The following is a 259,238-nucleotide window of genomic DNA, read 5'->3' as shown; positions in this document are numbered from 1 at the left end:
TTTTTTAAAATAATTAATTAAAAAAAATAGTAGAAAGTAAAATGAATTTTTCATTTCAATGCTTCCTCAGAATAAAAATATTATTTTGATTAAATAAATGCTACCTTCAGCCCGAATTCCAGTCGATCCACAGCTCCACAGATTAGTTCATTCCATAGGTCACTATGGCCAAATAGGCCTGGGCCACGGGGACAAATGCTGACAGGTAGTCTCCTGAGTGGCATCTATATTTATAACATAGGTTCCAATAGAGGTCACTTCACCTACCACTCCTTTCAGAAGATCGGCCACATCATTTGCAGGGCCCAGTGCAAAATGGAAATATGTGGGCCCTTTCAGAATTTATTAATAATGCGGCACAGGAAAGAAACTAGGACCTCAGAGTCTTTCTGAGGTCCTGTTCCACTGGACAGGTTGCATGCCCACAAAACCAGCCTTGTCTTTCAGAAGATGTCATTTACAATATGTCTATCTAGCTGTTGGTTAAAAAAATTTTTTTTGGTAATCATGTTTAATTTTCTCAACAGGCAAAGTACACTAACAATTTCGTTAAATCAGGCAACAGAAGCAAAAGGGCAAGCATCTTGTTGTAAGTCAGCAACCAACAACTGTATTGCTCAATTCAATTAACATTGAGAGAAGGGAGAAAAGAGGACACTGGGGAAGCTTCTACTATGTTTCCAGCACAGGAGATTTTTAAATGGCTCCTATTTCACTCCAGCTACCAAGTAGGTGAACTGGAACGACTGGGGCTGGCGAGGGGGAGGAGGTTTGAAATTATGTCCTCGTTTCTAAATAACTTCAAAAGGCTACGGTGGAAACATTTTCCACGAGTTAAGCTGTGCCAGAACTCACGTTCATTCAAGCCTGGGCCTTATCCTGCCCCCGCTGGTAAGAGTCTGGGCCAAGGCGGATGGCGGCTCCCTGACGTAGGACTGGCGTCAAGAAAAGGAGAAGCCGCCCACAAAGCGCTGCGGGGAAGTGCCAGGCGAGGGAGGGGGCGGGGACAGTGGGGGGCGGGGCCGATGAAGGGCGGGGCTGGGGAGAAGGGACTCGGGAGTTAGGATCCCGGAGTGGGCGGGCCTAGAGGGGGCGGACCCTAGAGGGGCGGGGCCGAGGCGGTGGCCCTGGCGGCCATGATGAGGCCCCGCCTTTCCCTTACGACTGCTGCTCCTCTTCCCTACGCGGCCCGAGGTAAGACTAGGTCTGGACAGAGGCCCGGATGTCCTCGGCCCGTCTGGGTCTCGTGCTGCCCCGGTGACACGGCGGGGCCCGGTCGGGGCGCACGCTGAGGCTTGCGGCGAGTCGCGTGGGTGCGATCGCGAAGAACGCGGACCCGGGCCCAGAGCGCGACGAGCCGTGGCAGGAGGCCGAGGGAGGGGCGCTGAGCCGAGGACTTTGTCCCGAGGCCCGGCCTCTTCCCGGATCCCTTTTCCTCATTGAGCTTCCAAGAATGTGTAACTCGGGGCGCTCGGGCGTGCGGTCTCTGAGGGCATCTGCCGGTTTATCAAATACCCCACTACGTTTGCGTAGCTGTTCCTGCATCAGGTGGATGGGTACCTCGCTCATGGAGGAAACAGACCCCAAAGCGTTCGCAGCCTCCACGGGCGCCTGGGTCAGGGGCCTGGGCACCTGGGGATCCCGCTTCTCCGCACACGCTTGCAAGCACTTTGGAAGGCTGATCGTATTTGTAAATGCGGTGTCAGTTGTGTAGGGGTCTGGCGGTGGTCTGTGAGTGGGTCGTCAGGGCGATGGCATTTGCGCGGACCTTGGAGGGCATTCGAGGTTGCAAGAATAATAATAGCTAACATTTGTGTGCGTATCATGGCCAGCAGTGTTCGAAGCACGTGAATTAACTCAGTCCCGGTAACAACCCTATCAAACTGATCCTATTAATATCCTTACTTTACAGATGGGGAAATGAGGCATAGAAAGATGACATAGTTTGCCCGAAGTCACGACCACTACCAAAGAACTACCGTGTATAGTACGTGGTGAAGCCAGAATTTGAACCTGGAGGGTCTGGCTCCACAACCTGCTCTAAAACCATTGTACCTTGGCACCCAGTAGAAACATCCAGGCTATGCTAGAATTATACATAATTGAGTTTGACTAAATTAAGATAACAGAAAACAAGGCCAGAAAAATACTGTGGGACCATTGAAGACAATTTTGAGAGCTAAGTTAAGGTGCTTGGAGTTCATGGATGCTATGTTTTTCCCCAGGGTGGATTAAAAATTCATGTATGGGCAAGCCATGTGAATTATGAAGGAAAAGCGATTATGCATGGCACAGTTAATAATGTGACCAAAGTATATATGGAGTTCTGCTCATCCTTTTTGTCAGTTCATAGTTTCAATTTTCTGAAGTTTTAATGGCATCAAGCTTTGAAAAAATTGCATAATTATTGACACTATCTTCCATTTCAATGACTTATTGGTTTTCAACTACTCCCCTGACAGCAGAGTGGGATTAGTTCTGGACACCTGTAGCAGCATCCTGGAAGTGGGCAAGCATTTTTCATCTGCTAGTTAATGTGGGCAAGCTAACCATGTTTTAAAATTGACAATGTGCTTAACACTACTGAACTATACACTTAAAAATGGTTAAGACAGTAAAGTTTATGTTATGTGTTTTTTAATCACAATTTTTAAAATAAAATTAAAAATAAATTTAAATGACTAGTAATTCCAAGTAGACCATGTTAGGCCTGAAGATGTGTCGTGTATAGGGATCCATTGAGCAGTAAGTTAAATGGATTAAAGCCCTAGGCCTCCAATGCAGGATTGATTTTAGTGAGACACACAAGAAGGAAACAAAGTAGGAAGGAAAATTTAATTTCTTGTGTATAATTAGGTGGCAGTGGGAATTCAGAGACGGGGTAACTTTAAGACATTTCAAATGTAGGTTGGGCAAGACAGGCATAGATGAAAAGAGAAGCAAAAAAAGGAATAGAAACACTTGGTTTGAAGGTAGGAGACAGAAGCTTGACTTTAGATGCGTTGAGTTTTACTAGCCTGTGGCACATCCTGTGAGAAGGGTCCAGCAAGAAATTTAAATTCTGGCACTAGTGCCTGAGAATGATTGAATCAAGAGAGGCAGATTTATATTGTTTCAAGGCAAAAATAGAGCGGAAACTTAGGGAATGGAATCCTGTTTTTTCACGGAGGAGAGAATTTGAACAAGGAAGTGATGGTCAGCAGTTCCATAATCGGGTGATGTTGGGAAGACCTGTGTAGGTCATTGAGAGCCAGTGGGGTGGGACACATTGCAGATGGAGAAATGGATCAAAGTCCACGAGAGAATGAGAACAAAAACCCAGGTAGAGATAGATAGAAAACTTTTGAGGCTTATGGAAAGAAGGAAAGAATGGGTGAAATACAAAGAACACATTGCTGGAGATAAATAACACTTAACTTCAATAAGTAAAGGGAAGAAAAGTAAGATTTGACAGTTTAGCCTTTTGGGGGAATGGATGCTTTGTGGGTAAAGATGACTTTGATACTTTTTACCTCATTGGCTTTCCATGTACCATGCATTGAGAGAAACTTTGTTCTCTGAAGAATATTGATGTACATTTCATTGACTTTCTAGGAAGACTGGCACTGTGAAATTTTTTTTGCCTTTGTTTTTGGTTTTTCTTGGGGGAGGGTGTTTTGTATTATTCTATTCTACTCTGTAACTTCGTTTCTCCCCCCAAATCTGTTCTAGAACCAAAATGAAACGTGTCAGACAAATGACACATTTGGTGTCATTTGGTGCACACTACTACGTACACTTCTATTTATTTGTTTATTTCTGTGTATCAGTAACTTCACCATCATTCATAAGCCCAGTCAGTTTTCTCACCAGTTCATCCTTTCTAGCCAGTCAGCCCAGTAGTCCTTACGCCGTCATCTCTTCCCTTCTTTATCGTCCCCGCGTTACACGTTTGACCTACAACCCTTAGCTGATGAATCTAGGCTGCTTTTTACCTTTCTCTGCTTTTCTCGTCTCCACTCCTGTTTTCTTCACTCTCAGCAGTTGACTGTATCTCGTACTTTCAAATTACAATCTAAAACGTTTTCTATTTATTTAGAAGAAAAAAAGAACTTTCTTCATAGGACTCTTATTCCAGGAGAAGTTTTTAACCAAACACAAGGCCTTGTGGCAAAATAGGTGTTAAGGTACTTAGATTATGGGCCGAGGCAAAGCGATGGTGCTGTCCCATCAGCTGCCCTTTTGACACTGCCATACCCAGAGTAGGTAGTCATCTACCTCACAAGAGGAAGGTGTCTCTGTTGAGAATGTGTAGTGTACTATACATGTCTGTATAACCTTTGTTGTGAAAAGTATGTCCCATTTCTACACCATTTGATCTTTTTTTCGGGATCATCTACCCTTTGGTGCAGATAAAAAAGCAAGTAGCAATTGGACAGGTACATTAAAGTTTTATTTTTATGTATTACTTTGGAAGTTGAATGAAAAATCTAGTAACTTGGTTTAAAATATGCTATTTTTCACATAGAAAAATTTTAGCGAAAAATGTAATCACCTAGTATATCATTTCATATATCATAGTATATCATAGCTAGTTCTTAGCTTATGTTTTATTTTTTATTGAGCCTAACTTTCTTAATTGACAATTGAAGATAGTTCCTAGAATGGGTAGTTAGGGGGAAAAAACTTTAAAAGCTTTGATTTTGTTTTTATTAATTCATTCTACCAATTTAAAAAACAGTATTTTAACTTTGTTTTCTCTGGCCCAATGTAAAGTGTTTGATTTTGAATTTTAATTAAGAACATTCAAAGAGCAGAAGAAATAGACTACTTACGGATTACCAAAATAGATGAATAACAAAGTATGACAACAATAGAGGTAAAGAATAAGCTAATTTTAAAAACTTTCACATAATTGGTAGTTAGAAGTTAAAAATTTATTCATTAATTCAACAAATAATTATCAGGTACCTCTCACGTACTAGATATATGCTCAGTGTACCATGTTTTGGGAAAGCAGACATAGTCCCTGCTAGATCTAAAAAAATAGGATTTCCTTTAAGAATAATTCATGTAAATTTTTTTCCTTGGTCTCATGTGTATATATTTTAAAAGTATACATCTATCTTTGTTAATTCATTATTTAAGATAGTGTCATAAACAAAAATAGCTGAAGCTAATATTCAATAATTAATAACATTTTGTGGGCAGTTTGTTTAAAAATTGGTCTTTTGAAGGTTAAAAGCATAAACCTGTGAATAGAAGGTAATTCTACCTCTGTATATAATTGTAATACCCTAATGCTATAAAATTAGTCAGTCTTTTCTGAAAAAAAATTTTTTTGTGAGTATTTAAAAACCCTCTCAGGAGGCAGGAAAGTATAGCAGGAGAGTAGGGGCTCTGATGTCAGACTTTCTGGTTCACATCCCACGTTTCCAATGCAAAGCCCAGTATTTGGATTTATTGAGGAGATTACTTAAACGTAGGATTGAAACTAATCTTATTTAGAATTTTGCAAAGATGTTTCCAAAATAAGCTTCCTAAGATTATTGCTATGTATCTTTTTAGAGTAACCTTAACACCACAACTGATCAGTGTACAGCAGAACTTTTCACTGAGAAGACCACCAGAGAGGTAATACCTGTGCCTGGTATCTGAGGATTTTTTATTTAGTTTGTACGATTTAGTGATTTGTAATAAGGAGGGGAAGGGAATCCTTCCTCGAGAGATACAAATCAGAATCAGTCTGGTTTCTCTTTGCTCAACAGGTATTTACCATAAAGATGGTGTTCCAGTTTCTTTGGTATTTATTATTAAAAATTAATAATGTGTGGTATTTTAACATTTAAGTTTAAAACTATTTATGAAAACTTTAAAGATGTGTTGGAGAGAAAAGAAGTACTAAACTTCAAGCTTTTCCCATGACAAGCTGTACTTTTAATTCACTCAGGACAGGGTTTCGTTTTACTTGCTGGTTTGTTTTAAAAGGAGAAATGTTGATCTGAAAATTGTATATCACTTTCTCTGAAACACTCTCCTAGGATGAGTAATTTGATCTCGTTCAACATGTAGGAAAGTGCCTGTGACACTGTGTTCGGTAAATGTTACCTGTTATTATTTTCAAAATCATTATTGTTATACCATTTTCCTCCCATTTTAATATCAACCATAATGTCATACCATTGCCTCCTTTGTTACAGTTAACTGGTAAACTATTAATTTTAGTTTTTAATTTTTAATTAAAATTTTTAATCTTCTAAGCTAAAGTTAATAACTTATTTATATTCTGCCTCTTTCTGAAAAGAATTTGGAAAAAAGTAAAAAGGAAAGGGACTTCCCTGGCAGTCCAGTGGTTAAGACTCTGCACATCCATTGCCGGGGGCATGGGTTTGATCCCTCATCGGGGAGCTAAGATCCCACATGCCACGCACACAGCCAAAAAAATAAATAAAAAGAATTTGGGGCAGTCCACAGTCATACAGACAAAAAAGCTTGTTAATAAATTAGTAATGACATTCCAAAGTACTAAAGTTTCCTAAAGTGAGTACCAAGTGTAAGTATCAAAATTAGTCAGTTTCATAATATTATTTATGAGAGGAAATTAGCATGTGAAAAAAATTCAGGGTGGCAGACAGTTGCATGTTTAGATAACTTATCCCGAAAACAGTTAGTTTTGTTTCAAATTTTTTAGGAACTGATTCTCTAGAAATTAATGAGATTAATCTTCACTAATAGGAGAAGAATGGCGTTGAAACAGATTTCCAGCAACAAGTGCTTTGGGGGATTGCAGAAGGTTTTTGAACATGACAGGTAACTACTAAGAAGATACAATTTTAGATATCTCTGATTCTGCTTCCGTCTATTTGATTCTTTAAATAAGCCCATGAAAGATCTCTGTTGCCTGAATTACTGTTTACCTGTAGAAAATACCTGTGATTTTTATCAGCTTTATCTTATCTAGTTTTGATACTGGTGATGGTAATAAACTCTTAGTGATAAAAAGCAAATTAAGGACGTGATGCATTTCAGTGCCCATGAACAAACATGTAGTTTAAGAGCTTTAGAATTCATTTTTTATAAAAGCTGATTTATTATTTCATATATCTCTTTAGAAACAGTTTTTCTTTTAATAATTTTAGTGCTGCATTGAGGGTGTTACATTTATTCTTTTAATTCAGCCTGCTCAGAATGACTGTGTACCATGCACAGCATAGGCTCAGTTCGGTTAATATCAATAGATCAGTATGCTAAATTGGCCTCATTCTTTCTTTAAGGGCTATGGTATATTCCTTAAATGTTGGTGGAATCACTTATTTTGGACATTAAATCACTTATTTTATGTTTCTGTCTTGACTGATGACAATCAGGGCAACTGATTTTTTTTGTATGTATGACTGTTAAAATTACAGTGTTGAACTGAAATGCAAAATGAAATTTGCTATCTATTTACCACCAAAGGCAGAAACTGGAAAATGCCCTGCACTATATTGGCTGTCTGGTAAGTGTTCTGCCTTTGAGTTTTATAAAGGAGTTTTTCTTTTTAACTAGCTAATCTTATTCTTTAATCTTTACTTATTGGTGTGCCTTCTGAACCATTTATAAAAGACTTCAGGAGCCTGTCATAGTCTACTCTTACTTTATCCCAAGAATAATTTCAGACCTACTGAATTACATTTATTATACTTCTTTTTCAATTAGACCAAGTAATTCAGCAGAGAATATAAAGTTCTAGACTCAGTGACAAGAGCTTAGAAAAGTTATTTACTTTGTACCTACTCAAGTGTTTCTTAGAGACTTTACCACTCAAATAGAACAGTATTAGGTAAAACCAGGACACCTGTGATATGCTAATTAGAAACCACAGCCAAGAAACTTCTTGCAGTGTTCTTGGAAATATTTTAATTGGACTCACCTTCTCTGGCTACAATCTGGAACATCACAAAAGAATACTAATGCTTCTTAATCAGAGGTGAATGTTAAAGATTCTTGAATGGATTGTGAGAGAGTAATTTTGAACCTCTATGCTAACTTTTCTTTCACAAGACATTGGCACTTCATCTTTAGAAGCAGACATTATAAGAGACTCATAGAAACCAAATTATGTCATAGCGTTCTATTTTTGTTTCTTTAAAATTGCTTCTTATAACTTTGATTTAAATCCTCCCTTATGTATGTTTCCTCAAAGATATGCCCCAAATACCAGTCTTTAAAAATGAGAATAGTATTTCATTTTAAAAGGCAAAAATTAAGTGCCTACCTAGTTTTTTTTTTAACATCTTTATTGGAGTATAATTGCTTTACAATGGTGTGTTAGTTTCTGCTGTATCACAAGGTGAATCAGCTATATGTATACATATATCCCCATATCCCCTCCTTCTTGCATCTCCTTCCCACCCTCCCTATCCCACCCCTCTAGGTGGTCACAAAGGACTGAGCTGATCTCCCTGTGCTATGTGGCTGCTTCCCACTAGCTATCTGTTTTACATTTGGTAGTGTATATATGTCTATGCCACTCTCTCACTTCGTCCCAGTTTACCCTTCCCCCTCCCCGTGTCCTCAGGTCCACTCTCTATGTCTGCGTCTTTATTCCTGTCCTGCCCCTAGGTTCTTCAGAACCATCCTTTTTTTTTTTTTAGATTCCATATATATGTGTTAGCATACGGTATTTGTTTTTCTCTTTCTGACTTACTTCACTGACTTTAGGTCCATCCACCTCACTACAAATAACTGAATTTTGTTTCTTTTTATGGCTGAGTAATATTCCATCGTGTACATGTGCCACATCTTCTTTATCCATTCATCTGTCAATGGACACTTAGGTTGCTTCCATGTCCTGGCTATGGTAAATAGTGCTGCAGTGAACATTGTGGTACATGACTCTTTATGAATTATGGTTTTCTCTGGGTATATGCCCAGTAGTGGGATTGCTGGGTTGTATGGTAGTTCTATTTTTAGTTTTCTGAGGAACCTCCATACTGTGCCATAGTGGCTGTATCAATTTACATTCCCACCAACAGTGCAAGAGGGTTCCCTTTTCTCCACACCTCTCCAGCATTTATTGTTTGTAGACTTTCTGATGTGCCTATCTAGTTTTAACTCAACAACTAATTTCTTTGATTGGAAAAAGCAAACCAATTTTGCTAGAAGAGCAGGGTATTGCCAAAAGCAACAACACATTACATGTTTGTTTTAGAAACATGGTATTCTGTAGCTAAAGATGCTCTTAGAAATCATGTAACCTGTAGAATAGGAAACTATTCTATAGTACCAGGGAAATTATATATTACCCAGGGTCACATAAAAGAGTGAACAAGTTTTCTGATTCATGGTCCAAAGCTGTATTCTTTTCTCCTGTTCATTTTACCTTTGGTTTCTGGTGAGAGCTACTGCAGTCATATCTCTTGTTAAAAGAATAACACACCATTAGGGTTGTAATAACATTTGTTTAATGCGCCATATTGCCATTCTACAGTTTGAATAATTCTAAATTCCCAAACACACCTGGTCCAAAGGATTTCAGTAATTGAAATTTTAGTGAGTGACTTTCAAAGGACAGCTATGGGAGCATTTAACCTAAGACAGTTCTTGGATTAATACTGTTACGTATTTTATGAGAAGGGAAACTTTAGTGTCTTTTTCAGCATTATTTCTTAAAACAAACAAAGAAAAAACTTTCTAATAAGTGAGCTTGTTTTCTGTGTTATAAGAAGATTAAAGCTTATAAACCGTTCACAGTTCACAGCATATCATGAGATAACAATATTTTTGATCTTTAGGTTTAACTTGCACAGAACAAAATTTTATATCAAAATCTGGTTATCATCAAGCTGCCTCGGAACATGGCCTTGTCGTCATTGCTCCAGATACCAGCCCTCGTAAGTGTTCTTGTTCCAGAGGTCCTTTGTAAAAATATAAATCCTTAAGACTTAAGTTATAATAATGCACAATTCATTTCATATTTTTGCTATTTACCAATCTTTCAAGCAACATCATGACTCTAAAATACCATGCTGTATATTTTCCTCACTGAATTTTACTCATAACGTCACTCTTATGAGAGAGGACAATTTTGCTATTCCCATTTTACAGATTAAGACACTAAGGCACTTTAAAACAGAGACTGAGCAACTCAATTAATAATGTATCATATAAAATAACCTACAATGCATAGGAAATAATTTTTTTTATTCCTTGGGTAAACTGCCTTGTCATGTGGTAATTATCTTTTCTCATTTCTGTTAGTCATCAAATAGTCATACAGTTAAACAAGTATTAGTTTTAATATAAATGATTATAATGTTTACATTAGAGAAATGAGAATATCAAATATTTGAGAATTCAATCCATCAGATAATTGAAACTTGTTTTGGGACCCTAGAAGAGTCAGGAAATGGAATTTAAATGGTAGCTAAAACTATCTGGAAGTTGAATGGCTGGCCTTGGAAGTAATGCATTTCCTTTCACAATCCATATTATGTAAAAGTAAGAGGTCACAGGAAATGTAATAAAATGTTTAATTCAGAAGAGCATCAAAAATATAAAATGCCTTGGAATAAACTTTTAAAGTATGGAGATTTAGTTTTTAAAAAAACATAAAATTTCCTAATTGTTGTAAGTGGAAGAATGTCATATTCCTGGATGGGTAGACTGACTATTATGAAGAGGTCATTTCCATCAAATTACGTATCACTATAATTTTATTCAGAATCCCAGTGGTTGGCTTTTTAACTGTATGCAAGGATATAAAATAAAATGTAATTAGTTAAAATAGAATATAAGAAAATCCCATTGGGGGATGGGTAAATAGGGGAAACGTGATTCAATGATTCCCAAGTACATAAGGAGACATCTTCAGTTCAAAATAGTGAATTGAGCACAAGCATTTGTTCCCCTTCCCTTCTAAGATCACAGTGGTACAGAGAAGTAAAGAAGTGTTGGTAATGAGGAGGGGCATCAGAGAAGGAATCAACGTATTTCTGAAAGATAAAAAGAGAGTATAAGCCCTTTGACAGGTAAAACAGAGTGAGGAAAGATATGTTCAGAATACATAGGAGGGAGCTCCATCAGTGAAGAAAGCCAGTGAATACCCCGGCCTAGAGGGCCATTCCCTCTCTTGCCTCATTGGCTAGAACTAGTCACATGACCGCACTCAAGGGGGCAAGGAAGTATGTACCCCAAAACGCAGAGAGCCCACAATACTTGGTGAACAGCTCTAATGCAAGTGAAATTTCAGGTTCATTTTAAAGTGTGTTATTAAACATGGGCCATTACTACAGAGTAGATGAAACCACAAGATTTTTCCTTAATAGGTGGCTGCAATATTAAAGGAGAAGATGAGACCTGGGACTTCGGCTCTGGGGCTGGATTTTATGTGGATGCTACTGAAGATCCTTGGAAAACTAACTACAGAATGTACTCGTATGTAACGGAGGAGGTAATTTAATTTACAGTGTAATTATTAGTTGATGACTGCCAAAAGTTTGATTTGGGACACAAAGTCCTTCCAGTGCCGAGAATTTTAAACTAGGGTATGGTATTGTTGAATCTATTGGGTACATATTTATTAATTATCTTGGTAAAAATTCCAAAGTTTACAAGTACTATAGTACTATTTTCTGCAATTTAAATGAACACTACGTACAATTTTAAAGAGTTTAATAATTATATTGACACCTGTATACACCACCCAGGTTATACAAAGAAAATAGTGTATGAAAAAACTGTATTTTCTGGCAGCTGGTTCATCCAGACATATTTCATAGTGATTAAAATCAAAAAGGATAAGTGGTAAAGCACTGCTTCTATTAATAATATGTGTGTGCAGTTTATGCATTTTTCTATGATTTTAATTGTTAATGTGCACATCATAGAAACTCAGAAACGATAATATAAAATTTTAATCACCCATAATTCTGTCACCCCAAACAACTATATTCTCGTATATTCCAGACATTTTTGTATGACTAGTTTTCATATAATAGTAAAACATTTTTATCTTCTTCTTTTTTTAATTATATAAAGTAAATATTTTCTAATATTCTGATCTATTTGTAACATAATTTTAATAATTGTATAATATTCTGTCATATGCTGTGATTTACTTTTTTGTAATGGAGGCTATTTATATATTTACATATTTTTTTTACCATAATACGCATTACTGCATTGATTATCTTTGTTTATAATTTTTTACCCATAAGGACTTTTCCCTTAGAAAGAGATTCCAGGAAGTGAAATTACTAGATCAAAAGTTTACATTTTAAAGTTTCTTTCTGCATTATCTTCTTAAAGTCGCTTTCCAAGGAAGATGTAACGTATATTCTCCAGTGATATATTAATGATCATTGTCTGTCTGACTTTTTTTTTAATCTTTACTAGTGTGAACCATTTTAAGACTGTGAATTTGAAAGTATTGATTATTTTAGATGACTTTGAAAAAGCCTAAACTTATTTCTGTCATATCTCTTGTCCCACTATTAAATTCTCTCTAGCTTCCACAACTCATAAATACCAATTTTCCAGTGGATCCCCAAAGGATGTCTATTTTTGGCCACTCCATGGGGGGCCATGGAGCTCTGATTTGTGCTTTGAAGAACCCTGGAAAATACAAAGTAAGATTACCTAAGCTTCTAGTGACAGATATTTCTCTTGAATAGTATAATATTAGGAACTTTCAAAGATTGAAATTAAGATACTGTTGTTTTAGTATTGGGACTAAACTTTTCTAGTCTTGGGAATTTCAAGGGGTTTGTGGGGAAAGAGCATTAAATTTGACCATACAATACAATGCTACAGAATCAGAAGTATAGGAATTTTATCCCAGTGGTTTCTCATTGGTCTATTAGAGGTATTATAAAGCAGCTTTCATTGCTTCTATTCAAACTATAGTTTTCTAGGCTTTTTTTCCCTAAAAGTTATTATTGATTAATGTTATTGTGACAGTATGTTATCATTTACTTTTACCGGGAATATTCTTGTAAAGTTGACTTTGATTTTCCACTGTTTTAAGTGGAAAAAATGAGTAGAAACGCTGAACATAAACTTTCATTTGTGCCTACATGAAAATGTAGGAAAAATGAGTAGAAACGCTGAACATAAACTTTCATTGTGCCTACGTGAAAATGTAGCTCTTTTATTAGAACACACAAAGGATGTGGTATCTTGGAGAGGCATATAATCTAAGCCCATAATATAGCAAAAGGAAAACTGGTCACAGGGATTTTCATGGCAAGTCAGAGTTTTTAAGCAAGTTGTAAATACCTGTTCATATTCAATTTAGCAAAATAAAACTTGTTTTTAATTTTTTTGTTTGTTTGTTTCTGAAGTCTGTGTCAGCGTTTGCTCCAATTTGCAACCCAGTGCTCTGTCCTTGGGGCAAAAAAGCCTTTAGTGGATATTTGGGAACAGATCAAAGTAAATGGGAGGTAGGTACTGGATGGCGGTCTTCATAACTCATTCTTAAGTTTTCAAATTTGTTAAAAAGCTACACACTACAGACGTTATATTCTTAACTTACTCAAGTTAAGGATTCAGATCAAAAAATAATTAAAGTGTATACATATAACAATAACAACAACAACAGAGAGCAGTATTTCAATTGCATTGAATTATGGGAGATATTCTGCGGCTACATTTTTTTTCTGCTAATGATTAATTTATATGTTTATCTTCTAAATTAACATCACAAAAAATACCCCATATTACTGAATTTAGACTTACCTCATATTAACTGTGTGCTTAAATTGTATGATAAGAACTACAAGGCCTGGCTTTTTATTTTGTGTATCTGTTTCAAAGTCTAGCATCTCTCAGATTTGGATTTTAAATTCTAGACTTAAAAGCTTTTAAAAATAGATATTGTGTATGTAATATACATTCATGAGAATATTTCCAACAGTAAGATTGCTTTTTCACGCATAGGAGCAGATGCTTCTAAATGAAAATAAAAATGGCCCTTTTTTCCTGAGACTGATTTGCTCTTGTGCAGAAATGGGCTATTTGAAAACTCCACCAAGAGTTTGAATATTTTGCAGGTGAACTAACTCATCATCATGTGCATGTTAGCAAGTAGAAAATCGTCGAGTGGGAAAAAACCTTTTTTGTCTTATTGCTGTTTATTCAAAGTCATTTACACATGGACCCCTATTTTATTTAAGATTGGTCATTGAAATTCTAACAAATTGGAAGGTTAATCTTTTAGTCATTAGAGTTTTGTTTTGCTTAGTCTTAGATTTTTATTATATTGGAAGAATGCTGAAAATTATTACTATTAGTTACTTTGGGGACAGTGCATTGACAGTGCTTGTGCCTCAGTGTTTTGAGTCCTCACCATGTGCAGAGTTTGTGTGGGGTTTTGAGATCTTATGTCAAGAAGGTGATGACCCTTTCCCGTCCACAGGGGCCTTATGGTCTAATAGAAGTTTTGAGTAAAAGACCAACTGATTGGGAGAAGTAGGGGAGAGGTACCCTATAAAGGAATCTGTATCATTTTTCTCCAAATGGCAGTAGATTTTACTATTTTAATTATGCAGTGTTTAGGCTATCATTTAATTTACTCTTGGAATAAGGAGGCCATGCAGAATTATGAAATCGTGGAACTTAGAACTAGTTGGACTTTATAGGTGTCCTTCCACCCTCTCCTTTTAAGATTAAAAAAAGCAAGTCTTAAAAAGCATGCTACTTTAGAAGGGGAAATCTTTTGGTTTTTGTGTGTCTTGATCAATGCATAAAAGTTGTCATTAGTGAATATACATGAATAATCAATATTTAAAGATGGATGGTAAAATAGAAAATTGTAACTAGTGGCAGCTCCTCACATAATAAATTTGAGTTGTTGATATGATTCAGATTGTTCAAATCAAGTCTTCCTGAAAGTTCCTGGAGATGGACATTTGGTGCCATTCAGCAGATAGCAAAAGAGAGATTTATGTCTGGAATTAGTCAAAAAGAAGGGACAAAAAATAGACTATTTATTTGAAATAGAGAATATTTGGAAATAGAAAAAGATAATGGAGTTAGAAGAAATAATCAGTTTGTAAAAGGATTTACAAAGAAAACAAATTGGTTTTCTTGGAGTTGAGAGGTGATTAAACCTTAAAGGTTTGGAAGAAAAAAGGCTATATACTATGAAGAATACTTGAGATATAGAATTCTTGCCGTTGGTCTAGGACTGGTTGAAAGTAGGGAAGAAGCTGTAATTGACGATAGAATTCTGAAGGCCTGTAAATAAAAACCAGACAAGCCAACTTAAAAGCATATTTTCAATTTAATCAGCCTTAGAGCTGAAATGACTTTAAATTTCTATTCAGTTCTAGTATAGGGTATTCTGCAGAATATCTTTCTGGGCACTTTCAAATTTATTTTTCATTATTTCTCCCCTTTTTATAGGCTTATGATGCTACCCATCTTGTGAAGGCCTGCCCAGGTACTCAGCTGGATATACTAATTGATCAAGGAAAAGATGACCAGTTCCTTTCAGATGGACAGCTACTACCTGATAACTTCATAGCTGCCTGTACGGAAAAGAAAATCCCTGTTGTTTTCAGATTACAAGAGGCAAGTACTAGGAAACCTTAGCTTGTTCTAAATTAACTATAAAAATAACAAGATTCCGTAGTACCTTCTTAATTTTATTTTAGAATTTGAAAAGCTACCTGTAGTAAGGTATTTTTTAATTATAATAAGACATTTAAAATGAAAGCCTTCCTATTAAGTTAATGATATCTAAGACCAAATTCCATAGAAACAGGAAAGCTTTTGACAGTGAAAAGTATTTACAATTTTCTGTCCCACTGTAAAATCAGTAAATAACACGAAGTTAACGCTTGAATAGTACTTAATTGTCAACATTATCGGGTATATCTTTCTTGACACATGCGACTATTGTTGCAGTAAAATAAAAGGACAAGCTTCCACCTTCATTACTCTTCACTTTATGTACACATCTTAGCCTCAGAAGCTGTGTATTATTTGTCTCTCTCTCACACACACACACATGCACTTTATATTGTTTGAGTTAGGTGCTAATCTATTTGTTGTGCTACTTGCTAGTTGTTTAAGAATAATTACTGAATTTCAATTGGTTCGCAAATTTTCCTTGACGAAGATACTTTTGACTATTCACTACTCACTTAACTATGCTAATCCAGCTATAATTAAAGAAATTCTACCTTTATTTTTTTTAATTATGTATTCATAAGCTTCAGAACATAATAAAAACAAAATTTTTACTTCAGGATGAAAAGTGAACACTGAAAATTATACATGGTTGTGATTTTTTTAAACATTTTTATTCATGTTTAAGGGTAATATGTCAGGCACATTGATCTAAAACATATAATGATAAGTGTTCAAATAAATCTAGATCAGTGTGTAATGTGGTATATTTCAGTTTACAAAAATGTTTTCACAGCATTAGCTCATTTTAGCCTTATATGACCAGATGAGAGACCATTCCTAGCCTATCCACCTGTTTGGGGTTTTTGGGGGTTTTTTCAACTTTTTTTGTTGTGGTGGTAAAATACCACAATACCACATAAAATTTACCACCTTAACTATTTTTAAGTGAACACTTCAGTGGTATTAAATACGTTCATAATGTCATACAGCTATCACCACCATTCATCTCCACGATTCTTTTCATCTTGTAAAATTGAAACTGTTCCCATTAAATACCAACTCCCCATTTCTCCCTGCCCCCAGCCCTTGGCAACCACCATGTTACTTTCTGTCTCTCTTACTACTCTGAGGATCTCATATAAGTGGAATCATACAGTGTTTGTCTTTTTGTGACTAGCTTATTTCACGTAGCACAGTCCTCTTAAGGTTCATCCGTGTCTCATGTGCCAGAATTTCCTTCCTTTTTAAGGCTCTTCATTGTGTGCATATACCAAATTTTGCTTATCCGTTCGTCTGTCAGTGGACCACTTAAGTTGCTTCCAAGTCTTAGCTATTATGAATAATGCTGCTATAAACATGGGTGTACAAATATCTCTCAGGATTCTGCTTTTAGTTCTTTCAGTTATATACCCGGAAGTGGGATTGCTGGGTCATATGGTAGTTCTAGTCTTAGTTATTTGAGGGACCTCCCTACTGTTCTCCAGAGCGGCTGCACCACTTTGCAGTCCCACCAGCAGTGCACAAGGGTTGCAGTTTCTGCACCTCCTCCCCAACACGTCTTTTCTCTTCTTTTTTTTTTTCCTGGATAGTAGCCATCCCGGTGGCTGTGAGGTGGTAATGTGGTTTTGATTTAAATTTCCCTAATGATTACTGATGCTGAGCATCTTTCCGTGCTTATTGGCCATTTGTATATCTTTTGAGAAATGTCTATTCCAGTCCTTTGCCCATTTTTTCATTGGGTTGCTTTTTGTATTGAATGCTATTTGTATTGAGTTTTATGAGTTCTTTGTGTATTGTGGATGCTAATCCCTTATCAGATCAATGATTTGCAGATATTTTTCTCCCATTCTGTGGGTTACCTTTTTACCCTGTTGATGTTGTATTTTGATGCACAAAATATTTTAATGTTCACGAAGTCCAATTTGACTATGTTTTATTTTGTTGTGTGTCCCTTTGGTGTCGTATCCAAGAAACCACTGCCAAGTCCATTGTCATGAAGCTTTTGTTCTATGTTTTCTTCTAAGAGTTTTATAGTTAGTTTTATAGCTTTAGGACCTACATTTAGTCTTTAATCCAATTTGAGTTAATTTTTGAATATGGTGTTAGGTAAGGATTCAACTTCATTTTTTTGCATGTGGATTCCAGCATCATTTGTTGAAAAAACTATCCTTTCGCCATTGAATGGCTTAACACTCTTGTCAAAAATCATTTGACCATATATTCCAGGGTTTGTTTATGGGCTCTCTATTCTATTCCATTGGTCTATATGTCTGTCTTTATACCAGTTACCACACTTTTTGATTACTGTAGCTTTGTAGAAAACTTTGAAATCTGGAAGCATGAGTTCTCAGGTTTTTTTCTTCTTTTTCCCAGATTGTTTTGGCTATTTGGGCTCCCTTGAGATTCCACTTGAATTTTAGGATGGTTTTTCCTGTTGCTGCAAAAATTGCCTTTGGAATTTTGATAGGGATTGCACTGAATCTATACATTGCTTTGGGTAGTCTTGACACCTTAACAGACCATGAACCTGGGATGTGTTTCCATTTATTGTGTCTTCTTTAATTTCTTTCAGCAGTGATTTATTCACTGTACAAGTAGCTCATCTTCTTGGTTAATTCCTAAGTATTGTATTCTTTCTGATGCTGTTGTAAATGGAGTTGTTTTCATAATTTTCTTTTCAGATTGTTCATTTTTAGAATATAGAAATGCAACTGATTTTTGTGTTTGACTTTTTATCCTGCTACTTTTGCTGAATTATTAGCTCTAGCGGTTCAGGGTTTTCTACATACAAGATCATATTATTTATGGACAGAGATAATTTTACCTCTTCCTTTCCAATTTGGATGCCTTTATTTCTTTTTCTTGCAAATTGCTCTGGCTAGAACTGCCAGTACTATGTTGAATAGAAGTGATAAAAGTGGGCATCCTGTCTTATTCCTGATCTTAGAGGAAGAGCTTTCAGTATTTTACCATTAAGTATGACATTTGCTATGGGTTTTCATGCATGACTCCTGGCCATCTGTTTTACAGATGAGGAGACAAGCTCAGAAAAGTAACCTACTTATCTAAGGTCACACAGCTAGTTTATGGTGGAACCAGGCCTGGAAGCAAGGTCGTCTGATTGCAAATACTATCCTCCTTTCATCTGTCTAACCATTCCAAAGCAAGGCAAAGCAGTACTCCTGAAGAGCCAAGGGATGGAATTAGAGCTAACATAGGGGAAGCTGTGCATAAGCTGCTACTTGTCTAACTCATGCAGCAGATCTTAGCAATCTCCCTGATGTCCTTTTAATCTCCTTGATATTTTTAACATGTAAACAATACATATATATCATGTGGGAAAATATGTCCAAAACCAATACATTATGTATACCTTGTTTGTGGGTATCCATCATATAGAAATAGATTTTTTTAGATTAATTTGAACATTTATCATCAGAATTACATGTTTTAGATCAATAATCAACCTTGACAAATTTGATTATAAACATAATAGTATGTTTATATTAACTATTACTCTAAGTGATGTAACAAAGCATGTTTTTTCCAAATGACGTTAACTTCTTGGCTCTAGTGGTGTTGTTGCCTCTTCTGCTTCCCTTGTGTCTGTGCCAGGAAATTTCATTGTTGCCACCAACAGCCAAGTTTCATCCTGCCAACAAGGACTGACAAATCTCTAGAGTTTGTTATAAAAACAACAGAGAACACTGATGAAATTCTTGGGGGCAGAAAATAAATCACCTTATTTCTAAAATGACTAAATCCCAAGCAACTGAAAAACGTAGTTGTCTGTACTGAATGAAGAGTCAGTGCAAAGCATTCAATTCTTTAAAAAAAAAAAAAAAAGCGAGAAACTATTGAAATCATCAGTCACAGTTTTTAGCTCAGGCACAATTTTCTGTTCACTTTCCTTCCAGCAGGGACAGGTTAAAACTGAACTACACAGTCCGAAGCAGACTATGTTTAGGTTTGTTGTAATTGAATGAGCGACTGAATGGACATACCTGGGCACTGGCTCCAGGGAAGCAACTTTTCAGATTTTCAAGCCAACTTCCACTGACTTCAGATTACCTCAGGTCTGAGGGCACTTGATTATAAGTACAGTTGATCTGTATTTCTTTATGAAGTGGGAGCTGTGAAGGATTAAATAAGCTGAAAATAATAGTGGGTAATATAAATAAGTGATCTAGGGAGGAAAAACAAATTATTGCAATCATGTACATGGTTTACCCAACTTCATTCATTTTCCTCTTTTTAATGGTGTTAAATGCTCACAATCTACATTTCTATCAACTGTCCAAAAAAATTGAGGGGGAAGTGTAGTCTGTAGGGATATTAATTTGGTTTTTATTATACTTCATAATTTTTTCTTTTTCTATTTTCACTTCAGTGAATCTAAATTGAAAATGCACAAGGTAGCAGAATTCTGATAGCCAATATACACAGATCAAGTCTTAGTCTGAAGAGGAAAGGCCTAGTATGTCTTATTATAAGTTATTGGAGTAATATAGTGAAGAAACATTTTCAGTTTCAGACCTAATGGAAACTTCCAGAAACCAACACTGAAGCAAGGCTATAGTACCTTCTCAAGTCTCAGGCCCTTTTTGAAGATTCAGAGGTTATTTTGGCCTCTGTGCCTGCCTGTTAGAGTAGAGTACGAACATGGCACAGAATTCTAGAAGTGCAGGGCTCTCTCACTCATATGTATCCCCATGCTTAGCACAATTACCTGGCACATAAACCCTCAGGAAGTGCTTATTGAATAAACAAATGAGCAGCTTTCAGCCATCTTCTTTGTACTCTGAAGAGACTTCATAACTCGGGAATTCATATCTGAGCTTTGCTAATTGGGTCTGGAAAATATGTAGGAAAATACTGCCTGTTAGAATAAATGTTCATCATAGCCACTGAAGCACTGCTTCTTTTTTTGAGAACTGAGCAAAGAATAAAAGAATGAGTTCGTTTATTTTTATACTCTAAGAGAGTTTTGCTACCAAGGATTTTTCCATTTCAAGTGTGAGGTAGAAGAGGAAATGAGGCCCTTTCAAGTGTCACTTAATGAACGTAGTTACACAAGCTGCTTAACATACAAACCAATTCAAAGAATTCGATGAAGGGAGCTACCCCCATTTAATCATATTGACCAGCAGAGCTTGAAACTCACCAAGAATGACACAGTCAGCTCTAATTATATAAACGTCTTGTATCTACCAGAATGGCAGTAATTCAAATGTATTCTCTTGCCTTTATGTTGATATTTTAAAAACTCTTTCTTGGTTCCTCATGATAGGCATTTTCTATTTTCTCATGAAGGTAGACCTTCAGTTAAATATCGTCGTGGAAGGACATTTGCTTTGTATTTTAGGTGAAACACACTGCTATCTTGCAGTACACCCCTGAGAGCTCAAAATTGTCACTTTGGTTTACTCTGGGACTTCTCTAATAAAATAATAATAATAATAAATAATAATAATAGTGGCTACCCACTATGTGCCTGAAACTGCAACACACTGAACATATGTGCGACTAAACATGAAAACACAGCATAGTCAGTCGCGTTAGGATCTCTGTTAACAAGTGTTTCGAGGCATCTACACCTGTTTTCAGTCAGATCCATCTTATCATCGGTGAAAAATGGCGGGTACTTGGTACTATATTTCACAGGTTTTGTGGCCTGAAAATCATGGGCATATTTAGCCTCTTAACAACTCAAGAATTCCATGGTGGAAAATGCTTTTCTTTAACTTTCTTTATGTAAGAAACTGTCCTTCAGCTCTAAATTTAACTAATTTAACTGGGACTGGTCTGATCGTCGAGAGACATGAGACCAAACAGTTCCAAGGCTCAGCCTTAATTTTGACAACATTCATGTCAGATTCACTTCCACAGTTTGGGCACTGAAAATAGAAGACAGATTGCTTTTAAGTTACTTTGATGATTTTAAACTAGAACTCTTTATTAACTGCTGTTCCCAAGATACGCACTGCATACCCCTGCCAACTAAGAGGTAGAGAACATTTACTGATTCATCAAAACCTTAGGGACTTTACCTTGTTCCCTGAAACCCAGGTGATACTTTTATTAGGTTTTTTTTGTTTCTTAAGTGCTTAGAAAAATTCCGTTTTCCTCCCATCAGAGACCATTCGCTCGATCTTAGACTTTCATCTTTCTCAGATTATTCTATTTTGTATTTTAATTGTGTTTTGGCAAGGTAAGGGCTGTCCCCCAAATTATCTGGTTTTTAACTCTTTGACTCTTCCCACCCTATTTTTCTTTTCTTTTTCCTTTGAGAGCTACTTATTTTGTACTCAGAGGACACTCCGAGAAAGGATTGCCTCTCCATTTACCATTGATTACCTATCAAGGATTTTATTTGACCAGATAGAAATCTGTTTCAACTCAACTACTTGGCACACTTTCTTTCTGCTTCATGGTAGTTTTCAAAAGTTTACTGACTTTTTACCCAGTTTGATTTATTGCTGAGGGATGTCAGAGTGTAATGAGTTCTTCCTTTTTCCTCAGATAAAGGTACAGTATGCTTTTACCATGCAGGAGGTCGAATTCTTAACGTGATTTATGATGGCTGTGTTTAACTTCCCAGTGATAGGGCATTTGGGCGTTCTTCATGTTCTTTCTGTATTGTTTATGTGTGCTTATTTTGTATCTTAACATTCCCTTATTGAGGGTGGTGCATTGCTTTTGTGAGTTAGAACTTTTTTCAACTACTCTTTTTTCAGTGAAAATGTTGAAGTACAAGTGTAATAAGCTTTACTTTGATTATAAACCTTCCACATGTTGTGACAGTTTGATTATTTATAAGCAAATTAAGTGACATGCAAGATATATTTAATGTACCTAATATCGATTTTTCTGAATAGTAGATAAATGTCTTATCTCTATTTCGTCTTCTAGGGTTATGATCATAGCTACTACTTCATTGCAACCTTTATTACCGATCACATCAGACATCATGCAAAATACCTGAATGCTTGAAAAGCTTCGGATAAGAGAATCTCTTCAGGATGATAAAATTGTAATAAACAGACTGGCAAGGAAAAAAGATTTTAAAACATTGGATTTTGTAGTGCCAAAAATGCTTCATTCTGTAGTTGAATCACCCTCTAAATAAATAAATCAAACCTGCTTCTGATTTAAAAAGTTACCTTACCAGTGTTCACATGGGAAATATTTAATACTTCACAGTTTTCTCGAGGTAATTTGGAAATCATTGTTGTGTTGACCTCAGGGCACAGAATATGAATATAATCCCATTGAAATCATTAAATGCTAACTCTGGAACAGAGAGCTTAAAGGTAGTTTAGCCTAAACTCCTCACCTTTCCAGACTTTAAGCCTCTGAAGGCGTGGCCTGTCTTCTTCCTGTTCATTGTTACACACCTAGTGTCTAGCAACCACTTGGCGCGCTTCTAGTAGTCACTGAATTGAATAACTATTTGTTAGTTGTTGAATAAGCAAGTAGGGTCAGAAAGGTTAAATGAATTCCCCATCATTACACAGTTATTTGTGCGAGAACTAAGATTAGAAGTCATACTTCCGGAGCCCAATCAATGATATTTCTTTTCTTACCTGTTGAGTCAAATAGATTTGTGGACATTGGTTTATGGACCTCTCTCAAGAGACAGGAATTAAATACCAGATTCAATCTGAAATTAGTTAGATAAGGAAACTTGTTTCATATGTTACTGTAGAAGATATTTTCCTTTAGTTACATGCAGAAATTTAGCTTGATGAGCTCGCCAAGAACTTGTAAATACCAAAGTGTGTTCCTTAAAAACTTAAATGGACACTCCCAATGACCAGGGATTGAACCTGGGACCTCAGCAGTGAAAACACCGTGTCCTAATCACTGGACCGCCAGGGAAGTCCCCTGGTTGTTTTAAAAGAAATATATTTTTCTGTTAAAAGAGCACAAAAGTTATACATTTTAAACATTCAATAAGAATGTGTATTACATGGTAATTGAGGAAGACATCAGGTTCTTAAAGTTATAAAATAAGTACTATGTAAATGTGAATTAGTACTAAAATTTTTTAATTTGTACTATTTAAATTATCAGTAGTCAAGGGACTTCCCGATGGTCCAGTGGTTAAGACTCTGCGCTCCCAACACAGGGGAGCCAGGTTCCATCCCTGGTCAGGGAACTAGAGCCCACGTGCCACAACTAAAAGATCCTGGATGCGGCAACGAAGATCCCGCGTGCTGCAGCTAAGACCAAATAAATAAATAAATATTAAAAAATAAAAATAAATATTAGTCAAGATTGAGCCCTACGGTGAGCTACACAAGAGCGGCCAAATAAATAAATATTAAACAATAAAAATAAATATCAGTAGTCAAGATTGAGCCCTACAGTGCGCTACACACAAAATGGTTCTAAGTCTAAACAGACTTGTGTCCTCTAACAAGACAAATTTTTTAATTCACAAATTTTTTGCACCTTGTTGGTAATTCCTTTGTAAAGAAAAACAGTTGTGTGATCCTATGATCTTTGTATTAGTTGAGGATTTAACCAAAGAAACAGAACTAGTAGTAGATATGTACGTTAAGAGATTTTTTTACAGGGACTTGGCTTATGTGATTGGAAGGGCTGGCTAAGCAAGTCCAAAATCCAAAAGACAGGCCATCAGGAAGGGAAGTCCAAGAGCGGGATGAGACTTCGTGGGCTGGGCGGAAGCTGTTGTCCACAGGTGGAACTTCTCTCTCAGCCTCATTCAGTCTTGCTTTTAAGGCCTTCTAACAGTAAGGCCCACCAGATTATCCAGGATAATCTTCCTTATTTAAATTCAGTTGATTAGGGACTTTGATCATATCTGCAAAATCCCTTCATAGTAACACCTAGATTAGTGTTTAATTGAATAACCGGGAACTATTACCTTGCCAAGTTGGCGCACCATTATAAGAAAAGAGTTGCTTTGCCTTTTTGCAGGGTAAATGCAGAAACATTTAAATACTCAGTAAATAATTGCTAACATATAGCCAATGATAACTAATAAAGACAAAAGCCTTCAGTTACAATACAGAATTGACCATGGAGGAGATACAGGGAGCCAATAAATTTTAACTTGCTTTTATGTGCCACAAACACTGACCTGGGGAGGTACGAATTCTCATATATACCTGTAAGATGTTTCCCCCACCAGAAAAAAATTCTCAAAGTCTCTCAGTAAGGAACCATCTCAATGACTTTATAATAAACAACAAATAACCTACAAATGAACTCCTAATACTAGTTTTGTTTGCTTCCAAACATCACCTGACAGAATCAGATATAAAAGGAGGCAAAGGAATTGACAGATTTCCTGGATCACTATAAATGTTGTAAAACCCTCGTTAAGATCCCCTTAAGAAACAACACGATACAGTAAAGCCACCATTACTAGTAGCGGCAAGCCATGTAGTGGGTAGAGGTGCTTACAATATAGGTATCTGAAAGAACTTGTATCTAGAATATATAAAGAGCTCCATAAATTCATTTTTTAAAAGATAAACCAACAGAAAAATGGGCAAAAGATTCAATTAGGTACTTAACAAAATAGGACATAAGTATGACTAATAAATACACGAAAACGTGCTTAACTTCATAAAGATCAGGGAAATGGAAACAAAAAAATGCCACTACAAACCTACCTGAATGGCTAAAGTTAAGACAACAGAAATCCCAAGTGTTGGCCTGGCTGTATGATGACCTGCTAATGGGAGTGTAACAGGCAGGGTTTGCTGAGATCGAACATATGGCCCTTCCTAATGATTCCACCCGAGGTTTACCCAACAGAAACGTGTATGTAAAACGTACATGAGAATGTTCAGAGCAACACTGCTCCTAATAGCCCGAATCTGGAAACAACCCAGATGCCCATCTACAAGAGAATGGGTAAAATCAGAGTATTCATCCAGTGGAATTGTCCACATTAACGAACACACTAAAACTAGATGCAGCGACACGGAGGACGTCTCACACAATCTTGAGTGGAAGAATCAAATACAAAATATAAACTGTATAAATCATTTTGTACCTTTTCATATAAGGATCCAAGCCAGGCAAAACTCATCCGTGACGTTAGAAGTCAGGATGGGGTTACGGATAGCAGGGGGAGGGGCGGGCCCTAGGCAGAGGTGATTAGAGAGTCACGTGCAAGGTCCTTTAGGGGACTAGTGACACTCTTCATCTAGGTACTTGTCGCATGGGTGTGTTCACTTTGAAAATTCATCAAGCCATATACTTAAGATTTATACACTTTTTCATATGTGTTATACTTTAGAGAAGTTTACGTAAAAATCTATTAAGTAGTCACGATGTGGAGATCATAGATATACTACTGCATGAAGAAGAAAAAATTCCTGACAATATACCAGGATGCTTATTTGAGAGGATACAATTTCCAGTGGCCATATCATTTATAGATTCAAGTAATGTTGTATCTCACTTAGAAACCACTTAGATGTGAAGGTGATGCATGATGGCTTGTGAGTTCTCTAATTTTGAAGATGCAAGAGTCTGGATAAAATTATTTCTTGAAAACTTACAGTGGAAAAATTCCAAGCTGATGTTTTAAAAAATATTTTTAATATGTGTCATACTAAGCTGTGAAAAATAGACACGAATTTTGTATTGAAGTGTTCATAAACATATTTCAAATTAGCCAAACAACTTTTTTTGCATATTCTCATCAGAAAAATGCAGGCTTCCTCCTGTTCAAGGTTGTCTTGTATTTGGCCACGTTGGACATACATGTTGGATGACAGGCAAAGGGGGTTTACTTTTGATGGATAAGATCATTTTCACAAACAAGTTATTTATGTATATTTCGAGTTGTAAAACATGAATTTTAAACATTAATGTTTAATAAACGTTGAAAGCCAAGAAGATAAAACAGTGCTTACACCAATCTGTGCCAACATCTTTGTGCTTCTTACTTTCTTTACAGTCTTGAGGATTTAAGTTCTGATTCAAAAACACTCTTTAAGAAAAGAATTATGATAATGATACTTGCAGAAGAAGAAAACCTGATATGTGTCTTGCTTCCGTAGGTACCTTGGGCAGCTTATTTCATCCTTATCAGGCTGATTCCTCATCTGGAAATGGTGTGAACAAGAGCCCCTTCACCCTCTAACTCACAGGACCGTGGAGCATAGCAAGACAAGATGCCCGTATGAAATCACTCTCTTCCTACCCAGACGTTAGTGACCAGTGCTTTAGTGCCAGTGGACTCCAAAGCGAGGAGTGCTCTCTAAGGAGAGTGCACGAGACTGTCCACGGGAGTGTAGCAGAGCTTCTGCCTGTGTTAATTTTTATATCATTCCCTCCTGCTAAGATGTGTATTTTTCGGCATGCTTTATAATATACATAACACTGTGGTATGTTAATACATACAATTATACGGAAATAGTTCATATGCTGGGGATACATGCGGCAAGTGTGAGACCCCCAAAGGTCCCTACCACAGCTTTGTGTGTAAAAGAAAAGAGTCTGTGAGGACCAACACAGAAAATCTGCTGTGCTATTAATATGTACTTTGCCTGTTCCCAGGCTGCTTGGCTGTAGAAATAAAATATTTTCCTCCAGGAAAACATAGCTCATAAACTTCTTCACATCTTTTAGTAGCCCTGGCCAATCCAGAGAAAATGTCCTTTTGGTCTTCAAAGATAATAAAAGGAATCTAGATCCTTGTAGTATTTGGCCTGAGTCCAGGACTCCAATCCAAGAGCAATGAATTTCCCGTTTCCTTCTCGTCTCTTTGGCACCAGGTGTCAGTCTCCCGCCACTGGTGATGCTTAATGAGTGATAGTAGGGGTGAAGAAGAGAAGAATCCTAGCACTTCCTCTTTGGGATGATAGCAGTATGTATTCAACCAGTCAAATAACATTTTCATCTTATTGGGTTTGTTGGACAAATTCAAATATGAATGGAAAATGAGGCTTGGAGGTGAGAACTGAGTGAGACAGGAGACTTTTTTTTTTTTTAATTTATCAAGATGGTATTTCAGAAAACTTTCTGAAATCTAGCTAGGGGTGTGTGTGTGTGTGTGTGCGCGCGTGCGCGTGCGTGTTTAACCCCTGCATGCAGAGTTGTAATATTGAGCACAGGTTGTTCAGGTGATGGATTGAAGGTGTATTGCCTTTTTGGTCATTGCTGGATAAATAGGATTGTTATTCTCAAAAGACTAAAACTTAGTCCTTTTGGTTTTCTTCTAAAATCATTTCAGTAAAAACACTGCCACCCAGTGTTCTGATTAGGAGAAGTACAGCAGACCACACAGTAAAAAAAAGTGTTCCAGAATAAATAGCAAATAACTCTTTTTTTTTTGGTTATATATAAAGAAAACCTGACGGACTATAGAAATTTCCTGTCTTCAATGTAGAACAACGCAGCCCATGTCTTGGTCATAGAGCAGAGAAGCTGTACACAGCTGTAGGAACGATCATTTTGATTTTTAAATATAAATTCTAAAATAATCCTGCTAATAGTCCAGCCTTATTCAGTTGTTCTGATCTGGCTCATTGCACAAAGTCCAGGCTGAGAGATTATTGTAGGTGCTACCTCATAGGGCTGCTGTGAGACTTACAGTACAAACCTTGAACAGGGCCAGTCAGGTCATAACTACTCAATAATCATCAGCTATTGTATTTCGTTTTCTTCATCGCTTGGGTCTGTGACTGCTCTGATTATTAAGTTTCCTATAAGAGAACAGATAAATTATTGTGGGTCTTATGCCCTTTTCCCCACTGAAATTATTATTTGTCTAATATGAACTTGATAAAAGAGGTTTATTAGGAAACAAACATTCAACTACAGCAGAATGGATTCTTTTTTCAGGAGTGCCAAGGAGAAAGAAATCATGTGGAGGGGGAGGGGAAAGTTCACCGAAATGAAAAGCATTGGGCCTACAACATTGGGTCTTCAAGCCTGGGTAGCACTTTGCAAAGTCAAGAAGAGGTGAGAGGACATTCTAAGCAGCAAGCATAGCCCAGGAAACAAAGACATCAGAGACCCTGGCAGGGTTGGGGGGTAGGGGGAGACTGGCCGAGCTGCACCAGGCGATGTTAGCAAATTGTTAATAGGTTGGAAAGGTATCCATGGAACTGAAACCTGTTGAACAAGTAATAGCGAGGTACTGAAGGTGTTTCCAGTAGGGAAGAGACATGCTAAGACTTGTGCTTTATTCACATTATTGTGGTCGAAGGGGAAGGTAGTAAAAATGAGGGAGACAGGGAGACCAGATGGACCTCATCTCGGGGAGAGCGGATGAGGGCTGGCACTAAGGTGGTAGGGATGAAGAGAGGGTGCTGGGGCTGAGAGATGTTTCTGGATCTACATGGTTTAGTGACCAACTGAAAGGGACACACCAGTGATGACCCTACAGTGTCTAGCCTGGGAGGCTGGGGAGGTGGTGAAAACATTGAATCAGGAAATACATGAGAAAAAGAAGAGGTTTGGGAAGGTAGAGGGGGAGTTCAATTTCAAATACATTAAGTTTGAAGAACCTCCAAGTGGATGACCTTCACAAGGACATCCAAGTGAAGACACCCAGAGTTACATCATTCTGGATGTCAGAGAGGAAGCAGGATCTAGAATCGTAAAGATATGTAGATTTATACATCATTGCCGCTGTTGATCACCACCAGATATCTCTGGCATGGATGGAAGAGTGCCAAGCATTCCTCCTTAAAGAAAAAAAAAGAAAAGAACAGAAAGTGGAGACTATGAAGAAAATGGGGAAAAAAAAACCCACTCTGAGACAGAAAAATAGCACCAGAAGAGAAAGCTTGGGTTTCAAGCATCAAGGGCTCAACCATCCCAAATTCTACAGGAGGATCAACTAGAACAAGGACTGAAAAGAGGCCACTGGATCTGGTAATTGGGATGGGACCCATGACGTTATTATGAGTGTTTTCAATGGAGTGGTGAGGATAGCAGGGAAAATGAATGGAAAGTGAAGGCATTTGTTCATTTACTCCACAAATACTTATCAAGCACCTATTACGTATCAGGCACTGTCCAGGCCTCAAGGGTAGGGCAGTAAACAAAACACAGACTCCTGGGCTCATGGAGCATGCACGCCAGTATTGTTCACAGACTACTCTTCAAAGAACATTCCCTAAGGGTCTGGGAAGACAAGAGACTAGACAGTTTTTTGAGCAGAAAGGTGAACTCAAGGGAAGTGTTTCTTATGGGCTGGTAAGGCTTGAACTTGTGGCTGAATCACGACAGATGGAGAGGAGAGGTTGGAGAAGACGGGAGGGAGGAGGTAGGAGAGACAGAGACAGAGAGAGACAATCCCACAAAATCCCCTGCAGTTGCGGAGTGGGTGTCTAACCTTGGAAGGGTGAGGGGTCATTTTTTTCCTCCAAGACAGGAAATGATTTGACAGTTCACATCTGATGGCCTCCATTTTCCCTGTAAATGAAGAGACAAGCTGACAGCAGACTGAAGGAGATGTTAGACAGCAATTTGAAGAAGTGAATCAGAAAGTAAGAAAAGAGCCAAAGGACACAAGTCAACCTTAACTTCCAAGCAGAGTTGTATCCAGTTAAGCAACAAGAATATGTAGCGGTGTTTTCGCTTAACACACACCTAACACACGCCACGCTCAACAGAGGCTGCGCGGAGCCTTCCTCAGGCAGCAAAGGCGTCTTCTCCTCTGTCCCCAGCCCCCAGCTCTTGTGACTATAGCGGATATTTACGTGGGGATCAAATTCCAAGAGATCAAATACTTTCTTTTACTTCTCAAAGATAAGCAATAGTTGTTAGGGAGCGTTTATTGGCCAAGTACTCAATTTTATTTACTTTGGCAGGTCTAATCACTGGGGAAAGCAGGCAGCCTACCCCTACCCACTTTTCCTCCCCAATCCTACCCCATCCTACCCCGTTTGATCCTGCAGAAATACCAATGACTGCCCCGCCGCACTGTCCAAACCCTCAGCCACTTTTTCATGAGTGTTGCTGTTACCAATTGACCTTCAAATCCAGCGTTTGACAAGCACAGAGAATAGTAGTAAGATGGACTTTCTCCAGGTAACTGCCTCCCATTCCTTTGGTCTCATCACCTGACTTAGAAAAGGCCTCTTTGCCCTCTTCCTGAGGACGTTTGTCCCGCCTTCTCAGTGACCCTGTGCTCAATGCAATGATTCTCAGCTCCAGACCCGCCTGACAGGACAGTGTCCTCCGCCCATTAACATGTGTACTTCTTAACACGAAGATCTTTTGGTTGAACACAGCTGTCTTAGCCCTGGGTATATATTGACACAGATTTCCGGTACCATTGAGGGAAGGTTCTGCTTACCTACTTGGATGATTCTTCCTCAAGTGCCTTTACCAAGTGGACTGATCACCCATTAGAAGGCAGCACTGAGAAGCCTGGACTCTTGATGACAAGGGAACCCATCTCAGCTCTGGCAGCTCACCTCTGGTCTAGGACTTCTTTTACACGTAAGAAAAATAAATTTCTATCTTGGTTACGCCACTTGAGTGTTCTGTTCTTTACAGCCTGGGCATTTCCTTATTTTCCTATAATAACCAAAGCATTTAAATGTGTACTATTTATTTTTTAAGCATTTCTAGGCATGTTGTTGAGGGAGGTTTTTCAGGGCTATGAATATTTCCCCTCCCTCCTGGGAGCTTGACTGGGATAATTCTGAAGTGTGAGGTGTTCTATACCATTTCTCAAAGCTTCTCCAGGATTGAGCTTCAGTGGCTCACTGTGGAGCTGGTTTAAGAATGCACCCCCTTAGTGGCCACATTCTAGAATGCACTCCCTATCGGCCACCTCTTCCTGATGGTACTTCCCCATTCCCACCTCCATGCACCACCACCCCCCCCACACACACACCCTGGCTGGCTCCCTATCACCGAAGACCTAAGGGCCCTTACCCTTATCTCAGGGTATGTCTGCTTCTTTTAGGTATTGTCCACCTAATACCATGCTTCTAGGAACTAGACACTCTTCTAGGTGCTTCTAGAGGAAGCCTCTAAAATATCCTATTAATGCCTTAGTGCCCACAATTTCTTTCAGCAAACAGTACTGTCCTGGAAAAATGCGTATGCTCTACCATTAACAAGGGGGAGAAAAAGGCCAGTATATAAAGTTGTACTGTGTAAAAATACATAGCAATATCTCAAAGAAAATATTTCAAAAGTTTAACAGTTCCCTTAAGGTGGGATTACTGGTGATTTTCCCCTACCTCTTTATACTTTCCCAAGTTTCTATGATGAACATGTATCACTTTGATAAACAGAAAGAAAAGTTCCCAAATATAAAAAAAATTACAGCAATGTTTTATTAAACTGGGAGACAAAAATGGCAAGGAAACGAGAGGCTTCTTCCTGGACCTCACATCAAAGTGAGGAGTGCTTCCTCTCACTGTGCTTGTCTTGTAAATCTCTTTTTTTCCTGCACTTTTTGCTCTGACCTTGACCTGTGTTACTTAGCATCTGGACTGGTCCCAACAAGCTCAGCTTAACAGGCTTTATTATATAAATATGCTTTCTTTTGTATCTCCAAACATCTTAATTAATGTCGACTTTTTTTTCTTCTAACTCTAGAAACTTCACCTGGGTTAGCTCTGCTGGGAAGCCCTTCTGCATGGTGAAAAGGACATAGGCCTGACACAGCTGAACTTGACTCCGCCTTGCTCTCTCACCTGCTGTGACCTTGAATGAGTGACTTGAATACTCTTGAGTCTCAGTTTCTCCTTGTTAATTTGCACTGTTAGATTAGAAGTGATAGAAGCCCAGCTCAAGTTGATTTGATGCAAAGTCATAGCCTCTTGGAAGCACTCACGGAAGGTTTGACTACAAAAGCTTCAGAAATACAGGACTCTTTACTACTGGATCCAGGAATGCAAACAGCAGAGTTTTCTCTGCTACTTCTCCCTGCATGTCATTTTTATCCTCTAGGTGTTTTCCAGGTTTTATGTCTTCTGTCTTCAGTCACCAGGAAAGAATTAAAATCCTGCAAGAGACTTATTGGTCAATTGTGAATAGGAGGGCTGCTCCTCAGCCGGGTGGGCAGCATCAGTTAAGAACCACATAGAGGGATTTCCCTGGTGGCACAGTGGTTAAGCATCCGCCTGCCAATGCAGGGAACACGGGTTCGAGCCCTGGTCCGGGAAGATCCCACACGCCGCGGAGCAACTAAGCCTGTGCGCCACAACTACTGAGCCTGTGCTCTAGAGCCCGAGAGCCACAACTACTGAGTCCATGTGCCACAACTACTGAAGCCCATGCACCTGGAGCCCATGCTCCGCAACAAGAGAAGCCACAGCAATGAGAAGCCCGCGCACCGCAACGAAGAGTAGCCCCCACTCGCTGCAACTACAGAAAGCCCGCGCGCAGCAACAAAGACCCAACGCAGCCAAAAATAAATAAATAAATACATAAATAAATAAAATTTAAAAAAAGAACCACATAGAGAATGCCCTGGCGGTACAGCGGTTAGGGATCTGCGCTCCCACCGCAGCGGCCACAGGTTCAATCCCTCGTTGGGGAACTAAGATCCTGCATGCCACGCAGTGCAGCCCAAGCAAACACAAACAAATAAACCCATACAAAACCTCATGGTATAGGATGCAGGGTTAGTTCCTAGAAGCACGTGGTCTTAGGGGGCAACCCCACGGGTGTCTACTACAAGTCCCTTCCTTATTGCATTTTGGTAAGAGTTTTTTGAGATAATGTATGTAAAGTTCATTAACTCCTCTAACTGGCACCTCTCCAATGCCTACTACATGATAAGTGCTTTCTAAGCAATGGAGGGAGAATCAGCAGAGAACCAAATAGACAAGCAGCCTTCTTTTAATGGAGGTTATAGTTCAGAAGAAACACTTGACTCACAGTAACCACTCAATACATACTGGCCATTAAGGTGGCCCATTAGCATGTGAGTGTGGGGAGTAGAGAGAGTTCTTTAGAGTGAAATCCTGCATACACACACCCACCCTCAACGGGACCTGATGTCTGCTAGCTGACTGCCAGTGGAAGACGGAAGATTAGATAACCAGTCCCACTGGGGTCATTGCTGCCCCATCTCTCAGGTTCACTCAGGAAGAACTAGGAAGTCCCCAGATGCAGCTGTTGGCTAGAATTCAGTCTCTGGGACAGTCCCCAGCTGTGGCCTATGCCATATGGCTGAGCTGCATGGGTGACCCTAATGCAAACATGCCCCTGCCAGGCTCCCCCAGTACTCCCGCTGCCATCCCTTCCCTTGTCCTTCACACATTCCCAGTTGCTCCAGCCAACTTACAATGCAAAGTGTCTGTGAAGCACTGGACTTCTGTAATGCGCAAGAGACCAAGAGGGCTAAGCTCTCGGAGGTGGGCACAGTTGCAGCACTTTTAGTCAGAACATCACAGGCAAGGCATAGCTCTTCCTGACTCCGTAGATACGGGTCTTAAACGTAGAGGCCCTGACACTGGTCCCTGCTGTCCCTGCTCAGGCTGTGAGTCTCGAGTCTTGTGCGCTCTGTGTGGGTTGGGACGAGAAGGCAGAAACGACACGTCACGGTTTTCCCTTGAATTCCTCAAAGCAGCTGCTCTTCTACCAGAGGTGGGCGGGACGTGCGGGGAAAATGGTAACACCGACCCGGATTTATGGGAGGTATAATCAGGAAGCCACTTTACTCCCTGAGGGTCAGATTCCACAGGAGACAGTTGAGAGAGAGGACCAGACCCTGGGGTTTCACAACATGTGCCACAGAACCTTCAGGTTTCCTTGAAAACACTTCTGGAGCCACCACCCGAGGGACAGGTGGAGACACCTGACGTACACCTGGACTCCACCACGGCAACTGATGGGTACGTCAATCAGAAGATGGTTTGTACAAATTCAAAGTTTTAATGGCTGTTAAATCATAAAAGGAAGGGTATTTGCACCGTGCACATTGTGTTCACTTAGGGTGCTGTCAGCCGGCCACGCGCATCTTATTGCACATATGAACAATGGACGAAGATCTCGAAGACGTCTTAGCCATACGAGGACTGCATTTCGAAGAAAAAAAAGCCATTTTACAAAATATTGAAGCCATTCATATTATACAGCCAACCGCAAGAAAATACTGAAATCAATATCAAAAGAAATATTTTAATTTTGAAAAAGAAAATCTCTCAAAACAAGGATTACAGAGCTTCATGTTGCCATATATACATGTAAAAAAAAAAATATTTCAGGACCCTGCATTCTCAGTGCCCATCAAGGTGCAGTCATCTGAATTCCTATTTCTATAATCAACCTCTGGCTGTCGCTTACACTGAATACGCTCTTCGTTCAGAGTGTTTTCTTTTTTACACCATTATGCTATTGGACAAAACAGGTATTTGTGCAGTACAGGAAAATATTAAAATATATTTTAAACTCGGTTAAAGTGCACAGTACATTTGATAGGAAGTAACTGCTAGCTGCCAATCCAAATGACTATTTTCAGTAACCCCTCCCTCCTTGCCTAGACAGGGGGGCAGCCTTGGCGTTGGCTGATGTAAGTCTGTGTTCAATTTCAACGCATACTGTCCTCCTGGTGTCTTTTCTTTTGTGTTCGCCTTTATATTTGGCTTATAACTCGTGGCTGCTGCTCTAAAAACTTACAATGGCTTTTCACAGAGGTGACGATGCAGTCAGCATTCGCAAGATGCTGAAAGACGAATTACTGGGCTGTCTGTAACTGCGGTGCGAGTGCACGCGCACGTAACTGCCTAAAATAGGTTGTGTGTCTGTGAAGTCTTATGTGACTCTCTCAGACCAGCACGGACCCCTTTCCTTAGCTGGATTTTCTCTAGTCATTGCTTTCTCTGAACTTGCTCCCTCCTGGGCCACTCAGCCTCACAAACGCTACTTACTTCACCTTCTCCTGAGCCCGCCTTGCTCTTGCATGCAACTACTCCACCGCTTTACTGACTCACTCCCGCGGTTTCACGCCAGAGGCAGTGAATCTTGCCCTGTTTGACGGACTACTTTGAAATCCACCAACTAAGCTGCAATAAAATAAGCACGTCTACATCTCAGAATAGTTTCCTCTTTTAAAACGGGCAGCTGCAAAAAGTGCTGGTCTCCTGATCCAAGTCCTATACACCTTCAGTTAATTCTTGACCACTCTCCACCGAAGCGGCCCTTAAAAAACTTCTCAGGTAAACGATAACCTTTTTCTCATCTCCACTTTCCTATACCACTTCCTTTATTATCTACCTTTGGTGCTACACTTTTAATTACCCAAGTTACAGTGCAAAATTACACCACAAGACACATGACGCCAACACTTGTTACTTCTTCATGTTAAAACGTGAATGTTTTGTGCATAGCAAAGTAAGTATGAACCCAAAAAAATAACTGTTCACATTTTATCTTCAAGTTTAATATGTCTTTTTTTTTTTCCATCACAGCTATTTACAAACAACGTTGGGGTGCTCTCTTGATTTCTGTCAGTTCATTATATCAGGGGACAACAGGGCTGCTGGAATGTAGGAAGCTGGATGGAATGCAGAAAATATAAATAAGACCAATGTTCCAGAAACCAAAGTATAAATAACGCCTCCCCCAGAAAATAGTTCTTGTCACAGAAGCACCTGCTTTTTGCTTAATTTTTTTTTTTTTGAGTCATATACACCAGAAAACATGACTATGGAGACCTAGAACTACTTGCACACCAAAGAGGATAGAAAATAACTCAATATTTATAATATTAAAATAAAGTGTTTAACCACAAAAAAGCAGTAATAAAATAGTTTCCTAATTTACAATTTGCATCCAAAGGATGAATAACAACTCACTAATAAATAATATTTATATAAATATTTTGTATGTCGAAAATAGTTTTTTTAAAAGGCAATGGTCTCAAGAAACTTCTTGAAAAATTTGGTGGCAAAAAACCTGACTGCAAGTTCCCCTCCCCACCCCCCCCAAAATACACATTGCGTTTGGTTTTAATAAAACAAATGCATCTTGCTGCAAAACGGCTGTGCTTGGTGTTTTGGTAATGGCAGTGGGTGAGCATGGAAGGGATGAAGGAGGTTGTAGAAGGCATTGATGAGCTGCTTGGTCCTTCACAACCAGCTCCCTCACGGGATTTTAGGCAAATACCTGTCAGGTCTTAATGTCAGAGTCAGTTATGAAAGGTAGAAAATCTTCTTTTGTGTCCTCCCGTCAATTCAACTAGAGTCGGGGAACTGACAAGCAGTGAGTGGGAGGTTGGAGGGGGCAGGTGCTGAGAGGAGAGTTTAGGATCTCTGACCGGAAAAACGTCTGAGCCACGACCCAAAGGAGAGGAGTTGGTCTCATGTGAATAGAGCCTTTGTTACAGTTACATCTAGCAATGCTTGAACGGTGATGCCCACTTTGACCAGGCCTTTCTCTTCAAGGATGTGATGGGGCAGACACAGTTTTTCCTAAAAGGAAGAAGAACAAAGCATTGATTTTTAGATGACTGGAATCTAATTACAAAATCTCGAGATACCACTGACAGGAGTTAAGTCGAGCTCTGAAGTATGCCTATCTAATCACTTCAGACTGTGCTCTCTCCCTAACTTTCAACTCATTTTGCAAAGACCTTTTCTGTGTTTACAAAGAAAACAATGATTTTCCACAAGTGAGGGTTGTTCTAGAAAGACTTCCAATCATCCTGAAATGTGCAAAAGAGCTAAACATTTTTTAAAAACCTTGACACTAAATAAGTGAGCTACATACCATCAGCTGTAAACCACCCACCAAGAACATATTAGCTTATATTCTTATACAGCAAAATTTCACACAGCCTCTCACACATTTTAAAGGAACTTGAGTACTCATTTATGCAGACCACACACCATTCTACTGACCATAAATCTTGATTTAGTTCATTTTATTTCCTGTGATCTCTGGAATGGAGGCATGCTTTCTTCACAGTTTATGAACAGCCTTGTAAATAAGTAATTTTAACCACACCGTTTAAGAGCCTCCCTTTTAAGACTCTTTTATAAAACTGTCAAAGACACAAATATCCTGCTACTTTCTCATACTGTATTTTTGCTCTTGGGAAATGTCCAGCACATACTACTCAAGGAAGATAACCAAGGCGGCTCACTCCCTGTGTGTGGCACCCTGCATGCTCAACCACCAGTTTACAAAAGAGCAAAAACAAATAATTTTACACTTTTGTCATTTGACCCCAGTCTGATACCATACAAGGGAATCTCCTTCCAGAGTGTGTCTCCTTGGCTGGGAAACAACTCCACAGCAAACACTCCCTCTCATCTACCCAAAGATGGTGTGTTTTCCACAGTCCAATAACCACTGGTCTTAAGGACAGTTGAAATTGGGAGCTGCGTCAAGCCCCAGGCGGTGGACACAGTGTTTAACATGAAGCCAATCAGGTCTCGGATCAGCACTGCTTCCTTGCAGTTCTCTTGCTGGAGGAATCAGGTATTCTGGCTGCGCCAATGCAGGACTCTCCACTAAGTACCCCAGATGCGGGTACTGTGCTCTTAAAAAGGTCATCCAAAGACACATCGTGACATCTCCAAGAACCTGTTCCACAACCTCGAAATGCTGGTGGGCTCTACGCTTGCAGTCTTACCGTCCCCCATCCCTCCCACTTCCCTAACTTATGGTAAATTCAGAGTATCTCAGACTCTGACTCCAGGCCTTGAGAAATGGCCACTTATCAATATAAAACAGCCGATGCTTTACAATACAATTTTAACAATTATTTCAAGTGGCTGCTGTGTATCAAATAGGATTAGCTTGTCATCAGTGGTGTGTTCAGGGGAGGCAACTTTACGCTGCTTGCCAACTTAGCAGCCAAACGTCAGCCTGAGAAAGAACCGGAGGTTCTGTCTGAGTTGTGAACAGGGCACTAGGCCAGGATGGACGGTGCTTCCTCCTTCTGCCGCAGCCAGAGGTCAGTGTGTACCCTTTGCTGACACCTTCTGCTTGCCATGGGCTTGTGAAATCAGCTGAATTTCACTTCATTGGTAAGGCTGGTCCCATGGGGGCAGCGATATATTTTCCTCATTATTATGGCTTCCACAGCACCCCAGTAGGATATTATAAATGGCTGCTAATTATGGTTAAGTTCCTGGTACAAGGTATTACTTGGGGAAAAAAAAATGTCTTCACTTTATACCATATGCTAAAATCAATTTGATATGAGTTGAAGAGTTAAATGTTAAAAAACGTCCACAACATTCCTTCCCAATAAAATATAGATACGTATTTAATATTTTCTCTGGTAAATGGATGGAGATGAAAAAGTGATATAAAAATCACAAAGGAAAAGATAAAAACAATTGATCACCTGAAAGTATACAGCTTCTGTGTGCCAAAAAAAAAAAATTAAAGGATAAACAACAAACTGTAAAAAAAAATTATTTGCGTCAAATTACAAAGGGTTTTATATTGACACATAAAAGCTCAACAAATCGGTGAGAAAAACACTGAGATCAATAATGCAGCACGACTGGGCAAGGAACGTGAATAGAAATTTTAAAGCAATAGATTTGCCCAAGGCATTCTGAACAAGATATTTTGCTTCTTGACCTGTGTTCCCCTATGTTTAGTCACAAACGTTCCTGAATTCTAGAACTAAAATTTGCACAAAGCCTAATCTCTGTGCAACATGGCTTTGAGGGGGCTATCCTGAGTCCTGCTTGAGCTGTGACATGTCTCCACTGATGAGTGGTGGGGCCGGTGGTCTGCAGAGTTGAGTTTCCATGCTCGAGGTCATGCTTGGGAAGGAAGGGCTGGGGCTCCAGAGAAACAAGGATGGGAAGATACTGAGGCCTTAGCCTCCTGCTGACAGGACGTTGGAGGTGTCACACACCGAGTCAGCTTAAGGTCATCCCCTCTCCCAGGCATTTCTCACCTTCCTGGTCTCCTCATTCCTAAACCAGGTGCAGAGTTCAAAATTCTCCCTTCCACCCTTACAGCTGGTGACAAGGAGTAAATAAAAGACATAAAAAGGTATCCCTTGCATCCTTTCTGGCTTTCTCTTTTAATTCAGACGTCCTAAGAAGCCCTGAGGTGCCCTCAGATTACATTATAGGGTTGGAGGTACCTACGAAGACTAGCGTCAGATCATAGAAACCTTATGAAAACATGGCAGTTGTGGTTGTTCTATCACAGGACTGGGAGGGAGACTGATGGGAATCATGACTTCAGATGCTGGTTGACAAGACAAGCAAGGGGAGCCTGCCAGAAATACGGAGGGGCTTTGAGGATGGCCAGAAGGCCCCCTCCATCACACTAGTCCTGTCGCTGCATATCCCATGCGGGAGGGGATCCCTGAAGTGAGCTACAAGTTGTGATGGGGAAGGAACTGCTGTGGATTTATAGCTTGATGGGAAATGACAGAGAAGGGTCACCTCACCTTGTATATAATGGATCTAAAGGAGAGAGGTGAATATTTACACTGAGTTTAAATGCATCACAATTTCATTGTTAGAGGAGATGAGTGGCTTTCACTGAGAATGCAGCAGCAGACTGCTCTAGGATACCCATGAGCTCCTTTTGTTGTGTTTCTTCTTAAAGCACAGAACAGAATCATAAAGCAGCATCCTGCATAAAAATATTCTGAGCCCCCTCTGAAGGACTCGTCCTGTCCTTCGCATTGTTTCTCCAATGGCGGAAACAAATATTCACTCTTATGCCCTCACCCACCCCTCTTCTGAGCCACAACAAGCAGGGTTGGAAAAGGCAAGTAAGCCATAAAGACTAAATTCCAACTTTGCAAGACCTCTGGAGGCACCTCCTACAGGCCTGGCACCAATGCTATGGATTTGCATTGGCTTTTTCTTTATGACTACTCTGCGAGGTAGATACAATATTTCTACTTTGCAGAGGAGAAAACTGAGATGTAGAGAGTTTAACTTTGCTCAAGTCACACAGCAGGTAAGTACTGCAACCAGGATTTGAACTTGTGTCTCATCTTACAGCTGGGGCCCCTTCCACGACATCATGCTGCTTCCCGTAAGGTCCTTGACCAACCAGCGAGCAGGTCCTGTCTGTGCCCGGGAGACAGGAAGAGGCCCCTGGCCCCTCGGAGTCCTCTCCAGGCCAGTCCCACCAAATTCAACGTCAGGTGGGCATCAGAGAACCCTCAGCTCGGGGAAGGGCGTTAGCTCTGTCACTTAGCTCATTTGGTTTCTCTTCGCAGTGAGGGCCAGACGTCTTGTTCCGGCGGCAAATGCCTCATGGGAGCAGGCAGATCGCCATCACCGCCTGGCTCTCCTTTTTCTGTAGTTTCTTACGCTCCCCAGCAGTCACAGGCCTCCTGCCAGGCCACCGCTAGACAAAATAAAGTCACCCATGCAGCACTTTTCATGTTGTTCAGTCTGCTTCTAAAATGTAAAGTCCTGGCACTAACTGATTGAACCTTAAAACAAAACTGTCTGCATCATTTTCATGTAAGAGAACTTCAGTTCCTGCTTTGCCGTGTGAGGGCTCCGAGGGGCAGCTTCTTCCGATGTGAAATGCAGACCATGTCAACCTCTTCCAGACAGAGAGGATTTCTTGTCACTCTTCATTTGATTCTCTGCTTTCCAGCCGTGCTACTTTCTAGTCCTTCTTTCTAGAACATTTATTCTCTACACACAACTACCCCTTCTCTCACCTCCCTAATCCATACACCCTTCACCTGGCTATTCCTACATATCTTTAAGGCCTCAGTGCAAACATCACGGTTCTAGGAAGGCTTCAAAGATCACCCACTCCCATCAGGGTTGGGCCCCCCTGTCCACGTGTTTCATATACAGAATCTTGTATCTGACCTATCACAGGACCTTATCACATTGAATTCTTCTTTATTTGTCCACTAGATCCACTACACAGGGTCCAAAAACCTGCAAGCCAATCCAGCCCATAGCCTGTTTTTGTAAATAAAGTTTTATTGAGACACATTTACGAGTGTCTGTGGCTACTTTCACACTATAGCAGCTGGGTAGTCCTAACAGAGATGGTATGGCCCCCAAAGCCGAAAATATTTACTGGCACTTTACAGAAGAAGTTTGCTGACTCCTGATTTTTGAAGACAGGGTCACGTGTCATGGTCACCTTTTTATCCCCAAGATGGGGTCTTGTACAAAGGGTGTTCATTCAATATGTGAGGAATGAATGAATGAACACAATCATAAACAAAATCCAGTGAAAAAGCAAGGAACTGGACCCTCATAGTCTTAAGGAGAAAAGCGTACATTCTATTATATATACCTGATAGTTTATTGAGAACTAATTTCAAAATCTGAAGCCTCATTTTAAAAACCTAATCTCCTGAAAGAAAATCACATTAAAATATTTTTCACCTCATCCGGAACCACTTTCAAGCTCCTGAAATTTTAATCTACTGTCCATGACTTTTACCCTGTAGGTGAAATGCCCTTTTTCCTTATGACAGAGACCAGCATGGATTATAGACATAACCCTAGCCACTATGCCCTAAATTTAATTTCTCACTCACAAATAACTAGTATCAGGATATCAAGTGCCTTTACTTATCTACTCATTGATGAAACTCCTACTCAGCTGTCTTGCTTTTGAGCTCTGTAGGGCCCTTCCCCCCAGCACTGTTTTATATGTCTCTCCCCAAGTACAATGAGCTGCATACGAACCACAAATCCATAACGAGAAGGAACTAATAGAACTTACTTAGTTGTCACCTATTTTGGCAATCCTGACACGGAGTAGCAAGTTGCTACCAATTGGAAGAACTGGAGAAGGAGGACTTTCTATTTCAAATAGATCTTTCTATTTCAAAAAGAATATGTAAATAAATGCTTGGTAATTTTTATCAGGCATTGTTAAGTACTGAAAAAAAAGGTCTTCCTTGTGAGAGGAAGATTTAGTATGCGCATATAAATCACCCAACCACCTCTCAGATGACAAGTGGGTTGGCCGAGTATCCCTAGTCACCTGGCAATGGCAGGCATCATGCCAGCCTATGAGTCGGTGTGTGAGTACCTTGGGGAAGAACCATGGGGAGGCTTAATAATATTCTGAATAGAAATGAGTAGCCATGGACAAGACAGTTCGTTCCAAGCTTTGCCTAAAGGGCTAAATTAACTGTGCTTTGCTTGTTACCAGACTACTTGATGAAAAAATACCACCTAACAGATCCCCAGAGGAGCAACGCATTAGGGTACAGATACACTAACGACATGAGAGGTGAAGGTGCATCCAAAAAATACTTTGGATGCCAGAACTGAAATATGAACACGGCCAAAGAACTATGTCAAGTCAGCGCTGAAAATTAAATCTGATCTCCCAGGATTGCGCTCCTCAGTTTTCATTGACAGAATTTTCTTTCAGGCGGTCACCCGGTAAGTCATCTCTCTTCTTCCCCTGTGCCCCCCACCCACTTCAAGAAGAAAAATCCAAACAGCTGGACAGAAGTGCTGAGCGCGACTCTGGATACACACAAATTAACGTACTGATGGGCCCATAAAAACCTGGATCTGTCACCCAACTTGTGTTTATTAAGCAACTTATGGCTCAGGGCGCTCATCAGACATCGTACAAAGGGATTTTATTGTGTTACAGACTGAAGAGTACAAGATAGCACCAAAGGCAATTCAGTACATCTGCGGGTTACTTATTACACAACTGACGTTAGATAACTTCCGCATACTCTGTATTTCACCAATCAACCCAAAATCAGGAGGGAAAAGCTCAGTGAACTCAAGATATTATCATGTAAAGAATGTCTCCTGTTAGAAAATCTCATCTGATTTACCAACAAAGGATCTTTATAAATATATTCTTCTAACTATGTGACCTTTCCACATCCTCAAGTCCCCTGGATTCATGGAAATGTTCAGAAAAATAAAATTATCTTCTTCGTAGCCATCTAGAAAGACTGTTTCCATGTGAGTAAACTAGAAATTTATCTTGAGGAAGTGAACTCCATCATCCCCCCACCACCACCAATTTAAGAAACAATATTTGGCAACCAGAGGTAAATAGAAGCACAAGGGAGTCTGTCTTCACCTTGGAGCAGGGCCGTCTCATGTTATAAGACGACATCCCAGAACCAGGAATATCTTGTCCTAGATAAGATTCTAATGTCTTTTTTCTTTAATTGCAAACTGATCACATTGCTCCGAAAGCAGATATAGTTATTAATATATAATCCTTTAAGCTTACTTAAACATAAAAGCAGGTTGCTAATGTCACTGGAAATCAAAGGTTAAATGGAAATTTCAAGTCACCGAAGAAACTACATTCTTCTAAAATAAGAGCAACCTTATTGGTTCCTGTCATAGTAACCCCAGCCCTAGGCCCAAGAATGTTCCATGACTCACGGCTTTATTTGAAAATAAATACTGTCAAATCCATCACATTCTAGACCTGAAGTTATGATGTGATGTAGCAAAAAAAAAAAAAAAAAAGCGAAATGACCCATTACATTATTTAAAAATAGAAACCCTTTTTGGAAAATGCTTTTCTAAGAGCCTCGGTCAGAGTAGACCAAACAAGGAATAAGTAGAACTACGCAGAAAGAGTGGTGTGCCGTGGATCCTCCAGGGGGCACTCTGACTGCGCCGGATCCTTCCTCCCCAGCGCCCTTCTGCACAGCCCTGTCTCAGGCAGCAGGGCAGAGGGGCTCACTCAGGGTGGAAGTGGGGGGTCACCCTCCCTGGTGCCCTTCACAGCTCCTGCTGCAGGAAGCAGGGAGGAAGCCAGCTGGCTGGCCAGCAAAGGAGTCATTCTCCAGATGGTATTTTTCAACTTGGTCAACAGCGGCATTATTAAAGATTGTTATAGACCAAACTGGACCCCCAATGCTGGCTTTCTGTCTTCCCTCTACAGTTAAATCGCCCAATCCTGAATTAGGAGTCGACTTAAATACTGACCCAATGGCAAGATTTTCATACGCTAAATCCCCTCTGCTCCTGTTCTGGAACCTTCTTCGGCTCTACCCAAGGCAGCAAAGCTCACTGGGAGAGAGAAGAGGCACTGCAGAGCACTGCTGCTGGCACTATGGGGATGAGGAGGCAAGAGGTATGGATACACTCTGTCCTCACTGTTTCTCAGCAAGTGAGAGAAACTATCTAATGGGAGCTGCTTTCTACAAAGTTTGTGCTTCTGGAAAATCTGATGTGGAAACGTTCGGCTTCAAAACTCCAGAGATTACTGAAGAGATGACAGGGATGGAAGTTTGCAAGGCAAAGGCCCAGAGGGAGGAAGGACCCTGTCATGGAGCAGGGCGACAGAGCAGAGTGTAGGGATGCACACGTGGGCATTACGCAGACAGAACATTCCAGCGGTAAGTGATATATATCAGCACTACAAAGAGAATATGGACAAGACAGAAGCTTATAAGGTCCCTGGAGCGGAGGGCAGAAGTTGGTTGTGGGGCTTTCTCCCCGAGTGCCAGCAGAGTGTCAACAGTCTTTCGAATGTGACGAAAATCCAACTGCAGGATGTCATACGGAGAGCAGAGGTCAGCCTATTCCGAGGGCAGCCATCAGAACAGAAAGAGACAGTGCATACAATTAAAAATACACAGAACAACGGCTGAAAAGAAGCACACATTTTTAGTTACTAGCAAATGGCAAGAGTAACCCCTTATTTCAAGCAGGTAAAACCCGTTCCACCACAGATTGTTTAATTAATTACAAAAAGCAGCATACCCAACACAGTCTATGCAAATAGGACAGAGAAATTCCTCAGCCAGAATCTCACTATCGAGGAATAGAAGGTTCTGTAATTTATACATCCTTCTGGTATTCAAACAGTTTTAATATTTAAGTGGTATCATGAGTCAGCAATGGCATAAGAATAAGAGCTTTGCACCTGGGCCATTGAGGTCTTCACTATACTAAAGGGAAAAATACAAACTTAAAAATTTAATCCCCACCTTTCCTCACCATTCTCTTAGTGCATTTTTTACCCTGGTCTATGAAGACTGAATATAAAGTATATCTCTCCGAAAGGTAATACATGCGCCTAATTTGTTTTCCTTTTAGGATTATTGATAAACTCTGGGGAATGCTAGTTTTTAATCATGTGCCCAAAAACTACATTAAATTTCACATTTTTACAACTGGACATAAACCAAAAGTTTAAAAGAGGCTTCTTAGATCTGCAGTTAGAATAAAAGTACATTCCTGCATAGAGGAATTGTGTACATTTCTTCACCACCGAACAGGTATGTGTAGGGGGAGGGGCGGGGAGAACAGGCCTCCGCGTTTTGTCTACTTGACAGTCACCACGTAAGGAGGCAAAATTCTTACTTTATCAACTAAACGCACAAATAAGATAGTCCTATGAGTTGACCTCTGGATGCCTACTGCTATCAGGAAGCAAATGGTTTTCTGATACCCTGAATTCCTGAACCAGAAATGACCGCAGCTTCAAATTAAAAATGATTATAATTGCTATGTCAGTATGTACCAAAGTTCTGGCTTTGTTTCCAAATTAAACAAGGATTGAAAATATCTGTGATATATTTCATAAATGCAGCTTTATGTCCAAATTAGGCAAAGCATTTAAAAAATATATATATATTATATATTTTATAATATACTTTGCAACAATATTGCCCTTTGTTTTAGCATCACTGCTAAGCAGATGCAAATCACAGAGCAACTGAAAGATGATTCTAAGATAGAGATTCTGTCTTGCACGTATCTTCTGCAGTTAGCTTGATGCCCTCTGGTAAAGAGGGATAATCAATGTAAGTGCGTTGAATAAGATTATAAACCTCTTAATCTTAAGTTATGAAGGTAGAGATCCTCTTAACAAAAGATTTTTTTTAAGGATATTAATAAATCATGTTATATCTATTCAGACTGTGCATCTTTTCTCAGCGCATTTAGAGGAATCAAGCTACCACTGTTATTTTCTCAAGAATTAAAACAGCTACACATAGAATGGATTTCACTGTGACAGAGATGCTGATCAGGAATTAACAGATGAGGAAACATCTAAGAGGAGTTTTCTGTTGCAATGGTGTGCTTAATCAGTGAACTCTGAGCAAAACAGACAGAAGACAGAAGGCATGTGCACACTAAAATGTGATTGTCACCAAAGTGGTATTTCCATGTTAAAAGCAAATCATTTTATCTCCAGGATATATTTCAATACATTTCGCAGAACCCTACGGAAAATGTCTGGTCTGCTCCCCAGCAACTCCATCAAAGAACTAAGAATTAGATTGTCTGCAGTTTCCAGTGTATCTATTCAGAAGTACACTTCTCGCATGGGTAGGCAACACAGACCATTCTTCTCAAGCTGGAAATAATTTCATGATGCCCACAGATTCTGGGCTTTATTCAGATTAAAGTGGGTAAAGCTTAGACTCACAGTCTACAGCGGGTGGTTTAAATTAAATCACGATCTCTGAAGAAAAAAGTATGGGTCTAAGATTGGCTGGGAGGCAAAATCTGAAGCATCATAATGCGTGGAGTGTGGGCTACTCTCTGATTCTACCCCCCGTCACACAGCCCATGGCCGTCAGATCAGTCCCTCAAGGATGCTATGATGGGAAGCCAGGGCTGAAGTTGCCAGGGGAACCTGGGAGTTTTCTGACCCTTGTGCTTTCCAAATTTCAGTCTTAATAAGAGGGACTTACAGATTATGCTTGATTTTTTTCTTATAATTAAAGTAGGAAAACACTAAAAAGGAAGGAAATTTAAAGAGGCCAAATTTCACCATGTATTTACAGAGCATTAGTAATTATTGCAAGGCGTTTAAAAAACATAGTTAATACACTCAGAATCCCGAGAGGCGAGTGCAGGTGCTAATTCCCGTGACAGTGAACAGAAATCACAATCGCCAGAAGTTAACTGATTCTCATACAAGTCAACACAAGAGTGTGTGACTAAGATTACTATTAAAGATTAACTCAGGTTCCCCAAACACTACGGATAGAAACAAAAATGTACACACATCTATCAAAAGGTCTAATTTACAGGCATTCTGAGTATAATACAGACTAAATTCTAAGAAATTTAGAATATATTGTTTATTTAAATTTGATTTTGAAAGGCAGTATGCTTATAAATATTGTTTATTTAAATTTAATTTTGAAAGGCAGTATGCTTACAAAGTATTTTTAATCTAAAATGTCATAGTACAAGAATGTTGATGGTCATTCTGAAAATGTAAAGCTCTAACTGACAAGGTGTAATTTGGCAGAGAGAGGAGCAAGGTAGGAAAAGGTTTCCAGAGTTTTCTCCAGATATATAAGAACTAATCACCAATTTTATGCACTTAGTAACTCTAATATCAGTAAGCTAATTCATCTAGAAATGCAATTTCAAGCTCTTTGAAGACGCTGCTTCGAGCAACTATTTGTTCTCAACCATGTACCAATGTCAGACCACTGACCGGAAGTGGCTCTACCACCAGGAGACACACAGGGGGATAGGATTCTTACATGAATGGTTACACACACCTACTAACCATTGGAGACGACTGGTTTTACAAGCTAGAGACTGGCTCTTCTTAATGCATTAGGGATTTAAAAATTTACATTAATAAAATAATAACTCGGTGTCAATCTGCACCTCTGATCATCCAACCTCGCAAGTAACTAAGGTAAATGGAAACTTAAAATAAATCTTGTAATAAGAATCTCACCATCCCCCAAAAGTGTTTATTAGTTATGACTTAAACTGATATTAAAGTCATTGATTTGGGGGAAAAAAGAGACATAAGGTTCAAAGAGGCGAAGGAATTCGTATCTCCTATTCTCAAGATTAAAACAAACAAACAAAAAAGGTAGCTTCAATTTACAGAATGTCTTTCAATTTAAAACTTCAGATCATTTACATAAACCGTCCTAAACCCTTACAACAGGTATAAAGTAGGAAAAGTTTTGCAATTACTTTCAAAAATAGTATCTCCTTATAAAAGTCAACAAAATACAAATATGAAAGGCACTGAAAAGAAGACTCAGCCATAATTCCACCTGTATCAATGCAATCATCGTTAGCATCTTAGTGTACTTTAGGATTTTATTTTTAACTCCATCTGGCAGATGCAGAGGCTGGACACCAAGGGACCTGTCCTTGTAGATACGGAAGGAAAACCTTCCACCTCCCACAGTCTAGTGAGGAGCCCTGGCCTCTGTGCTATCCGTCAGGCAAGAGCCCTGTATAGCTGATGGAGGTGCTGCCCTGACCCTCCTCCCAATTCCTCTCTGGAGACAGTAATGAACAGGAGAGGCTGGGCAGCTAGAAAACAAGGTGCATTTCTATTCCATGTCTCTTCCTCCTCTAAACAGGGCAAGTCTGTTAAATTAAGGACCTTGCTCCTTACAGAGGTTGGAGGTCAAGGCTACTTATTTAACATCAAGTAGACAGACAGAGACCAGCGGGTCTCCCCTCAGAAAGGGACCAGGGTATCTTCCCTCAGACAGAGACCAGGGAGCCTCCTTTCAGACAGAGACGTCAGTGTCTCCCATCAGACAGGGACCAGGGCAATTTCTCTCAGAAAAATACCAGGCTGTCTCCTCTGAGAGGGAGAGACCAAGGGATCTCCCTTTAGAAAAAGACCAGAGTGTCTTCCCCTCCAAAAAAATCAAAAAATAAAATCAAGGTGAAATACTTCCCCGGTGAGTAAAAAATATATATATCTATTTTCTAATACTTTCGATGCTTCACAAATGAGAGATTTCTCTCGACCTGAGACAATACTAGTAAGAGCCCTAAAACAGCCCTAAATTTGGATCAAACTGGAGACCCCCAGTAGCCAATTGTGAATCCTCAACATCAAGATAAGGGGCCAGGAATGACCAAGCTGACTCAGAAAAGGCAAAGGAAGCCTCAGTATGTCCGCAAATAGCTTCATGACCCCAAGGCTTAATTGAAGTCAGATTCCTGGGTGATACAAAGAGTATATAGTGAAGAATTTGGAAGCCCGCCAAGGGTAAGCCTGTGTTCAAGATCAAGCTGACACACTTGCACCAGAGGTCAGAGACAGCTGCACAGTCTGACCACCGACATCAACACTACAAGGGGCCATGGGATGGTGCCAGCAACATCACCTGACCCCCAGATTTTCCAAGGGTGCCTTGAGGCACGTCGAGTAAGTTTCCTGCCTCAGAGGAGCTGATGGGGGAAAGCGATCATGGCGCTGCGCGACGGAGCTAAGCGTCCATGGGCTATCAGCTCAAAGAAACCTTAAGGGTCTAGTGATTTTCAAACTATAATTAGCAACAGGACACTTTTCCCCCGAAGGAACTCTTAACTGGAAAGCCGATACATGCCACACGGGCAAAGGAGAAACTGCTGTGGCTGAATCAAGGGGGTGGGAGTGATGTGCAGCCCCGGCTTGGCTTCCGAAAGAATCAAGGGTCTCTGGAGAATGTGGCTTAATCCACTGCTTAAGTCCAACAGCTGCAGTTTGCAGAGCAGGGAACTCGGACGCAGAGAGCCCCTGTGTGTGCCGGAAAGAAGGCAGGCGCTGGACGCGGACGGACCGGGGTTCGAACGCCAGCTCTGCTGCCTCCCAACTGCGGGCGTGAGCTTAGGAAATTGTGTAATGTCTCTGGGCCTCATTTTCCTCAGAGCCTGGTAATAAAATATTGGCCTCCGAGCCTCAACCGTGAGCATTCGAGATGATGATGCAGCTGCAAGAAGCTCCCGGCGAGTGGTTCACGGCTCCAGGCTTTAATAGGCTTGCCTCAGGGCACATAACCAGTTAACAGCACAGGTGCGGCTAATTCACCCCAAACCCCCGTGTCCCTCGCTCTGCTCACAGATCCTCCGCACTCGCCCTCACGCCTCTCCTTCCAGATGGCAGTCACTCAATCTGTCCCAGTAGTTGAAGAACTGGCCCCAAACAGAAAAACAAAATCAAAAACAAAAAACCCCAAGGCACTGGAAATGGGCAGCAGAAGTGACCCAGGCTGAAATAACTACCTGAAGAGATATTAACTCTGCCACCAGAAAAGGAACTTGCTGGGGCTGGGGCGGGGTGGGGGGCGGCATTTCCGATTTGTTTTTCAGCATCTGCCCTTGGTATTCTCATCAGCAAACCTCTACCTCTTCCCAGCATCCCTCACAGATGACAGCAAATACGCCTGCTGTCGCCCTAACAGAATTTCTCCAGAAACCCAACGCCGACTTCTTTCTGTGATGTCAACTCCTTTCTATAGGTGGCGTTGACTGCCAAGTCCTGTCTGTGCCCCTGGACTAAGAAAGGTATAGATGTAGCCTCATCCAAATGTCAGGAATAACAGACAGAGGTCTAGAGTCGCCGTATCCATCTACTCTTGGTGCCTACTCCGACCTTCTGCAAATAAACTAGGGCGCTTACACTGTGTGCAGTTCTGAATGCAGCCAATTCGAAGAAGCCACATTTATAGGGAAGCCACTCCACTGGGCACACAATAAAATGCTTCATGAACCTTGACCAACCCTGAGGCAGGTACCTGGGATTGGGTGCCTGGGGACTTCTAGAGAAAATATAATAAAAACTATAACAACTGGAACAATTTTAAAATCGCTTCCTTCCTATCGTATTAATTTATATGTCATCATTTGCTCAGTGACCACATTCCACCCAGATGAACCTGATAAAACTGAGTAAGCTGCCAACCCTGACTTTGGGTTGTAGTTTCAAACTGTGATTCTATTACAAACGGCAACAAACTCGGGCTGAGAGCACAGCTGCGACTTCTCAGTCTCTACAGGATGATTTATCATTGTCAGTTAGCTATTTAGCTTAAAATAATACAGAATTCCAGATCTCCGTGACTTATCCGTCTGTGTATGTAGATAAGTTAGGGATGGAGAAGAAAGCAGGGCAAGCTTGCAAATTAGGAGGAATTCACTAAGCTGCCGGGAAATCAGTGAGTATTTTGTTACCCAAATATTAAGCTTGAAGCAAAAAAAGAAAATGTAACGTTAAAGGTCCTCTGCTTTTAAGTGCCAGGCTTTTAAAATGTCTGACTGCAAGGGGAGAGTTCCTGCAACTAGAATTGCAGTGTGCCACATATATACTCAAATCATCAACCATCTTAAGTAGTGGAAGAAGGGGTTATTTCCACCCCTCCCCCAACTTAGTATCGCTTTCCTAGATGAAAACATTTCCTCATTTCCAACAATTTATGACTCATTTATTCCAAGAGATGAAAGCACGTTCCTTTGAGTATATATAGCAAGTTTTGCCAGCTGCACTCCAATTGCAATTTCTGGTTTTCCACTAGAATATTCCTCCCTTCCTTTAACATATCTCATTAAAGAAGTTCAACTGCTAACCAACGAACAGATTTTTTCTAGTAACAATGAACTTAATGTAACTCTAGTCACCAGTAAGATGCTACTGGATTATCCATCAGGATGGATATAGATGTACACACAATCACACACATACACAATGCAAACTTGAAAATCACCTCAAATCTTAAAAATCGTTTCAAAAATAGCCTTAGTGATATATTTCTTACTAAGCATAGTTAAGTTGGAACACTGGCAAAAAAGATGATTTACTTCTTGTAATTCAATTGTCTCCGGAATTACCAGTTGCCTATTAGTGCCAGGGGCATAATTCAGATATTATGATAAAACTTTCTCTGCATTTTGATGCTAATTTAATTTCCTTTTCCTCACTTTAGAAGGAAATCATAATTACCAATCTTTACTCACAATAAATGGTTAAGGGCATTTCCACGTCATTTTGTGTCATCATAAGCCAAGAAAAATGATGAGTTTTAAAATATCACAGGGGATTGGTCATAACTCATCAGCGTTTTTGAGTACAGACACAAATAATTTACAATCTGAAACTTGGTGTGATAATTTTGATTCACACACACTTATTAACCCATGATGGAATCAAATCATTAAAAATGGTAGGCGCATGAGAATTTCACAAACATCTGAAGCCAAGAAATGTATGGGCAATAGTAAAATGCACACATACAATACAGACACACAGATTAACATTGCTGAAAGACATGTGGATTGATCATAAAGACATTTAGTACCTTATATAAAGATTACATTCTATTTAAAAACGAATTTGAAAGCTTCTTTTAATTGGTACAGTTTTGACTTAAAGATGTTTTAATAATTCTCTCCTTTTCCTCAAATAAGATTAGAAGCCCACCACTTAACTCTCACCTTCAAATGTCACCAAGCTGAAAAATAGGAAGGAAGGAAGGAAGGAAGGAAGGGAGAGAGGGAGGGAGGGAGGGAGGGAGGGAGGGAGGGAGGGAGGGGGAAAAAGCCTTACTCAATTCCAATAACTAACTCCTATCAATTAGTAGAACTACATGAAAATTTAATTCCTTCATATACTCAAAAACAGTATCTCATGATAGAGTTTGTAGTTACTTTATTCCTGGAACATTAGAAAAGACAGAAGAAAATTTTAAGAAATGTAGTTTCTGTCTATTTCCCTTTATCACAATGATGAAAAGCTTGTCAACTTATCCCCAAGTTCTGAGTGAACTGTCTTTTATCTCCCTAAGAAATCATTTTATGCTACTGATAGGAAAGTCGTCAGAAGACCCAAATCAGCTATCTTATCTGGCTGAGGCTAAGGCTGGGGCTTAGCTTGGGAGAAAGAAAAAGTAGCAAATCATTGCTGGGCTGGCTACAAGGAATTGCCAATTGGGTCTACAGTGGACTAAAGGGGAAAATGTAAATACAAACAGTTAACAAACTATAAAGCAATACACAAACATTGTTATTATGAATGGTTGTGATTAATGATAATAGTAACAATAATTATAATATTTTCAATGCTTATTATTTTGAACTACATACCCCAAACCTACAAGGAGTGCAAATCAACAAATCAGTGGTCAACTACAGGTCTACTGTGCTTAAGAGCTTTGGATAGGGAAAAATCATTACTCATTACCTCCAAAATTCTACCCTATGTAACCCACAGAAGGCTCACTGAAGCTCCAGCAATTTCTGCTCTTTGAGAAGAGAATCAAGCCAGCTAAATTTTTTTTTTTAATTTGGAATTTTGTATTTATTTCAAAACCTTAAAAAAATTATATTCCCCTTTTCTTCAGAATTGACCATACCATTTTAAGCCATTTTTATTTCACTGCAATAGAGTAATTTAAACTAAAATTTTATATAACTTACTCAACATTATTCCTCAAGAAAGATTGAGATGAAAAAGGATGGACAAAGGTGTATATCTATTCAATAGGTTCAAACACATATATTAAGTAAAATCTTTACTCAAACATAGTTACTGGAACTAAGTTTGATGTTACCTCTGGTACTCCTAATTTTCGGCATGCTTCCAGAAAGTTTTCCACGTTTCTTCTGCATTTGGCCATGCTAAGTTTAGGCTATGAATGCAAATATTCAGAAATAAAGAATTACTAAGAGAAATACTTGTAATAACAGGTTAAATTTTAAACTTTCTAAATGGCAGAAGTACTACACGTTTACTGGAGAAAAATAATACATAAGCAAACAGAAGACAATAAAAAATTATCCAGAAACATTCACCTAAAGAGCTGTTAATATTTTGGATTATATTCTTCTAGACACTGTGTGTGTACACAAAGACATGCATATATATACATAGATATGTGTTTATATGTAGAATTTCTGCATACATGTATATATGTATATACACATGTGCAAGATTTTCTGCACATGTATGTGAATGTATATGTGTGGATACACACACACACACACAGTTTTTATGAGATCATACTGTTGTGTAACCTGCTTTAGTTTACTTAAAAGTACACCATAAACATCACCTTTTCCCATCAGCAAATATATTTCTATATGAAGGGTTAAATTCACCAGGCCAATGACTCTCTTTCTCGCCAAAGCAATCGGTTTTATTAGAAAGCTGGTGATGCTGCAAGGCGAGGAGATTTAGAGGCAGGGTGGGGAGCAGCCTTCTAGGTTAGAGTGAGCAACTTGTGCAAACACGGGCGTGGACAGTGTTTGTAAGGCAATGTTACACAGACTGGAGATGGAAGCAGGCTCTACCGCTACGCCGTGGCTGGGTCTGGTCAATGGGAACTCAAGATGCTCAGAGAAGAATTTCTGAGAAGCGGACATTTAGAAACATTTCTAGAAAGGAAAACTACAATATAATAACATAAGCTAAAATACTTCACAGTTGTTAAAAGGGATATTTATGAAGAGTTTTAATGACTTGGGGAAATACTCAGGTTTTCATACATTTTAAAAACTACTAAATAGTATATATGAGAAGCTCACAATTCAAAAAACAACTTATATGTAGAAGGAATGTTAGCAGCATAAAAGCCAAAATGTAAACAGTGGTTGTCTTTGGGTGGCGGGATAGAACATGATATATTTTCCTCCTGCATTTCTCTATTTTCTCCGATCAAGCATTATTCCCATTATATTTTCAATTAAATTTTTTTATTTGTAAAAGATAAAAGGTGACAACCAAAGAATGTAGCATTTTTTTCCTGAAGAATTGATCAAATATACAAATGTGTGTAGATAACATGATTCATAGTGTCCTCATACCTTATAACACAATAACTGTATATTTAAATTGGAGGCTGAGGAATCGTACTTTCTTTCTTATAAGTTGGGGAAAAATACTGAATGAGAATCTGGTACACAGCTCTAACAACTTAACAGCAGTTTGGACTTCAAAACTTTTTCATATTCGATTATAGGACAGAATTTACTGCCCAAACTAAGGCAGATAAAGCAGATTTGAATCAGAAGACAAATTGTTTTGTTTTGGGTTTTTTTTCCTGTGTTTTCTGAGGCAAAAAAGTGGTCAGTCTTTTGAAGGGAAAAATATATTCAACTGTGTAGAAAGAACACTGACAGTTGAAATGCGATCATCAGCTAATTTTTCCTGCTGCCAAGAGAAAAGAAACTAAGAAAAATAATGCCACTACGATGCTTTCCTGGGCGGGGGGTGGGGCTTCACGTGAGGCTGTCACTCCACAGACTCTTCCTATGATATTTTATGAACACTGTGCCTTGAGGTTGGGGGCTCTGGCTTTTGAAAAATCTGTTCATAAACACTAACGATCACAATGGCTTGCATTCATATTTATATCACATGTAGGCCCTCATTTCATCCTCATGGGAGCAGTTCCATGACAGAGAAGAGCCAATCAAGTTCAAGAAAGGTTGAATAACTTTCCCAAAGTCGTATGGATTATATAGATGTGGAATTGGAATCCAACCCCTACATTCTTAGCCCCTAAACTCTTCTGCTTCACCTAATAGTAAATAGTATGGATAGAGGTTTTCCCTACTTGTCTGAACCCTACGTAGGCTTCAAAGACCAGCTTATCTTTGATTCCCCCTCCCTCATCTGAATGACCATAACATGACTCCATAGCTCTCTTCTGGATGGTAATATGGTCCATGATTATAGGAAAAGGATGCCAGTGCCTGCTTTATCTCCCCCACATGGAGACGAGGATTTTTAGGGACTAATGGCATCTAGCTCGGTCTCTTTCATCTTTCCCCAGTTTCCTTGGTATCTCCAACCTACCCCTGAGCACAGCTAGTGATCAAGGAATTGTTGAATTAATGACCAGCTGACCAACCTCTGGTCTGACAGGTTACTAATGATATTTTATACAGAATCCACATCTTTTCAGAGCTATCCTAAAATCCTCAATAATTAATAGAGGAAAGAGTTTCCATTTAGAAGAGAACTCGCCAACCAAAAGAAGTTTCCCAAAAAGACTTCTCACTGTTTAAATAATTCCTTGTGAGGAATGAATCTTTGTGTCTCTACAGTCTTAAAGTTAGCACCCCAAGCGTTTCTTTAACGTGTTTTGCTTTATATTTGAAGTAAGTTCCTTTTCTGTCATTTACATACTTACTTTAAATATTTTCCCTTTTTACAGTGAAAATGTTGCTTCATTCAGAAATGCTATTCCTTTTCTGCTCTTCTAGTTGTTTGGGGCCCAACACAGGGCATTTGAGCAGCGTCCTGGAGATCCCATCGGTATCTTTAACCAGCAATACTGTCCCAAAGGAGTTTGTTTGATGTAAGAGTTAGTTTCCCTTTATATGGTGTTACTTACGACTGCTGGTGAGGGGACATGGATGCTTGCGACGGATCGTGGGCGGATGTGGTTGACTAGATGGCAGAGGACGACGCCATCCATGAGGGCAGCCCCCAGGTCTTCGTGCAGGCTGACCTTGAGTCTCATCTCGATGCTCTGGGAAGGAATCAGAAGGAAGCCAATTGCTCTCAGGCAACTGAGGGTAAAATACAGTTATGGGTATTTATGAACTGAGACTTAAGTTTCATTATGGAGAAGGATAAGAACACGTGGAAAAACACTGACATGATTTCAACCTTTTCAAAAGATATTAAAATAAAAATCCCTCTGTAGAAAAAAACATTCAGTTGTGTCTAAAATTTTTAATTAGTTGAATTTTTAAAAGAATGGGCTTCTTGGGACTTCCCTGGTGGTCCAGTGGGAAAGAATCCGCCCTCCAATGCAGGGGACGTGGGTTCGATCCCTGGTCAGGGAACTAAGATCCTACATGCCGCGGCGCAACTAAGCCCACGCACCACAACTACTGAGCTCGCGCACCTCGACTAGAGAGACTGAGTGCCACAAACTACAGAGCCCATGTGCTCTGGACCCCACGCCACAACTAGAGAAGAGAAAACCCACATGCCACAACTAGAGAGAAGCCCATGTGACACAACCAAAGATCCCACATGCCACAGTGAAGATCCCATGTGCCTCAACGAAGACCCGAGACAGCCAAAAAAGAAAAAATGAACTTCTAAAGTTCAACATTGCCTCAGACTTAGCAATGAAAATAGAAAAACAGACTGAGTTGAATAATAAAAGCCAAATCCATAGGGATCGTTTTGCCATGTGTAAAAATATCACATCACTATGTAGTACACCTGAAACTAAAATCATATTTTAAGTCAATTATACTTCAATAAAAAATAAATAAAATAAAATAAACAAAAATAAATTAAAAAACCAAAATCCAACTGGTTCAGACAGACTGCAAGGGGCAGAAAAGGGATTAAGAGATGCTTTTCTCTAAGACCATGTTCTAGTTCAAAAATCAATTTTTCTCCCTTTTTAAAAAATTAAACACTTTGAGATAATTATAAATTCATATGGAGTTATAAGAAGTAATACAGAGAGATCTCATGTACGCTTTACCCAGTTTCCCTCTAAGGTAACCACCTTCAAAAATATATACTACAACTTCACAATCGGGACACTGGCGTTGACAGAACACGCCCATCACCACAAGGATCTCTCACAATGCTGTTTTACCAGCCACACCCACTTCCCTCCCACCCCCAGTACCTCTTTGGCCCTACTCCCCTTCTCCTCTCCTTCCAGGACCCCCGTGACATGAATGCGTATCATCTGTTACACGCCCACAGGTCCCTGGGGCTCTCTGCTCATTTATTTTCAGTCTGTCTTCTCTCTACTACTCAGATTAGGTAATCCCTATTGTTCTTTCTTCCAGTTCACTGATTCTTTCCTCTGTTACCTCCATTCTGCTGTTGAGCCCACCCCCTGGGCTTCTTCTTTTGGATAATGTATTCTGCAGTTCTAAATTTCCATTGGTCCTTCTTTATGTCTTCTATTTCTCTGCTAAGATTTTTTTTTTGCGGTACGTGGGCCTCTCACCGTTGTGGCCTCTCCCGTTGCGGAGCACAGGCTCCGGACGCGCAGGCTCAGCGGCCATGGCTCACGAGCCCAGGTGCTCCGCGGCATGTGGGATCTTCCCGGACCGGGGCACGAACCCGCGTCCCCTGCATCAGCAGGCGGACTCTCAACCACTGTGCCACCAGGGAAGCCTCTGCTAAGATTTTTTATTCCTTTGCAGAGGCATTCTATTTTTTAATTTGTTTCACCTGTGTTCGTAATTGCTTGTGGAAGTATTTCTATCACGAACAGTATAAAATCTCTGTCAGGTGATAACATCTCTGCCACAACAGTGTTGTCATCTGTTGATTATCTTTTCACATTCGTTCTGGTTCTTGGTAGAATGAGTGATTTTTTTGGTTGAAACCTGGACATTTCTGGTATTATGAGACTCTGGATCCTATTTAAACTTTCTGTTTTAGCTGGCTTTTTTGGACACGGCTCTGGCAGGGAAAGGGAGGCTACCACCTTGTTACTGCTGTGTAAATGCAGATTCCCACTTGCTGTCAGTGACTGGTGTGGGTGTGGAAATCCAGGCTCCCCACGTGGGCTCCACTGATACTATGGGAGGGGACGGGATCATTCTTAGCTCATGGGAATGAAATTCCTGGCTCCCAATGTGGCCTTCTCTGATACCATCCCAGCAGAGGTTAAAGTCTAGCTGCCTACGCCATCTTTGCAGGCATGGGTAGGGGTGGGACCACGGGTTTTCTGCAGTGTTTAGCTGGAGTAGAGCCTTTAATGTCTAAAAATTTTCTCTCTCACTAGGCTGCCCCTTTTCTGGTCCTTTGACTAAAGTAAGCAAGCTTTCATTGGGACTTTTTTTTCTTAATTTGTGCCCATTAGCATTTCCGGTTTCTAACTACTTCACCTTCAAGTCTGAGAAAGATAAAGCAAAAAAGAAATCCCACTGGACTCACCACCACTGTCATTCCTAGTCCCAAGGAGCCCAGCTAGTCTGAATTATTCTCTCCACTTTTCAGAGTGATTCTATGCTTATTTTATATATAATCACCAGGGGTTTTAGTTGTACTTAGTGGGATGAATGGGGAAAAGTACATCAACTCTATCTTCTCAGAAGCAGAAGTAGATAGATCGGTTTTTAAAACTTCAAATACCAATTTCTGCTTTGTAGCAGAAGCTCCTTGTAAATGGATAACAGCCTAAGCAAGGATGACTTTACTGGGAGATCTGCAATAAGCGGAGCACTTGAAAATCAGTGCATGTAACAGTGTCGCATAATTCTCTTTCAGAACTGTCTTGTACAGACACCTCATTTTTTTCCAAGCATGCTTTCAGTCTCTAATTTTACATCACTAAATTAAAACATAAGCTATCAATATGACCCAGGCTTTAAGAGAAAATTATATCACTCTTTGAGAGGCATAGCTCAACTTCTGATCTTATTTTTACATATCTCTGAAAGTTCACCTCCCAAGTTTCCGGCACATCCAAATATTCTAGGCAAATGACAGAGGACTGACTTGCCCTATGTGAATGCTGAGTCAACCACAGTGGCTTAAAGTGGTGGTAAGAGGTTTCTGGGTTTTTTTTTTCTTTCCTCCTGACTATGTGCTAAACCGTATATAAAGTATCATCTGTAGCAACAAAGATTCTGACCTGCCTTAATTCAGCTTTAATTTTAATTATAGGATTCACTGCTCATTTGTAGAACTCACTGCTATCTGAAATTGTGTATTTATTTGTTTCCTTCTTACTTACTCTGTCTTCTCAATAGACTACAGGCTTCATGCAGCAGGGACCTTTTTGTTCTTTTCTCTGTCTGTCACCTAGACTATACAGCCTGGCACAGAGAGCAGTCAATAATCATTTGCTAGTGAAAGGAGAAGATGTAGTATAAAATCTACCTCCTCAAGAAGCTTCTTATATTCGTCTAGTTCACGGCTATGATACTTCTCTTTAAATATAAAGAACTTATGTAGTGATTCATGATGTACTGCCTTTAATAACTAATACCAGTGTGTTCTTTGGTGACTGACCCTTGTCCTGCTGTTCGATCTTCCACATATTTACCTACGATCCTCCTAACTAGACACAAAGACCATGAGGGTAGAAAAATACATACACAGTTCCCACGAGGAGCCGTGCTGGGGATAGAAACACAACAAGGAATAAGACAGCCATGGTCCCTGCCATCACCAAGCCTGAAATCTTCCCTGGCACCCAGCACGAGACTTCACCCTTGGTAGGAACTCAAATGGTTTGCCTATTACGACATTCGAAAATTCTGGCCGGTTTGGGGTACGTAGTAAGGCTAACTACAAGCATCTTTAAATTCATGGCATATTATTAAGTAAATTAATAACAGTGCATTTTTTAAAGCATACCAGAACTGAAATAATACTAGCTTTTATACATAGGTATTAAGTATTTCTACTTACATTATCTCATATATTTCTCATAAAATCCCATGAAGGTAGATGGGAACTATTGTTTTTAATACATGAAAAGACTCAAACTCAGGGATGTTAAGTGACTTGCCCAATATCAAACAGTGAGCTGGCTAGATTTGAAACTAGATATTCAGTCTGCAGTGCTTCAAAGTCTACTTTTTTATTTAAAGATTTTTTTGATGTGGACCATTTTTAAAGTCTTTATTAAATTTGTTACAATATTCCTTCTGCTTTGTGTTTTGTTTTTTGGGCCACGAGGCATGTGGGATCTTAGCTCCCCAACCAGGGATTGAACCCACACCCTTTGTATTGGAAGGTGAAGTCTTAACCATTGGACCACCAGGGAAGTCCCCAATGTCTACTTTTTAAAAATACAGAAGGCTGCTTCAATTCTGGAAATAATTATTCAGTTATACAATGTTTCCCGGTACCTCTCGGAGCTGTTCCACCAGTTCTTTTTCTTCTCTCATCTGCTCCATTTTCCGCCGAATTGTAAACTGTGGGTCTATAGATTCCAAATTTCTCTGTGGTCTAAGAAACACTGTAACAGAAAGGGAAAAAAGCCTTTATGGAGCGCCTAGTACAGGATGCCGTATAGGGCTGCTCATATTTAAATCAAATAGTTTATTTATCCCAAATAATTCATTCACCACTCACAGAACAATAAATTCTGACTTCACATGAAAAGCTTGATTCGAATATGCTAGAGAAGATTATGTATTCAATTATTCTGGGTTGTGTGGACAAACCATCAGTTGAATCCAGGAAAGGGATTGGTCATCCTTGGCACCATTCCAGACCCCTTCTCTCTTTTTTCCACTGCTTTTATTCCAAGTTTTCATCTACACTCCAGGTTTCACAATCCTTTCATTAAATTTGGATACTTTGTTTCAGCTAATAAGGCAGAATTGCTTTACAGGTTACAAACAAGCACAGGTTAAGGATTCTGTTGGCTGAGGTTTTTCATCAGCCTGGGTTAGGAACTAAGTGATGATACACACTATCCACTCAGATAGGTATCTGAGTGTGGAGGAAAAAATTCTGCCTTCTATCATGTCACTGACAGCACATCCCAAAAGTCAGCTCTTCAGAGATGACCACAGACTCCTTTTAGAAAAGCTGGCAAGATGGGAGACAGTTTTAAGAGATCATCTCTGGCTGCACGTCCTTAAAATTACAACCTCCAGAAACGGCGACTCACAGTGGCAACTCTGGAAGGAGTTAAGGCCGTGGCTGCAGAGAAAAGGAATGCTCTCAACCTTTGAAGGATGACATCTTTTAAAGACTAACAGAGAAGGTACAAAATATGCTATGTACGGGCAGAGTGATTATGGCAATTTTTATTAGGATACAAAGCCCAGGGCGAATTTAAACTTGAATCTTTTTCTTCCTTGAGATTCTTATCTTATTAAGACTGTCAACTTTCCATGCACACCAGAGGGGGCAAAGAACGGTTAAGAGCTGTAGTTGGTTCCCCATGTCCCATAGAGTTTCAGATTGGGGGCGGGGGGGACAAATGAGGGGGGCGCTTCAGAAAATTTGGGGCAGAGAACTCCAATTTTAAAAATCAATACCACGTAGAAGGCTGCACTGACATACTGCAATTCTAGGAGTTTCAATTACCGTATCTTCAATGATGTAGAATAGGAAGATTATGTAACGCTTATTCTATTCTGCCAAATATTTGCTATGAACCACTTTAAAAGCATTTCACTTCATTTGTTTTTTAATGAAATATGGTTTACAAATATACTTTGAATAAAAACAACTGGAGTCCACCATATAATCAATTATCCCATATTCACCCAACTATGTCGTTTTAACCTCAATTTGTATCTTTGAACCAAAACACTTTAATGAGTGTCTTGCACTATACTTCTCACATCTCAGTATTTTCTTTCTAAATCAGTTCTCGGATATCTGAATCAGCCCTCTGGTGCTCTACAGAGGACCAGAAAGTTGACACATCTTAAGAAATCCGTGACTTACAGAAGTTAATGGAGCAAGGGAATGATCTATTGTATATGTTAACACCTTCTGGAACCTCAGAGAGAAGTCAGCCTGGGGCCTGGGCTTCTGCCTCAAGCCACCTAAGGAAGAGCCCAAGTCTTGTCACCAAGACCTACAAAAACCAAACCCCACAGGAAGCGAGACCAATTGTTTCAAAAACAAAGGCAAGGCAGGCAAAGGAAGTAGGGTTGACCAGCCAGCAGGGAGAGATGAGAAGTTCACAGAGCAAAGGGAAACGAGGAAGAATTTGACAAAATAAGAAGCATGGAAGAAACTGGAAATGCATTAAATTTGCCTTTGCACCATATTGAGACCAACCAAAAGAATCTACCCATTTAAACATAGTGACCAGAAGAGATACATATTAAAATGTAAAGTCCAGAAATAATCCACACCACCAAAGAAAAGGTCAACCAAATTTACCAAAAACAGTCAAGGAATGTGGACTTAGCTGAGTAATACACACACTGGCCAGCAAGGGGAGCCCCAGAGCCGATTAAACAAATCTACTGTTTTCTGTGGAGGTTTTACTTTCCTTTCCCTTTTTTTCTGGGGGAAATCTTATCCAATACTACATGTTTAATATTTTCAGTATGTTTTTACTGGCAGATTTCATTCTGAATACGAAGCTATCAGGAAGTTAAATTAACCGTGAACTTTTGGCTAACAGCACACTCTTCAAGTATCTATACCCTGTTAGAGCCCTGTGTAAGACACCAAGATAATTCAATGGTATCTGGGCTTTAATTTCCTGGCATTGCTTTTCATCTTAAATTCCCATACGTCTCAAAAAATACAAAATGCATGCTCGGGTATTTGCTTTATGAATGTAAGCGGTCAAAAAGTGTTAAAACATATGTGAACCATTATTTTTAAGATGAATACTTCAAATGTACATAAAATTACTGGAAACCTGACTATAATACTACTAGTTTTCTAAATAGATTAATTATTGTAGAATATATTAGAATTTAAAATGAACTATTTAATAATAAATCTACAGAGCACATAAGTTTATGACAGAATAATTTTAATAGGACTATTATGGTAGTTCTGATTAATTTATCCACAGTTGTTTTGGTTTTTTTTTTCTTTCAAGTCATATTTAAATAATAAATGCAGTGACCAGCCTGGTCAAAACTTCAGGAAATTGATCTATGGAGGAATTATTCTGGTCTTCCTTAATTTCATATCACTACATTTCAAGAACTCCCCTACTTAATTCAGGGGAATAAAAGTTTAGCTTGTGGCTGCAAGACAATATTAAGAGCCGCCCTGTTAGTAACTGTCTTTCACATCAATTGTCACACTGACTGTGTAAATAAGAAGAAAAAAAGAGGGGCAAGGGAGCAGAGTGAGGGTGTGTGTCAGTGTGTGTGTGTGTACACACACATATGCATGCACAAGGGGTAGGAAGAGACAAGGAAATAGGTGATTTAAGATGCAGGAAATAATGAGTCCTGCTTAGCTGTTTAATTACTGTATATCAAATACTGATAACATTCAAAGAATGAAAAGGACGATTTGTTTATATTTGCAATTTCTTTAGCTGAAGAGACAAATTTCTAAGCAAAGACTCTGCAGGGAATGGTGAATATGCTTATGCAGAATATCAAATGCATCCTTGCAGGTACACGTCCAAGTCCACTGACGTTTACGTTATCTCTACCTCCTCCTTCACCCTCCCCCTCACCTTCATCCCTGACCTGGGAGTGGTCTGTCAGCTGTGAATGTACAACATGCTTTATCTGTGTCTCTCACGGCACTCTTCACTTTCTGTCTTACAGGAGAGATCTGCTTTTCTCCATGAGGACTCTGTAAGAGTTTATGTTTGTTTCCAATTTAAACCTCTACCCCTGCCCCACAAAGCAGTTTGTTAGATGAATAAACAAACAAGTGTTTCAAAAATTCCCTCATTCAAAGATCACTTTATATGGAGAATACCTTGTCAGAGATTACCCTACCCTGATAATCAGTCATCTCAATTTTTTTTAACATGAAAAATCTCCTAAAACTTAGTCTCCAGGTCTGAATGCATTAGAGACTGAAATAAAAGTTCCAGGAAGGCAGAGATCTAGTCTGTCTTTTTCAGATCTGTATCCACAGTAACGAGCATCATGCCTTACACATAGGAGGCACTCAGTAAGTATTTAAGGATGTGCACAAGAAACTTTTTCTAAATGTTGTAAAAGTATCTTTCAGTTAAGCAAAGAAAGCTCACTCCTCTAAAAATTGCCTGAAATGTTACTTATTTAATTATTAAGTGAAAGGAACTTTGCATAGAAATTATCAGTCTATATTATTAACCTTTGTTGTCTAAATTTAACTCTAGATTTCTTCTCTGTGGACACATGAGGTTTTGGAATTTGGCTCTCAACTTCTCCTTTGAAATTAAAAACCTGGACTGGGTGTGATGTTGAAGACATACAAATTCAAGGGCAGCAGTATGGTGGCTTTGAAAAAGTATCATGAGCTGTAGATCCAGGTTAATGTGAATCAGAAATCTAATTAGTGCATTCATTTATTCCCTCTGGTGCCCAAAAATGAATTATGTAAATCCTCTGCCCTCAAAATGCTTTCTATGGTCTTGGGCAGTTTATTCAACCCAGTGGTTTTCACCTACTTAAACATAACATAAAATCAGTAAAATAATAAGAATAATAGTCAGTGCGAAGACTCCATGCTACTCCGAATAAATCAGCACAGGCAGTGTGGGGTATAGACAGCTATTGTTTATAAAATGCCCAGATGATTCTAATATGAAGACAAAACACTGAACCACTGAAACACCTCTCATCTCACAGCTTCAGTTTCATCATTTTTGTAATGGGGAAAATAATACCTAGAAGTGCAAGATTATGGTAAAACAATTCCAGAAAATGTCTGTAAACTGGCCCAAGATAGATATGTCCATTCATTCACTTTCCAGTGATAGTTTAAAGATCAATTTTAAGTATAAATTAGCACCCACCAATTCACTGCAAATGAAAAAGGGAAAATAATTCAAAGGAAGATAGGAATGATTTTAATTTCAAAGTGAAGGGGAAAAGGAAAGTAAGATGCAGAGTAGTAAGAGGGCACAAGAAAAGGAGCAGAAGAGAAGTTATCAAGTTAAGAACAACTTGAAGTGAAGCTGCCCCATCCAGCTCCAGGGGTGGAAAGACATACAGACACACATCCACATCCTTCCCCATCCATTTTAGGAGGTAGAACTTTGGGGATTGTGGGAATTCAAACTCCCAAGGACCTTCTAGCCAGTTTGCCTTTTTTTATTTCTTTGAAGAATGAGTTTTAGGGAAAATAGGGAATTTGAAATGAGATATATTTGAAACAAAATATTAGAAAGCTATGTTTATTATTTTAAATGTATTTTTTAAATAAAATTTAAATTTTACTTAAATATTGGAATTTAAATAAAAGGGTAATTTTAACATAAAGACAGTGAACAAGGTATAAAAATGCCAACTTTACCAAAAATAATTAATAAAAATACAAATGAAAGGCAAGCTACATTATGCTGGGCTGAGTTGGTAATATGATGCCCTTTATTTACACAGGGTGAGATAGCTGCAGATACTGGATAACGGAGAAAATATGAGGAAACAAAACTGCTGTGGTAATCAGCTTTGAAATGCCGTGAGAGGCCACTGAATAGGATCTACTATTTCAGAGGAACCGGTAAGAACAACATAAAAGTAGGCTGTATTCCTCTTCCAACCTTAGCACATATACTTGGGGATACATATAGTGCTTCTTCATTAATTTAAAAAAATGTACTGGAAAATGTATTCAAATCAGAAGGCAATATTTAGCACAAAAAGAATGAAGATTCTATTTGAAAGGTCAGATCTGGGAACCTACACAAATATTTCCAAGATTTCTGTTGCCAGAAAATTAACAGATAATTAATAGAAAATCATCACTTGCCCAGGGCATATTGTAGACAAATTGCAAATAGGGGAAAATAACAACTATCCAATATCTGACATGATTAACCCAGGTAGATGAATACTGAAAACAATCCTTTTATTATTTGTGTGTGTGTGTGTGTGTGTGTGTGTGTGTGTGTGTGTGTTACAGCATAATAGCTACACATGAATCCCTGGAATTTTCACTCAAACAAAAACTACCAGAGAAGTATTGCCAGGTTATTTTATTTTCAGAAAGATTTTCACAATGATTATTTTTCTATGGAAATCTTAGGACTTTCAATAAAAAGAAGGCCGTCTGGCTTAGTAGCTTGCACAAAGAACCCTCAATAAACAGCTGTAGATGAAGGTAGATATGGTGGAGAGGAGATGATCAGAGAGTTAGAAGCCCTGGGTGTGACCCCACCTCTCCCTCTACCTAACAGCGTGACCCAGCGTGACCCACCTTTCTCGTTTTGGTTGGTTCATCCATAAAGATAGAAATCTTACTGCTACGTAAGATGTCTAGATCTTACCCAGCTTAAAAAAAAATGTCTTTGGTTTCAGATATCACTCCTAAGGAAATAGCAAATCACACATAAATCTTTCATTCTAGGCTCATTTCCTTTAAATAACATCAGATCCATAAATAGCCATGCTTTCTGAAAAACAAAAATGCCTCTCTCCCCTTTTTATTTTTAAGTAAAGGAACAGGTTTATCAAGAAAGTTTTCATTTAGCCTTCCTCAACTTCCAGAATTTAAAATGGGATGATATAAGGGACTTTGGTTTCCCTGTTGTTGTTCTTTAATCACACTTGTTTTCAGTTAAAATTTTAGAAAACTATGAAATAATGAAATTCCTTTTGTAACTAACCTGCCAAGATATACATTATCCTTGTACATAAGGAAGTCTGGAAAAGCATTTTTTGGTTGAATTTTGACCAGAAATCACAGAAAATGTTTTAAATATACGGTTTCTATTCATTACACATAACATATTGATACTTAGATAAAAAAAATAAGTATTATCAGAAAATACATATTGTGCTTGCATCGTGGTTTTACCCCACATATCACTTCTCTTCCCTATAAATCATACTCTCTATTTCATTTCACGTTACTTTTATCTTCTGGTATCTTGGGGTAAAATGTTTAAAATCTGAAGTAACAGACCAGTATGGAGATTCAGATATCTGTGGTAAGTATATCTAAATAACTATATTTATTTTATTTTCATCTGTTAAGCTACTTCAGATATCTAGTGGCGTGAAATCAAACGATATCCACATGACTCCTAGCTAGGTGTCTGCAATTTCTTATTTGCACATTTGGTTCTCAAGCCAAATTACCATTCTTAAATATCATGTAGAGGAAATTACACTCAAAAGGGCTGAAGGTATCAAAAGTCAAAATGTGCAAATAATTTGCAAAAAAAAAGCAAGTGATTTCTCTTCATTTTTAGGAATTTCTCACTTCTAACTATTTTCAGTGCAGTCCTCTTGGATCAGCCACAGTATGTCTTGATTACTTTAAAAATTTCATATGGTAAATAAGCATAGATGATAAAAGATGAAACTCTGAAAGCATTTAGTTCAGAAGCAGGAGCAGCAGAGATTATCCAAATGTACAAACCCCCAATTTTTATAAACAAGCAAACACACCAAAAAAAAAAAAAAAAAACCCAAGCAGAAAGGATAGAGAAGAAATTATTGTACAGCCCTTCCAAAATTCAGAATATTCAAGATAATTAAATGTAGTTTGATAAACTGCCAGAGAACAATCCACATGCACTTTTCTGGACTTTCCAGGTTTACTATTATTATCTCTTATATCAGGCATGCAGGAGAATATACACTCTATCTTCAGCTGCACAGAAATGAATGTTCAGTATATTCATTCATTGGCTTATTAATGAGCACATCGAAGAATAGGTACAAAGCCACCTACCATTGTCACTGTCTCCTTCAGATGGAACACTGTAGCTAGAGTTGTCCCATGTTTGTGCCTGTGTAAGTTTGTTGAAGGAGATAGGAGGAAGAGTGAGGGCTGGGTCTGCAGGAGAGCGAGAGAGCCAGTCCACGTACAGTTGCACAAGGACCAGGAAAAACCAAAGGGGCAGCAGCATTTCACAAATGGCATACGGATTGTATGGAAATGAAGCGAATTTCATATTATGGAATTTAATTTCAAATGTACAATATAGGAGAAGAATGAAAGATGGCGCATGGAATAAAAAGAATGATAAAAAACTGAGTGTTAGTACTTATCAATCATATACTTGGCATGCAGTTAATACCATTAATCGTTAACAGTTCGCAAGCCCACAGACTTAGAGTACTAATGAATCATGTCAGTGGAAAGAAGGAGTACCCATAGATTACGCAGATAAAAAGCAAAAGACCTACCAGATACCTTTTCCAAAGACCTAAATAACTAACAATCTTAGCAAATATGATTCACACAAAATATTTGTTTACATAGAAGAAGCTTAATATGTATAAATATGTCAATTATTTAGAAATAAATCTATTATAGAATCAGTGTTTGCCACTGGTGGATTTTTATCCCAAGGTAATGTAAAATTTCTCTTTAAAGACATCTGTAAGTCTGCTGGCATGCTTTATTGATAAGTGAATCTAGCCAACTCCGCTCAACCCTTGACACACAGCTATACCTCTCAATACTGTCTTAGATACTGATCAGTATAGAACCTATTTCGGACACTAGTAGAGTCTCTTTAACAACAAACCTAATTAACTGATAGATGTCAGTCAATTCAAAGCACTTCTAAATTGGTCATTTATGAAATAACACCTCTTTTTTTCTTTTGGACTAACTATCCATATAGTAATTTTTGATGTTTAGGAAATATCTATACAATTTTTATTCAATCATAAGGCAGGGCCAATAAAATACAGGGACATGATTCTAGTAATGCATATTTGGATATATACAGTTGTCCTTCTTGGGAGGAAAACACAGAAAATAAAATTTCTTTTGAAGAAAACTATTAGTCTACTTTAAGAATCTAAGTATCTATTCCCACTTGCTAATTTGAGCAGTCTGTTTTTATTTTTAACACAGAAATCACATGAATTCGTATACTTAACTTGAAAATAAAAATTAAATCACTTTTTAAAGTTCCAAAGCTACTCAATCAAAAATAATTTCTCTCTTTTGTAGTCATGTGATCTTCAATTAAGATTAGTAGGTATATTATTTTCTAGAAAATGCGAAAAATACATACTGTAATATTTTAAAGTCACTAAATAAAAATTTTTAAATTCCCAATACATGATGCTAGTTTCATAACGTTCCAACATGCCAACTGATGTTCCTGAAGAAAAATCAGCATTACTTACGACAACCAAACTCCACAAAGCTTTCTACAACTGGCACAATTTCCACACTGGTTAGTCAGCATTATAGAAAGGTTGGAAGCTAGGAAAGGAAATTATCTTTGTTTCCTGCTATTCAGAATAAATACTTCATTTATTTTTCACCACCACAAACAGTCTGAAATGGTTCAACAGTGTGGGTATGAGGTTGATAAGTTGAGTTTGGACCCCATAAAAAGAATTGAAAAAGTCACAGAGACAATTTTGCAACTAAATTGCAAAGATGCACGTTCAAAAGAATATTATTCTTTGGAGATTCATTCAACTTTTGATTTGCTCAATTATAAGTTTTGTTTTGTTTTGTTTGCAGTACGCGGTCCTCTCACTGTTGTGGCCTCTCCCGTTGTGGAGCACAGGATCCGGACGCGCAGGCTCAGCGGCCATGGCTCACGGGCCCAGCCACTCCGCGGCATGTGGGGTCTTCCCGGACCAGGGCACGAACCCGTGTCCCCTGCATCGGCAGGTGGACCCTCAACCACTGCGCCACCAGGGAAGCCCCTAAGATATTTTTAAATTGTGTAAAAGTGCTTGTAAGGGATAGGAGAAAGTCTGTAGCCCAACATGAAGTCCTCAGTGTATAGAGAACATTCCTGGCAGATCATCACTCAGGGCATGGAAGCCTCCATTCCTCCCAGCACAATCTGAGACCTTGGAAATGGAGGCCCAACCCAGATCTGGCTGCATACTCTCAGCTCCATGAATGGTGAGGCCAGCCATTTGAGTCCTATTTCATGCACAATTTGGTTCTCCATAAAACACCTCCTAACCCTTGCCACACCCAAGCATCTTCTCAAATGGCTTTGTCTTACAGCCCATTCAAAATGCCAGGAAGCCATTACACCTGGCCACATGTTACCCATCAATCAACTTTCTCCAAAAACGAAGAAACATTCCTTTATAAAAGAACCATCTTCGTTTTTTTCTATGGGTACCCTTTTTCAAAATATACACATGTATAACTTCAATTGTTGCCAAATGCTTTATTAAAAAACCCAAGAACATATGAGTTCTTTACTACCTTTTGCTTAAAGCGTCCGAGTCCTTTCTTAGCACTTACTGAAAAGCATTAGCAGTGAGTGTATGCAAAAGACTTAAGAATCAAAAATATTAAAACAAAGAAGCACCTAAAAGAAGGTATATAGTGCTAGAACTTTAAGTATGTGGAGAAATCAGAAGAACCAAATTTTTCTATACATAGTCCTTTTTAAAATCAGCAGTTGTTTTGCACATTGCTATAATTTACATTTGTGAATATACTAAGTTAAAATAAAGTAGGTAATATAAGCAGAAATGCTCTTAAAAATGTCTCCTGACCACTCATGTGAGTCTTGGAAAGACCACCCTGTCACATGAGTAAATATACAGTCCTTACGAAGGCCCAGAGAGCAAATGAGGGGTGTCTCAGAAAAGAGTCACCAGCCTTAATTTAGCAAGGTACCAGGAACCACCGGGGCAAAGAGGTGGCTATTTTATCAACAGAATATTTCTTTCCCACTTACACGTCCCAACATCTTTTTCTCTTTGCTCTGATTCAAAAGAAGGTAAGATAATCTATTACTGATAACATGGCGTTAACAGGTGATTCATGACCACAAGGCTCGAAAATATGGCCTCCCCACGCTGTAGTGGGGTTCTGATGCCAGGACTCAAACTCACCAGAGTTGACAAGGCTGCTCACACTATAATGTATGCATTTAAAAGGCTAAAGAGAAACTCCTGAGCTGTTCACACGTGCAAGAGCGCTAAGGTTTCAATTTACCTGATCGAGGCTTCAGGCCAAACAGAGCTGTGCTGGTGTTGGTAGGAGAGATGGCAGGGGAGTTCTCTCTCATCTGTGGTGTTAGAAGAAAAGGACATTTTTTAAAGAACTGGAGCAGAACTATGCATGCCTCTCCGTGATCAAGGATTATAATAAAACCATGACCTCCTTGCATTTGCTGCCGTGAGGAAGTCCTGACTAAAAAATGATAATTGATGCATCTTCACATTGCTAATGTTTTAAGTGGTAGAATCGACAGAATGTTGTTTTGGGGGAGATCCGTCCAATTGTTTATGTGCTCATTATAAAAACAGTTCATAGTTGTGTGATACTGGCAATCCCTTTCTGCTCACGAATAGATGTGTGCATTCCGGTGCAGGCACTGACACACACAAGCACTCACTCACATCCATCTCACAGAGGGCACATCTGATAAAGAATTTCATAACACAACGAGATGAGAAAACAGGTAACACTGAACAGGTGTCTCAGCTATAGGGAAACCACACACTGAATCACTTATAGATAACGAGACATTCTAAATGTTGCCTACATGAGCTATTTTCACTTCGTTTTCTATAAAAACATTCCCACGTTTGGTCTTCAAAATATGTCTTATAAAATGAGTCTTTAATTATGGATAGGGCCGGATCGGGCTATGAGAGCTAATGAGAGATTCCCTCAGAGATTCTGCAATACAATTAACTCATGAATCATCATGGTCTCAGGTTATAGATTTCTGTACAAGATATTCCAATTCAGTCTTCACAAAATACCTCAGCTTTCATTAATCTTCAGGAAACTTACCTCATTGGGAGAATACTCGCTCCCATTACTCTGTAACGTTAGATCATTTTGCACCTTAAGGAAGAAAAAAAATGCATGGTACGTTCCATCAGACTATAACATTAGTGAGGCAAGAACTGAGTTTTTCTAACTTCCATCATATCCCTGGCACATAGGGACACAATGAATAATACGCTGAATTAATTAATTAGTAGTTAAGTAGGCCATACTTACATTTTCTAAAAACATGCAACTATATCCACAGAAAAATACCACTAAACTATCACACAAACTAAGAAAAGGGATTTCCCAGAGCAAAGCGCTCAGTCCAAAGTACCTGTGAACTTCAGCTTTCCTTGCTAGGTTACCAAGCAACCTGCAGGCTCCCACCTGCTGGGAGCATAAGGGTTTTTATAAATGGTCCAAGGCAGTAGTTCCCAAATACACAGAATCTCATTGGCAGCTTTTTAATAAATATACATACCCGGACCTAGGAAAATCCTGCGCTGTCAATTCAACATCACTTTGCTTTGTCAACCAATGGGGAACTCGATAGTTTATTTTACCCAGATCTGCCTTCTTTATAAGGTAATCAAGAACCCCACTGAGGGAATTCCCTGGCAGTCCAGTGGTTAGGACTCCACGATTTCACTACTGAAGGCCCAGGTTTGATCCCTGGTCATGGAACTAAGATCCCATAAGCCGGGTGGCACAGCCAAAAAAAAAAGCATTGATCCAAAAAAATTTGGTGATAGCTAATATAAACATCTTCATATATGTCACCAAACTAGCATAAATTTCAGATGTCTGTTCCTATTCCTATTGTTGAGGAGTGCTACTAAAAAATATTCCCAACTGTGACAAATCCAAGGGAATAAAATATTTTTAGAATAAACAGTCATTCATTTCCCTACTCAATTAAATGTCTGAATTGCTAACAAGTAACTTGCAGGTTTGATTTTCTCTGTAAGAAACTCATTCCTCTAATTTTCCCTGTTGTCCCCACTGCATCCTTCCCTATTGGATATTACTTATGTATGAGAGTATAATTTGCAATTCTTCCTGAATGGTTTCCATTGCTACCCAAACTTGATGTGGACAGTCATGTAAAGTGTGTTAAAAGTCAGATAATGTGATGTGCTGACAATTACAAACCATTTCATAATCTTGGCCTCACTTATCTAACTGGGCACCGGCCTATCCCTCAGTGTTTCTGTCCGGTTCATGCTCTGTGCTGATTTGACCATGGCCAAGCTGCCTCCTGGGACCAATCCAAATCCTAGCTGCCCCCCAAATCCAGGTTTATTTCCCTTTCCTTAACCTCTTATCCTTTTCCCAGTCTCACAGAGCACCTAAAACACTCAGGATTATGAACTCTCTCATATTCTTCTCTAAGTTTTCTCAATGTCTAAGCCTTCTTTCCTCCACAATTTTTAAAATGCCTTAAAAGTGAGGGCAGGGCTTCCCTGGTGGCGCAGTGGTAGAGAGTCCGCCTGCCAATGCAGGGGACACGGGTTCGTGCCCCGGTCCGGGAAGATCCCACATGCCGCGGAGCGGCTGGGCCCGTGAGCCATGGCCGCTGAGCCTGCGCGTCCAGAGTCTGTGCTCCGCAATGGGAGAGGCCACAATAGTGAGAGGCCCGCGTACCGCAAAAAAAAAAAAAAAAAAAAAAAAAAAAAAGTGAGGGCAACTTCATCTTCTTCCTATCCCAGTCTTCGACACCCCAAACAAGGCTGAATCCAGCACAGGGACTCAACAAATACTGGCTAACTGATTCAAGACTATTGTAAAGATACTGCTTTCTTCCTGAATGAGATGGAAGAGAGAATATAAAAATCACCAAACCATAAAGGAGGGTCCCACTTAAGTCCCACATAACTATCAACACTGGCCTTGCTAATCTACCACTTTCTTTTCCTCCTCCTTGTGACTTCTTTTTTCCACCAGAGCCAGCAATTCCTCTCCCTTTTTAAAATCATGTGGACAGAGAATTGCCCAAAGAAGGAAGACAATGTGTAAGAATTCCTTACACTGAACGTGACTCCTCATTCAACCAAAAAGGGGGAAAAAAACTATTAACATTGTAAATCAGACACGGAATGGAGATCTTTTTTCCTAGAGGCTTGGTGTCTGCCTGATACTCCTGAAATCATGCACACAGGAGGGCATCTATTCTACTGGAATCAAAAGTGGGTCTGCAGCAGGATTCTAACATGGTCTCCAAGTACCTCTTCACTGACTGATTGTTAATTGCAAGGGGAAAATAGAATACTTAGATGCTGGAGAAATCAGATTCTACCTCGATTGGGTAATCAAATTAATGTCACCAGTGAAGCACAGATGTACACAATGTGCCTCCAAATGTGGTACCTGAGAAGGACACCGCACCACCTGTGCAGCATCCCAAACGAGAATGCAGGGACTCAATCTAATCATGAAGAAATATGAGGGACTTCTGTCCCACAAAATAAGGGGCAGTTCATTTTACAAAAAGAGGAGCACTATATTCTTCAAAATTTTAAGGTCATAAAAAATCAAAGAAAGGTTATGGAAATGTTCCAGAGTAAAGCAAACTATATAGTTACCTGACAATTATTGCCTCTAGACTGGATCCTACACTGAAGGGGAAAAAGAGCTATGAAAGACATCATTAGTTCAACCTAAATATTTGGAATATGGATAGCAGATTAGATGAAAATATTTTATCACTGTAAATTTATGAAGGTGATAACTGAAATGGGGTTATATAGGATAAAATCCCTATTCTTAGGAAAGGTACGCCGAAATGTTTAGAGAAAAGGACTATGATATACAAAACTTTTCCTCCAATTTTCAGAAAAAGAACTATGTATGTGGAGGAAGAGAGAGATACTGCAAATGTGTTAAAATGTTAATCACAGGTAAATCGGGGTGCAAGGTTATAATTTTTTACAACCTTTTGTAGACTCTTGTAATTTTTAATAAATCTTTTATAAATTTTAAATTATTTCCAAATAAAAAGCTAAAGCTAAAAGTGAGTGTGTACAGAATCAAAAGCAGCATGTCTCTAAAGAAGAGCCTGTGGAAATGGGCCCAGGGCAGCCTTCACATAAGAGGCTTCCTGATGTCCCACTACTGGGTCATTCAGTGATGCCTCCACCTGGGGAAGAGGGAGTGCAATGATTCTAAGGACCACACTGATGACAATCACAGAGCAGAGTAACAGTAACAGCTAAGTTAGGTGTCCTGGGTTACAAGATTGATCCCAATTTATAGAAAATAAAGGTGAAGTTAGAAAGGTAGCCCACAGGAGCTCACAGTTAGCAAGTCTTTGAGATAGGGCCGAAACTTAACATAATTCCAAGTCACTACACTCAAATATGAAGCCATGCTCTCTGGGAACATGGGTTTTTCGATTACAGTTCTTTTCCTCATTTAACACGGACACCTAGCTAGTTAAGAGTGTGAAACTGCTTTACTATGGTACGTGTCCAGACACCTCAGGGGACATAAATTGGTTGTACTGAAATCAGCCATCCTAAGCCTATTCAGTAAGAAGGGATAAAACAGGTCGTATGTAAACAATGTTTTACTCCCATGTCGCTGACTCAAGCCTATCTCTCTAGGCCTGCTTCTTCGGGACCTTCCAGGCTCATCTCTAGTTAATTATGTCAAATCTGCTTTCTTTACAGACACCCAAATTTCACCGTCTATAGCTGCCTGACCTACCTTTACTCTGTCCCCAAACCCCACCCTCCACTAGTTTCTCTTTGCTAGAGTCACTTAATCCTCCTAGGCATATCCCAAATCACTCATTCTTGTCTCTCAAGTCTTTCCTAGTTTATGTTCATCTGTGGCTGGTAAAACTTGCATCAGATGGTCCTACCTCCAGTTTTTGTTTTTTTTGGTTTTTTTTTTTTTGCGGTACGCGGGCCTCTCACTGTTGTGGCCTCTCCCGTTGTGGAGCACAGGCTCCGCGGCCATGGCTCACGGGCCCAGCCGCTCCACGGCATGTGGGATCTTCCCGGACCGAGGCACGAACCCACGTCCCCTGCATCGGCAGGCGGACTCTCAACCACTGCGCCACCAGGGAAGCCCCTACCTCCAGTTTTTGACAGAGGAGGTTTCCGTGTGGGTCTTAGCTGCCAGGACCGACCACCTGACATAAAAAATTTAGAGAACTTAATGGAAACAGCCAACTCTCATCTTTAAGGGGAGGTGAGTATAACAGATAAGCAGGAAGACTAAAGAAGCCAGAACTATAAAAAAACTGAAAACTAGACCTTGGACAAATTTGAGTATTGATCTCACTAATGAATGTTCCACCCGATAAATCTCGATAAAATATGGTGGCCACTCTTCTGTAGCAGAGTATTGCATCAGAGCTCTGGTGCATCCAAGAGCAGCCTTACCTCACATTCTGGAGACGTCTCCAACTGTATTTGACCACTGTAGGAATCAGAGGGAAAAAATGATACAAAGTGGAATTTAAAGCAAAAATATTTCAATGTAAAAAGGTAAAATATATTGTTATAAAAAGGTCAACATACTTTAGTGCAGAGTCTTGTAATTCTAAGTCTTCTGCCGAGTCCACAGGGTAAAAGTTGACAACACTTCTCTCTGCAATATCTGTGCTTAATCTAAAGAGTAAGGGAAAAAAAGTGCCACCAAATGTATTAAACTTCTAATAAATTCTACTGCTTTTAGTCATATATTTAAAAGTTATGTCTATTGTTAGGATTTAATAATGAAAGGTTTATGGTAGAAATTTCAAACTACATGGTATTTCCCCGCCATGTGCCAAATACAATATAATGTAGTTTTAATATAATTTTCCATATGCTTTGGTATCAAAATCCAACTTGTTTGAGATATACTAGTAATTTCTGATAAGGTCATAATATTCATAGGTAGCACACACTAAATTTTATTCTAGAAATTTATTAGTTTACAGAAGCAAGTAAAGTTGTTCTATACTATACTATACATGTACTATATTATGGTATATGTACCAAGGGCATTTGTTTTAACAGGAAGATCTCTTTGATAGACCCTAATACTCTCAATTTAAAAAATAAGAATTTATAAGCAATTTGATATGCATTTTAAATTCTGAAATTGTCTTACAGTTTCTGAATTTCTGTGATTTTAAGAGCTGAACTTTTTTTTTAAGATCTATAAAATAAGGAATTTCTATAAGTCATATACAAGTTATAAAGCTATTTGAAAAAGTAGGGATAAGTTCATACTATACATGCCCATTGAAAATGGTATCAAACCAACAGTCAGAAATCCTTAAGAAACCAACACAAAAGCAAAACAGGATAGCAATATTCAACTCAATTTTTTGATGTTAAGGTTGTGTGAAAGATAAAGCTCTAAAATTTAATCCTGTAATCAACGGCTTGACTAAAACAAAGAAATCTGGATCTAGGAAATACGAGATAAAGGAAAACCTTAATGTGTACATAAACTTTTTATTACTATTATTCAAAAGCAACGAGAAATAAGTGACCTCTTGAAGTGCCCTCTCTCTTTATTAGGACAAAAACGGGACTCTTTCTTTATCCCTATTACACTGGCGCAAAGACACGTTATTATCAAGTTAGGATTGTCGTATTATAATATCTATTTCAGGATGTACAACAAAGATCTGCAGCCGCCAAATTAGTGGATTATTGTAGGGAGGAAATTAAATCCCCATAAAGTTTTACAATGTAAATAATTTAAAAATAGCAATCCATAAAGACGCAAACCAACTATCCCCTGGAAGGTTACTCAAGGCTGTTTTCTTCCACGCCCACCATGCTGACTTGCTTGACATCCTTGGCGACCCTTTGCCTCAGACCTTTCCAAGCTGGAGAGTAATCTGCAGATCCTCAGTTCATCCCACTTCTCAGGAAAGATGATGCAACTGAGGTCCAGAGCGGGGAGCCACACCTTCCAGGTCACCCCGATCTTACACTTGGTTCCAGTCCCACATTCCCTGGCCGCTGCTATTTCCATCAAACAAGGCTGTTCTTTTTCAATTTGGGGCTCACATCGTAATCTCGAATGCGTAAGAAAAGTTTATTGGAAAAGTAATACGAAATGTAGAAATATGAAAACAATATAAAGTTTGAGCCCAAGTGGGGCCTTCTCTCTGTCACACCGTGTCTTCTAGGCTCTGTCCTGGACTCACATTCCCTTCCCGTTGATATGCTTGCCCTTGGGAACCTCATCCCCTTACACTACTCCTGTTATGGCAGCGCCTTATGAAAGTAACTTTTAAACTTAAGTCTCGAAGCCCCAGACCTAAACGTCTAGCCACTGAATGGACGTTGTCACATTGCCACCTTGGATTTTACTCAGCAGGTCCTAAACTGACCCCAACATCCTCCTCCTAAAAACCTGCCGTTCCTCTTGGTTCCCCATCTCAGATGGAGACATGAGGGGTCAGGTCTAAAACACCTTGGACTGTTTGTTCCCTCCCACCCTCACCATCCACTTCAAACAATCACCAGAGAACTACCACCGTACCTACCACTGTGTATCTACAATATTTAAAAGTATAAAGAAAAGTAGTAATTTAGAAGTACCCACAGAAAAAAATCCATCTTAATATATTTCTTTCTAGTTTTAATTTTTCCTAAGCTTCTTATACAACTGGGACCTAATTCTATTTATATCGTTGGGATCAAACTTTATGCATTTTTTATTCTATTTATATCATTGTGATCAAACTTTATGCACTTTTTATACTTTTTAAAGTTAACATTATATAATGAGCAATCTAAGATATAGTGGAAAGTTTAAAAAACATTTTATTGGTCACATATTACATCTTATTAATGACCAAAATTTAAGTATCTCCAAATTGTTAGATCATTTCCTTTTTTGTAAATATTTTGCTATTAAAAGTGCCTCTCCCCTCACAATTGCTGTTCATATCTCCTTGTCCCTTAGGATATTTTTTAGAATTAATTCAAAAGTTTTATATCTATTTTTAGACTATGGCTACAAACTACAAGGATGTCTTCTGGAGTGGTTCTGCCTGTTTACCTTTCCCCCAGCAGTTCATTTATTATTTCAAATCTTCACAACATTAAAAGATAAGTATTTTTAGCCCATCTTATAGATGAGAAAACTGGGGTACAGAGAAGTTATGTAATTTACCCAGATTAACTGGTATTAGAGCTGGGTTTGCAACCAGTATCTGGTTGATTAAGATATGTTCTTCTCCAGCCATGCTATTTCCCCATTCCTTATAATTTCTCTCTCTCTCTCTCTCTCTCTCTCTTAGGATGTGAAACTCAGCTCTTTAAGGAACTTACTTGGTTAGGTGCTTGCTAATAAGCCAGGCCCTGAGCCAAACATTAGGGAGAATTAACCACATGAATAATCATATTTTTAAACCATAATTACCTCCCCCTACATATAAAATAAAGTCTCAGCTCCTCCACACAGCATTCGAAGTCATGCCTGCATCACACCCAAAGGTCTCTCTGGTGAGTCTCAGTCCTGGCTTCACATCAGGAGCACTGGTAGAACTTTTAAAATATAAAAATGGCCAGACCCCCAGCGCCACAGGTGGTGTCGGGCAGAGTGTCTGTGCTCTGGAACTTCTACAAATGATACTGAAGCAGAGCCAGCACGGAGATCACCTTTTCTGCCTGAGATTTTCCAAGCTTGCTCCATTCTTTCTGACCTCTGTACCTTTGAATAAGCTTTTAATTCAATCCAGAATTTGCTTTCTCCTTGAAAATGCCAGCTATTAAAGGCCCAGGTAAAATACTCCAACCTTCAGGAAGGTCAGCCAAGCCACCCTCCCTTCTCCATCTGGGGTCAGGATCCCCTTCATCTCAAGCACTTAAATCAATGACATGTATAAATCACTACTCAAAGCAATGTCTATTACTATAGTTTATGTTCCTAGAAGGAAGAGCTGTGTCTTGTTCATCTTTACATCCCCCAAGGTGCACACTGTAGATCTTTCCATGCTCTAAGCACTCAGCTAATGTCTGCAGAATGGAAGTGCTTTTCAAATCAATTGCTAAAGATTTCCAGCCATACTCAACCCGAGCTTAAACTATTCTTTTAGAGTCAGACAACAGTGCTGGTGGACTCTCACTGGCACTCTGGGACTCACTCACCACCCTGTTCATAAATTCCCAGAATGTGGTGTGATTTCCACGCTCACCGTATTATCAATATAAGACCACATTATCTTCACATTGAAATTCCCAGGATCCCTGAATAGTTTACCAGGGATAAGCTTCGGATCTATTTCTCTATTAGTACGGTAGTTATTATCTGATACCAGGTATACTGCTTTACTGAAAAATATTTTGTCTGTAGGAATTCCGTTATCCTCAGCTAAGAAACCAAAAAATACACCTATATATAAAGTGCTTATTATTGATAAAGACTAATTCAATTAAAAAATTATCTTGTCACCCAAATCTTTAGAAATACATGATTTAGTTAACATATATTTGGCACCATCAGAAATAAATATGGTAGTACTTGATAAACCAAGTCTTTGGAAACTCTCTTATATTTCTCTATTCCAGGGGTTTAAACTTCAAGCTATATAAAGTATGCAATTTGACTGTATTTCTGTTGTCTAAGAATTATACAAAAATTGCCCTATGAATTCCACGAAGGGTGAATGAATTTCATGAAGGGATGGAAAAGCGGGGAACTGCTCTCAGTCCCTCCAGAAGTTTGACTCTTTTACTTACGATCTCAGGAAAACAGGCAGTTAAAATGACTTTTCTTCGTTACTGGTTAGTGCTAAGCCCATACTGTGTGTGTAAATATCTTAAAAACTGAGATAATGTACTCAATAAATTAGTGTACATTACTGACACCTGAAACCTGGGCCAAGGAAAGACACACATACCTGTTGGGATCTTGCAGCAAATCCACTGCTTCTCTCAGCTGTTCAATCATTGCTATATTCATGTCCTGGTCTTTGGATGAACTTATTCTGCAACATGAAACCAAGCTTTAGACTGAAAATGATCACTAGAACATGAATAGCACCTAGGTTCTTAAGAACAAACTTATAAAGATCCATCTGACACTGCAAAAATGATTTTTGACAAACTCAACATTTTAGCGAGGATGTGTCAGTACCCTGTGGGGTGGGCTGCCAGAGTGTAGCAGAAGAGCTGCTGGGTGGGAGGAGCCAGCTAGGCTGTAAGGCAGCTCACACAAAGTCTCAGTGCCCGTGGGCAGTGCTCACCTGTAAAAGCAGGGCAATGGACTGGCTGGGTAGTTCTCACGCTGTACTTTCCTGAGCCTGAGGGAGATCCACAGGGGTGCTCAGCTACGGCGGGTCCGCACTACTTCCAATTCCAGTTCAACCAGCCTGGCTCAGTTTTATTGCTTTCATACAATATGGGACTTCAGTGTGGGACTCTGGTTCCCAGTCCAGGCTCGTTAAGCATCAAAATCACCTAATGGTGCTTAAAAAAATATGCCGGGTCTGATACTCCTAAGTAGATCTGTCTGGGGCGTGGACATTTTCTTAACCAGATGATACTTATTTTACAGGCAGGGTTGGGAACAATAGATATAAGCTTGAGAATGGGGTTTCCAAAGCTTTACACAGTTTAAAAACTCTTTCCCTATAAAATCCTTTTCGCTATAATTCTATGATCAAGCTAGTTCTCCTCGGCATCACAGAAATATATCCAACAAATAGCTGGTTATACTGGACAGTGATTTGAAAGGAAGTCTGCAATATTTTTAAAAGGCAAGAGAGATCTGATCACGGTTCCTGCTTTCCATTGCAGAATATAAGCCAATGTCTTTCTGTAAGTGGAGAAACTTTTTAACAATGGAGTAAATTCTCACTAAGGGGAAAACCCTCATGAGGTTTGATGGACGGTCCAGGCCTATATGCCAGATCATGGAAAACAAAATCCTGGGAATCAAAAACCTACCCTCTGCCATATGGTCCAAACTCAATCCCCCTGAGTGGCAAACCAGTAAAGTGGTTTACTGTCTGTTAGATGGATCACTCATGCCCTCCTGTGTAAATCTTTATATGCGATAGAGTAGAAGTGCTGTCCATCTGGTACGAGATCCCAGCCCTCTGTAACCCTGGGGCAAGATAACCAATCTCCCTGTGCCTCAGTTTTGTCATCGGTGAAGTGAGGGATAACAATAGGACTTACAGGATTGTTGTAAAGAGGAAATGAGTTACTACCTGTGAAGTATTTTAGGACACTGCCTGGCACGTGGTATTTAATAACTGTTAGCTATTACAATTATTAGACTTAAGACCAAGACATTGAGGTCTATGGTTTTCTCAGATCTTGAACTTGAAGACTCTGGGGAAAGAAGTGGGAACAGGACCACGTATCACTTTAGGTCCAGTTGTCGGTTTGTTCAGAGAAAGGAAAGTAAGCTAGAATCTCTAGTCTAGAAATTCTATCTAATTTCCTGAATCACATTCTACCCACAGCCTCAAATCAGATAAAACTCAAGGCCAAGGAACAGGTATGACCTGGCACAGTACGGCCCCAATCCTGTGACAGTAAGCATCAGGCAGAGGAAACCTTGCAACTTCTGAGCAATATCATTGAGGAAGGTATCAGCTTGCTCAAAGAAAAGTGGACCAAAATTCTATCAGGACAAGGCTGCCATTCTGCTTGCAACATGAACTTTACAGGATGGTGGCTCATCACCAGCCTTCGGTACTCACATCCCCTCGGATGGCCAGTGTGCGTCCTCTTCTATCCGTAACAGTTCTTCACAGGTCTCAGTCCTTTCCTGTGGACAGAACACATGGGTCTTCTGAGAGCCACTGGCTGTAACAGTCAACAGTCTAAACCTGCCCTCATCCATATTCACAACAGCCAAAAGGTGGAAACAACCCAAGTGTCCATGAATGGATGAATGGAGAAAATGTGGTCTATACATACAATGGAATATCATTCAGCCTTAAAAAGGACGGAAATTCTAACACATGTTACAACATAGATGAACCCTGAGGACATCATGCTAAGTGAAATAAGTGAGTCACAGGAAGAAAAATACTGTATGATTCCACTTACATGAGGTTCCTAGAATAGTCAAATTCATAAAGACAGAAAGAAGAATGGTAGTTGCCAGAGGAGAGGGGGGAGGGGATTGGGAAGTTATGGTTTAATGGCAAAGAGTGTCCGTTTTACAAGATGAAAGAGTTTTGGAGATGGAGTACACAACATTGTTTTGGTTACACAACAATGTGAATGTACCACTGAACTGTATACTTAAAAAATGGCTAAGATGGTAAGTTTTTATGTATTTTGCCACAATTAAAAATAAAATAAAATTTTAAAAAAGAAGAAAAGAAAACCTGGCCGAGGACTACAATACCTGTTAACTTAGAAAAGAGTCAGAAATGCAAGGCTTAACTCCATTCATGACTGCCCTCTTAGCACCTCCTGATGTTGACAGATTCCTCAGCTGGGCTTGTCAGTCACATGAGAATGTGCATTCTGATGTTGGTGAGAGAAGCTGTGTGTGTGTGTGTGTGTGTGTGTGTGTGTGTGTGCGTGCGCGCACCCGTGCACATGCACACTGTTAACAAAAAAGGAAGTATTAACGACAGAAAAATGCCTCAAATTGCATCTAATAGTTTTCACATGTACAACGTGCAGATTTCACTGAAATGCACCCCCCTCTTAATATCCCAAAGAAACACTGTGGTGGGAGTATTTAGAAAGGCGTGTCCCACTGTTGGAACTTCCATGCGAGTCTTTCCATCTTGATCTCTGACACAGAGAAATGCTGCTTTAACTCAGCTGACAGCTAAAACGGAAGCCATCCCCGAAGGGGCAAACATTCCCCTAGCAAGGAAGGAACAACAGACAAAAGGACTGTTTTCTGTGTCAAAGTTCTGACACTTCATTAACGAATGCAGGCCCAGCCAATTCTCCAGATGTGTCACAGAAAATAAGTCTTTTTCTGAGGAGGTATCCAGCTGCATGATGTCAACCTCTGGCTTGAAAAACACTCAGACTTTTTCTATATAGATTATACTTTTAGTGCATTATAAAATCAATATATAAATTACTGTGCCTCCACCCAAATGCTAGTGAAATTCATGGGTGAAAATATACTACGAGAAACCACCAAGAAAACATGTTCTTATCTCTTCCTGTTGGGTTTCAACTATAGGAGCCATGGGTATTTCCTTCTAATTTTCAGTTTCATAATAAAAAGTAGCCAGTAGTAGAAAATATACTTTTTTTCAGTATGCAAAACAGAGGTATACTGGGTTTCTTTTGCTAAGTTAGATGGTGACACAGTTGATACACATTATTCATGGATTCTGTATTTATGAATTTGCCTCTTTACTAAAATCTATGTGTCACCCCAAAACCAATACTCGTGGTGCTTTTGCAGACACACGCAGAGGTGGTGAAAAACTAGAGTTCCCAACCCCAAAATGCACTTCCCAGTTGAGGCTGAACAAGGTAGCAAGCGACCTGCTTTCTTGTTTCAGCTCTCAGACTGTAAAAGAGTGTCCTTTTCAGAGCCTGTTTAGTATCACATTTTCACAGTTTTGTGCCTTTCGTTGGTGATTTTGCTGTTTAAAATGCCCCCTAGCATAGGACTGAAGTGCTGTCTTATCCTAAGCACAAGAAGGCTATGATATGTACTGTACCTTACAGAGAAAACACCTGCGTTAGGTAAGCTTCCTTCCCGCATGAGTTACGGGGCTGCTGGCCGCAAGTTCAGTGTTAATGCACTAACAGTACATATTAAATAGGGCGTCTTGAGACAGAAGTACACATAAAACCAGGTTATGTACTGACCAGTTGACAAAAATGTGTGACCAGAGGCTCACAGGAACCTAACCCTGTATCTCCCGTGGGAGCAACAGTTCAGGATTGGATAATTCAGTGTTTGAGGAAACTATCAAATAGAACTGCTGTGAATAAGGATCCACCGTAGTTACAAAAGCACAAGATGCTTACTCAGTGGAGAGAAAACAGGATTATATAAAACACAGAACTCTTGATCGTCGAGGACTGAGTAGTTCAGCACACTGGCTGGCAATAAAACACACTCTCACAGACTTTAAAAGTGATGCAAGTCAAGGGTAAAATGGGCCTGAATTGAAGCGTACAGCTTTTAATTGTAGATTTATGTTTTATTTTATTGTTAGCGTTCTTCTCCACTTGCCAACAGAAGCCTCTTGTAGGAGTGGGCACTCAGGAAACATTTGCTGTAGATTTCTACACCCCATTGGCTCCCCTAGATTCTACACCACAGGACCCACGCTGTAGAGCAGCCATTCCCATGGAGCCCTGTGCCTCCTGAAATCTCTAAATCTAGAAGAATTTGCTTTTTTGAAACAACATGTTTTATTTTACTAATCACTTTAATTGCTTTCCTTCAAGGCTTCCATCTTTACTTTAGACCCTCAGCTTAAGATAAACTCTTCATAAAAGGAAGACAGAAGCCCAATTTTCCATGTTTTGCTGACAGACTTGTCTCAGAGCTGACAGACAGGCATCAAGCCTGGGAGAGGCTTGTGAGAACCACCGGCTGGAGAGCCACAGGATGAGGACTTTACTTCGGAAAATGTCTGGCAGCAGCAGGGGCGGGATGCTGGATGCTCAGCTGGGGTAGGAGGGACTCCTGCTGTCCTAAGAATAAGCAATGATAAGGCTCCACTGAAGTCATGTCAGTGGAGGTGGAGGACAGAAAGGAGGCAGTGGGTGTGAGATGTTTTGAAACAAGAACTGCTGGATTTATGATGGATTAAATATACAGAATAAAGAATTAGGTTTTCTACGGATGTATGTCATATGAGAGGTTCATTATTTTTGTCTTGAGTACACCAGAGTCTCCTACAGTGTACGATTCGGCTGTTTTCCTCCCATCTCCCTTGAAGGTGATGCCCAGAGACGTTAGTTGAGACAGAGCCCAGCCATCCTAACACCGTCCTCAGGAAATAAGAACCAGCACCTAGAGAGCCTGGGCCCGACTTTAACACAGTAACTCAGAGACCACTGTCTCTCACAAGCCACAAGGAACCTGAATTTTACCGAAAGGATTATCTTCGTGATCCTTGGGTGCCACGACCTGAACCAAAAGGACTGGCAGAAATGTACCAAGGCACCTAACTGTGTCACAAAGTGGAACCTTAACTACCAGGTTTATAAAGGGCTAGTTTTTTTCTTGTTTCTGCCGCTCCTATGACGAAGGTTTGCCTGACAATTTAATGACTTCATCTAACATTTCAACACCTCAGCGCCACTATACCTGTTTATGAATGTGTCCTCAGAGTGACCCTTCTAAAAAGGGAAGACATTCATTTCCAGATTTTAAAAGTCTCCATTTTTCTTCTTTTACTATGAATATACTCCCAAGAAGAACTTACGTACCTAGAATATGTTGAAAAGCATGTGAAACTTTGTTTTACCTTTTTTACTGGATGGTCATGGTAACTCTGATAACTTATACAATGCACTGACTACCAGAGAGCTGAGTAATTTCTGAATACAAAAGAAAATCACCCATATACACAGACAAATAGAGAGGTACGGATGAAAGGGACAAGCTCCTAATATCGGCAAATAAACACGCTGGACTTTGAGAAGATGTTATAAAGGCCCGAGGAAGGTGGTAGCAAGCTGACATTTAAGGTGATGGATTGGTAACCTTGAACATAAATTCTAAGGCGCCAAACAGAAGTAAATAAGTTAAAAAATTATTATCCTCCACTTGCCTTAATATAGTTTATAAATTCCGAATGGAGAATGTCTGCTCCGTGGGAAAACTGGTCTCTTTCTTCTCCTGAGTTCTCATTGTCACTCACAAGGGAAGGCGCTGGTTGAAATTCCTGATGAAATTCCCCTATTAGGAAAACATAGAGAAAGATAGAAAGCATGATTTCATAAACAGATGAGCAAAACATAGATGACTGTAAAATGCATCACCTAGTTTTTCAGTCTTCTCCCTGACCTCTTCTGGAGGCATACGAATGACCCAAGTTTTCTCCTTCCGAAAGGATGTGAGGAAAAGGTGAAAAAAGGAGGAAGAAGAGGAAGAAAAGTAAAAGAAATGGAAAACCCCAAACCAAATGAACCTAAAAGTCAAGGCCCCTATATGGCTTAGTTCCTTATGAAAGAAATGAAATTTCCTCTAATTTTTTTTAAGGAACAGAGAATAGAAAGCATAAAAGAGGGCTTTTTGTGCTCTCAGCAACGTGTGACAAGTAAGTATTTCAAACTCAAAATTCCATAGTTACCGAACAACTACTAAATGGCAGGTAAAATACCAAACATTTGGGGGATTTAAAAAATTAGTGAATGGGACTTCCCTGGTGGTGCAGTGGTTAAGAATCCGCCTGCTAATGCAGGGAACATGGGTTCGAGCCCTGGTCCGGGAAGATCCCACATGCCGCGGAGCAACTAAGCCCATGCGCCACAACTACTGAGCCTGTGCTCTAGAGCCCGTGAGCCACAACTACTGAGCCCACGTGCCACAACTACTGAAGCCTGCATGCCTAGAGCCATGCTCCACAACAAGAGAAGCCGCCACAATGAGAAGCCTGTGCACCACAACGAAGAGTAGCTCCCGCTCGCCGCAACTAGAGAAAAGCCTGCGTGCGGCAACAAAGACCCAACGCAGCCAAAAATAAATAAATTTATTTTTTAAAAAAATTAGTGAACAGTTGCAAGAAAGAGTGTGGGAAAGGACTAAAATAAGGACCCAAAATCATAACAACAGAAGAAGTGACTATGATGAGAGCCACATGGAGGGGAAAGCACAGAGCTCATCCAACAGGTCTGTGTTCTAGATGGTGCAGGAGAGGTGAAAGGAGGAAAAGCAGATCTCTTCTCTCTGATCTGGACACTGGGAAAGAAACAAGTAGGACCACACCACTTTCAAGGGCTCCTAGCCAGCAAAAAATACCCATTTCTAGAACAGAGGGGAGAAAAACTGGTGACAAATGATGTAATTCTTTTATTTTAAAATACCTGCCTAAAACCCTACCTCTCATACTGCATATATTGTTACAAAGCTTATCTAAATTCCTAAAGTGGCAGTCATATTTTGGCATAATGTATACAGTTATAGTTGGGGACAATGTATGGTTCCAATCATCATCTCAGATAAACAAATGCTAACCTTAAAAACCTGAGCATAATAAGTGAAAGCAAACAGTAGAGTGTGAGTTGGTTTAAACAGTTCTCCCGTCACTAGGGAGGGCAAGGCAAACTATTAGGGAGATAATCTTCATATTAATCTAGTTCTATACTATCCACACGTCATCAAACAGTCTCTGCCACAGATGTAAACATTACATTTGACAATTTACTTAAAAGTCACTGAATAAACAGAAGCAGTCAAATTACTGTCATAATGTAATCGAATGAGGGCTACTCACCAAGATATGAAGTGTATTACCAGGATTTTAAAGTAGGCAAGATGTAGAGTGTTTAGTGATCATCTGGTGATTATCAAAGAATCGCAGGCTTTTAGAGCTACACAAAACATTACAAATCACCTCATCTAATCATCTCATTTACAGGTGAGAGAATTAAGGTCAACTGACTTGTTCAAAGTCAAGTAGATTCCTGGGCACACATCCCAGTGACATTTCCCACCCTTGCATGTAGTTAGACGTGACCCCTGGGCCTGTGAAAGGCCCAGCCCACGCTTTCCGCGTGGCTGCTAAAGTTCTGTTTCTCTAACTGGGAGCTGGACCCTTTGTTCCCATTCCTGGAGCGAACCTCCATGCTCCTTCTGCTTTAGCTCGAAACAGATGGACTTGGAGATACAAATTAATATAAATTAAAGATGGTAGAATCACCAGATAAAAGGAACTTGGGCTCTTGAAGCACTGCGTGGAGGAGAGTTGCCTGGGAGTCACTAACTCCCCTTTGGACTTACTTTGCATTGTGTTAAGTCAATGAAATTTGGGGATTTTATGTGTTACAATAGCTAGAGTTGTCTTAAACAGTATATCTACACATCAACATTTTTTTCCAATAATGGATTGAAGGAATCTTAAATAAATCTTCACAATGAGAATAGCTCTACTATTACTAGCTACGTGACCACTGGCAAGTTACTTAAACTGAGACTCACCTATAGAATGGAGATGATTAGAGTATCCACCTCAGAGTTTTGAATTTTAAATGAGATGGCCGTCATAGATTAGCACAGTGCCTGGGGCGTATGAAATGCTCAATAAACATTAACTATTACGGTTGCCATGTTTCTGCATATTTTAAACATAGCATTTGAAACTTAAAAACAAGCTTTTTCTCCCCATCCTTCATTCTCAGACCTTTAGCTGGACTAAGGCGATGGCAGGAGTCCTCCTTGATCTGTTGTTCTTCTTCCATGATATTTGACATTGGCACGTTGAGGCTAATGGCGTCTTCATCAGAAGGCTGAAAAGAAACAGGACACTGCCTCATTCAAGGGAGAAGTGTTATCAACATAGATTAAGAGAACGCTACGTAATTAAAAAATATATATACTGTGATTCTCACAAACATAATACGGAGTAAAAGACACCAAAGGACAATGCCACTTATATAAGTTCAAACATGGGCATAAATAATCCACGGTGTTTGAAGTCAGGATAGCGGCTGCTCTTAGGTTAGGGGCGTGGGCACATGATGGGGGCTTTGTGGGCGGCTGGTAAAGTTCTGTTTCTCTAACTGGGAGCTGGTAATGAGTGCGTTCACTCTGTCAAAATACATCAAGCTAACACTCACGTGCTTCTCTGTACATATGTTTCGAGCTGAAATTTTTTCAGGTACCTGATGATATTTTCAAACCTAAGAGCCACAGTCAGGGCACTGAGAAGGACTGAGTAACGCCTGAGAGAACAAAGAAATAACTGGAAATACACTACCATACCAGCCCTAAGTCTAATCGATCGCTTCAATAGTAATGGTGCTCTGAGATCTGACAACACAAATTTACCGAAACTATATTAAGGCTTCATGTGGCCAGTCCCAGAAAGCAGGCAGTCAGCCTCTGGGACAACATCTCATTTATTTACACTGCATCTTACACGCAACATCAAGCTTCAGTTTATTTCCCTGTTTAGGCTGTGGAAGCTGCTTTAAACATATAAGAAGCTGCTTTAAATAGATAATATAGAGTACTTAAAAGGAACAGGGGATCTGTGCAGTTTTCAGAATAATGCTTCGATTTAGTAATCAGAGTTAGTTCTCCCTGGGGGTCTTGTTTCCCACACTAACTGATGAAGTTTATTCAGATAATCTATGATTCTGTCACAAATGAAATATGAAGCCTCATTTATTTTCCTATGTCTCCGTTTTAGCGTCGCTATTTCACGAAAAGCTTTTCAAAATCACAGGGATCAGGAACCTCCACAGAGCACGTTTCTGTGGCTTTGCTTCTAAACTCCTGAGGCTATAATTTTTCACAGCACAGTGTTCATTTACTTTTGGACACGTGCACAGATTGTTCAGAAACTGGCAGAAAACAAATGTACATTTCATTCGTTGCACAGCTATTAACTGAGCCTCACATTTTTTTGCTTGTTTATCAGAGTGACAAATGCTAAATCAACCAATGGCAACAGCGAGAGAAAGGAATCAGGTGTGACTTCTGAACCCCACAATGAGACGTAAGCAGGAAGCAAGGCTGACTGACCACAGATAATAAAATATTTGCCAAATAAAGTGAAAACAGAAAGCTACACAGAATAATCCAGAACCCTTATCCTTATAAAAAAAAAACATTTCTAGGAGGTGTTCTCAGGTAAGGAGGCCACAATGCAAGACAAAAAAAAAAAAAAAAAAAGCCAAAGGGAAAATGTACACACTTCATTCTGTTGAACATAATCCTTTCTGTAGTCCTTCCTTCCACCCTCCTCCCATCTTAAAAACTTATTAGCAAAATTCCAAGATATGCATCTAGTTAAAAGGGAGAAAATAAACCCTTGGCCTCCTTTTAGAATATTAGCATCCTACTTATACTAAGTGAGAACAAAAGGATAATGAAGTTCTTTGTGTAATGTTTTATTAATGAACTTAATTATCCTTAGAAGGCAGATAAAGGATAAAGCAGAGTCTGTTTTAATTTAACAGAAAATAAGCTCGGGTGAGTAATTTCTGAAACAAAGGGCTATTTCAGGGGACTTACGAGTTTCAATAAAGTTAAGGGAGTAGAATTAAATACAACTTGTAAAGCAATGTGTTGAGTATTTTCTCCCCCAGGGAATCATAGTAAACTATTCATGTAGGTTCATGAGGGTAATTTTACTTTATTGATACTGGCCTTCTTTTTCTGCCTACTACTCTTCTTCCTTTTGAAATGTTCTGTATTAGAAAGTTTTTAAGGTATCCTAGTGCTTTATGAAGTATTTTGTGGAAAATAAATTCGAATATCTTAGCTACATATTAAACCTCAAAGGCCTTAAGAGAACAGGGAAAAGGCAATTTTCCTGGACTTACATATAGTAAAAATGTGGATTTCTTAGACAGGGTAATTGACCTACTAAGTACATCTTCAAAGAGTATTACAATGTTTCAAAACTCAATAACCACAAAAACTCAGTAAGTTCCCTCAAAAAAGGAAGGCCTGATAATACATACATCCTCTACTCCTGCTATCCCTCCTAGCTCTGCTGGTCAATAAACCCCATTTAATGGTTTATTAGTGAAAGATTTTACAGAACCTAACAGACTATAAATAAGATAACAAATGTTCTAATTGAGCTATATATAACCACTTTACAAAGCTCCAGTGTGGGAGGCCTCTTAGCTCACAAATAACCAAACTTATATCCAATTATCTGAAAACAACACAATCTAAGAATTTCAGGAAAACAAATATTGATATAAAAATTATGGCTACTCAAAAATGCATTTCCTGTGGGTAAAATGCAATGTACATTTATAGAGGGAAGCAGCCGCATAGCACAGGGAGATCAGCTCGGTGCTCTGTGACCACCTAGAGGGGTGGGATAGGGAGGGTGGGAGGGAGACGCAAGAGGGAGGGGATGTGGGGATATATGTATATGTATAGCTGATTCACTCTGTGATACAGCAGACACTAACACACCATTGTAAAGCAATTATAATCCCATAAAGACGTTAAAAAAAAAAGGCAATGTACATTTGATTCCTTAACATTTATGCAGGCATATAACAACTTTTTCCTAAGTTACTCTGTCACTTAAAAACAAACATTTATAAAAATGCCTTCCGGGTTCTTGCACACCACTTAGTCATTTTATAATATTTATTAAGCATGCAAGAATATTCCAGATAATGTGAGGGGTGTGGTAGGAGGGGAAGGAGATAGGGACTCTATTCTTGAGACATTTCCAAAACATTAAAGATTCAGAAAAAGCTAACAACAGTTAATATTTACATAACAGAGGATTTCAAATAACTTTCACAAGCATTATCACACGTTCTCATGCAACTGCCTTTTATCCGAAAGGAGTACAGCGAATGCAGGTAGATATATATAGAAGCACAAAAGGAAAAAAATCTGATCACGAATTTACCTCTGTGGCAGATAATCGCTTGTCTCCATTATCACTCCCAACGCCCGAGTCAGAATCCTTCTTGCTGGGTTAGATGCCATCGATATTGAATTCATTTAGAAAAAATTAAAATCACAAAGTTCACAACAAGAGACATCAACTTATATTCAAATAATGACTTTACTAAACAAATTTTTATTATTACCAAAAGACAACAAATACGCCCAGTATTGAAGGTTGTTAAGACAAGGGCCTAATGAAAATCAGATACTTGTACCGTCTAAATATGGTACAAGATAAATTCTTTGTGTTCAGAGTTTCATGGATTTATACTCTACCTGAGTGGCCCGTTCTTTGAAACAGTTAATAATTTTCTTATTTTATTGATTCTAGCATATGAAAAAGCAAAAACTACCAATTGCTTTTACCTCTTAGGTTATGAAATTTCCTAACTTTCAATAATTCTGTAAACTTGTATTCAGTGACTAAATAAATTTGATAGTATGTTTAAAACAATAAAGTAATGAATACATATTTTAAGCATTATATAAAGGTACCATTAGGGTAGGCTGAGATTTTAAGTCACTACAGTATATTTACTTTTTTTAGTAAAAAGTTCAAGAAAGATTTCTGCAATGAAGACATTTCAAAAACAACCTGCATTTCTACAAGTGTGTTCAGTGTGAGAATTTTGTTCTCCGAAAATTCAAAATGGTTTACACCACAAAATGGCCAAGGACATGTTAAACGATTCTACAACTTCCATTCTGAACAGGAAATGGCAAAAACTATGCACAGTGCATTTTTAAAAGACAATTAAAAAAAATAAAGTCTGCATTTTTTCTTAACAATGTTCTGGAAGCATATTAAAAATTAACTTAAAAAACCATGTCTCTAACACAACACTGTAAATCAACTATACCCCCAAAAATTTTTTTAAAAATACAACAAAAAACCATGTCTCAGTTTGATGTGGTTGTTTTAAATGATAGGTAAAAAATACATATATTTATATTATAGATCTTATTTATAATATGTGCACACACATATGTTGCACTCAGGAAGGACTGATTCTTGATTAGGAGAGGGTAGATGAAACCTGAAAGATGCCAAAATGTTATCAACAGCATCAATTTTCCCTTTTTTATTCCAAAAGTGTTCGAGACTCTGATGTATAAATCTGCATTGGCTGAGTGAAACAAAAGGATTTTTGGAGTTAGTTACCTGGAGCGCCTTGGCCTAAGCAAACTCTAAACGGGGGCTTCTAGCCGAGGGGGGTCACACTCACCCGTCTTCCACGTGCTGGTGTAAATGTGGCCTCTCCATGGTGTGGAGATAAAGGGAGTCGGTTGTCTTAATCTGGCATGCTTGGATGCTGAGATACTTAAATATGTGCACTTTGCCCTTGGTGCATATCTATGGAGAAATTAATAATATATATATTTTTAACGGCAAAACAAAATGTAAACACTAGACATCTCACTCTGTATAATTTAGTTTTTGCATTTTCACTTTAAGTAACACGTCAACGATGACCACCAAATTTGACCTCTCCAAAACAGGTAAGATCTTAGGCAATCATTTCCTCCAAATTCTACTTCAATAGAAAACCATGTTCAAGAGATTTCTAGTTTCTCTCGCACTAAACCGCAAAATTCTAAGAGAAATACGTTTAAGTATAAATAGTGTAAAACATATATACGTCAGATAACTAACCTGGTAACGTTCCAATTCTGAAAGCATATACACTTCATTCTGTTCTCACATAGTTTAATATTTGAGCTTGAATCTTGTCTCTAAATGACTGACAATATTTTAAAATGGTTAAACTCTAGTTTCCAGCTAACTTCAATGTAAGGAATCTATTACTCCTTTTGTAATCCATACACTCCATGAAAAAATTTCAAATGCATGTACAAAATGATAAACATAATAACTGAATAAGCGAAATCATCAAACATCATCATTCTGGGATTGCAGTGACCAGACAGTGGGGCAAATGGTGGGAAACGATTTTGATGTCACAGAAGACAACATACTATAGTCAGATTCACACGAGGTTTCATTTTTTAAGAGATTGTGACTGTTTATGATCGTATCCATACATTAATTCTGCAAAATATCAACAAACCAGTTCTGCTGAGAGTTGCTTAGATGCTATTGATAGTCTATCCCCCCGGCAACAGCTTTGCTGTGAGACCCCCTCACCTGTGCTGGAGGAGACTGCAAAGGGTTATTCTCAAGCAGTAATACTTGCAGCTGCTTCATCTCTCTAAAACAAATGGGAATCACGAGCACTTTATTGCAGGAAAAGTCAAACTTTACCAAGGGAAGATCTACTAGTTCTAAAAGAACAGAAAAAAAAAAAAAAGAAAGAAAGAAAAAAAAAAAACTCAGAAAGCAACAAGATTAAATGGCTAAACACATTCAAAAATTTTCTGCTTATCTGGAAATATATCATTTAGCATAATTAAAACCAAGTTGTGCGTTAGGAATATAAGTTATGCATATATAATACTTAACTAAAGAGGAGAGGAAAGCTTTCATCGGGGGCCCAACAATTTTTAATTTGTTGTTATTTCTGATATGAGCTGGAAACACTTGACATATATAACACCTATTGTTTAAAAAGGCTTTTTTTCCAGTGAAACAATCACATAAGCCACACCACACAAGATATGCTTATGTTTTAACTTCAAACTGTTTTCAAACAGCTTGCTACCTTATGAATAATATGTTAATTACAACATATTCTTATGCATTCCATGTATGTGGGCTGGCAGAATCTCTCAGAACGAATTACTAGAAATATGTTCTTGATTGTTTAACTCCACTTTAAAAAAGAAATGCTATCAAATTTGGAACTTTGCAACAGACCCTGTAATCCTGATTTGATTAGGCTTTATTCTACTGCTTTAAAAAGGTCTTCTGTAGCTCCACAAACAAGACAGAACATTATATTTAGCTTAAAATCCCCACCCAGTGGCATAGCAAACACTCAGTAATTTCAAGTATTCCAACCGACATTGGCAGCTGCAAGAAACGAAGTCAAATATATTCCATAGAGCAAAGACGCTGAGCAATGCCAGAGTAGGGTGACACGGAGCAAACCACCAAGATCTCCATGTGAGAGGCTATGGAGGGTTCATTTCAGAACAGGCCTCACGTTTGTTATGAAACCTGGTAAGGGAGGATACACGGTGCTTTCAAATACTCAAGGAATTCCCAAGCAGATGAAGGGCAGGGACTATAGGAAGAAGAGGATCAGAAAGCAGTGACCTGTAGAAAGAATTCATACTATCCCTCCGCTCCCCCTGTACTGCTGGAGGGTTTTCACGTTACTCAGCTAGACTACTTCATGTTCCCCCAACAAAGGTTCACTTAGCAACCAGTCTCTGCAAATTCAACTCGCTCTGGGTGTGGAAGGGACTTTCCTTCTTTCATACCTTAGTGAACTACTTTGTATTAGAGAAAAGAGTCATGAGATTGAAATGCAAGGACAAAGACACAGGAGCATCAGCTCAGCAGCTCCCAAACTCAGGTCCATGATAGGCAGGCGGCTGTGTAACAGAAACTCAGGATGTGTCTTTTTAAATCTTTTTTATTGAAGCATAGTTGATTTACAATGTTGTGTTAGTTTCAGGTGTACAGCAAAGTGATTCAGTTATACATATATATGTGTATATATATTCTTTTTCAGATTCTTTTCCATTATAGTTTATTATAAGATATTGAATATAGTTCCCTGCCAGGTCTTTATTGTTTATCTATTTTATATATAAGTGTGTATCTGCTAGTCCCAAACTCCTAATTAATCCCTCCCCCTCTTTCCCCTTTGGTAAGCATAAATTTGTTTTCTATATCTGAGTCTGTTTCTGTTTTGTAAATAAGTTCATTTGTATCATTTTTTAAGATTCCACATATAAGTGATATCACATATTATTGGTCATTCTCTGTCTGACTGACTTCACTTGGTATGATAATCTCTAGGTCCATCCATGTTGCTGCAAATGGCATTATTTCATTCTTGTTTATGGCTCAGTAGTATTCCACTGTGCGTGTGTGTGTGTGTGTGTGTGTGTGTGTGTGTGTGTGTGTGTGTGTATACACGTTACATCTTCTTTATCCATTCATCTATTGATGGACATTTAGGTTGCTTCCATGTCTTCGCTATTGTAAACAGTGCTGCTATGAACATTGGGGTGCATGTATCTTTTTGAATTGGAATTTTCAAATTAGAATTTTTGAATTCTTATTCAAATTGGATGTGTACTTTTTAAATTGCCCCAAGTAATTCTCTGCTCAAACTCAGCTCTCCCACCAATAGTGGGATAAGTGATTTGCCTCAGGTCTCACTTGTCCTGGTTGCCTCGAAGAAGCACATGGAGAGCAGTGGGAGATGAAGAGAGGAGGTGAAGCCAGAGGATGGCATGGAATCAAGAAAGTTAAAGGGAAAGGGAAAGTAAGATCTTTCCAGTTAATAGTTTGTTTTGAAAACAGGGCTGAGAATTAGGGGGACTGTATGTAAAAAGAGTATCTCCTTGTTAGAACTTCCAGTAATATGAATCCATCTCTCCGATGGCTAACTTGACTCCCTCAAGTTAGGCTGGCAAATCAGGGGTGATTGCTTTTCAGCAATTTGCCACTTAAAATGAAGACTTTTAAGCAAGACTAGAGAGCTAAGTGCTTGGAAGACACAGCAGGAGGGGAAGGAAGGCGACTTACAGTTAAATAAAGTAAGAAATGGTTTTTATAATGACAATTCCTTTTAGTGCCTGTTGGGGACACAATTACCATCTTAGTTTAGGAAAGCTAGAATCTGACATTTTCACAACAAGGAAACAAAGGAGAAAATGATAACTCCAGCTCAGAAAAAGCCAAAGAGAGAGAGCAGGAGAAAAGGGGTAAGAGAAAAGAAAAATGAATCCCACTCCTCTTTCTCCATTGCAAAGAGGGGCAATGAATGACTACTTTAATGCTCTGTCCATTCCGGTGCCAGGAAGAACAAAATAGAGTCTCCCTGTTGCATTAGTTGTAGTATAACCACCACAAGATTGATGTGGGCAGTTAGGCCACAAACTTTTTCCCCCTCCTCAAACTGAAAGCATATGAGGAGGGGTACTAAAGAGGAAAAACAAGTGAGTAAATATGAAAAGTCTTTAAATTCACTGCCTGAGAGCATTATCAATGCTCTTTTGTTAACAGAGTTCTCCAGAGTAAAGCAAAAAGAAACTTGATATTCAGGAAATTATTTTTTTTTAAAGAAGGTTTTCCAGTAAACTGACGTTTTAGCTCCGAGTGTATATTAAAATATTAAGCCTGAGAAAACATAATTATGAAAAGTATAGAAATTTGTGAGTGATCTTTTTAGGAGAAGGAATGTTTTTAAGTTAAGCGAGCAACGAGTGGTGAGAGAAACAAGTATCTTGATTTTACAGATGCACTTTCTTCCCACATGTTTCTAAGCCATTACAGGAAACACTTAAATGATTAAATTAAATTTTTCTTTTGAAAACAAGAGTTCAATAATTTGTGATGACCTCTCAATAATTAACCTAAGAGCTTAAATTTAGATGAAAGTTTTCTTTAATGTTATGAAAGGCTGTATGATTATAAATTTGCTGTTAGTAAGAGTTTTCTCTTTATACTTGCTCAAACCAAGAAAAACAATTTCATCCATTCAGAACTGGAACCGCACAATGAAAAAATGAAAAATCAATGTTTTTATACCAAGTCATCTCAAGTAATAAAGTAATAAATCTTCAGGCCGAGATAGTTTCTAACTCTTCTTCTTTAAATACTAGCCAGCACGAGAAAGGTGAAGACGGCAGATAACACTTAAAACTCCCATCTATAGGGCACATTACATGTTATAAAGTTCTTTCCTTTTCTTGAGCTGCATTTTCTTGCCTTGAATAATGAAGCACTTCAAACCAAAGATCATGAAGCAGGAACAGAATAATAAAAATCAGGCAGCTCTCAAATAGCTGCATTAGAGTCAGATTAGCCAAATGCTGACTGTTCCCAAATCTACCCTTTAGCTTATCAGGTACCCTAATGTGCTTCAATGAAAATGATAGAAACCAATGTGACCTCTGAGAACCAGAGGATGTTTCGGAGAAAGCATACAGTGTCCTGCTGCTCATCAACTCATTCCTGAGTAGGTCCAAACGAGGATCCCAAAATGTGAAATTCAGATCCAGCATGATCTACAAGGCTACTTATTACCATTCTTAAAGGTATAACATTTCTGAATAAATATATCTTTTTTTTTTTTTTTTTTTTTTGCCGTATGTGGGGCTCTCACTGTTGTGGCCTCTCCCGTTGCGGAGCACAGGCTCCAGACACGCAGGCTCAGCGGCCATGGCTCACGGGCCCAGCCGCACCGCAGCATGTGGGATCTTCCTGGACCGGGGCACGAACCTGTGTCCCCTGCATCGGCAGGCAGACTCTCAACCACTGTGCCACCAGGGAAGCCCTGAATAAATATATGTTTCTTATTTTTAATTTATTTTTGTTTTATTGAAGTACAGTTGACTGACAATTTTTTTTTCTGGCTGCGCTGCATGCGGGATCTTAGTTCCCCAACCAGGGATCGAACCCATGTCTCTTGCAGTGTAAACACGGAATCTTAGCCACTGGACGGCCAGGGAAGTCCCTGATAATTTTTTTATTGAATATCTTTTTATTTTAACTTCAACGCAACATATCAGAGGCACACACTATGGAAGCCCAGAGCTGCAGGGAAGGGTTTGCCCGTGTTTGGCTCCTGGGTGGGGCTGTGTGAGGGGCTCAGTGTTTGTGCCGAGTCTCAATGCTGAGGCTCTGGAGCCATCCTTGCTCCAGGCTTCAAGAAATTCATCAAAACAACCAGTGGTGTCAGCCCAAGCTTCACTTCAGCAAAGGCATGCCCTCGCCTGAAGCACGGATTCGAGACACTCAGGGCTCCCGGTCAGGGCTCCCAGATCCCCAAAGCCCCAAACCCTGACTTCTGGGTCTGCAGGACCAAGTGCAGCAACTAACTACTGGCTGGATGTTCCGGGACATCCACGTCCATCCATACCAAAAGCAATTCATGTTGCCTCCTGTTAGGAGCTGAATTGTGTGCCCCCCAAATTCATATGTTGGAGCCCTGACCCACAGTACCTCAGAATGTGACTGTATTTGGAGATAGGGTTTTTAAAGGGTAAATGAGTTAAAATGGGGTCATTAGTGTGGGCCCTAATCCAGTATGATGGGTGTCCTCACAAGAAGAAGAGATTAGGACACAGACACAGAGGGAAGATGCAGGGAGAAGACGGCCATCTACAAGGCAAGAAGAGAGGGCTCAGGAAAAACCAAACTGAGCAACACTCTGATCTCAGACTTCCAGCCTCCAGACTGCGGGAAAATACATTTCTGTTGTTTAAACCACTCAAGTCTGGTACTTTGTTATGAGAGCCTGAACAAACTTAATACACACACATACACACACACACAGCTTTATACAGGAGTATGATTTTGTTACTGAACCCCTGACTAAAATTACAACTTGAATATAACTTTTCTGATATCAGCACATGAAATTCAAATTATAATTAATATTAATAGGCACACACAAACATGACTAGAGCTACCTTCTTCACAAAGGTAAACAAAAAATAATAAAAGCCTCCTGTTTGATTGATTCATTTTTCCTCTTTCTTTTTTTACCTTGTGGTAGAACTTTAAGGTAATTTCTTCTGACATTCAGTTCTCGTAGGGATTTCAGTTGCCCTATCTGCTGAGGCAAGGCTGTGATCTCATTGCAGCTGACGTCCTGCATTGAAAACAAAGAGGGAAACAGTAAACGCCTTTTGCCGGGAGATCAAGCATTTCATGTGAAATCTCCTTACGGAATTTAAATATTAGGACAACTACACAGGGACATTTTTATATTGGTCTCCGGGTCCGAGGTCAAGTGAGGCTTATTAGCACAGAGAAGAAAAAAGAAAGTGCAACATTTAAAACATCCTCTGAGAGAAAACGGAGAAAAGAAGCCTTTTCTGTTAGTAGCCTTCGGTAGCTACTCTGCCAGCCTCGAGGGCTGCTGTTCTCGCATGCTTCAGTCTTATTTCTCACAACAAACCCATGAGGTAATATTACTGGCCTAATATTCACAGATTAGAACACCGAGGCTCAGGAAAGTTCAGTCGATTGTCCAAGGCTTGCAAGTACCAGGGTTAACACTTGGAACAAATTTCCAGCCGACCGTTCAGCCACTACCTTACCTTACAAAATGCCCATAGTTTACAGTGTATACCTATATATATTACGGCACTGTTTGGATGCACTATTTATTTAAAATGGAGTTCTTAAGCAGAAGGCTGGAAACTTTGGACCTGAACACCTTTACAAACATTTTACAAGCAAGACTGTGGGGTATGTGGACTGTGTCTTCTTTGCTTTGGAAAAGTAATACTCTATTAGTAGTCATTGATGGGAACCACCTCTTGACACATGCAAAATGGTGGCCATGACATTTTTAATCTTCTGTATCATTATTACCTCCCCTAACCCCACTCTTCCTCTTGTCCCTAGTAGTTCTGTCCTGCTCTCCACCTCCCTTACCCCAGCCACTCCGTTAGTCCAGACCAGCAGTATCTCTCAGCTAGACACTATAATGATCTTCTGGTTGTTTCCAGGCATCAATCTCCTCCTCGGTTCCATCCTTCACAGAGTGAAGATTTACAGAGTGTGAATTTCACTCTATCATTCATCAGCTCAAACACCTGCAACGGCTCCTCAGGATAAAGTCCCAAACTCAAATCTGCTCAAATGTTTGCCTTCTCCTGTGGGCCTGTGAGCTCCTAGATGGAAGACACTGTGTCTTAGTCACTCTGCCTCCTGTGCTGAGCAGAACGCCAGGTATAAAGTAAGGGATCAGGGGCTTCCCTGGTGGCGCAGTGGTTAAGAGTCCGCCTGCCAATGCAGGGGACACAGGTTCGAGTCCTGGTCCGGGAAGATCCCACATGCCGCGGAGCAACTAAACCCGTGCACCACAACTGCTGAGCCTGACCTCTAGAGTCTGTGCACCACAACTACTAAACCCGCGTGCCACAACTTCTGAAGCCCGCGTGCCTGGAGCCCATGCTCTGCAACAAGAGAAGCCACCGCAATGAGAAGCCCGCACACTGCAACCAAGAGTAGCCCCCGCTCGCCGCAACCAGAGAAAGCCCGCGCACAGCAACGAAGACCCAACGCAGCCAAAAATAAATAAATAAAATAAATTTTAAAAAATAAATAAATAAAGTAAGGGATCAATAAATATTGGATAAGACTTCTGAAATCCATTTATGTTGATGTTCCATAATGTACAGTTTATTCTGTCTCTGGCTGGGAGCCCAAGAGGCTCCAACACACACACCATATTTCTTGCAGGCCTTGCTTGGTGTCACAGAACCACAAATATATTTGGGCCACAAATGATCCCAATGAGATCAAGTCCTTAAACATCCCACATCACTGATGAACCTGCAAAAACTCCCCTTCACTCATCCTCTTAGAAAGCAGCAAAGCCTTGTTTCAGAAACTGGTTTCATATTCACTCGGATGAGAACTCACCATTGACCAATTCTTTGAAACCTCTGTGCTCCATGTTAAGAGCAAGGCTGTACAGAACACAGTGGATCACTGCCCTCTAACCTCATCTCATTTACATATTCCTCAGGTGACTTGCCAATCTGTCAAGGTCATGAAGGCGCTAAATGGATATCACTTGATGAAGAGGAATAACATCGCTCCTATTAAAGGAAACGAAGCTGTGATCTGTAAAGCCTGGGTGTACGCATTGGAATCAGCCCGCCATACTGTTCCATACTCAGCTGTCTGACTTGGGGGTGGGGCAGGGGGCTGGCGCGTGACAGGTTAAGGACATTAGGTGTTCAACGGCATCTGCCTGTCTGAATATACTTCCACATATGAGAAGTGAAAAGTAAAATGCCACCTTTTCCCAGTTACTGTGGCATTTCATCAGCCACAAAAGTCAACAACCAAACCCTTTCAATGAAAGTTTTATCTTTCTTTGCTTCCACCAAGTTACCGATAAGCAAGAGGTACCATTTTAAAATCTAAGAGTCCTCACACAAATGGTACACAGGTAAGCCCTAGAAATATAGGAAATTAAATCATTTTATTGGACTCAGGGCCAGGCACAGTCATCTTGGTGATGGCTGAGAGGAGGGGAGGTCATGGGAGAAGAATTAGTGAGAATTATTTTCCACCTCTAAGGAGAATTTATGTTGACACCTAAAATGTTTTATAAGTCCGCGAGTGATAGCATGAGAAAGACCCTTTTGCAGATTACGGGAATCACGTACTGATGATTTTCAGAAGTTTTAAGGACATAATTAAAAAAAGAACATTTCTCTTAAAAAAAAGAGAGGTGGGAGAGGAAAACTAAAAGAGAACTGATATATTTAGGCAGCATAGTCTCACCATGAAATCTCCTGAGATGAAATGCATCTTTATTCTATTTTTTTCCTGTGTACTACACTCACCTTGCACGTTGTTGATTAACCCCAGCTAGCCATGAAATTAAGAGTACGCTGTTTCCATAAATATAAGGTAATTTTTCCAACATATATTTCTAAATGGCCTTATCAAAGAAAAGAGACTCCCCTGAGCTATATTTGAACACTTGTTTACCTGCAGGGAAAGTGCTTTCCTAATTTATTTTTTTTAAAGAACTTCACATAATGATAAAACAAGTTTTTCCTTCTAACTTACAAGACAGGACATCTGTAGACAATTAGAAACATAAAGCCCAATTGTCCATTCACATTTTGAAGGGTATATGGCGAAGGTCAAATTATTTTAATAGTACTCTGCACTGCTTTCAGTTACTTCCTGTCCTGCCAAAATAATGAGGGAAAAAGCAAGATAAAGACTTTTCACTCTTGTATGATCAATATTGCAGAAAACTGTGCAACCTCAATGCCCTCCCAGCTACTGAACCTTGCCAAGTTTTAAAAAGGTTATGAATTTCATCATAAATAAAACCCCATAGGTAATTATGTCTTAATTAGTTGGGAATGAGGAGGAGGACAGAGAGGAAAATAGTCTAGATGTTTTCAGATAACGTATTTCAGGTTAAAAAGTGTAAAAGCAACATTCCTAGAATAGCCTGGTTCTCTATAACATGTCTGTCCACATTTAGTCTAAAAGAAATAATGGCTTTTTTTTGGGGGGGGGAGTTCATTTAAAAAAGATATGATTTAGGAAAATAAATTTAAAAAATAAACAACATTAGTGCCCCATATTTCTGCAATACTGAGAATTTATCAAGCTATGAGTTCCAGATCCAGTAACTTCTTAGAATAGTCAAATGAATCCCTTCTGAATGGTCTATTAGCCCTAAGCTATGTCTTGGAAAATAATTATTCCAAACTACAGTGAAATCAAATTACCATATATTCAGCATTATAAAGTTATAAATATACAGGTAGGCCCAATTCTATTGTTTGATACAGAAATGAATCTAATCATTATGCATTATATAATCACATAAATACTCACAAACTTAAGTTTTATGAACCAGCCAGTCTAATTTTGTCATTTAGATAAAAAAAAACAAAATAGAGAATTTTAGCTATGACTTAAAATACACTTATTTTCCACTGGTTTAATCAAGATGCTTTTAAGCAACCAAAAGAAAAACTTTAGAAGTTAAGATTCTCATTTCATCACAACTCTTCTGGGCAACTAAAAAGGTCTCTAGAAGGGTTAAACGCATGTTGGAGATAAATACATTTTAGCTGACTGACTGCTAATTGCTACCTTACCTTCAGAATGCAAAAATGACAAGGATTTAAAACAACAGCATAGGTTCAAGGATTATTAAACTAGGAAATGTCCACTTTCAGAATATATTTTTTAAAAGACTAGACATGCTTTCTTAAGTCGTGACTTCTAATGAAAGCCAACATAACTACTGCGTCAAGATGATCTTGGTTAGAGAAGGTTTCCAGTAAGACCAGGCTAAGCGGCAGAACTGCACATGGTATTCTATGAGCTACCTTCCCCTGACTCTTAAGTTTTCAGAAACTTAGCGTGGTTATACTACAGCTTAAGTCGTATTTTAAAATCTACCTCTTGGGCTTCCCTGGTGGCGCAGTGGTTAAGAATCTGCCTGCCAGTGCAGGGGACACGGGTTCGAGCCCTGGTCCAAGAAGATCCCACATGCTGTGGAGCAACTAAGCCCATGAGCCACAACTCCTGAGCCTGTGCTCCAGAGCCCACAAGCCACAACTACTGAGCCCGCATGCCACAACTACTGAGCCCGTGCGCCTAGAGCCCGTGCTCTGCGACAAGAGAAACCACCGCAATGAGAAGCCCGCGCACCACAACGAAGAGTAGCCCCCGCTCGCCGCAGCTAGAGAAAGCCCACGTGCAGCAACCAAGACCCAATGCAGCCCAAAATAAAATAAATTTATTTTTAAAAATCTACCTCTTTATTTAATTGAAGAAAATGCAAGCGTTCTAACAGGAAATATAAGCTATTAATACTGGCCTCCCATCATGTGAGCATGTCCATTTTTGGAAATGTCTTTTGTATGACTCAGTGTAACTTTAGGTAAATATCTTAACCTCTCTGTTCCTAGGTAAAAAGAAGAGGTGAGATTATAAATAATTCCAATTTCCTTCCAACATCAGGAAAATCCATCTACCATATCAAAAATAATGAAGAGATTTTGCTTGAAAGATAGATACTTAACTCACTTAGGAGTAATGTCAATTTTGATTTTTCAGCAATCAAAAACCTAAATGCCTGTAATGAGAACTTCAATTTTAAGACAAATCAGTATGTTCATTTAAACTCAAAACTTTTTCAAGCAACCTCTGATATGATAAATTATTACCTCTCAACACTTACTGAGAGTCTACTTCTAGTATAAAACTCTACCTCACACCCTTCCACATACCCAGCAAACACATACCTCGCCCCCACTGCTCTTCATAAGAAACGCAGAGATAGAAGCAACAGAAAGGACCCTGCACGGGCCATGAGTTTCCAATTCCCTCACAGAAACCAGAGAAGTTAGGAGGCATCTCCAGAGACTATGAATGGACCTACGATTACATCAGACATGAATTCATGTCTCCATTACACCTACCTCAGAGACTGGAATGCGACACATAAAAAAAAAACGAAGGACAGATTTTCCTCAGAAGTTCCTCAATACATTCTGTGTCTATAATCAATCCCTGAATTCCAACTCTCCACACAACCAAACATTTCACAAAAAAGAGGAAAAAAAAAGTAGCATGTCTAGTCAGGGCCAGGAAATGCACCTTCCAGTCAGTTACTACCTGAGTCAGGCCCAGTGAGTTTGGGGTTGTAAAAGCAGGTTTCTGAAACAGTGATATTATGCTCTCTTATAAGAAGTTTAGAGCCGGAAGGCACAATTTTCACACACGGCAGGAGTTGGGAGAGGGCAGAATTGAGAAAAACCAAACAAGAGATGGACCCCAGTGTGTCAGCATGTACAGAGAACTGGTGAGAAAACTTCTAAGACCTTTGGCAAATGCCCCATAAAAGGTTCTCAAATTTATTGTGTTCTTCTTTAGTGTGCCTGTCTTCTTCGGAGCCATGTGTTAAGTATAACATGGCATTCATACAGTATTTCTTACCAAATATTTAACACACCTTATCCTTCGGGTATGATTTGACAAGTAAAAAACACAAAAAACATGTTTCCAGGATGCTGACACTGTCTTTATGAGTAAAATGAGGTTTCGTCAACCCGAGAGAAGTCTGCTGACCCTGGTGCCTGGCTTGAGGTTCTTCAGTGAGGGAACTCTCAAACAGACACGGTCCATTTGTACCACACCCTACTTCTGTAACATTCTCCCGGCCTGCCCCAACTTGAATGGGAAAACCACTGCAAGTTGAAATAGGGCAACTGCACAGAAAGAAATCATGGCTCCTCTCCATAAGAGGCTTAACGATCTAGATGCGGACCCAGTGAGCACAGCTGCATTGTACTGCAGAAAGGCCTTGGGCTTTCAACAGACAAACCTGGTTTTCACTCCAGCTCTACCACGTCATGGCCCCACGCCCTTTGGGTAAGTAATCCTGAAACCCACACTTGCCCGTGCAAGGTAGACAGGATATCCACCTTGCTGGGTTATTGTCAAGGTCGAATGATAGAACACATGTCAAGTACTCAGCAGAGTGCCTGGCATACAGTAGGTGCTCAGTAAATGCCAGTGCTTTATCTCTTTCCTGGATAGAAAGAACATGCAGATACAAAGACTTACAAAGCAACACAGACACACAGCTACAGCTCTAAGGAGACAAGCGGTACAGAAGTAATTCAAAGTAGCTGAGGAGGTCAGAAAGTTCTAGATCATTCTCATCAGAAATGACCCTTGAGGGGCAGCTCCATAGAGCTTAGGTTCCCCTAAGTTCTCCGGCACCCGAAACAATGTGGAAATATATCCTCGCCTCTCCTGTGGACTCAAGAAAAGACGTCTCAGAAGTGTTACTTAATGAAAGTCTTCATGGAAGGAGGAAAAACTGGTTGTTCATATTCTTTGCACAATCACAATCACTAAATGGCAACGCTTTATGTTTTAAGATTCTTAGATAATTGTGATATATTTAAGAAAGTAAGATACTGTTTTCCAAATCCAACTCCTCTCAAAAATTAGAGAGGGCACCCTTCTTGCAGATGGCCACGGTGCTTTGGTTTTTGTTTTTTCAGCGAATGATGACTCTGGAACATTCGCTCATACTTGGAAGAGAAGAGAGTTTACAACTCAGTTTAGGATACTCTTCGAGTCTGATGTGAAAATTTCTCAAATATTTCTACCAAAATAGTTCAACAGGGCTCAGAGCCTAATAATAAGCTGAGAGATTTTATCAGCGCTACGTGACTGAAGGTACTCTGAATGCTTGGGGAGCACCCAAATGTTTTTAACAAGTTGGTTACTATGTAACTACAAAACAGGAGCCTCCTACGCAATTCTAGAATTACTTCAGGCTCTCCAGGGAATTTTTTTTCCAGTTGATAGCTAAAAATCATCTGACATGGTTACCTGTAGTATCAATACTATTTTAAGCAAAAAGATATGAAAAGTAAATAAGAATGGATGGAAACTAATCTTTTTTAGTCTGTGACCTTAAGCAAGGCCAGTCACCCCTTGCGGTTAAATAATGGCAAGTTATTAAATATTCACCAACTTCACAAATAAATGCTTTTTGTGAAGGTCACACTTGCCCATAGAGCAGGAAGAACACAAGCTATAGAGCTGCCCTGTCTGGTAGGGTGGCCACCAGCCACATGTGGCTATTAAGCAGTAGAAATGTGGCTAGTCCAATCGGTGCTGTGTCAGTGCAAGACCTCAAAAACTTAGTAGGAAAGAAAGACTACAAAATATCTCATTAATTTTATATTGTAGAGATGTTGAAATAATATTTTAGCTATCTAGGATAAACTAAAATATATTACTAAAATGAATTTCACTTGCCTCTGTTTTTTTTTTAATGTGGCTACTAGTACATGTAAAATGACATTTGCAGAAGGACAAATATCATATGATAACGCTTATATGTGGAATCTCAAAAACAATGGTACAAATAAATGTATTTACAAAACAGAAACGGAGTCACAGATGTAGAAAACAAACTTATGGTTACCAGGCGGGGAAAGAGGGGGAAGGATAAATTGGGAGATTGGGATTGACATATACACATTACTATATATAAAATAGATAACTAATAAGGACTTACTATATAGCACAGGGACCTCTATTCAATACTCTGTAATGACCTATTTGGGAAAAGAATCTAAAAAAGAATGGGGGTATATATATGTGTATGTATAACTGATTCACTATGCTGTACAGCAGAAAGTATACAACATTGTGAATCAACTATACTCCAAGAGGGAGGAGATTTGCGGATGTATGTACATGTATAGCTGATTCACTTTGTTCTACAGCAGAAACTAACACACCATTGTAAAGCAATTATACTCCAATAAAGATGTTAAAAAAATACATCCAAAGAAAATTTTTTTAAAGGCACAAACAAAAAACAGAAACAAAAAATTAAAATGACATTTGCTGTCGGCATCATGTGCTGGGTGGGGGACAGAGCCGGGTGAGGGTGTTTCTGCTTGGGTTGTAAATCAGCTACGCCAGGGTGACTGACCCTCTGGGCATCGCTCACTGTCTCTCTGCCTTGGGTTTCTTCTTTTGTAAGATGTTGAGAGCTTGGACTAGACGTCTTTTTTTTTTTTTAAAGATTGGTTTTTTTTTGATGCAGAACATTTTTTTTTTTTTGTCTTTACTGAATTTGTTACAATAGTGCTTCTGTTTTATGTTTTGTTTTTTTGGCCCCAAGCCATGTGGGATCTTAGCTCCCCGACCAGAGATCGAACCTGCACCCCCTGCATTGGAAGGCGAAGTCTTAACCACTGGACCGCCAGGGAAGTCCCGGACTAGACGTCTTTTAAAACCACTGTGGCTTTAACATTCTAGGATTCAAGTGTGCAAGACTTATTGCTGGTGGAGAAAAGACAGAGGACAGGCTGATGGCAGTGTTGGAACCAGGAGGCAAAGCAGCTTCCCTAGAGCTGAGCTCCGGATGGGGGCCTAAGAAAAGCCCAGGGCATCCCTTACAGCCACCCAGCAGCTCATGTGCCCCGAGCCTAGAGACAGTGCTCTTCTACCTCTGCCGCCTGCCACCAGCAGCTGACAGGAGAATTTGAGGAAAGCCCTGCCCCGTGTGGGGCTGGCTGCAGGGCTCAGCACGTGCACCACCTATTAGCAGATGAGCTGCTCTGTAGCAGCGCAGCCCATGGGTGGCACGCTGTCAGCTTAAGCCCAGGGTGCAGTGGGACAGAAACACATTACGGCTGCCAAAGGCTGACTTCACCGATGTGCCGCACATCCACTCCGCAGGAGCCCGACAAGTGGAAAAACACCAACGCTGTACTCATACAGTGTTTGCAAGACCTAATCCAAATTCTAGCAAACCCGGATTTGGGGCTTTTTCACACTCCTGAAAGAAGCATTTTTTTAAAAAGCAAATAAATATCAGTTTCTTCCGAAGTGTTATTTGCTATATCTTTTGTTTTCCAGAGTCAGTTAAAATGGAACCTTCTGAGTTAACTTGGATTGAAAGACAGAGTCGCCACTCACTGGCACGGCCCTTGGGAGTCCTCGCAATCGGTCCCAAGCCACCTTCTTGGTCCACTGTCCACGATTTGACAGCAGCCTTCAGCAAACATTTTTGGGGGCATCTATCTTGTGCCAAGCACTGGGATAAAACAGCAAGTAACACCCAGTTCCGGTCCTGAATCAGCTTTCAAGGTGTAGCGGGTGTTGGCCTGGAGAATGCCAAGTGAGAAGACAAATGTGGTTCCCTGAAAATTCAGTGATACATAGAGGGTGCTGGCCTTAGGAGCACCCAACCCTGGCTTGGAGGATCTGGGAAGGCTTTTGGAGGAAGTGAAATCTACCTTGGCTAAGAACTGACCAAGAGAAGAAGAGAAGGAAGAATCAGTCCTTGTGGAAAGAGTGATGTGCTCAAAAGTCTAGAAGTGAAAATGAACAAGGCTGGAATTCAGAGGGTAAAGGGGCCAGGGACAAGAGATGAACCTAGAGAGGTATGCAGGGGCCAGACTCAGCAGGGCCTTGAACACTCTGGGAAGGAGGTGATGATGGCCTAAATCTAAGCCGTGGCCTCGAGGATGCAGTGCCCAGCCTCACTCCACCTAGCCTCAATGGGGTCATACTGCTTCACACTCCCCAGGCATGCCGTGCACTCCCGGGCTGTCGGGCCTTTGCACAAGCTGTCCTTTCTCTCTTGAGTGCCTCCTCTGTCCCTTACGTGGACTTATGTAAGGCGCCTCTCAAAGGTCTCTTCCTGTACAAACCCTCCCCAACCCCAAGACTGAATCAATCAATCAGTCCCTACGCCATGCACTTACTTCTTGTAATAGAGACTTTGTGGAGAGGAGGGTGTCTGCCCAAATTAATATCTGACTTCTTGCAGAATCACCCCTCTCGGTGGCAGCCGAGCAGCCGTGTCCAGGCAATGTGACCATGTGCCTTGGGCATCGCTGACCAAGTCAGGAGAGGACGCTGGAACCAGGTCTCGCCTCTCTCACTCAGAAACCAAGGCTGAGACATGCTAGTAGGTCCTGCCATGTGCTTTATCTGGGGGGACATTTAAACTTGGGATCTATGGGCTAGGCGACCTCTCCATTGTATGGAGAAAGCTGAGCAAGAAAACCAGTGGCTTCCGTGGTTCTTGACAACTTTCCAGTACCTTGTTCTAGTCACTCACGATCCCTGACCAGATGTCATGGTGCTAGGGATGTGAAGACCCCTGTCTCCTTATGACTCATCCCAACTCTTGGTGTGAGCTAGTTGGAATGGGTTTCAGATACTGCCATCCTGAAAAAGGTACTCTTTTTAGGGCTCTATTGCCTCTATACAGAAATTACTCACTTCTGTCCTAAAATCAAAGTGGATACATATGTGACATGGGGGCTGTCACTTTCAGAGCCAATTCCAGATGAACACATGACCATAGAGTCACAGCACTCTTTATCTGGGCCTCACAAGCCACCACCCCAGTGTTCCTGGTGGCCCTGAAAAAATTAACTGGAACTGACACACAAGAGAAAAGTTATTGGCCATCAATGTTCTAGATTGGAGTCTACTTGAAGGAAGGTATTATGTCCTTTTCATGGTTGTAATCACAACATCCAGCTTTGTGCTGGACACAAGGGCAGTACGGAAGAATGCTTGTTGGAGGATAAATTATGACTATTATGGTTTAGACCTGTTGCTCATTCTTGACTCTTCATTCACCCAAGATATCTTTAGCTCAACAGAAGTACAGAAAGAACTCATTCTTTCCCATTTTGGAAACAAGGTCAGTAATTCAATTAGTAGTGAAGGAGCTGACATCTCGGTCTCAGGTACACACTTACAAGCCACCTCTGCCTATCTATAACTTGTTCTTTCTTCTCCCTGAGGATATGGACACATTTTAAAGTTACATCAATTTGGAGCAACGGTTCCTAAAATTCTTAGAGAATCAGAACATTCTCTTCTTTCCAAGTTAATTATATACATTCATAAAGTTTGACCTACTAACTTATTTGCTGATTATTTTGCCAGTGTATCCATAATGTATCACAAATTTATTTATGCAATCTGAAAAAAAAGTGATCTAAATACCATAGGATAATCTGTAAACTTCAGGAACTGTAAATCCTGAAAACTTCAGGAAGTGTAAACTACAGGAAACCTATAAATTTCAGGAACTCTGTCACAGCAAAGCCATGATTATTCCTTTCCCCACTTAATGTCTCTATCATATACAGACCTTCCCACAGGACATGATCCCCTCCTTGACCCACTGGAGCAAAAAGTCTTTCTGACTACCTTGATAGGCTACAATTAGTAAACAAACAAAAAGGGCATCTTAAAAATCAGTAACATACCAACTCCATTAACTGTTTGAGCTGACCTATCTCTTCAGGCAGCGATCCAAGTTTGTTGTTACTTGCAATTAAGACTTTGAGAGGCAGACCACACAGGCAGGCCGGCAGGGCGGACAGCTGATTCCGACTGCGAAGAAATAAAAGAACTCTGGTAAACAGGCAGGCTACTTCATACTGTTTGTGAACATGTTTTTTCAACAAACAAGGAGAAAGGAGTGACCGAAGAAAACATTTTGGAAATATAAAAAGTCTGATAAACTTTTATAAAAATGCAAATCCCAAGTGTATAAGAAAATAAAAAATAGTTTTTAAAAATGAGGGGCATAGGCAGTTGTGAGGGAAACAACTTTTTCCACAACAAGGGACCCTATCAAGCCCCCTGAAGATGCTGAGCTGTTGGCCAGCTCGAGAGCATATGGGCAACACAGGCTGTACCACCAATAGCAACAGGAAGCTGGTGCCAACTGTTCCCTTTCTGACAGTGTGAACGGGAGATGCAGCGAGGACGAAAGCAACCAGCCCAGCGCAAGGAAGCATCATCGCATCCATCTTAGTAGTGACGAGGAAGATCATTTTGCTGTAACTCACAAAACCCCCGGGCCCATTTCCAACATTTTGTTAAAGCAAGAGCTCTGTGGTTAAATTCTGCTTGGGTTATCTGTGAGAGAGCTAATTAAAAAAGAAAAAGGAAAAGTCGGCCTTCTGGCAAAAGTGAAGTTGGAGCCAAGAGGGGTTCAGTTTCACAGAGGAGCATGAAAAGTGTGAGCCCAGGCCTCACCTCTGCTCTTCACCAAAAGGTCTCTACTCAAATTAATGGTCCGCATTGAGAAGTCTTTAAATTTCCCATCATCAACGCTAGTTGACTGAGAGACAGGAAAATATAGGATAAATGAAATCTACGAATCACATCAAGGATATGTCGACCATTTATTTACCTTCCCCTCCACAAGGAGCCCTTTTCCTGCTACCAAGTAAGGAGACAGATGGTTTTCAGTTTCCCTTTCTTTCTCAGCCATTCTGCTGAGGGAGCCAACCACCAGGCAGTGAAACATCTACAAATCTGTATTTGGAACTTCTGCGTGTATTCGCACACACGTGTGAGACTTCGGAAGCTGTGGTACCATGTGTGTATTTGTGGGTGTGCATATGTCTTTGTGTGTGAGAGATGGGAACAGACAGCTAGACTGGAAACACACCAAAATGTTATCAGTAGCCATTTTTGGGGAGTAGGTACAGTGAGTGGATTTTATTTTCTTTATTATACTTTGCTGTATTTTCCAAAATTCCTACCAAGTGCTTTCATAATTTGGGAAGAAATATCATTATAAAAAGAAACTTCATTGGATACTGGCTACATGGGTGCTTCTAGGTGTGGAAATTCATGAAGATGTACACTTATAATCTGTGCACTTTTCCACACATATATTATAGTTCAGCAGAACCTTTTACTCCCTCACCCTACCATGTGAGGGGGTGGGTATCTGATTAGGAAAGGGTGTCTCTAACGGACGGGCTCAGAAAAAGCACGTGCTGTGCTGTCAAAATAGCCTTTCCAACCTGGGTCCCCCCTGTGACCACTGTGACCAGGGGCCTGATGCCAGGTAACCATACTCTAGCAAGAAAATGTAGAGCCATGTCTTCTCTCCCCTGCCCAGATGTGAAAAGAAAGCTCTTTGCAAAAAGGCACAGAAGGAAGAGAGCTTTCTCTCAGGGGGTCCAGCAGAGGGGGAAGGAGAGTGAGAGCCCTGAGGGTGGAGGTTGTATCCTGGTGCTGGAAGGACCAGCTGGCTCTTAGCTTCCCCTTGGTTAGGATAACAGGCTAGAACAGGGGCAATGGGCTCGCCCTGACACTCTCTCCTGATGTCTGGGGGCAGCGGAAGGGGAAGCCAGGGCTACCAGGCTGTCTTTCTGTGCTCTCACACCCCTTGCGCTGCCCCCTCTCAGCTGCAAGAGCCCAGGAGGGCTCCTCGGTCTTGAGGAGGGGGCCTTCCCAGTGCCCTGCCGGGACAGCTTTCTTCAAGCTCCAGAAAAGTTTCCTGAGATACTCCCTCTGCAAAGGAGAACCCAGTTTATTAAAAGGTGGCAAGTAAATAATTTGGCATTTGTGGTTTAAAATATTTCTTAATATACAATTTCACATAGTGAGGACTGCTAAATTAAAACGTTAATACGGTAATCCTCTTACTCTGGAGCCATATTTGAACTTCCTTTGGAAGAGAGGATAACGGGAACAAAGATAAGCATTTTTAGAAATTTCTACGCTATTTTCCACAGAATCAACAATTACAGTTGGAGATCTTTCCTGTGTTTCTCTGCTTGGAAGCTCAGATTTAAAGTATTCCCAGTCTCACTACCTCGATGCAGGCATCTAATCAGATTAGCAGGTATTGCATTGGATGAGCATCTATATACCATTTAAGCAATGCAGTGAAGCTTTTGCTTCCTTCAGACACGTGAGCATTTGAAATTACATGGGATTATTCCCACTGCAGTTCTTCCAGGATGGGTAACTAATTTAAAATAAAATTTAGTCTTGTAAAGCATTTGCGGTTTCTTTGACGGGGATGAATGCTTTTTATGATTAAAGCAGCTCATGGAATAGCCTATTTATTTATGCCCTACACATTCCTCTATCTATACTGTAGTTAATCACCTGTAGACAAATCGAGATGCCAGGACTAGTCATAATACAGCATGCCACAGGCCTGGGGCACATTTCTTCTATTTCATCCATCCGTTCCCTCAGCCTGTACTTTGTATATTTTATCACAGGATGTTCCTGTATTACTGGTAATTTCCCCCATAGAAAAAGGAAATACACACGCACGCAAAAACCCATTAGCTCTCCAGCAAATATTTATAAAGACGAGGAGAAACTGCACGCCCTTTAATCCTCTCCCCACTAAAGACCACAACAGCAGCCTAAGCTTTATGAAACTACTCATCTGGCAGCAACTTTTCTCAAGCAAGTTAAGTGCCTCAGGCCACAATCCACCACTCTGGCCCCCACTTGTCTCCTGCAGCCCTCTGCACTATGAACAGGCCCTTGAAGGAAACAATGGTTAAAAATAAGGCCGTACAGCATCTGATCAGGTAATGGCCAACATTTATTTTCAAATCCAGCCTGGGAGTCACATCTGAAAGCAATATATTTAAAAAAAAAAAGATTTTTTAAAACTCACTCATTACAAAAGAGTAAATTAACAGGGGGAAAAGGGCCACTTATTCAGAAGTAGAAATTACAGATTCGGTCATGGTGGCCTGAGCCTTCCTGCCAGCACAGAGCAGGGCCTCCCCAGTGTTTCTTGTCACTCTCCCTGCTCAGGCTGGGTGGAGGATGGCGCGAGGAGGAATGAGGCGGGGCCGGAAGGCAGCGGGCTCTTACCAGCCTGTGATTACTGCTAACGCTTTGTCTTCCTTCCTTCTCGGCTGAATGACTTCCTACTAGAGTGACTGGTCTGTTTCCTCATTTCAGGGTGAAACAAGGCAGCTCATCATAACCTCAACAGTTCTGATAGCCTAAGTTTGCAGGTTAAATTCCTCTTCAAGTAGCGCTACCCTCGCTTAACAAAAGTCCTAAATTAAGGAATTCACAAACCAAGTCACTTCTGCATGGTTTCACTTTTATTTATTTTTTTTTAAATAAATTATTTTATTTATTTATTTTTGGCTGCGTTGGGTCTTGGTTGCTGCACGGGGGCTTTCTCTAATTGCGGCGAGCGGGGGCTACTCTTCGTTGCAGTGCGCGGGCTTCTCACTGCGGTGGCTTCTCTTGTTGCGGAGCATGGGCTCTAGGCGTGTGGGCTTCAGTAGTTGTGGCCCACGGGCTCCAGTGCACAGGCTCAGTAGTTGTGGCACACAAGCTTCGTTGCTCCGCGGCACGTGGGATCTTCCCGGACCAGGGCTCAAACCCATGTCCCCTGCGTTGGCAGGCAGATTCTTAACCACTGCGCCACCAGGGAAGCCCCGGTTTCACTTTTAGAGAGTGTTATTTTAATGTATTTTGACTATGGCCTTCCTTAATTATTAATATCCATGCTTTCAGATTTAATTTTGGTATTTAACGCTATTTATTACTGGTTTACCAGAAAGTTATTTTCCTTAATGTATGTGATGATAAAAACATGCTATAGTCTTACATGTGCTTTTATTATCAGACAGCATATGTGTTTCTTATTCTACTGGAATAGATCCTTTTTGTAAGTGAATGGGTTCACTTAATAATGAAACATGGAACTCACTTAAAATAATTTATAGAAAGATTTCTGTAACAGACTCACCTACTCAGTTGGTACAGAGATCACCAACTGTGGAATTAGAAAACCTGGGTTCAAGTCTCATCTCTGCCATAATCGACCATAGAACTTTAGGTAAGTCACCTACCTCTCTGACTCTGTCAGCCATAAAACATAGATAATAAGACCCACCTAACATGATACATGAGGTTATGGATGTAAAAGTGCTTGGCCCAACACTAAATCCATATGTTAAGGTTAAACCGTTCCCAACACCACTGACGTAGCAAAGCAATGGGAGGTGACCAAAAAGAGCTTAATTAGGTTTTAGTTATTGATTTTATTTCCTAACTGCTAACATTTCAACCACTCTTAAACTAAGGTTGCATGTTCAATTTGTCAAAAACATAAGCCAATTAAAGATGACGATTCGGAGGCATGTTGGGGAAAACCAGGCTGGTTTCAGGCCAAAACAAACCAAGTAACTCTTTCCAATCTGGAGAACCAGAACTAGAACAAAAAAAAAAAAAAAAAAAAAAAAATCACACCAATGACCTTTTCTCTCCCATCTTCTCTAATTCCAAGATCCTACCATTACTCTGGGAAAACATGAATACCCAGGGGTCATCATCTCTATTTACTAGTTTTCAAAAACGAACAGAAATAATAATGTGAAATCACAAACCTATTAAGAAAATGTCACAGTGTGCCTCTAAAGGGCACAGAGGAAGCAGGGCAGGGTTCATGGTATCGGCACCTCAGGCTCACCCTGTATAGGTCTCAGGCAAGGAAGGGAATAAACAAGCACAGGGGAGTTATTGTATATTGCTTGTTTGAATCACACTGTCTGTGCTTTTGGCACATGAACCACAGTGAAGAGCGGTTATTTTACTTGAGCCAAATAAGTTTCCTCTTGCACAGGGTACCTCACCTAATTTTGCTGTATGTTCTTTTTGCATACGCTGTTCGCCTTTAATTAAAGGCAGAGTGATTTTTTTCTGGTGTGTGTTTGCCACTTGTGTTCCTTGTCTTCATGTCCACACACAACGGTGAACAATATCCATAGAGAACTATTTCCTTTTTCCTGCTTGCTTCATTCTGAAAACCCACCATGGCAAAATTTCTCACCCTCATTTCCTCAAATGACTAAATACTTCCCCTGCATGGCCAGCCCTCCCCCTTCATTCCCACCATCCTCATGTACCTGAGACAAGGACCAACAACAACCAGAGCCTGGCTTTAAGCTGCCTGGAGATATCTTGGCCAACATTAGTTTTGTAAATATAAATTCTATAAATATAGCTTTACTAATGTGTTACATGACATTTTTTAGATAGAAATTCTATTGACCTTATGTATACGCATAAAATCCGGGAGTCCACATCTACATCTAACTTTGAAAGCAGTTCTGCTCCCTACAACTTGAGAATGACAATCATTTGAAAACTTAAATGTTGCAAAACTAGAAACACAGAGTCATCATTTCAAGTGAATCTTGAACGAGTTTTGAACACTATACCAATCCATTTCACACTACACAATAGGGCCATTCTTTGAGAAAGTAAAAGGCAACTTTAGAAAACTAAAAGAAAAGGAAGAAGCGAGCATCTAAAGCAGCTCAGAGTTCAGGCAAATTGCTGCACCAACCATTTTGCTGTGCATACCTGCACCATATTTGGCTTCTGCAGCTGAACTGGTTTCCCACAACAACAGTCTATCAGTCTCCTCTTGAGTATAAATAAACCTTTGCTTAACATATTCTGGCTTTTTACACCCCTAACAGTCAGCAACCACCACTACCGATGTCTGTAATTAGATTTCAAAGTGCAGTTATTGATAACTTGTCCCTTTCTCAGCTATTTCCTCTCCTTTTTTCTAAGATCTCTTCAATTCTATAAGGACAAGTCTCTAAAAACTATTCCTTAAAGTTTCCTCTATAATATTTATCATTTCCTTCCTTCATTGTAAAATGGAGTTAAGTGTTCAAAATCAAGGAAGCTTTAGATTTCAAAGAGAACTCAACACCTGATACTAGCAAGAATAATAATTGGCCAAACACCTCCAGAGGCAACAATGTAGATTTGAGGTTTTAAGTATTGAGACTGTAGAAGCCTGAGCCTTATGCAAAACATTGTTGCTGCCAAGTGGGAAAAGTACCACTAAATGGCTGGAAAAGATGTACTGGCACTGAAGAGAATCCTCCCACTTTTAGGAGCCATGTCCCAGGCAGAATGGACACCACCTTTCCGTCCCCAGGAAGGTACGCCTACCTTACCTGCCTTCTCCTCCATGCCACTCCACACCAAAGCCAGGGAAATAGATATTTTTTACTTTAACATTTTTCCCTGCCAAAAAAGAAAGGGCTATGGATACTGATTGAAATGAGAACAGGCTGCTCAGATCAACTTTTACCCAGGAGGACTGAGTTAACAAAAATCATTCATAATAAAATTTAAGGTGCCTGAGCATTTTTGTTTATCATTTGAAGACGTGTGTCTCTCCATCCATTTCCAGGAATTTCTGAATGCGTAATGCCGGTAGACATGCATGAATATATTACTCTATATACATCCTCTTCTTCCCACATATCCTTCCAAGTAAGTGAGTGTTCAGAAAGCTTCTCTCATGTAACTTGACAGCCAATAATAATTCAGTTCCACTTAACTGCTCTAAAACGTAAACAAATCAGCAGCATATCCTCTTTACTAAAAATGCTATAAAATCCATTTACTTTACTCAAATACTAGACCTCTTGCTATTATTTTTCTTAACCCATTTTGGAATCCATAAGATAATAGTATGCCACAAACTTCATTCAACAAACATTTCTTGGGTGGTTATTATGCATAAGGCACTGCGCTAGGCACTTAGACAACTATTATTTTATTTATATTCACAATAATCCTGTAACATTAAACCCCCTGCTTTTCAGACACAAAAACTTATGTTATTCAGTGAATTTAAACCACTTGCTCCAAGGTGCCTAGCTAATGCTAAGATATGAAACCATGTGGGCTGGGCTTTAGATCAAAGTCTGTGGTCTTCCCTCAATAAAATACAGCCTCTTCTCATTTTACTTTGGAATAAAAAGTACAGGTAAACCAGGAAAACAGTAGGAGGAGAGCTCCAAATTCCAAACGGAGGCAACTGAGACACTAGACTGACAATTCAATGACTGATGTATATGAAAAGGGATGGAGGAAAGGGTCGAAGATCATCTCTGAGATTCCAAGCTGGAGGATAGGGTGCTGGAGAAAAGCGGTAGAAGCATGGCTGGGAACGAGGTTCCAAATATGCTAATTTGGGAAAGAAAAAAAGGGGCTTAGTTTAGCCCATGTTGAACTTTGAGGTGTTCCATCTAAGAGGAATTGAATTTTAGTCCACTGGGAAAATAAGGACTAGTGTTAAAATGAGTCAAAGTGACAGAGAATGTATTGGATACACACACATAAGGCATGAGGTCTGAGAGAGAAAATTTAAGGACCAAAGATGGGGCTTTGGGGAATACTAGCATTAAGGTGCAGGAAGAGAAAGAAGATCCAGACACAGGAATAGAGAAGAGACAGAAAGAAGTCGAAAAGTGAGCAGGAAAGCATGTGACCAAATCAAGGGAGGAAGATGCTATGGTGTCAAGTGCTGAAAGGAAGCTAATTATTTCCTACACTTACTGAGTGCCACTCTGCCCAAGAACCTGTTCTAAGCCCCGAGAAAATGTGAAATGTACATGAATCCTAAAGCTTATTAACTCCTACCAAGATAGGCAACATCCCTCTGAGCCGGTAGACCCTACCTCCTACTTGAATGTGGATCTTATATTTTAAAAGTGCTGGAGCAGCAAATATTTCCTACTGGGTTTCTCAAATTTAAGATAAAAAATGAGTGACTCTTAAGGAATAAAGAAAGTGAGACTTCCTTTATGGGTCTTATCCTGTAAGGTGGAATGAAGGATTCCAGGCTCGTCCTAAACAACTCTTTAAACAAGTGTCTGCAGATTTGGACACCACTGTCAGATGCTCAAAGGTTGCCTCTGCCGAAGTCCCCAGGTGTTCTCTCCTGGTACTGAGGTCACAGTGGTCTCTTGCAGGGACAAATGCACCAGAGGGGCCACCACTCATATCAGTTTACTTAAATTCCCTGAAGATCATCCATTTAAATGGCCAAACAAAAGTGAAAGCAATGGACTGCCTTCAAAGCACTCTCACTATATCCTCAGTCCTCCCTGCCCACTTACATGCAAACAGCCTTTCACAGTCTTTAGAACACAGGATCGGAAAGGAAGAGTTTCACAATCCCCACTGAACACCTCTTTATTTTTTTCTTCTACCTATAGTCCTGTTCAAATAGTTCACAGAGCTATACAGTTCTTGCACGTGGTGATATAAATTAAATTATTTGGTGTATCAGGAAAAATTGTGACAAAAACCATTACTGGGGGTCTTGTCTAGCACACCCTTCCAGATTATCTCTGCTATTCATTGTCCTTGAGTTACTGTACAACTCTGTGTTTGTAGAAATGGATTGTAATGCAAATCATTTTTGTCCACAGAAATACAGATGAATCATGATGAGTGTAGAGGAATTATAACTGACTACTGGATACTGACCAGCTTTGCAACTATTTGTTAATTTACTTCAGTAAGCCCACTAATGTGTGTGTGTGTGTGTGTGTGTGTGTGTGTGTGTGTGTGTTGAATCCTCCTTTAAACAGGATATAACATTCTACTGGTTCCTTCATTAATTAATGGGTTAAATACAATCTTTGACAGATGTACATTTTATATTTGTATGAGAGTCATGATTTTACCTTTTTTAAAAGAATTACCCTTTAACAGGTGATTAGTTTTAGCCACAGCGACTGGTGTTTCAACAATGAAATTTCAGGGCCTACAATTTAATGTAAAGACCCAGCTGCTTTAGACTTTTGGTCAAGGTCATTCTTTTCCTCATTATATAATACAGAGCTCTCAGAAACTGAAAAAATCCCCTCACGCCCTCCAGAAAAAGTTCAATCTTATTAAGGAGCTGGGGAGAAGAAAAAACCTTAAACATGAGTACTAAGTGAGTGACTGATATATTCTTTGCACTTTTCAGTACTTATTTTTTCTCAAAATTAATTGCATATTTTAATTGATCATTAATAATAAACAAAATTCAGATTTATATATATTTAAAAGGTGCTAAATAAAGAATAAATCAGCCTGGATGGCAGCTGTGGGAACACACTCTATGCTGTAGTACTTCCTGGGCCTTTCTCTTTTCTACTCACATTTCATCATGCCTTTCAACACATCCAGTCCATAAAGATATCTTGGCCTCTGAACAGGGCATCACGAAGGCACATACTTTTTAACCTCATCCTTTTTTAGACATGAGGTCAGTTCCTAAATCTTTAGGTGATAAACATTCTTCTAAATCAGTGTTTACAAAATGGTGTTCTGAAAAGCACACTGTAGGAGATGCTAATAGGTAGACCTCACAAAAAAAGGGAGAAGAGTTCTGATTGCACAATACGTGGACTTTCCTTTAAAGCAAGCATACCTATTAACATCCAACATAACACTTTTCCATAGACTATACTTTTAGGAGATGGTGTTCTACTTACACCCTAATGTATCTAATGGCATCCCTGTGGTTAGAAATATGTAACTTCTTTTCTCCTAGGGAATTTGGCAGGCAGGTTTTCTCCAGTTCTGTTGCTCTCTGTTCATGAACAGAAGGACTAATCATTCAGTAGAATGGGTCAATTTTCTCATATTATTTTCCCATCCCTTTCTGTGATGGTTTGCCAGTTGCCAAATGGGAGTTTCAGAAACACATTGCCTGATTTCATGAGGATAAGGTAGATAAGCTGGGATTAATAGATAATACAGTTCCACACGATCCAACTCTCAAAATGACCCAAATCTTCTGGTTATTTGGATCTCACCATTCAGAGAGATCATCTCATTCCATCTGTTCTGACAGTCCATCTGGTCCAGAGAGTAGAAAGGTATTCCAAAAGATGACAGGAGATGAAAAAAATGCCTTACAGAATAACCTGCTCACCTCACAACCACTCCTTTTGTACCCTAAGCACCCAATCCCTTGACTCTTTCTAGATAAAGCACTACAGACTATGCATTTATTCTTGACTTTCTCGTCCATGAAAACAAAATGTTGTTTGGAACTATTACACATGCTGCAACTCCTGGCTACATTATTTTATCAAGATTTCCCCTCCCTGAGTTCTCAGAGCACAAGCATTCCTTTCAGAAGTAGGATAATATTTTTAACATATTCTGCAATTTTCTAGCCACTACAGTGTATGTTTTATTACTTTTGAAAATGAAGTGATGCATTTAGATCTGGATTGGGAAACTCAGAAAACCAATATTGCGTCTCTTTTTCTCAAAAGCAGCTCTTATAAAAAACTTTATTTGTCCAGTTACTGTAATTGTTACTAACAAGCAACAAAGAACACTAAGAGAACAAAGGGACGCCCTGGGTTGGCCATTATACCTCCAGACTGCAGTCAAATCCTACTTCCTTAAAGCCCTAATTCCAGGGAAGAAGGTATGGAGGATGCTGACAAGATAGAAAAAGCAGAGTTCAACAAAGAAAGGATTGAAGATTAAGAAGTCAAATTCTCACAAACTTCAATTTAAGGTCGAAGGCAACAAGACTGGTTCTTATCAAGTTTTATAATAAAATAAACAACTCAAAGGAATTCAGGATTAAGTTGTTTTTAGGCAACCAACAAAGTATACTACTATAAGAGTAAGAGAGTGCATAAGATTTCACTAATGAGTCAAAATGTATACAGTTCCTGTGCTACACATCTCAATCACTAAGAGTCTTCTCCATTAAGGAATCCCGTGGTGCTACAATTTTTCCTGCTTTCAAAGTATTACCGTACTTTCACTCTCAATATGTTAAAGGCATATTCATGCTTGAAAAATACCCCAAATATAAAGAAATAAGAACGAATAAAGAGACTAAAAAATGTGAAAGAATGAGAGGTCTAACATATAACTAATAGGGAGTATACAAAGAAGACAGAAATGATAGAGAAATAGAGGAAGGCACAATATTAAAAAAAAAAAATTTTTCTATAATTGATGAAAGACATGAATCTTCAGACTCAGGAAGCAAAATAAAGTGTACAGTCAGATAAATCAAAATAATATATGCCTATACATATCATAGCATAAAGTACAGGAACACCAAAGACAAAGATATGGGAAGAAATCAAATGGAAAAATATAGAAGATTTTCTACAAACTTAAAATATGTAGACAAGCAAGGATTCTTCTATAGCAAAACAGAGGCCAGAAGGCATAATGTCTTTGATATACAATAGAAAAGAACTGTCAACTTAAAACTTTATACTAATACAAATGAAAATTTTGTACAAATAATTGACTCTTCTAAGAATGAGGAAAGACATTTCAGAAAGAAGACTGTATTTATGTACCCTCACTGAATGAACTACTTAAGGATGCATATTATAAAGGAAGGAGAGTAAACCCTAAAATAAGTGAGATGCAAAAGCAACAGTAAGTTATACTTAGTGGATTTACTAGAACCCTGTACACAACACTTAACATACATTCTTTTCAAGCTCATGTGTAATATTTATAAATTTAACTATGCATAGACTATAAAGCAAATATCAACCAATCTAAAGAATCAATATCAAACAAAATATTCTCCAAACACAATGCAATTAAATTAAAAATCAATTTTAAAAGATAACTATAAAAATATATTCTATCTCCAAAATATACAAACGACTCATGCAACTCAATATCAAAAAAAACAAACAACCCAGTCAAAAAATGGGCAGAAGACCTAAATAGACATTTATCCAAAGAAGACATACAGATGGTCAACAAACACATGAAAGATGCTCAACATCACTAATCATTAGAGAAATGCAAATCAAAACTACAATGAGGTATCACCTCACACCAGTCAGAACGGCCATCATCACAAAATCTACAAACAATAAATGCTGGAGAAGGTGTGGAGAAAAGGGAACCCTCTTGCACTGTTGGTGGGAATGTAAATTGATACGGCCACTATGGAGAACAGTATGGAGGGTTCCTTAAAAAACTAAAAGTAGAACTACCATGTGACCCAGCAATCCCACTCCTGGGCATATACCCAGAGAAAACCATAATTCAAAAAGACACATGCACCCCAGTGTTTGTTGCAGCCCTATTTACAACAGCCAGGACATGGAAACAATCTAAATGCCCATCAACAGAGGAATGGATAAAGGAGATGTGGTACATATATACAATGGAATATTACTCAGCCATAAAAAGTAATGAAATTGGGTCATTTGTAGAGACAGGGATGGAACTAGAGACTGTCATACAGAGTGAAGTGAGTCAGAAAGAGAAAAACAAATATCGTATATTAACGCATACATGCGGAATCTGAAAAAATTGGTACAGACGATCTTATTTACAGAAATAGAGACACAGCCGTAGAGAACAAACGTATGGATACCAAGGAGGAAAGGGGTGGGGTAGGATGAATTGCGAGATTGGAATTGACATATATACACTATTGATACCATGTATAAAATAGATAACTAATGAGAACCTACTGTATAGCACAGGGAACTCTACTCAGTGCTCTGTGGTGACCTAAATGGGAAGGAAATCCAAAAAAAAGGGGATATATGTATTCGTATAGCTGATTCACTTTGCTGTACAGTAGAAACTAACACAACATTGTAAAGCAACTGTACTCCAATAAAAATTTTGAAATGTATATATATCCTATAGGAAACTCATGGGTCAAAAATGAAATACTGGAAATCAGAAAAGATTTAGGAGTGATTTTTTAAAATACCGTACATCAAAACTTTTAGGCATCAGCTAAAGCACTAAGTACCGGGAAATCCATGGCCTTAAATGCTCTTATGAGAAAAGAAAAATAACTAGAAATTCCAGAAATTAGAAAAAGAATAAAACTACAAGAAAATAGACCAAAGGAAATAGGATAGATAATAGAAATTAATGAAAAGGAAAATATCAACAGTCATTAAACATAAAAGCTGATTTTTAAAAAGAAACACAATAAAAACAAACTTCAGAAAAAATGAATAAAGGAAAAAACAAAGGCACAAATGTATAGGTGTTAGAAATTTAAAAAGGGAATCGAGTATGAATATAGCAGTATGAATATTTTTAATTTCCTTATTTAAATATTTAGGTTGGCCTCCTGGAAGATTCTGTAACAACCATGTTTATGATTCTGAAACGATTCAAAGGAGCACGGAATGCATCAGAGCACAGCGTCAAGCAAGATGACAACGGTGAAAGTGCTGAGCAAATAATAAATGTCATAGAAATAAGTTCCACTAATTCCTATTATTCTTATTTATGAAATAGTGTATCCTAGGGATAAATCACTTTCCTATTTCCTACCTAAAGTAAAGGGCTGTTGGGACTTCACTGGTGGTCCAGTGCGTAAGACTCCGCGTTCCCAACGCAGGGAGCCAGGGTTCAATCCGTGGTCAGGGAACTAGATCCCACATGCATCGTGCATGCCGCAACTAAAGATCCCGCATGCCACAGTGAAGATCCCGCGTGCCGCAACGAAGTCTCGGCGCAGACAAAATAAGTAAATAAATATTTTAAAAATAAATAAATAAATAAAGGGCTGTTGAAGGGCTCAAATGTGATGGTGTAACAACGAAATCCTACTTGGCTATTAAGAAGTGATGATGATTGATGATGATGGACAACAGTGAAAGTTATTTCAGACTTCCACACCTCCTTTCACATGTTTATGCTCTGTTTTTCTTCCTTTCCCTCTTCTCATCTACATCACTTGTTATAAGACTTGGTAAACTGTAATGCTCTTGGAGTAAACATAAGTTGATGATTGATGAAGTGACAATGTTTCAAAGGACTTTGGTCTGTCTAGTGAGAAAAATAAATGTAATTTGCTTGCTCATTTGGAGCATGGAGCTTGGTGGGAGCTTGCAGAAAAAATTTTGAGAATTTCCATAAACAAAAAAATCTATACAATGAATTAGGAGTGAGTGTTCACCCTATTTTCCGAAAGCAAATCTGCAGCACAAAGATCTTAAAAACTTTATTAAGATCAGAAGCAGAACTGAAAACAAAACCAGCGCATTCTGACAGCAGTCTGGCTATCAAAGCTATAATGCCCCTTTTGTGTCTCTCTGTTCTTTTTTTCAATACAAACACTGATCTAAAGAAACGTCTGTGATCAGGTGATGTGTAGAATGGAAAAATCCCTTTTGGAAGTCTTGCCAAGCATGGGTTATACTAAAAGGAATGGAATCTGATAAGAAATACCTATTACGAACTCATTCGCATTTAATGAAGCCCTTCAACTGCCAACGCCAATAACTTTACAGGCACAGTAATTTATAAGTATACTAAAATTTTTAGGGACTGTTTACTCAAGGTTCCACCTGAAAAACAAATGCCCAGTGAGCACATTAGAAAAGGCAAGGCTTAAACCACAAGTTGCCGCTCCTGCAATGGGTGACTCTGGTGACCACTTCCAACTCCAGCATTCTATGAAAAATACCTTCAAATTTTAAGACGATACTTCCAAATTCCAACATGGTTCATTGTGTTTTGGTGTCTTCCTGCTGACTGTCAATTCACAAAGCACAACCTAGTCACCAGAAGCCAGCTCCAAAATATATACACTAAAATATTCTCCCTTCCCCTTTGAATGAGATAAGATCTTCACAAAACAAAGAGGGATGCAAGTTTGAACTGAGCAAAATTCCTCCCCTTTTCCAGTTTAAGAAGACATCGACCGTTTTCTCCGTTTCTAGAAAGAAAAAAAACACTATCTTACAGCTGAGACTTTCTTCAGAAAGGTCAGTCACAAGGAGAAGGTATATTTCCTAGGGATAGAAATCAAAATTCTTAGGAACAATGAAACTTCATTTTTAGTTCATAACAAAAAAATATTAAATCTGTGCTTCCTAGGGCAATCCTAGCATGTAGGATGCTTCTCCCAAGCCCTGCAAATACAGAGCTATAGTCTGAGGTTTAAAGATTAATTCTCCAAATGAGCCCCCAAAGGAATGTGGGGATACAGGTTATACAGCCATCAGGAAGTTGGCTCTTTCTGCACATTGTTTAGCAGCCAAAAGGATGCCAGCCTTCAGAAAAAGAAGCCAGAAAGGATTCCTTGTAGGGCGTGATAACATTTTGCTCAAGAGACGGCCCCCTTCTCTACAGACAAGGCCTCACCATCCACTCCTAGGAGGCTGGGAGAGAAAGGGGCTTCTAATGAATCAACCAGCTTCTGGCTCTGTGCATTTCACCCCAGGAAAGTAAAACCACTCACCGAGAGTTCTGGAAGGACTACGATCAAATGCTGTAAAGAACTTGCATTTCCTCGCTGCCTCTATGCCAGAACCTCTCTGAGATGAAACTTTTAAGCTAAGCTCCCTATTCTTAGTTGCATTCACAACACCATTACACCCGCCAAAAGCCTCTCTGCTCTGGGTTCTTCTAGTTTTCTAAGGTACATTTTCTGCATGAGTCTCATCAACAACAATCTCTCCAACAATTTAAAACAGATTTTACATTTTGTGAGGCATTCCTGTGTAACCCAGGTTCAAAGCGTTTGTTCCCATATAGGAACAAGCCTTGCTTAATCACTTTTATTGTTCTTGGCCACATTTCTTGGATTAAGACACTTTCTAACAGGAAGAGACCCAGTAGCACATACATTAAATCAACATAACCTTTTGTTGTGAACACCAAGAAGCAAAGATTAAAAGCCCAGTTCCTCAGACGCAGGCTACATAAACAGCGATAAATTAATGTTTTCCACAAACAGGACATTTCTGTCACGAGAGGAAAAACTAGAAAACACTTCAGTGTTTTTAACTGTGTTTCACAGTGAAGGTTTTCTTTCCATGTGCTAAATAAACCCGTCTCTAGTCTAAAATGGGAATTGGGATGCTGGCACCAAGCAGCCATCTGACATCTAAAGATAAGGTTGCTGAGAGACCCTGTCAGCCAAGAAGCTGGTGAGGCAGTGACTCACCATCACCACCACCATCACCTCCATTGTCATCATTATCACCAACACCATCAAATATTTATGACTGTTTACTCGGCTGGAACATGCAATGTATCCTGGAGGGTGTAATCAAGTTTGACTGGTTCCCATGCATTCAAAGTCCCTTCACAGGATATCTCTCTTATTTTGGAACAAACAAAATCAGCAATTCCTACCTGTGATTTATTTAAAAAGAAAAAAATGTTAAAAACCCAGTGAGATCATGTTTAATTTTAAGTATAGAAACATGAAATCTGTGGAACTTGAAAAGCAGCTTCTCTGCACTACTTTTTCGAGCAACTCTTTTTCTCTGGCTAATAGAAATAAGAGAAAAAATCCTAAGCACTACAGAAAAGGAAGTGTTCGGGGTATTTATTGATAAAGGCTACTGAACTTGCCTATTCGTTAAAGCTGTTTCACACCATGCTATATCTGAGCCAGTCTACACTGTGTGATCAAAAGTAATTTACAGTATTTCTTTAATTTTCTGAAATTTATACAGACCTCCCCAACACATCTAAATTAGTGACAATTTGATTAAATGCTTGATTTGATTAGATGCTTCTGTCTAGAAAATGTCTTTTCAAAATCTGTATGATACTGTTTATATGTGGAATCTAAAAAATAAAACTAGTGAATATAATAAAAAAGAAACAGACTCACAGATACAGAGAACAAACTAGAGGTTACCAGTAGGAAGAGGGAAGTGGGGGGCAATATAGGGGTAGGAAATAAAGAGGTACAAACTATTATGTATAAAATAAATAAGCTACGAGGACATATTGTACAACACAGGGAAAACAGCCAATATTTTATAATTATAAATGGAGCATAGCCTTTAAAAATTGTGAATCACTATGTCGTACACCTGTAACTTATATAATACTGTACATCAACTATACTTCAATTAAAAAAATAATCACTCAATCAAATGGACTACTAAAAAATAGAATATGAGTTTTTTTCACTGCCATAATATCTCATTTGTAACTACCACAGAAAAAAAATTAGATTGAAGGGGACTCAGCAGCTCTCCTACAAAGCAACCTACAAAGTCCTTTTGCAGCATCCTGAGTGCCTTGTTTCTTTTGCAGTTAAATGGATTGGCAGTTTCTCCTCCAAAGGCCAAGAGTCAACAGAATTCCACCATGCCTCTTCACCATACCCAAGAAGAAATACCTTTTATTTTGTTGACTTAGTTTTCATGAGGGGTAGAAAAGACATGAAAAGGCCACAGTGCTCAACCCTGGTTGTTATGAAGGGGACGTCTGTCATGATCACAAACAAGCACAACGTTCTAAATTCCTCCTGGTTACCAGCTTGGGGGGGGAGGTGGGGTGTGGGAGTGGAGGTGGGAGTTTGAAGACAGCAAAAACTCACATAGACAACACGACTATCATGTGATGTTATTACTCAGCATATCTCAGAAGACTTACAATTTAATTAGATGGCACTGGTATTTTCTAGATATTATTATACATTTGGCGATAAACAGATAAGTCACCTACCATTTCACAAGCTACAAATAAATCTTTTATGCAAACATAACATTCCACCTTAAATTATTCCCAAACTGAGAAATAACTCAATTCCAAGGGTCCAATTCCTAGAGGACATGTTTCAACTAAACCCAATAATCAAACAGGAATTAAAGGCCTTATAATTGAATAAACAAGATGACCATCTCCTGGTCACTTTTCAGATTGCCCTATGTTACTATTTTATATTACACGTTTACATTCATGAAGTAAATTTGATAGAAGGCATCAAAAATAATTATATATGTATAGGGACTTTCACTGGTGGTGCAGTGGATAGGACTCCACGCTCCCAATGCAGGGGGCCTGGGTTTGATCCCTGGTCAGGGAACTAGATCCCACATGCATGCTGCAACTAAGAGTTCACATGACACGACTAAGGAGCCCATGTGCCACAACTAATGAGCCCATGTGCTGCAACTAAGGAGCCAGTGAGCTGCAACTAAGACCTGGCGCAACCAAATAAACAAGTAAATATTTTTTTAAAAACCTAGTGAATTTATTAAAATATAATAATAATAGTTATATACATATATATAGTACCTGGCTTTCAAAGAGATTAGAGGACTTACATACGTTTTTCATATACCCTGATACAGTATCTCTGAAAAGTAAGAGACATGCTTTTTCTTAATCTTCTCCATTTAGTTATCAATTCCTTTAAAGAGTTCAACACTAGAGAATATGTCTTAACACATGGTAATATTAAAGTAGGAGATGTCGGGGCTTCCCTGGTGGCGCAGTGGTTGAGAGTCCGCCTGCCGATGCAGGGGATACGGGTTCGTGCCCTGGTCTGGGAGGATCCCACATGCTGCGGAGCGGCTGGGCCCGTGGGCCATGGCCGCTGAGCCTGCGCGTCCGGAGCCTGTGCTCCGCAACGGGAGAGGCCACAACAGTGAGAGGCCCGCGTACCGCAAAAAAAAAAAAAAAAAAAAAAAAGTTGGTTGCTTAATGATCCCTTTATTTCTTTCCTTTCCTTTCCTTAGAAATTCATCACAAAACTTTGTTTACAATACTCCATACACTTCCTCTTCAACCACTGTCAGTTTCAACAAATTCTCTCTGTTCTTGAATTAAAGACTCCTGAGATTCATATTCCAATATAGTCTTTCTACCATCTGAAGACGGCAACGTTATTCTACCCTCAACTAGGATCAACGTAAAAATCACCCTATCAAAACAAATTTTATTAATGCTTTTAAAGCAAAATACAAAGTTAAGATTAGATTCTCTAGTATTTGTAGAATTTTATAGTTTACATCATGCCAGAAGAAATATGTCATCTATAGCCAAAAGTTTCTCAGTGTATATATATTTAAAACAACAATGCAAAGTTAAATCTATTTACTTGCTGCATGCAGGGCTGCTGGAGGTGCAAGCGTCAGGAGTAGGTAAGTGAAGTAAACAGACCAAACTACATAGCTCTTGGGTTATTTCCCCTATATGGGTTGGGATTAGAAGGCAGATGTTTTAGGGAGATAATGAGCCAATGTCTGTAGACACCACTCTACTGGTTCCATCAGGCAACAAGGTAATCAACATTCTGTTGCAGAAGAAACAGCATGAATGGCTCTTACACAAGAAAACTCAAATGAACTAGAAACCTGGAAAAATGAAAGTTACATATGTTGAGCCTCTAGATTATCCTAATAGTAACCTACATCTTATTTACCAAAAATAAGTAAGAGCCACTTAAAAACATGACCAAGATTTATTTTTCACTCCCAAGGAAAAAGATACGCAGTCCTAATGAAATGCGATGGAAACCCATTTCTGGCTGCAAAGAAAGCTGCAGAAGACTCCTAACTCAGTGGTCAACCAAAACAAACAAACAACAAAAACCCTAAAAAAAATAAATGACATTATTATCTATCATAAATTAATGCTATACCTGGTTTACTGGGAATCCTGACGTTTAAAGTTTGGCGTATTATTACACAGCACAAGCCCTGCTAGTTAGGTGCTACTCTTTGCACATTAAGATAACGCAACTGAGGCTTCCCTGGTGGCGTAGTGGTTGAGAATCTAACTGCTAATGCAGGGGACACGGGTTCGAGCCCCGGTCTGGGAAGATCCCACATGCTGCGGAGCAACTAGGCCCGTGAGCCACAACTACTGAGCCTGCGTGTCTGGAGCCTGTGCTCCGCAACAAGAGAGGCCGCGAGAGTCAGAGGCCCGTGCACCGCGATGAAGAGTGGCCCCCGCTTGCCACAACTAGAGAAAGCCCTCGCACAGAAACGAAGACCCAGCACAGCAAAAATAAATAAATAAATTACTAAAAACTCCTACCCCTACCATCTTCTTTAAAAAAATAAAATAAAAAGGTAATGCAACTGACAAGAGTGAAGGCTGCACAAAGGCTTGAACTTTGCAACTTTGTTTTAATAGTAGAGACAGATTTGATAAAACAGCTCCCCTTCTCTCCTGACATCCCAGATGTGAGTCAAGAATTTAGGAAACAAGGAGTCAAAATCTGGCCAGAGAAGTTGACAGTCACAGCAGCAAAGTCTAAAAGTTAGACCTTAAAATAGTTTTCTTAACTTCAGGGCTACTTAGTGCATTAATAGGTACACTGTGTTGTGCTTAATCAGAGTCAATACAGAACACTGACCCATCCTCAGCAAACACTGACCTAATTTAATGGGCTAAAGACAGCAAACTCTGTATCTTGCTGGAGTTGCTCAGTGCTTCTCCTTAACTTTCTCCGGTGGCCTAAAGTGAACAGGCTCAGTCAGTGCTGTGTAACAAATCGAATGGCACCAATAACCCCCCAAACCTGCAAGGCCCTAATTTGTCCCAACCCCCAAACATTTTCCACTTCCTTCATCCTTCCTCCTCCAAAATCTACATCAATACCCGAAGAAAATATACCAACAGGTTTCCAAGTACCAAACAGTCAAAACGTATAAATGATGCTGTATAAATTATTTTAAGAAACCAAAACATCTTGCCCTACTGACGTTCAGAGAAGTCTAGTGCCAAAAACGAAATTAACGGCACCACAAATGTATTAGAAAAGATATTTCTTCAATAATCTTCATGTGATTTACTTCAAAGGGTGATCAGAAAAGATCAAAGAGAAAAAAAGAACAAAAAAACTGATGGACATGCAAGCAGTTATTTTTTTTCATCGAATTTGATTATAACCCTTATAGTCAACCTACCTTAAATTTAAGTAAGTCAGCGTCTGCAGATTAACGATAGCCTCCGGAATGACTCTGATACAATTATGATACAGATTAAGAATTTCCAGTGATACAAAATGGCACAATTCCATTGGAACTTCAACCAGTCTGTTTTTAGATAAATCTATAAGAAAAGGAAAAAATATCTTGTTAATAACTCTTCAACATAATCTAATACAATCTCATCAACTATCAATACTTTTTCCTTAACACATTTTAAAATAAACATTATCATCTACATGTAGATCAACACTATCATTTTTTGCACCATTGTTACTATGGCGTTGTGATTCCCGTTTCCTAGCGTTGTATAGCCCAATTCATACAGAAAAGCAAAAATACTGCTGAAACAGTTTTAGCTCTTTTTTTTTTAATAAATTTATTTATTTTTTGCTGCGCGTGGGTTTTCTCTAGTTGTGGCAAGCGGGGGCTACTCCTCGTTGCAGTGCACAGGCTTCTCATTGTGGTGGCTTCTCTTGTTGCAGAGCACAGGCTCTAGGCATGTGGGCTTCAGTAGTTGTGGCACGTGGGCTCAGTAGTTGTGGCTCGCCAGCTCTAGAGCTCAGGCTCGGTAGTTGTAGTGCACGGGTTTAGCTGCTCCGCGGCATGTGGGATCTTCCCGGACCAGGGCTCGAACCTGTGTTCCCTGCATTGGCAGGCGGATTCTTTACCACTCCGCCACCAGGGAAGTCCTAGCTCTTTATATTAATTTGTAAATTCAGGCCAGGTATAAGGGCAACCGAATCAACATTTACTTTTCGCTCCATCTGAAAATTATTTTTCCCCTGGACAAATGTGTAAAACTGAATCCTTTAATATATCTGAATACACATAGTTACCTTAATATTTCATTTATTTAATTCAATTTTGCATTCATAACATATTATCTCTCAGAACATGTCTTTTATACCTTTCCCAAACAAACACATAGTAGATACTAAAGTATTTCATTCACTAGAATTACTGAGCACGTACAATGTACAAGAAAGAGATAAATCAGTTGTGTCTATGAAAGATGGATACTATGCAGCATGACCTTCAGTAAAACTGGCTCCCTTGCCAAGTGTACCAAAGACAGTAATAACGGTCTACAGAGTAATGTAAACATACAGTACAGTTTACAGTATCACCATCTCAACAATAAAAATATGGAATCGTCCTTAACATCCAAATCTGGGAATGGTAAACATGATTGTGAAATGCCATGAAATGCTGAATATAAAAAAGAGCCACCAACTCTTGAAAACAGTAACTCAACAACAACAGAGCACCTCACCCTTATTTAGCAGGGGCTTAATCAGTATGAATTGAAGATGTTCAGTAAATAATATTTCAGATACACTTAAGGAATCACACTATGTGGGTGAGGGACTTAAATAGGTCAATATTATAATGAAATATAAGTCAAAAGGCTGACTGACCTTCCAATAGATAAACACATAAATCAACAAAAACAGGTCTAGATTGCTTCAGAGGGGGAATTCCAGGAAAGTTTTGAGGGATAATTCTGATTAATATTTAAACCATTTCAAACCATATGAAAGGAAGGGAAGTTTCCAAATTCTTATTTAAACAGCGAGGTATAATATTGATACCATCACCCAACAAAGAAAGTACACAAAAGGGAAACTACATATGAATCTCCTTTCCAAATACTGATGTGAATCCTAAATTAAAAATGAGCAAACAGAATTAAGCACTTACATAAGAAGATTAACATACTATGATTAAGTGGGACTTATTCTAGGAATATAAGGATTTTAAAAAATTATTTCAACAATTCATCATATAAAAAGAGTGAAAGATGAAATAGTATATGATCATCTCTCCACTTTCATCCTTGTTTTCCCTTCCCCTTCTTCTATGATTCACACTGCAGTAAACTTCATTTAAGGTCTCTGAGAATTTCAACAGGAAAATCACATGCAAAACTATCAGTTGTCCAGGGTCTGGCCAACAGTATCGCCCTAATCCTTTAATTGAGCTATTTTGTATTTTTCCAGGAATTCTTTTTTTGAGAGTATTATATTATCCACTATAAAGTTATAAGGTGTTAATGGTGGGCACCTGTCACGTCCGAACGTACAATGCTAGCCAAATGAACAGACCTCCGTGTCCACTGAGTCAGTGAGAATTTACCTATGCAACGCACCCCTATCATCCTGGGTTTGTGTACCGGTTTCTAAATTAAAAGGGAAGAAATCACAAAACCTACATGTAGCTTAGATTCTTTCAATGCCTGTATATCAATAGAAACAGTTGCCTAGATTAAATTAAAACAAAGCTGAAAAGCAGAAACAAAAGTTTTCCTTTCCTGTTTGTTTAGCATCACTACCCAGATTATTGACATTTTCATCAACATTTACTAAGTACATGATTTCTGCAGAAATGAAAGACACAGAGGGCTACTTGTAAAAAGTTTATCATTTGAAAGATGAAAGGCACAAACCCTGAATTGAACCATAAGGTAAAAGGTTCTAATTGTGCTTAAAAAAAAAGTACAAGTAAAGAGCTAAAATCCAGACGGGTAAATGTTATCATCCCTTGAGCACTTCCATCAAGCCAGGCATCATGCCTGGAGCTTTGCATCTAGTACCTCATTTAAACCAACGCAAGGAGCAGTGTCACCACCAACCTAAAGATGAGGAAACTGGCTCAGAAAGCTTATGTGACTTGTCCAAAGCCACAGAAATAAGTAATCATACTCACACCTAAGTATGTCTAACTGCAAGGCCTGACTGAGTTCCCCACGTGAGACCACGTGAGGTCATGATGCGTCCCACAGCTAGATAATTAGGAAGATACAGTGATTAAATCTTCACTGCATTTTTATTTGCCCAAAATGCAATAAAAACAGAGTCAACATGTTCTGTGTAAAGACTCAGAGGATAAGAAAGTTATAAACATTAAGTTCAAAAGAGAAAGTAATGAAAACAATATGTCACCTGATGGGCTAAATTATGGAAGTGGCTATAGGAAACCTGGTAAGTAGAAACTCTGGCTTCAACTGCCAATTATCCTAATCTTACATAAGCACTCTGTTTCACTGAAGAGTTTAGAATGAGTTTTCAAATACGTGACTTACTTTTCCTGCTTGGGTCTGAATATCATTTAATTCTCAACTAACTTTCTTATTGGAAGAGAAAAAGAGGGTGCGAAAAAACGAGCAGGTCTGCTTTCCTATAATTTACTTAGGCTCATGCAGAAATCATCTTGGATCCTTGGGCATCCACTAACCCGCAATGGGAAAGATGCCCAGAAAGGCTGGGGAAGTCAGTCTGGATTAAGACGTTTTGACTTTGATAATCCAGAGTGGATAATCCAATTATAAACAATGGAACAAATGACATACTAGCTTGTTCAAAATTCTTCCTATCAGCTGAAAGCAGAGAACTAAAATGGGATCTGGTCCCTCTTTTAAAACACACACACGTACGTACACACACACACACACACACACACACACACACACACAGGAGGAGGAAGAGATCCAGGACTTAGTTGTAATTAAAGATGTGAGCAGACGGTCAGTTCATGGTGCCCACACAGATGTGAGTGTCCCTAACTGGGACTTTGAAAGGGCAGATCCATGCCAGAGACAGAGAGAGCTCAAGTAGCAAGCAGAAGCCTGGCTGTCCCAGTCATGACTACAGACAGACCAAGATGGGAGCAATGAAAGTTCTCCAACCCAGGAAAGACAGAAAGAATAAGAGCTCAAAGATAACAGGCAAGTGTTAAGGAGGCAATCTGTATCTTTATTTTGAAATACAACCCAAACCAGCCTGGACAAACGGGTCAGGAGCTGTGAGAAGCCCAGTAATTTCCGAGTGATAGAAAGATAAGTAAGCTTTTAAACTAGAGATGAACAGTGATGAGGAATTTGTGTTTCTTTTTGTTGTTTATTTCTCTAATTTTGTTATAAATACATGGAGGTATAAATGAACCCACTTATGAGCTATTTCCCTAAATAAAGTATTCGCCTAGCATTTCTCAATCTCGTTGGTATACTGGAATCACTTTTAAAAATCTGAAGTCTGGGGTCCATGGCCAGAAGTACTAGGGTGTGACTTGGGCATCCCTGTATATCCAGTTGATTCCCACTATCCGAGGGGAAACACCGGTGATGCACCCTCTCAGTTTCCTACCTAAAGCAAGACCCACCAACAGGTGGCGCTCTCCTAGGAGCAGGCCATCAGGCCCAGGAAGGGTCCGGTTTAGACAACAGGCTTGGGAAAGAAAGCCTGTGCCAATCCAGAGTTAACCACTGCTCAGTGAGATTCTTACTCTAAATTCCAACTCAACTGTTTTTTGGATACAATCAGAGCAACAAAAATCCGATCTGCAACGGAGTTTTCATATCATCGGTTGGCTACGATCAGAGAAAATTTGGTTTTTTCCTCACTGAATCTTCACCATAACCTAGGGAGGCAGGTGCTGTTATAACTCCCTGGTATGTGTGGACACCAAGGTCCAGAGAGGTTAGGTAACTCGCCTGAGGTGACAGAGCTAGTAAGTGGCAGAGGCAAGAACTAAACCAGTAGGTAGTTCTGAACCACTGCCGGGTCGGCCTTGTAGGACTGCGATTAGGGAAGGTCAGTTGTTCTTGTGCGTATCTCTAATTTAAAAAACAATAATAATAACAGATCCGTTTCTGGTGCCTGATCAGGAGGCATTAAATGATCCCAAAGCTCTGGACTAAAAGTAGGTGATCTTTGACCAGGTCCTAATATTTTCTCCAGGAAGAAGAGCACGTGTCATGGTGCCCGGTTGCCTACCCCCAAGCTGGACTCCGTCCTTCCTTGCTGGAAACCTGCCCGGCGGTCTAGCCTGGCCTTGGGGAGCGGGGTCCACCGCAGCTCTGGGCAAACAGCCGGGCAGCAAACCGGAACTCCAGAACCACGTCCTCCTCGTGTCTGCTTCTTAATTGAAACGTTCACATGAGAGCAGAGCAGCCAGAAATAAAACAATAAGTTTTGACCCGGCCAAAACAAGCTTTTTGCAAAGCCCTAAAATAAAGTAGCCAAAGGAATAAAAATGAGCAGAGGAGGGTAGAAAAACAGTCGGTGGAATCTGGTATGCAGTCAGCACCCTCAGAGGCACCGTGTTGTTTGTGTATAAAAAAGGGAAGTGGTGCCTCAGGAGGGACCGGACAGGGCCTCCCACTCTGCACCGACGACATGCTGAGCTACCAGCCGTCACAGCCGCCAGCAGAAGCCTAATGGACCAACACAGCTGGCAACCTCATTTGCAACGTCTTGCTTTCTGGTCAGAAGAAAAGGCCTGATCACTGGCGGTCGAATCACGCCCAGTTCCGAAAGGACCAAACGAGACATGTTTTGAGTTGAAGGATAAACATGTTATCATGGAAGTTTAATTTTAGCCTATTGGCACCTATCATGATGTCTCAATAACTGGGTGAAATATGTGTCCTTCACATATAAATCTAAGCCCCTGACCCACAGACAAGCATATGGGACCCAATGTCTTCCTTGTACTGAAGGGACACTCTGTGCCAGGCCATCTGCACCCTCTTGCTTGGTCCCTCCTGGGTCCACTGTTCAGAGATAATGCTTGGGTGGAAGGATGGTCTGGGGCTGCTTGCCCTGTCTGGACAATCCATATCCCTTTTCTTCTAGGTAGGCAGGGGTCTCTCCAGAAGAATCTCAGCTATATCCTTTATTCACAGGGGAGTGCTCCACAATGTCCTGGGTGTCGGACTGCCCCTCCTCTTTCAGCACAGACACCCCGCCCAGCCCCATGATTCAGCCCCCATGGGGCACTCCCGGGACAACTGCCCATTTGGAAATGCTCTGGAGTAAGGGAGCCTACCTACTCCAGGCAGTGAAGCAGAGCCCATGGGCTGGCTCATCCTTGACTCTGGAGATAAAACCACCAGACACTTCCAGTGTTAAACAGGCAGAACTAGTAAGAGGATTCATAAAAGTTTCGAGTGAGTCAACCAAGATTTCATGCTACACCTCTAAGAGATCAATAAAAAAAATCTTGTCAAACACTAGAGATTTGTTAAACAATTCCTCCGTATGAACCATGAAGTCTTCCCTGATGACCTACTTAAAATGTCAGCATGTCCATCTTAACCCCCCTCCCTCTGTTCTACATTTTCTTTTTTGTCTTAGCACTTGGATAACCTTCTAAAATAGCATACAATTTACTCATGTATTTTGGTTGTTCATTTTCTCTCTTCCTCTACTAGAATGAAAGTTCCATGAAGGCTGGGATCTTCACATTGTTCACCGGTAGACAGTAAGAGCTTAATAAATATTCACTGAGTAAATGTGGCAGGAAAGCAGATTCTTAGGTCAGACAGATGGAGTTCAAATCCTGATCCCACCACTTAGTGTGTAGACTTGGAAATAATTAATTTCTCTATGCCGCAGTTTCTTTGCCTATAATATGAGGATAATAATAGTACTGGCTCCGCTGAATTATTGGAAGGATTAAATGAGATGGTACATATAAAGTCCTTAGAGCAGCACCTGGCACAGAGGGAAGGACTCTAAGAATAGTCTCTATCATTATGTTAGCTAATGCTGGGTTCCAAATGCAGTATTTCTAGCAAGAAAAAAGGCCTGGGCTGGGAAGGAGTTTAAAATCTAGCTGACAAGCATATGAAGCACACCATATGTACAAATGCCTCATGACAATAATAAATCAGAGATGAAAGAATAGAAAAAACCAATTGTGTGTTATGAGTGAAAAACCTATAAGTTGGTTTGAAGGCTCCCTTTCCCAAGGTGAAGGAGGAAATAAGATATAGAAATTAGTCTTGGGAAATGCCAAAAAGGATATAATGACAGCCTCTTGGCCTGGTGATTTTATTAGCAGCCGACACCTATGAAATCCACAAAGTACTAAAGAGGTAATTACCTATAGGTGGCCTTTTCCTGAACAACTGCATTACTGAAATGTTGATAGCAAAAACTGATTTCTTTATTGTACTTCTCCTATCCAAAGTGTTGCCAAACAAAATGAGGAAATAATATTTTAAAAGACCACCGCAGATGGAATTGGCGGGTGGCGGGAAATTCCTGTTCCAAAGTATAATCATTTTACTTAAAGAATCTCTGAAAGCCTCACTCAGAAGCTTTTACTCTTAAACACAATTCTAACAAAAGCTATTGTTGACTGTTTCAGTCCCACTGCATTTCAGAAGCAACAAACAGATTTTTTAAAGGGAGGTAGCCATAAGAAAGTGTGCTTCTAAAAAAAAAATAGTAACAAAGAGTGAAATATACAGACATATTAAAATTTAAGTATTTTAAATGTGATGGTCAGAGCCCTTCTAAATATTATAGCACAATGTACTAGTAGCACCAAAATAATACTCACAATGCTGAATAACCTAGCAATAGTTAACATATTTGGCAATTAAACGGTCTTTTTTTTAAATTTATTTATTTATTTTTGGCTGTGTTGGGTCTTTGTTGCTGCTCACGGGCTTTCTCTAGTTGTGGTGAGCTGGGGCTACTCTTTGTTGTGGTGCGCGGGCTTCTCATTGCTGTGGCTTCTCTTGTTGTGGAGCACAGGCTCTAGGCACACAGGCTCAGTAGTTGCGGCGCACAGGCTTAGTTGCTCCGCTGCATGTGGGATCTTCAGGGACCAGGGCTCGAACCTGTGTCCCCTGCATTGGCAGGCAGATTCTTAACCACTGCACCACCAGGGAAGCCCTAAACTATCTTTCAAATGTTCTGTTCAAGAGAGCAGGGCAGTGTCTATTTTTAATGTTTTTGTGTAAAATTACTCAAAACAAAAACATTTTAGGTGGTTACAGTTTCTCTGAAATGACCCATTCCCTAGTGATTCTGTTTAGCTAATGAATCATTTCCCATTTGCTTAAACAGAACTTTTGCTCTGAGACATAATAAAAACAGCCCATCAACAGTAATAATCTTTAAAATGAGAAATACTAATTTGAAAGGAAAATACTAATTTTCTCATAGAACATGGTTGCTTTAAGTAGCATTATTTGCAATAGTCAAAAGGTAGAAATAACCCAAATCTCCATCGAAGGATGAATGGCTAAGCAAAATGTTGTCTATACATACAATGAATTAGTATTCAGCTTTAAAATGGGAGGAAAGTTTGCCATATGCTACCACATGTCCTTGAGGACATTATGCTAAGTGAAATACGCCAGTCACAAAAAGGCAGATACTGTAAGATTCCACTTACACGAGGTTCCTAAAGTCGTTAAACTCATAGAGACAGAAAGTAGAATGATGGTTGCCAGAAGCTGGGGGAAGGCAGGATGTTAAGTTATTATTTAGTAGGTACAGAGTTTCAGTTTTGCAAGGTGAAAAGAGTTCTGTGGATGGACGATGGTGACAGTACACAACAACATGAATGTACTTAATGCCACTGAACTGGGCACTTAAACACGGTTAAGATGGTAAATTTTATGCTACATGTTATTTTATCACAATTGAAAACAAAGAATGCTTTTTAAAATGGTCACAAAATACAAACATTATCCTGGAACTTACAATTTCCCAGAATAACAGAAATTACTTACCATGCCAGGCTGGAAGCCTGAGTGAAGGGGACAACTTTGGGGAATTACACAGGGACAGATGGCACATCTACACCATCAACGTTATTAGGCAGCTCTATGACCAAGTACCACTAAATCAGCACTTACCTTACCTAACAGTGTTCTCTACCTCCACCCACTGATCATATACACGTATACACTCATCACACTGCCAACCATTGTTACGTGTTTGATACAATTGCACCTCATAAATGTTGGGAAGAAGAGTGAATATCAGGGCCTGGAACTCAACAAATGACAGTTGAGAAAAGAAATAAATTAGGGCATGGCTTCGGCTTTAACAATCTCACAGAGCAGAAAGGAAGAGAGACACAGAGCCCAATGGTCAAATTCTAGAGAGACATGTGAGAAGAGGCACAGTCACAGATAACCGCAGGAACGCGGGGTCCCTGAGGGTGCAGAGGAGCCCAAAGGAGACACAGCATGGGGCTCTGCTGAGACCCTAGGCGGGGAAAAGGGAGTGTGCGGGCCAGCCCCCTGGCAGGTCAGACTAAGGGCAACTGCTCAGGTGCTGTGAGCGGGGCAGGAACCCTTGGGTTCTCTGGGGTGCAAGAGGGAGAACACAATCTCTGGAGCTTTCCCTGTGAGGTTCTAGAGCTCAAAGAGCACTTCAGTAAAGCACATGATAAAGTATTTAAAATGAAACAAATACCTTGCTGCTGGTCTAAAGTTGAGCAGCTGGTGACAATCACTCACCAGCCAGTTCATGGATAGTCTCTGTCACATTGTAACTAGAGGAAAACTAGTTACTAGTGATTAAGGGATCTGGCAAGGGCTGCACAGTGAGTAAATGGGGAATGCAAAGAAAGTGAGTCTCAAGGGCTCTAAGGGCTCAAACTCACATGAGTGTATTGGAGTTAAAGGAAGAGAGTGGACTTTCTGTGAACAGAGCAGAAGACAGAGCGGCCAACCTTGAACTCCATGGCCTCAGTCTGCCTGGAGTTTACTATCATTCCAGGTTTACTACCCAGAATGAAACAAGGCACAGTTGTGAGTTGATTACATAAATATTAACCTCAACCAGGGGCTTCCCTGGTGGCGCAGTGGTTAAGAATCTGCCTGCCAATGCAGGGAACACGGGTTCAAGTGCTGGTCCGGGAAGATCCCACATGCCGCGGAGCCACTAAGCCCATGCACCACAACTACTGAAGCTTGCGCGCCTAGAGCCCGGTGCTCCGCAACAAGAGAAGCCACTGCGACGAGAAGCCCGCACACTGCAAGGAAGAGTAGCCCCCGCTCGCCGCAACTAGAGAAAGCCCATGCGCAGCAACGAAGACCCAAAACAGCCAAAAATAAATAAATAGATAAATAAATTCATTAAAAAAAAACCACTCTCAACCATAAAACAAATGTTATTTGCTGAAAGAAAGCCCTTTATAATAAAAATGACCTTACCATAATTTTTTTCCAGGATTTTTACCTTTGTTAGCTTTTGAAATCAAATATACTGTGAAAGAGTCTACAGAACGTCAGAAAACTATAAGCATCAATTAATTAGATTCTTTTATTATATATTTTAAAAATAGCAAATAAAAACATTAGGAAAGTTAATATTACCTCCCCAAGGTAAAGCGGATGGAATGCTTTTATATTTTTTATTATTGATTTGGTCTCTCATTAAAAGGAGGTTTCTAGAGGCAAATCAAATATTATCGTTTTTTGCAATGTCGTAAATAATCTCAGGCATGAGACCGTGTAAGATCTTTAACTATCAAAGATAAAATTATTGACCCTCCAAGAGACTTTCTAACTGGCATGGAAACACGTTAGTACATTTTTAAAGAGCTCTAAGATAAAGAAATGAATCTTTCCTTTTATTAACTCTGAACTAAATCACAGTTCTACTAGCCAGATAATCCATGATTCAAGTTCCCCAAATACTTGTGTTAAACATCAAGGAGAGTGAAGGTAACAGCCATCACTTTGAAATAGGAATCATACAGAATTCAAAATTTATATCACATGGTGTCAATTATATCAGTGGTTGATTAATCTCAAATGAGACAAAATTTTAAAAGCTACCCACAAGTTCTGAGCCAGTTTCAACATATTGCTGATAATGTCAAAGGAGAAATCATTATCACAAACTTAATTAAAAAAAAAAACCCTTAAAGACATTGTTAGTGATATTTTTAAGCAGATATGATTCAAGAAATCTAAAGCTACTGTAATATTTAAATGTAATATTCCATAAGAAAGCCAGTCTTATACATCAGTCTATTTGAAAATCCATAGTCATCTTCTAATACATAATAAAAATATTATTTTTACCACTAATGACATTTTATGTGTATAAAAATGATCAGAGCAGCCTTAAATTATTGTTTCATTTGTCTGTCCTTCTTTGAAAATAGACACATTATTTGGGGGAATTTTAAATTCAACTTTGTTATCTTTTGGATAAAACTGAAACTTGAAATTTCAAATGAAGCCTATAGTTTTAAGAGAGGGAAAAGGACAATTCATTATGCTTTTCTGTTTGGGAAAGCTTCTTCGCAACAGAGTCACTCAACAAATACTTTTTGTGTACCCACTGGGTACCAGGAATAGTTCTGAGCAGTGGGCAAAAAGCAGTGATCACTGGCAAAATCCCTGCCCTCCAGAGCTTACATTCTAGTGGGGTGTGACCTAAACAAAACTAATAGAGAAAAATAAAGTAGAATAAAGAAATAGGAAGTCTGGAGCAGGGGACTGCAAATTTGAACAGGATGACCAGGGAGAATTCGCCAATACAGTGAAAATGAGTGAAGAGTTGAAGGAAGGAAGAGAAGAAGTCATGGGAATATCTGGGGAGATAAGCCTCTCCCCAGGATGAACAGCAAATGGAAGAGCCCTAAGGTGGGAGGAGGGGCCACACAGCAGGGACACCGGGGAAACTTGTGGGGCTCCAGCAGAGGGAACCAGTGTGATGATCTTAAGAAGGTGGAGGTGGCAGCCTTCCATAGGGACGTGGACAATTCCTCTCCAGCAACGGAGGTAAGGCAGCGAGCAGATCTGGGCACAGATGCAGATAACTGAGCGGATAGGGTGGTGGGCACACAGCGAAGTTCCCTTCTGATTGCCTGCAAGCCCAAATAGCTGAGAGGGAGGGAGGGAGGAGAAGATGTCAACGGTTTTAGGAGAGACAAAGTCTGAAGTCGTCAATAAGAGAGCAGGAAAGTGACAGCACTAGAGAAACATAGAGTGAGTGCCGGTGGTCGTGAACTGAAAGTGAGACGGCTGGGACAGCCACAGTGCATACAAATGCCCGAGGGAAGGTGCATATTTCACTGTGTTCATTTGGTCATGTCCAACCTCAGTACCTTTGCCTATCAAAAAGCTCAACATAGAGATGAAAAAAAAAGTATTGGCTTATAGTTTGCAGCTCTGGTCCCAGAGTACGTATCTAATTGGAGAGAGCCAAGCAAAGCCACCACAGGTGAGCCTACTCAGCGGTAAGTCACAGATGCTGGCCAGGTGGGGCGGGGGGCAGGGGGGACTCCCAAGGCTGTGTGGCATCTTCCCTATCCCTTCCCACCACAAGTAAAACCATCTACACTCACTCAGTTATTTTCTGGAGGTCTCTACAAGCTGGGCACAACATTCCAGATGTTGTATAGAGCAACATGAATTGAACACTCAATTCATAACCACAAGTAACTCAGGGTCTAACAGGGGAGGAAGAGAAATCAAAGAAAACGTACGATGAATTAGGTCTATATTTATCAGCATGGTTAAATATCAATTCTGTCTGAAAGGCTGAGAAAGGCTTCAAGGAGGCATTGACCTGTAAGCTGAGTCTCTGGACAAGTGTCTGGGAGACCACCAGAGGCAGGGCGGGTCATTCACTCCAGACCAACAGGCGCAGCCCACTTGAAGAATGGAGGGACGGGGTAGCTCGCTGAGGAACTGTCACTGGCATTATGGCTGGGGCACATGGGGTTGATGTTCAGCAGGGATGCATGGTTAAAAAGAGTGGCGACAAAAATCCAGGTGAGAAATGAGAAGGGCCGGAAGTAAGGCAAAGACATTTGATAGGGAAGAATGGTCATCAGCACCGTCGTCATCCTCACCATCACCATCACCACCACCATCAACAGGAGAGAGTGGATAAGGGAGACATTTACGAGGCAGAATTGGCAGTGCTTAGTGCTCTGTTAAATATAGAAAGGGAAGAGAAAGAAAGAGCTGAGGGCATCTTGGGGTTTCTGGTTTGGGTAAATGCCCGGAAGCATGCTACTTGCTCAAAAAAAAGAACTAGGTTTGTGGGTAATGGTGGGAGAGGAGAGTCATGCTGAGTTTAGTTTTTGATACATTGATCTAATGTATCTATGGAGCAACAGCGTGGTCTGTTGACCATTGGATTTTGGGTCTGGAGCCCCTAAGAAAGGTCTTGGCTAAAATGTAGGTTTGGAAGACATCAGCATATAAATAAGGAGTGGTCATATATGACATTACCCTGGAAAAAAGTGAAAACTGACGAAAGAAAATGAGCTAGCAAAGGATCTCCAGCACCTGCTACCATAAAGCCAATGTCCTTCTCTTTCCAATCACAACTTCTTGAAACCCGAACGCTTGGTTCCATGGCCTGAGAGCCATGATGAGTTCTGGAATTCAGACTTTTTGAACCAAAATCCAGTGTTATTTCCACTGTAGCATTCTGTCCCGTGTGTTACTGTACAGTTCAATGATAACGATAGTTTTATACTGACACCCTGACCAAGTGTGTGTAATATGATGACAGCATTTAATTGCTACATTATCACTCACCTTTTAGGAACCAATCATGATCCATGCTTTTAGAAATGAGCGTCCTTTCAGTTATACTTAGGGTCACGATCAATTCCTAAAACAACAAAAATACTGTAGGCTGAACTACCAAGGCAATTGAGAAATCTGACTCCTTCCAGAAACACTTACTTGGGCAATTTTTTTTCTTAGCGCAAGAATACGAAACAAAGTGTGGACTGTCTACAAAGTGCCTGATTTCCAATTTTTAAAGTTCACACTTAGCTAGGGCAGCACTGATAAGAAAGGCATTTTTGTGATGGTGACTGAATATAGTATATTCCATTGTAGGAACATGAATTTTAAGTCTAGAAATAGTTTCAGATGATTTCTGTATCCTTTTTACAGATCTAGCTGGAAGCTTCTTGCTGAACCAAAAAGTAACAAGATTGTTGATAATGAAACAGAAACTGCTTCACATTATCACTTATTAGAAACTATAATAGAAATGCAGTTTATCTAAATTATTTAAGAAAATATATTTAACTGGTATATTATTTTCAAATATATGCTTTCTGGAAGATTTAAATGTAAACAAAATGCTCATTTTCTTGAGACTTCTCTTTTTCCTCTCATTTTGGTCAATTTACTTCATCTACAATTCATGCGTAACAAATAATTGTTGCTCACATTTTTGTAAAGCAAGAGCTTTTTATCCAAGGTTCTGAAAAGAGCTAGTGTGCATGGAATATATTCAGAAGTCTACCCACTTTCAGCCTCTTGAATTATGCTTTAAACTTGAAATCAACATAGGTTTTTATCTTTTCATTATTAATTGCTTCACAAACAATTTGAAATCCTAATCTTAGAAAATCTTTTTTTTCCTCCTGAAGTTCAAACCGCACATTAGTCCCATGCTAAAGTGGACACAAAAATGATGGATGCAAAATTATTCAGTGTCTGTCATGAGAAGTCTCTGGTCTTCACACTGAGTCAGTGGGCAGTAAGTGCCCCACCTAAGCGTTCATACATATATATGCACCACACATACGGCACTAGTTCATCGACGGTTCCTACCAGCAAACGTGGGCCCTGCCAGTACTATAAGTCACCATGGCCACTAATCATTATTGAGCACTTACTGTCTCCCAGGCACATCGAGTGTTTTCTATGAGCTTATCAGCTCATAAAAACTTAATGGGGATGTTATGCCCACTGGATAACAGTTTCTCAGATGAAGAAACTGAGACAAAGAGGGGTAAAATAATTTGATCCATAATAAGTGTACTTAATGCCACTGAATTGTACACCTCGCAGTGGTTAAAATGGTAAACTTTGTTACATAATATTTCACCCCAAAAATCATTTAAAATATCATTTAGAAAAGAATAAACAGCCAGAGACAAACCTGACTCCTTCTACCAAAATAAATTCCAGGTAGATTAAAAATTTAACAGTAAAAAGAAACAAAAGTACTAGAAAAAAAAGTTGCAAAGCTGAGATTCAAACCCAAATAATCTAGCTTCAGAGTCCAGGCTACATGCTAATGGTCTCCCACAAATTGCTATTTTATGGGAAAAACTACCCAAAGTGCTGTTTTATAGACCACCCTCACCATCATCAAATTAAGTTTCATAATAACTCAACAGCACCGCATGGCTTGCTGGAAAAATATGGAATGCACTGGGCAGGTCTATCTTCTGAACACGAGGGGCAAACCCCAACACAAGGCTGGAAGCCACCTAGAAAGCCTCAACATTGTAACAAGTTGTTCATTCCAAGGGAGACTGCCAAATGCACTCGAGAATCCACTTTTGGAAGCTGTAGTTTAGGGGGAAATGTTTGCTATGGAAAGGATGCAGAAAATAATCACATGCGTGTTTTAAGAGACCACATGCATACAGCGGAGAACAAACAAAATTACAGTTTTCCAAAATACCTCAGAGTTGAAAGCTTGCAAAAAGCCTCAAAACTTTACTGCAGATCTAAAATAGGAAGGAGAGGATAGATCCCAAGCTGAGGTCTCCTGGTGGCCTTCAGACAGAAGGAGTCCCAGACCTAGGGAGCAGAACTGGAAGGGAGCTAGAGAAAAGCAGAGAAAAGCAGAGCTCCCCAAAGCCTGCAGTTTCATAAATGTCTTCTGTAAATGACTTCCCACCTCATTTATGTTACCATCTATCACATATTAAGTTAATTAGAACTTTCTCGTCATTGTTCTAAATGTCAGTTTAAATGCACTTGAAAAAGGAAGAAAAGTCAAAACGCCCCTCTCCCCATGCATTCAAAGCTTCGATGCTGAGTATAATTTCCATTTGACAAACCATGTGGTCCTTTCCCAGTCCCAATTTCTTAACGCACACGAAAGCCTGGCAGAGAACAACTGATCGAGAAACAGAAGGGACTGCTGGGTGGAGCTCTCATCAAATTGTGGGACTGCTGAGATGCAGTTAAGTGAACCTTGGATTCTTGGCCAACGGGTCATCTTATGATGACTGGCATACAAGATAACACAAAATACACTTCCATAGGATTAGTCAAAATAGAAACAAGTGAGATGTGAAAAGTAAAAGACAGACATGGGCTACAGACCCAGAGAAGGCAGTTTTCATCGGTACTGTCTTATTAATTGGGGAAAGATGTCTTTTCTTCCTACAAAGGATCCTATCCGGGTCTCACCAGTTTGCTGTTCTGCTCACTGATCTTGCCCAGGTTTGAAACGCTCGAAAAGCTCTGCAACATGGCCTTTCTTCGTTTCCGTAGCTTACCAGGAACGTGGCATTAAAGTTCTTAGGAAAGGCCTCTGCGATACCTTTACTTTCTGGTATTGGCCCCTGTCACATTCACAGTGAATAAGACATTCAAAATACTTTGTAAAAATTACTCTATGGGTAATCCGATGGGTATGTTCAGTGATGTTCAGTGGCATCGGCATCACTAGATATTGTCTGTCGCTACCCGGCATTTTCTGTCATGTGAATTAGACGGGCAAGAGGGGACTGGCTGAGCACAAAGTGGGAGTCACACTCATTCATACACGTCTGCCCCACATCACTGCTTTGTACGTGCAAGTGACAGCAGCTGGACACAAAGCGTAAGATGAAGCAGACACTCCGTGTAGCACCAGAGCCCACTGTGCCCGATGCCCACCGTCGTCTGCGCCTGCTGGACCTCACGTCCTAGGCGTCCCTCTGCCATTCACTCTGTGGGAATCTCCCAGAGCTCTGGGCTTTTCTCTTGCTCCCAATACCCACCAGTCTCACCTCCTTCCCTACGTCCCCTTCCATCAAGCAGCCTCACATCTTTTCATAAGTTAAAGTCATATTTACCAAAGGGTGTCTGTATACAGTAGGAATTTAATATGTCTTCTGAATTGTGCTTTTTACTCAGGTTTTTACTGTTGCTGTCAGTGCTCTAGTTGCAAATTAGCATAGATTTAGAGTGGTCAGCCGGATCCTCTGTTTTCTGCAAGCCGTATTCTTTCGAATGCGTGATTTTGTGGAACTTGAGGTTTTCAGGAATGTGTGTATAAAGTTTTCACTGAGATACCTGTCATGGTAATTCGGTCCACAGAAACTGAGAAAAAGAGAAAATAATGCAGGCGCTTCAGAGATATCACATGGGGCTTCCCTGGTGGCGCAGTGGTTGAGGGTCCGCCTGCCGATGCAGGGGACACGGGTTCGTGCCCCGGTCTGGGAAGATCCCACATGCCGCGGAGCGGCTGGGCCCGTGAGCCACGTCCGCTGAGCCTGCGTGTTCGGAGCCTGTGCTCCACAACGGGAGAGGCCACAACAGTGAGAGGCCCACATACCGCAAAAAAAAAAAAAAAAAAGGATACCACATGGGTCCCAAAACTACAGATGAAAAGGAAAACCTGGAAAGAAAAAAATTATATTTAGCTCTTTAAAATAAGCTATTGTTGTAAGTGACCAACAACCATGGGTCATGTCTAGCCAGGAATGGTATTGGCAGCTCCCGTGGAAAAGGAGCCTGGACGCTGCATCCTTCTTGATCTTTGCCATTTGTGTGTGTGTGTGTGTGTGTGCATACACGCGCCCTAGTGGAAGGTGGACCAGGTTGAGAAGGAGGGAGAAGGGGAGGGAAAGACCACGGGAAAACAGTAGAACAGGCAGTGACCTAGCAATACAATAAAACACTGGACAAAGTCCCCAACTCCGCCTCTCACGTGTTACAGGGACCTGCATGGTTCATTTAATCCCCTGGCCCTCAGTTTCCCCATCTGTCAAATAAAAATCCTGTCTTATCGAAAACTCTATGATACTAAACAAAAGGAAAGAGTTAGAACAGAGCCATGCCTTCTCACTACCTTAGTTTCCAGGGAGATGGACCTGTCATCACATTTACAAACACCAGAATACACAGAAGCACGCGGATGCTGGAGACCAAAACGTTACTATCAAATTTCAAATATACTTTCAGACACGGGTCAGCTGCATTGAGCTGAATCTTTCCAATTGGCCAAGAGAAACTATTATTATTTCTACTTTTCCCCTTTTTCCAAGTAGTACGCTTACGAGTAAGTGACAGAAACAAAACCCAAACCTAAGCCCATCTGACTCCAAATCTAGAGTTTATTCCATTTTACCATCTGTCTATATAAAAGATGTATGGGTTATATGAAAACTCCCAACCATTCCTCAAACATTAATTTGAGATAAAAACATGAAAAAATTCAAGGAAACGCTACCTGGTGTTTATTTAATTTACAATAAAACAGGAAGTCAGGATTTTAAAATCACTTTCACTTTTGTTTTTGTTCTGGGGAGTTCTCTTTCTTTTGCTTCTTCTGCGTAAACCCACTGCTAGGGGCAAATAATGAAAGAAAGCAAAGCAAAGCAAGAATGGCTATTTATTTGCTATATTAACATATGTCCTCTTTCCACCCATCTCAGCACATGAAAAGGGCTAAAACTGATCTAACGAAAATTGAGTCTAACATCACATGGTTTACACATAATATCTCATTATCCAGGTTGCCAGGCTTAAAATGTAATTACATAGAAACTAACCAACAAACAAAGGAAGTCATTCTACTTCGCAACTCCTTGAATGACCCAAGGAGCCACTGTTTTAGGGTGATCTGTTCCACAGAGGAGGAAAGCTGGAACACAGAGGTCCGCAGAGGATGTGAGGGGAGTTTGGAAGCAGGCGGTCCTAATGGGGACTGAGAAGACAGGGAAAAGGAGACACTTAAGCTTAAACCCCACATGCCAACAGGGCATGACTGAGTACGTGGGCGGGGAGAGGGCTGGGCATCCAAACAGGCAAAGCAGGCAGGTATGGTCAGAACAGGGGCAATGCCGAATATGAGGCTGAACAGATCGTTAAGGCTCTCTGTGAACATGACCCAGAGGCTGCCTGAGCTACTGAAGGTTTTTTGTTTTCGTTTTTTAAAATTTTTGGCTGCCTTGGGTCTTCGTTGCTGCACACAGGTTTTCTCTAGTTGCGGCGAGCGGGGGCTACTCTTCGTTGTGGTGCGCAGGCTTCTCATTGCGGTGGCTTCTCTTGTTGCGGAGCACGGGTTCTAGGTGCGCGGGCTTCAGTAGTTGTGGCATGCAGGCTCAGTAGTTGTGGTGCACGGGCTTAGTTGCTCTGTGGCATGTGGGATCTTCCAGGATCGGGGATCAAACCCGTATCCCCTGCATCGTCAGGAGGATGCTCAACCACTGCGCCACCAAGGAAGTCTGCTACTGAAGGTTTTTAAGAAAGTAACAGAATGAGTTTCAGTGGGAGGAAGGTCACTGATCATAATGAATCTGCCTAATACAACATTCCACTCCACAAGTAAATGCTGTTGTCACAAGGGTTAAAGTGTATCTTGAAAAAGTAATTCACACATTTGGAGTGGCTGGATTAAGTTCACAATATTGAGATTTTTCCCATCAGTAATATCACTAGGTCATGCCAAAGGTGTTAGTAGTGTTTTACTTTTTTTTCTTCATCTTGGCTAAAACAGATTGTGTCCCCAAGATAAGCAGCTGAATTCTAACTTTGCAAGGAATTCCCCCTACCCGCCCAGTCCTGCACCTGTTCTGGGACTTCTCAAAACAGAATCCCTTCAGGCTCCACTGATTCCCTGCAAGACTTCTCAACTCTGTGGATCTCCTGATATTCAAACCATTTTAAGAGGCATTTGTGTCCTCTTACAAAGGAAAAATGAAACATTTCATTTCCACTGAAAATGGAGCTTTAGGGACTTCCCTGGTGGCGCAGTGGAACAACTACTCAGCCACAACTACTACTATACGAGCCACAACTACTGAGCCCATGTGCCACAACTACTGAAGCCCTCACGCCTACAGCCCGTGCTCCGCAACATGAGAAGCCACCGCAATGAGAAGTCCGTGCACCGCAACAAAGAGTAGCCCCCGCTCGCCACAACTAGAGAAAACCGTGTGCAGCAAGGAAGACCCAACGCAGCCAAAAATAAATTAATGAATTTTTAAAAAGCCTCTATACAATTCGTTAATGACAAGAAACAATGTCAAGCATATTTAAAAAAAAAAAAAAAAGAAAGAAAGAAAGAACAAAAGAAAATGGAGCTCTATCAGCTGCAACAGCCTGTGACTTGGTGAGCAGGTATGGGTTAGTAATAGCGAGACACTGACGGACTGACTGCCAAAGGGAGGTCATTCTGAAACTCAGTTTAGTGGGTCCTGGCGGCCTCTCAAAGTGCTTTCCTTAATGAGGTATACAGCACACCCGCTCTCAAGCTCCACACCAGCCAAATCGAACACCAGAGAACAAAACCCAATGAAAGAAGCGATTACAGTGGAGTGTTCTATTTTATCCACATAAACTCAGTCTGCAGAAAATGTACTGCAAGTTAAAAACAGAGTCGTGGTTGCATAAATTACTCTTTAAGTCAAAGAAAGGGGGGCGGGGCAGCAGAAGGGAAAAGAATGATCAAATTGGCACAAGCACTAGTGGAAGATGATTCATTAAACATATCCCTGGAGGAAAAGGCTGACTTTGAACAACAAAAACACTCACCCTCCAAGGATAAAGCAGATTTTTATAAAGGAAGCTAGAGATTGGACACTCTCTTCCTGGTACTTAAAAGCTATCGCTTTATAAACATTTTTTAAGGCTCTTAATCATGTATTTGTAACTTTCCTTATCCAAAATATTTACCTTCCCCTCATCACTATCCTTTTACTAAATACTTGCCTTCTCCCACCACTATCACCTTTAACGCCAAAGCCCCTACTCAGTCTGCACGTTCTAATAAGCACAAGCATTATCCTTCACCAAGAATATGCTTATTATCATTATTAGGTCCCAGAAATTGCTCCCAAGATGAGGCAGGATTGCATTAAACACACCAGATGATAGGTCTCCAACTCACATGGAATCTGCAGCCCTTCACCGGCTGCTCTCAGCGGAAGTAGAATATAAAGCTCAGTCTGAAATCTCTTGCTCAGTTTCAACGGATGCAAATGACAGATCGGCATCTTTTAACTACACTAAAAGCTTCCAGCCCTGCTTTCCCTGGGACACGTACCAGTGGGATCAGCTATTATACCCTGGGTCTCTCTGCAAATGCTGCTTTTTCCCAAAAGTCTTCAGCTCAATGAGCAGTATGACACAACAACAAAGCTGCTTCACTGAAATTACTAATTGCAAACTTTTTACAAAAATGAAAGGGAGTGTTAAAGGATCTCGACGGAAATGCCGGCTCTACCACAGTGTTCTTGAACGTTGCTGGAAATTCCCACAGGCTGTCTGGTTGTTCAAATTAGAAAGTAATTTTCTTAGCTTAATTCATACCATAAATTAATTTCAATAAATAAACAATCTGAGAATTTCCATTTCCCTCTCATTTTACAGGTTCTTCGGTTCTTTGACAGTTCCCCTAGGGCTTATTAAAAGGTCAGCATTTCTTGAACGGTGCTACTCATGTCTTACAGGACTAAACTTTCAAGGCGGCACGAGACAAGTGAGGAAGCCTCACTGATACTGGAAACACAATCCACTTACAAGGGTTCTTGCGAGTTAATGCCTGCTGCTAGAGACACTGTCAGGATTTGCACTGATTTTTAATGAGCTTCCGCAGGCGAAACACTTGCAGATGCCTGTCTGTTAGAAAAGATGCAAATCACACCCACCCAAGCTGAAAAGAATTAAAATCTATTTAATAGCTGAGACTGTACAACGCTAGATGATTTACACCCTTTGGAGGGGTTCCGGTGTCATTGAGTTGGTGGATGCTACACTCTATTAACCAAGCAGGAAGTTGGCCAGCTAGAACTCAGTCAACACAGAAGAGAACAGAACATAGAAAGGAGAGTGTGCTTATTTGGATTTCAGTTTTTTTAAGTTCTTTATTTCACAAAAGTTTCATCAACATTCCATTTAATTCAATTTACTCAGGACATTTACACACAACCCTGCATAAACATTTCTATTACCTAAGGAATAATAATGCAGTACTTGTTTCACGTTTGGAGTCCACTGTCTGGAACACAAGCGTAATAACCGTGTTATCTTATCCATCTTGTAAATCCTTCTAGCTTCTAAGCGCACAGAGAAGGGACTAGATGAAGGTCTGCGGGATAAGAGGTGAACGCAAACTTTTTAAATCACTCCCACCCACTTGATGAGTTTTCTATTTTACTATCATAAGACAATGTAAAAAATATCAATTGTTTAAAAAATATCATCCTTTCTGATTATAAGGTGGTTACTAACTCCCTATATTCCTTATTTTACTAGCCTTTCTATAACTTTATAATATGAAGGGTGTTTACAATGTCAAATTTATTATATACTTCTGATATAAAATTTACCTTTTTCTGAGTAATTTAGCTGGAGCAATGGGACGTAAGTACTGCAGAGCTCCGTCACTGCCCACCTAGACTCTGTCAAAAGCCTCACCCCAACCTCTCCCCTCACCTAATGCCACGAGAATTCATTTATGAGGATGCACAAGGAAGCCTGTCACTCTCCTGATCAATAACCTTCTATTGTTTCCTACTTTGGTTTCCAGACCAAGTCTAAACTTGCTGTCTACACTTGTCTGTATGGCATTCAATCGCCTACGCTCAGAACTGAACTCTGGAGAAAGTCAGCTTGGTCTCCATTCGTTCAACATGCGCGGCGTTCCCACCGTGTGCTAGACGCTTAAGCACAGCCCTGACCCTGAAGCCACCCAGGGCTAAGTGGGAAAGATGGATGTAAGGACAGACGCAGTGAACACACCGTGGTACCTGCAGTGCATCTCCCACAGGCTGGCAAATGCCACTTTGCAGGTGGAGAAATATCTGATTGACTGCATTTACATGATACTGGAAGATCTGTCTGGGCTGGGGAAGGGGTGTGAAAAGGCTGCTAGGTACAAGAAAACGTGCTCACACATAGCTCTACTTTAATGACCCCAAAATGTCTTGGGTGCTGAGGCGCAGAGCGTGAAGGGGAGAGCCTAGGGGAAAAGGAGCGTGTGTGGGCGAGGCAGACCAAGACCCAGAGCCTGTTCTCAGAGCCCACGATGCCTAAACCGGTTTGCCTTAAATGCAGTCAGAGCTCAATGAATGACACATTTCTTACAGAAGCCAAGAAACGTAATAAGTTCCTCACAACATCACAGCATGTGATACAAAGTAATTACCATCAGCTAATGATTTACTCAATATCCCTGTAAAATGGAAAAAGAAGTAAATGCGAATTGAGTATAGTCATAACTAGAAGTTAAATTAAATGGGAGACACGGAAATGTCCAAATCCAAAGGCAAAATTATCCCTAAATAATGAGGTAAAAAGCAGGTTCCTGTCGACTTCAGCGACACAACTCATCAGTGCTCTAGAAAAATATGGCAGATCATGCACAGATCACTTCACCACTGCACAGCTCCACGCCTGATAAATGACCTAAGCAAGGTTTCTGTGATGACTACAGCACTGTCCTTTGAGGCCCACACCTGTTTCTAGTGGAGAATACTATAGACTTTCAATTTATATTTTCATTTTTTCCCTCAAGAATTAACCGAACATAAATGCAGACACCGTATAACAGTGAACACAGCACATCATCATTAGTGTAAAAAGAGGAAGAAAATAACATTCTTTCGTATCTGTTAGTACATATAAGGACATACGAGAATCTGGTAACACTGGTTGCCTGGAAGAAGTTGAACTGGGCGGCTGGGGATAGATCTGGTAAGGACGTTGCACTCTGTACCTCTTCGTGTCTGTCAAGTCTGAAAACATGGAAATGAATCACTGAGTCCAGATATTTTAACAGCCCAACACAGACACCAGAATTACATGATCTCCATTCATAATTTAAATTGTTATTGAACCAAAAGGAAATTAACTGTACTCTTTCTCTTGAAAATATACTTCATCCGATATTAAAAGAAGTAAAATGCAATTCTGGCATTCTGGAAAACGTGTTGCCAGCAGTAATACCAGGGCTGGGTATGTGGGTGTAGTATCGAGGAAATGTTTCAGCATAAGGACCTATTTTAGCTAAAATTCTCAACACATGAAATCCACAAGGCTCACAATTTGCTACATCTTCCAAAGGAAAAATAGTAGTAAAATTCATGCCAATCCAACAGCTTCTTCATCCAAATGTTCACTTTCCCTTCTTCTGACTTCAAACACTGAGCTTTGTGTGTGATCGCTCTTTCAGAACAAAATTACCCCAAGGATGGTTTCCATACTGGAATATCTTCTCTTTCTAGAACATTACCTTCTCCTTGCCTCTGTCCTTCAAACCGGGGCCCTCACTTTGAGCCTGTTTTGCTGAATAATTCATTCCTTAATGGATTCTCTGGAAATACTTGGTCCCTACTTCAAACCCAACTTCTTAAACCAAAAGAAGTCAGAAGAAAATGTTTTAAACGGGTACTTAAGACATGAAGCTGAAGATCCCAAGAATCTGGGAGGATTTTTCTAAACATCTTTGTAAATTGTGAAGCACCATCCATATAACAGTTATTATTTCACCTAATAACAATACATTAATAAAACCCACACACGGAAAACATGCCATAGGGGGAGCCATAGAGGCGGTAAAGTCCTATGTGGCTACTAACAGAACTCAACTCTGTACCTCCTCATGGCCAAAACTAAAATTAAAATAAAAAACAAAAAAACATAACTGATGAAGTAGAAAATGAACAGTTACAAGGGGGAGAACCCTACAAATTACTCAGGGTACACTGAGTTTTGTTGTTGTCGTTGTTTTGTTTTGTATTAAACTTAGGCTTTGAAGAAATGCCCACTGAGGCCTTCCTGAGGGGCCGCTGTACCCTAACGTCCCATGTTCTCAACATCGTCTTCACGGGAAATGTGGAGATGCCTCTATACTTAGGATTTGGGGCAGCAGCTTTTCTTTCTTCTTGTAAATTAAGGGGAAGATATCAAAGCAAAATTTAGTGCAGCCAACACAAAAGAGTAATTTTCCTACACACCAGGGTTTGCTAAAATTTGAAGTGGCTGTCATTTCAGTAGAGGAGCACCCATATACACAGCCTATGTAACACGCTGAGGGTGTCACTAGCAGAGTATAAAGCTTCTAGAGGAGAGGGGCTGTGTCTGATTTATCTCTGTGTCCAACTATCTAGTAATACCTGGTGCCCAGCAGACTCTCAAAAATATTCATTGAATGATTATCATGTGATATCACTTCTATGTGGAATCTAAAAAATATGATACAAATGAACTTATTTACAAAACAGAAATAGACTCACAGACATAGAAAACAAACTTACGGTTACCAAAGAGGAAAGCAGGGGGCAGGAGAAGAGGGATAAATGAGGATTTGGGGATTAACAGATACAAACTACTATATATAAAAGAGATAAACAACAAGGACCTACTGTATAGCACAGGGAACAATATTCAATATCTTATAATAGCCTATAATGAGAAAGAATCTGAAAAAGAATAGATATATGTATAACTGAACCACTTTGCTGTACACCTGAAACTAACATAACATTGTAAATCAACTATATTTCAATTAAAAAAAAATTTTTTTTAAATCTAAAAAAAATAATGAATGAATAAGTGAACGAACAAATACGAAATGAAGAAATGGCATCCTATCAGGATGAAAAGAAGGTGCTGGGGCCCATCTTGGAGGAGAGCTTTTATTTTTCCTTCAGGAACTTTCTTAAAATGATCATTTTCTAAGAAGAATCTGAGTAAATAATTCTAAGACAGTAAGACCACTTAACTGCAACAGAGAGAGGGCTTGATGTCTGTCTTCTAAAGAGAAGGGTTAGGCAAGGACCAATTACATCCAAGATTATGAGACCTTCAGGGGACTTGAAGTCAAGACTGGCCCTGCAAGGACCCTGCCCTGGGTCACACAGTGGCCTCTCTCAGCCTCCCCAGCAGCACAAAGGAATGCATAGCTCAGATGACCCTCTGTGAGCTCCTGCTTCGAATGTGTGGGCTCCAACTCACAAAAACACAGTGTTGGAAGAGACCACACAGATAAGCCGACATCCTGATTTCACAAAAGAAAACAGGGACGCTCAGACAAATGAAGTGACTTGCCCACTCAGCTAGTAAGTCACTGGCCCCCAGATGCAAACCAAACTCTCCTGGCCCTGCGTCAAGAGTTGTGTCTAAATTCACCACACTCCTCTTCCTGAAAGGCTGTCTCCCGGACTACTCCCGTCCAAAGCATCCAAGTACAAACAACCCAAAACACATCTGCCATCAGCCAGAAGCCCGCCTGGAAAGCTCTTCACCTGACACAGACGGTCTGACCGTTTTGAACACGGGGTTATGCCACCTCTGAAAAGCAAGTATCAAAAAATGTTCAGATCACCTACCCTCCCAACAGAAAAGAGATTTGTTCTGGGGTATTTTTTAAAAAACAAATGATAGTTCACTTCTGTTTTTCATTACAGTACCACTTAAAGCTCTCTGGGAAAAATCTGGAAGTGACTCAAGAAATTACACTTACTTTCATTTTTAGAAACTCACTAAATAATAGATAAACATCAGCTGTCCGCCCCCCACCAACAGGCACTTGCACCCCACCCACCCTGTTATTTTTTTTTACAGGTCAGGCTTACAACCAAGGATGAAGGTGAAGGATGCTGTCCTCTTAAGGGCATCGGAAAAGCTGTCTCTCAGACAGTGGTTCTGTTCTGAGCTTATTTTGATAGCAAATAAATTATTTTTATGGAGCTGTAGCATAAAAAACTTAGTTTATAGGGCTCTGTTTCTGTTTTGTGCCATTTACTTTCAAGTTTTATTTGCAAGTTGGTCTTGTGACCAGGTAGACTCATCTAGGAAGAGAAAGTACTGACATCAGGGCACCATATCTTGTATTGTTCCAATTGGCTAAAGAAAGCCAGTTTCCTTATCTACAAAACTGAAACTCACTCCAGGATATTTTTCTTTTTCCAATACACAATTCCTTTGCCAAGTGCATTACCGCAACTTGATTCTAAGTCTCATGTTTACATTTCCAAGAAACAATGTTTAATTACTCCAGGAGGGAAATATGAAGGAGCTACTCAAATTGTTCACAAACTGTAAGGGCCAGGGTCGCCTTACACGGGGTGCCAACAGAGAGGAAAGGCGGGAAAGGACCCAGGATCTGCTGTACTTCATCTGGTGGGCTCTCCTCACCAGCACTCAAAGCATAAGGCTTCCTGGAAAATTTTTCCATCAGTTGAACAACAGTTCCTTCAACAAGAAGGAACAGATGAAGATTTTAAACAGGATTTTAAACTGGATTTTCAAACAGTAAAAGTGGCTAGAGTTACATCGGATGCTACTTAGCCACAGAAGAAATCTTTTTAAGAATAAAAAGAAAAAGAACCAAATCATCAGTAGCAATAACTCAGGTTCATTGTTACGCAATGAATCCATCAATGCGGACAAGAAACCAGTTGTAGCCCTAAAAAGAACAGCACCCTCACAATTAAATTTATAAGGAGGTAGGGCCACGGAATGAGGTCAGAGTCCCAGGTGCCCAAATGTCAGACAGTGATTCTGAAATGGTTTCTTACATTATGACTCAACTCCAACAGGATTTTCTGAGTCACTGTCATCTCTTCCTGGGACAAAATGTTTTGATATTGCACTGATATCCAATAGAGGAAGTCCTTCTTATGTCGTTATTCATCTCGAATGTCATAATACCCTTCATCTGAGTTTGGGAGAGAGAGTTAACACAACAATATATAGGAGACTTGAAACAAGGAGAATCCACTGATTATTCATTTTCAAAGGAAAAACGAACAAAACTGTCAACCAGAAAACATGATTCAGGGTAAAATTATAGACGTGATCGGGAAGTAGCATCTACCGCTAGAAATCAGATTTTATTAAGACTTTGTTTTTAAAATGTTTTCTTCATTGTGCATGCTTTTCCCTCTAAGAACATTTTGGTTATTTAGTCTTTTATGAATTCAACATTTCTTTTTAATTTTTTCCTTATGTGGATTTGTTTGGCAGATGTTTATGACTTTAGTTTTATGATTTTGTTCACAGATCATCTTTAAGCTCTTCTCATATTCTTTCCTCTAGTCTTTCTCTATCAGTTTCATCTCTGGAACCAGACAGAGCTTCCCAGAATTGGGTGATCAACAACCATCACAGTATGTTCCCTCAAAAGGCATAATTAATGAAGCCAGGGTCAAGAGATTAAAATACATACAACCTGATGCACCTAAAACAAAACAACCCACTAATGTTTTTGATGCTGGAAAAAAAAAGTGTGTTTGGACCAAGCCACTTCAAAAGCCTAAGAGTGGGAGCTAGGAATTCAGAGGATGTTGAGGAACACATCAGAGTTGAGTGATAAATTCTGTGGTCACCTTACTTATCTTGTGTCTATTCTAATGCTTTCAGCTACAAGTCACAAAGAATCCATTTCAAAATGGCTTAAGCCAGGTCCTGCCCCAGACCAATAAATCAGAATCTCGGTGGGTAGAGCCCAAGCATCTGTATTTAAAGCTCCCAGAGCGATTCTAATGAAGAGCCAGGTTTGAGCAATCACAGCTCTGGCCAGTCATGTTTCAGCCCTCAGGTCTTACACCACTTACCTAAAGAGCATAGAAGGTAGAGGCCTGAGCAACGTTGGGGTTTTATTATTAAGGAAGAAATGATGGGGATGGGAGGAAGTGACGGCTGATGGGGAAGGAGCAGAGAGTGGTAAGTAAAAATTTAGAGGTTCGTGGGGTCTTTTTTCCAAGGATACAGAAAACCTGATAACATTTATTATGCTGAAATAATCATGTACAAATTACAGGTTCCTGCAGCTTTTCTTTGGCTTTCAATAAATTACATTATCCATCAACGTACATACAAGCATATAGACTTAACCAGAAAACTCTTACAATTACTTAAGCTTTACATTGTATGATTTCAATAGGTCAAAATGAAAGTGGTTTCCTTATACTGTGGTTCTTCACAATTAACCAAGTGCATAAAGAGCAAACTGTATTGCCTTGGAGATGAGCAGGAAATACTGGCTTTCAACAACTTACGTGATCCACCAATGTACATATATTCTTAACCAGGAACGCTCGCAGTTACTTAATCGTTTCATTCTATGATTGCAATAGGTAAAAATGAACAGAATCTTCCTTAAATTGCTGTTCTTTAACTGACCAAATAAATAAAAAACAAAATACATAGCCTCGAAGATGAGTAAGGAAATAGCTTTATTCTTCAAAACAATACTGCAGTGTTTTCTTAGAAACCATCTGCTAATCTAGAAGCCATGCATAAGGAGCACAGAATTTTCTTTCTTTCTCTGGTTTTGCTTTGAAAACACAAAACTAAACCTACTTAAAATAAGCAACTCCAGCATGCTAGCCTATACATTTTCCCCAGGAAACCCAAAGGTAAAAATAGCGTGGTTCTTCGAGTGATCTGCCTGACCTCAGGGCAAGAATGGAGGCTTCAAAATCAACATTATACAGACCAGGCCCATCTCTCCTATGAGGTGAGAGTTCCACCAAAACTGTGGGCTCCTTTTATGAATTTACACATGGAGCCCATAATGTAACAGGTCCAATACCAAAGCATTATGGCACGTCAAGTTATTTTTTGCCTATACACATTTAAAACTATGGAATAGGTATGTAATGCTGTTGTATGTTGATTATACCACAGTGAAAAATTTTTTAAAAGTATCAAATAAAAGACTCTTGGAATTTGTGCTGAAAAAGTAAAAAATAAAATATTTTAAAAAGTGAAAGAAAACTCTACAAGATAGAAAGAACTATTAATCATTATTCTACTCATTAATATGTTCATACCTTTATAAACATGTATATAAAATACACACACTTTTATTTAAGGTCTTCACAGTAAAAAGCAGCAAACATAAAAGTTATTTCTTAAAAGACCTATTTTATTTCATTCTCCAAAAGGTCTGGTACATACCCCACCACCCAAGTCCACAGGAGCCCGAGGAAAGGAGCTATGGCAGCTCGGCCCTAAATAGGGTTCACCAGTGTGGGCGTGTTGAGAGAGGCTGGCCCTCATTAGTCTAAATGGGTGCTGTCCAGTAAGGCCCTTGGAGGACCTCCATGGGGGTTCAGAGGGTGGAGATACATCTCATTTAGGTGACAGCTGCAAAGTTGGCCCTCAGAAGCAAAGCCAACAGAGGACACTGGGACCAGAATCTTATCCTAAAGCTTCCTAAAGCACGGGTAGTTAACTGCAACAAAAACGCTAAGGCTCCTGGACACAGCACCTCTAGAGCAGGTTCTAACTTTGGTTGTAAAACACCACCCAAATAACATTTTAAAATTAAGAGTCACCTCTTCAATACCAATGTTAACAGGATCAGCGATTACTGGGTAAATTATATTCCATGTCATTTACCTAAGCCATTACCAGTTGATTTTGTGAACGTTGCAAACTTAAATACCCTGCATTGTGGCGGATGGCAGAAAGCATGTCAGATAAATCCATATCTGAAAAACTACTGTGTTATTTCTGGGGAGGAAGATTTGGGTGAGTAGATTAATAAAATGTTACACGATCTTAAAGAAAAAATATAAATATAGTGACCATATTTTTTCCCAAATTAAAAAAAAAGAAAAACAGGATGATATGGTCTGAAAGAGGCAGAATAAATCAGTTACTACCCTAGGAAATTTGCCTTTGAACATAAAAGAATGGGCAAAAAAATACAACAAAGTGTTAAAAACAAGTTAAATGATTAACTTCTACAGATGTCCTAAGAGAGAGATCATTTTGGACTGTCATTTCAAACTGTCTCCCAAATAAATCCGCACCAGGATTTAAAGTTAACCCTAAAAGGGAGCATTCCACTTCCTCCTCTTTTGTATTTGTCTGATGTTGATGGTAGAGCTAGTGAACAGTACAAAGGTCTAGCTGGCAGCCGTGAAAAAAAGGAGAAAAGAGAAATGGAGATCTTGTCCAGCTGGCTCCCGGACATCCTGACAACCACAACTCATAAAATACTGCCTTTTCAGGGCTTCCCTGGTGGCACAGTGGTTAAGAATCCGCCTGCCAATGCAGGGCACATGGGTTCGATCCCTGGTCCGGGAAGACCCCACATGCCACAGAATAACTGACCCACGGGCCACAACTACTGAGCTTGTGCTCTAGAACCTACAAGCCACAACTACTGAAGCCCGCGCGCCTAGAGCCCATGCTCCGCAACAAGAGAAGCCACCGCGATGAGAAGCCTGCGCACCGCAACGAAGAGAAGCCCCCACTCGCCGCAACTAGAGAAAGCCTGCGCGCAGCAACGAAGACCCAACGCAGCCAAAAATAAATTAATTAATTTTTTAAAAAACACCGCCTTTTCTCCTTTCCTCACTTGACTTCCTTCTATAAGGACACTGGTTTAAGACTTCAAGAAGGTCCCTCTCGCAGACTGCCAAACCCTTGGGTAGATCCCCTTCCCTCCTCCCTCCTCCCTCTTCCGATTAATTCCGCCTCATCCTCTTAATCTGTTCAAACATCCACCGCCTCCTTCCCCCCCCCCCCCGCCCGACTAGATCTGGTCCCCTCCCCTCACATGCTCTCAGAGCTCCCTAACCTCTCCTACAGTGGACTTGCCATAGTTTGTTTAAGTTTATGATGTGAGATTTTTTTTCCCAATTACTTGAATACTGTCCCCCACCCCCTAAAGATGAGCTCCGGGAGACAGGGACCACTGCTGTTGTGTTCAACACGTAATAATCAGAGCCCTCAGAACAGAAGCCTCCACCCGGTAGGTGTTCCCTAAGTCTTTCTGGTTGAATGAATTAATTGGCTATTTGGTGAGTTCATCTAAGACCCCTTTTCATTCTGAAATTCTAAAACTCTCTATGAGATCTTCGTTAAATGATGCTTTCAGCTTCGAATAAAGAGAAAAGATCAGCAGCCAACTGTTTATAAAAATATACGACTTTTTTCCCTTGTTACTCTTGTTGCCGGCTTTTTCTCAAAATGCAGTTTTTAATCTTAAAGATTATAAATGAATAGCAAGGAGGCACAAGTGGTATGAAAACTTAGGGAAAAGTCATGTCCAGGTCTTGTCAGCAAAACCGTTCCCCCTCTGAGGATGAAGAATGTAGATGTTCTATTTAAGGCAACGGCCCTGGACTTCCAGCCCAGGACAACATCACAAAATGGGGAAAGGCACACAGGCCTCATGCCTTACGCTGGTGCCCAAATGTGGAGCATGTGACAAAGTGGCTGGCCTCGGCAGACAAGGTAGCGCTCGATGCCCTCTCTGTGAAGAAATTACTGACCCCTTTTAAATTATGGTGACAAGGTCACCATAATTAAAGGTCACAGACAACTAACCTGAAGTCAGTGAGGCTCTATGGACACTAAGAAACCACAGGGAAGAGGCTGCTTCTCCCTGGTTCACTCAAGATGGTTATACAGCTTGGCTCACACAATTACATACTATGCAGGATGAACAACTGAGGGAAAACCAAGTTCCAAAAAGAGAATGATATTGCATTCTGTCCATTTTGCTTAAAAGAGGGATGTATACAGTGTACAGTAATTTCTAGAAGAATTTAAATCACTAGAACGTAACTTAGGAAGTGAATTGTCAATTACGTGGAAAACTAACCTATCTTTAAAAATCCATTATGTGGGGACTTCCCTTGTGGTGCAGTGGTTGAGAATCTGCCTGCCAATGGGTTCGATCCCTGGTCCGGGAAGATCCCACATGCCGCGGAGCAACTAAGCCCGTGCACCACAACTACTGAGCCTATGCTCTAGAGCCCACGAGCCACAACTACTGAGCCCACGTGCCACAACTACTGAGTGTGCCCTCTAAAGCCCGCGAGCCACAACTACTGAAGCCCGCGTGCCTAGAGACCATGCCCCGCAACAAGAGAAGCCACCGCAATGAGAAACCCATGCACCGCAACGAAGAGTAGCCCCGGCTTGCCACAACTAGAGAAAGCCTGTGTGCAGCAACGAAGACCCAATGCAGCCAAAAAAACAAAACAAAACAAAAATCCATTACATAATTATATACAATGCTTCTTAAGTCTTTTAACAACAGACTGACAAATTTCACTAAATTTTAATGTTACCCACTTGGAATTCAATTTTGCCCTCTTAATTGTATAGAAAGAAAAGAAGAAAAGTGGGAGGAGGGAGGAGGTATAGGTTACACTAAAAACCGTCGAATCTGTAGACTCAGGAAGGGAACTCGATTTGCTTTCCCAGAGAAGTACAGTTCATAAAAGCATGTTCATCAAATACTTATTATGAAAAGACTCCACTAAGCATATACTTCTTTTCTTCCAGAAATTACTCCAACTGTGTCTTATGGTCTTTTCCTCACACTGAGTGGAAATAAAAATCAAAGTTACCCGCAATGACACAAGGCACTGTCTGTGGAAAATATGATCAGCAATGGACACAAAGGCCTAAGCTTCTTTAATTCCAAAGCAAATCACCTCTACTGATGAGAGTCCCTCCCTTTGTTTGTACTACATTTGGAAAAGACACGAGAACATGCCTATACTTTTCTTCTGCCCTGCAGTGAACTAGTGTTAATGCAAAGGATCAGGAAACAAACTTGAACTCGGACTAAGAACTCAATGTCCACTGGGCCCAACTTTCTGGCATTGTTGCAAAAGCATCTGTGACCTATGACTCTCGTCCTCACAGATTCCTCACTTCTCTGATTGCCCATACGGTCAGAGTACATCTGCCAGCAACTCCCAGAAAGTAACCCATCACGTTCAATTCTGACTATAAAACTGGTACCTCGTGGGGAGGGAAGTCTCCTGACTGCCCCACAAGCAGAGAAGATGCCCTGCCTTCAGCTCTGCTTCAAAACTAATCAGGAATTATTAAGTTTCTTAGAAATGAACGGCTGCACTCAGTGCCACAGATCCTTCTCCCAGAGCCTAAGTGTCTCATTACAAAGGGAACACCGCTTCTCCGCTTCTCCGCCAGGCCTCTGAGCCCTTCCCCACCCCACCTCTCCCCTGCACGAAGCTGCTCACCTGGTTAGCAGACGAGGAATGACAAGCATTTTCCTAACGCACCTGAGGACATTTCACAACATGCTTTAAACGATACCAATAAAAGCGTTTAACATGCCAAGCATCATTTAAATGTTCGCATGGAGAGCAGAAATTTTAAAAAAATTTTAAAAGAGTTGGTTATTTCTGACAGAAAATGTCTAATGCTGACAACTTACTGATAAATGAAAGGTTCTGGTCTCAACTGTGCAAAGGCAGAGGCTGTATCTTCCTTTACCGGAGCATCTTTCAGAATCCGGGCGGCGTCTGCACACTGGGGGCATCCAGCCAGTTAAAACCAACCGAAACACACATTCTTTCTCTCGTCTATTTCCTCTAAAGTAAGTGCAGGCGTGTGTGTGTGTGTGTGTGTGTGTGTGTGTTGCTGCAGAATGCAGGGCGTAGTTTGTGTGCGAGGGGGGTCTTGTTTTGATCATTTGGGAACATGTAGAAATCAAAGGCTTTTTAGCCGAGCACCATGTGTGAACCCTTTCTTTTCATTCAGTCCAAGTGTCTGCAGCACTCATAACCCAACAGGAATTAGGAAATTATAAATAAATCTGACGCAGACTGTATTAGTTTCTTGCTGTCACTGTAACAAATTACCACAAACTTAGCCTCTTAAAACAACATAAATGTATGAACTCACAGCCCTGGAAGCCAGAAGTCAGAAATGGATCTTACAGGCCCAAAAGGAAGGAGCCGGCAGAGCTAGGTTCCTTCAGGAGGCTCACTCCTTGCCTTCTCCAGCTTCTAGAAGCTGCTCGTGGACCTGCATTACCCCAACCTCTGCCTCTGTCCTGTCATCACATCTCCTCTGACTGACCGACCCTCCTACCTCCCTTTATAAAGACCCTTGTAATTATGCTGGGCTCACTGGGAAAATCCAAGATAATCTCTCTGCCTCGACATCCTTAACTTAATCACATCTACAAAGTTCTTGTTGCCATGTAAGGTAATATATTCACAGGTTCTGCCGTCAGGACCTGGACATCTATGGGGGGCGGGCCTGCCACAATAATAAATTACATTTCAGTGTTATTCATAAAGGTTTTGGCACTGGGGATTTTCATTCAAATAAAAATATAATTTCTGCCTACTAAATGAATAAAATTAGGTTGAAGTATTTTTGATTCAATATTTTTCATTATTTGACCTTGGTCACCCCAAACTCCCTTTCTCTGCCTCAGTCCACCCCTAAAATGCAGGATTACCCCCATTAGACCCAGAAATGCTGAGTAAGGCCTAATGCCTTATAACATTTTATATATGTAGGCCGATTAACAGATATTACATAGTTTCTTATGTTCCGGGAGTCACTCAGCAGACAGCCTCAACTATCAAAACAAATCTGACATCCAGCAGGTAAGTAACAACAGCAAACAACAAGCCACTATACGTGTCAGTCAACAAATATTTACTTATGGGCACCTACTGAGCACACAGCTCAGCACCAGACACTAAGGGGAAGACATAAGATAATAGAGGACCATGCCTAGTAGAGGAAAGAAAATGTACGTGGCAAAAAACCCAAATATCATATTAAAAGTACAAAAACAGTGCTTGAACTGTTAAGATGGCACTTGGGCTTAGTTTAAAACATAGGTAGAATTTCACTACAGAACCTCTCCAAGGAGAAGAAAGAAAATGAATCATGGGTCCCAGGACAAGAAAATGCTCACTCAGAATCTATTCATCACTTATGCATACTGTGTTTCCAAATAAAATAACCTTGTTTCTAATTATAAAAATATCTAGTCTTTGTTTTTTAAAAATCCAAATTTACAGAAAAACACAAAAATAAAGTAAAAATCCATCCCAAACCCCACCACTCGCAAAAAAGTACCCACCCTTCCAGACATCTCTCTATGAAAATATACACAAAATATACACATCTCCAAGAGGTTTGGGATTTCTTGGTTCACCACAGAAATAAATGTAGCTAAGTCAGACTGGGAAGTGAGACTTAGAAAGTGCTATCATAAGGTGGCAAAAAGTGAGAAGCGACAATGAGGAAGAACACCAAAAAGTTTCAAGTTCAGATCTATGCATTAATGAGCCTGACATGCTGGAGTTTTAGCATACCTAAGGGCCCAGAGTTTTTATATACAGTAGACCCTCCCCATCCATGGAGGATGCATTCAACACCCCCAGTGGATGCCTGAAACCACAGATAGTACCAAACCCTAAATATACTGTTTTTTCCTATACACACATACCTATGATAAGGCTTGATTTATAAATAAGGCACAGTAAGAGAATAACAACAATACTAATAAAATAAAACAATTATAACAATACACTCTAATAAAAGTTACGTGAACGTGGTCTCTCTTTCTCAAAATATCTTATTGTACTGTATGTACCCATCCTTCTTGTGATGACTTGAGATGGTAAAATGGTTATGTGATGAGATGAAGTGAGGTGAATGACGTAGGCATTGTGATGCAGAGTTAGGCTACTATTGACCTCATCTGTTGACAGAAGCAGAGGATCACCTGCTTCAGGTGATCATGGATCACCGAGCCATGACAACGTTGATGACTGGGGAGCCTTGGCAGGACTCCTTGGCAGGATGGTGGGAGATTTCTTCACACTACTCAAAATGGCATGCAATTTAAAATTTATGAATTGTTTACTTCTGGAATTTTCCATTTAATATTTTTGGACCGCAGTTGACTTTAGGTAACTGAAAGAAATGAAAGCAAAACCTCAGATATGAGCGACTACTGTATTCACAGTAGCAAAGGGTATCTATGTGTTAAACCACAAACAATAACTGATGCTCACAAGACAATGCTGATAATGATGAGGTTTAGAAAAGGTTAAAGTGCATGCTACATAGTCCATTTTGACTTCAGAAAGACTTCTACCAAAAACTGTCAAAATTAGAGTTTGGACATTTAAAGGAGTATTTCAATTTTAATACTGAGCTCCTTTTTCTTCAACAGCTGGGAGAAAGCTCTGCTCTGGAGTTGGGCAACCCAGGTACCTACTCTCGAACTTTACCACTAACTTTGCTGTGTGACTCAGGGGAAGTCACTTCATGTCTCTGAGTCTCCATTTCCTATAATGAGGGAAAGTGTTGGACTAGATCAAACCTAAGATTTCTCGTAGTTCTGACGTATTTATAAGTGAATTGTCACTATTAAACTTAAAATGTGAATTCCAATCAGATGCTTCAGCCATTATCACCAATGATAGCTTTGGTTTTGCCTCATAACCAGAGATGTAAGGTTTTTATACAGTGAGGAAACTGAAAGAAAAAAGGAAACTCATAGGTCAAAACCCTTCAAATCCTTCCTTAAGGAATGTATCGTATGAAGAAACACCCAGCTTCCCCTATCAGGATGTTTAGAAATCACAGTCCAAAATTCCCAACAAAAATATTTACAGGTACCTGATGAGGAAAAATACCCTTGTGATTATTTAAAAAACAAGAAAAAAGGCTGCCCAAGGAGGGAGGAGGGAGAGAGAAAGAGGGGGGGAAGGAGGGGGAGAGGAAGAGAGGGAATGTGGAGGGAGGGGGAAGGAGGGGGGAGTTCCCTCTTCCTCAGCACATGGAGCCTCTAAACATAAAATATTCCATAATTTTTATACCTCTGCTCCTGCAGGACCCAAGTATGTTTTCCAAATGGATATGAATGGATAAAAGGCACAGGAATGCCATAAAATAAATACGTAAAGTAGCATGGAAAGAACCCATTATTGTTCAGGACTCAGGAAGCTTTGGAGCCCAGCCCAGGAAAACACTCTGTAACCTAAGGTGTGCCCTTCTAAGTCTTGGCCTATTTATTTATAAAGGACTCAGAGGGACAATTCCAGACACGTGTGTTATTATGTCAATCCAACTTTTCTTAACGAAAAAGTGCTTTAAACTCAGAACAGTTAAGATTTGCAAAGAGTAGGTGGGGATTACTATTTCCATACACTTCCCGGTGCTGTTCTGCTAAGAAAGCAGAGGCCTACAGGACTGCCTCTCCTAACTGAGGAAACGAATGGGTCGATTTCTTGAGGAAATAGCACCATGATGTAATTGCCTGTTAACCCGCCATTCTTCTCATCCATGTGAGTTTTTACTCATTACCCCTCAACCAATAGCCAAAATGGCCTAGAACATTTTCTTATGCGCCTTTTCCTCTCATCAAAGCATTAGGACTAAAAGAGAGTGCCTGCTGCTAATTCGATAATGGTCATGACAATGTCTGGTTCCTGAGAATAAGGGTCGAAAACTCTGTGGATAGTCTGTGATGAGATAAATGACATAAAAGTCCTTAGGCCCTAAGCTCATCTAGCTCAAAGCATTTCACAAACCCCCATCAGATCTTTCTGGTATAGCTCAGTCTTCAGGTCTTGAAGAAAAAGAGAGGAAAAGATAAATCTTGTAGGAAGTCTCAGGCTGAGGGCAGAACAGGACCAACATGACCCAAGTTCTACCTGCTCTACTCCAGTTATAACTCATGCTTATTCAGTATCACGGGGAAGAAAAGGCAGACAACTGATAATTCAGAGAACACTATCATGAAGTAACCTTAATGCGTTCCTTCAGAATGAAGCTATCCTATCACCTCGAGCCATCCCCTACATCCTATTCTGACTACAGGACCACAGACTCAGCGAGTAAAGCTACCACACCGCAGTCATCTCCGGCAGCCACGAGAACCTGCTGCGTTTCAGAGACCTCTCCTCCAGTCACACTCAGGGCCCTCCCCACCGCTCCCTACCCCAGTTAGGGCTGTCAGATAAAATAAGGGACTCCCAGTTAGATGTGAATTTCAGATAAACGACCAACAAATTTTTCAGTATAAGTATGTCCCAAATGTTGCATGGGACATACTTATACTAAAAGCGTGTTTCCTTGTTTATCTGAAATTTGAATTTAACTCTTGCGTGGGACATACTTACACTAGAAACATTCATTGTTTATATGAAATTCGAATGCAATTGTTGTCCTAAACTTTTATTTGCTAAATCTGGCAACCCCTCCCCCAATTCTTTCACTACTCCTCTATGGTAATCTACAATACGAGAAGAAGAATTAGTTCCTGCCAGTGGAACAAATGGGGAGGGGGGATCAATGAGCTGTTACAAAAAATTCAACAGTTGCAAGGCCAGATGATTTTAGACATGATCACTGTACCCGCCCCCTGCAAAATCTGAATCTCATTGAAATTAAAGGGTTTACTATCATTACTTGAAACAAACAAGGCACTGGGGTCTGCAGAACATAACCTCTTTCACTACTCCTCTATGGTAATCTACAATAGGAGAAGAAGAATTAGTTCCTGCCAGCGGAACAAATGGGGAGGGGGGATCAATGAGCTGTTATAAAAAATTCAACAGTTGCAAGGCCAGATGATTTTAGACATGATCACTGTACCCGCCCCCTGCAAAATCTGAATCTCATTGAAATTAAAGGGTTTACTATCATTACTTGAAACAAACAAGGCACTGGGGTCTGCAGAACATAACCTCTTTTCAGAGTACTTTGAATATTAAATCATCTGATTAAAAAGCTGAAGGTAGATTAGACAGTGTTTTTAAATGCTGAAAATTCACCAATACTTAAAAAGTCTTCTAAGACAACTGACTAAAGTTGCTATAGTAGATATAATTTTCAAATCTGTTGATGGCATTCCGTGTTAGCATTCAGCACTTTCCACTTAAATTACTCGCTTTGGTGACACATATGAACCACCCCCCCACCCCGAAATTCTCATTAAACACAGAACACCTCTGCGGACCCCAGCCTTGGAAACAACCCATTAGGGTTATGTAAGGAGGGCAGCTGATAGAAAGAGAATGGGGCTGACAGAAGATTTAAGGGAGACCTGAGTCAGGGTCAGGAGGAGGAAACTGGATGGTTTCCCAGCACCTCAGATCTCTGCGGTGCGGCTTTATTCCTCCCTGAGTGGTCAGACACACCCATGTTCAAAATACAAAGCCAGGCCGAAAAGAAGTCATCTGGAGATCGTCCATATCTCTGATGCATATAATAAAAAAAGAAGGCGCCTCCTCCCTCCTGGATCATGGAAAGTGCAAGAGGTACAAAATTATTTAAAAGATGGAGCCCAAGATGTCTGCATAGAATGCAGACATTCTGTTATAAAAATAAAGCCATTTATTCAGCAAGATATGAGTGTATTTAAATGTATTTAAATTTACGTATTATTTTTTTAAAGTACTGAGCAATGACTATCCATAACCAAGGGACCGTCAATAATCAACCTTCTGACCATGCAGAATTTCAGCCTGGTGTCCAAAGAAGCATGTTGGGGGATCAATAGCAATGCCCTTTGATTAAGAAATAATAATGATGCTGAGTGCTTTCTGGGTACAGCCGTAGTGCTAAGAGTTTTGCATAAATTTATCTCATTCAATCTTCATCACACTCCTATGAGTAAAAAAAAGTATTCTTATTTCTATTCAGTCTCACAGGAAGACTGAGTTCAAGAAGTTAAGTAGCTTGTCCAAGGCTACAGACACAGTAAACTGCAGGTGAGTAATTCAGATCCTCAGGAGACCAATCCAAAACCCATGCTCTTAACCTTGAGTGGACACCCTGTCCCAGATTAAATGACACGTGTTCTGGGTGGTAATCATGACACTACCACTGACACAGTCAACAGAGGAAACACACTTCAATTTCTCTGACTCTCAGTTACACACTGAAGCTAGATCATCTCCAAAGAAGCTCCCACGTCCAAAATACAGGCTCTATTCAATTTGAACCCAAAATTCCTCAGAGTCAGCTATACCTAGTCACGTTTCATCTTCCTGACACCTTTAAGGTATGGAGACGTTAAGTGACTTCCTCAAGGCTACACAGCTAGAACAGAAAGAAACCAGACACAAATTCTGATCTTTTGAATCCACATCCAGGGTGGTCACCATTAAACCATAGGTGGATCCATGATCTCTAGTTTATATGACAGTGGTGCAAACTGGTAGACACAAGACATCCAGCCTACAAACCCAACTACGACACACCAGCTATTAATTCTCAGGTTTATCAAACAGACTCTTTCCTCCCAGTAAAAAAGAGAGTACCGTAGATGAAAACTCGGACTCATAGCTGGATTCCAAGAGTTAGGAGCAGTGCTGACACCATGATGCGAGCCTAGCTTATGTCCCTAATGTCCCAGGCACTGGTGACCTTGCCGGGAGACCTGCCACTCCATGGCCCAGCTACAAAAAGCACATTGGTCCTACTGGGTCTTCACAGGGTGAAAACGAACTCAACAGGGTTGGGCTTGACAGGTGCTGGGTAGTGGGCCACCTGAACATGGCTACAGAAATCCAATTAGCCTTATTAATCTAAGACTTAATTCATTAAGGGTTTTGTGATACTTCATATAGATCCAAGCCCCATCTGGATTTAAAAGGATCGGATAAGAAAATTCAGATTGCAAGAGGACACTGAATGAACCTTAAGGGACAAGTCACTTAACATTTTTAAAGCCTCTATTTACCTATGACCAATGAGATCATTAATAATCATTCTTCTGTATTCACTATGGCATTTAAAAATTTTTATAATCTTACTTTTCCTTAATTTAAAGAGTCTTTTGCCCCAATTTGCCTCAAACATAAACTTTCACATACAAGCAGTCTCCACCTCCCAAGCAAGTCACCCCCCCAGGTCATTCCACACTGTCTCTTGCTATATATAATTCTGTTTTCTGCAGGGGGGAAGAAAAAGCACTGGAGAAAAGAAGATGGAGAATGAAAACACTCTACCGGACCCGAGGCTGATGTATCTTCTCCATGAGGCGTCGTGCTAAGGATTATTAATAGAGAAACCAGATACAGCCCCTCTGCTCAAAGCACCCATGAGGTAAATCATCGTAGGTGATCGCATGCTATTCCAAATGGCCACGAACTACGCTTTTGAGGTCCAGAGTGGGCTGACATGTGATTTCCTTCCTGCTGAGTCTTCCTCTGTGAACACTGCCGCCGCCCCCAAGTATAAAGCTGTTTCTGTGGAACATTCAATCTGCTCTGAGAGTCCCACCTCCTGTGGAGCAGCTCCTGCACAGGTAAAACTGAATGTACAGCCAGAGCTGGCATGACATCTACAATCAAATTGCATTAAAGGGCTGACAGCATCCCATGGCAACAGGCAGTAAGTCACCAGCAGAAAGATTGGCTGCTGTTGTAGAATATGAATAACAAAGGTCTACGATGCCAGTGCTTATCAAACTGTACGACAAAATAAATCAATTCAGTGATTGGCATTTTATGCAAAGACATGGAAACACATATCCTTAGAAAGACCTGTATGCACTGCAACAAATGCTTTAGGTTCAGTTGTGTGTGAAACGGGTCAGGATGTAAAATGGTTTTAAAAGCTTGTTGTCTTAGGCTCAGTGGAAAACTCAATTCTGAGTAATAGCAGCAAAAGGGACCCAAGAAAAGGCAAACAAAAATGAATAAAAATAAATACTTCCTTGGAAGGGCTGACCATACAGTTCACTGTCTGGACCCTCTACTTTATTACTCTTGGCTCAATGGAATTCAACTATCTGAGAAAACTATGCGTGAACACCTGAAAGATTTCAAATGCAAGTGTTTAGAAGGCACACACACAAAGAAAATCACATCAAGTTTTAAAAGAAAGGAAGCCACATTCCCAAACCATAAAGATATTGCTAGAATAAAAATGTTTATGTTTCTACATATAAAAGCCTGGCCGAGTAGACAATGCATACTAAAAAAGCATTGAAGGTGGCCCCTGGGAACACCACAGAGATTAATGTCACATGGGCAATGGCCTAGTGTGGGAAAACAGAATGAGATCATTTTTTTTTAAAGCACTAACACATTTAATATTTAATATAACTAACACATTTAATGTTGGGTTACATTTACCCAAATTCTCTTTTAAACTTATTAAATGTTTACCTTTGAATATTTAAAGTGAATATTTTTATGTTTTTGAAATAGCTAAAGAGTTAATAAAAATTTACCCTAAATCTTTTCAATATGTATCTCCATGACAAATAACAGCTCAACTGACATCATGGTCACTGATTCAATCGTTTAACGAAAGTTCAGACCCAGATGTGGAGAATGGACTTGAGGACACGGGGAGGGGGAAGGGGAAGCTGGGACGAAGTGAGAGAGTGGCATGGACATATATACACTACCAAACGTAAAATAGATAGCTAGTGGGAAGCAGCCGCATCGCACAGGGAGATCAGCTCGGTGCTTTGTGACCACCTAGAGGGGTGGGATAGGGAGGGTGAGAGGGAGACGCAAGAGGGAGGAGATATAGGATATATGTATATGTATAGCTGATTCACTTTGTTATAAAGCAGAAACTAACACAACATTGTAAAGCAATTATACTCCAATAAAGATGTTTTTTAAAAAAAGTTCATTGAGCATCTACTAGGCATCAGCCACAGTTCTAAGGTAATACAAGGTAAACTGGTTCCATCAGGTTTATTTATAACCTACATAGGGGAAAATCTTCATGACACTGGATTTGCCAATAATTTCTTGAATATGACACGAAAAGCACAGGAAACAAAAGAAAAAACCAGATAGAGTGTACTTCACCAAAACCAAAAACTTTTCTACATCAAAGGACACTAGCAACAGAATGAAAAGGAAACCCAGGGAATGAGACAAGATATTTCAAAATTATATATCCGATAAGGGGTTAATATCCAGAATATATTAAAAAAAAAAACCTACAACTCAACAATAAAAACAACAAACCATCTGATTAAAAGATGGGCAAAGAACTTAGACATTTCTCCAAAGAAAATATACAAGTGGCCAAACAAACACATGAAAAGATGCTCAACATCACTGATTAGTAGGGAAATGCCTACAGAAAAAAGAAATAACAAGTGTTGACAAGGATATGGAGAAACTGGAACCCTTGAGCACTATTGGTAGGAATGTAAAATGGCGCAGCCACTATGGAAAACAGTATGGCAGTTCCTCAAAAAATAGAATTATTATTCTATTATAATTATTATAGAATTATTATACGATCCAGCAATTCTATTTCTGGATATAAATCCAAGTATATACCCAGAGATAGAATTATTATATGATCCAGCAATTCTATTTCTGGATATGTATCCAAGTATATACCCAGAGATAGAATTATTATATGATCCAGCAATTCTATTTCTGGATATGTATCCAAGTATATACCCAGAGATAGAATTATTATATGATCCAGCAATTCTATTTCTGGATATGTATCCAAGTATATACCCAGAGACAGAATTATTATATGATCCAGCAATTCTATTTCTGGATATGTATCCAAGTATATACCCAGAGATAGAATTATTATATGATCCAGCAATTCTATTTCTGGGTATATATCCAAGTATACACACCCAGAGATAGAATTATTATATGATCCAGCAATTCTATTTCTGGGTATATATCCAAGTATATACCCAGAGATAGAATTATTATATGATCCAGCAATTCTATTTCTGGGTATATATCCAAGTATATACCCAGAGATAGAATTATTATATGATCCAGCAATTCTATTTCTGGGTATATATCCAAGTATATACCCAGAGATAGAATTATTATATGATCCAGCAGTTCTATTTCTGGATATGTATCCAAGTATATACCCAGAGATAGAATTATTATATGATCCAGCAATTCTATTTCTGGATATGTATCCAAGTATATACCCAGAGATAGAATTATTATATGATCCAGCAATTCTATTTCTGGATATGTATCCAAGTATATACCCAGAGACAGAATTATTATATGATCCAGCAATTCTATTTCTGGATATGTATCCAAGTATATACCCAGAGATAGAATTATTATATGATCCAGCAATTCTATTTCTGGGTATATATCCAAGTATACACACCCAGAGATAGAATTATTATATGATCCAGCAATTCTATTTCTGGGTATATATCCAAGTATATACCCAGAGATAGAATTATTATATGATCCAGCAATTCTATTTCTGGGTATATATCCAAGTATATACCCAGAGATAGAATTATTATATGATCCAGCAATTCTATTTCTGGGTATATATCCAAGTATATACCCAGAGATAGAATTATTATATGATCCAGCAGTTCTATTTCTGGGTATATATCCAAGTATATACCCAGAAATAGAATTATTATATGATCCAGCAGTTCTATTTCTGGGTGTATATCCAAGTATATACCCAGAAACAGAATTATTATATGATCCAGCAATTCTATTTCTGGGTGTACATCCAAAGAATTGAAAGCAGGGACTCAAACGGATATTTGTACACTCATATTCATAGCAGCCTTATTCACAAGAGCCGAAAGTGGAAGCAACCCAAGCGTCCATCAACAGATCAACAGATAAACACAACGTAGTGTACATAGCTAAGGGAATATTATTCAGTCTTAAAAAGGAAGGAAATTCTGACACATGCTACAACTTGGATGAACCCTGAAGGCCTTGTGTTACATGAACTAAGCCAGTCACAAAGGGACAAATAATATAGGATTCCACTTACGTGAGATATGTAGAGTAGTTAAATGCATAGAGACAGAAAGTAGATGGTGATTTCTAAAGTGTGAGGGGTAGGGAGAATGGAAAGTTAGTATTTCATGGGTATAGAGTTTCAGTTTTGCAAGATGAAAAGAAAAATTCTGGAGATTGGTTGCACTACAACATGAATAAACTTAACACTGCTGAACTGTATACTTAAAAATGGTTAAGCTGGTAAATTTTTATGTATTTTACCACAATTAAAAAATATATAGCTAATATATATAGTCAATATATACATACATATATATACATATACATATATGTATATACATATATATGTATATACATATGTATATATGTATATACATATATATACGTATATATGTATATACATATATATATACATATATATACACATATATACATGCATATTAGCTCTGGGGGTTTGTGCACCTGTGATTCTGGATGTAAAGAACAACTTTTCAAGTGTCCTGTGGAAGCTGAACCCCCAGTTTTGCAGCCACACACATTTCCTTTCCAAAAAGCCCATCCAGGAAGTTCTGAATCTTTAATTCATTGTCTAACCAAATAGCCTCACAAAAGCATTTCCTCAAAACACAGAACAAGGCTGTTTTGTTCGTGTCCTTTCTTTTTTTTCTTTCAGGGGTGGGGATGGGGTGTGAAACTGCAAAAAAAAAAAAAGTCATAGGGACTCTAAAAAGGCAGACAACTTTTTCCCTTGAATTTTCTGAAATTGGATTTTTTTATCCTGTAAAATTTCATCCTGAAATTGGATTTTTTTAGAGTCTGCAGCATATCATCTATTCAGATGCAAAAGCTTGTAAAAGTCTGCAACCTTCTCTTTCCCCCAGACAGGTAAGTTCCTGTGTTGCCTATTATTACTCTGATTGTACACCGGTCTGGTGCACACTGGCTGCAAGAAGGCCAGAGGAAACCACCCTAGAGATGCTCAAAAGAGGCCATTTTACACATAAAGAAATAGCGGTGCTTCTGGAACCTGTGGAGGAAAGAGTGTACTATGTATGCACTGACTTACTTTGAAACTGCCTTTGAAACTGTGAATTTTGAATTCTTTAGTCATTTTACCATATCTGTGGTTCTGGACCAGCACACTAACAAGGAGCCACACTTGTAGTGACGGACCAACTATAAAATGGTATCAAGAACCTTCCAGAGGTTCCCAGAACTTTGGGTGCTGTTGGTGAGGTCACATGGTTTATGATCTAACTACTCTTGTAAAACGTCTATAGGAGGGGCTTCCCTGGTGGCGCAGTGGTTGGGAGTCTGCCTGCCGATGCGGGGCACACAGGTTCGTTCCCCCGTCCAGGAGGATCCCACATGCCGCGGAGCGCCTGGGCCCGTGAGCCATGGCCGCTGAGCCTGCGCGTCCGGAGCCTGCGCTCCGCAATGGGAGAGACCACAACAGTGAGAGGCCCACGTACAGCAAAAAAAAAAGTCTAGAGGAAACAGGTGGGGGAGAAGGAAAGAAACTCCTACATACAGCTGATCCTCGTTATGTGTGGTCGTTCTGTTCTAGAAAGTCACCTCGAACACTGAATTAGCAAATACTGAACCATCGCTGCTGGAGGAAATAACAGGGTTAGGTTCCCTGAGTACGTCCGGTCCCCACATTCTAGTCAACTGACCTTGTTTTACGTGTGTTTCTGTTTAACAGCATCTTAGTTGATATATGATGCTGACTCCCTACCATTGTACTCACGGCCAACAGCACTATAACTCACGCCTGAACAAAGCTTGCCTAACTTACATATTTTCTCCAAAAGGCACATCACAGCCTTCTTGCACTTGGAAACACAGACAGCACTTCAGTACTACGCTTGGGGGCACTTAAACAGTGACAGCACCACTGGAAAGCACAGAAATGCCAAAAGTGTGGTACAACAGCAAAAAAAGGATGCTTGTTTAGAGTGAGAGCTGAAACAAGAAGGCGGAGCATTGCCTCCAGCGACTCCAGTGTTTTGCGCATCTACAAATCTGCAAATGAGCACGAGAGCGGCCGGAGTACTAACGTGGAGGCAAGAAATAAATCTCAGCAAGGAGAATTCAAAAATATAGAATTCTTGAATAATGAGGATCCACGTATTAGCCAACTAGAGAACTCTCCTAGACGTAACCTTTGTGTAATAAATACGAAGTCTATTCAACCTATTAGTGGTGGCCCTTTTAAAAGCCATTTGAAAATTCAGGTGTTCTGAGCTGCATATACTGCACACAAGTGACTGCCTGCCGGAGATGGCAGAAGTGCTCCCCTCCCTCCCCCCAATTCAGCAGGCCCAGCGCTGGGCAGAGCGCCAATCACTACGGACCTAGCAGTGTGACTACCAGCATCTACCACCACCACCACGTTTGAGGGACCTGGACCCAGTCACCAGCCGCCCGTCTACCCACAACGGGATTTCCCATCATCTCCAGAAGGCACTTCCTCAAAATCATTCCCTTTGTCTATTCATGCCTTTAAAGTCTCATCTGAATGTAACTTCAAGTTAGAATTTGCTGGCGTTCTTTCACACTCTAACAAAGATCTCTCTGTTCTTCGGAATATTTCATTTCCATACATATGCTGGAGAGAAAACTCAAGATTAAAAGATGCCCAGTTTTTTCCTATTTACTATCCATGGCCTCACCAAGTGTCTCCCATCACAAAAATGGAAACACACAACAGACATAATGCAACTAATACGGGGTCCTTGCAAAATAGCAAATGATTTTTGATCTCTCTGAGAAGTAAAGACTCTGATTTATCATCACTGTATCAGACTGCACCAAATCATGCTACCTCTCTGAGGCAGAAAATGTTGAGGGGCAGAAGACAGGTGCCAGGTGCCCTGGGAGTTTATTAGGATCACAGTATTTCTTCAGAGCTGCAGGGAAACTTCAAAATTCACCAACCCGACACTCTCCTGGAATGAGAGCAATAAGCGCTCAAGATGTTCTTTGGAAAGGAAACCTTTAATTGTGTCTCAGCTCCCTCCCCCATCACCGCCATTCAGTTCTCAGCTCCGCCTCCGTCCAGTCATACTAAAATAGGAAACACTGCTCTCCAAAACTTCTGCTTTTTAAAAGTCTCGAAACCGGTTACTTTTTTAAAGCCTTGTTTTCACACAAAATTCACCTTTATTCTATTCCTGTGGAATCTAATAAATCACTGGGCAGGAGAAGATGACGTCTCATATCAAGTCCAGAATGAGAAACTGACATCGTGTTTCTAACAGCCAATGATTTGACAAACACCATGGAGAAGTTAGGTTGGTTTTTAGAGTCTTTTCTAAAGTTGTTTAAAGCCTTTTTGACATCACAACTAAAAAAGCTTTTGAGCACTGAAGTTATGATTTGCTATGTTTAAAGATATATTTGTTGTTCTTAGTTACTTTCCCACCTTTAACATCCCCTTTCCTACATAAAATATGCAAAGAAAAAGTGTTGAGCTATGGTTTAGTTTTCACATGGCTGATTTTACCAGTCACCAGCAAAATTCCGTGTCTGGGCCAACCAGTATGTGCCTAGGGACCTTCCTGTTCTTTCTGTTTCCTTGAGTCAATTCCTGTCAGGTGCAAACACTCCAGAAATGGAGAATTAGGACATAGGAACCCACCCTGAGTCATAGCTGGAACCCGTCTCTCTCTCCTGAGTTCACCATTAAAAACAAACGAAATCTAAAAATACATTTAAAGCAAAAAGGTAGGTGGAACTTTAAAGTGCAGATGTGGCTTCAGCGCCAGCTGGAGATGTTCAGGCAGAACAGATGTCAGTAATAAACCTCAGAGAGCAACAAAGGTTATTTTACATCCATCACGCATGCTAAGTGAAAATGCTGACACAAATCTAAAAGCGGATCACAGTTGCTTCCTCCACATTCTGAATGTGCCGTGTAGAGACAGACACACAACCTGGAACAGAATCCAGAAATGGGACAGAGGCACAGAGCAGGTCTGTCGCAACGGAGTGAGCGTATTACATGATTAGGGGCAGTTTTACAGGTGGCACAATTGGGAAAACTATGGCTTCTCCCAACAGCTGCACCAGGCCTAGTCATCCTCTTAGCTCCCCAGAGAAGAAAACGTGTAACCCACTGTTAACGTTCATTCCCGTGTGCCATGAGGGAATATCGTTCTCATGGAGTCTGCGGGGAATGAGAGGACCAACTAGGAAAGACCAGGAAGGGTATAAAATTAAACCCACAGTGACCTAGGAGGAAAAGCAAACCTAAAAATGATCATCATAAAGATGGTAATTAAATAAAGACTGTAAACTGAGAATAAGGTAGGGAGAAAATCCAAAGCCTGAAAAATGAGAGGAAGTTAACAGCAGCAATACTGAAAACAGCGTGAATGGGAGTCAGATAAAATCTGTTATGAGACTTTCCTGATAGCCTGGAGGCAATGAGGTTTTCCGAAATGACACTCTCGTTATTTGATCTTATTACAGTCTTACACGTTTCAGACTGAGATGTTTTATTTCTAGAAGGCACAGACTTGAAAGTAGGGGTGAGTGTCTCTTCAGAATTTGCAGCCACATAATTTGGTGGTTTTATTATTCATCAAAGCTAAGTGAAGCAGTCACTTATGAAGTCATGTGTGCTAATTTAGTCAACTTGAGAAACTTCAAATATTAAATTCTCCCGTAAAACTCAGCTGGAAGCCAGCTCTCCTTCCACCGAAGGGCCAGAGTAGCTGGGACCTGTCCCATGGCCCTAAGCATCTCTACACCTCAAGGAGAGAGCACGATAGTGGCTTTAAACCAAAGGGTCTTTACTTTTCCAGGGGGATTAAAAAAAAAAATCACTTGTTATTCTGTAAGGATCCCCTCATTAAATTTTCCTCTGGGTGAGTAGCACTCATCAGATAACAAGGGTCCCACATCTGTCCTATGGTGACATTCTTATAAACCGCGTCCACAAATATACTTTTTTTTTTAAACATCTTTACTGGAGTATAATTGCTTTACAACAAATATACTTTTTCAACAATACCCTATCAGCTTGGAAATTTACTGCAGTCTGTGCTTAGTTTGCTTAATTGTTAAATATGGATTTTCCACTTCTTTTCGCTGAAATGAAGGAGGAGTCCAGTGCCAAACAGTAAGACCATAGGTAAGAAAGTAAAGACAATGAATGTCTTGACTTGTCTCCTGGAGTCACACTGCCTGGGTTTAAATCAAAACCCTGCCACTTACTGGCTGTGTGATGTTGGCCAACTTACTTAAACTCTCTGTGCTTCAGTGAGGATACTAATAGCCACAACCTCATAGGATTATTAGGAGAATTAAACGGGTAAACCAAATATGTAAAGCACTTAAAACTGTTCCTGTCACGTAGTAAATGCTCTATGTGTGTTATTCCCTTGATGATTGATGATGATGATGACTTTAGCATTCCAAATTCTGCACCATTTGAAGTTATAATACTTGATTCATAACGATATCGCTACATTTTACCATATCAAATTAAAATTAGCCTTATACAGGCATACCTGAGGAGATATTGAGGGTTCAATTCCAGACCACCGCAAAAAAAGCGAATATCACAATAAAGTGAGTCACACAATTTTTTTGTTTTCCCAGTGCATATAAAAGTTATGTTTATACTATTCTGTAGTCTATTAAGTGTGCAATAAATTTATGTCTAAGAAATGTACCTACCTTAAAAATAATTTATTGCTAAAAAATGGTAACTGTCACCTGAGCCTTCGGCGAGTCATAATCCATTTCCCATAGTGATATCAAAGATCACTGATCACCATAACAAATATAATAATAATGAAAAAGTGTGGAATTACCAAAATGTGACACAAAGACACGAAGTGAGCAAATGATGTTGAAAAAACAGCACCGATAGATTTGCTTGATGCAGGGTTGCCACAAACCTTCCATGCGTAAAAAAAAAAAAAAAAAAAAGCAATATCTACAAAATGCAATAAATCAAAAGCAATAAAACGAGGTATGCCTGTATGGGCAATGATAGATGATAAACATACCTAACAAAAAATGCAGTGGTTTTTCTCTATCATTATTGTGAGCCAATGAACCAAAACTACCACAATAAACAAGTATAAAATCAGAGCAAGGTGAGTTTAAATTTCAGAAGGGCAGGAGAAGAAGCTGATAGGGATGGGGGAGTGAAATACGGGTCCACAGGGCAATCCCATGCTCCCTAGACTTGATCTAGTGGGAGCACCGGCCTCACCTCAGGGCCTCACCGGCTACCAGATGGTCCCCACCTGGGTCATGTCCCTGGCAGGGCGGCGGGATTAAGGGCGCACTGCAAATGCACAGGTGTGACCACTGGTTCATGAAGCAGCACGAGAAAAACGAGCCATTCGTATCAACCCACAGAACAAAGTTATTCAGAACATCACCTCACTTATCTGAGATTATGCTTGATTCAGATCACAGTGATGATTCGCGAAAGTCACTGTGGTTTCTCCTGGCTCTAAGATTCAGTGACTCTCTGGGGAGATTTTTCATTCTGCCTTTGTATTTTGCAGCATGGCCTAGTCAGCTACCAAGTCCTGGGATTCCCAGAAATGTCTGAAGAATGGCATGTTCCAATTAACTACATTTGCCTAATCAAATTCAGGTCTTAGGAAGACAAAAAAAATAAATAAGTGAAATAAAATAAACTCCTAAGGAAAAACAAACATTTGTTTCAATTCTCACTGAAAATGTTTGAAAATACATTGATAGGAACTTCCCAGGTGGTCCAGTGGTTAAGACACTGTGCTCCCAATGCAGGGGGCACGGGTTTGATCCCTGGTCTGAGAACTAAGATCCCACGTGCTGCACCGCGCAGCCAAAATAATAATAATAATAATAAATAAATACATTGATAAACTTTCATATTACGTAAATGGAAGTCCTGAACATTGTTTAATATTTTTAATGACTTGAATTGTAAATAAACTTTCTTAGGGTTTTAAGAGAGCTACAAATATAGAGTTAGCAATTCAGAGGAGGATGACATTATTTCCAATTTGGAAGGAAACAAGAAAGACTATTTGGGGGTGCAAGTCTCAGAAGGTACAAGGGGATTTGAGCAGGTGAAGACTGGAGGGGGCAGGGCAGGCCGCTGAGGACGCGAGAACTCGGGTGATGAGGGAGCTTTAGGTAGAGGAAAGACACAAACTTATGGAAGCCAGAAATCCAGCAGTGTGTTCGGCATGACAGCAGGTCCAATGCAAGCAGGAATGGAAGTCTGAGTCTAGACAGGTAGGACAGGGCCAGATCACAGGGGGCCCCACAGGACACACCAAGGAGTTTGGATTTTAGCCCAAACGCAGTAGGGAATCACCAAATGTTCCTCAGCTCTAAGACCAGGGATTGGGAAGAGGGATGATGTGATCAAATGAGTGGTTTTGAATAATAAAACTGGCAGAAATGTAAGTGGACCCGTCATGCTAAGTACCAGTTGTAACATACTTGCTAAGTGCTTGATGTACTCTAGCAATTTAATCTCATTTTATAGACAAGAAAGTGAGACATCGAGGATTAAATAAATTATTCAGATCACTGTGACTCCAAAGTCCTGTAATGACTGGCATAGGGAATCCTCACGTCCACAAGGCATCACAGCACCTTGTGAGCAAGTAATAACGTTCTTCCTTCCCTTGCCCTGCCTATTCTGAATTGGAAAAGGCAAATACAGAAACAAAAAGGATGGAATGACTCAGTGCCATGTATCACTGGGACGCATCGCAGGCATTACATTTTCAAGGTCCATAATTGATTAACTGGGGATGCAATCTCCAAACACTGCTGCCTCTGAGCAGTGGCTCACTCTGAAACAGAATTAGCAAAACCAGGAGACCCTCATTCTCTATTTATGTGAGGCTTTGATGAGATGATACACTTTAAAAATCTATCCAGTGGTTCACACCAGTCACGGAAAACTTTGAGGGGCCCCGGCATTGCACTGCTACATTCAAAATAAGGACTGAGCCACAGACAGCACTGCTGGGTGGGAATTTTGCCTATTCGGACAGTTTTAAAACAAGATTCTATTTTTGATTCAAATACTTCGTGACGCTGGGGAGGCCTTGAAAACCAGGGACGTTTTTTTCACCCAGTTCCATTCCAAAGTTCAAGAAGGACTCCACGACAAAGTCTTAAGTTGCAAACAGATGATTGAACTCCTCTAATTTCTCAAATTGTAAATATTATTTGCCTTGATATTAACCAAATGAATTGAATGGAAAATAAAACTATGATTAGGGAAGGAAAAGTGCGATAAAAGAAGACAACACAGGCTCCAGTTCGCTGTGCCACTCCTTCATTTTTTCAAAGCACATTTGCATTCAAATTCTTACCTGGGAACAGGGATTAATATCTTACTGGCCTAAAGGCAAGGGTCTTGACCTGCTGGTTTTCTCCGGCCCCTTCCACATCTAAGAACTCGAACTTAATTAGGTTTGGGAAACTGAGAGCTCTCCAAACTCCTGACTCTCTGCTTAACTGCCTTCAGGAACCTGGTGGCTAGCCTGGAGCTCTAGCTGAGAAAACGATATTTAGAAGTGAATGCTGACAGCCACCTTTCTTACTTATCAAGTGCACATTCAGAGTAATATTTCTCTTTCTTCGAATTTGATTAAAGGATCCATTTCATTACGCCTTTCCAGAAGGGAGTCACAACGAAGTCATAATAATGCTACTGGAATCATTTCCATTCTGACAAATTAGATATTAATGAAGGTTTATTCTTACAGCTGAAAAAAAAGGAACTAACTCATTATGAAAATGAATAGCACACATACATGCTTATCAACGGCCCGTAAAATAAGTATTTTCATATGAAAACCGTGTTTTTAGATCCTAAAATTTCCAACATTTGGCATGAAGCCACAGCAACTCAGTAACTTTGCCATTTATAGCAAAGTTTAGTCTAAGTTGCAGGGCACACAAAAAGAAGTAGACTTAACGTGATATTTTAAGGCCATAGAGCCAATCAGAATGTCCGTGCGGGAAGGAACTTTGTCTAACCTGGGTAAGCGAAAGACAGACCACGTGTTTCCACGGCTACAGCTGGCAGAGCGCTAACAGAAAATAAAACGCCACAGACAGTGGAAAATTGACACACATCAACTCCTGAAAGCTAGGGCACCCACTGATAAACACATTTACTTATCACTTCGCTTGGGAGTAGCTGAAGACTAGAAACGTACATGTATTACCTTCCAATGAAGCCATTACTCTTCTCCACCTTACTCAGTAGCACAGAGGCCTGGGTGTTAAGGAAACTTGCCCTGAAAAGACAACATTTGCTTTTTCTTAATCTTCCTCCCCCACTCCCAAAAAAGAGTAAAAGAAGTAATAACCTCCAACCTTTGTGCCTAACTTCCAATTGGCAGGAAGTACAGGAACGAGAGCAAACTGAATGGCCCCAGGGGCAACAATCCATCAGACACATCTTCAAGGTAGAACATTCTCCAAGGCGAACAGCCTGGTCTCTTTAAAAAGTCAGTGTCATAGAAAAAAATGTGAGAGAGCTTTTCTAGATTCTAGAATAAACAAGCCCTTAGGGCCATATCATTGCAATGTATGAACACTGACTAGATCTTAGTTCAGGGAAAATATAAACAATCATAAAAGACATTCTGGAAACAACTGGGGGGTGTGTGACTATGGACTGGCTATCAGGGATCATGAGACAGTTATGGCTAATTTTCGTATTTTGAAATATTACCGTGGTTATGTAGGAGAACGTCCTTATTTTTAGGAGATAGATATTTAAGAACATAGGGAGTGAGTATCATGATGTCTGCCTACCCCTGCCTGCCTCAAATTGTTCAGCAAAAAATATACATGTATTGGGCTTCCCTGGTGGCGCAGTGGCTAAGAATCCGCCTGCCAATACAGGGGACACGGGTTCAAGCCCTGGTCCAGGAAGATCCCACATGCCGCGGAGCAACCACACCCGTGCGCCACAGCTACTGAGCCTGCGCTCTAGAGCCCAAGAGCCACAACTACTGAAGCCCGCGCACCTACCGCCCGTGCTCTGCAACAAGAGAAGCCACTGCAATGAGAAGCCCGCGCACCACAACGGAGTGGCCTCCGCTCGACGCAACTAGAGAAAGCCCAGGCGCAGCAACGAAGACCCAACGCAGCCAAAAATAAATAATAAATAAATTTATATTAAAATATATATATATATATACATGTATATATGCACCCATCCCCACACACACCCAGATAAAGCAAACGCTGGACAATGTTAACAACTAAGGAATCTAGGCAGTAGATACACACATGGACGTTCAATGTACTATTCTTTCAATTTCTCTATGTCTGAAAGTTTTATAATAAAAAGTTGGGAGGGGCGGGGCTGAGGGAAATGCTGCTAAGACCGTAAACATGTGAAAAGTTAAAAGTTAATCTATCTCTAAGGAAACTTAGAAGAATGAACAAGTTATGTATTACTTATCCTGTAACTAGCAGAGACATTTAATCAGACTAATAAGTAACTTACTGATCTCTGAAAGTTGCTACCACCTTCAGTATCTGAGATTTGTAGGAGTTGCCTACAGTAATCTCATCCAGATTTACTATGTACACAAAAAACATGTCAGGACTTCAGATGGTAACGAAAGTATATGGTTCTGGTTTTCATGCTTTCCTGCACAACATGCTGTAAATGTTAATTACTCCAAGGTAAGTCAGTCAGGAAAAAGCAAATAACTCTGCATTTACAATTCTATCAGAGATATATGACTGGATTTACCCATAAGGGAGAAATACAGCCTCAAGTTTGCACATGCCTTTAATTTCCTCATGTCAAATTATATTTAAATATCCCCACAGTGCTAATAATCATAGCCCCACCATTTCTTAACTACTCGGTGGTACTAAAAATGAGATGGAAATGCTAAGATTAATTTCAGCAATTGAGATGGGGAAGGAGAGAAATCATTAATTTCATACAGTGCATAATAATGGAAGGGATATGTGTATTTTTACTGTTTCTCACAGCTCTCTGACCTATGCTAAGATTATAGTTCCCAGTCTATATTATCACAGATGTTAACACTAAGGTAGAGTTGTTTCAACTTTTCACCAACAAAACCAGTGGCATTTAGTGAAACTGACCTCCAAAAGTCTGCTATAAAACAACAATAATAACAATGCACTCCTCTAAAATTTGCCTCTAACTCCTAACTAATCAGAACTGCCAAAGGAAGCATTTATTAAGAGGCCCATTCACAAATCAGGGACAACCTAAAATTTAGCTTGAGTCAAACATTTCCTCTCAGGCACCCATAATATGTTCCAACACCCTCATTTTCTTCTGATCCTTCTTCAAAAATGTCTTTCACATACTGCAAGGTTATCAAAAGTGTCCTGAAAGGCTGTCTAATCTGCCTTAATTCATCAATGCCAAAAATCAGTTGTCCAGCCTCAACGTTTTTCACTTAATCTGCACATTCTATGTGCAATGCAACCTACCAGGCCCTTGTGAAGGCATAGGGCCTATTTGAGGATAGAGTTTCCTTTCAAGGAACTGCCACTGACTAAAGAAAGTGTGACACATAAACAGAGTCTCGGACCAAGATGGCGCTGAAGACCATGCTTCCACTCTTCTCTAGAATCAGGGCAAATGGAGATATGAAGCTTTACCTTCAGCAAGCCGCATCCTCAGGGTGCTGTCGTTAGAACATTTACAACTCAAGCACCTTGGATGGGTAAAGAGAAGTCTAGACTTATAAGCCTCTTCCAGTATCTGTCATGAGCTGTTTGATCCTCAAAAAGCCGCACGACATCTCAAGGGTCTGAGCTGGAAGCCACTGCTGAGGTCATTTAATGGTCAACTCCTCATTTTCCTGATAAGGAAATCGAGACCCAGAGAGAGCCATGGTCCCTCTGCTGAAGCTGAGACAAACCACATCTATATAAAACATCCAACAACGCTTTCCGCTTGGGGAGATCAAAGGTTAGGAAAAGCTGCTCATGACAACAAGATATGGCAAGACTTATCCTGACCCCCAACAATTACTGTTACAGCTGTAAAATTATTCCTTTGCCCAGGGAGGGATTCAATAAAAGTTGGCCAAACGAATAAACAAATGAACGAAGCTCTCCTCAGCCTTTGCTGGAGCTGTTCTTGGCCGCCAAACACATGTGACAGGTGGCCTTGGACCCCATGTGTGGCCCTTCCTCAGCCCTTCCTGGGTAACAATTACAATGCTGAGTTTAGCAAAACGTGCCACCTCCGTGGTCATATCCACTGATCTTTCTCCCTGTCTGTCATTCTTTCTTGCCCTCTCTTTATTTTTACGACCATTGACTTTGCATCTCCTCTAAGTCAAGCTATTTCTAGATGCTAGACTGGCAATAAACATGCTATCCTGGTGAGGAAGATGCATGATGTTTTTAAGGTTTAAAAACTTGAAATGAAAAGTCAAAATAAATTTGAAAGGGCAATTTTTTCCCCAGGACTGGACTGGAGATCACAAAGTCAAGGGAACTGTAAAGTGGACACCTGTAAAGTGCAGCACAACCAAGTCTGAATGCATGGTTTAGATTTAAAAGGCAGAAAAATACATGTACAAAAACTTAAACCACAGTCTTCGTGGTTTGTTCCTTCAGCTGGAAAGGATTTCTCAGTACTGCAATTACATTTATCATTCCTAGGGGAGAAAAAACGACAATGTTCATTCTTATTCCCGGTAAATCCGGTTACAACCAAAAAGAGAGAGATGTAACCTAAAGAATGAAAATTACTTAAGTGAACAATAACTATGTAGGTAAAGCGCATTCAGGAACACTAATGTCAGATCACACTGATTTCTACAAAACTGCTGCAAGTTACAGAAATGCTGGGAAAAAAAAAAAAGAAATGCTGAATGTATTCTTACGAGTAGCAGAAATACAAGTGCTAACGCCTTTTAAAACATCATACTTAACAAGTAGATCCAAAATGTTTTGAAATATATGTCAGGAACTCTACCAAGTTGTTCCTACTCATTTCCAAAACCTTCCTAATCATGACAGAAAAAGACATCTGTTCATTTTAAAAGCTGGAAATGTTTCCAGTTACCTATGAAAAATGCAGTTCTCTTAAAGAACTACTTCTTCTCAATGTCACTATTACCCCATAAATTTCTTTTTACTTTTCAGTAGTGAAGCAAATTGAGAATTCTCTGTGCTTTCATTGCTTAGTTGTATGGAAGCAGTTCCAGGAAGAAACTTTTATAACAGACCAAAATATACTTCTCCATCAGTTCACAAATGAGGCACGAATTCCATCCCTATTTTACATATAGCCTCATCTCAGGAAGATTTGCTTTTTTTCATAACAAGTGGAGGTTTATTAAACATTATTAAATAGGTACCATGTGGGTTTTGACTATAAAATTATCACCAGACTGAAATGCCATGTTAAAATTAAGAAATAAAAAGCTTAAGTTCAAGAGGACTTAAGAAGAAATCAAAGGGACAAAATCTTAAAGGACAAAAGCACACGGGGGCATAGCTAAAAAGCCGAGCAAGAGAAATACAGGATACAGGGACCCTCAGAGGCCCCATGGTGGCACTGAGGTTTCTGCAGCACTGTGGGAAAGAAAGGATGGGCATCTCTGCTATATCAGCAACACAAGCTACGAAACCCAGGCTAGTCTGCTTGCCATGTGACTGTGAAACGCAGTTAACTTTGGTGTCTCGAGTGGTGCTTTGCAAATTTTAATATGCACTTGAATCATCGGGGATCTTGTTAAAAATACAGACTGATTCAGGAGGTCTGGGGTGGGGCCTGAGAGTCTGCATTTCTCTGGGAGCTCCCAGGGGATGCCAATGCCGCTGGTCCAGGGAACACACCCTGGGTTCATAGCAGGATGCTATAGGAAGGGATGAGGCTATGTGTGTAAAGAACTTTAAGTTCCCTGGAAGAAAGCCACTCTGTAACTAAAATGAGAATTCCACCAGGGATGAATTGAGCAGGCTGTAATTTAAGTGTCTTAATTATCCTTATGTCTTTGAGTACAAGTCCTGTTGCCTAGAATTTCAGAATCAAGCATACTTCGGATAAAGTTACAGAGAGATTAATTTTTATTAACAAATGTAATGTGTTTCCAACCTTATGTGGACTTTCTGATAGTTAAAATAAATTTATAATAGAAGGCGTGTGTTCCCCTGAGATACTGGAAAACAGTTACCATAGTTTCTGTATTTCTTTTTTCTTTTCTAGGCTAAACATCTGGTTTCTTCAACCATTCTTTGAATAATAAGGTTTTGATTTATTTCACTATTTTAGTTGCTCTATTCAGAAAATCACTGTAGTGGTCTACATGTGTCACTCTCCTGTTTGTGATTAAAAAGCTATAAAATAATATGAATAGAAATAGTAATATTAGTTCCCATTTATGGAATGTTGACTGTCAGGCACCTTAGGTGGATTATCTCACTTAAATCTCCCAGAATCCCTTGTCATCCTCATTTTGCAGAACATAAAAACAGGGCCCAGAGATATTAAGGAACTTGCCAAAGGCCACACAGCTAGCAAGTGGCCAGGCCAGGATCTGTGTAAAATAAGGAGTCTTCAGAGGTCACATCCTTAGCCTCTACTCACATCATCTCTAAAAAATACCTACAAAATAGTCTTCCACATGAAGGGAAAACACATTATGCGAAAAATACGTTTCCCAAGCTCATGGCGTTTAAAATCTAGGTGACTAAAAAAAAAACAAACAGAAAACACCTTAGTTGAAACATTAACAAAAATACAAATCAATAATTAAGGTCAAAAGTTTGCAGTAATCTGGTCAGATCAAATCTCATCACTAACATTTATTCTATTAAATAGAAAAGAAACCTAGGGAATGTAGTTACTCTCAATTGCCTAGAACCTAAAAGCTAGATATCCTGCCCAGAGTGAGTAATGATACGTGCAAATGCAGCTAGGAATCTGAAAGCATCTTTTGGAGCCAAAAGCTCATGCAGTGGCTTCCAAGTTCAAGAGCAAAAAACTAGAAGGAAGACAAAACTACCCCGCCATACTCCCAACCAAGACCTCCAGTGCATGAGAGAGGCCACGGACTTAATTTACCAAGGAAAATTGTCTTGGTCCAGTGAAACTCATTCTTTTTAATTTGGCCAGTATTCTCACTGGCTATATTTCTAGAGCACCCAAAAAAGAACAAAATAGTCATGCTTCCAACATGGTTGACTGAAGATGGGCAGGAGGTGACAGCAAATTTCACCAAGATCTTGAAGGGAAGCTAGAACTGATTTGTCTTCATGGCTATCAAATTAAGCATTTAATGTGAGAATTGGTAACTTTTAAAAGATAAAAAGGTTTTCAGTTTTACGACATTAAGATCAGTCCTTGGAGACTCTGTGGCAGAACGGTCCTTGAGATGGCAGTATACAGACATTGGATGGTCTCTGGCTTGGATTAAAGTGCAGTTCTTGGGAATACATTTTTGAGAAATGTGTTGCACTTCTGGTTCCGCCCTTGGTTGAATAGAACTGCCATTTGTTTTCTTTCTGAGAGCGCAAGTCTTTGTGATGTAAGGTGTTATAAGAGCTGGAGCCTTTATTCTGAGCCCAAAAACCTCTGGAAGTGCTTCGTAGCACTTACGGCTTAATTCCATCAAACAGCAAAAGGCTCATCCCTGTTAAGACAGGCAAAGGAATGCAAAACAACCACGGGGGGCGGGGGGTGGGGGGGGGCGTCTCGTATTGGTTTCAGCCACCGGAAGGATGAAATGGCAAAAAAGATGAGAGCAACAGTTGTTTTCCCAGTGGTGGAAAAACCTGGTAATAAGGGTCCTTTGTATCTTAAAACACACTCCGATTTTTATTTTATTTTTTTTTTGCGGTACGCGGGCCTCTCACTGTTGTGGCCTCTCCCGCAGCGGAGCACAGGCTCCGGACGCGCAGGCTCAGCGGCCATGGCTCACGGGCCCAGCCGCTCCGCGGTATGTGGGATCCTCCCGGACCGGAGCACGAACCCGTGTCCCCTGCATCGGCAGGCGGACTCTCAACCACTGCGCCACCAGGGAAGCCCCACACTCCGATTTTTAAAACTGCCAACGTCCCATGGAATGAGCAGCTTTTAGCTACAGCCTTCACTTTCTTCAAATAATTTTTTAAATTCTTTTGGATTATATAAAGGAAGCGCAACCAATAATGGAAAGAAGGGGAAAACAAAAAGAAGAACACGAGTACGTGGGCCTGAAAGGATGGAATACTAATGCGGGGGTAGGGCTGGAGTGGGTGGAATAATCTGAAAAATCACCACCTTTCGCTGTGATTTTCGGCCCACCCTTTGTTCAGTCCGTATAATGCTTAAGGGTATAAACAAGAGTTTAATCCCTGAAAGGGCTACTTCGCAACTGAAAAATGACTTCCTTTTCACGCTGCAGATTCCTCACATCTAATACGAGGATGAGAGAATTCCCTGGCGGTCCAGTAGTTAGGACTCGGCACTCTCACTACCCAGGGCCCGGGATCAATCCCTGGTCGGGGAACTAAGATCTCACAAGCCCCTTGACAGGGCCAAAAAATAAATAATAATAATAATACAAGGATGATAATGATAGCCTTTTAGGGTTCTTGTGAGACTGAGATGAAATAATACATCTCCTGCGCTGGGAACCACGCCTGGCACGTGGTACATGTTCAGTGGACGCTGGCGAGTCTTACCTACTGCTCTCTCAATCCCCACCTCCAAATCCTCTGTGCCACATTTCCTTTACTCCAGCTCCCACCTCCCTTTTGCTGCTGTGATTATTGTTGCTTTGCCTCCTTTTCTGTCCATGGCCTTCCCAGCCTTTCCCTCAGATGCTTCAGAAGCACAGTCAACACTGGATTCCATTCAGCCCACAGAGGTTTGGGAGACGGGGCAGGGGGTGGGGGCAGAAACAGGAGGCAGAAGCCTCCAGCTGCAGTGGGGTTCACCGAGGCAATGAAAGAATGAGGAGACCGAAGAAGCAAACACAACCCCACCTGCAAGGTTCCAAATGTCAGCAGGGAGTTGACACTGGAACCCACTTTCTGGTACAACAGTGCCACAGGGGCTGTGTTTTCCTTTCTTTCATTAAGCAAAGGCCTTGCTTAGATGCTCACCGGTGATGCATCTACGAACACCGGGATGAGTTCCAGCTACACACTTCAATTCCGAAGTGTCATGATAATATTGCTGCTGCTGCTACTACAACTAATAATAGTAGAGGCCTAGAGTCAGCCCTTGTACATAAATTCCCTTTCCTAGAGCTTCACTAGAGCCAACCCAGCACTGGAAACTATAGAATTTTTACTAATTCCCTTTGTGCTCTGCTCCTTTTTGGTAAAAAGAATTTTGTCCCAAAAGCTCTGTCACTTCTGATGTCATTGCAACGTATTTAAGCTTCTCCATCTCAGTCTGCTGCATATCAGGAAGGTCTGACAGATGACAATAGGTTTTGTCACTATGTCAGCACTAATTAACCCACATTATAGGATCAATAATAGCAAAAAGGGAAGGGGCTTTCCTTCTGGTCTCACAAACAAGTTCATCTAACAAGCCCGGCTTCAAAATGTGAAGTAACCGGTGATTTACCAATCTTAAAGATTTGTGCCAGATCAGAAAGTCCCCAATTCCAATGTTAGTGCCCCTGAAACAGAAAGCAGGGTACACTAACCCTAAACACTGGCATTACAAGAAGACATAGGTTCCTTTTTTCTTAGCAGTTTTGCTATTGTTGTTTCAACTGCCAGGTAGGATGCAAATTACACTTTGGATAATTTCATATTCTCATTCTAAAAACACACAATTCTGGGAAAGAAGTAAGAAGAGAAGGGCCCTGTAAGAAAGAGTAAAATAACTGAAGCATTTTTAACTATTTTAGAACTTTAGATATAGTCAGCTTATAATTTGATGACAAATGACAGAATTAGTTTTAAAACTCCTTCTTCATTGAAAATAGTTCTATAAAGCTTTTCCAGAGCTAGTTCACAATCAAACAAGAATGTCAGTGACATGGGACTTAATTTTTTTTTTTCATTGGAGGCAGTTGGAGGGGGGCCTAGGAGAGGAACAAATGCTATAAAAGGGTCTTGAGCTAGAAACTCAAATACTCCAGGAGCTTCCCTGGCCCATCCCACTTGCCCTTGAGAGGTTTCACTCTTTGGTGAAGCCACTTTCTAGACCTGCCTTGCCCAGGTACAGACTCTGAGTCTTCCCAAATTACCCTGAAGCTCCACAAGATTAACAATGTTACCACACTGAGCATCTTAAGATCAAGCACCTCATGCTTTTGCATTTTAAGTCGCCAGGTGATGAACAATTGGACAGGTGTTTCTGAAACCACATTTTTTTAACTGATGGTTATTTTCATGTTCACATTGCTTAGGTACGGAAGGGACAAAGAAGCAGGCGCCTGCCTTCAGATGAGTCTACAGAAAATTAACTCTGAAATGTGTAAAGGTGGTGAAAAGGCAATTTAGGGAAGAAAGTACAGATTATTTACTTTGTTCGATTATGGAGGTGTTATTACCTCTTTGCTGATCACATCATCAGATCCATAGTGATAAAGCCAAGAAAAGGAGCTGAGCCTACCCTCTATTCAACTTGGCTGAAAAAGGGATTAACATAAGGAAAAATAATCTCTTTCCCACCAGCCAAAAGTTGTCATATGTGGAAAAACTGTTACCAAGAAAGAAAAATTAACCATCAGCAAAAAGACACAGGACCTATTAATCCATCTGAGATTGACCTCCTGTTCTATGGAGTTCTAGGAAGCTACATGCATAGTTAGGCCACTTTTCATAGTGATAAATATTTCTCTGATGAGTTAAAGAAATGAACGCTGATGAGGGCTGGCAGTCGGAGGTAGAGTTAAGTTGTGTTCTGCAGGTTCACATCAGGTGGCCATCCAGGCTGCAAACTCTGCCCATAATTAGATGCTACAGGCGAGCATATGACAACACTCCTGCTCGGCTGAGTCAGGCAGACCAGGGTTTCAAAAGAACAGTCCTTTGGCATATTTTGTTTTTATTCCAAGGTCTACATACAAATTCTTGAAAATACAGACTTGTACGGGGCAAGTCCCCCACCTTCACACCAGGGAAAATGTCTCAACGTTCTCATGAATGAGGGCACTTTCACTGGCATTAGGGTTTTTTTCTCTGCAGAGCTGGGAGGCTGCAGTGTGGCTCCCTCAGTTAAAAACATTAATAAAAGTAAGAGAGTGACAACCCCTCCTCCCCAGGGAGATCCCCCAGAGTGTGCTTCCCTGTCCTTTCTGGCAGGAGGGCCAAGCCCTATGCTTCCAGCTCCCAGGCTGTTAGCGTCTGACTGTATAATCCAGATGCTCCCAAAGCCAACCTAGCAACTGCCAATGCTGCACCGGCTTGCAGGGACCAGCCACCAAGCTACTTCAGTTCTCAAGGAAGTCCAAAGGACCGGCATATTAATTTTGGAGGGAAAAAGAGAATTGAAAAACAGGGGTAGGCTATCGTAAAGCAGAATAACATAGTCCTTCCGGCTGAAATGCTGGTTCTTACCATCCAGAAAAGCACTGAGCATGTATCCGACTGTTAATCAGATGAGACAAAGACTCTTTTACTGTTTGTACGTTACCAGGCTCCAGCCTTCATATTTTCCTCCGAATTCTAATGACATCCTCCAGCTGCTATTAATGTGTCATCCTTTAGCTTCTGCAGGCACTGAAAGCAGCCGTGTTTACACACAGTGGCACCCACGCCTGGGAACTGTCAGGGAAGCAGGGCCATTGTCTGCGCGGGAAGCTTCTAAGGCTGGGCAGAGTGGTATTATGTCATGGAGACTCTTCTACCATGTGGGCATCATAAAGCACACATCCTCTCTGCCCTTCCAAATTAAACACAGACGGGCACGGTTCAATTTGATTTTTTATAGCCAACTGCAGCCAGGAGACTTGAAATTAAGGCTTCCTTTCCACACCTAATGCATCTCACTGCCAGAGGATTCCAAGGGGATACAGCATGTGCGTGTGGTTATAAGGGATCGAAGAAACACTCGCACCAGGTTTTCATTTCAGCCGAAGGCAGAGAGACCTGATCTCTGGAAACTAAAAGCAAACTTGAAGGGGGTTCCCTTTACTGGGTGCCTCCACCCTTCTGTGTCCACAGTGGCTGTGCCTGGGAGCAGAAGTGAGGGAAGACTCACAGCCCTTGGTCTCTGACCAACTATAAAAGTCAGCAACCCGGCAGGTGGGTAGAGCTCCTGGAACTGCCACCTGAAATCAGCCCAAGACATGATTTCCTTCTTCTTCTCATTTTCCTTCCTTCCTTTCTTGCTGTTTCCTCTCTTCTGCTTATGGCTTTATAGTTCCAGGAAACAGCTCTCACTAGTGATAAAGAAACTGCTTGCAACTGCATTTTGCAATAAGGAATTCAGTACCTTCTCACTCGTTCTACCATAAGCTGCTTGCTTTGTTTGCCACCCACCAGAACTCATTTGTTTATTCTTTCAACACTATTGAGCATTCTGGTAGGCAGAACATTAAGATGGTCCCCAAGATAGCTGCATCCCCCCAGGATATATATATCCTGTATAAGATTCTCCCCTTGAATGTGGGTGGGACCCACGACTATGATGGGTATCACTCCCAGGATTATGTTAACTTATTGTGCAAAGGGATTTTGCAAATAATTACGGATCCCAACAGTCGACATTGAGTTCATCAGCCGGGAGGTGATCCGGAGCAGCCTGGCCTAATCAGGTGACGCCTCTAAAAGAAGAACTTGGATCCTTTTTAAAAACAATTAAAAGCCACCATGAGTCCCATGAGTTTTACAACCACAAGGAACTGAATTCTGCCGATAACCCCATGAACTTGGAAGAGGAGTCCAAGCCTCGGATGAGAGCAGCCCCCGTCAATACCTTGATTACAGTCTTGTTAGACCCTGAGCAGAGGACCCAGCAAAACCTAACTCCTGACCCAGGGAAACTGTGAGATATAAATATATGTTGTTTTAGCCACTGTGTTTTCTGTGGCAACTTCTTCTGAAGCAATAGAAAACTAACACAAATGCCAATGTGGGCCTGGGACTGTGCTGGGATGTTGGGACAAAGAAAGAGAGAAGGGGGACACTGGGAGGTGTATATATATGATAAAGGGTAAGTACAGAACTCAATGGGACCAGCGAGGGAGCCTCTAATTCTGGTTGGCGGAAGAAGAGAACATCTAAAGGCAAGCAGCCTGCTCCCCAACTTTTCGAAGGTTGATAACCTTTTAAAACTCAGAGCTCTAATCGACAGCAGCCTTGCGACCATGTAGTGAAAGCCCTCTTGGGTCTTGAAATACAGAGAATAGGCATAAAGGACGCAATTCTTTCTGTTGAGTTTAGCACCAAGCGACAACTTCAGGTCATCAGAAGGGCATTTGAGGTATTTAACTTGGGAATTCTAACAAGTTTTACACTGACAACCTGAACCCTACAGAAGAAAAAAAAAAAAGTGTTCTCATTTAGGGCCGCCATAAAGGAAGCACTATTATTAAAACATGCTGCCATGCATGAGGACCTCGCTGAAATGCCTTTCAGTTTCTCCTTTCTCCGACTTAGGGAGAAGTTACACGAACACAAGGTCCATGGCAAATGTCTAATCCAGATGGCTTTCCCCTGGTCGCCGGCATGCCTCGGGGCTGCCACTTTCTTTGGCCGTTACCAGCGTGTGCTTCAGGAGTACCAACTAATTCCAGTGTTCATCCAGGCAGAACGTGGGAGGTAAATCCACTGCCAAAAATACAAATGCATTCCCAGGTCAAATATCCGTTACTCTTGGATGATGTACTGTTCTGTGTCATCCCTGCCAGGGCTTTCCTCCTTCAACTTCTACTGATAATGTTCACGCCCTCTGAACTCCCCAGCACATCTTCGAACTATTCCACCAGGCACATGAGCTCAAGGGCTCAGCAGCCCACTTCGCTCTCTCATTTCAGCCAAAATGAGGTTCCTGCCGGCATTTCAAGAAAAATTTAAATAGACAGAGTGAAAGACAATATAAACACCTAAATATAAATTTACTTAAATACAGATTGGGCAATGCTTTCTGTATCTTTCAATTTAAATGGAATCAATCTTTCGATTCAGTTTAAATGGGTCCCTGAGCACACGCTGCTCTTCAGCTGTTTTCAAGGCACTGGGCAGGGTTCAAGAAACTTTGCTAATATTTAGTCAACACAAGAAGTTGAAAATCACCAGCCCTATGCAAAGCTTTGGAAATCCCTGCCTGATGATTTTTACAGGTGGGACAGAGACCACTCTGTAGCCCTCTCCCAGACACACACAGGCACAGCTTTCTGTTTTGCAGATCTATGCTACAGAGCAATGTCTCCTTCAGCTTGGAGAGAAAACCTTCTGTGTGCAGAGCAGATGAATGAAAAGCCCTCCCCAGCACGGTTCTTTCTGAAGATAACCGCACACACATCTCCTGGCTGTGTGAAGCTGAGCTGTACAAGAGGCAATCTTCACCAAAGTTTGGGGTGCAGAGCTGAAGCTAACTTCCCCATCTATAAAATTACTGACCGCAGCAGGGAACATAATCATTTGTGCTGGGGGAAGCAGCAGCAAAGAGCCAGCCCTTCTAGCAATTCTCTGCTGCCCATGGTCAGGGTCATTCCCAAGGTGGGACAGGAATGAAGGAAGAGTCCACCTTAACGAGGACTCCCATCTAATAAAACAAGGTGATTCTTGTCCATGAGACATTTTGGGTTGATTTTTTTCAGTTATCTCACTATCCATTGGCCAAAAGAACCTGTAATGCTAACATTCAAGAATGTACGTGTAGGGCTTCCCTGGTGGCGCAGCGGTTGAGAGTCCACCTGCCGATGCAGGGGACACGGGTTCATGCCCTGGTCCGGGAAGATCCCACATGCCGCGGAGCGGCTGGGCCCGTGAGCCATGGCCGCTGAGCCTGCGCGTCCAGAGCCTGTTGCTCCGCAGAGGCCCGCGTACCGCAAAAAAAAAAAAAAAAAGAATGTACGTGTAAATATTTAATGTAAACCTCAGCCTAAGACTAAGACAGAATCTTTATCACTACTGCATCCAGAAAGAATTTTACTGGCTGAATTTATCCAAACAGACAAGGGAAAGATGAAGGAAAACCAATAAATATCCCATATACCAAAATAGAAAAAAAAAAAAAACTAATTCCAAGCAACCAAAAGCAAACAAGTGAGTGTTTCATAATCAGTTTTAAGTTCCACGGGCTGACCTTTTAAAATCTTTTAAATCATTAAAGTTTGTTTGCCTTCCTTTTAAAAACTTTAGAACATGCAGATAATAGTTTACATGTTTGAAGGGAGGGAATAATTGAGTGGAAATGCTTTAAAAAGCAGGGGGAGGAACCCACAAATAATTATTTTAAGTCTTCGAACGGATGAAGGGAAAAAGATGTCCTGTTTATCAGTCAACATGCAACATAGTCTGAAGATGCTCCTTCCTCCCTGACCACGCAATCCAAAACAGTCCCACCTGGTTCTCAGCCTGCATGTCCCCTGTCGCCATTTGTCATTATACGTCTCCAGTTTCCCCTCCCCTAGACTAACCCCCAGCTCCATGAAGGCAGGCACTGCATTTGGTTCACCAGTGTAGATGAAGCATCCAGCCTGGAGCCTTGTGTTCATTCGTCCATCCATTCACTCATTCATTTCTTGAGCTTGAATACTTGCTAAGTTCCTACCATGAGCCAGACTAGGGATCCTGGGAACTAAGGATACTAGTTACAAGACAAAAAGAAAAACAGGGTCACTCTCCACATCTGATGATATGGAGGGAGAGAATGACCAGAAAGAAGGGAACAAATAAATAAGAAACAAATAATAGCTAACAATGACTGTTTCTCATACGCCAGACACTGCTATACACGGCTCCCTCTGAAATAGGTGCTATTATCATTTCTATTTACAGGTGAGGAAACTGGGGCACGAGGGATTATGTAACTTGCCTGAGGTCACTAGGCCAGCAGGTGGAAGAGCAGGAAGCTCAACCTTGGCAGTGAGGATCTGGCCAGGTGCTCGTTGCTGTTCTTATCACAAAGGGAGATAAGCAGAGGGAAGGGACAAGCTCATCAACAGTCTACATATACTGGATACTAAGTACACAGTGGATGAAGGACTGAAGAACAAAACACAGCATTTCTTACTTTATAAAGTGTGAAGTGTGAATGCAGAACTTAAAAAGCCTTTTAGGGCTTTCCTGGTGGCGCAGTGGTTGAGAGTCCGCCTGCCGATGCAGGGGACACGGGTTCGTGCCCCAGTCCGGGAAGATCCCACATGCCGCGGAGCGGCTGGGCCCGTGAGCCATGGCCGCTGAGCCTGCGCGTCCGGAGCCTGTGCTCCGTGATGGGAGAGGCCACAGCAGTGAGAGGCCCGCGTACCGCAAAAAAAAAAAAAAAGAAAAAAAAGCCTTTTAAAGTCCTTGTGAGTTTCACTACCTCAGTTCGCCCGTGTCCCAGTACACTGCCTTCTCACGCTGCATCCTACGTTGCCCCCAAAGGTTGGTTAAGATTTTATTGAGCTCTTTTTCTCTAGTCAGTGTCATGAAAATAATGCTCACAAATATTTTTTCCGAACTATATCCCTGTCCGTCAAGCATCATCACCCTAAGCGTTCGTACCGCTAAGCAAAATGGGCCTTTACATCACCCTGCTCTCCGGCTGGCACCACTCTCTCTCTCCCTGTCTCTCACTCGCTCTTTCTCTTTCCCTCCCATTTCATCTTTATCAAGAGCTAAGACGCCCTGCCATATCATAGTTGGGCCCCAAATTAAAGTCACAGGGCTGAGGGGACTTCCTTAGTGGTGCAGTGGTTAAGACTCCGAGCTCCCAATGCAGCGGGCCCGGGTTCGATCCTTGGTCCGGGAACTAGATCCCACATCTATGTCGCAACTAAGAGTTCACATGCCGCAACTAGGAAGCCCGTGTGCCGCAACTAAGGAGCCAGTGAGCCACAGCTAAGGACCCTCGAGCCACAAAGAAGGAGCCCACCTGCTGCAACTAAGACCCGAGGCAACCAAATAAATAAATAAAGATAGAGAAAGAAAGAAAGTCATGGAGCTTCAAGGAGTATTGCATTGAGTTCCCAGATGGCTCAAATAAGATGGTCAATGCAACTGGTCAGGGGACCACAGCCTCATTGGAGCTGCAGCTGACCAGGCAGCCAGGGGGAGACAGTCAAAGTCCTCCCATTAACAAGCAGCAAGCTCCAGTCTGGCTGAGTATCACTGACACCCTGTGTACAGTCGGGAGTCCTCAGGCACTGCCTGGGTTGGGGGAGTACAAAGAGGATGCAGAGGGCTGGCAGAAGGGAACAGGGAGACAGTTGTATCAGCCAAGAGATATGTTCCCAGACTAGTGACAGAGACAGATGCAGGTCACCAGCCTGGATGGGGACTGGAAGCAGTGAGCAGCACATCAGTCATTTAAAACTAGCTCTCCCTCTGGGGCCACCGTAGTTCAAAGAACAGCTACTACTAATGTCTCACACATACACAACGCACACATGTGCCAAGTGCCATGTATTTAGAATTTGTTATTTTAATCATCACAGCAACCCCGGGAGATAAGTTTTATTACTTTCATTTTACAGATGAAAAATCAGAGCTCAGAATTGCTCCAAGTCACCCAACTAGTAACTGACGGTGCAGGGATTTGACCCTCATCTGTTGGACTCCAAGCCCATAACCTAAACAGCCGAGCAACAGATGGACAAAGACACGGTGATGTGAGCCCTTGGTGTTTCTTTCTGGGAGAGCTCACCCATCACGTACTGACACAGTTCTAAGACGCTCACAGCCAGCGCTGGGAGATGCCATCCCTAGCACACTCTGAGAGAACCCACCGCACACAGCCAGCATTTCTCCAGTTACTGAGAGCACAAAGGGCCACGTGTGGAAGGCAGAGCTGGTGCCCGTCACCCAAGAGTCTACACCGCAGTCCCTTCTGGCTCTGTGCTAACACACATCTCTGCGAATACCACCGACAACTGCTCCCTTGGCACGCAGTACACTCGGCAGAAACGCTCTGCTGACAAAAACCGAAGTGGAGGACACACTCCAAGACCCAGGAACTACACCTCGTGCAGACCTGTCCTCTCTGCGCACTAGGTTCCTTGTACTAAGAACGATAAGATGTACAAGATGTACTGAGTAGTCAGAGTGTGTGTGTTTTGAACAACAAAATTCTAACATATTTTTAGAACGTAGAGGAGTTCCTATTTGGTTTAGTTTTTGTTGTTTTTTTTCAATTGTTAATTACTTTGAAGGGTGAGCTCTAGGGTGGATTTCAATGGTCTCCAAATCCACAAATGAAAGGGCCCAGGGTAACCGGCCATTAGCTTTTATTTCTGTACCTGAGAAGGGCAGCTGGAAGTAGGGAAGTCAGCCGACTGGAGAAAGCTAACAACACAGCATCTCCAAATTGGAACCAGAATACTTAAGTCATCCTCTCCTGTCTTTTAGTTTTAGACATTCTTGCTCCACCAGAGCAAAATTCAGGAAGGGATAAAGTCATTCTCTCAAGATAAACAAAATTCTATGGTTCCTCCATGCATTCAAGAATCTATTCCACCTCATCTTTGTTTTTATACTGTCCCTTCCCTAAAGCTAACATTCTTTGTGGGCTCTACGCTTCCCCACTGAACTACTTCTCATGCTTCTAACAGGATAAAAAGAACCTTTGATTTTTTTCAATCAACCTGTAACTAATTGAAAAGTTTCACTAACATCCAGCACTGTGCTAGGCCTCACAGAGAATTTAAAAAGGAATATATACTAGGAGTTCCTCATGCACAGAGTGGGCATCCCTAGGGGCAGAAAGACCTGCTTTGATTTTGATGTCTCACTTATCAGTTCTTTAACCTTGAGGAAATTATTTACACTGGGCCTCAATTTTTGGGAGACCACGATATCTAATTTTTAGCATTAGAATAAGGATCCTGTGAGATAATACAGTAAGCCACCTCTACCGCATGCTATAGTAAAGGCACAATAAATGTCAGTTTCCTTTCTTTTCCATGCTTTTCAAGGGACTTTCAAGGGGTCAGTAAAGAGTAAGACGGGATCACTCAAGTCAAACTGGATTTGAATCCCAGTTTCAACTGAGGTTTGAATCCTAGTTTAGTAGCTATGCGATTTTAGGCTGTTTTCTCTGAGCCTCGATTTTCTAATCTGTCAAACAGGGAAAAAACATGTACTGACATCCTAAGATTATTTGGCAGAATTAACTAAAATACATAACACAATACCTGTCTCAAGAAATAAAGCTATTATCATTCTTCTTGTTGTTATTATCAATTGGAGAGAAAAGAAATGAAGTTAAATAACAATTAAGGATCAACTCAATCAATTACACTGCCAGTTACAGACCAAAAGTCTAAAGTTCAGAAAAGATTGGGGTGAAGCGGGAAAGAGAGGCCAGGGTTTGGGACATCACAGAAGAGGCAGGTGCTGAGATTCTGGGGTGACTGACAGGGACTAGAGATCTGGAGTTTTCGTTTTTGATTGTTTTGTTTTCTGTTTTATTTTCTTTGGCACATGCAGAGAGGAAAGGGAAGGCGTGATCAAAGGCAAAGTAGAGGCACTTAACCTGGAACATATGGAGGCTAAAGACAAAGGCAGCTGGAGCCACGAAGCCTGGTGAGGAGGGTGTGGGGAAACCCAGTGGGTAAGCAGGGTGGCGCTGATCCCAGAGGCCTATCAGATCAGGCAGCTGGCCTGGGCGGGCAGGAGGGAGCCCCGGAGGAAGTGGGGCAGGGAGTGCGCCTGGTCGGGGCTGTCACGCAGGAAGGTCGCGGGTGGTACATCACACCATCCCAGGCTCCAGGGGACAAGCAAGGAGCTACCCAAAAGGCCCTGCTTTCCCCAGCAGAAGGCAGTTCTTTCTAATGACTGCTCTTGGTGGGAAAGACAAACGTTTTTAGAGTCAGGCTGCTGGGGGTGACACCCGCGGCTCCTCCACTTTCCACGTGGGGATCCTGGGCAAGTTTCTGAGCATCTATGAGCCTCAGCATGTGCACTCCACGAAATCTAAGGTACACGACACCTCTCATGTAGGCTGAGGGGAAGAATGAGATCAGGCCTGCAAAGTGTCTGGCGCCCAGCAGGTGCACAGCAAATGCTCTTAGGCCTTGGATTTCATTAGCCAGCACCATCCCAGTGATGCCAGGAAGCCTGGCTCAGTTTCAGTTTTTTCTATCCATAAACTAAAGTGCCACTCATAAAGAGAATTAGAATATTTGATTAGTATGACTATGTAGACAGTTAACAAGCTGTTTTGAAATAAAGAAAATGAAGATCAAAGAATCTGTCCACTAATACAGAAATATCAGTCTTGTGGTAGGCACCTATTCAGCCATAAGGCCCCAATTATTCTGTGCTTTTAAATGGCTTGTTAATCAGGGATATGCATTGGTATGGGAAATGTTCCACTTCTCAAGTTGAGTAATGGGTACATAGGGGCATTTTAAGTCTACTTTAGTAAGGTATAATTTACATACAACAAAATGCAACCATTTTGTACGTAGAGTTTGATGCGTTCTGACAAATGCATACTTACCTGCGCGTTCACCACTAACTCAAGACAGAGACTGTTTCTATCATCCCTTGTCCTGCCCCAGGCAATCACCTCCCCACCCCAGTCCCAGCTCCCTGTCTGCTCTAGGTCTCTATGCCTATTTTACTATCATCATTTAAACCATGCTTATGTTTTATATAGACTCCTTTCTACGCATGCTATATTTCACAATTTTAAAATGAGTGCTGTGTTTTGCCCACTAAAATTAGAGACAAATGCCAAAGACCTTCCTGCGAGGGTTTCTTGGTGTGAAAGTTAAAATGAGAAACCAGCCAAGCATTGTCATTCCCTCAAAGGGCAGCAGTATGGGCAGTTGACAGAGATGACCAGGATAAACTGTTCATATCCTAGACCTGATCTGACACTTAAGTGGCCAGAGGGCCTGGGCAAGTCATTTACTTTGTCTCCACTTCAGTTTATCTTAAAACATGGTGTCTATGTCCCATGAGTAGAGTGATCATGTAATTTATCATCCAAATCGGGATGTGTTAAAAAGAGGTGCTATTATTCAGTAGTCCAGGGCAAAATGTATAAACCAGACTGTCCCCAGCAAACCTGGACTCAGATTGACACTATTTAGGGGCATCCTATAAGAGCACTTCTTGTGATGTCCACAGTGACCTAATGTTCTCTTGAAAAATGAATAAGCGTTGCATAGAATTATACAAAGCAATGTGTTTGAAAGCTGAAGTCTTTCATCCAAAGGTGATGGAGCTCCCAAGGTTCATGGCAGCATTAATTACAACTGCCAAGGTATGAAAGCAACCTAAGTGTGCATCAACAGATGAATGGATAAAGAAGATATGGTATATATATACTATAGAATATTACTCAGCCATAAAAAAGAATGAAATTTTGCCATTTGAAGGAACATGGATGGACTTGGAGGGCATTATGCTAAGTGAAATAAGTCAGAGAAAGACACATACTATATGATTTCACTTATATGTGGAATCTAAAAAATACAACAAACTAGTGAATAAAACAAAAAAGAAGCAGACTCGCAGATGTAAAGAACAAACTAGTGGTTACTAGTTGGGGGGAGGGAATATAGGGATAAGGGGGAAAAGGGTTATTATGGGAGTATATGAAATCATGTGTGTGAAACTTTTGAAAATTGTAAAGCACTGAAGAATTTAAAGAATCTTTCATTCAATTAAAAAAAAAAGTGGACTTCCCTGGCAGTCCAGTGGTTAACACTCCTCGCTTCCACTGCACAGGGCACCGGTTGGGTCCCTGGTAGGGGAACTAAGATCCCACATATGGCGTGGTGAGGCCAAAAAAAAAGGTGATGGGGCTCATCCAACCCAATCTACTATGTGGTATTAAGAGACCACAATCAAGGAGGCCTGGCTGACAGAAGAGAGGAGATTCCTAAGACACAGAGGGTGCACACACTGAAGACACAGACAGACTTTAGAAAGACCCAGGCAACCTGACTGTGAAAGCACTTAGCTGGCCTATCCTGTCTTTGTCATTCACTCCCTAAGAGGCAGACATTAAGGGCTCTGTCAGGGCACATTACCTCGGAACTCCCACTGTGCCAATTTCATATTGAGATACCAAGTCTTCATTAACATACTGATTCCAAGGACTTTGGGGGCGGGGGGGGGGGGGGGGTGGTAGGGAAGCAACAGCAAGTCTTCACAGCTGCCGAATGAATTTCATAAAACAGATCAGACTTTGGCTCATTAACACTCATAAAGTTATGGCATGGCACCCTTTAAAGTACTGCACGGACACAAGAAAGCATTAAATGCAAATATCTGAACAAACTACGGTTAGGGTTTATTACAAGACTATAGCCACTAGAAGGAGTGGTACAACTAAAATTAACTTTGATTTATCCAGGCTTCCTAAAGACAGAAAAATACACATAATTGCCTTAAATTGCATGCAGAGATTATCATCCTCACCTCCAAGGGAACTGCACAAAGAGAGGTCTATTTGCCTTCAATTGCACAATCAGATTCCTTTGAATTAGATCAATTTGCATAAACACAAAAAATTTTGGTTATTCAGCCATAAACTGTGCTGCTATTTTAGCCAAAATGGGCTGCTGTGCTATTTCATTTATAAGATTTTAAAAGCAATTAATTAATGCACTGAAGGATTTTCATTACAATATAAAATGCATTAGAAATTGACTCAATGATTATTACTTAAAAAAACAACTTTGAGAATGTAAGCACTTGTGTTACAGAGGGAATGGTCTAGAAAGTAAATTACTTGGTCACTCACCCAATGGCTATTCATTCATTTCTCATTGGAGGAAATAAAATAAAGTAAATTTTAAATAGGCTGTTCAAATAAGTTACGTTATTATAAAGTCTAAGAAAATTTTATACCAAAACTAAAAACCTGAAGGTGTTATTTAAATTTTCACATAATAGACATGTTGGAGGATTTTTAAAACCAATACTGTTGCTTGCTGGAAAGCACAGTTCTTAGAAATGGAACTGATAACTGGCCACTAGCAATAGGTAAGGACTAGGGCTAGAAATCCCCATGCATGCACCTTGGTCCCCTGCATCCACTTTCAGATTAATGAGAGAAATAACATTAGGCTGGAATCTGACTCCTCAGTCTATAAATCACCCCGAGGACTGCCTATCAGAATGCTCTGGGCTCGATTCTCATTGCAAAATCTCCCCCTGCGATCTGTCCTTCCAGCTCTAAATATGCAGTGACGCTACAATAGAGCACGGCATAGAGGAAGAAAACGTAATTCCTCCTTTCCTTTTAGGTTCTTTGGCTGGCCTAATAATCAAATTGATATGAAACAATTAACAGGAAAAAAACCAAATTCCTTATGTACAGGAGCTCAAAAATACACGATACTGAAAGAAGTGACCAAAGCAGGCAGCTGTTGTATCTTTTAGACAAAATAAATAAATAAATAAATCTGTGAAAAATTGACAAGACAAAGGGGTTTGAGCTTGGGGTGGTAAACCAGTGAAGAAGTAAATTTGTTTATACAGCCTTCTCGTTCCTGGATTCCCTATCTCTGGTGATAAGAATGCCTTCTACCTCTCTTTGGTACAGGAAGAGTACCTTTCACACAGGAGATTTATTTCCTGCTTTCAGGGAGACAAAGGAGGCCACAGTGTCCCTGCACCGACTGTTTCTTATGCAACTTTCGGTTCAAAATAATCCATATGCCAAAGTGGCATATTTTGGGGTGGCATATTCTGCTCCCCTTCAATGGCAAGAGACTCCAGCACTTCTTCAACCAGAGTTCTGATCCCAACTTTAGCTCTGGCCTTAATGGCTCTACAAACGTACTCAGATTGCCTAACCGATGTTTCCTTCTCCGCTCCAAGACACTACCTATCTTGCAAGGGTAGGGGTTAACCTTTATGAGGGTTGAAGGAGGAAATACCCTGAAGGGCCCAGACTGTATGGCCCTTTCAGTTCCCTTGTCAGTGACTTCAGGGTGATACTGAACCTATCACCAGGCTTTTGAAGAAATGACTTCTGATTAAAGTTCAAAACAAATGCTGATGCCAGGAAAACAATGAGAAAAGAAATGATACGTTTCAATCCAAGTATTTATTCTTTAAACTCTGCTTCCTCATAGACATGTTCTCACTCCTTGAGAAGTATCTGCTACACATGTTCGGAGCAGTTGCCAGGAACATAAAAAGATTCACAAATTGTTTCTTGCCAAGAGCATCAAAGGTGATCAATTTGTTTATTTTGATCTGGAAGAGTTCTTAAATCTATGGCAGGACTCTTGCAGAGGGCAGAGAGCTGTGCTACAAGCCCTCCTCTGAGGCCCCACCCCCTCCTTCCTACCCCTCCATCCCAAGGCCCCAAACAAGCCTTGGTCCCAGCACCCTTTGCAGGAATACATAGTGTAGCCCCAGAATACGCTCCCCATTCTCCACTGGGGAGCACTCTTCTCTACCAGCCTGTCCCCTCAGGATTTCTTTGTCTTGATGAAATCAAATCAAACCGACGAAGGCTATTATATTGAGGAATGAATGGAAATCACATAAAAACTCAGAAGATACAGTCCTGGCTCAAACACTTACTAGTAACATAACCCAAGGAAAATGATTTCACCATCTAGTCTGGGTTTCCTTACACGTAAGCCCTGAATGTTCAGAGCTGGAAGAATAAATAGCACCTACTCCATCACCTTCCAAAGACAGTCAAAAGAATATAATGCTTACACATACTTAAAGCATGTATACTGAAGCTTTCTGGATATCAAGATTATTTTATTAATGTCACAATATTTCTAGGAATTTAGTCTTTTTGTGCCTTAGAAGATTGACTCTCTTTTCTAAAGATAATGGACTATGGTATTAATAATGGCGGGGCTTCCCTGGCGGTCCAGTGGTTAGGGCTCCAAGCTTCCACTGCAGGGGGCGCAGGTTCAATCCGTGGTTGGGGAAGTAAGATCCCGCACACAGCTCGGCCACAATAATAATAATAATGGGGGCTTCCCTGGTGGCGCAGTGGTTGAGAGTCCGCCTGCCAATGCAGGGGACACGGGTTCGTGCCCCAATCCGGGAGGATCCCACATGCCGCGGAGCGGCTGGGCCCGTGAGCCATGGCTGCTGAGCCTGCTCGTCCGGAGCCTGTGCTCCGCAACGGGAGAGGCCACAGCAGTGAGAGGCCCGCGTACCGCAAAAAAATGATAATAATAATAATAACAGCAAACGTCAACACCAGGCATTGACCTGAGCACTTTACACCTATACTCATTCATTTCCTCCTCACAATAACCCTATGATCATTATCCCTGATTGTATGACCAGGCTCAGGGAGCTTAAGTACTGGCCATATCCTGGTAGAACCAGGACTGAGACCCAACCACGTGTGCTCTTAGCCACTACGCTAATGACAGGCTAACAATGGGCAGTATTCTATTTTACTGAAGTTATATTATTTTACTGTGACACATAACCCCATGGGAATCTAGGAAGGCCAGCGACATCTGCGGGCCACTCACTCTGAGCCAGACCCGAACTCCGCGTACCTCCTTTTACAACAGCCCTGAGTGAGGAAGAGTATTTTCACTATTAACAAATTACAAACCGGAAGTTCAGGGAGACTCCATCATTTGCTTCAAAGTCTAAAATAAATAAGTTGGGGAGATAATATGCAAAAAAAAATACAACCATTAGGCAGAGAGGTTTAAATCCCTGCCCGTCTCCCTCAGGGGGCATCTCCTGGGCCAGCTCCTCTTAGGCCTGAGGCCTCACGGAGTCCCAGAGCTGACCCCCAACTTACGCCGACCCTTGCTCCCCACACCGAGGGGAAGGGACACCCAGTCTGCTGGGCCCACTGACCAAGGGGCCTAGAAGGGAGGGGAACTTTCTGACATCGGGTAGGAACGGCCGCAGGGGAGAGAGTTATCCCCAAGAGGCAAGAAGTTCACATCCTGCTGCCACGATCTCCAGGTTCAGAATTCCTTGTCAGGACGGAGCTTACATTTTTCCAAAGAAACATCATCGACACAAAGGCCCACCTCTGCTACGGTTAAATAGAGGGTTGGCGGGGGAACCAAACCACCACTTACTACTGTATTTCCACAGGAAAATGTATTCCAAGGTCCAAGAAAACCCTTGCTATGATAGGCAGCTGTGGACCTCCAGGTTGTGAGTCTGGGTGGGACTTCCCAACATGCCTTTTAGTACTTGGGAGCCAATTTACACGGAGCCCATGCATGTCCTCCAAACCACATGCAGTAAAATCCTGAACTAACACATTTAATCTGTAACCACTCTTAGTTTTCTATCTTGTTCTCCCCAGCTTTGGACCACATGTTATTAAAGGTTTCACAGTATTTTTTCTTTTAGGGACCTTCCTCATGGCTGGTCTGGGTGGGGCTGACCTGAGAAGTCTATGGAGGGAGGGAGGCCTTCCGTCCATCCAATGTAGCCTCCTGGCTCCACAGAAACGGCCCTCTGCTGGGAGTTGCTCACTGCCCTGCTGTGTGACCTTGTGCAAGGGGCTTAAGCTCTCTGAACCTCAGTGTTCTCAGCTATTAAATGAGGGAGAGATGTGAATGGGTGGTTTCTAGATATCTAAACTCCCTCTTCAGGCTACAAAGGTCAAGAAAGGGATTTCAGAGGCAGATGAATTTCAACCAGATACAGGTGGCTGAGTGGAACCTAGCTAACAGCTGGAAGAGTCAGGAATTACTGAGCTCCTACTACAGTTAAAACAGAACACTCAGCAAGAATTAAACGAGGTAATGTATATATTACATATATTTAATATATATATTAACATATAAAGCACTTGGAGGAATGCCTGGCACAGAGAGAGCCCTTGACAATGTTATCTATTGTTGTTATAGTCATTGTTCTTACAACTCAGCTAAGTACCTATTGTTCCCATTTTATAGCTGACATCAGTTTATAGAAAACTGATACTCGGGGTTTAAGTTATCTGGTCAGAGTAACACAGTTTATAATCGACAAAGCCAAGATTTGGACCCAGGTCTTTGAGGCTCAAGAAAGCTGACGTTTAACCTCTAATCTACACAAGATGGAAGACAGACTGAAAGGCTTTATCTGGAAAAGACACTTGTTAATGAGAATACTATACACGTATAGTACTTTCAAAGATGTTATTTCTTTAATCCTTATGCAATTCTGCAATGTACTGTAGAACTATGTCTCTGATTTTTTTAATCATCCACAGCTCCTATACATGATAGGTACTCAAAAACTGTTGACTTTCACTTGTTAATTTCAAGCACTATTTGATACAATAAAACTGCACCCATGCCCTTCAGATGTCAGGATAACTCTACCTCCGATGTAACCTGGCTTATCAAACACTTGCAAATGTTGAAGAAAGCAACCTTATCTTCCCTTTTTACTACTGTTGAGAAAGCATAACTCTGGGGACCCACCAACCACCAAAAAGAAGATTCTAAATTTGTGAGAGATGGTGGGGAGAAGGGGGGCCCAGACTGGCCAGAGTCACCCATTTTTAAGTATGAATGTGGCCCCTTCCCCTTTTACAGCACATCATGTGCTCAATAACATTTATTGAGGGTCCACCTCGCACCCAGGTGGGATCAGCATGGTGTTGTGCTGGGTCCTGGGGCTGGAGTGGTGAATGAGACGGGCCTGGCTTGGGCCTCGTGGGAGGGCAGACTTGCACAGCACAAAGTCACTGTATCCAGGCTGGGGGAGGAACAGTAGCTAGCTACCAGCAACACCAGAGGGAGTGCGTGCTGGGCTGAATCGTGTCCCCCTAAATTCATGCCTAGAAGCCCTATCCCTCAGTCCCTCAGAATGTGATTTATTTGGAGATTAGGCCTTTCAAGTGGTACTTAAGGTTAAATGAGTAGGTTACGGGTGGGCCCTAATTCAGTGTGACTGGTGTCTGTATAAGAAGAGGAAATCTGGACTCGCAAAGAGACGCCAGGGACTCTCAGGCACAGAGGAAGGGTCATGGGAACACACAGGGAGGCTGGCCGATGACAAGCGAAGGAAGAGACGCCTCGGAAGAAACCAGCCCTGCTGACACCCTGACTTTGGACTCAGCCTCCAGAACTGGGAGGAAATAAATGTCTGGTGTTTAAGCCCCCCAGTCTGTGGTATTTTGTTATGCGGCCCGAGCCAACTAATACAGTGGGTGACGCTGAGAAGCAAAAAGATGCCATGTGAAAAAAAATAAGGTCAGCGCTGAAAAAAAAGGCAGATCAGCAAACTGTGCATAGTGGCAGATCCAAGATGATGGATTGAGAGTGTGGGGACTAAGAGAGGGCTGTGAGTAGGAAAGAGGAGAAAGAACGGTGCACTGATGTTAATCTAGCATTTTCTGTGACAGGCATGAAGGGCACATACGAAAATAAGGAAAAACCCCTGCCTAGCCAGACCTCACAGGCCAGCGAAGGAGGAAAAAGCTGAAACCTGGGGAAAGCACCAAAGAGGAAGGCAATAACTAACAAAAATGCCACAAGGGAATAATGCAAAAGTGCCTTAAAGCTATGCCTGATTCAGTACTCAGATCTGCAAGGAAGGGATGGCAGGGAGGCCCGTGTCTCGAGTAGGCTGGGGACTGGATAAAGTAGGAGCGTGGTTAAGGAGACTCTTCCAGGGCAGAGAGGAGGGCGAAGGGAGGGAAATGACCTGGAAAAGCAAAACGGAGGCAATCTAAAGGAAGGCCAAGTCAGGCAGTCTGCGAGTGATGCTATCTTTGAAATTGTCACTGTTGCAGAGCTAAAGTGCGTCAAATCAGAGCCAAGCTGACGGAACCAGGTCAGATGCATTGATGCTACTCGTAGCACTGTACAGCATCAACATCAAAAAATAGGAAAGAACGTTAGGGAAATACACTGAGTAGCAAAACTCCACGGCCTGCGCTGCAGGAGTCAGCTGTCAAAAGCAAGGCCACGGGAGAAGCCAGAAGATTAAGGAAACTAAAATGGGGCCTCTCTCTGCCCATCTGGGGAGAACAGTGAAGGGGAAATTCAAGGCCCACTGAGCCAGAGGGATCCCGGCTCTGCTTGAAGTCGCACGGTCTTAGGGCCTCTCCAGCAAAGAGACTGAGGAAACACAGCAAAAGGAAGAAAGTGAGTATCACAGCAGATTCCAAAATTATAAAGCCTGACCTTGGTGACTTAAAATATCCTGGAGGGACTTCCCTGGTGGCGCAGTGGTTAAGAATCACCTGCCAATGCAGGGGACACGGGCTCGAGCCCTGGTCCGGGAAGATCCCACATGCCACGGAGCAACTAAGCCCGTGCGCCACAACTACTGAGCCTGCACTCTAGAGCCCGCGAGCCACAACTACTGAGCCCGCGTACCATAACTACTGAAGCCCGCACGCCTAGAGACTGTGCTCCACAATAAGAGAAGCCACTGCAAGAGAAGCCCACACACCGCAACGAAGAGTAGCCCCCGCTCGCTGCAACTAGAGAAAGCCCGAACGCAGCAACGAAGACCCAGTGCAACCAAAAATAAATAAATAAATTTATATAAAATAATCATTTCTATATACTAGCAACAAAAAATGAAGATGAGTGCAAAAAATTTTTTTAAATCCTGGAAAAGTTCCAGGTACCATAAGTTAAGCTGGCTCAGTATCAACATCATATTAACACAGGAGCAATAATGTCTCATCAAGCAAAAAAATAAAATGTTTCTGTGATGCAAATCAAACACCGTTGTTCTCTGATTTTTTTTGTCCCCCCTATACTCCTCCTCTATGGCCAGTGAAGGAGGACAGGGGTGGGAAAAAGTACGAGCGCACAGAAATCCAACTATAAAGGCATTTCCCTCCTACTGCCTTGATGGAGTAAAAGCAAGAGAAGCCACGTTCTCACAGTTCCTCAACTTTCTGTTCATGTAAACAGTCTCACTCGATTTTTGAATTACTCTGTGGGAACAGATGGCTTCCAAATGTATGACTTCTTACTACAGTTTATGGAAGCAATACTACTGAACTCTGAAATTAAGATGAAGAAAACACAGACATGCTTCAAGCTTGCATCTTTATTGGCAGGCCTAGTTTTCCTGAACTAAGGCTTACATGGAATCCTGACTTCCCGTATTTTTTCTTTTCTTTCTCCCTTTTTTTTTCTTTTTTCGTTAAACAATTCACACGACACACACAAAAACTTGTCTGAAATATAACAGCAGCTGAAAATTCTGCGGCAAAAAGAATTCCATGCCACAAAAAAAAGCAGCGGTAACAGAGGCCTCTAGACTTCCTATAAATTATACATAAACAAAGGCATCAGATATGTAAATATAGCTGGGTTTTGGGTCTTACATCCTTAAGCCTTTCATGATAGATTGTAATTTTATATTTGAAATAAACACTGCAATTAACACCAAATTACCTTAATTCCAACAAGTGACACAGTCACTGAAACAGTTCACAAATGGTGATCTTGGTGGCAGTACCAGGTCAAAGCCCAGGCCAGTTTTCCCGGATGTCTTTCTAAGGCAGAAGTCTAATTTTCCAAAATGCTAAACCAAATCTGGAAAGTAGCATCACAGACAGGTGTTTGTGAGGCACAGACAAAATTTCAAGTCAGGTGGTCTGACTGATGAACCCATAAATACCTTAAATAGAGTTCATAGCAGTTCTGCCATTTCAATTGCCAAGTCTCTGAAAAAGCATACTCAATACGGCACCTGGGGGAGATGACTCTGGGAAGAGATGAAGAGAAAGTAAATGCTGCCCAGCCTAAAGATAAAACATCTTTATACCTATATCTCTATAGAAATTTATAGAGCAAATGAAAATTTTGGTGCAAAAAAAATACTTTCATGCAACAAAAGAACTGTAGCAATGAGAGATGCCTCTAGACTTCCTATAAATTATACATAAATAAAGGCATCAGATATGCAAATATAATTGGGCTTTCTTTTTTGGTTAAGCAAGTCACACACCTACATAAATTTATATAGATATAGATATATACCTATAAATACAGGTATATAAGTATACCTATAAACATAGGTAAATAGATATACCTATAGATATAGGTAGACAGATATAGGTAGGTAGGTAGACAAACAGATATGAAAAAGGGGAAAAACAGAAAAGTACACACAAAAGAAGGAAACAATTTATGCTTAAATAAGTAATGATGAAGCTGAGTAACAGGACAGAAAAAGCCTTTGTTCACACCAGTAGGACAGCAAGAGCAAAAGGAAATTAACCTCTGCACTGATCAACACCAACATGGATTTCAAAAGGTATCTACCCTTTAAATGCTTACACCAAAGAACTGCTAAACCACAGCATGAAAAATTTAAGTTTGCAACAAAACTCAAAAAAAAAAACTTAGTCAACAATCGAAGTTAAAAATTTTAAATAGTGGGGTGTGCCGAATTTTTGCCTAATAACATACGCTCACCAAAAATCAAATAAGATGTCGCAGTGGCTGACAAACAATCCGGTAGAATCCTTTCAATGATGAAGGTCAAACCTTAGGCTGACCTTATAAACTGGCACAGATCAAAAATGACCAGAGGTTTTGCTGCCTATGGTTGTACGCTGTTATTCTAGAAAGATGGTAAGTGTGCTTCTGCCTTCTCAATAAAGAGCAGCCCATAATGCAAGCAATGAGAATAGAGGTATGTTTGTGGAGATTGCTTCCGCCACCAACAGAAACGTGGAAGAGCACATCTGGATATGGTTCAGAGACACCATATATATGGAGTCTTAGTAGTTCTAACAGCTTTTACTATTAGAAGTCCTCTGCATTGAAACTGATCAACAAGCAAAAAATAATAATAGGAAGGAAAAGGATGTGACTCATTGTTTATGAATGAAGTATTCAGAATATATGTCATTAATATAGTCCTTTAAATAATGACTACCACAATAAACAATCATTACAGCAATGACTAATAAATTTAGTTCAATAGCAGAAGCATAATTTGAAACAAGATATAACTATAAAAGAACACACGTTCTACGAAAACACATGTGATTTCAAGTTTCATTACATTTGTAATGAAAAATCTTTATGACCGAAATGGAATGGTTTTTGAGACCAAATAGATATCACCAAGTCCTGGGTGCATCCCAATGACTAAAGGATGCTAATATCCCAAGGATTCGGTTGCTACAGGATGGGAGTGGGGCGGGGGAAAGTCAGGCTTCAGCAGATAAGCCTGCCCACAAATCTCAGAGAAGATTCTTTGCCTCTGTAGACACTGGAGAGAGGTATCTCAGACAGACTAGGGCATCAGTCCCACAGGCTGACACATCCCAGGCCTCAGCCATCCCCAGCATCCTCAAAGGGTCCTAAGAGCCCTGTGCTCTGTTACCTCATTACATGGTGACAGTGGGGTGGGAGAATGTGACCAGAAGCACAGGCCTGAATGCCCTCTCTTACTGTTTTATTCTCAGCAAGTCTCAGGCTGTCAGGTTCTCACTCCACACGTTCAAACCATCTTTCCCACCACAGAATGTGCCATCCTACAAAACCTGACCCAAATCCCACCTCTGCTATGAGTCTTTCCTAACTCATTTAACTGAAATGGCCTTTTAGTTCCTGAATTTTGCAATGTCTATCTACGCTATTGGCATCTCACCTTGACCTGCCTTGAGAGTCCCGTGGCCTCCTGGACCTGTCGTGGCGCTCCTGTCGTGTCTTACACTTTGCACCTCCTCCAGCACCTGCACTGGCACATACAGGACCTCGATGAGTATTTGTCCCCCACGCTGGGGGAGCCCTTCATTTCCCATATAGACTTTTCTGCTTCAAGCCACCCCAAAAAGATACTGGCAATGACACAGCCCTCCCTCTCCTTAATGAGAGCAACTTTCAACAACTGTTCTGCATATCAAATCCAAGAGCTTCCTTTTTATTTTCTAGGACCTCCTGCAATCAGCCTGAGACAGACACTTTCTTTTCTTACTCCTCTTTTCAATCTGCTTTATAGTTCCTCTGGAACTTCCTTAACCCAAAATGACACTATTTAAAATATTAGCACTAGGGACTTCCCTGGTGGCTCAGTGGTTAAGAATCCGCCTGCCAATGCAGGGGACACAGGTTCGAGCCCTGGTCCTGGAAGATCCCACATGCCGCGGAGCAACTAAGCCTGTGCGCCACAACTACTGAGCCTGCGCTCTAGAGCCCGAGAGCCACAACTACTGAGCCCACGTGCTGCAACTACTGAAGCCCGCGCACCTAGAGCCCGTGCTCCGCAATAAGAGAAGCCACCACAGTGAGAAGCCCGCTCCCCACAGCGAGGAGTAGCCCCCGCTCGCCGCAACTAGAGAAAGCCCGTGTGCAGCAACGAAGACCCAATGCAGAAAAAGAAAAGAACACATACACTAGAGTGAAACCATCAGAGTTCAATCCCTGATTCACCATTTAAGTAGGGCTATGATCTTCAGCAACTATTACTCAACTCTCCCCAGCTGTACATGATGATCTGAATAGCTTCTACCAAGGACCCGGCAGGATAGTGCCGGGCAGGATAGTGCAGACACACACCCGGTGCTCATTGTGGCTCTTTTGTTCAGGTTTCTCCCATTCAGCCAGTGTCACCTGTTCCACCACACCCACGTGGATCAGCCTTTCTTTCCCCTTCTCACCTGCAAAAAGACTAGACCCTGTTACAACCAAACTATTTTCACTCAAATATGAATAAATCGATAGGCTCAAAGTGAGGGGGAGAGCCTGAGAGCTTTTTTCCTCTGAAAAATATGTATGCACTTGATTGACAGAGCTTAAACGTCTACTGAGCAGCCCAGGGCCTCTATGTTTCTGTGATTGCATCTGGGGTTTCACAACTCCTGTCCAGATAAGCTACATTGCCCAAGAGTGCAGTTCTGCTTAGGTGGGCTGCCAGAAGAGTTACTTTTACAAGGCATAAACCAAATGGTCTGTATTATACAACTGAACAGTGAGAAAAAGCTTTCCATGTCACTCGCTGTCTTCCAAAATGTATGAAAAAGTCCACTTTACATCTTAGGTCTTTAAGGATCTTCATATGTCCTTCTGATCTTAAGAGATATTCTGTAAACTAAATTTTAACCCCAGAGAAACCACTGTCTTTATTGTATATGTTACTGTTCATACACTCCACTCTACTAAAACTCTTTATATGCAGGAAATGTCAACACTGTGCAAACGGAGGTAATTTTAACTCTTGCTTTATTTTGAGTTTTGCTCTTCCAAATAAGGAACAGTGCTCGGTAAATAGAACAAAGGGCAGAATACATTTGGTTGACACCCAGCTTTGACCTGAGGCAAAGATGTTTTTGCAAAAGTAACTCTTTAACACATTCAGGTACTGAAATTTCATGTAAAATAGCTGTCTACATTGAATTCTCTTTATCTTTATAGGGTTTTCCTAACTTTTCTACAAACTTCAGTGACACTCCGCCTCCCGTAATTAACACTGCCTTTTTTAACAGCAAGTTAAGCCTCCAAGTTTTAACTAGTTAGAATTTTCTGAGCATCAAACACGCGCAAGTGGGGTTCATAATTTTAAAACCTGCGGAACTCACAACCACAGCTCGCCACAAGCAAGCAAGAGAGAACAAAATATTTTTAAGCACTGCCGTGCCTCACATGGTAAGGCCTTCACTGAAAGAGGTGGTCCCTGCTTTTAAAAGCATGGGTCTTGGGCTTCTCTGGTGGCGCAGTGGTTGTGAATCTGCCTGCCAATGCAAGGGACACTGGTTCGAGCCCTGGTCAGGGAAGATCCCACACACCCTGGAGCAACTAAGCCCCTGAGCCACAACTACTGAAGCCCGCGGGCCCTAGAGCCAGTGCTCTGCAACAAAAGAAAAGCCCGCGCACTGCAATGATACTCACCCCAACTAGAGAAAGCCCAGACAGCAACGAAGACCCAAGGAAGCCAAAAAAATTAATTTTTTTTAAAAAAGCGCGGGTCTTCTCCAAGAAATGCCAACAGAGCAGTTCACCCATCTTGAAATAAACGTCAGCATAACTGAATTAGAGGAACAACTTTCAATGCCCCCACCCTGAACGACAAACACATATTATTATTGGTCATGCCAGCTCCATTTTCTGCAGTCATATCCAATCCTTCCACAGCTCACTGTACACTCTACAGCAAAAGGGAAGTCGAACTTAACAACGGACTTTTTTTTTTAAGTTAATGATTCAGGCAATTCTTGGAATAACTTCCACTTGAGAAAATGCAACTAAGAAGTCCTATCAAGAGACTCCCCAGCTGTTGACAGCTCGACTCTGGAAATTCCCTCCTTTATGCCCATTTCTGACTATCCCTGAATCCAAATTACAAAGTTTAATGACCCTTAAGAGCCCTTTTTGCCTCCAGTGAACTCAGAACTCTGTCTAAATATTCGTTAGGACTCAATAAAAGTTTATTGAATTAAAGGAGGGGAGCATTAGAAACCTAGCTCCAAAAGGCAACTGTCTGCCCCCTCCCCCGAACCCCTCTTCCCGCAGGAGAGGAAACTGGGAGATCTGGAGCTGACAGTCATGCCGTCCAGGATCCTAGGGGTCTGACACTCGGCCCTTGATGTGATGACAGCCACGAGGTCTGGGCGGTGGTTCCAAAACGGGGCACCCACTGCTCTGGGAAATGCTGGGCGCTTGCCAAGATACAAACCCTCCCCCAAGGAGCTGAAACCGGACGGTCGGGAACCGAGTCAGTTCTGTAGGGATCCCAAGGCCTGAATCGCATTCCAGCAGCCTCCTTCCTGTTTATAGATCCCACTCCAGTAACTCCAACTACCAAAGAGAAAGCAGACCTCTCAGAAATATGTCAACACATGACATAACTTGAAAAGGCTGTATGCTCACTGACGCGAGTTGCAACTTGTCGGGCTCACGAAGGAAAACCGGCTCACTTTAATTATTCTTTTTTTTTTTTTTTAATATGCCATGCCGTCTCTTTCCAGGGCCCCCGCAAATTTCGGGTTACTGAGAAGTAGGTAGCCTCGGTAGCAGGAACCAAACCGCGTGGGCGGTGAGCTAGAGGCAAAGAACCGGGGAGCCGACCGCCCCCCCCCCCCAGCAAAGTGGCGGCGATTCGGTTTCGCTGCGATTTGGCGGCCGCTCCTTCCTCGCACAGGCGCAGGAAGGAGAAGCCTCGGCACCTCCTCGCAGTCGGCACCAAGTCGCTGGAGCGCTCAGTGATGTCGCGGCGGGGGCCTCGCGGCACCGCGCCGATGCCCTCGGGTCGGCGGAGGGCGCGCCACCTTTGTCTAGGTTTCCTCACCAGGACGGGCGACGCCTCGACGCAAAGCGGAGGCGCAGACACCGCGGCCGGGTTCCCAGCCTCTACGCGGGGCCCAGAAAACGGCCGCGGCCGCCTGAAACCTCCCACTTTCACTGCGCGCACCGGGCGCGCCCGCAAGTCCCAGCCCGGCGGCCACTTCCCCCACACGGCCGCCGCGGGTGGGGAGCCGGAGACCCACGCGCTCCCACACGCTAGCGGGCCGAGCGTCCCGGAGCAGCCCGGCTCTCCCGGCGCCGCAGCGCCCACGCGGGTCCCTTCCTCGGGAGAGCACGGGCCGTTGGTCCCTCAGCAAGGCCAGATCTCAGACTGGCTACCGCGTCGGGGAAGGGAAGACAGCCAGCCAGAGAGCCACCCACGCCCACTGCCCGCCCTCGGCCTTCTCTCACCTGCCTGCACCGTGTCCGAGAGGTCGTGCGCGGGGGCCGCCGTCCTGGGAAATTCCTTCAGTTTCCTAGCACTGAGGTTCAACCCCCCGGAGTTGGCCGCTTCCTCCAACGCGCGCTCCAGCCCCCGGTTCAAGGGCAGGTTGAAGCCCCCGCCGCCGCCGCCGCCTCCTCCGGCCCCGCCGCTGCCTCCGGCTCCTCCGTGGTGCTGATGGTGGTGGTGGGGGGGATGATGATGGGGGTGCAGAGTAGCCACTGACAGGGCGGGGACGAAAGGTTGGGGTTCACTTCCCGGCGTCGCCATCTTCTCCCGGGCCCCCCACCCCGCCCTGCCGCTCCTGCGGGGGGGGGTCACAGCTTTCCCCCGGGTCGGGGAGACGGCAGCCCGGGCCGAGTCCCTGCAGTCCTCCACCGAGAGATGCTGGAAGAAGGGGAGGAGGGTGTGGGAGGCACGCGGAATGGGGGGGGGGGTGAGAAGGGGAGGCGGCAGCGGCAGCTCGGTCTCGAAGCTTTCCTGTCCCTGGCAAGCTGAGGACTGCGGCGGCGGCAGCAGCGGCGGCAGGCAGCGCGCATGTGTCTCCTCCCGCCTCTGCTCCCTCCTCTAGGCGGCTCTCCCCTCCTCCGCCGCCTGCTCTCTCCTCCTCCTACCCGAGAGCCGTCAGTCTAGCCCCGCGCCTTCCTCCGCCGCCCGCTGCGGTGGCCCTGCTGCTCGGCCCAGCTATCCGGGGACGTGGGGGGCTGGATGCCGTGAGGTCACGGGGAGGTGAGAGGTTATCTCAATTTTGCAAATTATTCTGGTTATTTGACCCAGAGTTCCCCGAGAGGCAGTTTTTCACTGTGGGGTCAGGCCAACAGACGACCCCTGGCATTTGGGCACCTACGATGAGCCATTCGCTGGTCCAGGTGGTCTGCATTCGTGACCTCATTAATCCAGGGACCCCGTGAGCGGAAAAATTGTTTCCCCCAGGCCACAGAGGAAGTTAAGAAACTCCTCTGAGGGCTTCCCTGGTGGCGCAGTGGTTGAGAGTCCGACTGCCGATGCAGGGGACACGGGTTCGTGCCCCGGTCCGGGAAGATCCCACATGCCGCGGAGCGGCTAGGCCCGTGAGCCATGGCCGCTGGGCCTGCGCGTCCGGAACCTGTGCTCCGCAACGGGAGAGGCCACAACAGTGAAAGGCCCACGTACCGCAAAAAAAAAGAAAATAAAGAAACTTGTCTGAGTTCACCCATGCAGTCAGAGGCGGAGCCTTCAGACTCTAGGGTTACCCTCCTTCCTGTAAACGCCCTCCCGGGCCGCACCTCGCTGCAAACGAATAGGAGTAAGGCAGAGGGTTTTCTGAGCGATGGCAGAAAACTACAGACACGGAAAGGAAGGACTTTTCAAAATGCAGGTCGTTTTTATGGCGGACAGAACCCATTGTCCTATGAGGAAGAGGGGCTGGCTGTGGCTGGCTGAGCCCAGAATTGGGTGGGGCTGGAAAGGTCAGAAAGTCAGTGACCCCAACTAGCCAATAACTCAGTCACAGTTGGAGCCTGCGCACAGGTACCGTCAAGGTATCCTTGTGCGCTTCCTCTAGCCCCTGTGGGGCGTGGGAGCTGATGTGTCCGCCTGCAAGCGAATTCATGTTCTGCCCAGACCAACGCTGGCACACCAGGGGAGACAGAACATCTGACAACATAAGAGCAGACCAGCTGGAAGATTAATAAAGTCCCACTCCTTTCCGAAGTTTTGGCTCCAACTCTCTAGGGCCTTTATTTTTGCTCTATACCCAAGGTTTGAGCAGCGTCCCTGTGAGCAACTTAGCTAGGGGAAGTGAGGATGCGGGTCAGTACAAAAATAATTCAACCCTTGGAGTAGAGGAGGCGGTTTTTTAAGTGGTGATGCAGAAACGTGGTGGCCTGAGCACCAGGCTGGATCTAAAGTACCGCGTGCGTAGTACTTTAGATTGCGTACTATTGTACTATTGACTGCGTGCATAGTACGTAGCCCTTGAGTCCTACAGGATTCTAGGATGAGTCCAACATTGTAACCTCAGAGGAGGAGACAAGCGCCACCTGCTGGTAGCCTCCCCGGAAACCTCTTCCCTCATCAACTTTTTCTCCTCTGCCTCCCAGACTTTTAAAAGCCAGGCTTGAAAATAATGATGATAATGATGATGATGAAAGGGCAAGTGTACTTGTAAAAAATAACCTACCATTCCCTTTCCTCACTGGCCTTTTCCCAAAAAGCCAGTGAGAAACAGAGAAACACAGAAAAAATTTTCATTTGAAAGTCTTCAGCTAAAACCAGGTGGTAGTCTGTGTGATCAGTATGCAGGGTATGGTTGAGGACATCTTCTGGCGACTGCAAATGTAATTCAGACCGTGAATTGTGGTGTTGCATCATATAGAGCATAATTCTTTTAGGACCACAAACTCTTTTTTAGAGGAAAAGATGGGATATAAGTTCAGGATTTGCTTTGTAGTAATCTGTTCTTATGTTAGGTTGACCTTGTTATTATAGCTTGCTTTATCTTCTCCAGATTACTAAAATGTAAACTCCTTGAGGGAGGGACTTATTCATCTTTGCAACTTCTTCCCCATATCCCAGAATCCAAGAGTACTTTGCATATGAGTGCACAATGAAGATTAGTAATTAAGCATTGCACAATAGACCAGGTGTTTTACAGGCTGCCATTTGTTGATGCATCTTACAAATGATGTCCTTGAATGAAGGAATTTTTCCTTCAAATGGGGGAGAGGACTTTACCCTTGAAAGTGATCTTGGTTATTCATAAATATTCAAGAAACTTGACAAGCCACTTTCTCTTGCTGTCTTGTTTCTTCACTAGTTTTTTAAGAAGGTGGACATTTCTGCTTTGTTCAATACCCTTTTTATTTCTTCTGAAAACAGAACCCTCTTCCTGTTTGACTCTCCCCCCACCCTACATATAGTCCTCTGATAACAGCTGTGTTATTACGTCGACCCAGCTAACCATCTTGGTTATTCCAGAAGTGGCCTTCTGACCATATGACGGAACACCCAGAGGATCCGAGGGTCCTGATTTTGTCCAAACCCTAGATTCTGACTGTTCCTAATTCACATCTTTAGTTTCTGTGAGATAGCTAGTAATGTATTGATAATACATTCTGCTGTTTGCCTAAGTCAATTTTATTTGGTTTTCGGTCAATGCAGCGAAGGGTTCTGATTAATATATTTAATTTACCACGTTTTAGTCTTTATTCCCCCTTGTTTTCCTATATAGCCTCATTTGTGGATTGTCCACAAATAACCTTTTACAAACTATTTGGATGATGGCAGCAGATTCTTTCCATGCTTTGTCTTTAGTACCTTCCAATCATTCAAAGTTAACAGAATTCACATGATTGAGAAAATGGAAATATTTCCTGCTTAAAATATTAGCTATTAGTAGAAAATTGATCAGTTTCATCAATAAATCAAAACATTTTAGAACCTATCTTTTTTTAATTCTTGTGCTCAGAAAACGTATCAGGTCACATAGAGCCTTCCACATTTAAGACCCAGCTCTTTTATTCTCACCTGAAAATGGAGTTGTGGACAGGCTTGTAAGAATCAAACTTATGGGCTTCCCTGGTGGCGCAGTGGTTGAGAGTCCGCCTGCCGAGGCAGGGGACACGGGTTCGTGCCCTGGTCCGGGAGGATCCCACGTGCCGCGGAGCGGCTAAGCCCGTGAGCCATGTGTGGCTGAGCCTGCGTGTCCGGAGCCTGTGCTCCACAGCAGGAGAGGCCACAACAGTGAGAGGCCCACGTACCACAAAAAAAAAAAAGGAAGAATCAAACCTATTAAGAATAACATATAGATTTGAGCAGGGCTATTCAGCCCATATCACCTTCTCAGAAAATCACTGGGAATTATCTTTTGGAGAGTGATCAAAACATTTGTTCAAGAAGTGGGCATGGTCAGCCAGGTGTGTCTTTTTTTTTTAATTGAAGTATAGTTAGATTTACAATGTTGTGCTAGTTTCAGATGTACAGCAAAGTGATTCCGTTTTATATATATATATATATATATGTATCTATACATATATATATTCTTTTTCAGATCCTTTTCCATTGTAAGTTATTACAAGATATTGAATATAGTTCCCTGTGCTATACAGTAGGTCCTTGTAGATAGTAGTGTGTATACGTTAATCCCAAACTCCTAATTTATCCCTCCCCCCGACCCCCCCACTTTCCCCTTTGGTAACCATAAGTTTGGTTTTTATGTCTGTGTGTCTATTTCTGTTTTGTACATAAGTTCATTTGTATCATTGTTTTAGATTCCACCTATAAGTGATATCACGTGATATTTGTCTTCCTCTGACTTACTTCACTTAATATAATCTCTAGGTCCATCCATGTCACTGCAAATGGCATTATTTCATTCTTGTTTTATGGCTGAGTAATATTCCATTGTATATATATACCACATCATCTTTATCCATTCATCTGTCGATGAACACTTAGGTTGCTTGCGTGTCTTGGCTATTGTACATAGTGCTGCTATGAACTTTGGGGTGTGTGTATCTTTTCTAATTGGAGTTTTCTCTGGATATATGCTGAGGCAGGTGTGTCTTTCATGGTCCTGACTGCCCCCTCCAGCCACAGGGTGGATAAGTGCGTCTACCAACTCTCCTGAAAATTTAAGCAAAAGCACTCCAAAACCATAGGCAATTAACAACAGGCATTTGACCCCAAAGGCAGGAAGAATCAGGGCTTATTTATATCTTTTACCTTGATATATTCCAACCTCTCAGCTTTGGTTTCCTCTTTCCTAAAAAAGGAGAAAGAATATTCCCTGACTAACACCACCCTTTTTACTCTCTCCACACTCTCTCAGTACAAAAGTTTTCTCTTTGTACTGTATCTGTAAATATTTATCAGTAAATATGTATCTGTAAATGATCGGGGTACGTAGTTTGTATTCATTAGCCTTTAAGTACATCAGATGCCGAGCTCAGTCCTTTTTTTCCTAGAAGAGTCAATAAATAACGTTGTCTCAGTTATTTGTATATTGTAAGGCAACTAATGACATCAATGTGGATTTCTCTGACGATAGTTAATAATACTGTCATGGGCATGTTTAGATTTTTTTCTAGCGTTCCAAAACACTAATCTGACAAAGCAAACCTGGCAAAATGGAAAGATTAGAATAATATCCCAAGTTTTTCATTAAAGCTGAACGCAATCAATTTTAAGAATTGTATATAAATGTTGGACTATGTATGTAAATGTGAGACCGTGCTTTCCTATTTTTTTTCCTAGTGGAAAAAAAGAAAACAATGGTAATAATAAATTCTAGCCAAATTAGCCTATCCTTATTTGGAAAAAAAAAAAAAAAGTAGGCTACTAGAGTCAGCTTCCCAAGAAGTTTTTTTAAAATGTTACTTATCTGTGAAATCAAAAAGCCTACGAACCACTTGCTTAGATCCTTGGCTTTCTTAAAAGAGAGTTAGTCGTACTAAACTCCAGCTACCTGCCTTCAAGCTTTTTCTCAAGCTATGCTCACACCAACTGTAATTTAATGGAAAACCTAGTATCTTTCTGAGAGTGTAAGGTTTCTTTGCGTCGCCACCCCTATCTGTTTTCTAAGCATTCTCATTCCAGAATTTATCATAAGTCTGAAAAGAAAATATTGCCTGCCTTTTAAAAACCATTTCGCAGATGGCTATTGTCCAGACCCAGCTTTTTTGCCCTCTCTACTCCAACCTCCCAGCAAAAATCCTCAACCTCCTTACAGGGGCTCATTTTTACTTCTCACCGAGAAAAGCACCAGAAGCTCCTCCCCTGTGGCCAGGCCCTGCCCTGCTCTTTCTGCCTGTTCTCTCAGAGACAAAGCAGAGCTCTAGCTCTAGACCAGGGTGACTTTATTTACGTCGTCCTTTCCACTACAGCTCCTATTCAATAAAGAAACCACAAACTCTGGGCCATCGAGACGACAGTCACAAAGAAGCTGCCTTCTAGAACCATTCTCTGAATGACAAGAGAGGAGCTGTCCATGAATTAGTGGATTTTATGGGCTTTAATCTGTGTTCTATTTCAGAAGTTTACTTGGGCTTAGGATAAAACCCCAATTTTGCGTGATTTTTATTATTTTTAAACAATATTTTTTAAATTATATATATATACAATTTTTTAAATACATATATTTGACATTATAACCAATTGTGTAGCAGAAAGACAACATTCTGACCAGCACTTATGAGACATAATAGCATTTGAAACTATGAGGCAAGAAACTATGAGGAAAATATAGTTTGGACCACTCAGGTGAGAAACTGATTATAACAAAAACAATTTGTTTGGCTTTATAAGGTTGATATCTCCTTAAGGAAAAAAATATCAGTGACCAACAGCTGACCGTCTGGTTCCTGCCAGAAGTTTCTTAAGAGGATACAAGGGAAAAAGTCACTGGAAAGTAGGACGGAAGGACCCCAGCTAACTGGACTGCAACTTATAAAGAAATGTATTTTGGTTTTGGTTTTGGTTTTGTTTTTGCGGTACATGGGCCTCTCACTGTTGTGGCCTCTCCCGTTGCGGAGCACAGGCTCCGGACGAGCGGGCTCAGCGGCCATGGCTCATGGGCCCAGCCGCTCCGCGGCGTGTGGGATCTTCCCGGACTGGGGCACGAACCCGTGTCCCCTGCATCGGCAGGCGGACTCTCAACCACTGTGCCACCAGGGAAGCCCAAGAAATGTATTTTTAAGTAACTGGCTTTTTAAAGATGTGAATATAAATATTAGATCATAGATAATAATAGATAATAGCTTTTCTGTGATTAGCTTCCCTTAATAATTCACCTATTCATTATATTATGTTATTAGTTTATAACATAATGCATGTTATTGGTCTGTAACGTAAGGGAACCAATTGTTCATTTACAAATAAATGGCTTAAGTTGCATGGAGAAACTGAAGCAGTACTATCCAGTATGTGTCCCTCTGAACCTTAGTTTTTAGGCTGTTAATAGACATTGTGCATAAAGGGTTTCATCGCCAAATAAGTTTGGGTTAATAAAAAAGTTTAGAAGTTATTTTACTCAGGAACCTCTCAGAACCTTTGATATGCTAAAGTGCACTGTGAATATGCAAGAGAGAGGGAGGGTATACATCAAGCTTTTCTCTTACATATTTTACCAATAAATCTCTTCTTGCAAGACTGTTATCCTTGGACCACATACTGAGATACATTATATACATATAGATAGATAGATAACATTACCATATATAACATATACTTATATATGTTAACATATGTGTAACATATGTAATATATAACACACATATATAGCATAACTATAGTACATAACAGATCAGAATTTACCTCCAAATCAATATTTTAAATAGGCCAAGTGTCACTAAGGCAGTACCTCCTCAGTAAATACCATTCCAGGTCTGTTGTGCATTAGATGGATTTCAAAAGAACAAAAAAGTCTTCCTATTTATTCTTAAGTTACTTTGCATCTAACAAAAACAGTAATTTATGTTCTCTCAAGGCAGCTTTAATACTCTTGATGTCATTACAGGGGTATTTTCCAAACCCAAGGCTGTCATTACTGCCTCATCATACACAGAACTAGAGGGTGGCTCCCAGAGTGACTCTTCTCCCCGGATTTAGACGGAACTGCACTCTGGCTATAAGGACATCCAGCTTTCTACACCCAGGTGCTATCACAGGGTACCCAGTAGACATGTACAACCTTGATTTATATCTCAGATCATTCTGGTGCATCATTGGAAGAGGGCTCAGACCTGGACTCGGTAATAAGGCCACATGATGAAGCGATAATGCGAAACAAAGGAACGTTGTCATCACAGGCCCATCTCCTGGCAACCAGGTCAAGAGGGAGCACAACCCACCGTGTTTCAGAGGCAAACCAGTTAGAACTTCCTTCAATTTCTGGTTGGTGCAGAAAGAGCAAAGTCAGGATTAGTGGGATTCAGACTGGACCACTGACCAGAAAGCAGCTTCACTCCAAGGAGGGTGAACAGTGCTGGAAACCCTCACAGTAGCCACAGGGGGCATGTTGTCTGCGGGTCCCTCCCAGCCACCAGAAGTCCCCAACCATCTAGTGAGAGCAAGGATTAGTCTCAGGCTGCACAGCCTGAAGCAAACCTCGGGCTATGATTTGGAATATGTATGGTAGAGCCCAGCTCTGGGAGAAATGGCCAGTAGGCAAACAGGCCCACAGCCCAAATGGCTGGATTCAAGACGGGGCCCCAGGCACGGTGGTGAACTGTAGACCAATCAGGAAGAACTGCACGCACAAAATATCTCTGTGAGGATGGGCAAGGATGTATAAGAAACTGCTAACGGGTGATTGCTCCTGGGAGAAAAAACAGGGAGAATGGGAGGAAAGAGGGATTTTCTGTTTCTCTGGTACCTTTTTGTTCAGTTTAAATGTTTCACTTGTGCATCTATAGCTCTTTTGTAAGCAGTTAACTAATTACATTTTAAAAATACCCATTGAAGAGATGGAGCTTGGATCAATAGTCCCTGGGGAACTGTCTGTGAGTCCTGAGGAAGATGTAAGTGATACAATGCTCTACGGGATGAATTAGAAGTGAAGAAGCGAGCCAGAATATTGCCACAGAGATAGGAGGTGAGACAAGGAGGGCTTGTATTGCAAGGAGACACAGGATGGACGGATGAGAAATATCTGGAAGGAAGAGGCAACAGAGAGCTTCAGTGTTCAGCGAAGGTTTCCTGAGCTGCTGCTGAGTCATGGTCAGTGCTGGGCCCTGGAAGGTGACGGAGGGACATGCTGTCTCTACCCTGCATTTATATCAAAAACTAGGGGCAGAGGGAAGGAGAGCATGGAAAGCCCTGCTTGGAGAGAACATTTCCAGGGCAGCTTATGAACATCCAGACTGCAGAGGCAAGAAGATGGAAATAGAAATAGTAGGTATAAGCTATTTACTCCGAGGATTTGTGGGTTGGGAGAAGGAAATAGATTTAAAAGTGACTGAAAAGACAAATAGTGCAGAGAAACTTGTTTGATGTTTAAGATAAGGAAGATCTGAGAAGATCCGGGAGGAGAAGGACAAGGCTGCAAGGAAGGCAAGATTGAAACACCCAGAGGAGGAAGCGGGATGAGGGTGGAACGGACCATTGGAGATGTGACATCCAGGAACAGGGACGGGGATGAGAAGGATGGAATCCAGGAGAGGTTAGAGGACTCAGAGGCCTCCTTTGAGCCTGGAGTGAAAATGTCAGGAGACCTGAGTATGACTAATATGCCAAAGTATCGATTCGGACACCTTAAGGATTGTACGCTGAAGAGTCTAGAATGGAAATATATATGATCCGCTACGAACAGAACTAGAGATTGGAGGTGGGAAGGGAGACTTACGAACAATACTTCCAAATCAGAAACCACAGAGCAGGCACCCCATCATAATCAGAAATATTCAGTCTTCGGCTTTCGGCCCTAACTAACCCATAACCCATCACCGACATCATGATGCTTCACACAAGTGATGTTTTTACTCTTGGATGTATGTATTTGTTTATAATCCTTCTACAGACTGCAAAATCCAACATGTCTTAAAACATATAGCTTGGTGTTTAAGATAGAAGAATAAACCAGCTCCTAATAGAAGACCAGTTCCTCTGCCAATACCTCTCTGCAGACAGGGCCACGTCACCAAGTTTGTCCACAGCCTGTCATGTCCTCAGCTAGGGAGGCCTCAGGAACCTAGTCCAACTTCCCCATTCTACAGATTGGGAAACTGAAATAAATACATGAGGGTGAAATGCCCAATGCTGTGCACTGGCCAGTGCAGAATGTGGACTCAGGTCTCCATGTCCTGGCCATTGTGTTTTCCTTGTCCCCCATAACACCGGAAGTTTCTGACTATGCCACACCTGCCCTGTTGGGACATCTGCTCCTGTCCTTCCATCATTATGGTTCATTTGCCTTTTGCCTGAGTGTGACCTTATTAAAGGTATATCATCGAGGGTGCTATCTCACAGGGCTGATGCTGGGCAAGGACTGTGTTGGGATATGGTTGGAGGGACCTGAGATGGTCTAGCTACTTGTCTCTGGAACAGAACAGGCAGTGTGCCCTGGGCCAGCTAAAGGGTGATGGAGGGGTACCCAGGGACCAGGCAAAGCACAGGCCGTGAGTTACCTCATATCCACGTCATGCAGTGACCTTTCAGGATTCTTTCTGCCACGATCAGAAAGGCTGGGCTCCTCTGAACTCTACAGCAGTGGCTACAAAATATTTTGGAGTCACAGATCTTTTGAGATTCTTTGACAAGAGATATATATACCCTCTTCCCAGAAAAATGAATATTAAATCCTATAATACTGTTTTGTATACAATTTCAAAGGTATTAGAGGCTCTCTGAATCCTCTAGGGCAGGTCAAGCATCATCTAGTCAACTCTGACTCTGAACAAACCTTCTTTATTGAAAAAAATCTCAGGGCTTCCCTGGTGGCGCGGTGGTTAAGAATCCGCCTGCCAATGCAGGGGACAAGGGGTTCAAGCCCTGGTCCAGGAAGGTCCCACATGCTGCAGAGCAACTAAGCCCGTGTGCCACAACTACTGAGCCTGCACTCTAGAGCCAGTGAGCCACAACTACTGAGTCCCCGTTCCCCAACTACTGAAGCCCACACGCCTAGAGCCCGTGCTCCACAGCAGAATAAGCCATCGCAGTGAAAGGCCCACGCGCCGAAGAGTAGCCCCCGCTCACTGCACCTAGAGAAAGCCTGCGCGCAGCAAGGAAGACCCAACGCAGCCGAAATTTAATTAATTAATTAATTTTTTTAAAAAGAAAAAATCTCAAGAGAAGTCATGTGTTCCATGATACAATCTCAAAAAAGATTCTACCTTTTATGTGCAGCAAGTTTTTCTGGTCCTGAACCCCTGACATTTCCTTTGGGCACAGAGAGAATTGTGCAACATTGGAACTGTCTTCCAACACGGAAGGAAAGGAGAGGAGAGTTGGGGTGACATTCATGCTGAAGATTCTCCCTTGCTGACCAAGGGCCCCCGTCTTTAACACCTTCAACTCCTGTTCAGGTTTCCCCAGACACAAACTGGTTTGATCCCCACGCAGCCAGTCCTAATCGCCTTCCACAGCCCAGGTTGGATTATCCTTAGGCCCTTTCCAGAGTAGCTGACATCTAGCTAATGATGGGGCACCATATGCCAGCAGCAGGATATGGGCACCCACCTATGGGTTGAGGAACAGGCCTGCCCTCATGAACAGCATGGCTTCCCAGTGTGAGGCTCACTCCCGGTTGACACAAGACATCTCTGTGGCATGAGTCTGCAACTAGGACACACATGACTGAGGTTCCTCCCACGCTGGGCTGAGTTGGTGGTAAATGGCATAAATGTGTTTGAGTTCCCTTTAAGTCATCCATCACCTTCCATTTACCTAGAGCTGTTTCCCTCGTAGGCACAGAGATTATCTCACTAAACAGCCCATTACCCCTGCAAGGTTAAAAATCAGGAGGCAAGGAGGGCTTTAATATTGAGTTCAGTTGATACTACAGTAAACACCCAACACCGTCCCCAAGGGTTTCCAGATTACTCAGATCACACAGTGAATTATGACTGAGAGGAAACACACTTTCCAAGCCTGATGTTAAAAAAACATACTAGGTATCTGCAACGGAAGCAGGTACTTTGTCTTCATGCTTCATCAGATGGGAAACTGGTAAGCGTGTTGGTTTCCTTGTGTGGTTGGCACTTCTATGTGTAAACTGGGGAGTGGGAATGGGGGGACTGAAAGGTGAAGGTCTCCCAGAGAGTGGATGGTAGCCTCATGATCGGATAAGGGAGAAGCACACATCTTTCAGGTCCTTGGTACTGACTAGGTTATGCTGTCCTCCACTGGCTCTTTCTAATTTTATGTGCCTCTTCCTGTAAACAGGACCATTGAGGTCCAGATGGCTGCGTTAAGCAATGCCTGTTTCTCTTTATCATTCTTGAAAGTCCAAGGGATCCTCTAGGCTTAAGGTTTTCTAAAAATAAAGCCAGGCTTTTATTCACTTTCCCCCCTCAAACTTCCTTGTCAACTAAAAAAATAATTGGAATGCAAATGAGAGGTATTAAATGCAGGGTTCTTAATAATGGACTGCTTTCTTGAACTGTTGAATTCAGTAGGCAAACAAATATGTGGTCAGCAGCCGTTGGCCAACCTTGCCTAACTTCAGCAAGCCCAGGAAAAATCCAGAGGGCCTGCATACGTGGAGGGAGGTGCAATGTGTGACAGTCACACGATCTGGTCCTGTTAGTGAACACAACCGCGAAAATCTGGTATTAACTTCAAATTTATTTTTGCAAGTTGTCATTTAAACGCAAATTTGCTCCCACTGACCTTGCCCTTGATTTTTCCTTCAAGTACGTAAAACAATAAGCTTTTATAAACTGCATGATTTCATAAAATCAGAGAAGTTTGGGAAAATAATGCCTGCTATCATTATTAGCTACCGAGCTAACCTGAGTTCTTGAAGGCCAAGGTCACTGAAATGCTGTATGTCCTGGAAAGAGAACCGAACTGGAAATGAGGGTGCAGCCCTCTTTCTAGCAAGGCCCACAGTCAGCTGTGTGACTGTGGCCAAGTCATTTAATTTCTCTGGAATTCAGTTTCCACATCTGTCAAATGAAGGGATTGGATAGTTTATGCCTAAGATCTTGTTTTCTCTAAAATGTCATTATTCTCAAAACTATAATCAATAATTTCAAGTTTCTCTTCTACCAAAAGTATTTTGACAGTACTTCTTATCCAGAAAAAGACATATTTCTAAAGTGTCCCCTGCCTGCTCAGAATAGGATAAAGCTATGAATGGCTAATGAGCCTAAGGCTGGCAGAAGGGGAAACTAGTATCTCGAAAAAGCCACAAGACACGTAATAATCTGTCATACAGTGAGGTGTGTGAAGTATTGCAGGCAAATTTAATTCTAAGATTCTTCTTGATTAACTACTATTGGAGAGTCCCCTTCCAATACTCCCTTGTTTCTATAGAAACAGTAAGCAGAAAATCTTAATTGTGCAGAAAAAGAGAAACACGGTTTCAGAAGGAAATAAGAGATGATGTAGTGGTAGCATTGGAGAAAGAACTGAGGGAAGGACCATGTCAACATCAATCTCAAAAGGTAGCCAGTCAGTCAGGTGGGTTTAGGGAAAGTCCAGAATTTTCACATGTCTCGATATGCTAATGCACCTAAGTTATGCAAAAGGAACCATAATAATGAAATAACACTGACATTGTTTCTGATTATATTGATACACAAAATACATTCTGTTAAAAGAATTTTTTAAGGGTAAAATCATGAGAGTCACACCTATATAAAATAAACACATGTCAAGGAATTGAACTCATTAATTAATCACTGAACCAGTAAGGTATTTCAGTTGGTTCCAAGGAGAATTCAAATTAATACACACGTGTAGAGGCAGATAAGGAATGCTGAAGTGAATTTACAAATAGATACAAAAAGCAGTCTATCCACGGGGCAATTGATTGTCAATTTCATTCCACCAGGGCTTCCTTGGTGGCGCAGTGGTTGGAGGTCCGCCTGCCTTTGCAAGGGACACAGGTTCGAGCCCTGGTCCGTGAGGATCCCACGTGCCCCAGAGCAACTGGGCCAGTGCACCACGGCTGCTGAGCCTATGCTCAGCGTCAAAGACCCAAAGCAGCCAAAAAAAAAAAAAAAAAAAAAAAATTGCACTCCACCAGACACAACTGATTTGCAAGTGTGGACAAAAATCATTTTCATTATTCCTAGTTTTCTACAATTTACAGAGTTGTAAAATAGCTCTGAGACAAGGAAAGGGGAAGATACCTCAGAAAGATGCACTGAACAGGACATTCTCCCTTCCAAGTCTTTTTTTTTCCCTTTTTTCTCCCTTCCAAGTCTTTCACAATCTTTCCTGCTAATTTACAGTGAAGGGGTGTAATGCTATAGAGTATAAGGAACCGAGGACATGGCGACAGGCAGCACTGGGTTTGAATTCCCTCGTCATCTTGAGCGATATACTTGACTTCTCTGAGCCTCAGTTTCCTTTTCAATAAATGACAATCCCTACCTTTCAGGATTTGTTATGAAGGTTAAATAAGACATAAAGGAATGAACGTCATTCACCAAATAGGTTCTGAGTAAGTAGTAGCCTTTATTTGGCAGTAATAATTACACAGAAAAGTCCATAGCATACCAAAGAGATAATGTGGCTTTATTGTTGAAGAAATATGTCTTTCTGTGATCCAGGTTCAGTTCATAGAGTTAAAAGTGCTTTGTAAATTTACAAAACCGTATATGAAAACTTAGTTCTTTCTCATTACTTGCTGATGGGGGTATAAAATGGTACAGCCACTTTGTAAGACAGTTTGGCAGGTTTGCAAAACTAAACACACTCTTACCATATGATACAGCAGTCGTGCTCCTTAGTATTTAGCCAAATGAATTGAGAAGTTATGTCCACACAAAAACCTGCACAGGAATGTATGTGGCAGCTTTTTTCATAATTGCCAAAACTTGGAAACTACTAAGATGTCCTTCGACAGAAAAATAAATGGTGGTACACCCAGGCAAAAGGAATATTATTCAGTGATGAAAAGAAATGAGCTATCAATCCACAGAAAGACATAGAGGAAACTTAAATGCATATTGTTAAGCAAAAGAAGCCAACCTGGAAAGGTTACATCCAGTATAATTGAGCTATATGACATCCTGGGAAAGGCAAACTTATGGAGATAGTAAAAAGATCAGTGGTTGCCAGGGGCTGGGGGAAGCAGGGAGGGCTGAATAGGAGGGGCACAGAGGATTTTTAGGGCAGTGAAACCATGCTGTGTGCTATTTTAGTGTTGGGTACACATCCTTCTACATTTGTCAAAACTCATAGAATGTACAACACAAAGAGTGAACTCTAATGCAAACTATGGACTTTAGTTAATAATAATGTATCAATATCAGCTCATCAAATATGACAAATGTACTGCACTAATGCAAGATGTTGATAATGAGAGAAACTGAAGGTGGGCCAGTGAGGGTGTACATGGGAACTCTCTACCCTTCACGCAATTTTTCTATCAAACTAAAACTGCTCCCCCGCAAAAAATCTATTAATTTGTTTTTAAATTAGTTATTTCCAAATTGGTTTTTTCCTTGTACTGACTGTGTGCTCTTGGGCAAAATCTTTAAACTCTGTAGTTTTCATTTCCTTATCTGTAAAAGGGATATAAGTGCCGGATCTTCCCTTATAGGCTTGTGGTGGGAAGAGGGGCTATAGCACAGGGCCTGGCAGTTCTGATATTCAGCCGGTGTACCTGGGACATCTGTACACATTATTCAGATGTGGATCACTTCCTTACCAGTTAGTAAATAGCTTCCCTGAGCACATGTCCCCAAACACAGACACCTTCCCCCTAGATTCCTCACACTTCTGTTATGGACCAGGGTTCTTGGCCTCCTTAATCAATAGAAATTGATCAGAGGCCAGACAAGAATTTCAGGCAAGGCTTTATTGGGGCCCCTGCAGCAGTGGGGAGCGAGAACAAATAACAATTCCCTTGCTTGCTGGCTCCCCAAGCTGGGGGAGGAGAGCTTGTTCCTTATATGGGGTGAGAGTAGGGGTGTGGCCAGGGGTCGGCTGGAGGGGTGACCACCTACACTGGTAGGTGTTTTGCCCACCGCTTAGGTGGTGTTGTGTGCCGGGGGCACGCGCGGTACCCTGCTTTCGCTTCAGGATCTTCAAAAGTGGCAGTTGGGTTTTATCGGTCTCTTTGAATCTTTTGTCCAGAATTTGCCCCAACTGCGCTTGCATGCAGTTATTTTTAGTCCCATATCGTTTCTTTGAATTTTGTTGCTTGAAGAGAGGTGTGTCCAGGTGCAAGCACTGCAGCATTGCAGCAAAGGGTCCCAGGTCCCAGCCGGTCTCACCTCCTCAGGACCCAGCAACTACAAGATCAGTGTCCTGCATGGCAACAGACCTCAGCTATCCTAATGCAGGGTTAAGACCCATGTCAGTTCTGATTGGTCAGTGCCCTGCCACACTGTTTGTTGACTGCTTTTATATCATTCCTGGTACCTACTGAGTTGTAAGCCCTCAACGACTGTTAGCCGTTGTTATTAGCATAACTATTTCCATTATTTAGATTTTATGCTTTAAGCACAGTCTCGTTTTTATTAAAAACGTCAATAGCCTATGGCTATTAAAGGAATGTGTGTGCCTTAAAGGAATTTTTTTCAACTGTGGAAAAACACTATACACAAGAGCGGAAGCTTTTTACGCCGGTTTGTAGTCTGGGGTCACAATGCACGCTGCAAAGATTTAACTGCAGGGTGATGAAAGCAAGACATTCAGCTGATGGAATCATGTTACATAATCTGCTTAATCCTTCCTGTAGCATTCAAGACCTATTGGGCAATCACTGGAGATGAGACTCTTGTATCTCCACTGACGTAAGTGAACAACACCCTCTTTAATTTGGTTGCCTGTTCTTAGATGTTGCCATCACCAAGAAAGAATAAAGAATAAAGTCAGAGGTGTGACTTCCAAGAAACAAAATGAAAAGGGAGAGGTGACCATTTCCGGGGCAATTTGATTATCTGAACTAGATTATCTAAGAGTATAATGGTCTAGACCATGCTTTTCCCCTAAGGACAGCTGGTTTAGCGCATGTGTTTTGGTCTGTCTGACTTCCTGAACTGTCCCTTTCACACTGCCTGTGCTGACTTCGGGAAGGAGGAAGGGAAGGTGACAAAGGACAATACTGTCAGCAGAACAACGGGAGACCTTTACACGACCACCCACCAGCATGGTGGTAGTCGACGTGCCCTCTTCATTCCTAAACATCAGTGAGGGGAGATTCTTTTTGGTTAGACTAGCAGAAAATAACCCACCATGTAAGTCAAGCTAATTGAATCAACTCTTGGTCCAAGGAGAGCAGCTCTAGAATGAGGAGAACCCCAGGGTAACTGACCCAGACAGCCCTGTTTACGGCTGGAGTGGTTTGATACATGGAATATTGCCTGCCATTTCAGTAATCACAGTCATCAGAGAGGGCAGCCACAGCCTATGTTAAGCTGGTGAGCCCTGAGGGAACCCAGGAAGGAAAGAATACCGGCCATCTAGCAGCCATCAGACTGCCACCACTCCCCACGGTGAGCCCTGAGGAAACTCAGGATGTGAAAATACAGGATACTGGCCCCAGATAGCTGAGGTGCATATCTAAGGAATGATTTCAGTGAGCCCAGACTCTTGCATCTTCCCATAGTAGAAAAGTGCTACATTCCTTGAGACTTGTAGTTTAATTAACGGTAATCTTTTGTTCCTACTACCTGCCCTCTGTTGCAAAACTCCTATGTATCCTAGCTCCCCCCTTCCCCTCCTCGGAGCAGTTCTCCAAGGGTTACTTGAGATGCTGCCTCCTGGGCTTGAAGTCCTAAAAATTCCCACCAAATAAAACATAACTCTCAACTTTTAGATTGTGAGTAATTTTTTAGTTGACAGTTATTTGGCACATTCTTTTTTTCTTTTAATTAAAAAAATTTTTTTAAATTTATCTATTTTTGACTGTGTTGGGTCTTCGTTTCTGTGCGAGGGCTTTCTCTAGTTGTGGCGAGCGGGGGCCCCTCTTCATCGCGGTGCGCGGGCCGCTCACTGTCGCGGCCTCTCTTGTTGCGGAGCACAAGCTCCAGACGCGCAGGCTCAGTAGCTGTGGTTCACGGGCCTAGTTGCTCCGTGGCATGTGGGATCTTCCCAGACCGGGCCTCAAACCCGTGTCCCCTGCATTAGCAGGCAGATTCTCAACCACTGCGCCACCAGGGAAGCCCTATTTCTGACATTTTGATTTGAACTGCATTAAAACAGTAATTTAATTGGAGAACAATTAGCATGCTTATAAAAATTTAGTGTTCCTTTCCAGGAACATGCTGTTTCTCATTTACTCAAGTCTTCGTTTATCTCTCAATACATTGTTTTTAGTTTTTTTAATAGAGATCATCAGAGTCATAAGTTTGATAGTCATTTACTTTGCAAACATGAACTGCAGTTTTTGTTTAATCATTTAGGTTGCACTTCAAAAGCTGGAGCTAAAGGGGAACTCAAGGGTCTTAGCTTGTGACTAAATACTGCCCTTTATACTGTGTATAATATCTCACAACTGCCTTATATGTTTGATGGGATGTGGAAAAGAATGGAAGAGAAAATGGGTCCCCACTTTCTGAGTGCCTTTAGTCTTCTGAGAATGTTTTCTTAGGAACTTGGTAGGCTCCAGCATTGTTTTGTTTGTTTGTTTTGTCGATGGTTGCTCAGCAATTAGTTGTGATTTTGGTGTTTCTGTAATAAGAGGTGAGCTCACGTCCTTCTACTCTGCCATCTTATCTCCTCTCCGCCTTAGGAACTTGGTATCAAGTTATTACAGTAACCTACTTAGCTCTGCCAGTTCTCCCAGGTCCTTGGTGTATGTTTGGGGTTTGAAAGGAGCTGATCATACCTGTTACCTAGTCTCTCCTCCAGATTCTGAACTGATTCAAAAAAGAAACAAGAAGCCAAACTTCGTTGTAATACATGAGCTCTATTTCGGGTACAGCTGGTGCCTAGAGACCGTGGCTTGTCCCAAGCCTGAACTAGAGCTTCCTATTCTCCCTGACCAATGTGACAGACACAGGCTGAATGGTGGGGAACAGGGTGGGAAACCTCTTTGTTGAGCTGACTGAGGGAGAGGAGGAGGTTGGGAGGAGACCTTGTCTGTTTGCTGGCAGGTAAGAGCCAGCATGGTGAGTCCTGTTCTCACCATTCCTGTGGTCTCTCTGCCATGGTCAGGAGCCAGCAAGAGGGAACGTTTCCTCTCAGCTGCTCTCCAAGAGGGCTGAAGGGCTGGGCAAGTTCCTCAGCATCTCTTGGAGCATCCAGGAGTTTGCACTATATAGCCAAGGTAGAGGGAATGCACTGGACAAGAATGAAAAGAAATCCCACTCTATTGTGAATTAGGTTTCATTCATTCATATCTTTCCTTCTGGGCTGATTGGTCCCATGGCAGATGGACTGTGGGCTCCATGAGAAGAAGCTTCTGATGGGGAAAAACGCTTGGATGAACCATGAATGAAAACTTTGTGTGGAACCGAAATGAAATCAAGCCAATTTTTAATGTACCTGACATCATGAGAAGGCTAATTATCTACATTGTAGCCCCTGTGTTATAAAAGGCAGCCTCTAAAGTTAACACAGAGATATCATGTAAGGCTGCAGAAAAGCCTGGAAGTGAGGCTCAGTCTTTCCTCAATCTCACTGAAATGTTACATGGCTGTTTCAGCTAAAATGTAATTAAATGATAATCATTGTGATGAAAGCCAGGCATGTAAAATGAATATCAAATGGACAGGATTGTGAACTTAAAATAGCATAAGAAAATCCAAACAGTCTTTTATCTTGAAAAATTCTCTCTCCCCCCTCTTTTTTTGGTCCTACTTCAGGAATAGGAGAGATGCGTGTCCGGGAATAGCTCTTATAACAGAGGGTAAGGTTTTACCTAGCAGATTTAATTTAGTCTCGGGAACAACACAACTGTGACAATAGAGTTCTAAGTTCTTAAAACCCCTGCAAAACCTTGGATGAAATGAATCAACAAATGATTCATTAAACAGCCCCATTTTTTCAAGAGTCTGGAAGAATAAAAATCGTGAAGTTGAATCACTTAGGGACTTTTATAAGTTCACCAAAGCAAGACTTAGGCACATTCATAACATTTGATAAATGTAATTTAACAAAGTGTTGTGATGGTTAATTTTATATGTCAACTTGATGGGGCCAAAGGGTGCCTGGACATTTGGTCAGACATTATTCTGGGTGCGCCTCTGAGGGTATTTCTGGTGAGATCAACATCTGAATTGGTGGACTGAGCAAAACAGATTGCCCTCCCTGACGTGTGTGGGCTCCGTCCAATCAGTTGAAGGCCTGAAGAAGACAAAAAGCCCTACCTTCCTGTGAGTAAGAGAGAATTCTTCCTGCCAGACAACTTTGAGCTGGGACATTGAGTTTTTCCCTGCTTTCAGACTCAAAGTGAAACACTGGCTCTTTCTGGGTCTTAAGCTTCCTGGTCTTCAGACTAGAACTACCCCATCAGTGCTGCTGTGTCTCCAGCTTTTGCCAACTGCACGTCTTGGGACTTGTCAGCCTCCATAATCACATGAGTCAATTCCTTATAATAAGTCTCTCTTCTCTATCATTTTCTCTTTCTCTCTTCTCTACCATTCTATCACTCTCTCTTTCTCTCTCTCCTTCTAGATTTATCTATCATCTATCTATCTACTGAGGGAGAGCTAGATTTCTCTATATATACTATTGGTTCTGTTTCTCTGGAGAACCCTGACTAATACAGGTTTACATTGATATTTTTGTCTGTTAGGACTCTGTTGATGGCAAGTGGCAGAAAACTGTACCTAAACTGCCTTCCATAAATGGAAACTCTGGAGGTAGACGGCTTGGTTTTAAGCCTGGCTTTATACTGTGGATCAAATGACGACACCAGAATCAATTTTCCTGATCTCTCCATTTCTCAATTCTGCTTTCTTTGAGTGGACCCCATTCTCATACAGACTTTACTGGTCACAAGATGGCTCTTCTAGATTCTCCTCTGAGGTAGAGGTGGGGCGGGAAGTGAGATGCCTGTCATCTGAAGCAAACGCTTCAAAGGTTTCATTTCATCTCAATAGTTCTGGTTGGATGACATGCACATCCCTGTATATGGCCAAGAAAACATGATACTGTCAGAAGAATCATGGCCCTGAGCATCTTGCACATACCTGCTGGGTGTGCATGGCCTGTCCTTCTCCCAAGGAGCTCTGTACCTGGTCACATAGGCAACCAAGTAGGTGAAGGTGCTAGAGTTTGACCACAGCTTTCAGGGTGGGAGCTGGGGAGGGAGGACTGACTCGTTGCTGGTCACAGCGTTCCCTGCTTGCCCACAGCATACAGGTCCCTCAGCTCCGAATTCCTCTGCTGTAACACCACCCACTATGTATGCAGGTGTCACCTGGCCCTTATTGTCACCGTGGGGATTGGAGCTTGGGGAGCAATGCAAATTGCTGACACTCTGGCTGCTTCTTTTGCTGTAATACCGTGTGTGTGTGTGTCTGTGTGTGTGAGTTTGTCAAGGAGTCTTATGTTCTCTCCCAGCATCCATAAAATGGTAGCAGACTAACTTGCTTTCTTTCAAGTAGGGTAAAATCTCAGGGACTTCACGTGTCTTGACAGATATACTGATTGACTTCAAACCTTCAATCTGCTCTGGTGCATCTGCCCCTGGAACATGTTGACATAGGAGGGGGGGACTCCTACCAGAGGAAGACTGAGTGCAGATAGAAGGACAAATGGATTGTGGGTAGGGAAAAAAATTGGGAATTGTGCCAACTTGCCCACATGTGCCCTACCTCCGTGCTCCCACCTCTGCTTAAGATGCTGTATTTCTTTTTTTTTTTTTTTAATAAATTTATTTATTTGTCTGTGTTGGGTCTTCATTGCAGTGCGTGGGCTTTCTCTAGCTGCAGCCAGCAGGGGCTACTCTTTGTCGCGGTGCACGGGCTTCTCATTTTGGTGGCATCTCTCGTTGTGGAGCACAGGCTGTAGATGCACGGGCTTCAGTAGTTGTGGCACACAGGCTCAGTAGTTGTGGCTCGCGGACTCTAGAGTGAGGGCTCAATAGTTGTGGCTCGCGGGCTCTAGAGCGCAGGCTCAGTAGTTGTGGCGCACGGGCTTAGGTGCTCCGCGGCATGTGGGAGCTTCCCGGAACAGGGCTCGAACCTGTGTCCCCTGCGTTGGCAGGTGGATTCTTAACCACTGTGCCACCAGGGATGCCCCCAAATCGTTTTTATTTGAACTCCCTTTCTAGTTCTTTTTCATGTGTATTCATGTTGTTTATAAAATTATAGTAGAAAAATATAACGTTAATCAACTTCATTTAACCTGTACCCCCGTCATTTCCCCAGTTTTTTGTTGTTTCCATTTTAATTATTGAGAAAAATTTAATGTCAAAATATGAGTAGTTGCACAACCTTATTTACCATTCCCTTCTAAATGAGTACTTCCATTATTTTCTGTTTCTCCCTGAAATAACACAAGTAAATAACATTTGTACATCTAGGCTTTCTACACTTTGTTTCACTTGATCCTCCTAGCAACTCAGTGAAGATGGCTTTGTTATCTATTTCCTTTTCACAGATGAGGAAAGAGAAACTCTGAGAGATGAAGTAATCCATTCTCGAATACAGAACCTGTTTCACTGGGTGATGACTTGGGCCCAGTGCTTCCAGGCTTCTAGATACCATTTGCTTTGCAGATTTTTACTTTTAGAACTTACCTGCCCAATAACTTCTACCGGTGACACAAGTATCCATGTCAATAAGCAGAGGTCTCTGGCTTTATGAAAGGACCTCACAACTCCCTACATTTGAAGACTCTGAGAAGCCTTTTAGGCCCCTAAGTATCCCATCTATCAGGCCTGTAATGCCTCTATTAGAAAGGCATTTCTCTGAGTTTGGGTGACCTTTTGGTCTTTAAGAGGCCCTTATTAAAATCTCCAAAACAGTGAGAGAGATGATTTCCTAAACAAGGCTTTGCTAACCCTGTAAGAAATTGTTTTTCAGCCCTGATATCAGCGGACTATGGCAGACATCTGTTGTTTTCTTTGCTCAGCATCCCACCCCCATTCTCACTTAATGGAATTCCTCCCAACGACATGGTTATTATGGGAACAGTTGTGTTAGGATAATGTGATCATTGGTGGTGATCGTTCTAGTGCCAGAATTGAGTTAATCGAATCTTCCTTGAGACTTTGGGATTGAGATGCAGAGAAAAAGAGCTCTCTCTCTCTCTCCCCCCTTCCTCTCTCGGTCTCTCTCTCTCTCTCTCTCTCTCTCTCTGTCTGTCTCCCTTTCTCTCTCCTTCCCTCCCCCTCTCTCTCTTTGTGTCTATTTCTCTCTCTCTCTCTCATTAAAAGTTAATTTCACAGTCGTACAGAAAGCAAAAGCAGAAACTCTCTTCCCGGAGGATTGTGAAGACAAAAATTGAATCCTGTCCTAATGAAATCTATAGAAACACAAATTTTGAGCAGTTTGAATTCCATGGAGGTGTTAAATAGATGTTAGTAATCACTCACACATCATCACAACTTGTGCATATTTAGTTCATCTTTTATTCAATAAACACCAATTGAGAACCTATTGCCCCAGGCCCTGGAGACACAGAGATGAGATCAGCCCCTTCCTCAAGAAGCTCCCGGGCTGATGAGCGAGCTGGACAGGCAAACGAATTGTTTCGAAACACGTGACCAGGGCTTCCCTGGTGGCGCAGTGGTTGAGAGTACGCCTGCCGATGCAGGGGACCACGGGTTCCTGCCCCGGTCCGGGAAGATCCCACATGCCGCGGAGCGGCTGGGCCCGTGAGCCATGGCTGCTGAGCCTGTGCTCCGCAACGGGAGAGGCCACAACAGTGAGAGGCCCGCGTACCGCAAAAAAAAAAAAACAAAAAAAAAAAAACACACGTGACCAGCACACTAAGGACGATAAAGGTGTTAGGTACTGTAACCAAGGAAGGTATGATGGGAGAAGAGGGGTCCAGCATGGGGTCAGGGGGACTTTGGGGAGGCGTTAACCTTTGAGTGATCCTTGCTGGATGAGTGGGGATTTTCCCATGGAAGATGTTGGGCACGGAGACATTGAGTTTGGGCATGTACGATGCTCCGTGTGGGGAGAGCAGAGTGTGCAAATGAAGGCAGGAGAAAAAAGTATGGTGTTTGGGGAACGACTTGCGGTCTGTGGGGTTGAACCTTAGGATGTGGTAGGAACAGGAGGACAGGAAGCCTAAAGTCAGGGAAGGACCATCCTGTGCTGGGCTTCACTCTGGGCTGGTGGATTCCATTCCGTGTTCGAGGACTATCACTTTGAAAGCGGAGGAATAAGGGGTTAAGCACGTGGGCTCTGGAGGCAACCAGGCTGGGGTTCAGAGTCCCTGCTCTGATGCCCAGTAGCTGTGTGACCTTGAACAAATTGATGACCCTCTCCAAGCTGCAGTTTCCTCATTTGCAAATTGGTGCTCTTCATGGAATATACCAGAAAGGCTTCTTGGGAGAATTAAATGAGTCCTGTCTTGAAAGCACTTAGCACAGAGTCTGACACCTGTAGTGATAGCTTAATACAAAGTAGATACTATTAGTAATTTGAGTAGCAGTAGGTTAATGGGTCCAAAAGAGATTAAAGACATTTAAGGTGTATCTAAGGATCTCAAGGAGGAGAAAGCTACCACTGCTTCTGGAGAGTAAGCTTAGAAATCTTGTTCACTGGACCACTTCCACTCCTCATTGCAAATTTCCTGGAAAGTGTGTTTCCAGGTAGCCATGTAAGGGAAAATAATTAGGAAAAACAGTGAAATAATTTTCACTGAATAGTTTATGTAAAGTACAGGATATAAAACCAAAGGTGTTTGAAAGTTGCTAAGAGAGCAAATCTTTTTGTTTTTAACATGTTTATTGGGAGAGCAAATCTTAAAAGTTCTCATCACAAGAAAAACAAGTCTTGTAACTCTCCGTGGGGACAGATGGTCACTAGACCTATTGTGGTGATCTTTTTTTTTTTTTTTTGCGGTACGCGGGCCTCTCACTGTTGTGGCCTCTCCCATTGCGGAGCACAGGCTCCAGACGCGCAGGCTCAGCGTCCATGGCTCACGGGTCCAGCCGCTCCGCGGCATGTGGGATCTTCCTGGACTGGGGCACGAACCCGTGTCCCCTGCATCGGCAGGCGGACCCTTAACCACTGCGCCACCAGGGAAGCCCCTGGTGATCATTTTATAATATGTATAAATATCAAATCATCACATTGTACACCTGAAACTAATATCATGTAATAAGTCAATGATGCCTAAATAAAAAAATAAATAATGAGCTCAAAGACAGAGTAAGGAATGTTTAATGTGTCTTGCTTACATGGGTTTTGGCTTCATCACACTAGGGAAACCCAAGAGTTCCTTTTTTCTCAACAGAAGAACACACTGGCCTTTGACGCAGATGCATTTAGCTGATTAAATAGTTTGTAACATGTGCGGGACTTTTCTCTCTGTCAGATTGGCGAGCAACAAGAAAAGAAGACTTATGCATTGGAAAAGAGTGGGGGGGGGCTTTTGTTGAGAGATACTTTTTGGAAGCTGAAATATTAAAATCTAGTCACTTCTAAGCAAACATACAGTCTGTGAGATGCAAAACATTCAAGCATGTTGATGAATTAGATGACAATGGAATATTTGGCCAATGAATCAAAGTTTTGTTCTACATGATGCCAAACATCTGGATATTTAAAAGCAGCTGTTTGGCAGCCTGTGGAACAAATAGAAGCATCATTGTACTGCTGTGGCTCTAGATCGCTTTCTGTCTGATCTGCCCCACTGTCCCTAACATACAGTCCCACAAACACGGTTGGTAAAGCAGGGCAGATACTAGTTTGGGTCGAGGTCAGGTAGTAAAGTGGATGGAGATAGAATTTTTCATTGGGACGCAGATCTAAGGAGCAGATGTGAGGCAGATTTATTAGAAAGACTGAACCTCCTAATTGCAACAGTTCAGAAAGCCACGGTGCACCAGTACAAGACAGGAAGTGATATGGAACCCAGGGCAAAAGTGATACCTCCTTGTTTCAGCTTTTGCTGTCAATAGCATGGAGTAGTGAAAAGAGCATAGGACCAAAATCTAAAGGAACTGGGCTCTGCTCCTGGCTCTACCACCCTCTTACACATATGACCACATGCCCACTCTCTGAAACTCAACTTTCTTTTTTTTCTTAAGTCTTTATTGAATTTGTTACTATATTGCTTCTGTTTTACGTTTTGGTTTTTTGGCCGCGAGACACGTGGGATCTTAGCTCTCTGACCAGGGATCGAACCCGCACCCCCTGCATTTGAAGGTGAAATATTAACCAATGGACCACCAGGGAAGTCCCCTCTTTTTTTTTTAATTGGAGTATAGTTGATTTACAATGTTGTGTTAGTTTCAGATGTACAACAAAGTGAATCAGTTATACATGTACCTGTATCTACTCTTTTCTTGGATTTCTTTCCCATATAGGTCATTACAGAGTACTGAGTAGAGTTCCCTGTGCTGTACAGTAGGTCCTTATTAGTTATCTATTTTATGTATAGTAGTGTGTATATGTCAATCCCAATCTCCCAGTTTATCCCTCCCCCCGCTGCCCTGGTAACCAAAGTTTGTGTTCTACATCTGTGACTCTATATCTGTTTTGTAAATAAGTTCATTTGTACCAATTTTTTTAGATTCCACATAAAAGCGATATCATATTTGTCTTTCTGTGTCTGACTTACTTCACTCAGTATGACAATCTCTAGGTCCATCCATGTTGCTGCGAATGACATTATTTCATTCCTTTTTTTTTTTTTTTTTTTTTGCGGTACGCGGGCCTCTCACTGTTGTGGCATCTCCCGTTGTGGAGCACAGGCACCGGACGCGCAGGCTCAGCGGCCATGGCTCACAGGCCCAGCCGCTCCACGGCATGTGGGATCTTCCCGGACCGGGGCACGAACCCGTGTCCCCTGCATCGGCAGGCGGACTCTCAACCACTGTGCCACCAGGGAAGCCCTATTTCATTCCTTTTTATGGCTGTGAAACTCAACTTTCTAACAGGTAAACTAGAGGTAGTGATAACTATCTCAAAGAACTGTTGAAAGGCTCAAGTGAAACTACTGACATGCTCCGTAAACAGTAAAGCGGTACAAAATGTAAATTATCAGGAAGAGTTTTTTTTCATTCCCACTTCTGATATCATGTAAAACTTACAGTGATTAGCTAAAATGATGGGTAAGAATATTTCAGAGAGTTCCTGGTGGGGACGGGGTGTCCAAAAAGGTACTTGGAGACCCTAATGGAGAAGAGCTTGGGGTTTGGAGAAAAACAGACCTGGGTTTGAGCTCCTGCTTCAGTGTGGTTTAGCTGTGTGTCCTTGGGCAAGTTACTTCTCTGCTCTGGTTTCCTGACTTGGGAAGTGGGGCTTATGATAGTAGCTGCCTCAGGGAGCTGTGGGGACTAAAGGAGATAACGCCGCCAGAGCTCCCTACCTGGCTCAAAGCACACGCACAGGAGTTGCTTGCACCAGGAAGTGTCCCATCACTGAATGGGCTCAGGGAGAGGCTGAACCTCAGTCTCTCCAAGGCATCGATGGTGTGTGAAGAGGCTGAGCAAAACGACTTCTAAATTTCCTTCAATTTCAAAACTTCCCTGAGTTTCTGACATCAAAATACTGAATTGGAGGAAAGCAACAAGAAATGAATTTGATCCTTGGAAAAGATCATTTCACTTACGTGCAGAATGAGAGACTATATATGAATAAACATCGAGCACTACTCCCCAAAGCTCTTTACTGGCACTGAACCCAGCCCATTACTTAGCAAAGCCCAACACAAACAACTCACCAGCTTGTTCGCACTGTCCTGTGCTTTGAAATGTCAGAATTTCAACTTCTCCCGCTCTTGTTGGGTTGGCCCCAGTACAAGATAAGGGACCAGAGGATCTTGTTGGCAAGTGAAGGAGTGAAAACAGTAACAGCAGTTATCAGGGTAACTGTGCCATTCAACCTAACTTAGCTTGTAATTACTGGCTGCACAGATAAAGTTCTTCAGGGCGGAGCTATCAATGTTCCTTGCTTTGCAAACAAAACACTATTCTTCCTGTTAAACTCATCTTTTAGGAGAGAGAAAGGACAGCCCAGCTTTGGACACTGAGCCCTTGTTGAAAAATCTGTGCTGTGGAGAGAAAAATTCTCCTTAGCAAATGTATATTTCTCTTTGTTGGAAGTAAAGTGAATTGTGAGGACCTCAATAAACACAAGCTACATTTAAATTTTTTTTTCCTATTTTCTTAAGTGCTTTCACTCATTTGTTTTCAGTGCCCACTATGTACTCAGAACATTGCTAAGCCTTCTGCATGTTGTGGTGGGGATTCTCCACCTGCTGCTCTAGACCCACTTTTCCACCCTGCTCTGGGCCCCCCCAGGAAGCTGAACATGCGTGGATGCATCCCCCCAGGCTCCACTGACTTCTGGTGTGTAGCTGAGTTTGATCACTGGGAGGCAACAGCAAGAGTCAGAAACATGAGAGGAGAGAGAGATTAGGTTATCTGTTTCCAGACTCCCATCTCACATCTGCTCCCTGAGTTTCAGCTACTGAAAATCCAGGACCTGCACTGAGTTTTTGGCAGTCTTGGGAGGTCTCACCATCCCTTCTGATTTCTTTTAACCCTGCTTACACCTTTGTAAGTAATCCATTAAATAAGTGGCCCTTTAGAGCGTGCCATCTGTTTTTGTTTGTTTCTTTTTTGCTCAGATTCTGACTGACATACATGCTTATTTCCAAAGAACTGTAACCAGAAAAGACATAGCTACTTTGAGGCCAAGGGTGTAAAGAGCCAGTGTGGGTCCTACATTCATCAGGAAGCAAAGACCTCCAAGATGTCAGAGATGTTATTTGGAAGCATCCCAGATCCTTGATCACCCTTGGAGGAAAGCCACCTGCCCCCCTCAGACTGTGACATGAGCAAGAAGTAAAATTTTATCAGGTTAAGCCATTGAAATATTGGGGTTCATTTGTTACCGCAGCAGAACCTATCGTATCCTGACTAATCCTCTTATCTAATTTAACCCTTATGACCACCCTGTGAAGTAGATACTAATATTAATCCTCATCTTATAGCAAAGTGCTTAAGGGACTTGCAATAACACCAGAAGCAGCAGAACTGGTGTTTCAGCCAGATCTTTCTGACCCCAAAGCCTAGTACAGTTTTCCCCTAAACTGTACTCTTTTATGTGGGATAGGGAGACTATCTTTTCTCCATATGTAGGAAGATGTACTCTCTATCAGTGAATCTTGCAAATGGCATGAGCCCAGCACAGGCCTGCTGGCCACACAGACAGTACATCCAGCAAATATTGAGGGACCTTTCCTGAAGCTGAAAGGTGAGTAGAGATCTCCTTAATACTCTAGCTCACCTTCCCTGGAAAAGAAGGATATAGGACTTTTTTCCCCTTGCTCTAGGCCTTTAAATTATTCGTATGGAAGTATCACAGTTTTCCATCCTTCTCTGGAATGAAAACTGTAGCTCTTTCTTTGTTGCCCTTATTGAGTATATTTCTTCAGAGAGACTAGGGACCCATTTATAGCTATTTATTTTAAAAATATGATTCTTAATGTGCATAATGCCACTGAATTGTACACTTAAAAATGGTTAAAATGGTGAATTTTATGTTACATACGTTTTACCACAATAGAAAAAATTGTTTTAAAATACGATTCTTCAAATTTTGATTGAAAAAGGTACAGGACTGCATCCTTGCCATGGATGATTTACTTCTGAAAATGCATGTTCAGTGCCTTTCCAGGGTTTCATTATCAGCTGGAGGAAACAGGCTTTGTCACTTGCAGGAAGAAATCATTGACTCTAGGTCAGATCAGTTCCTTGCATTCAACAATAATGACTGTTTTTTCTGTTACTGAAGGAAATTCAGCCACACAGTGACTTCTGAAATTTTGTGCATAGGAAGGAAAAGCCAAAGGAGGGCTTGGTGGCCCAAGCCGGAAATGTGACCTATTGAGCTTTTCTGAGGCAATGAGGTCAGAGAATCCTTTTTCCCTTTAAGCTGGATGTGCGAAGCCTCAGCAGTTTGCATTCTAAGGCTTTGTAGATGATGAACTCGAAGGTTAATGTTCTGATCCAAATGTCCTATGTGTTTCCCATCATCAGTTTGCCTTGGCTTCTTTCGCTGAGTTTTCAATGCATCTGGAGTAGGTCTTAGTGTGTGGAAACCATTCCCTCCTACTTATGTTTTCTTAGACATGAAGGTGCTCCTTGGAAAAGAAGGCAGGAATTTACTTGGAAAAGCCAGCCTTTTTATTTAGAATAGTGTCTGAACCAATACATAACTTGCCCAGGGTCCTTAAAAAGCTCGACTTGTCAGGTGAGGTGGGAGTTTGCAGTCCGATTCTCTGTGTGGTGTCCGAAGCCAAAATAGGAAGAGAAGGGGACTAGCCTGAGGTGTCCACCACGTGTTGTTTGCTTCCTGTTAGACCTGACCTCGACTCTTGGTCAGAGTGTCCAACAGACCATGTCAAGAGTGGCCTTATCTCCACTCTGTCCTTAGGGATGACATGTTTTTGAATGGTCACGCATTTCTACAAAGAGGATGAGAACTCCCAATCCAGTCTGAAGCTTTTATTTTAAGGGCTGATGAGCTGCAGAAATTTCCCCCTAACCAGCCCATATCCATTTCCTGCCCTTTTCTGTCCTGCTCTGGTCCTGACGCGCTCTGAAACTACTTAACTTGGAGGCTTGCAGAGCCTTGAGTCACTTTTAATGCTTCAATAGTGACAGGGTTATGGTTTGTGGCAATGACATTTTACTCTGAAAGAGATTATCTAAGCTTTTGTCACCCAGCGGCCTCAGCATCACCGGGAAGTTGTTAGGAAGCTCAGGCTGCACCCTAACCTCCTCAATTAGAGTCTGCATTTCAACAAGATTCCAGACAATTGGGGGTTTTGATAAGCACTCTTATAACCCACAGATGACTGAGATCATTGGATACTATTCCATGTGCAGAGCCTAGCTGCAAAAGGATGTTAGGACAGAGGGGCTCTCGAGCCCGCGGCTCTCCCCTTTCCGACACACCCTGGCCACGTGCGCAGCTCAGTGCTCCGTGTCCCCTCTTCTGCGCGCCCGCTGGCCGGTGAGGAAGCCGTGAGCCTGGGCTCCCTGCGGGCCAAGGCGCTGCTCACTGAGAACGTGGCGTCGCTCGGAGGCAAGACGGTCCCGGACCACACCCAGATGAATGAGCTGCAGCGGCGACACCTCGGGGGCCCCGGGCCTGGTCGCGCTCGGCTTCCCGAGCAAGCAGTTTGGGCAACAGGTGCGCAGGGCGGAGCGGGGGTGAGAGCGCGACCCGGGTCAGGAGCGCCGGCGCGCCCTGGGCGTGGAGAGGCGGGCCTCTGGCTCGCTTCCCGCCGGCGCTCGTTCCCGGCTGGGGTTCAAGTCCACCCAGGGGTTTTGCAAGAAAGGCAACAGTCCAGTGACTCATGGGCAAACTCCATGTTTGTGGTCAGAAGGCTTCCCCTCCCGTCACGGTCCCAGGTCCCAGCTGCTCTGTCTCTCCCGCACGAAAATGCCAAGAATGAGGAGATGCTGAAGGGCCTCAGGTACGTCCAACCAGACGGCGGGCTTGAGCTGGATCTCAGGCTCCTGGCCAAGGGCGAGGGGAACGGCGCGCAGGTGCACCGGCTCTTCGCCTCCGCGAGGCGCTATGCACGCACAGTGAGGACGCCCCTGCCCTCGTGACCGACCACAAGCTCCTCGCCTGGTCTCCGGTGTGCCGCAGCGACGTCGCCTGGAACTTCCAGAAGCTCCTGGTGGGCCCGGACTGTGTGCCGTGCACACGTACAGCCGCCGCTTTCTGACCCTCGACCTCGAGGCTGCCATTGAAGCCCTGCTGCCCCAGGGGCCCCGCAGTGCCCCGGGCGCCCCTCGTACCCCTGCTGCTTGGCAGTCACAGCGCTGCTCTCTGGGGATTTGATCCGTGAAGGTGTTTCCCCTAAACCTGCGTGGAGGAACGCCTGATGTCCAGGAAAATCCCCCGAGAGGGGCGCTGGTCCATCCCAGCCTCCTCTTTCCCAGACCACAGCTCCTCACTAATAAAGTGCTGAGTGTCAGAGGAAAAAAAAAATACAGGACAGAGGGTCAACTATGAAGTATTTCAGTGATAGGCTGGTGAAAGCAGAGGAAAATTGGGTTATCTCCCCTTTGATCACGACTTCCTCTCAGGCATCTCATGAAATCCTGTTCTGTTTTCCCTCTTCAGCCCAACTCTAGAGAATCTGGTAGTCATTCACCCTATAAGAAATGGATGGGAAGATACTTTTTCATTCTATCAAAGCCAAACATTCATGAAGTGTCTCTTATGCACCAAAAAGTGCTTTTCAGGAAGAAATGGTGAACTAGAGTGGAAAAAGAGAAGGCTGGTGGGAGAAACTGAGAAATAATTAGGAGATAAATTAGCCAGAATTTAGTTACTGGTGATGTGGTTCTGGGGTGGGAGGCTGGGTTTGAAGGAGGGCGTGGAGATGAGGTGTTTTCTCAATTTTTAGCCCGTGTGGCTGGGATCGAGGTGGTGCCAATACCGAGATAGAGGTGACAGCCAGAGAAGCAGCACATTTAGTGAAGAAGATGAGTTTAGCATTGCCCAGACTGAGCCAGACATCTCATGGGCATTTGGATATATGTGTCTGGAGGAAATTGAATTTCAAAAAAGAAGAACTGGGTTTCCCTGGTGGCTCAGTGGTTGAGCGTCCGCCTGCCGATGCAGGGGACACGGGTTCGTGCCCTGGTCTGGGAAGATCCCACATGCCGCGGAGCAGCTGGGCCAGTGAGCCATGGCCGCTGCGCCTGAGCGTCCGGAGCCTGTGCTTCACAACGGGAGAGGCCACAACAGTGAGAGGCCCGCGTACTGCAAAAAAAAAAAAAATAAAAAAATAAGAAGAACTAACCAGGAAACATATGATTGACCTGGAGCTACAGAGTGGGGATAAGTGGCTTATTCCTCTAAATTTGAGAATAAAATAAAGGACAACGCCCTCCTGACAACCTGTACGCTTGAGTGGTGGTCAGGTCCACTCTGCACTGTTTTTTCTCCTGGGAACAGGGCCGGGCACTCGGCTTCTTCCCATTTCGCTAGAGCACATCCTCCCTCCACAGCCGCTCTCGAGGCTCCTCACCCCACGCCAGGATGAGGAGTCGGATGTGGCTGCCCCGGACCCCATTCTTTGTAGTTCCTGGACGTGGCACGTAAGCCTTCGGTTTGGGGTTTTTCACACCAATCCCTATAGGAAACAAGAGGAGGAGAAATATCTGAGCAAGAACAAAATTGGTCTCCTGTGTAGTATTTCTACCAGGAGTAAATAGATTTCCGGAGCCATTCAGCTTGGTACTTTTCCTGGACATCAAAGGTGCCCCTCGGGAATTAAATGGGAAAGGAAACTTATGTTGACTGACTTGACTGAGAGTAAAAACAAAGGGAGTTCTAATAATGAAAATGATGGAATGCATTTTCTTCCCGGATTAATAGGTTGCTCTCTGTGTTTTATTGTTTCTTTTTTCTCTTTCTCTTAGCTTTGTTTTGTTTTCTCCTCTATTCTTATTTGCCCATCTCTTGGGACCAAATCTTGACTCTTGTACAAAATCTCATGCATGCAGATCGCTGTCTGTGAGGTCCTCGTTGCTCCAGAGAATGAAATCAGAGCCTCCAACTATAGGTATTAACACAAGGCTACGGAACTCAGACAAACGAATTTCAAATGCTGCCCTGTGCGTGATGAATAACAATTCCTTGCACTAAACAGGATATAGGATTTATGTGACATTTCGTGCTGAGAAATAGTGTCACTAACCAGGCAAGTGGCTTGTGGTTTCTCCACTTTTCTCTCAAATGATAACTATATTCATTTTCTCCTCTTTTTGACAAGGAAAGAAAAAAAACTGGACCATCAACCTTTTAGCCTTCCTTCGAAGATTTTGTGCAGCATGAAGTAATGCTGGCATTTTTAAAGTGAAATTAAGTAATAAAAACACTAATCTGAATAGTTCCTCTCACTTGGCCATCCTTCACCCGCAGTTACTCGAAGTAGCTCAGGTGAAAGTCATTTCTCCTGATTTACCAGAATAATTGTTGTAAGGTGATCATAGTTTCTTGGAAAGGCTTCTGGGAAAATCCTTTGGATTTTTCAAATCGGAGATAAACATCATCCTTTATATTTGATTGCTAGAGATAACTGGCGGACTTTGCCTAACAGCAAAAATAATCAGTGCGATTTCTTTACACACATTCACTCAATAACATTCCTTGACATCTACGGTGAACACAGATTATGCTTGGTGTGAAGAGATTCCTGCTCTGGGGAAATACATGTTCTTGGCAGGAGATAGATAGGTAGTGATGAAGACAATGTGAGAGTGATGTGATAGAATGATGTAGAAAGGGCCAAGGGAGCGTGGAATAGAGACGTTCTAATTTTGTGGGAAGGAGAGAGGATGAATCGGGAAGCGTCATAGTAGAGGTAACATTAAAGCAGGGTCTTGAAGAATCAGCAAGAGAAGGTCAGGTAGCATGGGCAAAGGGAGCAGAGTGAGAAGGCCATGGGTTTAAGGTATATGTGTGTTTAGGATATGAGGTGTATGGGAGGGAAGGAAAAGGAGGGCAAGGACCTGATTGTGACTGTCAGGTGGGCTGGGTCAGGAAGTTTAGATGTTATCCTACAGGTAGTGATGAGCTGCTGTAAGAGTTTTAATCAGGTAACTGCTGCTTTCTTTTATTTTCGGAAAAACACCCAGATGCTCTATTTTCACACTCTGGAGCTCTGGCGCTACAGAAATAAACAGAGTAGGATTATACAATTCATAAAATGTTGCTTACTCTTGGGATGTAAAGGTCTGGTCCTATCTAGTTCCAGGTCTCCCTTTTTGCTTACGTATGCAAAGAACACCCACATGCTTGCATGTGGGTGTACGTATGTGAGCAGGGGTGGGGATGGGGGATGAGGATGATACCCCTGGACACCTACCAGCCAAGAGCACATGCCTACACATCTAACTTCCTCAATGTCTACCCGCCCTTCTCAACTGGCGTTCCTCCATAACATTAATCCTTAATGCCTTAAGGCATCTGATATATTTTTGATAGATCAACTTCTCTCTTACGTATCTAGAATGGAACTAGCTGTGGACTTGGGAGAACTGAGAAAACAGTCACTCAAATCACTTTCTGTAGGGCTTAGTACTTCACACCCTTCCAGTTAAGAAAACCTGGAGAGGGACTTCTCTGGCGGTCCAGTGGTTGACTCCGTGCTTCCACTGCAGGGGGTCTGGGTTTGATCCCTGGTCAGGGAACTAAGATCCCGCTTGCTGTGTGTCACGGCCAAAAAAAAGAAAGACTGGAGACAGGGAGAAAAGTTCAGATGGTACTGCAGTGGTCCAGGAGTTGGATGTATTGTCTTTGTATGGTTCCCAACAGAAAGATGGGCCCCGTAACACAGTAACAATGTCTGTGCTCTGCAACTATGTTCCCAGCCATAACGGACTGCTTTAAGGGAAGATATCTCACCCAAATACACCAATCAGATTCTCTCACCTGAGAATTTGAAACTTGGAAAAGAGTCACAAAAATTGGGATCCTGGTCTTCCCTTGTGGCGCAGTGGTTGAGAGTCCGCCTGCCGATGCAGGGGACACGGGTTCGTGCCCCGGTCCGGGAAGATCCCACATGCCGCGGAGCGGCTGGGCCCGTGAGCCATGGCCGCTGAGCCTGCGCGTCCGGAGCCTGTGCTCCGCAACGGGAGAGGCCACAGCAGTGAGAGGCCCGCATACCGCAAAAAAAAAAAAATTGGGATCCTTTGAGCTGATTCAGGACTGAATCAGCTGATGGCAGAACTCAGGAACAATGCTGCTGAGATTTTGGGTGCTGTCTTGCTTTCTGCCTTCTGGAGGCTTGATTGTTAATTTCTTTCTAAATTTCAATTTTAATATATTTATTTCATCGCAAACATTAAAATGAAAAAAATAAATTACAAAGTAAATCCTCCCCCTGAGGCAGGAGATAGATGGGCCCCAGGCTGGACAGTTTCTCCCCTGTGGACAAATACTCCAAAACGGCAGGAGAGAGGAGCTGAGCCCTGCCCAGATGAGAGATAAAAGACCACCCATTCCTCCTTCTCAAAGTCAAGGAGACCTCCCCGACCACACATGCGCAGAAAGGCTCCTCAGAGGTCAAAAGGGAGGGGGCGTCACTTCATAGTAAGTTATGTCAACCTACCCATAGGCCTCTTTGCTAGAATCCATCTTGGCTAAGAAGTACACGCCCACACATGGGAGGACCCTGAGAGATACCAAATACAGACTCAGAACCAGGCCAAGCAAGATGATTGGCCAAAGGAAAACCGGAAG

At 41.2% G+C, this 259,238-nt stretch overlaps 2 protein-coding genes and 1 pseudogene across 18 annotated transcripts; 2 read left to right on the top strand and 1 right to left on the bottom strand.

Annotated features, from left to right (window-relative positions):
• Positions 1-1,100: 1,100 nt before the first annotated feature.
• Positions 1,101-22,740, top strand: ESD (esterase D). 10 transcript variants are annotated; one of them, XM_089899549.1, is made up of 13 exons: positions 1,101-1,194; positions 1,913-1,987; positions 4,781-4,858; positions 5,548-5,613; positions 5,748-5,782; positions 6,715-6,789; positions 7,389-7,477; positions 9,756-9,854; positions 11,289-11,413; positions 12,471-12,590; positions 13,305-13,403; positions 15,367-15,534; positions 22,510-22,740. In XM_089899549.1, exons 3-13 carry the CDS (start codon positions 4,844-4,846, stop codon positions 22,588-22,590), a joined length of 972 nt encoding a protein of 323 aa, XP_089755675.1. In that variant the 5' UTR covers positions 1,101-1,194; positions 1,913-1,987; positions 4,781-4,843; the 3' UTR covers positions 22,591-22,740. The 10 variants fall into 10 exon arrangements, with proteins under 10 accessions (XP_089755675.1, XP_089755673.1, XP_089755681.1 ...); XM_089899547.1 differs by having other exon boundaries at positions 1,913-2,189; XM_089899555.1 differs by lacking the exons at positions 4,781-4,858; positions 5,748-5,782 and adding an exon at positions 6,021-6,076.
• Positions 22,741-32,254: 9,514 nt separating this feature from the next.
• LRCH1 (leucine rich repeats and calponin homology domain containing 1) lies at positions 32,255-223,856 on the bottom strand. Of its 8 annotated transcripts, XM_089899544.1 has the most exons (21): positions 160,672-161,595; positions 156,784-156,885; positions 155,101-155,237; positions 133,372-133,516; positions 112,375-112,501; positions 100,580-100,685; positions 95,096-95,232; positions 94,176-94,303; positions 92,909-92,972; positions 89,699-89,804; positions 87,128-87,255; positions 83,105-83,172; positions 81,293-81,379; positions 76,959-77,048; positions 76,821-76,857; positions 72,451-72,504; positions 71,644-71,716; positions 60,999-61,108; positions 56,540-56,677; positions 53,753-53,830; positions 43,071-45,010 (listed from the first exon to the last, which is right to left on the bottom strand). In XM_089899544.1, exons 3-21 carry the CDS (start codon positions 155,183-155,185, stop codon positions 44,804-44,806), a joined length of 1,968 nt encoding a protein of 655 aa, XP_089755670.1. In that variant the 5' UTR covers positions 155,186-155,237; positions 156,784-156,885; positions 160,672-161,595; the 3' UTR covers positions 43,071-44,803. The 8 variants fall into 8 exon arrangements, with proteins under 8 accessions (XP_022430548.1, XP_089755670.1, XP_022430555.1 ...); XM_022574847.3 differs by lacking the exons at positions 155,101-155,237; positions 156,784-156,885; positions 160,672-161,595 and adding exons at positions 68,434-68,538; positions 223,254-223,856; XM_089899542.1 differs by lacking the exons at positions 155,101-155,237; positions 160,672-161,595 and adding an exon at positions 223,254-223,855.
• An 8,490-nt stretch (positions 223,857-232,346) lies between these two features.
• Positions 232,347-254,822, top strand: LOC111175082 (glutathione peroxidase 1 pseudogene; annotated as a pseudogene).
• The last annotated feature ends 4,416 nt before the right edge of the window (positions 254,823-259,238 follow it).

The sequence above is a fragment of the Delphinapterus leucas genome, chromosome 18 (assembly GCF_059928025.1).
Source record: "Delphinapterus leucas isolate spDelLeu-1000000601 "Yukka" chromosome 18, BTC_Dleu_Yukka2, whole genome shotgun sequence".
Classification (NCBI taxonomy): Eukaryota; Metazoa; Chordata; class Mammalia; order Artiodactyla; family Monodontidae; genus Delphinapterus; species Delphinapterus leucas.
Note: the sequence above shows the minus strand (reverse complement) of the source record. Positions and strands in the feature narration are given on the sequence as shown.

Excerpts from the sequence above, each read along its gene's own strand:
- LRCH1 (XM_022574847.3), bottom strand. The coding sequence starts at position 223,554 with ATGGCGACGCCGGGAAGTGAACCCCAACCTTTCGTCCCCGCCCTGTCA. Across the intron at positions 83,173-87,127 it reads AATTTATAAACTATATTAAG|GAAAGGACTGAGACCTGTGA; the intron begins GCAAGTGGAGGA and ends TTCTGTCCACAG. Across the intron at positions 71,717-72,450 it reads GCGAGTATTCTCCCAATGAG|ATGAGAGAGAACTCCCCTGC; the intron begins GTAAGTTTCCTG and ends CTAACACCACAG.
- ESD (XM_089899549.1), top strand. Across the intron at positions 5,783-6,714 it reads ATGGTGTTCCAGTTTCTTTG|GAGAAGAATGGCGTTGAAAC; the intron begins GTATTTATTATT and ends CTTCACTAATAG. Across the intron at positions 7,478-9,755 it reads TGCACTATATTGGCTGTCTG|GTTTAACTTGCACAGAACAA; the intron begins GTAAGTGTTCTG and ends TTTGATCTTTAG.